This window comes from Mchenga conophoros, linkage group LG7 (genome assembly GCF_057382185.1).
Source record: "Mchenga conophoros isolate Kocher_MC1m ecotype Shallow Benthic linkage group LG7, M_conophoros_male_GT1.1, whole genome shotgun sequence".
In the NCBI taxonomy this organism is placed as follows: domain Eukaryota; kingdom Metazoa; phylum Chordata; class Actinopteri; order Cichliformes; family Cichlidae; genus Mchenga; species Mchenga conophoros.
In genome coordinates, this window is record NC_140532.1 from 41,942,936 (window position 1) to 42,226,887 (window position 283,952).

Here is a 283,952-nt window from a genome sequence, read left to right on the forward strand (position 1 = left end):
TTGATCTTTCTGTGTGTTCTCCCTGGCTGTATGGGTTTTCCTTGGCTGTATAGGCTTTCCTTTGGTATTCTGGCTTCCTCTCACAGTCGTAAGACATATGGAGTTGGTTAATTAATGAGTCTAAATTTGCCATAGGAGTGGATGTGAGAGCGTGTGGTTATTTGTCTCTCTGTGTTGGTCCTGTGATGGACTGGTGACCTGTCAAGGGTATACCCTGCATTTTGCCCCATGAAAGCTGTGATGGGCTCCAGCCCCATCTGTGGCCCTAAGCTATATAAGAGCTTAAGAAAATGGATGGATGGAGCGAACTTTATTTAGGCTTAAATGTTTGACTGACAGGTGGATGCCAACACAAGCAGCTGTAGCCAGCAGCTGTCTGCCAGGCTCCATATCTTCTAATTGGAATCACAGGAGTGGACCTTCTAACTGTATTTGTGGTGTTGGTGCCCTTCAGTGTTTTTTGATATGACAAATAACAGAGCTTGCTGTGTGGGTAATTCTACTAGCATGCCATCCAAAGAAGTCTGAACTCCATCTTTGATAAGTGAAATTCAATTATTTTATTTATAGGCTGCTAGGCACTAATTAGGAAGTATTTGTGTGATGAACCCATAGTGTCTGTGGATGCAGCTTGCTAATCGTTTCTCTGTGGTAAAAACTGATCCAGCACAGTGATATGAAGGTCGCAAAGTCTGACACTTTGACTGGAGGTGAACATTTTTTAAACAGGTACAACAACATGGGTATCACTTGCTCAATAGCATAGGGCCTGCATTTAGTCTCAAATTTGTAGTTTTGCTTGGGGAAAAGAAAAATTGCTTTTAAAACCCTGGTTTTGACTGGTAATAATGATAAGGTGGTGCGTTTGAGCCATCTGGTCTCACAGTTTTGCTCACACTGTTCCTCACTGATTTATTTTTAAAATTTTCAATATGAAAATTTAAATTAAAAAACCTACCTGGGGCTTAAAGGGCTGACCAGTTCTGCAAATTTTGGCTGTTAACTTGGCACACTCTACCCTCTCCTCTCATCTAACTCATCCAACTTTGGTTACTTCCAAAGACCATGCTTCCAAAGCAAACAAACAGACATTATGGAATCAAAACTCGTGGCTGACATTATGATGGTAAAAATATTATTGTGTTTATATTTTTTTCGGTTTGTCTATTTCAAATCACGGTGCGGTGTAAAGCCAATATATAATATTATCTTAACAGTATTCACTTGTGAAACAAATAAAAAAAACAAACAAACAAAAAACATCTTTTACTTTTGCCTTTTGAAGAGAAATGTGAAGAACTCCAAAAGCTGCACCAATCATCGTTTTGATATCTGATGAAGCCACTGTCTCTGTGGTTATTCGTGAGAGCAGTATTTGATGGACTGAGATTGGAAAACAATGGCTAGGCCAATAAATCACACAGCCACAAAAAAAAAAGGAAGAGTCAACTTCAGGGTTTAATTAGTCCACCAGCCAATTTTAAAACAGACATACAGTAGAAAATGTTGGAACTGACTAATACTGCTTATGACAAAAAGCAAAAGGGTCAGATTTGGGCTTTCTTCTACAGTTTACAGGATTCAAAATGTCATACAGCAATTTGAAAAATCACTGTAAATGTGTTTTCTGACGTCCACCTAATTTGGGCCACACAACTTGAAACCTGGACAAGTTTTACGGGAAAATTATAATGAAGAATTTTTTTTATTTTTTTTATTTTTTTTAAATGTGATTGTCTTTGATACTTTTGGTTGTGTCAGTATATTTATATTGACTATTCTGATTTAATCAAAATTTGTCCTTTTGAATCCTAAAAAGTCAGTTTAATGTGAACTATGCAACAGGAGGTTACATAAACCAATATAAGGAGGGAAAATGTAGGGCCCAATAAATCTCTTAAACCAACATCAACATATTGAATTCAAAGCTAAACTCACCCACAGTGAATGACATGTCTCCAGGGGTACTGGTATTAGTTATCTACAAATTTTCAGTTTGCATACCAGATCAGACTCACATGCCTCCTTTTAAATAACATCATGCATGGATCTGCTTTCTGGAGACAAAACTAACTGAAAAGAAACTAAAGCAAAACAAAACCATACATCACTTTAAAAAATGTTGCTATACATACAGTCCTTCCAAATTAAACTCTGCTTTTATTTACAATACAAAATTTCTTTTAACCTTACTCTCCTAGATTCAATAATTTCTGACAGGGAAAGAAGCCTCTAGAAAAATAACAGAAAGTCGCAAAAATTACAACAAACGTGATATTAAAACATGGCGATTTGAAAAAACAAAACAAAGCGGTGTAGATGGTGCGTAGGAAAGAAAACTAGAAACAAAGAACATACATTTAATTTAAGCAACAATACTAATTTCACATTTTCTTCTTGATGCTGTGGTGTTGTGGTATCTTTTTGTAGTCCATAGCTCGACCTTTTCTGAGTACTTTCATGAAAAAACTGAATGCACCATCCTCTTGCTATGGTAAGGTGTACAGTTTAACAGCGGCTTCAGTCTCTTCTTCACCTCTCCTTCGTAACCCTCCTTCCCTTGTTAGTCTGAAGGCATTCAGGTGAGTTTCTCTTTAGTTCAATGAAAACACCCAGTACCCCCTATGCAATGTTCTTAATTGCGTTCTCATTAAGCTTTTCCATGTAGTTCCTAAGATCCTTTGAGTCTCCGAGCTCGATGTCTGGACATACCCATTTTATCTCACTGGTCTGCACTAGTGCTAAGGGGCTGAGGGCAGGACACCCATTACTCGACTTGACACTTGAAAAAGTGGTGAACTTCACCCTCTTTCTCTTGGTGGTGGGTGAGTTAAGTGACTCATTCCTGTGATCCCTCCCACTTGAGCTACATCCTGCTCCACCAGTATTACCTCGCTGGAGGCCTCCATTTAATAGCTGACTACCTTCTTCTAGGGTACCGCCCAGTTCGTCCTGCTGCTGTTGTTGGAGACACAGCCCCTCCTCTTGGCCAAGCCAAACCCAGTCATGTGCATGAGGCATTGCCTCTGGAGCCTCCAAGGAGAACTGCTTGCTACGGTACTTGTATGCATAAGAGATGCAGTTAATGAGAAAAACCAAAATGGCCAGACAGAAAACTCCCAGCAGGGCATACATACCGATCTCCAAGTCCGTCAGGCCTCGTCGGGAGGTCAACAAGTCCTCATCAGTGCTGCGGCTCCGGGGCAGCTCGGCCTGATCGGGATATTCAGAGAATTCATTTGGAGCCCTTGCTCCAACTTCTGCTGAAAGACGGCCCCCACTTGGCCTTACTGGAACATGGCCCCTGATGGTAGTGGCTCCACGGTTATTTAACCCAGTTTCCATGTCAGAGATAGATCCGCCATAATATGGAGGGTCAGGGCGTGTACGTCGGCCACCTGGCTGTCTGAATTGTTCCTCTGTTTGACCAAGTCTTACATGTGTGCTCGCCATTCCTGTGGCTAAAACAGTATGTCGTTTTCCCTTCTGGCACATTTCTGATGGGCTCATTTCAACACGTACAAGCAAACCTTGACCTTCTCCTTTGGCAACAATGATAGGCCACTTCCATGCTGGACTTTGCTGCACCACCACAACCTGTTCATCCAATGAGGTGGCTGCCAGGGTAAAATGGGCAGGGTTGTAGTTATCTAGAGGAGTCATGGATCCGTCACTGAAATGAAGCCAAGCACTGATGAGGGACTCCTAAGAAATCAAAACAAAAAAACAAACAAACAAAAAAAAACCCCCAACGTTACACAGTAAAAATAATATTCTTCACAATTCTTATTAATACATAAGGACCATAAACTAAAAACAGACACTAAAAAATAAAGTAGAGGAACATGGAGGACAGAAAAGTCAGTGTTAACAAAGGTTCATTGAAACAATTGGATAGAACGGATACAAAACTATTCTCCTGAAAGCTAAATATCCTTTCTAGGGAAAGAGACTGTAGCCTACCTTCATTTGAAATTATAATTATAGGAATAACAGAGCTGTTCCATGGTTAGAGATGCAAATCAAAGAGAAAGCTTTGTATATGAAAAGTGAATTAATTCTAAACAACAATGAATACCATAGACTTCGTAATAAACCTAATCCATTTCTAAACTTGCAAGCTATTATGACTGAGCTGAGCATAAAGCCAAATATGAAGCCAAATCAGACTCACAGAAAAATGCTAATTTTGCATCAACAAGTCCACTCTAGTCTTACTGTTGGATGAGCAGTTATTAGTCAAATTGCCATGTAAAATGTTTATATGTCTATATTACCTATATTATATATTATTATAGAAGTCATACCTGCTTGAGAGATTCAATAACTTCCTGTGTTGTTGCAGTGGCAACAATAGCCCTGTTGCTGCCTGGGCTGAGCTGCAGGGACAGAGTTAATCCAGATACCAACTGCACCCCTAGCTCTGTCACGCTCACTTTATCATCCACCACTCTGATGCTCCTTTCAGCCAGGACTGATGATGTCAGAGGGGACAGCACCTGGAACACATAAACAAACAAACAAAAAAAACCCTTATTGCTTTGTTACTAATGGTAGTCCATTAGGATTTTGTTGTTTATAGTGGTGTCAACGTAAAGGATCAGATGTCTTTTCCCACAGCCCTTCTGCTAAATCCTGGAATTTAAATGGAGTTTTGGCAAAGGTAGTTCCTTCTCAGAATACATATTTACAGAGTACGCCAACTGTTATCAAATTTAAGTCGGTACAATATATGTGCAATCACCACATATTGAAAATGCATGGTTTTAAACTGCTCTCCCAAATGACACAGAATAAAAGTATTTTGTGACAACCTGGTCGCCAGGAAGACATTGTTTGTCCATGTTTTTGTATTAGAAAAAAACAGTAGTATAAAACTAAGGGAGATTTTATCGTTGATTTCAACTGTAGCCACAGCTCACACTAAACATTCCTGACTTTGGAATAAATAAATATAATTGACTTCTTACTAAAGGAATAGAAAAACTGACCTTGCTAATGCTTAGGAAAGTATAAACTAGAGCAAAAACCACAGTTACAAACATAAAACACCATCCTATGAACAGACACATTATAAACACCAAAAGAAAAAAATGTTTTAATGATTTATCTTCCCTGTGAAGCCCTCAACTATACGTTGGCTTCCTAAATTGGCACTAAGTCATCAAAACTTTGAGAACTATGCCCTAAGGGTAGCGCCCCAAGAACTACATAACTTCAAGGGTTATTTTTCTGTTTGTATTCACATCACCAGTAGGAACATTTGAAATTATGTAACAGCCGTCTGGCATTTGGTATGTGTCACAGTTGGGATGTATTTCCTCCACAACATAGTCTTATTAAAGCCTTGGCTTCACTGTCAGTCCAATGTTTTACCAATGTTTGTTTTTTTTCTTCTTTTTTTATCATAGCAAGAGCTGGTGTCAGTCTGATGCTGTGTCAATCAAAGGTCCCTGGTGTGCCAGGAGAATACGTACTGGGAGCTAGGAGCTCAGAAAAAGCCCTGAGAACTGACATCTAAGGCCTTTGATGTTTCTTAGATCCTGCAGTGCAAGCACGAAGAAAGGCGGCTCTTCCTTCCACAATTATAAGAACTTCCTACGGTCTAAAAGCGCTTCATCGTAGCCATTATGACTTAAGAATGATTGTGGTCAAAGCAGATTTAGTTTCTTGAACACACAAAAAAATCATACTTTTTCAGCCCTGGAACAAAAAATGCAGTAAACGTATACTTTTGATTGGTAGAGAAAGAAAATACTATTCTTTTGTATTCTTTAACCTAAACTTTCGTATTTTATGATTTTATATTCTGTGATTATAAAAACAGGCACATACTAACACATGAAGTGCTCCTGAACTCACATGGCAAAAACGATCTCCTCCCTAATAGCACACTCTCTAAGTCTCTGAGTTGCCAGAGGTGTAAGCATGTAAATAGTTGTGATATTGTTATGATATGAGAATCCCTCCCATCCGCTCCAATTAGGGCTCCCGTCTCTCCTCCTGCCGCCCCCACATGGCTGCATTTACCAGCCATAATGAACTGTCAGCACAGATCACTGCCTCATTTGTACAGACCAATTCCATGTTTTCTTCTCTTTGGTTTAGCTCTTTGCATTTTTTCTTTGCATTGCTAGTCACACAATGAAACTGATATCTGAATGTTAACCAGCATAAATGAGCATGGTCTCAAAACAGGCATCAACCTGATCTTTGATGTAAAAGCAAACATTAAAGAACCAGACAGCTGGTAAATATGAAGATTGTTGAATATTTTCAAAAATAAAGAATAATAAAAATAAAGATACACACTAATTGATGTGAAATCTGGGTTTTTCTTTTTTTACAGACAAAAAGGAAAGCAAAATGAGCAAAAAAAAAATACAGCTGCTGGTTTGTTATATTATTTTAGAGTTTGCAGCAGCCGTTTATTCTTCAAGTAAATCCACCATCATTATCTTTTCTTTTCCTCCAACATTGGATGCTTAGATCTATTTTATTCCACTTTACGATAAAATTAAATAAAAACGGATTTGCAGATGACGCATACTTACTAGGAACTTAAGATATTAAAATAGAAGCAAGGAAATTGGTATATAAGGCAAAGTTTGAGAAGTTAAGAAGAAGTCCATTTTGGAGAAGGATAAGAATGACCTGTATCATTCTCCTCTAAAGGTATAATCTATAAACCTACTATAGAGCTGTCCACACGATGTCAGAAGTGATTTTAGCATCGCTCAAAAAGGAACAATACTCCTCTCCACCAAACCCCAACTCCATACTAACAATGCCCACACTTTGTACTGCTCTCATCTTGGGATGTCAAGATTCTTTCCCCCAGTTCTGTGATGGAAGTCAGATCCCTTCTTCTAACCCCTTCATCAGTCTCCTTTGTCCATTTTTTAGAAATGTTCTGTCTCTGCTTCACACCATTAGAGAAAGCGCAAACACTGCTTTTGGCCTACATCCATATTCGTGAGAGTCTCCCAGAAGACTTCCAGAGATGTCAAGTCCCTTCCTTATTCTGGCTCTAGAGTTTACAGATTCCTTCATTCTTTCTCGAGAGAGCAATTAAGTACTCCTTTCAGGTTTACCACTATCTATTCACAGCTGTCAGAGCTGCCTTGTCTTGTATGAACCTGAAATCCCATGTGCACCTGGAACTAGTCTGGTGCAACCGATACTAATATATAAAATCTACTGAGGCTCACACAATGAGTCTCAGACTTACAAACTAACACATTTGCAAAGGTTAATAGCTTAATGTGTTTTGCATGTAAGCACTCTATCCATAACATGTGAGAAAGGCAGTGCTTAAATGGATTTGTTACTTTCTTTTGCCACACTATCAAACTTGCAGCATAGTGTATATCGGCAATCACATTTCCAATTCCCTACCTGATATAGAATCTTCTAGAATCAATGACCTTTTGAAATCTTTGCCTTTAGTTACACATAATCAAAGTTTTCCATTATAATACTTCAAAGCTGAATCTAAATGAAACTGTATTACCACTCTATCATATGGTAGCACTGGAAAAGATAAAAGGTTATACTCACAGCACTTTATTATGTGGAATGGGCCTAAATTAATTTAGACTATTGGCTGATTTAACAATCTACACAACTGTCAGATGTAAAACTGTAAATGCTACTTTCTAGGTCTAACAAGACCTTGGGTATATTTTTTAATGGGCTTCCATTTATGAGTAACTACTTATCCTATTCAGGGTCCATGGCTCGTGTATTTACGAAGAAAAGAGAAAAAAAACCATTGCAACTTTGCTTTTCAATCTTCTTTTTACATATCTGAATAAAATCAACAGTAGAAGAACAAAAAAGACAAAATGTTTGAAAATAATGAGTATATGTTCCTCTTGCACATTCCTCTAATAAGCTACACTTGCGGGTTATTAGTGTAATACTACAATATGTCCACCTGTATAAATACTATTTTTAAAATTGCATTTAAGATGTTGGGAATGAACCAATATAACAAACCAAAAATTGCAGTTCTGCCTCTGTACACTGCCACAGTGTATTTTAAATCAAACAATCAATTTGTAGTGCAGACTTTTAGTTTCAATTCAAAGGGTTTCACAAAACTTTTCCATTAACACTTTAGGAATTACACACATGCACATACAATATACACAGTTCCCCATTTTTGGAAGCTCAGAATTAATCCGGTCGTTAAGTCTGACGTCACTAGCCGTGTCTGGACCTAAACTCCGCTGCAGGTCCATATATCAAACGATCACTATGGCATTACTGAGAGTTGAAAAACTGTCTAAAGTCTTTCATCTTTAATAAAATGATCAGCGTTCTGCTCTACCAGGTGTAACAATTGAGATTAACATCCAGGCATCCATGAAAATGGAATTTATGACATTTAACGGAGTTAGAAGTTAGCAGGAAGTTAGCTCGCTAGCTTCTATCTAAATACAATATAGCATGTCCTGACTGCGGGGTTTTGGAAACAAATTAAAACGTACAGCTCTGTTATCACTTCCAACATAAATGAAGACAGAAAACTAAACAGCAGTGACGTTTGTAGGGTTACTGAAGTTTGGCTAGCTGGTATATAATGATGTGCTACGTGACCGCTAGCGACACAGCTATGTTAGCATAATATAAACAAGCTAACTTTTTTTTCCACTCGATAAAAGTTACCGTGAGTGTTCTCGGTGGTCAGGAACAAATGTAATCGCATGGCAGGATGCTGTAAAAGGACCAAACTTCAGCCAGGAGAATAACTGAGATAATCCATCCACAATACGAGGTTAGTCATTCATATACTGCTGCATGGGCTGGGCTGTAGTTACATGCTAAGGTTTTAAAACTGAGCTTAAATAAATGATTAGCGGTAATAAAAGCTGAGGGAGGTCAACAGGGATCACTGACTGTTTTAGGAGCTTTTTGAGATCAAATAGAAGAAAATACAAAACATTAAACATGTTAACAACACAAAAGCCATATTAAACGCAGACTACTTTAGGCCCGGAAGTAGGATTCGTCACAACATCACTTAACGACCGGATAGGACGGTTGACTGAAAAGCGGTTTCATGGTCAGGTGAGATGTGACAAATTAATTAGGCATATCTAAAGTTGACTCAAAATGTTGAATTTGTATTTAATTGCTTTGCAATGTAATTTTAAATATGAAAGCCTAACAGATGTGAGTGCAAGTAGGGGAGGTTGTTACTAGGTTGGAAAAAAAAAAAACATAAAATAAATAAATCAGAAGTTTAGCAAAAAAACTTTAGTGTCCAACAGAACAATTTAATACATTATTGAAAAGAAGGAATGCACTGACTAGCTTATAAACACCAAAAGGCCTCAAAGACTACAGAAGACAACGAAGTTATTATTTACAACAGACTTATTTCCATGGTTAAGAAAAGCAACTTCATGAGATCTAACCAAGTCTAACCAAGTGAAGAACACTTGAGAGGAGGTAGGAATTCATTTGCAATGTCTGCAATCAAGAGAAACCTTAATAAATGGAAATCCAGAGTAAGGTGCAAACCACCGGTTTCCCAACAAAACACAATGAAATGAAAATTAACTTGTGCCAGAATAATGTGAAGGAAGGAAAAAGTACAGAAAAGGAAAAGAGCAACTGTAGTATACCTCATTACCTGTCTAACACGGCGGAGACAATGTTATGGGATGGACATGTAAGACTCAATAGCATTGATGTGACTGCTGATAGATGTAGAATGAGATTTTCTGAAATGTACAACATTATAATCTTCTACGGTTCAGCCAAATGCAACCCAAGGGTTAGTCAAGGCAAAGATATAAAATGTTTTTTTGTTACTGAAGACAAAACTGAAGGCTGAGAGAGAGAAGTGAAAGTGGCTGCAGTAAAGACTTAGCAGAAAATTTCAAGGGAGTAAACAGTATTTGGTGATGTCCATGAGTTCTACACTTCAGACAGTCATTGACTACAAAGGACTTTGATCCAAGTCTTAAAAATAATCCTCATATTTTGAAATTATGTTTGTATGTCCGATTAATGTTGAGCCCCTGAAAATGGGAGACCATGGATAAGAATATCTCCACAGGAAAAAAACCTTGAATTAAAGCTGGAAGTGCACTTCAATTGATTTTTTGATTTAAAATCCACTGTGATAAAATGAGAAAAATTGTTTCTTTGTCCAACAAATTATGGACCTATAATGAGAAGCACAAGTCATAGAAAGCATGATGCTGAAATAGGTTGTGCTGATTTTAAGAGAAAATAAAACATAAAAAGGCTTGAATACCACCACCAGTAGTTCATTTGTCACGATCCACAGTGGCAGACCGAGTGGAGAGTGTGTGGAGGACTCAGGTGCAGACATGGGCGAAGACACGAAACTGAGTTCAAACGAAAAGCGAGCCTTTATTTTGGCTGATGACATGGGGGTCAAACAAGGCAAAAGCACAGTGACGAAACTAAACTATAACTAAACTGGGAAACTGGTACTATGATCCCACAGAAAACTATGAATGCAAACATGGTGGTTGAGAACACAGACGACGCAACACTGAACACAGCAAGGCTGAGGACTAAATACACACATGAGGTGATCAGGGGAAGTGGAGACACATGGGGACACAGCTGACCAGAATGAAACATAATGACAACACAGCGGAGAGTAAACTAAATGCAGTGAACAAAGAACAGACTCTTTCAAAATAAAACAGGAAACACGGAGACATAGATATGAAACGAACTAGACAACAAGAGCCACACAGACATGACACATAACGGGTAGGCACACGAACCAGGGAGACCGACTACAGGGGAAGATGACAGAAACGATAACATGAACTTGACAATATAAGACACACAGACATAAACACATGAAGGGCAAGGGAGACTTAACACAAGGGTAATACAATAACAAATGAGCTAGAAAAACTTAATGAACCTAAACAAACAATAAACATCAAAATAGACTAAGACTCAAAACACTGGGTCGCACGACCCAGGACCATGACATCATTAGGCTGACTGTTGGGCTTATGGAGCTGATTCTGTCATTTGTCCACCTACTACACTAAGCTTTAACATGATTTCACTCGATGAAGCCCATAAACTTTGACCTGACCAGCATGGCATGCCAAGCACTACACTAAAAATACATAAGCTGATAGCACACAGGCAACAACGTTGACTTAAAATGGACAGCTGGATAGCTGCAGACTATTTAAACTTTCTCTGCATTTTGATTTAATTAACACAAGCTTCTTTCATACAGTGGGGCAAAAAAGTATTTAGTCAGCCACCGATTGCGCAAGTTCCCCCACTTAAAATGATGACGGAGGTCAGTAATTTGCACCAGAGGTAAAAAAAAACCCAATGAATTCACATGGTAGGATTTGTAAAGAATTTATTCGTAAATTAGGGTGGAAAATAAGTATTTGGTCACCTCGAACAAGGAAAATCTCTGGCTCTCACAGACCTGTAACGTCTTCTGTAAGAAGCTTTTCTGTCCCCCACTCATTACCTGTATGAATGGCACCTGTTTGAACTCATCATCTGTATAAAAGACACCTGTCCACAGCCTCAAACAGTCAGACTCCAAACTCCGCCATGGCCAAGACCAAAGAGCTTTCGAAGGACACCAGGAAAAGTATTGTAGACCTGCACCAGACTGGGAAGAGTGAATCTACAATAGGCAAGCAGCTTGGTGTGAAAAAATCAACTGTGGGAGCAATCATCAGAAAATGGAAGACATACAAGACCACTGATAATCTCCCTCGATCTGGGGCTCCACGCAAGATCTCATCCCGTGGGGTCAAAATGATCATGAGAACGGTGAGCAAAGATCCCAGAACCACACGGGGGGACCTGGTGAATGACCTGCAGAGAGCTGGGACCAAAGTAACAAAGGTCACCATCAGTAACACACTACAACGGCAGGGAATCAAATCCCGCAGTGCCAGACGTGTTCCGCTGCTGAAGCCAGTGCATGTCCAGGCCCGTCTGAAGTTTGCCAGAGAGCACATGGATGATACAGCAGAGGATTGGGAGAATGTCATGTGGTCAGATGAAACCAAAGTCGAACTTTTTGGTATAAACTCAACTCGTCGTGTTTGGAGGACGAAGAATACTGAGTTGCATCCCAAGAACACCATACCTACTGTGAAGCATGGGGGTGGAAACATCATGCTATGGGGCTGTTTTTCTGCCAAGGGGACAGGACGAGTGATCCGTGTTAAGGACAGAATGAATGGGGCCATGTATCGTGAGATTTTGAGCCAAAACCTCCTTCCATCAGTGAGAACTTTGAAGATGAAACGAGGCTGGGTCTTCCAACATGACAATGATCCAAAACACACCACCCGGGCAACAAAGGAGTGCTTTAGAAGCATTTGAAAGTCCTGGAGTGGCCTAGCCAGTCTCCAGACCTCAACCCCATAGAAAATCTGTGGCGGGAGTTGAAAGTCCGTGTTGCTTGGCGACAGCCCCAAAACATCACTGCTCTCGAGAAGATCTGCATGGAGGAATGGGCCAAAATACCAGCTACTGTGTGTGCAAACCTGGTAAAGACCTATAGTAAACGTTTGACCTCTGTTATTGCCAACAAAGGTTATGTTACAAAGTATTGAGTTGTATTTTTGTTATTGACCAAATACTTATTTTCCACCCTGATTTACGAATAAATTCTTTACAAATCCTACCATGTGGATTCATGGATTTTTTTTTCACATTCTGTCTCTCACAGTTGAAGTGTACCTCTGGTGCAAATTACTGACCTCTGTCATCATTTTAGGTGGGGGAACTTGCACAATCGATGGCTGACTAAATACTTTTTTGCCCCACTGTATATCGCTTTATCTGTAATTTAAAGTTTCCTGTGACCAGCGGTGAAAGAAGCACTTGTTCTTGTCTCACACATTCACATACTACTAGCAGCCACGATACTAACAAGTGAAATAAATAAGGTCGGATCTGTTGTGGTGGCACAATAGTAACCCATGTGGATTTAGAGTAATACTGTAGTATAGCTGATTGAACATATCCTTGAATTTAAAAAGAAAATGGAAGGTTTCACAACGCCATTCGACTGCTTCAACAACTGATGTTCATTTAGTGTGTGAGAACATGTGCTATACTGAGAAACGCCTTATTGGATTATTGGATAAATAGTATTCTGAGATACACGGTGAAAGGGTCACAGAATGAGAGGCTGCACAGGTGCAAGCTTTTACAAGACGTGCCATGAAGGCATGTTTCTTTGTCAACTCATGATAGGCTTAAGTGTTTGTTCCATGCTGCAATCAATATAGTTGTTTTTATATCTTACTCCGTTTAGACTAAAAAAACATTCTACCATACTCTGCACAGACTCTTTCAGTCCATAACTGCTTCACCATATGTTCATCAGCTTATTGTTAACCTTTTATGTCTGTCTGTCTTACTTTCTATCCATCTATCTGATTGATATCTATCTTTATATCTATCATGACCCCAAATTGGATAACTTAGCCTCTTAAATGTGATAATATGATGATTATTTATCTGTGGCTTACAAGTTCAAATAACATTTTGAACATTAATATTGGAGCAGATGACCATTAACTTTTTAAAAAATGTAGTAGACTAATGGTATCTTTAGTGGAGAATTAAAGTTATGCTTTCTATGTGTGTCCTGTCCCTGCATTTATAAACAAACTAGAAAGCCACATTCTGCTCCGCATTGATAAAGCAAAGCGGCTGAGCACAGTTTGGAGCTTTTCAGCTTGAAAAAACTTGAAACCCTGTTGGGTAATATTGACTGTGACAATAAGACGGATAAGACCAGAGTCAACAGTGGTCCGACTTTTTCTATTCAGTTGTTTTGGTCCATCGTGCTTGTGCTTTGCTTAATTCATACATTTCTAATACTTCAATGTCAACCTAATCAAAATACTTTGCATTAAAAGAGTCTAGATGAATGGATTTGCTTTATTGCTTTTAGACTTCTCATTGTAATTTTCCTAATCCACTTGCCAGGTTACTTTACTGCTGCGTCTATGTCAGTTTATCAGTTCAAATACGTCTGATATTGTGCTCACTTGTGACCTTTTGTTTGGCTGCCAAAACAACCAAGCCAGTCAGGTCATTTAATCGAGTAAAGCTGCATGTTTCCTTAGTAACAACAAAGACTGTATTGCGATGGCTGATTCAAGCATTAGTTACTGCAGCTTCCGTGACAGTTACAATTTAGGTCTATGAGATGAACGTGTAAATCCCCACTGATCAGTCATGGCAAAACAATCCTGACAGCCACACTGCAGAGACATGCAGTACAACTTCTGCTTTAGAAACTGTGATAAAATATACATAAATACAACCTGTAGTTTGGTGTTTCCAGTGCTCAGCCCGATTACGACTTGGTCATCCAGAAGCTGGGCAACCTTTGGGTCCTCCACCCTCAGAGACTCCTTCACCAACTGTGTCACATCCACCTGCCAGTCGGTGCCCAGCAGGAAGGTCTGCTGGCCCAGTACATCTTCCTCCATGGCTCCTCTACTTTCACTGATGTCAGCCACAAAGTGGGTGAGGATGCGCAGAGTGGTGCTTTGGTACTGGGCAACACAAGCAGTCTCTGTCCTCCCCTCTACTGGATCGACACCATCCTTATCATCTGTGACCCTCTCGTACCTAATGAAGAATGAAAAGAGGAAAACACTGATCAACTGCTGGCAAGCCTGAAGAGCAGGGATATCATAAACCCATGTCCGACTGTGTTTGAGGTAAAAAGCGCTGAGAGCTCTCTGTGGACTCTGTGTCACCATTAGTGTCCATGAAGTAGAAACTCTCTGATGTAAAGTATTTACTGCTGTCAAATCATCTGCTGTGTGCTTTGCTGCAAGTTCGCCTGACTTTCCAAAAGTAATAGCCTCCCATTATTTTCAAAAATCCCTTAAAAACAGCTTGCAGAGAGAAACTGCCACCCGGCTTGCGTTCTCATTTTCTTTAAAAGAGCAACTGATATTTTTCTGTGTACCTGCTATTTATTTGGCTCACAGAAAACACTCTGCAATTTTGGCATCTCAGAAAATGTTTCCTAAAAAAAATCAATGTTTTTAAACTCACAGCTGGATATTTGTAAAGCATTTGTTCTACACTCTTGCTCCTATTTAAGTGGAGCTTATACAGCCCTTTATTTTTATTTATCTAAAAAAAGAAGCCAACCAACCCCCCACAGATAAATCTGAACATGGTGGAAAAGAATGAAGGAGAAATAATCCTTTAATGGTAGCAACTACAGAAATCCGTTTTTATTTGCGTGCTAATAGGTGCACACCTAGCCCAGACCCAAGATGGCAGTAAAATACAAACACCAGAAATGTTCAGAGTGACAAGTATTTGCAATACTTGCCAGACCTCACAAATAATTGCCTTAATCAGTATTGTTTGGCCTATAAAAGAGGTTGAGTCTTAAAGAAAAAAGGTTTAGCAGAGAGCTGAAGCTCCTCCTTGCCTAGTTTGCTAACGGCCAATTTTTTGGATCAAAGATTTTCATTTCCTGAAATTCTTTTTTCGCCATTCAGGGCTAAAGACAAGAGGGACCGCTTACCTGTTATCAACACACAAGTCAAGCATCCCTTATGGTACCAGCATGCATCAGTTCACATGCCATGAGTAACCTGCACATTTGGAGCAACATTTCCTGTCATTCAGAGGATCTTTTTTCAGTAAAGGCCTTGCTAATTTAAGCAGGTCAATGGCAAATCACATTCTGCTGTTATTACACCAACCTTAATTAAAAGTGTTTGGATATTAAACTTGCCTGCTGTCTATACCTGTCACCCATTTATAATAAGTAGAATGAGAAATATGAGCTCTCTTGAATTTTTATCACATATGAAACAAAAATGGACCCAAATGCTTACAGTATTTTAAAAAATGCAATGCAACACAGTGGTAAACATGCCCCTATTTGAACTTTGTGCCTTTGTGCTACTTGTTGTCTTCTGTTTTCTGAATTAATTGCAGTGTTTAAATCATTTGCAAAGGATTTTTTTTACACACCAACTGGAAATGCTGTTGTAATAATAAAAATGTACATTTCTAAAATACTGTAAATATCCCACTGGCCTGTCTGTGCTGTATTTTCTTATTGGTATGTCTTACTATTCCTGTTAAGGCACAAGACACACACATTATTCTCATCCATCTCCACTTTATATTCCATTAGTATATATCACTCGCCTATAAATCTGTTTTTCTTCTCTCTTTTTTCGTCCTGTGCTATGCCATCATCATCGCTCTCACACTGTGTGTCTACCTCATTCTATATTCTCAACATAAAGTTGTTATTGGACTTCCTTGTAATCTATTTTTCCAACTTTCTTCCTCTGCTTTTCTCTCCCTCTTCTCCTTGCTCTCACCTCATATTGTCTTTTTCTTTCAAGCTCTGCCAGCCTCTTTTTACCGGTCAGGTGGCCAGGGGTGGAGTGACAGTGACAGTTCCCATTAGGTTTAATGAGGTCTGGCCGGTCTGGCAGGAAAACGGGCTGACAGGTTAACATGATGTGGCCCAATGGCTTGGCTTAGTTAAAACCTGCCTTCCCCATCCCCTCCCAGGTTCTTATTCCACATCAGCAAAAGGATGGCACTTTAAACCAAGGTGACACTATTTGCTGGCATCAGAAACAGGAGGTCAGGACATGTTTGTTGCAGGAAGTGAGAGGTCAGCCATAGCACTTTTGTCAATGTACACATAAGCACACTGACCCATGAAAGCATTAATAAACCAGTGCCACCCCTGTTAAAGTACACATAACACACGTTCTTCACACAGTGATGCGCTTGAAAGAAATGATTGATGTGATCTTGCTTAGGTAGCAGGGGGCATTTGTGTTAGAGTGCCACCCTGTGGGTGGTACGCTAACGTGAGGAAATGTGAGGTATTTCTGAGTTGAAATACTCTCTAAGACTCCTTAGTTAGCATTTACAGTGCTTTCTTTAATTGAAAACATAAATATAGCCCTCCAAGGCCTATCTCCCCTCACCACACTCCCTGCCGGTGACTGATGCCCTCAGGGGTCGGTGCATTGGTGGTTCTTGGTGTCCGGGGCTGGGCGCTCAGGTATGTACCAGCTCACTCCCGGTGGCTACTTGGCGGGGCCTGGCGCCTGTTGCTCGGTCAGGCCTCCTCCGGGGTGCGGGTGGCCCTCAGGCCTCCGGCCTCTGGGCCTGCAGCTTGGTTCACTCTGGCACAGCTGGCTGCCGGCAGAGCCGGCGGGCACGCCGGTGAAGCCCCCTCTAGCTTCTGCTCGGTGGCTACTGGGTGACGCCTTGTCTGGGGATCCTCAGCCCTTCCCATGAGGGTGGCACAGATGCCCCTCCGGTGGTCCTCCTTGGGCTCTCGCACTCTGGGGCCTCTGGATGTCTGGGGCCTGGATCTCCTCCATGCCTGCTTCATGCCCTGGGGGACCGGGCTATGGCTCGCTACATCCTCTTGCAGACCATTACATGTGGAAACCATTTGAATACAAGCGCGCTGATCCACACAGGTGTGCACACGGGTGTTCACTGTTCGTAGACTTAAATTACACCTTTCTTGGCTGCTACTTCTTTTTTTTTTTTTTTTTTTTTTTTTTTTTGCTACTTCAAAGCACATTGTGCGCTGTCGGTCCTGCGTGCTGCACAACAACATTGAATATTTAGTATTTACTGCTGTTTACACTTAGCTAGATTAATGCGATGATGTTGTGTTTAGTATGTTGCTTTGGGTTTTTTTTGCTCGTTTTCTATTCTTTCTCTCTCTCAACAGGTGATCCAGGAGATTTTATTATTATTTTTTCCCCCTTTCTCACTGTCCCTCTCCCCTTCTGTTTTTCTTTTCCTTCCTCTTTCTTTCTCCCTTTCCTATCCCTCACTCATGTCTGTCCCGTCTGTAACAACTGAAAATAAAATAAATAATAAAAACAAAGGTCGATCAAATGGACCAATACGGCAATGCCACGATGATCCATTTGGCAAAATAAATCCATTGGGTATCCTTGTTGGTCTTCAGACAACAATTCTGACGGCTAAAGAACCAAATGGGACAGGCAAAAAACAAAACAAAAAAAACAAACAAAAAAAAACATAAATATAAATTAAAAAGTGTTTGTACACATGATATATACACCATAACTACCCCTGTTGCAATAATGAATGACATTATTTTGACATATTTCATCATTACATACTACATAACATGTTTTCCAGTTCAAAAATAGTAAACATGGCCATTTTGAAAGCGGCGTCACTATTACTGAAAAAAGAACAAATTTTAAAAAACTGTCTTCATAAGAAGTTGGGCCAACACCATGAGTGTCCTGATGGTTGAGTTGGTGCCTATGAAAGCCATGCCATATGACCTACATCATATCAAACCACACAGACTGATTTGGGCTGACCCTTCCATCCAAGGTGACAATACCGATATCCATATAATCTCCTGAAAGCATCAGAATAGGTAAGGTAAGTTCTTCTGTGTTAAGCACATTGAGTTTCACAGCAAACTGGGGCTCTAACTGTGACGACTGATTCTATCACTCATTACTCACTGCAACAAATCATGACGTGTATGTCATCTGCTAGCTCATGTAACCGCTGCTTTCATTCCACAGTATAATTCATGAATGTATATCTTGGCTCAAAGACAAAGATGGTAAACACTGGGGCGCAGGGAACAATCTAAATCTTGTTCACTTTATAAACACAACAGTGCTCTATTGTTTCTTCAACATAGTCACTATAAATATGATCACAGTAAATCATAATTATAAAAGCTATTATTAAATGTAAATTTGTCACTGTGCTTCACTGATCTTTGATATTGAAAAGGGTTAGTTCTATTTTAATCAGCAGAAATCATATTAGCAGAAAGATCATTAATTTAAATATTTTTATTAGGATCATCTTGTACAACTCACGCTGCACTGCACAGATCATTGTACACTATATCTCTTTACACCCTCAGGAATATGCTCAAGCTCTGTAATGCTCAAAATTATTAGTCATTCCTTATTCAGTATAAGTACTTTTTCCCCCCCTGTAGACCAGTCCAGTGAATTATTAGACACTTATTATGCAGCTGCACTTGCATTATGCTTCATATGTCTGCACCATCATTACTGAGCCAATTTCACGTGGTCTCCATTTTTATTTTTTTATTTTTTTAACCAAATGAAAAATATGATTGTCATAAAGGGATTGTTAAGAACTTCTCAGGTTTATGACCTACACAGAGAAATTTAGATTTTTGATTCTTGTGATTTTTTTAAGTTGCCAACTTTTCTTGTGATATACAGATGTGGGATAAAGCCCCCTCGGCCCATCGGAGTCAGTTTCTGAAGTGATGAAAGTGATGATGTGTTTTTTTTATTACAACATGCAACAACATAGACACAACAGACAGTCATGACTTACCTCCTATTGCCCATACTAACAGGGACCTTCCAACCCTTAATCTGACTGAGCTCAGGGTCAGCCACATCAATTAGCAAGGGCAGGCGGGGCATCCATACGCTCATCTCGAGTTGTGCATTCAGAAAACTATAGGTGAAGTTAAGCATCACCCTGTTTTTTCCTCTTGTCTCCTTTCCATTGACATACACATAGTCACAGCGCTCTGACACCTAAAGAATAAAGGAAAAATTGCTGTGAGAGGAAGATAAGATGCAAACACACTATCTACAGTTCAGTCAGATCTCTCAAGTCATCAGGGCAGATCTTTAAACGGTTCCTATAATTAGATCTAAGCGTGATGAAGGTGCTTTCAGTTATTGCTGTCCTGTTCTTCGGAACAAGCTGCCTGCTGACCTGAAATCAATTACATCTGTGCATACATTAAAAACAGACTAGAAACCTTTTTATTAACACAGGCCTACACTCAGCACATGTTTTCACTGCCTTTGGCATTGTAAACCTACACAGGTTTTTATGTTCTTCTGTGTTAAGCACATTGAGTTTGCCATTGCCAAAACAATTTACATGACTTAAAGATTGCAAAGTACTCAAGAACAATCTCACTGCCAAAAAACAACAACAATAAAAAATAATAAAATAAAATAGGAATAAATAATAAAGCATAATTAGACTAGAGATGGCACGATACCACTTTTTTATGTCCGATACCGATACCGATATCATAAATTTGGATATCTGCCGATACCGATATGAATCCGATATAGTGTTTTTTAATCAACAAAACTGTTTTTTAAATATCTTGCTGCATTTTGCAAGTCTGCAAGTTCATACTCAAGTTTAAAACAACAACTACACTAAAGCTATTCTGTTATACCTGTATACAAAAAAAATATTTCATAGTTCAGCAATACTGATCAATCTAATAAACTTAGACCTACACCATCCTCCCTATTCTGGTATTTTAAAGAGTACTTAGCGTAAATATTAAGCAACCTAACTAATAGGGTTCCAACTCCCAGCAACAACAAAAATAAATAAATAAAAAATAGGGAACCACCCCTCACGCTCCACCTCATGATGCTTAATCGACGTAATCAACCTTAATTTGATGCAGTGTGAAAAAAAATGCACAGAAATCAATTATTTTTCAAGAAATATTAAATAGATTCAACATCTTTCTTCAACAAAATTGCAGACTGCACAGATGGTACCTTCCCAAAGGAAAATGTACTATAGCTTACTAGGGTATATATATTAGACTTAATAGTCACTATATACAGTAATTGACTTCTATTCATTTTACATCAAATTAAAACTTTGGGTGTCAGATAATTATTTATTAAAAGCTCGACATTTTAAATGAGAATAAGAAAGAAAAGTATGTCTTTGTGCCCCCTTTTCCCAGTTAATGCCCTATCGGCCCCCCTGGCTAAACTTTGCTAGATCCGCCCCTGCACAGTTACCAGCCGTCAGCTACGTAGAAAAAGATCCTGGTGTAGAAAGTAATATTAAATAAATTCTAACAACAGCTTATAGAGCTTAAACGTGCTGCTGTTGTTCAGCCGCTGGTTTCCTCTTTCTGGCGCAAAGTGGACCAAAAACAAACAAGAGAGCCGATCAGCTGATCATTAGCAGTTTCACGATTGAAGTAGCAGCCGGAGAGCGAGAGGCAGTCGCTCGTTAAGCTTAACGTGGGAATGCTTTACAAACATTCAGAGATGGACTTACACACTTGCTTTACTTCTCTCGGGGATAACTTTGTCGGAGATGAAATGCCAGGTTGCTAGCGAAGCTCCAAATGCTATCCAGACCACCGACAGGTCCCGCATGCCACAGCTGCTCTATCACGTGATGCATACTGCTCCGACGTTCTGAGGCGAGTTACAGCGTGTTGCAAGTTTTGTGAGGTGCTTTCGTGATATTTAATGGATCGGATTACATTTTTTATTTTTCTCCGATATCCGATCCAGTAATTTAGGTCAGTATCGGACAGATACCGATACGTAATATCGGATCGGTCCATCTCTAAATTAGACATAATGTTTTCATGTTGCCCATCTCTCCATCCATCTGTCTGTGCAACTCTAATAAACACGTTATTTCTTAAAGAATACTTAAACATGACTTAAAGATTGCAAAGTACTCTAGAATCTGATTGCCAAAACAATCTAACCGGGAAAAAATAAGAATAAATAAGCAGATACAAAAATCCACTGTAGAAGTAAAGTTGCTCTATTTCACCTTTTTTCTTACATAGTAAGTAAATCTGATCATTTAGGCTGCTTTGAAAAAGATTTAAGTGCTTGGATTACTCAATTTCTTTCAGTTTCTTTTCAGTGTGTGTTTGTGTTTGTTTCAGAACCGCTCTATTCTTAATGCATGCCTGTGTGTGAAGCATAGTATGTGCACAATTTATGTGACTTTGGTCCAACTTAACAGATGGAGCTACAAAATGACACAAACCTAATTCATCTAGCCAGAGAGAAAAACACTTGCTCAAAACAAATTATGAAGTGTCTGGATAAAGTACACCACCAGTCATTTGCCAAAGTTACTCTAATATATCTCCAACATAAAGAACTGATACAGCATGAACATCAGAAGTATCTGTCATTATCTCCAAAGCCCCAGAATCTCCTTATCAAACATTTCCCCCTTGACGAACAAATGTATTTAACAGTCTGTCATTGAATTTTGTTTGTAATCACTTGCATTTCATTTTTTTTCCACTCTCAAATACCATATAAGCTTGATTGGCACAACTGGTAATTTCAGCACATGTCCTCAATACTGACAATTGCTTCTTTATAACAAACCAGTCACAAGAAGACTGTCATCTGTCGCCACTTCTTTGCATATAACTTGGCAGCTTTACTCTCGAATGATGTCAAACCAAGCCCTCTCTCTGAGGAACAAAAGTGACAGCTTGCTGTCTGTCAGTTTTCTCCTCCTCCTCCCTTTCATTTCCCTTTTCTCTTTCTCTCCCACTCCTTCGCTCTCACCCTCAGCCTTCTCCAGCATTACTGCACCTCCTACATATTTCGTCTTCCTGTAATGAGAACAGGTTGGAACTCTGAAAGGAGGATTCTTAGATATGAGGGAAAGTTTAGGGTTTCACCTCGATATATGCTAAATGGAAATGTAAAGCGGTATGAATGCAATTCATTTTCATTTAAAGTTTCCAAATTATTTGTCTTAACTTACACTTAACTCACACAATAATTTCTTTGTTCTTGTGATTTTAAAGTATGAAAGGCAACCATCCAGAGAGTAAACTAAATCTATCTACTTCTGCATTTTTTAGTCTCACTTTTTTTTGCTCTTTTATTATGCCTCAATGCTTAAGACATAATGTTTTCAGATTGCCCATCTGTCCATCCATCTGTTTGTCTAATTCTAGCAAACGTGGTATTTCTTAAATAATACTTAAACAGAACTTAAAGACTGCAAAGTTCTCAAGAATGATCTGATTAAACTTGGTGGCAAAAGACCAAGGTCACGGTGACCTTACACAGCACTTTTTTGGCATTAACCGAATAATTCACTTGCAAAATTATGATAAACCTCATACAAATGTCTACCATGCACTGCAAAAGTACATAAAACACACTAGATATTGAACAAAATATGATGGAACAGATCCAAACGTGACAGAAAACAAAACATGCCAAGGATTGCATCTGTGTTTTAAGGGAGAAAAACTTTTGCTCTTTTGCTTTTATTCTTGGTTTGCTTTGGTAGCATTTTTTGTTATTTCCACCTATTCAAGCACACTAAACACTGCATCATACTAATAGGATCTAATAACATTTTATAGGTTAACTTCACTGTGACATCATAATGAAAAGAAAAGTAAAAACAACTGTTTTCTTACTGTTACAGCAGGGTACACATGAGAGTTACTGACTGAAATAATTCTGTCTGACTAACCTGACTAAAACCGACTCATGAGAGAGCACTGTATTTAACATTTATGAAGTACTATGCTTTGGGGGTTGCAAAATTTCTAAAAGTTCCTAAAACCTAAAGAGCTAAAGCTTAGTGGTTTACTGGATCCGTCAAGTGTTCTACATTATTGGGATACAAGGAGAAACTGTAGCGCAACACTTTAAATCAGAAAATAATCATCAGAAAATAAAAAACTTGCAGTGCAGTACAGCAATGATGGATCTATTGTCTTTTTTTCCCCATTCTAAAGCTGTGACTTATATGAGGGGGCTCACAGGATTTGGAAACAACGAGCATTTTAAAATGGGTTCAATGGCAGTTTGTGTCTGGATTGCTATTGAAACACTCTTAAATACACCACGCTATAAATGTCGAGAGCAAGCCAGATGACTGGGTGAACTTCAACACAGTATTATTATATGTGAAGTGTAAAGAAGAGTACTTGCTGTGATTGAGGCTGGAAGTTACACTACATGGACAAAGGTATTGGTCCATTTTAAACCTCAGGTGTTTTCAGTCCTATTTTCACAGGTAAAATCAAGCTCCTAATCATGCATGCAGCATCTGTAAAGCAAGCGCTCACTGCATTCAAGTACCACAGCTGCAGAAGTCAGTTGGTATAAAATTTCTTCCCACTAGAAGATCTAGTTGCTATTTAAGCATATTGTGATCATACTGCCCTTCAGTAGAGATTCAAACTATAGACTGAATGTTTTTTGTAAAGGTAACTTTTTTGCTGAAGTTCATAAAAATGTATATGATTATTGCATTTTGTTTTTTTAGTCATGATTAACATGGCATTAATCATGTAGTGCAGTAAGCACAGCAGTCTGTTGAAGGTATTGTATTTGAATATAATGTTAGGCAGAAAACAATGTTTTATTTATGCACTGACAGGCTACTTACACTTTTTCGTGTCTTGTCTTGCAGGACGGGCTGCACATCTGGTTGTGTCGCTCCACTTTTTTCTTCCTAGTTTGATGTATTTTAAAACTTGGGTTTGTTTTTATGTTAACTGGGCCAGGCGCAATGTTAGTCGGGCAATGTGCAGTCCCTGAGTTGGGGTTAACGCCTCACAGGAATCAGGCCTTGCATTGGTGTGTATGGCAAACTGATTTGCTGTGTCTATTATAACTTGGTTGCAGTGGTATCAATTATTTCTTAGGGGTACACTTAGTGCATGTAATAAGCACCCCTGTGGGATCGTATTTTTTTGGGGTGGATTTGGTTTAAAAAAAAAAAAAAAAAAAAAAAAAGCACCTGTAAGTTTCCTGTTGGTGAAAGCGAGTTATCATGTGATTGCTACACTGCTGACGAGCTGCACCATTAAAGGTACATTATGGATCATTAGTGGTCTTTTATTATGATAGTCTGATTTGATTGCAAACTCTCTGAAATAATAAAATTGTATACATTTTGGATGATTTTGATCACTTGTCCCATTTATTCTGGACTCGTCCCTGCATGATTTCCTGACTGGAAGTTTGTAAGAGCAGGATCAAGGCCTCAGTGCTCACCATGGGTGTTTTTGATCACTACACGTATATAACTCTCTTATGTTTCCCAGTGTTTACCAGTTTCCTGTCTTTAATGACCCTATGTTTGTGTCACTGTTGTCACTTTGGGTTTCTTTTGGTAACTACATTTCCTTGGGCTTCTTTTGTTGTTTTACTCCCTATCTTTGTCCCTTGTAATTATCTGCTCTGCCCTTATTGTGTTCATCAGTTGCCTTTGCCTTGCTCTTCCACTTATCTTTGTCAGAGAAGTGCCCTTTGCTCATGTTTCACCTGTGCTCTCCTTTTATAGCACGTTGTGCCTTCCTCTGCTTCCCTTTTTTGCTCATCACTTTGCTGCAATCAACTTTAGATCATTTACCCTGTGTATTGTATCTGGATTACTTATCACCATTTGGACTTTATTTTTGAAGTATCAGCTTAGTGAAATAAAGCTCATCTTTTGTTTGCTTAACTTAGATTGTGTCTGCATTGGGGTCCTCCTTTTTGTCTACATATAACATAAAGAAAAGAAGGATTTAACTTCAAAGTCTCAAAGAAACAGTGAAGTGGGGAAAAATAAAGCTGTTTTATCTTGAGATGCCTTTGAAAATAGTATGAAGAAAAGATGGGTACTGCTTACTGTTCTCAAACCCGACGAGCGGGCAGGGGAGTAGACTACTGAGGTCAGCGTCACAATATGTGGTACTACTTCAGTTGATAATTAAACCCTTTGAGAGATCTCCCTCTTTTCTTCTATCTGATATGCATGTATAGTAAACACAACACACTTGTAGCACTGTTCTTTTTTTATCACGCCTACTCACAATCAAGAATAAACACTTTTATTTTTCTTATTTTTCCCCAGTTATATTTTTCTTGCTTCTCCTTTCACATAACGCCGCAGAGACGGATAATAAATCTGCTGTGGTGGTAAACAGCTCACAATTATTTCCTTATTTTATGTTAACAATAAATCATTTGCAGCACTTCCCAAAAATTCAGTAAGGTTTCAGATTAATTATGTAAGACCTCTAAAAGCCAATGAAAATCAACTTACAGAGATTTAAAACTTGCTATATTCAGACATGGTGAGCAGTTTGTCACCTTGACAGTTTGATGGTGTTATGTAATATATAAGTGGTATGGATACAGACTCTCTTTCAGCATGATGATTGTTAATTATTCCTCCTTTAAAACAAGAGCAGAGTATAGAGTATGTAATCAGTGTTTTTTTTGTCTGTTTCTCACCAAGATTACACAAAAAAGCTGCCAAGCTGCACTTCATGGTGGCGAATTGGAGCACGAGAAAAGGATACCCCCCCCACCCCCCTTCTAGGGTTTCTGTGATTTAAACCTGACTTTTTCAAACAGCTTTCTGTTTTTCCCTTGCCATTAAACTAATGTATTTTGGTACATGTTTTGATGTTTTGCTAGAAGAAAACGAGCACCTTCATTTTGATTTCACTGTGCGAAAAACTCTTGAAGCCCACAAACAGAAGTGTTATTCTTCCTGTTAACGTACCTGCATGCCACTAGAAAGCTGAGCATTAAGGATGAGATAAAGTGGAAAAAAAGAATTCATGTTGCACGAACCTTGATAACCTGTTCATCCGTTGACTTGCACTCCACTGACTCTGTAACATCAGAGACCGCACCATCCGTCCCTACAGTGACGACCTTCAGCGGAACAGCGACAGTACGCCCACTGAGCACAGCCGTGTTGAGAATTTCAGTGTCCTGTCAGGTGAAAAAGAAAGAAACACACACATACTCTTAATATTACTATTATTATAAACTTTTTTGCTGCTGCCTCAATCCTGGTTTACCCCAAGTTAAGAATCTATTGGCTGATTTTCTACTAGATAAAGCATTCAAAGAGCAATCACCAGGGGTAAAACATGAAAGTGTGAAAAACATGTATGTTCTTGAAAGGCCACTCGAGGCTGGCTCTGAAAGCGGATCAGTCCCTGTAGATTCCAATGTTAAAATACAGCTAATATATGCTTTTACAACCTGCCACCAAATAATTTTCATTGCTTGAGTTGATTTCTCCCTTGACAATAACAAATGATTTTTTTTCTGTTTGTTTTTTTTTTAACTCATCTGTTTATATTTTACTAAGGATTTAATTTACTTCTCTTTAGTAAATTCGATCGCCTTTAGGGGCGATCGTGGCTCAAGAGTTGGGAGTTCGCCTTGTAATTGGAAGGTTGCCGGTTCGAGCCCCGGCTTGGACAGTCTCGGTCATTGTGTCCTTGGGCGAGACACTTCACCCGTTGCCTACTGGTGGTGGTCAGAGGGCCCGGTGGCGCCAGTGTCCGGCAGCCTCGCCTCTGTCAGTGCGCCCCAGGGTGGGCTGTGGCTACAATGTAGTTGCCATCACCAGTGTGTGAATGTGTGCGTGGATGACTGGATATGTGAAGCGCTTTGGGGTCCTTAGGAATTAGTAAAGCGCTATATAAATACAGACCATTTAGCCCTTTTGGCGTGTGGCTGTTTTGAGGGACAGGTGGGTGTTGATTAGGCCACTCTAAATCTGCTAGCCTTCACCTCAGCTAACTGGTGACAACGTGTTGATAGTGTTTGTGGTGTTGGTGCATCGGTGCCAGCAAGCCTTATTATTATCTGACAATATAATATCTGACAAATAACAAGGCTTGTGCTGTGTCTTCATTATAATGAAAGCTGGACCAAAAAGTCTGTGCTTCACTTTTGGTGTTTTTTTTATTTTTTATTTTTATTTTGTACGAATCAGCAGAGAGGTGTACTATGAATGGAGATTAGGTTAGCCAAGACTGTTGAGCTTAAGGTCAGAGTTTTCACAAAAGTGTCACTTTTTTTTACCTTGATAATCACCATGGTAGTACGTGCTCAACTCAAACTGGCTCTCAGCAGACGGTGTTTAGTATTTTGGTTTAAAGGGGGCTGGATGATCAGGAATTTTCTGGAATGCATGTTATAGATGCATAAACTGCATAAACTGCAGCTGTTGGAGCTCTGATTAGAAAGATGATTAGTAGATTTTTTTTTATCACCAGTAATTTTCAATCATGAAAATTAATTTTGCATTAATAAACTAAAGGGATTTCCACATCTCCTTTCCACCGACTAACATTTAATCCTTAAATGTATCATAATTTTCGAAGCTCTATTGTGCAGCTTTCCTGTACCCAGCAGCAGCGAGTGTGCACAGAGTGGTAAAATAAACACAAGTCAATGGTTTTTTTTTTCTTCCTGCTCAGCGTGTTTGTAATGATTGTGGAATCAGAAGATTAATGATCATCTGCAGCATTACTTTTTTGTCTTATTTTCAGCACCAGTTTTGCATTTTAATGCTCACTATATATCTTTATAATGTTCATAGATCTTTATTATTCATCAGTGTGATGATGTCTCTGATTAGAGTAGGTGATCCTCAATGGAAGCATGCAGCGAGCCTAATGCAGAAAGTCTGGTTTAACAGAGGATGCTGATAACCACCATCATGATACTCGTCACCTCTGACTGGGGTTTCACATTTTGTCTAGCTAGCTAATGCAAAGAAACACTAGTGAACGTTCTTCATAATATACCCCCTCAGGTCTCTGTCTCCATGGGATGCACCCCTCAAGTCCATGGATACAATTTACTAACCAATTTTGCTATAGCATTACTGTATCTGATAACTTCTGGCATTCCATCCTCTTGTCACTTCTGGTTACAGATGCCAATGGAAACAATGCAATAATGCATCCAAGACTTCAAAAAATGGCTCTAAAAACCAACAGCAGTTACATCCATTTTTAATAATCGAGTCTATGATAATATCACTTTCATGCTGGAATACTGAACCAGCATGAAACCGATGATCTGACGACTTTTGATTGTTACTTTCTACTGACACCTTCATCCTCCTTATTAGCCAAACGTTTGGTGTTGTTGATTTTACAAATACACAGGATCATTTTGTGTGTAGAGAAGGTTCTATTCTCGACCATCATCTTTGTTGCTATGAATATTTTTTGTGAGCTCCATCAAAGAGCAGAACATTTCCAACAATATCAACGATAAAGGTAACGCTAATACTCAAATACTGCAGGCAAATTAAATGTAAGATGATATGACATTTATGTGTAGACTTGGAAAAACACGATTTACTTACTGGCAGCTTTCCAAGTTATATACATAAACATAAACAGGATAACAATTGGCTAAAATAAAAAAGAATACAAATACATAGCAGGAATACCAGTGTGTTTCAAAATGACCTAAATGCTTTCTGCACACTAGTGCAAATAAAACAAAGCAACCAAAAATCTCAGTGGTGGCAGGGCAAGGGTTATTAGAAATGCCCACTGTGTATAGGCAAACTTTTGGCCTGTGGGGTGGGGGTCATAATATTTAGGCAAAAGGCTTTAGTGCTCAGTCTTTTGTTTTCTAGCTAGACCAAACAACACTTCGTGTATGTTTGCATACATTAAAAACATGTATTGTAGAAAAAAAATATACGTTTTATATTTATAGTGATATCCCTAATGAGTCTTCTATATGCTGTGAACCTAGTTTCAAATGCCATTTATTATCCGAAGGTCAAATCTCACGCAACTATAGACTGTAGTTATTGCAAAAGGTTTTTTACCTCCGCGTTCAAGTAGCCCATCATACAGTAAGGATGAGCAGCAGCTGTGAGAAGTGCTATTTACTGCTACAGAGATCCTGCAAAGCACAAGTGAGGCTGTGTGACTGTTCACTTAAAGATCTTTGAGCGCAAATAGTAACGATTTTTTAAATGGACTTTTGCATCAGTCAATAAGCCTGCTTTTTTCATTTTGTTTACATTGCATAGAATGTATGAAGCAGCAAGTCTTCACATTTAACAATCCTGAAATAACTAAGTGTGGCATTTTTTAAAATAACTCGAATGATTACAAGATTCTCAATCTCTGAACGATCAAAAATGCAACATTTCTATGTAAGAAAATATATATAAATCTTTATTCCATGCATTTTTTTCCTACCTTCTTAAAGTCTGATACCTACATCCCCACAATACAATATTCAATGATGGGTGTGATGGTTCAATCGAAGATTAGAAGCAGCTAACACAGCTCTGGGCTACAGAAATGTTGTAAGCTCACTTCTAATTCTCCCCTTGATTTTTTTTTTAATTTGAATGTCTACTCTTTAGCCCAGCCGATACCGCCCCGAGAGACATCACTTATTAGTTTAAATCGATTTTGAACAGCCCCCTCTTGAACCACGTAGGGCTTTACATCACATATACAGTGCTAATTCTTCAGATCAGTAAACAGATGCCTAATATTGTTCCCTCTACTGGTTTACATTGCAGTGAGGTCACAGTATGACAGTTATTCGAGTCTTCCCAGCTATTCACCATTATTCCCCAGAACCAACCTTAATTAAAAGAAAAAATACAAAACATTGACAATAATGCTTCACACCAAATTGCAGTCATTCCAAAGCTACAGCTAGATTCACTTGAGAATGACAGCCCTTACAGAAGAGCAGGAAGAAGATAATGAGATCAATTAAGACAATGCCTGGTAATCCTTGAGCTCTCAGTGTGTTTGTCGTATAGAAGATTTGCTATAACAGTAGATCATTCTCATCACTGCTCAGTTTAAATAAGACTACTAAGAGCCTGTGAATGCCAAAGGCATCTATTTGTTCATTAAAACGGTTGCCTTTTTGTTTTTCTTTGTCATTAACTATCCCCCGTATCTGCAGACATACACACAGAGAAACTGCTTTTTAACCTTGGTGAAATGTGTGGTGGTGATTCCATGCTGTTTTGTTTAAATATTTCTTGCTTGGCTGATAGATCTTTCTCAAGGGATGTGTTTGTCCTGCCACAAGGGAAACAAACCCGAAAGTTAGAATGAACAGAGGGCAAATTCCTGCAAGTGAGCAATTTAGTGCTATCCTTTACAAGCACAATTGTTAGGCCTCTTGTACGTTTCAAGTTTCACAAAGACAAACAAACTTGCAAGTCTGCCTTGTTTGAGTTTCAGATCATTTATAGTATATTGATGGTAAAGCATGGGATATACAGCGCACAATTCATTTCCTGAAATGGATTTGAAAGTGAGGCTCGTTTTTCACAGATTCAAATGATATTCAAGCATATTTAAATCTCCAGCAATCCAGTAAAGCCAACACTCAACAAGTGAGACATCCATATAAACTCTAGTCCTTGTTGTGAATGATAAATATATCTGCTGCTAACTGCATGGTGCTGATGATACTAAGCACCTGTAAAAAGTCTTCTCTGTGTGATCACTACTCCTACATGTAATGGGAAGTACCTTTTTTTTTGCTTAGTGAGCCATTACAACTGGAACAGCATGATAAAAAAGAGGTCTTAATGATCTTCGGCATGTATTGCGGAGACTGTCCATTCTCATAAAGAACTGAGTAGTGAACAAGATCAAATGTAATCCACATAATGACAAAAAAAGTGAAATTTAATAAGAGAGCATTAATGATGCACGAGGCAGCAAAGGCAGCGTCTTCATCTGTAAAACCCACCTACGTCTCATCAGCCACCGCCTGGCTGTTCAATATCCCCCCTGTGGATGAGAAGGTCTGGTGTGTATTCCTCATTGACGAGGCGTACTTGTACACACCAGCAGATAAGCATTTATGACTGAAAATGACTATATTATAGACTAATGTGCACACATACACGTAAACAGCTAAACACATAAAAGTGCTACATATATTGCATAGCAACCCACAGTATCAGTATACATATGCAACAACTTAACTTAGACACACACTTGCAAGCACAAAGACACCCTACTTTTTTTTGCCCAGCTCAAAAAAAAGAAAAAAGAAAAAGAGGCATGTCTCCCCCCTTCTCATGCTGCAGCTTATCTTAACAACCTCTCATTGCAGTGCAGAGAGCAGGGCAAGAAAAGAGAAGAAAGAAGGCGAGAGAAGGGAGAATCAATAAAAGGCCATTACATTTCTGAGCAGCAGGGGGTAGAAGCATAGAGTGTGTGGGGGCTGATATGGTTGTGGATGAATGATGTGTAAGGTAGCAGACATACTACAAAAGTCCTGCTTGGAGAATAGTTACTGTATGTAAATGTGTAAATGCTCAAGGACAAAATCTGCTGTTGTTACCCAACTTTGATTTAATATATATGCTTTATTGCAAGAGGGCATTATTATTCTGCCACTTTGGTTTCAAGACCTGCGCAGATCAGACAAGTCCAATGAAAAATTAGGAACTGATGGCTCTTTTTTCACATAACGACTACGCACAACAAACCCCTAAAGTTCCTGCACTTTTGGATAACCTCCCAGTCTCTGCAGTGGAGTCCCTCTTCTGTATGGCAGGCTTGTGTGAATAATGACTAATGTTTATACCCCTATCAGATTGTTTCATCTTACGACTGCAGCTTCTTTGCTCATTCATACAACATAACGTATTATTTTCCTCACATTTTTTTGCAAACTTGTTCACTGTCAGTAACAGTATTTGGATGCTAGAGCAAACGCTAGGAAATAGGGTAATATTAATAGTAAAACACTATTATTATGAAAAAAAAAAATATACAAAAACTACTGCTAATAAAATCATGAAATTGTGATTTTGTGTGTAGTCTCGCTACGATACACCTTATAAGCACAAGAGGTCTAAAGATGGAGTTAAAAGAAATTACAGCATAATGATAAGTGACTACTAATCCATATAGACTTATTCAAAGGGTTTAAACGAGCAGGGTAGGGACACATCTAAGATATGCTGGTCTTAGATGTGGCCCAGAACACCTTTTAACCATGGCTAGCTGTTTATTATTCAGTCACTGAACAGATGCCTCTGACCCACAGAAAACCACAGCTCAACTGTTTTCTAAGCAGCTGAGATTGGCAGGAAGCTCACAGGTCCTGTTCTGTGTTTGCCAACAGTACAGTAGGTTTATATTGCCACTGCAGCACTCCATCCATTCAGTTCATATCAATTATCAATCAAAAAGTCTATTCCCTCTAGCACCTACAGTGGGGCAAAAAAGTATTTAGTCAGCCACCGATTGTGCAAGTTCCCCCACTTAAAATGATGACAGAGGTCAGTAATTTGCACCAGAGGTACACTTCAACTGTGAGAGACAGAATGTGAAAAAAAAAATCCATGAATCCACATGGTAGGATTTGTAAAGAATTTATTCGTAAATCAGGGTGGAAAATAAGTATTTGGTCAATAACAAAAATACAACTCAATACTTTGTAACATAACCTTTGTTGGCAATAACAGAGGTCAAACGTTTACTATAGGTCTTTACCAGGTTTGCACACACAGTAGCTGGTATTTTGGCCCATTCCTCCATGCAGATCTTCTCGAGAGCAGTGATGTTTTGGGGCTGTCGCCGAGCAACACGGACTTTCAACTCCCGCCACAGATTTTCTATGGGGTTGAGGTCTGGAGACTGGCTAGGCCACTCCAGGACTTTCAAATGCTTCTTACGGAGCCACTCCTTTGTTGCCCGGGCGGTGTGTTTTGGATCACTGTCATGTTGGAAGACCCAGCCTCGTTTCATTTTCAAAGTTCTCACTGATGGAAGGAGGTTTTGGCTCAAAATCTCACGATACATGGCCCCATTCATTCTGTCCTTAACACGGATCAGTCGTCCTGTCCCCTTGGCAGAAAAACAGCCCCATAGCATGATGTTTCCACCCCCATGCTTCACAGTAGGTATGGTGTTCTTGGGATGCAACTCAGTATTCTTCTTCCTCCAAACACGACGAGTTGAGTTTATACCAAAAAGTTCTTACAGAAGACGTTACAGGTCTGTGAGAGCCAGAGATTTTCCTTGTTTGAGGTGACCAAATACTTATTTTCCACCCTGATTTACGAATAAATTCTTTACAAATCCTACCATGTGAATTCATGGATTTTTTTTTCACATTCTGTCTCTCACAGTTGAAGTGTACCTCTGGTGCAAATTACTGACCTCTGTCATCATTTTAAGTGGGGGAACTTGCACAATCGGTGGCTGACTAAATACTTTTTTGCCCCACTGTATATAGTCTCCCCCTGCCACTCAAAAACTTTGGAACATCTTAAAGTGTATAGTAGGAGATAAAATGAAAGCAAAGGCAGGGGAATCAATGCCTCTAAGGATTTAATTTCTTTTTTCCCACTATTTTTTTTTTGTTAGAAATGGTGATACAACAGAAGGAGAGAGCGGTGTTCATACAATGTAATCCTTTTACGGTTATGACTTGGGAAAAAAGGCACAGCAGCCAAGGTGTTCTGCACTGCAGTGCTATAGTCGGACAAAAATCGGAGCAAGGTGCTGATAACTGAAGTGATGAGTGATGTGATGGAGCGAGCAAAAGAGGGAAATTACTATTTTGTTGCCAAAGTTAGGAAGATGACAGTCATTTTACGTGTAGCTGCTGAAACTTAGCAAATCGTCAGGGTTTGGAGTTTTCATTTTAGGGAGTGAACAAAAATACTCCATAGTACTTACAGCGGAGTATGCAGAAATCCTACATTTTGCTAGTAAGCTAGGTATTTGATGAAAACACGCTGAAAGTCAATTGAATCTGGAGTTTTTTTGAGGATGAAATAAGCTGAATAATCAGCTTCTGCGTCTCCGCTGATTTACCTCAATTGGCATAGCAGCTATAATTGCAGTATTAGCAAATAAAGAGTTGAAGGCAGTTTGGGGCCATTCTGCATTGACCATGAGTAAGAAATACCACTATTGATTATTAAATTGGGGCCTACAGTGATTTATACTCTCCTCATTAATTAGATATTGATTTATAACTTCTTGTCCTGGCAATGGGTTGGGTTTGTTATTGTGTACTGTGAGCTCTAAATACTTTTAGTAAGATTAAATATTAAGCGTCTGTTGTTTTTTCCTGCCTCATACTTCCTCACTTTAACATAAGGAGCGGAAATGCCAAAGTCAGCAGTGATAAATTGGCTGTCGCTGATAAAGCCTGTCCATATTCTGAGGACCTTTCTCCTGTCTCCGGCTGAGGCCATTTGATTAGAATAAACCAGAGAGCACTATACTGGACCATGGCCCGTGCTGGCCAAATAAAAGACCCTCAACCCAGCCTGACAGAATGAGGGAAAGGGTAAGGAAGGCAAGCCAGCAAAAAAGTAAACAAACCACAACAAATGACAGAACGGACAGGCTTAACTTCAAAGTAAAGCCTGACTGACATACATATCTTGGGCCCTGAGAGAGGCAAGAGAGACATGCTGGGCGGCAGAAGTGAAATAGTTTGTGTGTGAGTACAGAGGATATGCACACATGTCATCCTCATTCTCTGCCGCTCCGCTTCATGCTCACTGTTACACAACCCACCCTGAAAAAAAAAGTTTTTGAGTCCAACCAATGTGATCATTCACATTCTTTAGATTTAGAAGTTGCGTGTCAATAAGATGAAGGTACTTGCTGACACTGCTATTTTACACTACTGTGCAAAGGTTTTGAGCCACCCTTCATTTCGTTCTTGCATAGGATATAGATTCAGTGATTCAGTGAAGCATGCACATGCAGAAATTGCTATACAGAAAAGACGTTCGCAGGATTTCGAAACTGGTATGACATTACTCAGTTTTTGGTTCCCCCCCCCGCAAGATCTTTATAAAGTGTTTCCTTAGAGCCTCAGCTTTGGTGTCAGCTGGCCTCTAATGCAGGCATGTGCATAACACAGAAGGAGGGAAGGAAGGAAAAAAGAAGAAGCAAAGAAATTATAGTCCTAAACAACTAAATAAATAACAGAAACATTGTTATTTGAATAGAGTTTGCTAATTTTGATCTCCCTGACTGTCTGCTGTCTCATCTCCCTCTCCTGCTTGCTGTAGGATGATCAGGATCAACAATGACAAACAAGCCTGATGCATAAGGAACATTTTTCCCCAGAGCGAAGGTGATAAAGAGAATTTGTTTATTCAAAAAGCACAGCATAAAGATAAGGCAGAAAATTAGAGACCCATATATACACAAGAGGACTTAATTAAGCTATAAGGGGCATTATAGTTGCATGCAGATGGCTAATGTTGCCCTGAGGGCACTTAGCATGCCAATGGATAGCCTCACTGCTTCCCGATTAGTACTCTGTCATGTCATTTCCAAATACTGTTACTGACAGTGAAACAGTATGACTGATAGCATCTTGCTTGAAAATTGCTGGCGAGTTCTGATGCAGTGATAGCACTTTGTATAAATTATAGATATACGACCCTTTATTTTGGACTTGGTTTAGGCAGCCAAGCAGCATGGGAACACACAGGGTTTCTGCTTTCTCTTCTTCTTTTGTTCTTTTGATTTTCGAAAGCATTTGTCCATCAAAGTTGATTGCCAACTTAAAATTGCAAGGACAGTAAATGAGAAAACCAAACTGGGTACAGTGGAACCCCGACTTACGAAATTAATTAGTTCCCGAGGGTCTTTCGTAAGTCTGAAATTTTCGTAAGTCAAAGCACCCATCGCGCCTTTTGAGTGAACAATAGGCTATAGGCTAATTGCTAACGGCAACAACAATACGTCGTTCAAGTGGAACAGCGAAGCGCAAGTACGAAAGCCAAGGGGTTGTCACATGATTCGGAAGGCATTGTGGACATTCTGGGCTCAGCCAATCAGAGCCAGTGGATTTCGTAACACGGGCAGAAATATTGCCGTTCAGTGCCTTTGTAACTTGAATTTTTCGTTTAACGGGGTATTCGTAAGTCGGGGTTCCACTGTATATGGATTCAGGACCCTGTTATTCAAAAGCACTATAAACTTCGATGCATTCACCAGTCACCCAAGTAGTATTTCAGCTGCTGAATTACAGTATTTGCTTTAACCAAAAAAAATTTTCTTGACTTGTAATACTCGCAGGAGGCCTGAAGGCTGATAGATGGCAGCTAGTCATGGCAATTTAATTGATTTATCGAAAACACTTTCTTTTTCTCTTTCAATCTTCACCATTATTGGCACAGATAAACTTCCCGCCAAGCTTTACCAATGTTATCTGAGGAATTTCTGATTTTTTAAAACACCAGTGCGAATTCTGACCAATCTGACAAACCGAAAGTTACATTCTCAGAAACTGTTTCATGTATTGACACGGGATTTGTTCTAGGACTAGGCACCCCTCGCTGAGGGAGGTGTCTTGCTGGCTTCAGAGTATCATTATCTGTTAATGAAAGATCATTTTAACTTGGGGGTACCTCCAGCCCCTGTTAACCCTCCGCCCTTAAAAAAAAGGACTATACCCTGATTGCTCACCGTGTCTGCAAAAGTAATGAGTTTTCTGTGAGTATGGGAAGAGCACTCTCCGAGCTGCTGGTTAACTTGCATTCTTCAAGAGCTTGGACAGGATGAAGACTCTTGTGTTCACTATTGAAGTGAACAAAAGAACATTTGCTGTGCTTTGATCGCAGATGAGACTTTCTGAAAGCAGAAGCGGCTGTTCAAAGTAAATAATGGCAGACTGCATCGTTCCTTGAGAGTGTGCCAAAGTAGCCGCTATGCGGGTATTTTACATTTTTTTTTCCCTACATAGTGACAAAGACAGGTAGGCTAACAGATGAGAAGCCTTGACTACAAAGAAAGTTTCTCAGTTCTGTAGCAGAGAAATACTCTCTCTGGTGCTGACTTTGGGCTTTGTAACTTTACACACTGCTTAAACGTGGGACTATAAATCATTTAAAAAAAGGAAAACCCTCTTTAAAAAAAAAAAGTCACTTTAAACCACTGAATGGAGCCAAAATGAATAAATCTGAATTTGCCCTGGTGATTATAATTCTAGACAAAGGTGCTTAACCACGGCCACAAATACAGTTAATGCAGAGCTTCCTGCTAATGGTGGTGATTATAATGTTATGGGACTGTAAGCACAAAGCGAATGTTATTGAGTTTGAAATAGAGTGAGTTTCAGAAGCTATGAATAAAATGCTAATGATTACATTTGGGATGTACTGTAAAGAGCTATGGGGGCCAACTGGCTGTCTCTTCTAATGAGAGAACAGAGAGGCAGGGAGCAGCAAGAGAGGGATCAAAAATTCATGGGAGGATGCAATAAAAGTAGTGCACACTCAGCTGGCATGTTCTCTGCATGTACCGTCTTTCAAGCTTATTAATGAAACACCACCATCGTCTCTCTTTTCCTCTCTCTTTTCCTGTCGGGCCAGATTGTGTTCAGCCCTGCAGTTTTCTTTGATTGTCCCGTTAAAATCAGAGTAGCCAATATCACTTAACACAAACAATGTAGCGCCATTTGTCTTGGTGACGTCGAGCTGGCATTCACAGGTCCAGAGTTCAGTTCAGTATCTCAGTAATGCACGAGAATTCTCACACAGTAAGAGGAAAATAGCAGTGTCTTAAGTGCAGACAACTTCCTCTGCGCTTGTCCTCTATTAAATGTATTGATTTATGAGATTTCAAACAGGAGTGCGTTACAAACTGAAGACGAGAGCCACTGAGGGTTTCTAAATGGAGACAAAACTGCTCATCTGAACAACCCATACAATCTAGTATTAACTCCTAAAAACTACTCTCATGAAAGCAGTTTTCAGTAGTACTAAACTCACAAATTTTCCAATAATAACTGCCACTTAATATTAGCAATGCAATCTCTCTATGATTTTGTCTTTCTTAAGGGTAGCAATAGATTACATATATCTACAAGTCTATTATTTCATCTTCAATTCAATTCAATTTTATTTATATAGTGCCAAATCACAACATAAGTCGCCTCAAGGCACTTCATAGATACAGAGAAAAACCCAACAATCATATGACCCCCTATGAGCAAGCACTTTGGCGACAGTGGGAAGGAAAAACTCCCTTTTAACAGGAAGAAACCTCCGGCAGAACCAGGCTCAGGGAGGGGCGGGGCCATCTGCTACGACCGGTTGGGGTGAGAGAAGGAAGACAGGATAAAAGACATGCTGTGGAAGAGAGACAGAGGTTAATAACAGATATGATGATGCAGAGAGGTCTATTAATACATAGTGAGTGAGAAAGGTGACTGGAAAGGAAAAACTCAATGCATCATGGGAATCCCCCGGCAGCCTATGTCTATTGCAGCATAACTAAGGGAGGATTCAGGGTCACCTGGTCCAGCCCTAACTATATGCTTTAGTAAAAAGGAAAGTTTTAAGCCTAATCTTAAAAGTAGAGATAGTGTCTGTCTCCCGAATCCAAACTGGAAGCTGGTTCCACAGAAGAGGGGCCTGAAAACTGAAGGCGCTCCCTCCCATTCTACTTTTAAATACTCTAGGAACAACAAGTAGGCCTGCAGAGTGAGAGTGAAGTGCTCTAATAGGGTGATATGGTACTACAAGGTCATTAAGATAAGATGGGGCCTGATTATTTAATCTTCACGTCAGAATTCTCCTTTCATATCCAGAAAAAAAAAGAAACACGCTTTGAATTCTAAATTACTTGCTTAGCGCACTCACACAAGATCCTCATTGTCTTCAGTATTCATCTAGCATTCTATAATATCCTGTTCTGCCATAAAAGGCACAAAATTGCGAGTCATCGGTTGAACTACAAATTGCTCTGTTCAATTTTCCTGGAAAATGCATCTCCTCTGAAATTATGAGCTTTGACCATTGCTGCGGGATGAATATCCAATACTGATCTCTCGCGCTCTCTTAAACACTGACTGCAGAAAGCTTATACCTGTAGAATTCACAGAAACATGTCTTCAGTAAAAATGAAAGAAAATTAAAAATGTCAGGGTATGCGTAAACTGATCTCACCCATCTTCTGTTTAAACATGCGCCTTCTTATCTACTCGTTCGTACTTGTTTCTTCTTGACCTTTTTGTGCATGCACACAAATGACAAATTTAAAAAGCAATTCTAGGCATTTTCAGCTGTTCAAAAAAAACCCTTGTAAGAACAACAAAAAAAAAAAAAGGAAGAAAAAAAAAGACAAGTTCTGCACTTCATGTTTGGCAGCCAGGAGGTACTGGGTGAGTGTGAGCATGCGTGTGCTTCTCTGTGGGAGTTAAGGCCAGAAGCACTCACGGAGAGATGAGAGTTCTCTTGAACAGGGGTGTCTGGCATTCTGTATCCAGACAAGTACTGCTAAGTGCCAGGAATGATTGGTGTCTACCTACACATACTGCCCCAAAGGTGATGGCTGATGTCATATATCCACCCATCCATCCATCCATCCGTGCATCTATTTTTTACACATCCTATCGGGTTCGGTGTTTTGGAGGAGGCTGGAGCCTATCCCAGCTGTTATTGTTCCGAGAGGCGGGGTATACCCTGGACATGGCCATCTAAGGCGCAGTTTGCTCAGACAATGACTCGTCTACCTTTAATTTATTAGCTGGCACTTAACAAGCAATATGTGCTGTCAAAGCATGGGTGCCCTTTAGAGAGCAGAATTTGTTTTCGGAAGTCAGAGAGACAACTAACGTCTCAAAGACTGCACCAAGACAGTGTCCTACATATGAGGAGTGAGCAAAACGTTTTGAGAACTGGCTAAGAGTAATTCACATGATCTTCTCTTATATTGCTTAAATATTTTAAATGGGGCTGCTGTTTTTAGATCACTCTGTTGAAGTACCATTATGCGCCCTTGTAACGTAGTTGATCCTTCAGACTTTTTGTAAAGTGGGCCAACTTGCCAGTGGTGCAGGTAGTGTGTGAACACTGTGTCGGTGTGGCCACAAACACAATCACAATTTTTAACTAACTTACAGCACTAGTAAAGATAGCAAAGTACTGTTGTTCTAAGATTTACCTTCGTTATTGCAGTGCACTTTTACGTTATCCAAAAGTTCTAAATAAAAATTCATTTTCCTGTTGTGTGGGCTCTTAGTTCATTTTAGGTCTTCAGCCTTGGTGTATTTAGGCTTCTTAGCTAAATATTTTACTTCATTTATTTATTTATTTTTATTTTGTGTGTGTGTGTGTGTGTGTGTGTGTGTGTGGGGGGGGGGGGATTACAGAGGCATACTGTTAATGTTATTGTTTCTGTTTTTTGTCACACATATTGGTTTTGCTTTACTCCTTCAGTTTCCCCATTTCCTCTCACCTTCTCTATCTTTTTTTTTGCCAATGTGTTATCTGTCTTAGAGTAACTTCCTGTTTTACTTTGAAGGTTATTTCCCTGTGTCTTCCTGCCTTTGTTTCTTCTCCTCACTTTCTTGATTATATTCCCACCTCACCTGAGCATGCCTTTGTCCCATTTCCCAGCCAGCCCTCTGTATATATCTATTATTTTTTTTTAACAGATCATTTTTTCCTTCCCGTTTCCGTCGCCTGCATTCCCGAGATTCCTGCTGTTGCCCCTTTGCCACCCCATGCTTACTTTAACACTAATTGGCATTTAAATAATGTTTAAATAAGACTTTAACAGAAAATGTTTATTACTACTACTACTATTAATTTAATAACAGCTAACTAATTAGACCTATTGACAAATTGTTGAATCTTTAATAAGACACATTTTCTTCTTAAATCAAAGTTTGCACGCTGTCAGTACTTTCTGAAATCTTTATTACAATACATCTTTGCATTTTTTCCATATCTCTTTCAATTAGTTGTCCATTAAACTTTTTAGTATTACTATTATTTAATACAATATAATTGGAGTGTGCATTCTCTTTTATTAAGCCACTAAAAGTGGAGAAATGTAGCCAAAGCCTTAAAGCTGCTCTACTCGCCACAAACCATAAATCAGCAGTGCACCGCTGCCTCACAAAATGAGTATGATAAAACTTTATGAAGTGCTTGAAAGCATTTGATTTGTACATGGACATAATCAATGACAAAAATTAAAACTGCCCTATTCTCTCTTCAGCACACAGAACGATTTTCCTCAAAAACAATTAAGAACAATTCATTATGTTTACAGTGTCATTATGATAATACAGTTAGCAATCATAAGCCACTTGCCAATTCATCCACATTTGGATTGTTAAAATCCAACTCAATTTAACTTCTCATTCTGCAAATTGAGAGCGGCGTTTAAAAGCTTCATGACGATTAGAAGTTAGTCCAAGCTTTGTTTTAAAAATAATAATTGGGTCTGGGTTTTTTCTTCAGGACTAATAAATGATGATTGCTTTGCCATACTTTCATATGGCAAATTATTATTCTTTATAAAGAGGCTAAATACTTTTATTTAAAGTCAGAATCAAAAAATGCACAATGGCCTTGCTAAGAAACTTGTAGACTTTAAGACTAAAAATGGGAAATGAAAATAAATGAAATACAGAGTGGCTCCTAATTAGACAATACCTTGTTGTTCACTGAACAGGACATGCTGCTTTTATCCCTTTTATCATTTATACATTATAAAAATGTTTTTAGTGTGGGAGAGCTGTAAACTCTTTAAAAAGAAACATGTTTTTTTTAAAGTATTTCCACTGGACCTTGAATGTCATAGTAAACAAGTAAAAGAAACAGTTGCCAAGTAACTGCCAAAACTATCTTGTTACAAGACATGATTGAATGTGGGTGTTCATCTTGTACTATGTTTAGCTTTAAGTTGATCTCACAAATCTAATGGGGTTTGTGAGGTTTTCTTCATTACAGCTCTCTTTTTGCTCTTTAACTTTCCAGTGCATCCACATCTCAGCATTATTAAGATGCCGAGACATTTTCCATTGTGTTGGGTTTTATGATGTCAAACTCAAAATTAGTTTAATTTGTTGACATGGTTCTGTTCTGTCGTATGTAAAACCAGAAGAGCAACACTCCTGTGCAGAACAGAGGAGACGTCAGTGGAAAGCGGCTTGTAAAAGGGCAGCAGTAACTATAAACTAAAAAAGCACTGGCTATATGAGATTTGCCAGTTAGATTTGTAGAAAGGAATCAGCTGAGCCAACAGCTGATATTCTAGCCTGCCTGAATTAACACCAGCCTCAATGCAATGGCCGCCAAGTTGAAAGTTTATCTTATTAATAGCTACTTTGAGCTGCTCCCTGCTCCCATTCACAAGGGGTTGCCACAGCGGGTAGCTCCGCATTGATTTGGCAGAGTTTTACACCAGATGCCCTTCCTGATACAACCCCAAAGGGACTGTTTCTCCTTTCGGGATGAAACTGGTGATCTTGATAGTTGAATGCATAAACCACTACATTATAGAGAGTTATGTTATTAATATAATATTACTTTTTGGGTGGAAATAAGTTCAAAAGCTACTAGACATCTAATATAATCTCTTGCTTTTGCTTTCAGACTACCACTTAACCAATTTAAGGCTGTGGGGTAGAAGTAGGGGGAATCTATCCCTGATTTCACAGGCACTCCACCAGTCTGTCACAGGACTAACACACTGAGACAGGTAACCTTTCACACTCACAATTTAGATTCAGCAGTAAACCTAGGAGTACCCCACCCTGGATTCTAACTCAAGACCTTCTTGATCATCCTTCTTAATCATGTTTTAGTCTTGTTCTCTGCAATTGCAAAACAGGCTTTGTTGGATATAGGTCACCTTGTTTCAACAAGCACTTCATTGATGCATTTTTAAAAAAATGCGGTCTCATCTGCTTAAGACAACTGTCCTGCTGCATGGGTCACATTTAGCTCAAGTTTCCACCATTGTGTAGGATTATATATCACCTGCTACCCTTGTTTGAGCTCTTCACATGCCAAAGTGTGTTCTGTTTCTACCAGGTAAGGTCTGCCCCAGATTCTGTTTATCTTATGTGTCTCGATAAATCTTTTGTTTTCTTCTCAGTATGTCAGTGTCCAAGAGCTAAAGTTGGTCTGACCGAATCTGTTGATGTGCTTTTTTTGAGGCATTTTAGTCTCATGTAGACTTCTGCACTGGAAGTTGAATACACAGACGACTAGTATAAAAAGCATCACCAGGATGCCACAACCCTTATACATATAATATATGCATTATTTATCCTTTCCTAATTTCATCAGTCAGTTTCATCTGTCCCCTGTCAACCCCAAATGACCCGGGTATGCTGGTTTTTTTCTCCCGTTGTTTGGTAGGAGCAACTCAAATCGCTCTTTTGATGTTGAAGGTTGCTGACGACTGGTTTGGGGTAAAGTATCAGACACAAAGTAGTAAAACAGTTTATAACATTGGAAGTAACAACTTTGCAAACTTACTGTGGCTCTAACTATCTGTGATAACACACTCAAAAAACAAATGCATGTAGTGTTGATGGGTTATTTTAAGTTAGCCTAACACTGAACTTAGACACATATTCCCTTACGCACACATGCTTCCAATTTCCAACCAGTCACTCCTCACCATGGCCAGTGGCACGATGCCACCCAGGTCCTGCGGTGCCAGACGGATGAGAGTCTGCACTTCACTGGTCAGGGTGCGCGTGAGCGGATACTCGACCTGCCATGCCACCTCCCTGCTCCCCTGAGTTACCATCAGCCCATTTACCTCCAAGTCTACTTGTAGCACTCGCTGGTAGCCCACTGCCTCCATTCTGCAGAGAGAGGATAAAAATTTGTATGTCAGGAGTGGATTTTGATAAAAGGTTAAATAAAAGGTTGGAGTCAAAAGGGATAAGAAGGTAGCAGGGAAAATAAGGTAAAGCAAGGAAAAAAGAAGCAAACACAAGAACTTGAAATAATGTGAACACACAGGAATGATGGAAGGATTAACAGGAGGGGAAATAAAACATCGGTCAGCCCATTCAGGGAAAACTACCTAAAAAGAAGAATTACACTTTACATTTTAATCACCTATTTAAAAAGTTATGTAGCACAAACACTTTGATGGTACCATTAAACCATTAAAATTCCATGAACCACGATGTGTGCAAAAAATAAATAAATAAATCGTTGCAATATGAAGTCTGTCTTGCAGACTGCCAGGGCCATGCAAATTATTTTCCAGCATCCGATGGAGATGCAAACAAAGCAGAAAAACAATGAATATCAAAGAACACCCATCAAACTTATTTGATTTGCTGAATGCTTGCCTTGATCAAGCTGCTGCCTTTCACCTCTCTTTGTCGCAGCTAAAAATCAATGCCGCACCATTTTCTGAACAACCTGAGACTGATATACAGAGCACGCACTGTCTTGAATAATACAGTTTACCAGATTGGAAGTCTGGAAGTGACTCACAGAGGTAAGTGCTGAGGTTGTGAGAGTCTGCTACTTTAAATCACAGCGACAACAAAAGCTAAAAACAACTCAGATGCTTCCTATAATTAAAAAAAAAGAAGATAATAGGCATGAAAATTCAAGATGTTGTTAGCTTTGCATCTGTTTATAATGAGTACTATCCTAATTATATCTCTAGCCTAAAAAGTAGGTTTGCTTTTTCTGTGTCGCAATCAATACAAGGCTGGATAGAGTCCAAACTGAGGTTCAGGAGGTTTTGAGGGTTAAATAGCAATTCTAGGTCAGGCAGAAAAGCCTCTCAGTTTCAGTGGGTAATATTCTGAATTATACAAAAACATGCTTTCAAATAACCATTGAGAAGGTTTGGCTCTGGATGATCACAGAGGAGCACTGCTGTGAATCTGACCCCACAATGAGAAATATTAAGGTGCAGTTCCGTTTGAACAAAGCAGAATTTCACGGGTGAGTAGCATTGTGCCAAAGGTAGGGGTTGTTCTTTGTACTGTACTAACATTCACAAAGTTAAAAGTCATGAGATTTTTACACAAAGGATCTGCCTCCCCTTCTTTTATCCCCAATTTTTTTTAAAAACAAAAAACAAACAAATAAGACAAATACTTTTTTGTTGCATTGCTCTATTTTGTACACCCATTTAAATACAGGTTTTGAAATTCAAAGAGAAAAATGTATCAAAAATGTGCCACACTTTGGTGCCAGTATGGTTCACCAGGTTAATCCATATGCTGTAAGGCTACTGCAGAGACCTGGGTTCGAATCTGCCCTCAGGCCTTTTACTGTCTGCCGTCCCCTCCCTATTCCCATATGGAAAAGATATATATAAATCTTATAAAGTTTGTATCTGTCTTGTGTGAAACTTGTATGAAAAGCATACAAGAGTGAAAACAGATATAAGATCCCTTGAAAAATTATATAATGAAACTTGTATGTTTTGGATACTTCCTAAAACAATATATGAAAGTAATGAGAAAGTGGCCACTTTCATGAGTAAATCATATAAGTTTTTACTATTTCTTTTCCATATGGGTTGTTTTCTACTCGCCTTTACAGAAGTTTACAGGCTTCCAAACTCGTATAAAGTTGTTTTGAAATTGCACAATAAAAATATATATCAACTGAAGAAGAACGGATAAGATCTGAATGCTTTGTTAATCTTGTCATAGATTGGCGACCTGTCTATTGTGTAACCCTTCTTTTGTCCAGTATCAGCTTGAATAGGCTCCACTCTACGGATCGGTGGATAGCTGCAATTTGGTCTGTTTGAAAGCAGTATACAATTTATGAAGTGTCTGTTGTGATGCACAAGATCATGGGAAATGCTGGTAAATTTGAAAGCAAACGTAGGTAAGATCTGCTATTAGCATACTATCCCCACTCTCTCAGTAGTGTTCAACCTATCTAGAGAGCAGCTTTGATGGCAAAGATCCTACAACAGGTGGCCCTGAAATGTATTAATAGCAATAACATGGGACAGGGTTAGACACAAAAGATGGATCGTGCACAATGCCTGCCATGCTGGGCTGTTTTGTCTGAATACAGAATAAAAGCGTTTTGCTTTTTGAAATAAATAATCAGGATGCAGATGGCAGAAAAATGGATATTTGTAGAAGTTTCTGTGCAAGATGCAACAATCACAAACCAATTTTTGTACCTGACAGAGCTGGGTAAATGGCCCAAGCAAGGCAAAAAGACACCCAACTAACTAAATCATGTTGGAGTCTGATAGCATTCTTTTTGTGGCAACATCAGTTAAATATATCCATCACTTTCACGTTTTGGTAAGCCAGGCAGAAAGAATCCCTGTTAAATGCAGGAAGGCCTTTTAAATCCTTAAGTTATTTAGGAAAGACGTGCATACTAGCTATGTCCTTATTAATATATTGGTACAAAGTCTGTATGGCAAACAAATTCTAATGTTAAGTAAAGAACTGATAAAAGGAAACGTTTAAACCAAGTGTGCATAAATAATAAAATGTAACAGGGTTCTGAAACAATCCACAACTCATCAGAAATACCCAGTTTTTCCATTAAAAGTAGTGCAGAAAAGAACTCGAATTTATGCGATCTAGTTATTAACTCACACATTTGATCTCAGTGCTGCTCCTTTGCAAGTTGTGGCAAGTTGGAAAGATGAACTAACACTCATCTGTTTTGGTTTTCCACGGAATAGGATTTGAGAACAGTTGGAAAATATTGTCAGTAAATTTTGTAATGTATTCAGTGTAAAGTAAGGCCAATGTACCCCGCTTTGTACAAAAGATGGGGAGAAGGAAATACATTCTCCTTGAATTAATTACCCCATCTCTATCACATCTTTCTACTTATATTACTCTCTGTGTTGAAATTCTACACAGTTCAATCAGCATTTTTGAGGTTGGATCTGTGCCACTGGAAAAACTCTAAAAACTAAAATGAGGGATTAATAAAAAATAATAAAATCAAACGATTTGCCAAATATTACATTAGAATAAAAGAGTTGTGTTGATACTATATGAATAAAAAAAACATGCTTTCATGTAGGGCACACTTAAGCAATTTCTTGACCATTTTTTGCCCTTTGATTTCCCCTTTAAAGTAAAAACATCAAAAGCAAAAGAGAGGAACTGATGAGCGCAAACATCCCACATAACGCCATGCTGTAGATTTTAGTTCTATTTGGTTAGCTGTATTAACAGATTTGTTGAAAATCCTTACTTCTGTCTGCGGACAGAGTATCAGTCATTTGTTGGAGCTTATTCAAGCCCATCCATTACCTCTTTTTCTTTTCAGTTTCTTTCAGAGACAAAAATTTGGAGTGCCACAAAGCCACAGTATCCTCTACTGCCTGGCAGCATCCTGGGCTCAGCGGTAGTGACTGTAGTGATTATGTGATTTACGCTTTATGGTGTATAATTACATCCAAATCAATTATCGGTAACAGACAGTTTTGCTTTACAATGTAGCTGCAAGCAGTCAGAGCTTCAGTGCTGAACACAAAACGACACCCCCGCTTCTCCAGCCTGTTCCTCTTTGTGTTGGTTCTACAAGGTGGGTTTTTTCCCCTAATATTCTTCTCATCATCCCTTCTTCATCTTTAATTTATTCCTCTTGCTGACCCGCAGTGTGGTGTTACTCTCAATAGAGGGCAGTGCTCTCTCTCTCTCCCCCCTCACCCCTTCATCCACCATGTGTTTGGGATGATGAATGTCTGCAGCGCACCAGCTGGAGAGGTCAGGCCGCTTCTCTGTGTCTCATTAGAAACATAACTGCACCGTGTGCCCTTTTCTCACTGCGATTACCATACAATTTAATACACTCATACACTCACTGGCAACTATCACTGCTCTTGCCCTGAATTGTGCATGCGGATAAGAGCAAGAGGTTGACACGGAGATAGAAACAAAAAAAACACAGAGCAGAAACAGGGTTAGAAGGGCTCAGATAAAAGCAAAATGTCTACAAGGATCACAAAACTGGCTCTGCCACTATAAAAGCGAGTAGTGACAATGCCCTGGTATCATAGTGGGTTTGTTGTGGCAAAATGAGGTAGAAAATCGCTCATGTCAATTTGAGAAGGCTTTTGAGGTATCTCCATTTGTCAGTCCTATTGTTGGATGTAAAAGCACAAACAGAACAAGGTAAAGGAATCCACTTAGATGAAAAAAAAAAGAAGCTCACACTTTCAATTCTGTAAGATACATTTCAAACACATCCTTGTAGCAACAAAAGGACTCTGTCAAAAAAAAAGTATAACTGGGAAAAAAAAAATGACAAGAATGAAATTCCTTTTGTTCGTAAATAGGAAAATAAAAGTGGAGCTAAGGAACACAAAAGCCCTGTTAACCATACAGTCATGTTTTCCTCTTTTCACTCTGTGGATATCTGTCTTGGAAAAAAAAAAGAAAATCAGTGAAAGAAAAGTCTGCTGTCTCTTCTGGAGACCTGAGGGGGTTCGTTTCATGCACAGCAGTGATTTGGTTAGCACTGACAACAATGATACATCAAAGACCTGAATCTGTTTCAACACCGCAAATTGACAGTGAGTCCAGCAATGGAAGGAGAGATTGTGTGTGTCTTTATGTATTAGATTGTTATGTAAAACACCTTCTTCCAGGTAAATGTGAATATATAATTTTTCTTTTACTCATATGTGAGCAAAAAGAAAGCAGGACTTTTGCAGCCGGTGTGGAGATATGCTCTGCTATGGCTGTGGCACTTTTTGTATAGTCAGATTTCAATGATAGATTTCCTTTCAAACTTGGTTTTGTTTGTTTGATGTGCTGTAGATAGGCCGCTTGTTTTTGTGACCCAGCACACATGATTTCCTGTGTGTTTGTCTACTGGGTCATACTAACAAGAGAACGGGACATCTGCATGAAAATGCATTCCAAGATGGACATGATAGACCTTTTGGCAGCAGGAAAAAAATGACCAGATGGAGGTATTGTATGGAGAACAGTGGGTACAGTTGTCTTGGCCATAACTGAATCCTGACTTGTGAGACCAGCGTTAATTTAAAAATGTGATGATGGGTAGGATGAAAACCCCCCAGCTGTCCATCTATTCTTGCATGAATCTTGCTTGGATTTCTCTCTGTTAGTAGTCAGATTTTCAGTTATAAATTAAAAGTAAGGTCTAAATTCAGAGAAGGCACTTCAATCAACTCAGTCACTAGCTTTATTTCTTGAAAATACCTTCTGGAGATTTTTCGAAATGTCCTCTGCGCCTGTCATGAAGGCTTTGTGGTGTGGAAATGGAAAACTAAATGCTAGTTTCTCCTGGTTACTGGAGTGTGTTAGCTGGGTCACATGGACCTCACAGGCACAAGGTGGATAAAAGTCACAGCGACAAGGTTTTATTATTCAATATAAAGCAACATCAAATGAATAATTTGGCATTATGGTAACAATGTGTAACCAAACAAAATGTGACAGAGGCATATTTTATGAGGAGTCACGTACTGGAGCTATTTCTTGGTAATGGCCAGTAGGGTGCCGTGGCTTCCTGTAATTTGCTGGTTGCCCGACTGTGACAAAGTCCAGGAAGTGGCAGCTGCAAGTGAGAAATAACGTGTATGTAACAAATATTTTTAATCTCTCTTTTCCGACACAGATTAGATAAATGAGCGTCAATAGGGAGCTAAACAAGAGCCACAAGGCTCATGTTTGCTCTTCAGATGGAGAGGGTATTAAGTGGAGCGCCAAACAATGCTGTATTATTCCATTAATGCAGTCCTTATCATGCTAAGAACTGTATCCCTCCCTGCTTTCTAAATGTCTTGGTGCACTGACATGAACGATTTACTTTTGCAGCTGTTTTAATTATTTGTAGTTCAATTACTCTCCAGCTGTGTGGCTGACTGTTCTCTGTGTCGGAGTCTAGATGTCTCTCAAACTGAAATACATTTTGATTCTAATTGGTTTGAAGACTTCAAGGGAAATCAGATAATAGCTCCAATGAATAAAAGCTGGTTTCAACAGGAGCTCCATCTGCTTCTTACTGTGACGCAGCTATAAAGGCCGTAGCATATTAATAGTAGAGACTACCTCTGACTCTACTAGTTCACCTGAAGCTAACCTAAATGTGTGTGTAATGAGGTCATTTAGCCTGATGTATTTGGGCGTCATTAGACTATTGGGATTAACTCAGGATCTGGTGGCGGAGATACCAGAAATTTTGTGTGCTGATGGCGTGTGTGCTTCCTAGGGGGGTTCAAGCTCCTCTCTAATGAGTTTCACTTCTAATATTTGCCTTTTCACTCTGATTATCTTATTGAAATGTTAACTTGCTAACAACATGCCTTCTGTAAAGACTGAAAGGCAACAGTAGGTCACTGTTTGGAGAACTGCTGAGTTATTTAGAAAGGACAGGGGAGTGTAAACCGGGTTTAAGTGTCAAAATATAGCTCAAATTTGGAAATGGCATTATTAATTGCCTTAAAAAGGGCCAGCTTTCTTAATAGATGACAGCTCACTGAGCCAGGTTACAGCCAGTAATAAATGTATGGAGCTCACAGAAAATCCACTCTAAAATCCCAAACTCATAGTGTCTGGGGAGCTAGTGGCTTCCCATACAGTGATGCCTGTTTCATCTGGTATCACTTAAACTCATCAAGTTTAAAGAGTGATAAAGACTGGCATATGACAGACAGATAATGAAAGAGATCATAAAATGAAACCATGTCAAGAGGCAGATGAAACGTAGAATAACCAATTTATGTATGTGGGAGATTTCCCTCAGGATCTATCAAACACTCCATGTCAGCCCTGTCCTTGTCAGTACAGATTAGTTTGCTCTCACAGTAGGACTGCAGACTGTGGATTGGGTGGGGACTAAAGGGGGGGGGGGGGGGTGAGAGAAGAAGAAAAACTGAAAGAGAAATATTGGAGTCCCTCTCCAAAATTGCCTTTTTGGTTCGTCTCATCTTCAATATTTTCTGAAATAACCCCCCTCTGTTTTGGTCTTTTGTTGCCTCGCATGCCTATTCCTTCACTGACCTCTGTTCTTCCTTTTCATCCTCTCTTTTTTTCCCCTCTCTAGCTCATCTTTGCTGTCTCAACTCTCTCCTTCTGCATTTCTTCATATATTTTTTTTCCCCAAATGTTGTGTGAAATGAAACAGATGTGGCTCCACGCATCAGCCAATCAAAAGGCACTGTTGCCACTCTACACCATATTGTAACAAAAGGCAATCAGACCCTAAAAACGCAGTCGGGGAAACAGAGACGTGTCTTGGAAAATTGAAAATATTAACGTAGTGTAAAAAACCAAAAAAAAAAAAACCCTCAAGCTCATCTTCTAAGAATTTAATATGAACCCAATAACCAGAAAGCCTTATTAACGCTTTTAAACTTGTGTGTACCCACAGCCATGTCCTTCTCTACTATATAAATGTGATTTTAGTCTGTTAGGTGGTCACCAGGCAATGTGACTGCATGATAATAAATAATATATATCTTTATATTATAGTTTGTTGATATGAATTTAATGTCATTGGTGTGAAATGAATTGATACAATGCTCTTATAGGTTTTATAGGCACATACATGCTAAAAATGGGTAATTTGAGAATATTTGAAGAAGGCTGCTAGGCAACATGATGACAACCTAGGATCTGGCATAGATGAGAACCTTAAGGAGCCTAAGATGTACCTGTGTCAAATTTGGTTGCTCGACTCAGGATTATGTAGGAGGAATTTGAGGATAAGCAGACAGACAGAAAGTTGGTGCATTACAATAAGACACCAGTGATGGTATTCAGTGTTGTAGTGTTTAAAACTCCACTCATGTCAAATAAGTGGAATTTTTTCAAAAAAAAAATAAGAGAAAAGGTCCGCATTGACCTCCTGATTACACAGCAATGATGGTGCCTACATTTAAAGGGAAACATATTTTGAACGCTTTCATTAAAATCTAAACATCAAACAGAAAACGTAATGCTTCTTTATATTGATGCCTTTGCAAACTAATTGTAATATTAACCTCCTGAGACCTCCTCTTTGATATTTGGGCATATTGGGGCCCGATGAATGTAAAAACAAAGAATTACCAGATTTTTTTTTTTTACCTTATTTTTGTTTTTAAGAGAAATAAGAGCCACATCTGAGGATATTCGTTTACATTTTTGATAGAACAGTAGCAGTATAATGTCCTTGTAAGTGGATATCAGGCCCTTGCAGAGCAAAATTGAGTATTTTGGGCTAAATAACCCAAAATGTGATGCCGACATATGTGGACGCCAGGTCCTAGGAGGTTAACTAAATGTGGTTTTTTTTTATTTTTTAGAACCATAGCCTTTATTGATTTTTTTCTGAAAAAACATTTCTAATTTGTTTTTCCTGCAGTACGTCCTTCTAATTACTTATAAAACAGTTTATTTCCCATTTTGTTTCACCAGTTGGTACTAAAGAAAAATGTCAACATCCACTGAATGGATGGCCATGAAAATTTGCACAAGCATTTGTGATTTGTGTAAAAGATCTTGAGCCACCTGACATTTCTGTATATTTTACTTCCTTTGAATTTTATAAAAATTATATGTTAATTCTTAAGAAGTTGGCAACATGCTGGTGCAGTGTGTCTTTAGCACACATGAGGAAACATGAGGAAGCTGGACAAGTTATAGACAAAACAAGATGAAAGGTGATGATGTTGATAATGTCAATCTACTGTTCACCCAAGCCTGATCCGAAATGATCTCAGTGGGAGGGGGAGGGTGGCGGGATAGAGGTACAACAGTGTCGTATGGAGGTTCTGCCGTGATTTGGGAATGCATCTCAGCCACTGGTGTTGGGAATCTTGTAGAAAGTGATGGAAGATTGTGATTCAATATCCAATACCATCTAGAAAGAATTTACAAAAGAATCTGTTGGCTACTGCTTTATTTTTAGCATGAAAATGCAGTAAAAGCATAGCTGGATAGAAAAACACAATAGAGCACTACCAGTCATGGATTGGCCACCCCAGAGTCCGGACCTCAAAAATATTGAAGCAGTGAGGGATCATCTTAAAATGGAACAAAAGACATTCATCATCCAAAGAAGAGCTTTGAATGTTCTTCAATAAGCCTGGACAATTATTCTCGAGGACTACTTAAATAAATAATAAGAAAGCTTTCTTAAGGTTCTACTGAGAAATATTTTCTAGCAAATTATAAAGGAATGAGAGGTGACTCAAACCAAAAGCAGGTTCTGCTTTTTTTTTTTTTTAAATTTACTTGGCAAACTAATGACACACCCATTGCCCTGTACCTTGTGTTTAGAGCCAATTAGCAAATACAAGTTAATCCATTAAACTGTCCTGATCGACCCTGTCTCAACTGAATGTTAGATGCGCCATTGTCAGCACACAGCCCGTTGATGTTAACATTTGTCTTTCAAAAGCAACACTATTTCTAGGTACAGTTTTTCAGATCAGAAGCAAAAGATGAAACATATTGATTTTTAAGTATTTATCCAAAACAATATTCCTATCTTAATCATAACTAACTGGTTTAGTAGAATACACATGAGGTATAGATGAAAGATTTGTACACCTAACCATCCAGCAAATCCCATTTACATATTTTAGCAAACTCTTTTCAACTTAAATTGTTTTTCTACAAATAAATGCAGTTTCTGTAAAGCTTTTAACATTGTCCTTTGAGACACCTACAAGTGTAGCATACAAGATTAAAGAAATTTGTGAAAGCTGGGGAAGTAGCATATTGAAGTACAGCAGTTTTTTTTTTTTTTAAATCAAATTCATTTTTATTCAGTTTATCAGATTATCAAAGGCCACACAGTGCCAGACTGGAAGATACCAGCTTTCATCGTCTTGTAACTATTGGCCACTAAACCGCTCCCAAGGACCAGCTGGTGGTTGTAAGCCATGCTGAACACAGTGAAAATGATACAACGCAATCAATCAGTGTATAAACACCATCTTCGCTCCCTTTATTGATTTCAGAAAGCTGTAGCAGTGTTGGTAAAAATCTCCAGAGGGCCATGGTGCTCATCCTCTTATCCTGGACAATGAGATCAACTCAGCGTGACTGCCTAATCTCCCCCTTGGAGCTTAAACTCTCCACCAGAAATGGCACTTCCCCTTTTCCTTGTTACTCACACATATACACACACAGATGACAAGAATTAGATTAACTTGTCCTTTTCATTATTTGCCCCTGAGTTGGTCCTTCATACTTTTAAGGCTTGTGAGTAGCATGATTTGAGGCTTTGTGCACTGTGGCCTGAAAGGCATCACATTTAAACAGTGTTCTTGTGTACTTTTGTCTTTTCATCTTGCTTTTCTGATTTTGGCTTACCGCTCCAGCCACTTCGTACATTGCCTCTCTTCTTTTTTCCCCTGTTTTGAGTCACTTTATCTCTCAGTGGGCTATAACGATGTGAGAACAGAGGGAATCTAGCATGTAATCACAAGCTTCCTCCCATTTCACTTCTCTTTCCTCTTCTGATCTTAGAACTTCAGTAGTTATATTTGGCTGTAATGTTTATATACAATCAAATGGAGCATCTAATGCTGAAAAACCTCCTCTAACTTTAGAGTTTACTACAGTGCAAAAATGGTTCGCCAAAGTTTGCGGCAGGCAATTTACTGCATCACATAACGCTGAAAGTAAGTATAACTGTAATACTGCAGGTGTCTATGAGTGGTCATTAATGTGAGTAATGAGTGTGTAATTTGCACAGATGTGTTTTCCAAAGTTGTGATCACGATGCCAAAAATGTGACAGTTCATGTTTAAACTTAGATTAGTTCTGTTAAATAATATTTTTTAGTTTTTATGTTCAGAAATCAGCAATAACTGCAGGCTGTATGCATCACTTTCTGCCTTATGACTCAACTTGAACAATCTCCAGTTCGTGTCATTGCCCTGTATGTTTACTGGTTTGTGTATATGAGCAGAATTGGTGTTTTCAAAAGGTGAAAAGCTTCAGAAATGACGTTGTGACTTTTGACTTTCTATTAACAAATGGAAATGTGTTACAAAGATGCTAAAGTATAGACTTTTGCTAACATGTTTCTGTCAGAGTCCTGCACCTTCCTTTATATTTTCTGTAGTTTAGAAAGTCAATACACCTTCTGACTTTGGAAAGTTTTAAATTGAAAATGACAATGGTTACTTTTGTGGAGGGTTTTACCTCTCTGTATTTGCTTTGCATGTGTAATACAGGGTTTTTAAACAAAGGTCGGGTGGCTAAAAAAAGACAACCAAGTTTGAACTCAATATGGCAAATACAGGCCAACAAACACTGCTCAATGTTAGAGCTGTTTGGATCACAGAAAGAAAATAGTCTAAACAGATAAAGAACATGCCATGTTTTGTTCTTCTCCTTGATATCATTCAATCAGTGGTCTAACAGGCTAATTAGTGAGCTGCAAAAGGAACCCCAATTCCCATGTAGCTGTAGAAAAGTTACAGTGGGTGGCTGGTTTGATTTTAAATGACAACGTGAACTCAATATACAGAGGATGCAAGTTTCTTTCATTTGGACTAAGGCATTTTTTTTCTCAGACTGTGCATTTGATGATAAATGACCCAACTGCTGCAGACCAAATCTTTCTACAAATAAACCAATCTGAACCTGGAGATAAATAAAGGTCAGAGCCCTGGCCAAAAACACAAAAAGGTGGCAGCCGGTTTGGACAGCCTCACAATAGGTTATAGTGGCTTATCACCCTAAGTTAATTAAATAGTGAATGCACAAGAAAGAAAGAAGAAGAAAAAGCACCGCCAAGGCTTCCATCGAGAAATAAAAAATCAAAAATCCACAAAGCGACAGAGAACTGATGGTGCTGCAGAGGAGCTTGGTCTGTGGGACCAAGAGATGCTTTTGGTAATGCTGGCTTCTTTTAAACAGGGGCAAACAATCAATTGGTCCCTCCTGACAAAAGTGAGAATGAGAAAAGCTAAAACAGATAAAAACAAACAAACAAGAAGACACCAAAAATGGATTGAAGAAGGAGTGAATACAATGGGGATGCATAACGGAGCCAATAAAATGTATGTCCTCATAGCTTGCAAGTATTATACTTTTACCATGAATACACTGAGGGTGTAGTAAAATCTGTAAAAGAAATACTGCTTAAAATTATGAATATTTATGATACTTGTCTCAGCTCTTGTAGGTTTCCAGTGCAAACTGTTTTTTTTGTTAGCCTAATGTATATTTTGTGGTACTTGAACTTACAACCACAATTGCTAAAAAGTTGGGATGTTGTATAAAACAGAAAAAATAGAATGCAATGATCTGCAAATTTCATAAACTCATATTTTATTCTCAATAGAACATAGAAATCAAATATTTAAACTCATTAATTTTCCAGATTTTTTATGAAAAATATCAGGTTTGTTCAAATTTGTTGGCAACAACACATCACAAAAACGTTGGCATGAGAATAACAAAAAGCTGGGCTGATCTAGCTGGGGGAATCGCTTTGCAACCAATTAGATCGATTGGCAACAGGTGATATAACAAGAGCATCTTCACTTGCTCTGAAGTAAAGATGGGCAGAAGTTTACCAATCAGCAGAAAACTGCAGCTACAAATTGTGGAATAATTTCAGAATAGTGTTTCACAATTGTGAAGACTTTGAACATAGTATCATCTGCGGCACAGATAATGTCCTCAAAAGATTCTGAGCATCTGGAGAAATCTCTGTGCGCCAAGGGACAAGGCTGAAAATCAATATTGGATGTCTATGATCTTCGGGCCCTCGGGCGGGGCCACATTAAACACAGGCATGATTCTGTCATGGAAATCACTGCATGGGCTCAGGAACAGTTAAAAAAAAAAATCACTCTCATGCCACCCACAAATCCAGGTTAAAGCTCTACCATGCAAAGACGAACCCATATATGAAGAAGCTCTGGAAATACTGCCATCATCTCTGGGCCAAAGGTCATTTAACATTGTTCTCCTCTCTTGTCTAAAGAAGAGGGGATGCTACACAGTGGAACTACAAACATGGCTCTGTCCCAACTATCTTGAGAGATGCTGCTTCCATCAAATCCATCAAAATGATTCTGATGATTTCTTGCTTCCTTAAAGTGGTGCATAAATGCATTTAAACATTTGATGTGAATAGAATTAGATTAGAATAAAGGCTTGTGAGATTTGCAAATCACATTTGCAAGTTGACATTCTGTGAACAATGCTACATGCATTGTTCACAGAATGTCAACTTTGAGGAATTCAGGCTGTACGCTAACTAAACACACACACATGACAAAGTAGTGAATAAAAGGCCATGCAACCCTCACTTTTTCTCTTTCCTTAATTTTGCTCAGCACATCTACACCTTATAAATACTCCCCCCCACCACCGCATTTAGTTACATTGATTCAGTTTTACTGATTAACTGGCCTATAATAGATATCTACACTTTCTCTTAAATTGCATTGCCTTTTAATCAGATAGGGTCCCATACATTGTAAAGAAGGTGATCTGCAAAAGTCGTTTTTAAAAAAAAGAAGAAAAAAAAATTGGGAATTCAGTCATTTGTGTTTAAATGTATAGCCTGTGGTGGTAGCACTGTGCCCCTGGTGTAGTGCTGTAGACTTTTTTGGGAGCCCTTTGTCCGAGCCTTGTTTACTTGTAAATTCTAATGAAGTCCATGTTTCATTCAAAGTAGTATTAGTGCCATTGTGGGTTATTTTATTATACTCATGGGTCATCATTAGACTGTTTTTTGTTGTACTTGTTTGGCTGCATCTGACACAGGAAATCAATATGAACACAGCATTAATTGCTCTTGACGGAAATTGTGCATTTTTGTTCTGTTTTCTTCATTTTTTGCCTCGGTACATGCCAGAGAAATGGTTGAACAAACTGTCAGTGGCACTAAGCCACGTATCAGACATCTTGGTTTGTATTGCTCTCTCATTAAAATATACCAAAGTGGAAATCTTGTTTATATCTTGAGGGTTTTACATGCATCATCGACTTGTATGCAGTGCATGCTTTCAAAGGCAGCCTTTAATATTTTATGCTACCTTGAACCACTCTAGACACCTGCGTGATTTCTGGCCACAAATCTCATACTCTGTCTCTCTTTCACACACACTCTCTGAAATACAAACAAATGTAAACACTGGCAACAGACGCACATGAATGTTCAGGTCTGACACAAACATAAACAAACAGGCAGACGCCTCCCTGGATGAGTTCAACTGAATCGGTGTATCTGGCAGGGTTAATAAGAATGCTGACCCCCACAGTGACCCTTTTCTGATCTGGGCCCTTACTTCTTCTCCCCTGCCTCATTAATCTGTCAAGTAAACAGAATCCTTGCCTCTGGATAAGAGAAGCATTTGATGGGAGAACGAGATATAAAGGCTTTTTTTCCTCCCCCCATCCTGTACATTCTGCTTTTTTAAAGGTCGCAGTTCACTGGAAACTACTTTTCAAGCTTGTCTAAATTTTTCTCACTCTTTCATCACATCCCACTGAATTTTAAATGACATTCTGGGAATTCTGGTGATACATGACAATGTGAGTACTGTTATGATAAGTGGAAAAGGATGAGGTCTGCTAACTTCACTCCATACGCTATGTTTAAGTTGGAGTAGGGCTGTGTGCTGGAAATCCCTTGACATCTTCCTGCACCACCTCAAAGAGAACTCTAAAGCATTAACAGGGGCCAAGGTTTCAGAGGATGATTTATTAGAAGATGAAGTGGATCAGAGGGTCTAAGCCTAGGGTCCCAATGCCAATAGGCCTGCCTTATCAAACACCACCAGGTTCCATTGCCAATCTCCAGCTTGTCTGTGGGCAACACCCCACCAGCCCTGGCTTTGGTTGCTGATAAGTCAGATTGAGGAACTACAAAGCTTTGTTAGGAGGAGAGAAGAGGAGACCTCAGAATGAGGTGTATTCTTCATTCCTAAATAAATATGCTCTTAAACTATCAGGAAGAGGTTATGTTATGAAGATCTTTACACAAACTTTCTATTAACTTGAATTTTAACACTCCAGAAAGAGTTTAAGGAGCATGCCTGATCTGATTTGGGGTTTTTGATAAAACCTGCAGTGTAGGGCTCATGATTGGTAGTGAAAGCAATAACGTTAACATGTGGGCTTATGAGATATACAATATACAGTGAAATTTTCCACAGTTGTTTGGACAATAATCATTTATTTAGGCAGATCCCGCTCCAAATATTTTACAAACACCAACCTGTTAAAGAGCCTTAAGGTGATATCTGTGTTGCTCATAGTCACTTCTCTTCTCACAGGGCTCTCCAATGACGAAAAGCTCTACTGAGAGTAATCCGTGTCCTTGCCAACAACAGTTTTCTTTCTGAGACTATAATCCTTCTTCTGAAAACTGAGTTTATCTGGAGCCTTAGAAACTTTGCTTGAATGCATCCAGGTTTTTCTATAGGCGTTGCTTTATCCTGCTCTGTCTCTATTATTGCTTCCACTTTCAGCACACGCAAACCACAGCTTGCTGAAACCACTGCTGATTTTGGGGCAGAAGTCTGAAGTTTCAGTCTTATCCGGGACCAAACTTTCACTTGTTTAATTTTTACTTGCTGTTTGGTTACGTTTTGGCACAAAAATGAGAAAAACAGCACTGCTTCGGTGGACAACTTGATGAAAGCTGACGAAACTATGGGTGTGCAGGTAAGGTGTGGTAGGGCAATATGGCCAAAAATATTTATCATGATATATATTTGAAAATTTGCAATAGAGATATAACTGACTATATAATAGATGCGAGACAAAAAACTCCACAACTTCATTAGTGCAAAAAAAACCCCATCAATTTATTTTCACTTAAACAAGCAGTGTGCCAAAGAAATAAATCAAATACGTATTTTTCTAACAGAACTATAAGGCGCAATAAGGTCAGATAAGTCTAACTTTTTGGCAGCACGGTGGCACGGTGGTTAGCACTGTTGCCGCACAGCAAGAAGGTCCTGAGTTCAATTCCAACACCAGGCCGGGGTCTTTCTGTGTGGAGTTTGCATGTTCTCCCCGTGTTTGCGTGGGTTCCCTCCGGGTACTCCGGCTTCCTCCCACTGTCCAAAGACATGCAGCTTGTGGGGATAGGTTAATTGGATAATCCAAATTGTCACTAGGTGTGAATGTGCGAATGAATGTGAGTGCAAATGGTTGTTTGTCCCTGTGTGTTGGCCCTGCGACAGACTGGCGACCTGTCCAGGGTGTACCCTGCCTCTCGCCCTATGACAGCTGGGATAGGCTCCAGCGCCCCCCGCGACCCTGAAAAGGATAAGCGGAAGCGAATGGATGAATGGAAGTCTAACTTTACTCAATTCAATTCATTCTTCTTGCTTCCTCCACTTCTGTGCCATTGATTCAATAATGACGGTATAATATGGCTCAATCCTAGCTATGGGTTTCTTAACTTCAGAAACACAAGTACAGTTCATGGGAACAGTTTGCAGAAATAAGCTATGGAGTCATTTTCTGTCGGAGAAAAAGGCTTGATTAATTTGCACTGTGCGCAACTTGTTTAGCAAGGGCTTGAATGTAGCAGACATAAAAGTAAAAGTCACGCACTCCAGTGTTAACTTGACAAGACTGAAATTGATGCAAGCGCCAAACAAGTGATAAAGGAGCACAGTAGAGACAGATAACAGAAGAAGTTATCCTCCTTCCTCTTCTCCTGCAGATTCTCTCCATCTGTGTTTTTTGGTGCATAGTCAAGGCCACATTCAAAGCCTCTGAAGGCTCAATCACAGATGATTTACTTCACACAGGCAGATACAGTAGTTCACTGATGTTGTGTAGTTCAAGGGTACGAGAAAATCCACAGCAAACATCTAAATTCATGTCTTAAGTGGTTAATGGAGAAGGTTAGATGGAGGAGAAGGCAGAGTGCTTCTACGAGGATGGGGCATAAATCATTCCCCTGAGATTTAATTAATTATATTTCATTAGTGGCATTTGTCATGTTGATTTCCATTAATGATGGCAGATTGGAGAGAATAAATAGGACTTGTGTTTTTATTTTTATCCCATTAGATTCAGGAGGGAGTCTTAATGATTAAAGTATGAGAAAGCCCAGCAACACATAGGACTCATCTGCCACTCATGTAAATTAAATTCTAAGCAGTCAATATTACAGATACAGCTAACAATCTCACAGACAGTCTGGCTTGGGCCACTGCAGGGATCTTCTTAATGTAAGAGAGGTAGTGAGAAGAGCCTGTTTTTATCAATGCATTAGTGACCCTATGGGCAAATGCAGGTACAAAACGATATCCGAATGATTGCTTAAAAGGATCGTGGCACGTATTCATATATTTTTCACACTAAATTGTAAGCTACCTGTACCTGCGATAAGCCCGCTAAAGAAAACAGCAGTTCACAAACATACAAATTAGACCACCTGGGAGGGTAATTGCTTTGTCTCCCCTATCCATCAACTATAACATTGCACTTTGAAGACCCTTCGCATATCCAAGGACATGGAAGAAAACACATGCACAAACACACACCTACACACACAAATGCATCTTATCTCCTCCTTACACTGGATTTTTCATCTGTCTCGCACTACACAAGCTCCTTAAATCTTTCCGCTGGGCCTTTTACAGTAGAGGATACAGTTTTAACCACTGTTAACTGGGCACATTACAAAAATAGGGAAAACTGCTACACTCCTCCCAAGGCTCTTTGTAATGGTATCCAATCCTTAAATTTCCCACCTAATCAAAAACACACAAATAAGTGTCTACGTGGCTTACGATAGACCCTTTGCAGGAAGGTCATTAAGATCCACGCGACTTGCTGATGTATTGAGAGTTCCTTCATTGTAATCAGATTGCACTGAAGGGACCTTTGATTTAACTCCAGTTGTAAATGCAGTCCCACCGCTCCCGCTTGGTCTGGCCATTGATTGTATTTGTTCATTCGCCATGTGAGCTAAGCTCAGTGCAATCAGAAAGAACAGCTCGAGGCCCTCTGACCTCTTCTCGTGAAAGCAGGAGAACTGAATATTGAACTCCTTTCTCGCTCAATCTTCACTCATCATTGTTCTGTCAATTACACCAGCTACTAACAACTCTCTGGCATGGAGTGGAGCTGGCTTACAGACACACACACTCTCTTACCCAAACAATGCAAATGTACATAGGCAGAGGTCCAGTCAAATGTCACTGGTGAATAAACACACTGTTCTTTATGCAAACTCTTGCTCTTGTATATGTATATATTCCCAAACTGAAACTCTGCAGCCTTATTTTGCATACACAAATTCTAAAATGGCACATAAGGAATATTATCATTATATCCATTGTGGGATGACAATATTGCTCAAAATAAAAAAATGGCATCATATGCCAATGACAAATGTCTACTATTTTCTAATGACAGGATTTACATAAGAGAAGTCACACAATAAGTGGCTCGCATTTCATATCAGGCGCAGAGAAAGTGAGCGAATCTGTCATCGGGGTGGAGAGAAGAAGTGATGAGCAGGGGAAGGCGCAATCATCTCCTTCCTGACAAGGCTTTAGGCTATTATTACCGTATCATGAGAACAATCATTCAAATTGTGTTAAAATGTACATGTGGTTTCAGGGTCACTTAGGCTTGCGTAACAATATTATATATACAGCACAGATTTCATATAAGGGGATCAGAGTGGGCTGCTCAAAACCCTGGCCCCAAGTAACCTACGTGTGATTGAAGACTTCATGCAATACAAGGATCATTTAACCTTCCGTGTATTTTTTCGATCCTTGTCGTCTATGATTATCTTCTTATCTATTTAAATTAGATTGATAGATGAGAGGCCTTTATTGAGATTTTATAGCATAGTTTCCTCTCCATTGAGATAGATGTCTGTCTATTGAGATAGGATAGATAAACTATTATCTATCTTAGGCATTAGAGTCATCTTAGACAGATGGATGTCTAAATATTTATCTGTTCATATTTCTTTCAACATGGTTTTGCTGCTGGGAGTGTCCTTTATAGAATATGATATGTTTGAATCATATGTTAGAATGTGATTGTTTTTATATAAGAGAAAATAGCCATCAGGGGATTTCATCCAATAATTTTTCAAATATTACAATCCATAAGCAAACGCTACCATCAAAGGAGCCATAACACTGCTGAGGCACAAAGAACATTTACACAGTCAAATTCATCATTACCACATCAACAACATAACATGATGAGATCCTGTCATTATATGTTTCAGTGGAAAGTCGATATACAATTACTGTCCCTAAGGTCCACAACTATCCATAGATCTCAGCGTAATAATACACCATATGTGATTCACAGGACTCAAGTGATGTCTTGAAGAGCGATAAAGAAATGCCTAGCAGAGGCAATCTCAAACCTTTATGGACTTTTTAATACGGGAATTGTGATTTTCTCCTTCCTGGGAACCGAGTATGCTAATCATTTCAGTCTAAAACAAGTCTGCCATTCGCCTCAATGATGCTTGCTTCCTCTGTTTCACATAAAGACCCTTAGAGGCGCATGTCACATTCCCCAGCAGATGGCTGGGGCAAACATAGAATGACAAGCCTCGATTTCAGCAATGCTTAAAACATGATTTCATCAACTGTCGGAAAACAATTTGAATCTTTAACCTATTTTCACACCGGAGTTTGCACACTGAGCGGAGTCATCAAAGGCTCAGCAGTACACTGAGACTCTTTGTGCAACTTCCCTGTAATCCTACCCCTAAAATAAGTTCCATTAAATGGCTGAAACAAGTGCAAACATGATGAAACGCACGCACACACTGTAAAGCACACATTGTTGGCTCGAATTTAATTCCATTTATCCCGGTGTCTCGTTGCATTCTCACTCGAGACGTGTTGTTTGTAGATAGCGGCCCTACGAACTTTGGTTTGCAGGCTTGCATCATTGTGTAGGTGTTGTAAGGCTGTCTTGTCAATCTTTTAGGTTAAACCTTACTCCTCCACACTTACAGCAGGGGTTCTCTCTAGCAACAATAGACAAATTGAATGTAGTGACATGTGTCATGATCCCATAGACTTTGAAGGTGAAAAATGCTGGAGAGTTCTGTTTCTTCTGTGATGTTTGTTTGGGTAAGTGTTTCAGATAGTGCCCATGCTGAGTTGTACACATACAGTACAAGCGGGACTCTGTAAATATTTACATTAAGACAGCACCATGTAGTTTTGCATATATCAAAGCACATAACCTCATTTAGAGATGTACTGGTTTACATAAAGAGAGCTTCTACTTTTACATCTGTCAAGCCTGAATAAACACCTGAGCCCCTTTTTATGCAAAGGTCACATCATATGTTATACCTGGAGATTATTTATATTACAACACATAGGTTACAAATCTGAATTTAAGCATGATAATTTAAAGCAGTACATGAGGAGATAAAAGGGGAAGGATCCAAAACAAACTGGTCTGCCAGTATTAAAAGACTGCATCTTAACTGTTACTAAACCATGAACAATGAACAAATGTCACGCATGAGGAGACGTTCAGTTTAAATAGATTACACTGGTTTTGCAGTGTAGGTGCAGTAATCACATAACTACCAATGAACAAGGCCATTGTAAATTACTTTTAATGTAACTCTTTATCAATTAATTTACTTTCCTAGGAATGCATAGCATGTGGCTTGTGTGCGCTTTACTGGTCAATAAACAAAAAAGCAGCGTCAGTTTTTTTCATTCAAAATGTTTTTGTGAGAACATATTGATCTGCACAACAAACAGGTTATTTGCTCTGTGTGTGTATTGTTTGTTGAGTTTATGACTTGCTAACAGGTGTTGGTGAAAACCCAGTGCTGTTGGTATTTACAGAGAAAGTGCAGTGACAAGATTGCATGTAAAAGGTGGGACTGATTCTGTTGCATAAAAAGAGACATTTTGCGCCATGCAAAATATACAGAATATTTTAAAAACGCACGTAAAATGATTTATTATCATTTGCAACTCGCAATTTATTGCTAAGTGCACCAATATTTAATGCGCCAAAAAAGCATGTCTTAGTTCATTTCGATATTTTAGACTTAGACTTAGATCCTCCCATGACTTATGTGGCATATCGGGCTCGATCTTGTGCCCGGGCTTCAGCTTCTTCCAATGATATATTCGATGTCTAGGTCTTGATGGAATGACCTCCGCCAGGTGTTGCGGGGACGTCCTCGTGGTCTTTTAACACCCAGGGGTTGCCAGCGCATCGCTGTTTTTGGAATCTGTGCGTCATCCATGCTGAAGATATGGCCGGCCAGTGGGAGTCTTCGGCATGCGACGACTTTGTGAAGTTTGACCGTGCCACTCCTTTGCAGGACCTCCTCGTTGGTGATGTGGTCGGTGTAGCGAATCTTCAGAATCTGGCGAAGACATCGCTGCTGAAAGACGTCGAGCTTGGTGTTGATGCAGGTCGACACCTTTCAAGTCTCGCTGGTATAAATGGCGGTTGGGATCACGAATGAATTAAGCAAGCGGAGTTTGATCATTTCAATATCTACCACTAAAAATGTCTGGAGAGGGACCCTGGACATTTAAGCCCAGGACCTTCTTGCTAACCTCCTCCACCACATATCTGAGAGTGGAAATAATGCCTTGAAATACATGTATAGCCACAGGGTTAGATTTAAATTTGTCTCTGATTGTGCTGCAGTGTTCAGCTATGAGAGATTTTCAAGATCTCCTTGTCTAACCAGTCCACATGGACATTTAAGCACGCCTATGACACTGACAGTAGAACATGAAATTACCCTTTTAATGTTGTATTTTTCCCATAAGAGGGTGGGTGAATTGACACGCGAGACCACAAGGGTAATTTTCAGAGGGAACAGAGCTGAACATAATGAAGGAAATGTGAGGGCGATAGAGAGGGAAGACAGCATCTTAAGTAGGTTAGAAGGCCTTTTAGAAAAGCAGAAGAAGGCTGAGAAAAACACTTCTTATTTGCTAGATACATATCAGGAATGTGAGATTATTTTGAGTGGGTTTTAGCAAGGCAACTAGATTGATATTGAATTATACAGGTCTTAAAAATTATTTCTCTCTCTCTCTCCCTCTCCCTCTCTCTCTCTGGATACAAGAGTAATCACTGGAACTGCGTAACTACTTAATTCTATTAAAATAGGACACACAATATTTCTTAAGCAAAGTGGGATGATAAAATTCACTGTGAATAATAAAGTTTCTGTGAGCTCACACTATAAAGAATAGCCTTAGTTTTTTCTTTAATTAGCTGTAAATCTATGAAATTAATGTTGAAACAGTGAACCGAACATGTTTTCCTAGTTCATAAGATTATGGAATTCCTGTAACGAAGCATCTGATCCTGTATAAAATAAGTAAAATGCCTTCAGCAATTTAACACGTACTGGGTAAAAAATGAATTCCCATCAATAATAACAGAAAATAGAAGTAATTACACAAAACTGTGTACTGTAGCATTGGAGTCCAATTTAAAAAGAATATGGCAGCTAGCAGGCACCGTTCAAAGGGGTGCCTGCCTGAATATATAGGGATTCAACATCCATTGAAAAGTGCTGTGTGGTTTCAACTTCCTGTGCTAACTTCATGACTCTGATGAAGTGTTCAATAGTACAGTTTTTACCTGTGGTTATAGAAATTAATACAACAAAAAACTGAAACTAGTCAGGAACTCCATTTGTGTGCATGTTCAGATTAATAACCTCATTCAAATAAGGTTTTAACCCTGCTGTGAAAGCACTGACTTGTGAAGTTGGTCTGTAGTCCAACTTTCTGTAGAAGTCAGCATTAGTGAGATGTTTTCATCTCCCAATCATATGACATCCTATCTAATATGACCTTCATTTATCAGCACTCTGAATAACCTGTGTCATCTTTTTTCCTTTGAAGGAAGATAAAATTTGAGATTTTTCTTTTAATAAGAACCAATTTTCAGTCACCAGACCAGTGAGTTTGTCTGCTACACCTCAAATGACAGCTATCAAAATAATGTGTACTTTATTTGGAAAGGATCATAGGCTATGTTGCAGGTATTCCATAGTACTAGAACCACCAAGGGGGTCATTTTGACCCCTTTTCATTTTAGAATTGAGTAACTCTTACAATAACATCCAATAATCTCATGTTTCATGACTTTTCCTGAAATGAGTTTATCACGCAGTGAATTTGGGGGTGTGTGGGATAAAGAGAGAAAAAAAAAAAGAAAGCTGAGCACCATCAAGGATGTCAGTTTGACTTCCATAGAAATCAATGTAAAATGCCGCAGTCAACATTCTTATTGTTGACATGCTTTTTCATATGAAGGCTGATATGACAGGAGCCAGAGGTAGCTAGATACGATTGATAGAGAAATAGGCAGTAGACTAAAACATGAATAATTAAAAGGTAGGACTGAACGGGTCATAAGTCAGAGCAGAGCAGAGAGCCTGGCAGGTTGCTGGCTGTGCAGAACAGTGTGAAAAGTACTAATCTGAGGAAATAAAAACTAAAATCCCAACTAGAGCAACCGAATCGGACAGATTTCAGGCCTGAGGAGCAGAGCTGAGGAGCTGAAGGGCTGCAGACTGAGGCGGAGCAGTGTGGACGGTGGATAAGAGAGGATGACTTGGCTGCAGGCCTAGTGAAGAGGAGGCAGAGGTGGACAAGTTGATAAAACGTCACTGTTTTAATTTTACAATCATAGTTTTTGATATGTTATGTATATTGTTCTGTGGCACTGTTTGTCCGTTAGTGAATTCTAAAACATATTTTGTCTTTATGATCTGAAATGAAATAATCTCAAATATTTGTAAAACTAACGAAACCTCCATAATCTTAAATACTTATTTTCCCTGAAAAAATCCTTTTGCATTCAATTAGATAAATCTGAGGTTTGAATGAGGACTTCTTCACCCAAACCAAGCATCTGGAAAATCACGTCAGACAAAAAGAACATACACAGGCTTGAATAAAAACGTGCATCATTACTTTTTTCCCTACCTGTCACAAACTGAATGCCTTGCTGCTACCCACTGAAAAGGAACTGAACTTAGAATTATTTGTTTGTCATTTCAATATTCAGCGGTTTCAAAAGCTTCAGAAAATGTAATAAAAAAAAAAAAAAAGCTGGCACATTCTTGATACAGATCCAGCACTTAAGCAGTGTTTTTTTCTGCACCCTCATGCGGTGCACAAAAGACCTCCTGACCTATGTAACATGTTGGCTGGCGCATCTTCCCACTCCATCGCACTCACATTCACTCATTCTGTTGTGGTCATTGCCAATGATGCCATTTCACATATAAAACTAATTCATCCACCCCCTAAATGGGAAAGAAATACAGCATAAAAAAGGTCATTTTGTGTTCTACTGTGAAAACCTTGTAGAATACTTAAATCTCCATGTGGATTGGATCACCATCTTTACAAACCTGCATAGCTGAACACTTCAGCGCTACTGAAAACACAACATAGTAGGGAAAAACAATATTTCACCTCAGATAGAGTTAATCAAAAATCCATTAAGAGGGGAATAGTCTTACTTAGGTTGATTCACTTTCTGCATTTAATTTTTGCCTGACACTAGAAAAACAGACAAAACAGACCAATAAGAGCAGGTATCATACTCAGTCTTTATTATTCTGAAATTGTTCTGCAATGTAAAATTATGATGACTTTAAATATCATCTATAGCACATAATGAAATGCACTATTAATATCATCATAAGATTCCAAAGAGAATCAAGAAAAATCTTTGTGCGCAACAAACAAAGCTGAAAATTAATACCAGATGTCCGTGATCGTTGGGCCCCCAGGAGGCACTGCGTTAAAAACAGCTATGATTCTGTCATGGAAATCACTGATGAAGAAATGCCCCCATTTTCTTTATACAATACAAAAACCGTGTGTGTGTGTGTGTGTGTACTGTATATATACTTCACCAACACAATTGATTTGATAAAAGTCTGTGCAATGCATTCATTTGAAGCTGTTTTTCTTTGCCGTACCAAGTAGTGGTTACATGCTGCTGCTCTTGACTCACTCTGTGAAATAAATTGACGTTCATTTATGCTCTCAGACAAAAACAAAACTAAGAAACAGATGATGAGAGTACATTTCTGTTGATATAAATGGGTGGGGATGTCACCCGTACAAGCTTAAAAATAAAACAGTAAGCAAGAAATAGAGATTTGAACTTAGAGACATCTAAGTAAGACCAATTCATCTGTCCAGATAATCTGATTCAGTTGTTTTGTTTATACCCCCTAAACCACACAGTACAACATTCCTCTGCTTTAATAGCAGAATGTGTCAACAATCTAAAACAGAATTGCCCTAATGCCTGTACCATTCTTCTGAGAAACGTGAATAAATGCAACTTTAAGAATTGTTTAAGGAGACATTCAAGGCTGGTAACCTCCAGAAATCTGAAGACCATGAAAACAGGTAAGTCAAGTATGAGGCACAAGTCATTCACAACTAAATACACTTTTTTTTAATCTCCAGGTTTGAAACCATAGAAAACCCAGAAAGATGCTGAGGTGCTGGAGTCTAAAAACAGTGGGCTTAAGATAGAGTGGAAGTCTCAGAGGGTCAGACTGCCAATGTCTTTCAACACTTCGATGAATGTAATCCCGTTTGCTCCAACAACATCAGTGCCTCTATTCTAAAGACAAACAGTTTTGGATTTACCCTGCTGTGCCAGCCCATTTTCCCTAATTTTCTATCTCCACAAACACACACATCCATCCACACAGCCTGGGAAACGTCAAGCAGCCTAGTTCTACACCCCAAGGAGTGCAATGAGGTTTAACCCGTGGCCCTAAACTAAAGACTTAATAAGTAACTAATTAGAGAAACAGCTCTCATATGCTCTCTGATGCCACACAGGATAAACCAAAGACGTGAGAGCCGAACACTGAAGATGTCATTTCCACCCTTGTGCACCTTGTGTCAATATATCCACTATTACTTAAACAGCGTATAGTTGTGTATCCCTCAAACAGGGATCAGTCTTTTTTGTGTGTGTCATGGCCTATTGCCATTTACAATCAGTGCCTGATGTATAGCAGTTAAGTCCAATTAATTCTTTGGTTCTTATATTTGGAAAGCAACTTCAAGTTTTCTGGAAAGCAGAAAAATTGACCTCTGATCTTGACCTTGAGTTGAAGGTCACAGAGATTTGAACTCGTCTGAGATTTTTAGTAGATGTACCTGTGGTATCAATTTCCTACATTGCTTCATTCTTGAGTTGTTCACAAAGTTGGGTATCGACGCCACCCGCTAGCCTGCCAGCCCCACCAGTCCAACCAGCAGAGTGACAACATCAGACTTTTACACTGAGGGGTAAAACCATACTAAAGGAATCCACCTTGTAAAATCCTCTCATACCAGAAGATCATGAATAAGGTTTTTATCTGAAGCTTGTTCAGCTTGTTCTTTGACAGCGTGCATCCATCTTTGAGAAGCAATATTGTAATCTTTGATGTTGATTATGTCGAGGACGTTGTCATTGTCCTCGCTCTAACCTAGACACTGAGTGACATTTAATTTCTCTCTGTTTGTTATTTAACGCTGTTCATCCAAATTTGGCACTACACTTCCAGATAGAATGGCTATTAAGAAAAACAGCACGCATAAATTTAGCCAAAAAAATAGCTATTATCCAACTTATCAGTAAAAACACACAAATAAAGAACTGGCAGATGACACAGCATTTATCTTTTAGTGATTAGATCAGGTAATATATTTTATGGTCACTGATTGAACACTCAATTCACTCTATTCATAGTTAAATCTTGCCAACAGTGTTTAGTTGTTCACAAATTATGTCATATCAATTAGTGCAGATATGATATTAAGTTTTAGTCTTAATATACAGTACCTAAGTTATTTTGTACACTTGTTAAAACAGCAAAAGAAAGCATTGTATATGCTGGATGTACTTTAAAGAAAAATGTATAACTGTATAGGAAACTGTTGCTGACTGAGCTTAAGTTAGGTACAGTTAACTCAGAGACACCCTGATGTTGCCTGGGACATGATCTAGCTGACCTTTTTCTTTAAGACAGGAATCTAGGTTTGATGAGTTGACACATGGGGGTGTCCATGCGTCAAGAGGAGGGGTCCAGAATTAACATGAAACTATGTTTTCTATGATTTTTGCAGTGATTTGTGGGATTAACAGTTCATTTACAGGTATTACACCTATACAAGTGGTGCATCCATGTTCAGATGAGGCTTTGATGGTCCATAAGTGAAGTTCACTGAACTAAAGAATGTGGTTTGATGATGGTTGACGTGCTTTCCAAATAGAAGGTTTTTCCTCCTAGCAAGGAAATACAGGTGCAGCAGTCAGAGTATTGCTGAAAGGAATCTCCTGAGAAATTTTCAGAGGCCCAGTGAGAAACAAGAACCATTCCAGGCATAGCAGACAGCCCAGGCAGTGGTTGAGGTCGAAGGTTGAGCTGTTTGGGGCCCATCATGAGATCAGATTTCGGAGCCACAGCAAGGACCACGAAGCTGCGTTGGAATGAGACCTGTGCTAAGGGGGCTTTCCAGAGGCCAACAGAGGAGATTGTGGACAACAGACGGGCACCTGAAGGATTAGGGGAGCGTGCCAAGCTCCATCGACAGCGCAGGAGTCCAAGGATGGCATCATGATTCTGTGAAAAGCACAGGAACCAGAAGCTATGGTGTTGCACCATGACCACTTCTACAAGACTGCTGAGGTGACTCAACAGGTGGGATCATAACAGCAGTAAAGATAACTGGATCCAACACTCTTTCCACAGAAGGGTTTTTCTGCAGAGGATGGAGAGTGGAGGAGTCATAAGTATCCCCCACAGGACGAAGGCCTGAAGTGAGGTGATGGGGGTTGGTAGAGGCCATAAAACAGGAGTGCTGACGAGGCCTGCAGCTTTGGAGATAGCTGAAAGCCTCATCGACAAACAAAATCAACTAGTATGTTTGAATGCCTATGCTACATACATTTGGACTCTGGTCCTATGGACAGTGATGGAAAAAACTGGAAGAGACATTTATGACGCCCTGCAGAACAATGTATGAACGTGTGATTAAAATGTGATTTTTTAGTCTGAAGTCTAAATTTTGTCATGGTGAGTTAAAATGTACTGGACCTGAGAACTCATGATACTACCCTACTTATTTAAGGTAGACACATTAACAGTTACTGCTTATTTCTGTAATCTCTATTTATCACGATTATCTGTGCCTTCTCGAAATAGCTTCCAAGTCCACCTTTGACTTTAATAGATCATGGCGCTGCAGAGATTTCTCTCTTCCCCTTTTGTGGCTATGTTGTCAGTTTTCATTACCTAAGAGGGAAAAATGCTTTCATCTAAATTCCCTAAAATCTATGTTTGCTATTATAACTTTTGTAAGGTTTTATATTACATTAAATCTTCTTGTTTCCGCTGGTCTCTTTAGGGGTCTGCCTACATCTCACCCTATCACATGCATCCTCTTCTGTCACACCTGCCCTCTGCATGTCCTCCTTCACTACATCCATGAGTCTGCTCTGTGGTCTTTCCTCCTACCTGGAAGCTACATAACAACATCCTTTGTCTAGCATATCCACTATTTCACCTCCGCATGTTTTCAGACCATCTCAGCTTTGCCTCTCTAACTTTGCCTCCAAACTGCTCAACCTGATTTGTCCCTCTGATATACTCATTTCTAATCCTGTCCATCTTGGTCACTCCCAGTGAAAATCTTTATCTGCCACTTCCAGCTCAGCCTCATGTCTTCTTTTTAGTGCCACTGCCTCCAAACTATACATCATAGTAGGTCTTACAGCCATCTTGTAAACATTTCCTTTCACTGCCATCCTTCTGTCACAAATCTCCCCTGACACTCGTCTCCACCCACTCCACCCTGCCTGCACTCTCTTCTTCACCTCGCTTGGACTCACCTCCCCTGTGCACTGACATTGGTATTACATTGGCTTTGGCACAAAATAAATATTGTGGGAATATCTGCACTTTCCAACTTTAATCAACTGGTGGATTAAAGTTGCTCCTTTAGGCACCAAATGTTTAAAACTTTTACTGACAGTAGTATGCAATGACACAGATTATAACAGCAGGAAAGAATAAAGCTAAATGTGTACAAGAAAAGACAGGGAACACTGCTGGAGGCAATGTGGTGTTGCTTCGTGGCCTCCAATGAAAGTGGGCAGATGAAGTGACAAAACCACACAAACTCTCTACTGAGGTCGAACTGCCCCGCCATCATCCTCGGGGTATACATCTTTGAAGCTCTCCTACTGATTCTGTTTTAATGCTCAGCAAAGTAGGTTGATGGACATCTGACCAATATCTTTTAGTCAATGCAGTCAAATAAAATGTCTCCCTGACTATGAACATACTACTGATGAGTACGAAAAAAGTATGTCAAAAGCAAGTACGAGAGTTAAAGGATTATACACGTATTTAAGTGAAAATTATTCTAGATTGTTTTTTCTTTTGTTATAGAGTCTCAGCCCACCAGCTGGGACTCTGACCAGTGAAGTTTATTTGAAAAACCTCTGGGAGACAGTGGACAATAGGATCCCCCTGCTCAGGAGACGAAGCATACTGTGATTTGTGTATTTTATGTTATTTACATACCTTTATTTTTTATGTATTCCACATATTTTTATCTTTTCAATAAAATAGAAAAAAAACAAAAAACATGACAGCTGCCGTCTACCAGTTTACAACCCTCAAAGAGATTCTTAATTACAGTTATGGTCATTTCATGCACAGGTGTAGTAAATAACAGAACACTAAATAAGTTACAGATTTTCCACATTACTCAATTTGATGAATAACCCACAAAACTTGAAAGCCCAGGTTCGTGGTCATTTCAATACTTCAAGGCAGTCTTTTGCTGAGTGGTGAATTGCAAGGTATAGTACGCAGTCAACATGTATGACCTTGATATGAGCGGTCCTGTATAATTCACTGTATCTTCCCCTCAGCAGGGCTGTGAAAGAGAAACATGTAAATGATAGATGACTTGTCTTTCATCACTGCTGTCACCTTGACACCCAGGAGGAAATAACAATCCAGCCAGTGGGGTGTGTCACTTCCTGTGTGGAGCTACTTTGTCTTTTCCTAAAGCCATTTAGCTGCAGAAGTGAATGTCAAGTACTGTAGACTGCCACGCACAGAGACACGCACACAGTTATCACTCACTGATTGAAAACAGCCACCTCTGAGCAACAATCACCTACATGCAGTGCTTTAAATCCTTTTGACACATAATGACTTTAACTAAGTTTGTTCTTGTAAATACTTTTAAGTAATTGCATTGTATAGTTGTAAATTAGAGGTTTGCTAGATTTCAGCATATAAAGTATATAATATTTATATACATTTTACCTGATAACCACTTAAGTGTAGCATAATTACTAGTTACCAGCACATGAAGGTTTCACAATCTCAAAATGTTTTTAACACGTCCAATAATACTTACACATCTGTGTCAGTTTATCTTATTGTCTTGGAAATCAGATTTTTATACTAACAGCTCTTTGATATTTCTTGAATCCTCTTTATATGTAACACTAGTTGTCTCTGCTTGTAATTAGAGTATCACACCATGCTATAGACATTTTTGGATAGAAGCTGCAAAGGATCAAGTATCAGTACCAAACTGCAACAACGTGAAATCTCGAGAGGTGTCTGCAGTAAAACAAAGTCTAAATAACTTGCTTAATGTAATGTATGTATACTTGACATTCAATTAATTTTATAAGACTTGAAAGTTTGCGATAGTACAAGATGTTAACTGGAAAACCATATTTGTTGTTCACCGTTTTCAGCTGTGCATTTGGTTTCCCATAGCAGGACTGTTCATGTTTGACTGATACTTAATGCATCATGCATTATGTAACAGTGGATTTCAATAAGCTGTGCGTACACAGAAGGCGTAGTGTGCCGAGATGCTCAGTGTGACTATGTATGTGTGTTTAAGTCCAATACTAAATTTAGGGTCGGCTGAGGTTTTTCGAAGTGCTCAGTACCTGAACCCCTCTAAAAGAAATTGTACCTATGCAAAACATGCTGAAAATAAACTTAAGTGTAACATTTGCTTTTGTTGCATTTGCAGGCATTTTGATGAATGACTTTAATGTGCAATTACAATGCTACATGTTCAGATATCCTTTTAAGTATCTAATGGTATGTAGACAGAAAGAAAAATATCAGATGTTACCAAAATTATCCTTTAAGTCCAAGCATACCTTAGACTTTATGTTCCTCAAACAATTCATTTTATTGACTACACTTGGGACTAGCTGAGAACCTGCATGAATGGCAGTGCCAAAGATTAATGTTTAATAATGTTCTCCTTCATACTCTTTTTTTTGCAATCGCTCTTTCAGCACCTGAGAAACCAAGCGGGGTGCTGCTGTTTGGTTGTTCAGCAGGGATGTAAGGTTATTATTTCAGTCACACACTCATTAATTCAGTAGAAGGAGGGAGTCAGACGGACCTTTGACTGAAGCTGTTCTCCTTCCTGTGGCAGTGCAGGGTGACAACTCTGTGACCTTCACTTCTGACATCCTGACTCACCGTCCACATAACTGGGTTACTGGCTCTAGCTCCCAAGAATGCCACTCCATCTTTCAGCTTGACCCTGAAACACAGAAATATACTGGTCAAAAGTCCATCCATCCATGAGCATGACAAGGAATGGATGGAGCCTATCCCAGAATGGTGGTGGTGGGGGTGTGTGTGTGTGTGTGTGTGTGTGTGTGTGTGTGTGTGTGTGTGTGTAAGAAAATGTGGCAACTCCCACTAACAGTCAATTAGGAAGAAGGAAAATGGAAAAAAATGAGAAGAATCAGCAGCTGAAACATTAGAGACTGTAAAGGTTAAGCACAACACTTAAGAACCGTCGAATGCTGCTGGATGGTCTATGCTTGAAAAAGTTTACAAGTCAGATTTATTCTATTAGCAGTCGTAACACCAGGATGACAGATGGCATGCTAGCTGAACTAAGGAGTCAGGGTTAGTGAGTTTAAATTAAATTCTGCAAAAGTTAAACAGAATTAGCAAACACACTGTAGTATCTTGTATGGCAAGTCTTGTTTTGCAAACAAAAATAAGGGCAACAACTTGGCACCAAGCACCATTTCAGACAAATTGTGTCCATTTTTTCCCTCTCCAGTATCTACCGCTTTCATGCCACTTCTACCTGCGTCCCACCCTTTTCCCCCCTGCAATCGCTTCCATTACTCATGGTCACAGTCTGTGGGAGGATACTGAGATAGTGAGAAACCATGACCTCCCCTTCTTCCAGTATGTCAGCAGCTGCTTTCTGCATTTTCGTCTGTCACATGAAGTTACTTCCAGTTCTTTTACAACATGCCAACCCGCTCTTTTTCAAACCTTTGGCACAAATGTAGCCGTATGTATCAAGTAGAAAAGGAAGCAGAAGAGGAAGATAGATGGCACGTGAAAGCTGCTCTAAAGTAAAACACCGGAAAACAAAAAGAAAAAAAAGTGAAAGTGAAAAGGAACATTTTCATTCACTAAAATTTCAGCGCTGGGTAATTTTCCCCCTACATCAAAATAATTGAAGACTGTCCTCATTCTGCATCTTTGAAAGACTTGTAAAGGAAGAAAAAAACATGAACGTTAACGGGGGGAGATGACATGACATTCTGTGAAGCAGTGCTTAGAAGAGAACAGTCATTACATCTTCCATGTTCAACCAGTCTCCTTTGATCTTATCATGGTCGCTGCTGCGGTAATAACTGGCCTTGTGTTGGTCGCTGCCTCTGACGAGCAAAGATAAAGGCCGCTGGTGTGGAAGGCGCAGACAATAACTAGGAGGAGACAGCTGATTGCTGTCTGCCCCCCTGTATCCAAGTTGTCACCTTAGCCACAGCACAGTAATTACCACAAACTTGCAAGCAGATGTAGCACTGACAGAGAACTACAAAAGGACCAATAATCAACTAATTTCATGCAGCATTCTGTATGCTGCATTGATCACATCTCAAACTCCAATTTCACAGAATAAATGCACTGCATTTTCCTTATTTTCCACATCAGTTTCTAGCTGGTGCAAAATGAACTTGAACAACAAGTTGATTTGTCTGTTTATGCTGATACCTGCATTTACAGGGGGCGGTTGGCCAAACTTAACTTTTACAATATGCTCTGCATTTCAGAGTAAATGATCAGTTAATCAATACGTTGTAGTTGATGAATTACACTCCACTACAGTGTCGATGTGCTCTGTGTTCTTTCTTTCTTACTATAATATTCTATTTTTCCTGAAATTCATCCACTCTTTGACGTAAAAAACAAAGCATCTCCTATAGGGTCGGAGCAGGGGGCTGAATTAAGAAATGGCATGTTGTAAATGAGATTGGTTTGGCTAATGTGATTTCTGGGGGAGGGAGGACAAACGGGGGGGAGGCAATAAAGGAAAGCAATTTGAAGGGAGCTCTCCTTTCACATGCATCAGCACATGAAGCTGCCTCATTAATTCCATGAAACCGTGCATCAGTGGGATGAGTATTTACAGATGAGATGAGGTTGTCAGAAAAGACAGGTTTCAACTCCACCCAACTGAGGCTCAGAAATGACACACCAGAATGGCCATAGTCCAAATAACATGTCAGCACACCTTCCACTCTTACATCCATCTTGCATACTGAAAGAAATACCTATGTGCATTAATATTAATGCACTTTACACAGCAGGAAATTGAACAGGATACAAAAACACATTGCAAACATCCTGTAAGATCAGGTGTTGTACGTTACGTATTTCAATCTGGTAATTGCCCTGGATGATTAGGTAAGGAATTGCCAGCTATTGTGGATAACTATTGTGGCTTTGGGGCTTGGGGAAGTATGCCCGTTTCAAATATTATTGGAATTCATCTAATATTTCACTCAAAAACAGAAATCTAATAGTGGTGCTGCAGAAAGTCATTAAGAATTCTCCTTTGAGCTCAACTGCACCAAATGTCATGACAATCTAGCCTACAGTTGTTGAGACTTTTCACTCTGCTGGACCAAACTGGGTGGCAGACAATCAAACCAACACACTGAATAAAATATACATGCATGCATTTATGTTTTCAGATGCCAGCAGTTCCAGCTTAGCGGCCCCACCAGTAAAGGCTGAATCACCTTCATACACTATTAGGGCCACTTTCTACTAGAGATGGCACGATACCACTTTTTTATGTCCGATACCGATACCGATATCATAAATTTGGATATCTGCCGATACCGATATGAATCCGATATAGTGTTTTTTAACCAACAAAACTGTTTTTTAAAATATCTTGCTGCATTTTGCAAGTCTGCAAGTTCATACTCAAGTTTAAAACAACAACTACACTAAAGCTATTCTGTTATACCTGTATACAAAAAAAATATTTCATAGTTCAGCAATACTGATCAATCTAATAAACTTAAACCTACACCATCCTCCCTATTCTGGTATTTTAAAGAGTACTTAGTGTAAATATTAAGCAATCTAACTAATAGGGTTCCAACTCCCAGCAACAACAAAAATAAATAAATAAAAAATAGGGAACCACCCCTCACGCTCCACCTCATGATGCTTAATCGACGTAATCAACCTTAATTTGATGCAGTGCGAAAAAAAATGCACAGAAATCAATTATTTTTCAAGAAATATTAAATAGATTCAACATCTTTCTTCAACAAAATTGCAGACTGCACAGATGGTACCTTCCCAAAGTAAAGAGTACTATAGCTTACTAGGGTATATATATTAGACTTAATAGTCACTATATACAGTAATTGACTTCTATTCATTTTACATCAAATTAAAACTTTGGGTGTCAGATAATTATTTATTAAAAGCTCGACATTTTAAATGAGAATAAGAAAGAAAAGTATGTCTTTGTGCCCCCTTTTCCCTGTTAATGCCCTATCGGCCCCCCTGGCTAAACTTTGCTAGATCCGCCCCTGCACAGTTACCAGCCGTCAGCTACGTAGAAAAAGATCCTTGAGTAGAAACTAATATTAAATACATTCTAACAACAGCTGATCAAGCTTAAACGTGCTGCTGTTGTTCAGCCGCTGGTTTCCTCTTTCTGGTGCAAAGTGGGCCAAAAACAAACAAGAGAGACGGACTCGCGACAGAAAAGCCGATCAGCTGATTGTTAAGCAGTTTCATGATTGAAGTAGCAGCCGGAGAGCGAGAGGCAGTCGCTTGTTAAGCTTAACGCAGGAGTGCTTTACAAACATTCAGAGATGGACTTACACACTTGCTTTACTTCTCTCGGGGATAACTTTGTCGGAGATGAAATGCCGGGTTGCTAGCGAAGCTCCAAATGCTATCCAGACCACCGACAGGTCCCGCATGCCACAGCCGCTCTATCACGTGATGCATACTGCTCCGACGTGCTAACGTTCTGAGGTGAGTTACGGGGTGTTGCAAGTTTTGTGAGGTGCTTTCGTGATATTTAATGGATCGGATTACATTTTTTATTTTTCTCCGATATCCGATCCAGTAATTTAGGTCAGTATCGGACCGATACCGATACGTAATATCGGATCGGTCCATCTCTACTTTCTACTCACTGTAGAGCCTGCAACAAAATTGTATATTGTTTTTCATTAACTCTGATTTCCAGTTTATTGTAAGGGATTATAAAGGTTTTGCCTCAGTGCAATATAAAAAAAAAGGGTAAAATAAAAAAATAAAGAGGTGCCATTAACTTTAAAAAAAAATAAATAAATACTATTATGAGTACTATTCACGATTTCCTCTTAAGACACAGGGGATCCAGAGAAACATAACAGTGCAAACAGTTAAACATGCCATAATTGACATACAGGTAAAGGCCCCAGGAGACAGACTGGATTAAGCATAAAGCAAACCTGTTTATTGAAGCTGTTTGCAACATCAAGGCAAAACTAAATCCACACACAGGGCAGAGGGACAGATCACAGACACTCTGACAAGAAAGGTGCAAGTTATATATACACACAGGGTTAATTAGGGGAAGTGGACACAGGTGGGGAAAACACAGATGTGCAAACAGTCAAGGTACTGTGACAAGGAGAAGTAAAACTGAATACAATACATATTCAATTCAATTTTAATTCTAAAGTGCCACCTTACCCCAACAATAAGACAACCCGCTTCAAGCAAAAGCTTGGCCACAGTGGGAAGGAAAAACTCTGTTTTAACAAGGAAAAACCTAGAAAGCAGGCCCAGGGAGGGGCCTGTTAATGAAGTTAATAAATGTGTGAAAATGACATGAGAAACAAATTGTCAAAATAAAATGTGCTGCAGTTTAAAAAATAATAAATATTCCTCTACAGTAGATTCAGGAGAAAACAGCCTTTGGCTTTCCTACAAAGTGCCCCTTTTTAACTCTCATTTGAAGATCTCCATACAGGGAAGAAGGAAACATCCATTTGCTAATATCAGGAGTAGGACTTTAAAGTTTATGACTTAATATATTTGTAAAAATGGAATAACTATGTGTTCACGAACTCCAGATTCAAACTTGTGAATGATTCTTTTTTTCTATTCTTTTTTTTTTTAAACACAGGAGTGTGGCTGCTAATCTCTTTCAGCCCTTCACAGCAGCTGCCAACAAAGCCAACAAAGTGTGAATGTATTTTCTTCTAGAGATGTCCATTATAACTGCAGGATGTTGCAGTTAGCAGCTTCGGTGCTGGAAGTTAACAATTTGAAAGAAGAAGCTGCATAACTAAACTTTGTCACGAATTCGAATGTCAACGAACAGGCAACTGTTTGACACACAGCATGAATACTTCTAGGATTTTTGGTGAGCCTCCTGCCACTGTGAACACATTTCACTTCTCTTTTATTTAGTTAACGATAGTTTTGACCCTGAAACAGCTGTGCTTAGTGAGTTCATGAAACGGTGAAGCAGAACGAGATCTGGATGATCTCCTCAAACAGCGTCATCTCTGCTCTTACAGATTGCAAGCGCTAAAAGTCAGTTTCTGATTTGACTGATGTTCGTGCTGTTGACTGTTTCAAGAGCTAAAAATCAGAGGGAGGGGGTTGAATATTTATCCCCGCAGGAGATAAAAAATAATCAAGCAGAGGGAGGGAAATCCCTCTCTCCCTAAGCACACACCCTGGTAATACACAGTTGATGATCACTAACTAGGAGATCTTTTTATTTTAACTGCTGATATTGGGATCGTTGAGAGTTATAAATATCTATCATGCTGATGCCACTACTAAAAAAGTTCAACAAAGACTGTTCTTTTTAAGGAAAATGAAATTTTTTAATGTCTCATCTGAGATGTTGTCTTTGTTTTATAGAAGTTTTATTGAATCTGTGATGTCCTTTTGTATCGCTGCCTGGTTTGCTAACTTGACGGTGAAGAATAAGAATCGGTTGGGACTTCTGGTAAAAACTGCTAGCAAAATTTCAGGGCGCTGGCAAGATAGAATTTTGGCCATCTACAATAGAAATGTGCTTAGAAAGGCGCTTTCTATTATTAATTGTTTGAACCACAGTGAGTTTGAGTTGTTGCCGTCCGGCCGCCGTTTTAAAGAGACCCTGGGGGGAAGACTAAAAGACTCGAGTTTTCTTTTATCCCTACGGCATCTTGTCTCCTGAATTCCTGAAGGCTCTGGACATTGTAGGGCTGTCCTGGTTGACACGCCTCAGGGCGTGGAGATCAGGGGCAGTACCCCTGGACTGGCATACCGGGGTGGTGGTCCCCATCTTTAAGAAGGGGACCGGAGGGTGTGTTCCAGCTACAGGGGGATCACACTCCTCAGCCTCCCTGGGAAAGTCTATGCCAGGGTGCTGGAAAGGAGAGTTTGTCCGCTAGTCGAACCTCGGATACAGGAGGAACAATGCGGTTTTTGCCCTGGTTGCAGAACACTGGACCAGCTCTTTATCCTCTCAAGGATACCTGAGGGCGTATGGGAGTTTGCCCAACCAGTCTACATGTGTTTTGTGGACTTAGAGAAGGCATTTGACCGTGTCCCTCGGGGTGTCCTGTGGGACGTGCTACGGGAGTATGGGGTGTCTGACCCATTGCTATGGGCCATTTGATTCCTATACAACCATTGCAAGAGCTTGGTTCGCATTGCCGGCAATAAGTCGGACTCGTTCCCGGTGGGTGATGGGCTCCGCCAGGGATGCCCTTTGTCACCGATTCTGTTCATAATTTTTATGGACAGGATTTCTAGGCGCAGCAAAGTGGCGAAGGGCTTTCGCTTTGGTGGCCTCAGAATCTCATCTCTGCTTTTCGCGGATGATGTGGTTCTGTTGGTTTCATCGGGTGATGGCCTCCAGCTCGCACTGGAACGGTTCGCAGCCGAGTGTGAAGCAGCGGGAATGAGGATCAGCACCTCCAAATCTGAGGCCATGGTTCTCAGCCGGAAAAGGGTGGAGTGCCCACTCCGGGTCGGGGATGAGTTCCTGCCCCAAGTGGAGTAGTTCAAGTATTAGTGGTAGGGGCTCAGAGTAGAGCTGCTGCTCTTCCACATCGAAAAGGAGCCAGCTGAGGTGGTTCGGGCATCTGACAAGGATGCCTCATGGGCACCTCCTGGGGTTGGTGTTCCGGGCATGTCCCACTGGGAGGAGGCCCCAGGGCAGACCAAGGACACACTGGAGAGATTATATCTCTCGGCTGGCCTGGGAACGCCTTGGTGTTCCCCTGGACAAGCTAGAGGAGGTGGCTGGGGAGAGGGAGGTCTGGGCTTCTCTGCTTAGGCTGCTGCCCCTGCGACCCGGCCCCGGATAAAGCGGAAGAAGATGGATGGATGGATGGATGGATGGATGGATGGAGATGGCATCTTGTCTCCTTAATGGCAAATAACTGTCCTTTGACTTTTTTATCACTATTATTGTCATTATTTTATATTATTGCTCTGTTTATTTTTATCCTGCTGCTAAACTAATTTCCCCTTGTGGGACAATAAAGAAATTAAATTGAATTGAATTATTCATGAATTTTAAAAACATATAAAAAGGAAGAAAAAAAAAGACCATTAATGAAAGACAAGGATCCCAGTAGTAATATAACATCCTCCAGTGGCAGTAGCAAGGAAGATTTCAAAACAAAAGCTTGCTTTGGATACGATAGTCTGATTTTAATCACTCTGACAGGATAGACAGTCACAGGATTTGAGACAGAAAAAATTTAAAATGCAGGAATAATTGCCTTTAATGACCTTTAATAGAGTACACACATACTCATTTAAAACTGAGGCAGGACAGATTTGGAATAAACAAAAAACCCAGGACCCAGAAAATGAGGAACAGCATATTACCTTGAAAGGAAAAGTTCACTTCAAGATAATAATAACTAGACGGCATTTAGCAAATGATTGCACTTTCAGGTATTATATCCTGCTGTCACTCAAAAGCATCCTTTCTTACATGATGTGTAAATGGCCTTTTGATAATAATGGAGGAGAATAGGTTAGGTAGGTGGTGGGGGTGATGTTGAGAGCATAACGGTCTCAACATCAGGGGAGATCTTGGTGTTAAAGGTATGTGAGCAGAAAAACAGATTAGCTGTGAGGATTAAAAAAGAAGGGTGTTGTGTCAGGGTGGGTGAAAAAGGCCAGAGTATGGGGAAAACATCCAGCAGTGGAAAGAAGCTAAAGTGAGAGATAATGGATAAGAAACTGGAATATTATATATATAGCAATGGCATTTGCTGTGTGTTCTGATTATACATTTTCAACCAAAAGAGACAGAAATTTATGTCAGTGCCATTATCAAGAGGCTACCTGAAAGGTTTTGAGCTCTAAGTTATAATAATTTTAGTTTAAATGAAAAGAAAAGGGAGAGAAATTATCCCTTGTATTACCCTTAAGGAGAAAAAAAACAACAACTCCCTTTTAACAGGAAGAAACCCTCAGCAGAACTAGGCTCAGGGAGGGGTGGACATCTGCCACGACCTGTTGGGGTGAGGGGAGCAAGAGAGGACAAAATCATGCTCTGGAAGAGAGCCGGAGATTATTAATAATATAATTGTTTCATCGCAGAACAGGTAAGGGTTTTGATTTTTGTTCTAAGAATGAACACATTAGGGGAAGTCAGCATTAAAAGAAAACTTTTAGTGAATATAAATGAACGTGAGCACAACAGTTTTGATTTGAGCTGTGTCACAAAAAGTACCTTTGGTTCCTACATCACCTAACACCTCTTACAAAGGGGTGTTAGGTGATGTAGGGTCACAGCACTTATATATACTTGAAACCAATGAAAGGGAAAAAAATAGATTGCAAATTGCTCTGGTTGGTAAACTCATTGTTAAGCATATTCCAAATTGATTTTAAAGAGGTATTTTAGCTGAATTTAATCTACAAACAGAAGGGTAAAATTAGCCAAATTGCATTTAGGTTATTTAGTCAGCCTGTGTTCCATAATTCTCAAACACCTGCAGCTAAATCCTGTTACGAAATATAAACAGACAAGCTGTTGGGTATAACAGCCTAGATTTTCTTTAGGCTTTTCTCTGTTGCTCTATATCCCTGTCCTCAAAAACGAAATAATCTTCACCAGCACGGGGTAAAATTGAATTAGAAAGTAGCCCCTGACAGCACAACCAGGCTGGGACCTGGACCAATAAATTAGGAGAATGAAACAGGGCTGCACAGGAGCTTTGAGTCAATTAGCTGAAGAGTAGTTGTTGGCGGAGTGTTTTTCGGGGCGAGTGGACACAGGCAGATGTGGAGATAAAGAGAGAGCTAATTCAATTAATGAGTTTGATGCTGTTCCTCCCATTATCAAAGCTAGTTAAAAGTGCTGGTGCGTAGCAATGTTGAGAACTGAGGACAAGATTACCACTATCCAGATAAAGAGTGCACACCAGACAATGCTCATCTCCACCCATGCATGCCGCTGCGTTTCTCTCCATCTCAACCCTTTGTGTCTTTCTCAGCACATCTCTTTTCCCATCTGCTTTTGTCTGTCTTTATCTTTTTCCTTTGAAACATTATGCTCCTCCTCACTGCATCTACACACCCAAACCTCCCTCACCTCAACTCCATACCTCTAGAGTTCTCCATCTGTCTTTGGTGTTCTGCATTTATTCATAAAAAAATGAATCACACATCCTTGAATCGGTCATGCTTATTAATTTTATGTAATGACCTTATCTTGGTTGATAAATTTTCATCAGACAATTTGAAGCACTAATGAGTGAAACATGTTAATTAAGAAAAGCGTGTACAAATAGCCGACAGTTTGCAGGAACTCCTTCCTAGTTTGCAGTGTTTTGGTCCAGCACACCTGTAATTAGGACTTCATAGGGTATGAGACCGCTGCTGAAAGTGTTCACAGGTAGTCTTTCTACCACTGTGGTCCAAGCTTTGATGAGAAATATACCACAAGCAGTAGCAATGTCTCAGCTGTTGAATTGATTAAGCAACTGGTCATGTTCATGTGGCTTTAGTTTACATCTTCTGCCATTACTACAGTAGGTTAAATTTCAATTTGTCAGCACTGTCTTTGCTTTCTTTATGGTAAGTATTAAAAACCAACACAGGTTTGTTTCTGCTGTCTCTTGTAATCATTGTGCATAAAATCAGTTGGTGATCAAATCCATAACCTTTACATTTTGGGACCAAAAGACGTACCAAATACGTCTGTTGGTTCAAAAAATAAATATTTGTTTTGGACTTTAAAACAATTCAGACATGAATGATTGACATCTTTATCTGTTCAAGTGATCAATCGCTCACCTAATCATCTGCATCCATGATGATTAGGTGAAAACTGAAAAGTGCTGAAACTAAAGGCTTAAATGGCCTCTAACTTTACCTTTCTTATTTTCACTTCTTTCTACCATTCCATGTGCGAAAGATACAGGGAAAAAAAACTACCATGTTTTCGTGAGTTATGCTTCATTTTTTTTTAGTTCTTTGGGTAACTGCTATAGCTCAGGAGATCAGGAGATCAGGAAATCAGGAGATCAGGAAATCAGGTAGCCCTCAGCTGGAAGGCTAGTGACTCCTCCGGTCTGAATGCCAAAATGTTCTCAAGGAATATGAGTGTCCGTTTTAGATAAAGCCCCAGTTTAACAGGTCTAGAAACCAGCTGGCCACCCTCTAGTACCTACGACTGCTAGGGGAAAAAATTTATATTTCCCAAATGGTTTATGAATGGTTGTTCCAAGTGTTAGGTAAAATTGATGACAAAAAAATAGTAGATTGCCACGGTCGGTTGTAGTTACATTGAAGACACCAACCTGTCTACAAACACTTGCCTAATACTTCCTGAGGAGTTGTGAAACTGAAAAGTGCAAGAAACTAAAAACAGAGACCATAAAGTATAAGTTATGCCTATTGTTATATGTTGGCTGTAATGGTTAGACAACTCTTACTTTGAAAGAAAATGTTCTCCATTACACTTTTTCAGTTACACTACTGCACAACGAATAGTTGGCGACTGTTTGCAGACAAGTTGGGGGTCTTCTAACTTGTTGGCATCTTGCTAGCAAATTGTCAACTTTGGCAGTCTGCTAGCCACTAAAGCAATCACAACGAGGTTTTTCCTCTCTGTGTGACCAATTTCAGCTTGTGACAACCAGCAAACAATCGCCAATCATTTGGCCACAACATTTTTCCCCTAGAGGCAGCCAGGAAGGTACCGAACAGTCTCTAGGCATAAACTGGGGTTGCACAAATGTGTCCATCTGCGTATACATTTCTGTTCAGACAGCAAGAAGAAGGGTTTTTACCCATCGCACACATGCTCCCGTGCAGTCCTCCAAAATGCTAACTGATAATTGGCTGACATTGGTTTGATGAGAAAAGGGAAAGGAGTAACAGCAGAATTCAATGGGAATGGTACAGTAGAACTGTGAAAAAACTTAAAAGATCAAAAATTTCAACACAAAAATCACAGACAGTGGCTGCAGTCGACATTTTTCACTGTTGTTAACCCTTGTTTCACTTCAGCTCTTTGTCTGTTATAACTCCGCTCTTCTTCTGATAGACCAACAACAACACAAATAAGATTGACCCACAGACCAGGTGTACCACATGCACTGCCGCCATCTGACAATGAAGCTCTCTGCAGGGACACGGGTCATCCGCAGACTCCCAGTGGACCGCAAACGTGCTACCCTCGCTGAAGGATAAATTCCACTTGAGGCCACACGTACTGTTTGCATAAACTATAGAACTCTGTGAAGCTGGCTTGTACTGTCAAGTGTAGTAGTGTATATAGTGTTCATAGTGTCAAATGTAGTAGTGTATATAAAAATGTAGAGAAGTGCTAAATAAATCCCGAGCCATTTACAATAATTATGAAATTATGAAACAATTATAAGAAAAATTCAAAGGTGGACTTTCATATGTAAATCACACTATCAAAGATATGTAAAACTAATGAATCTTACAATACATATAAAATATGTTTTTAACTTTTCAACTTCTTTTTCCATATGCATTGACCACCTCGTTCTTTACAGAATACGATCCTAAACTAGACAGCATATATATTAGTTATAAGGACGTGTTAGCTGCGAGGGTTAAAAGCTACCAATCTATCAAGGGACAAGGATGATCAGAAGTAATACTTAAAGTGCCACTCAGTAATTTCAAACTGTGGTGGATTGTATTGAGTGCTACTTAATTGAGTAGATGTTGTCTTTCACTAAACACTACCCACATTTGTGCATGTGGCTATACAAGGTCTGCACAACCCAAGAAAATCAGTTTTCACTTGTAGAGGAGAGAAGAGCACAAGATTGCCTTTAGCCAAAATCTTTCTTCATCCATAGCTCATCCCCGAATAACACACAGAGTGTGGTTATGCCTCATATGCAGTAACATCTAACATCTCTTTTGGTCTTTTTTTAATTAAAGGGAAAAGCAGGCAGATGACTGACATATGAAGCTTGGACCTGAGCTCTGGGAACAAACTCTCGCCTTTAAAAGAGAACATGATGAAATAACTGTCAGAGAAGTGTGGCTGACTTCAAATGAGAAGAGGTTAGAAATGTGAGCTGGCCATACCCTCATGACACGAAAGAATCCATGACAGATCAAGAGAAATCACATGGGCAGGAGCACTGAGAAATGAATTTGAGTGAAATTCAGAGAAGCCCCTGAGCGGGGAAAGGAACATTTAATTTAAAAACCCAGGTTTAATACATACAGCAAATCTTAAATATAGGACATCTTAGTACTAATAAAATCATTATTTTCCTGCAGCAAATAGCAAAGGTCCCAAGGTCATGATGGCCTTTGATCCTTGAACAGCTGAATTGATATAATTTACACTCACAATGAGCAGTCCTATCATTCTCAAGTATACTTTTCACTTGTCACACAGCACCATTTAAACAGCATCTGAACAGTGATCAAAATGCACATGGCTTCTATAACTGAGGCAATGAAAAAAGGAAAATTCCCAATGTAATGGCTAAAGACCAAATTCAACCAGCCACATACTTAAACAAATGAGACAAATTGGGTTCTAAAAACATGACTCTTTGAGCAAAGGCCTCAAGAGTGCTATGACTGTAATATGATGAGATAGCACTAATGTTCCAATTTTTGTACAATAAAGGACTGCTGTTTTGGCCCACAGTGCAATCCATAGAGAAACCATACTATAAAAGCGAGGAAAGAAGATGTAATTAATGCATTATTTCTTTTAAAAATGTAGGAAATGTAGAAATTATAGCTCATTAAAAATAAAATTCACAAACGCTTACAGCTTAGAGCAATCAATGAGTTTCTTTAATCTCCCCCAAGCTCTCATTATCTCCCTAAGTCACATTATTTTTAATGCAACAAAGAATATGTTATTCTAAATAAAGAAAAAAGGCTATATGTGGGTGGGTATTGACTGAAATGACAAGGAGATCCTTGTGTGTGCAGCGACTGTGTACATGAAAGCGGGCCAACGGGATGATGACACCAAGGGGCGTGACAGTGCAACACCCACAGTGGCCAAAAGCAAATCACCTCCAGTATATCACAGCTTGGTTCTCATCACCATGCAAGGCTTGAAATGTAAAATTCAGGAACATTACCAATCTGGTGCCCTACATGTAGCATATTTTGATCCTTACTTGAGTCATGGGATTGTGAAGCAAGCACAGGATTTCAGACACACAAATTTGAAATATGTGTCACAAGGGTTTTCCTTTTCATATTTGATGTTTGTGCAAATGTACAGGATACTAAAAACTTCCAATTTTCAATTTGCTTTAATGCTGGATTTCAGGAACTTACTACACTGCTGCTGTAGATTATAGCTGAAGGAATGAGGTCATGTTGTAGCAGACAGAAGCTTGATCCCTATGGCTGCCATTTGAAAAGAAGCCTAGCCAGTTAAATAGGGTAGGAAATAGGGGATACAAACACATGCAAACACTGCTTCCAGTAAAACCTATCTGACATAAGGTTGCGTTCACGGGATAAAAATTAGACTTTGCGTTTTCCTCCATTGAGTTCGACGGATGATCCAGGACTGATCCAATATTTGGATTGGTACACAGTATAATCTCACGATATAGTAGGTCAGATTATGGCAGACTGGTGGACCTGATGGAGAAAGGGTTACACTGATTAACACTGGTGCTATCATTGCTCCAAGCATTGGGCACATACAAATGCAGTGCAATGAGTAGTCAATTGGCTTTTCGTCAAAAATCACAAATCAAAGCATCAAATGGCTGCACAGTTTAATGACCAAATGATGTCTTCTATCCTTAGACTGGTGGTTCAATAAAGAAAAGTCCCTCATCAATGAAGAATGAAGGATAGTGTCTGTCCATCCATGTATTCTCTTCCACTTATCCTTAACAGGGTGATGAAAGATGGCATTAAACTTAAATTTAGTTTAATCACTGATAGTGCACATTTTCAGGCTAGAATTATTAACCCACTCACAATCACTCTTAAGCCATGCTTTAGTTTTTTCACTGTATTTTTCAGCTGATTTAATACTTTGCTCCAGAGTAAAAAGGATGGATTACTATATAGAGAGGATAAATATTATATGGACTAGTTCTTGCATAGCACTACTACTCAGATGAGCACTTTCTACTACAAGTCTCATTAACCCAATCACACACGCATTCACACAGTCCATTTATGTATGCCTAAGCACTTTCTAACATTCACACACAAGCATACAGCACCTGGCATTACCAAGAGGTCTGACATCCAAGTACTAACCAGGCTCGACCCTGTTTAGCTTCCGGGATCAGACATGCTCAGGGTGGTATGGCTGTAAGCCATATTACTGGCATACATCCATCTATCCATTTTCAACTTCCACAATTTGGCGCCATGGGGTTGCTGGGGTTTATCCCAGATGTCATGGGGCAAGACGTGGGATACACCAGTCTATCATAGGGCTAACACAGAGAGACAGATAACCAGCCCATTCAGAATCCCCAGTCAACCCAACATGCATGTCTTTGGACTGTGGGAGATCCACACAGGCACTGGGAAAACATACTATATATAAACTGAAGCCAGCCGTTGAGTGTGAGGCAACAGTGCCAACCATCACACCTACATACCACCTACTGATTTACAGTATTTACAAATGGCAAATTGAATCACATTTATAAAGCTCTCATAAATGGTCTTCAAATTGCTTAAAGCACAGAGGTCTGTTTTGCCTGTATGAAGCTAAATGCAGAAATTTCATGACAACATCTGGATGGAATTTGATGGAAATGGATACAGGAGAAAATATCTGTAGTTTTCACATTTTCAGTGAAATTTGTTCAAGTCTACAACATTTATTGTCATTGTAAGAGGGTAAAAATATATCATGTCAATGTCCTTGTGAGAATGCCATACTCCCTACAAACACAGATCGGACTAACATATATGCATATATATCTCTATATATTTATCTATATAAATATAGATATATATATATGTATGTGTGTGTGTGTGTGTGTGTGTGTGTGTGTGTGTGTGTGTGTGTGTGAACTTCATATGTCAGTAACCTTAAAAAAGTATAAGAACTTTCCTAAAGCTGAACTATGTTTTAGATGTGATATTTGCTATATACTTTGGCAGAAAGTTATTTCTAGACAGAAGTGTCAGAAACAGTTTTTGCAAATCAAGCAGATGAAGAGCAGAAAAATCCTAATTGCCATATGTATGCAAATTACATCAATCTGAAGCGATTACTGAAACAATTAATCTTTAGCAATCACTAAAACATTTTAATCACGATCGTTACAAATGGTTGACTATTCATTATGCCCTCTAATTAGATCATAAATTGTATGAGCACATTGTTGTGGGAGGTTTTGAAGGATGTGACACACGGGGGACAAACACAAAAGCCAGCTAGGACTAATGAAGTGTGCTGCATAAATGGCACTGGGAATTAGGGTTGCTGAGGTGGGACTAAATGCCTGTTCCCTCCTGACTTCATCTATGAGTAATTTATTGACTGGCTCACTGAAGGTTTGAGCTTGCAGATGTGTGATCAGGTGATCGTGTCAGATGTGTCAGTAAGTCATTTAGCTGCCCTGAGGTTAAAGAGAATATTCCAGATGTAATTGATTAAATGCTACCTGCTGGTGTGAGTGAAATGTGAGAGCCCTGCCAAAAGTAGACACATTCTTGGTCTAAATGTCATGTGTTGTTGTACTTGTCAGTACTGTGACATTTCTGTGAAGCAGTGGGAAGGAGGTATCATAAGTGCTGGAGTGCCAATGTGACAAGGTAGATGACAGTTACCATACTAAGACAACATTTCAGATGATGTCCATGTACAGTCTGTCATAATAGTGTCACAAAATCTGAGAGAATTGTCTCTTGCTGAGAAAATACAAACTTCACCTTGGTTTCATTCACTGTTTCAGACTTCCTCCAGGGACAGAAAAAGAGGCATATGTCTGAAATTACCACAAATTCGCCTCAGCACCTTGCAAAAATTCAGAAATAAAATTTCAGATGAATTGATTCAGGGCTGAAAAAGCTAGTATGTCAGCCAGCCCATTAGTCAAATTTTCACTTCGTTATATGCACCAGTGGACAGTCAACATCAGCAAGCTCCACTACATACAGGAGACAGGAAAGAAGCCCAAGTCACTCCAAAGACATGCATTATATCGTGTGGCTGAAAATGAGGGACGTGAAGGATGTGATGTGACAAAGAGAAAGAAAGGCAATCAAAGAGAAGATGGATTGTTGATTTAGGGGTTGAATAACTGACTATGATGAAGGCTTGGGAAGAAAAAAACAATACATAACCCCTGCTGATGCATTTGTTGTTTTGCTTTTGTCACAAAAGTATAGACAAAGTAGAACACTGAAGATGTTTTTGCTGCAGTGTTCGTTTTTCAGCGAAGCTACGCTATAGCTCTCCTTAAAAGGAAATAAAAACAAAATCTTACAGGAATATACAGACAGATATTTTCCTTTGATTTTTGTATTATTTAGAAGTATTTGTCAAACATGGTGCTGTGTTATCATTAGCATCACCAATAATAAACTTCTCAAAACTAGTGTTTCTCCCAATTGTAGGCACTCTTCCCCTCATCATCCTCTCAAACTTGTTATTTTCCCCTCTCAGGGCTCTGATAATAGATCTGAGACAAAGGAAAACAAAGTCTCCTCATCACTCTGTGTGAAAGTAAGTAGTTTTGTTTATTTCCTCGGGAGCAATGGATACTCACACTGCATTGCATATTTGTGTCAGTGAAGAATTTATAGGTGATTTATAAGAAGTGGAAAGTCTTACATTGTAATATTGGTGATACTAAAAAATTTTTTTTTTCAAACTGCCCACATGAAAACAGGCATTTACTGGTACCTTTGTTGTCTTCATTTGGACTTCTAACAGCCATTTGTATAGTGCAGGACATTTTAGATACTAAGAATTTAAAACCTTCTCAAATGCGTTGACAGATACTTTCATCCCATTGCGTAGCAGGTGTTAAACACAAATAACATAAACTTAATGACATATTTTTTACTGTTAACAACCTTGCAAGGGAACATTATCCTTACAAAATGGTTTCATCATGCAGTGCTCATGGTGTGCATTTCAGAGACGCCGGAGTAGCATATTTTATACCCGCTGGAAAGTCCATGCCTCACATCTTCAAGGAAGAAGGAAGGGTGTAATTTAAATGAAGTTTAAGGCTTACAAGCAAGGCAACCGCTTACTTGCACAGAAAAACAAACAGTACACTTACTCTTTTTATGGGATGAGAATATATATATATATATATATATATATATATATATATATATATATATATATATATTATTTATCAGTGGCAGATATCCAAGAAAGGGTCTCCAGTATGAAAAGTTAGATAGCATCAGGACCTGACAAGATTCACACCTACTGGCATCTGGCAGCACAAATGAAGCTGCTGTTAGTGAGACACACTTGTAATGGCTAACTGAAGGCCGGATAGTTCGGATCCCCAAGGATCCCCAAAAGAGACCGGTCCCATCTAACTACCAGTCAATAACCAGCCTCAGTACTGCATGGCAGCTCCTGTCAGGCATCATAGCAGCTAAGATGAACAGGCACATGGCTCAATACATAAGCAGGGCACAGAAAAGCATTGGCAGGAACAACAGAGTGGCAAAATATCAGCTACTGGTAAACAGAGCAGTCGCTTTACACTGCAAGACCAGGCTCACCAACCTGTGCACCACCTGAATTGACGAAAGCCTATGATTCAATGCCCCACACATGAATCCTGGAAGGTCTAGAACTATACAAGATTATCAGGACACATAAAGTAGGATAACTTCAAGCTTTATGCCAGGAGTGAATGAGACATCAATTCACTGATCCATACCACTAGGATATACTGCAATGAAATCGGAATGTCATTAGGACTGGAGAAGTGTAGTCGCATGGTAATGAAAAGAGGGAAAGTAGTCAGAACTGAGGGGATAGCAAATCCAGAAGGTAACATTGCAGACATGGAGGACAGCTACAAGAACCTGGGAATCCGCCGGCATGTGGGAACCATGAAGAGCCCGCTAGGAAAGCCACAACCGCCAAATACCTGCAGAGTAAGGAAAGTCCTGACGAGTCAGCAAAATGCTGATAGATAGAAGCCACTGACATCAAGACAAGGAAACTCCTTACCATGCATGGAGGATTTCACCCCAAATCCAGCATCCTGAGACTGTATCCTAAGCGGAAAGAGGCCTAGTGAGTGTCAGAACCACCATCCAGGATGAGACAAGAAACATCCATCCATCAGGTAGATGGCAACAATTGACTGTGTGCTTAGTCAATACGTTAAGCAGTACAAACCTGAGCAAGAAGAGGAGCAAGGAGAAACACAATCATAGAAGGCTAACGGGCCCTGCACCACCAGCAGACACCAGCAGATAGTAGAAGGGCCTGACATCCAGAAATCACACCAGTGACTGGACAAAGCTGGACTGATAAACAGCACAGAGGCACTAATCATGACAGTACAGGAACAAGCCCTGAGCACAAGATGCATAGAGCCTGGGGTCTATCGCACCAGGCAAGACCCGAGGCCTAGTCTGTGCAAAGATTCCCCTGAGACAATCCGGCACATAACGGCAGGGTCCAAGCTGATAGCACTCAGGGCATACATGGAACACCATAACCAAGTGGCCGGCATAGTATATGGAAACATCTGTGTCAAATATAGCCTGGAAGTCCCGAGGTCAAATAGACAGACAAACTGGTGATGGCAACCAACCGGTCATAGTAGCGGTGGACAAGCAGTGGAAGACAGACGTAGTGACAGAGGGCTGAGAGAAGTGCTTCAGAAGATGTGGAGGGTGAAGGAAACAGGGATCCCAGTGGTTATCGGAGCACTCAGTGCAGTGACCCCAAAGCTGGGTGAGTGGCTCCAGCAGATCCCAGGAACAATATCCATGCAGTCCAAGGAACAACAAAGATACTGCACAGGATCCTCAAGCTCCCAGGCTTCTGGCAGAGGACCCAAGCTTTAATTTCCATCCCAGTATCTCACAGTATGTGCTGATAATGTGACTGTGTTCATGGATTATGGAATTAAGCTTTGTGCCAAGGAGCATGTAGAAAAGAGAAAGATGAGAGTCATACAACATGATCTCACAGATGATGATCTTTTCATAGCTGGTTTGTACATTTCCAGGCTTCAAGCACAAAATGTTTAATGCCAAGTATGCCCCCTTTTGTGCAAAATTCAGTATTTCCACTTTCAAATCCTTCTGTTTTCTTTGGTCATAGGTTAGGCCTAGGCTGCCATAATGCCTTGAAAAGACAGCTACTTCCACTTTATATTGCTCAAGGACACTTATGAAAAATGGGTTTACACTCTGAGCCCCTACCAGCCACGGGGACACAATTTTGATGTCACAAATCGTACTGTTTTGTGACAAGGAAAAAATCCTTTTCTCATATCCATTGAAAGTTACACATATGACTGTTTTCTGATCCAATCTGTCTGTCCTAAACATTGTTTATCAGTACTATTAAAAATGTTAAATAGTGTTTTACAAACTTCGTCCTTTATGATTATGGACTGGATATAATATTTTATTAAAAATAATTAACCCTTACATACTATCTGCTTCAAATATGATGTGAAGTTGACACTTGAGAGATGAAAAAAATAAACTAATTGTCAATTATTGTGCCTGAAATTTGATCACTTTCCTAAAATGGCACAAAAAATATAAAAAATAATCTATTTAAAAAATTTTACACTGTTTTAGACACGCTACAAAATTTTGCCCACTGAGGATGTTTGGGGTCAACTTCATCCTGTATTTATTCAGAAGGATTTCAGATCTGCGAGTATAGATCAAATCAAGGTAAGTGGTGCTTTTAGGAAATCTTGAAACTCTGACCCTGCCATGCCACATTTGTGTGTATTTTCTAGTTTTACATTTGCCCAGGTTCTCACAGAAACAGGAACTTGCTGGCCTTTGAAATAGTGAAATAGTAAAACAGCATAGGATAAAATCATCATTTTGGTGAGTGTAGGAAACACATGTGCATAGAAACAAAGCTTCCTAGCACTGCTTTGAAGGCATAGCTAAGTTTGCAATGAGTCATTTTTTTGAATGTTGTGTGTTCTAAATGTTAATTAATGTTATAATATGTAAGCAGTGGCTCCACAGTGCAGTGGTTTTACATACGTACTTAACTAATAAATGAAAGAGCCCTGGTTTGGTGCATGGTTATATATTAAATCCCACTAGTTCCAGATCACCGTATTCCATCTGTTTTTGATTTCAATAAGATATATTTTAATTATCATGCCTTCATCTCTTCATATCTTAGGTTAAACAAGGCATTAAGTTGACAGTACAGGTTTTTCTCCAAAAATGAGTGTTGAAAAACCTTAAAAAATAAACTCTGCCTGCTATCTGAAACATGAATTAAGGATGGATTATCCATTTATTAATGTTAGATAGGCTATTTATACTTTCTAAATATATCTGCAGTTCAAGTTAAAACTAATCAATCCCATACTGTGAAGGCATAGAATATTAACAGTATATATAAGTAACACTTATGTGGCTGTTGGTATTAAATAGGATCTCTCCCTAACATCTCTCCAGTATTTTTGTTACGTAATAATTCTGCTGCTCTTGTGCTTCATCTTCTTATAACTGACCTGCCCACCTTTAGTATACCTTTCAGCTTATGATACTGTATAATTGATTTGATTGGCCCTATATGTACACACCTGAAAACACACAGTCTTGTACCTAAGGTGCAGAACACGTCATGCCCTTCCGCCCCACTTTACTTCCCCTGCAGGAGTTTGAGCTTTCTCTTAGTGTTTATCAGCGGTGTTTTAACAGGTATGACCAACTCACTTCTTTACTGCATGTTAGTGGAGCTTATCACCAAGCACCATGCCCTGAGCACTGCTTCTACTTCACAGGGCCACCAACACCTCAACTGCCACTGGATGTTTACACTGATCCCTTCATAGAGGACTCCCTTGGGCTGCTCTCTCTGTTTGTGTGTTTGTGTGTATCTGCATGACTCCCTTGGGCCACAACACAGTGTGTCTGCATTCAGCTTTGTGGAGTGACAATGCTGGGTCTGTTCCTCCGGACCACAGTCAAGCCCTGCGTGCCAAAGGACAAGTGATGAAAGAACGAACAAGGACAACAGGTCATTCGATTGAACTACCTTGACATATAAAGCGAAAAACAAAATATAGCAGCTGCACGCTTTTAATACTGCAGTGCAAATATTTCTTCTCAGATTTAGAATATTAATATGTTTTCATATTTAAATAAAAAAATATCAAAGGAGATAAATATGACTATATATAAATATATAAGGTGTAAATGCTTCTGTTGATTATACTATGTTGGTCTAAGCACTGCTAATGATACTCAATGGCAGTTAAGGAAACAGGAGTAAAAGGCAGCGCTGTCTTCTTTTATTTTGCTTTTTTTCTTTACCTTGGCCAACTTTCCACAAAAGTGAAAATTAATCCTAACTAATCTTGTACCACAGCTACACTCACCTTTATAATCATATTTTGAGGGAGATGGTTTCAGTTATAAAAACTGACACATGCTCTTCAGTTTGTTAAGTAGCACACAGTAGCATTTGGCTAAGCAGTGAGAAAGCAGTCAATAGACTGCAGCCAAAAATTTTAACTATTCTTTTTTCTTTTTTTCTTGGCCATACTTGGAAAAATCTTTCACTGAGCAAATCAATCACATCGAAGCAATTCAAACAACACACTGAAACTTCAGCTGAGCAGACTGCATTTAATTCATTTTGCTTCCTGCTGCTCATCACTTAACACCTCTTTCAGGCCTAATAACAATGTAATGCTCATGGCACAAACCATCATCTAAGTGTTTGCTGCAATTGGCAGTATCACTATTAATATTGGCCGTGAACAAATCTGTCCTTAGTCAGAAAAAATGTCCTTATCACAACAATAGGCAACAGCTAGATCAGAAAGATGACAAGCAATACGCTTTTATCACATGTCAGGACAAACTAACTCAGACTGGAGCAAACTGAGCCCAACCTGCACAGTTGTGACCCCCAAATGTACAAAACTATTGTAGTTGATACATGAATAAAATTACAACAACTGTTCCACCGAGTGGTTTTCTCACAGAGCTAGGATATGCAACATGAATCCTCATGCCAGTATGGACATGAAAAAGTGACCTTGTATGGAAGAGGGTTTGTAAATGGACTGGAGCACATTTCACGATGCTCACAAATATACTTAGCAGCTACTAAAGGAATAGGAATAGCAGAGAAAGATATTTGACATTTGTGTCAGTGTACTGCTTGGTGTGTTTGTGTCGGCTTGCGTGTCACAAAAATGAAACAAAGAGAATCAGAGTGAGTCCTCTGGGCCATAACACAGCTCATCTGTGCTGAGAGAAGTGGAATGACGCTGCCAGATCTCCTCCAGTCACCATTACTATGGGCTCGAATACAGCCGACTAGTGAGTGAACCAAGTGAAATGATCATCCAGGACTTTACAGGCCTTTACATAATTGGCAGAAACGACAGGAGAGCAGAAAGCAAACATACATCGGCATTGTAAATTCTCGCTGCAGGGTTTCTGCAGCAGCATTTGAATCACAAGCGCCAGGCGCAGATGACAGTGAAGGCTGCTTTGCAAAACACAAAGGGCGTTTCACCCTAGAGTGAAGGCACCCTTTTCTCTTAGATTATACTGAAAATTGAGGAGGTGCTGTCTTGTGCAGCCTGTACGCACATAGAGAGTAACAGTTTGTAACACCAGGAATCAAAACAAAACCCTTTTAAAAAATGATTTAGACTATTACCCCAGACTTAGTTATTTATAGCTGTAGCAGATGAATCATTCCTTGCATTCTTCTACAGCTTTACCTTAATCAACCAGCACAGAAACTGTGACAGTTTAGCATTCAATCTCTGATATATTAAGAGTTTAAGTAAATAAAAAATAAGCATTAATAATTCAATTTGTTTGCAGGCTTATTTGTTTTTATAAAGATTAATTATATACTATCAGCCCCATAACATTTCATGAACAAAATTAGTTTGATCCAACTCCTGAAAGGGAAGTTTGTGATTCAATAATGAGAAATTTAGCAGAATGACATACTGACATTAGTTTATCTTGAGCAAACAAGGCTGCCTTACCAGAGTGATTCTAAGAAATCTTAAAGTTTTTAAATTAGTTCCCAACTTTGAAATACTCGAGATCTTTAATCTTTTAGCACAAGGGATTGTTGCATCATATTCCATGCATTGTTAATGAGAATCCACTTTAAATTTTACTCTGCAACTAAACCAGGGTGGAGATTAAGGGGGGGGGGGGGGGGGGGGTGTAAAAAAAAAATCCTGGTGTTTCCGAGTCCGACTAATATAATGACAACTGATTTATCCTTTTGTGGTAACTAGACAAAAATCAGTGCTTTAGCTTTTCTGAAAAAATGAAATCTTTTAAAGTTTTAATATTAACATTGCATTTCTTTTATGTTCCACATATGCCATTACCCAGTCATTTTCCTCACAGACCACAAATCTGTCAGATTAGTCAATTGTTATGGCAGTGCTGACAGCCCTGTGGTGTTTGTAACAAGTAGCAGTGCTATAGAGCAATGCTTTTATGAGTCTGCATACACACTTGTACAGGAAGGATACACATGCAACAGCATGCAGTGAGATACACGTTCCTTTTCAGTGTGGCGTTAACTGATTGTCAGTGGGTGTCTATAATGCGCCAATAAACTTTGCTCTTTGTGGCAATGTGCCAGCAAAACAAGGTAAAAAACCAGACAGACGCAGCCAGAAAATATAGAAGTAAACAATGAATACAGTCGAAACAAGAATCTGCCTTTTTTAAGTGAAGAAGATGCATTTGGTTACGTTCCAATGATAAAACTGTGGGTGAAAAACTATCTGTATTTCTTTGTTTACTCCACAAGGTGCCCTCATCTTACCCAGGTTCCTTTTTTTTGTTGTTCCTTATAGGATAAAACCTGCCTCACTTTCTATTTCAACAAGTACTTGAAAATCTACACTGCAACAATAATGGAAAGAGACTGTTTTATGTGGCAGGTTTTTAAGTATAAGGTGGAATTAGCAACGTGATGACAAGGCTGCTCATTTTTAACGTCACTAACTAACATTTTAAAAGGCAGCCACACAGCTGAGTCATTGAGCCGAATGGTCAGGCATCAGAAAAACTTGATGTCACTTTTCAGAAACAATAGACGTGAACAATACTCAAGTTGTTCAAATCGCTGCACAGAAATTCATGTTGAAATATTCCAGATCTCAGATTTGTGGCTGTCAGATACAGAAGCTGTCACCTGGGGTAAAATTAAGGTGCAGCGTGCCAATGAGTGTGACCACTCATGAGGTTTTTTTAATTCTATCTATAGCGATTCATGCTGCCACCGCTCACCTAGAAGTTATTTAATGTAATGCTTTGTAAGATAATAATTAATTTTACCATAACTGTATTCATGGGTGCTGCCCACCTTATTTCTATCTTACCTATCATTTATCTCTATATTCACTGTTATTATTCACTCTCTCCTGCAGGACTGCGATTGACAAAACAAGAATCGTACAGATCACATGCATCAGTATACGCACACAAACAGAGCGCAGCCACACTGGCACACACACAGATTGAAACCCCTGAGCAGATCAAGGCTTATCCACACACAGTGGTAGCTCTGCAGGATCATGAAGGCTTGGATCCAAAGTACCAGCTTATATCTTCAGATCAATGGCTGACCTCCCAACCAGCTACAGCCAGACTGACCAACACTACGTAGCTCAAAGCCCAGCCAAAGGCACTGCTCCAAGCTGCATGCTGAATGTTATATCAGCCTAATGATTCACCCCAGAAGCCCAAACTCTGTCAGCTTGTCAGTTCTTTTTTTCTCCCTCTTTCTCTAGGTCATTGTCACTGCTTTTTTTGTTTTTGTTTCTGTTGTTGTTGTCACTGCCACAAACTCTGTATTTTTCGCCTGTGTCTGTGAGGGAAAGGCAACCTGTTCTGGGAGTAAAAGCAAAAAACATAAAAGAGCAATACTTCTGGGGGAGCAGAAGGTGAATTTTACCATTCAGTAATGCAACTATCATAGCCAGCTCCAGGAAAATGCTTTTAAAAGTATGAAAGCAGGAATGATAACTGACACCCCTACAAACAGTAAGATGCCTCAAACCTTCACAGCCAAAGGCAGTGCTGTTGGTCAGCAAGAACAAACAGCATATACAGTTTTAAATCTAACTAGCTACAAAATATAGTATAGTATAGTATATATAGAAAAGACAGAGGTGATCAGATTAGGTACAAGTCAAAATACATGTTCTGAATAACAGAGAAATGCAGATTCAATAAATAAATAAGGTTTTTATCAAGTTTTTTTCTAGATTTTTTAGATGTGTTTTTTTCTGTGTGTTTATCAGCAGCTTCTGTTGCTACTGCTGCATGAAAACACAGCGATTTAACTTTTAATACTGGCTAGTGGGGATGTTTCTGCAGGAGACCGCAGTATTTTAGGGATTAACATACTTTTCAGACACTTTCAGATTTCATTTGCAGCATTGAGACAACTGTAATTTTCTCTAAATCTATTAGGGAAAGTGATTCCAGGCCTACCAGACTATCTAGCCCAAGTCTGCGCCGTTGTCAGGCAGGAAATTGATGGAATTTGGCACCTCGTATCCCCCTTTTCAGTCAGTCCAGCTCTTGGCACAGATCTGTGTTTGAATTGCAGGGGGCTAAACAAAACTGATGAATAACCATTAGCATTTTAGTTCTGCAGTGAATAATATATAAACAAACAAACAAACAAAATAACACACTCATGATTCAAATAGAAATGACATTTAATGTCAAAGACCATTTTACCCATCTGTTTTTGGATGCCTGACTTTTTCTGCTGTCGATAATTTGGACATATAACGTTACAGTATATGCAGTATGCTTTTTTTGAATGATCGTTACTCATTGTTGCTTTATGTTTTCCATACCTATATGCAAGTATTTTCAGTTTGAATCGGTTGAATCACACTCTTCTAGACTCCTCCAGAGCATTACGTCTTAAAGTGTTGGGTAGACTAGGTCTCAAAAACGGAAAAATATGAACCATGTAAAAACTTAAGGGTTTTATTTTGATTAGATTACCTACTGATATTTTTTGTTTTTGTGGTAAAATATTTGCTTAATATAGCATGAAAATAAATGAACAGCAAACGTTATTGTGCGTTATTGTGAAATTCTATAACTATATAACTTTCAGAAATTGTCACTCGTTGCCCTTTGCAATGTGAATGTGTTTAAATGTGAATGTTTAAAAAAAATAAACATCATTGCATTGAATGCAAGCATTTGACATATGAAGCTAGAAATTCACAGTAATCATTACATCTGTCCAAACTTTCCAGAAATTTTTATGGAAGTCAGAGACAGTCAACTACGAAGCCAACGATGATTTGACATGAAATGAACCAGATGCTTTGGAGTTTTTGGATTCTTTTCATCCAGCTGTCATGGGACAAAAGGCAAGGTACACCTGGACAGGCTGACAGTCTATTGTAGGCCTAATAGAGAGCAATCGACACCCTCTCACACACATTCTCAACTATGGTAAATTTAGACTCACCACTTAATCATAGCTCCATGTATGTCTTTTGACATGAATAGAGCATTGAGGAAGCCAGAGCACCTGGAGAGAACCAGCACAAGCACAGTGCAAAATCCACACAGAAAGGGCCAAGCCAGCTTCTTGTGCTGTTTATTATTAAATGTTTTCTGTTTGAGTTCATCCTTTGTCTAATATGTCTTGTCTTTTGATTATGTTTAGTCAGAGTTTTTCATTCATCGTTTTAATTTCACAATCATTCCAGTTATCTTGAGCACAAGATCTTTTTGGATTTGAGTTCTTGTTATCTTTTAATGTCTATGGAGTTTGTCTTTTCATCTGAATTACCCCCTCAATTAAGGGGGGTGTCTGTTTTTTTCAGTTATAGTAGTTTGCTTCCCATTTTCTTCTGTTAACTAGTTTTCTCTTATATCTGGGTTGTACTCCCTTGATCGTCTCGATTATGCTCAACTGTGCCTTGTTCCTCCTAATTTTTGTATTTTGCTGGGAAAAGGGGAACCATGTTTAGCAACTTACTGAAAATGCTCCAAACATAAATGGAAATTTTGTATTTAAGGTGAAAAAAAGAGTTTTCACAATTACAACAAGCTTGAAAGTAAGTACTTCATGAGCACCTGTGTTGTGTAGTATAGCCTGAACATTCTTGGGCAGACTTTCTCATCATTTCTTTTCATTGCTCTTCAATGAAAGAAGGGCATTCTCCTCCACTGTGTTTTATAGAGGTCTGTAGACACACACTATTTTACATCTTCTGTGATCCCTCTGATTTTAAACAAAGATTTGGATCGTCAATCTATAAGATATGTTGTGACTGATTTTCAGCTCATTGCTCTTTGGGAATCACCTTGTTGGTGCAAAAATACTATGTTATGCCAGTAAAACTGGGTTATCTTTGGGATTTTTCATAGATTCAGCTGAAGGACAAATTACGTGTTTTTGAGACAGACTTTCAGTAACTGAGCCTAAAGACACAATTTACAATCAGTTCTTTGCTGAGTTGTCCGTTTAGTGTAGACAGAACAATAATTTATTCCTTGAATTATGTGGCTTTAAAAAATGCAAAAATCTTTAAAAGATCTTCAGATAGCAAGTGAATTATTATTAAACTATTGGAGAACTATTGCTTAAAACCACTTGAACAGTTAAAGAGTTGTTGCTTTAAACCACTTTAAAATTACAAGAAAGTCGGGTTCCTTGAAAGTAAAACATAAAGGAATGTGTGTGTCTCAAGAGTTTTGCACATTGTACTTTGTATGTTTCATATTGTCTGTTGTGTGAGTTTTATATATTCCTAGTTTTCATGTTTGTTATTTTTCTGCAATTTTTTACTTGTGTTACCTTTTGTGTTGCCTTTTCTGGACTTTTTATAAATTATATATAAAAAGCTCACTTTTTATTTTACTTCAGTCTCAGATCTATTTGGGTCCACTTTTCAACATAACGTGCATGACCCAAAGCTCAACACACAGGCAAAGTTGTGTTCATGGGCAACTGAATGAACTATTACAAACCTTTCTTTGAAAAGAACTCACTCTTCCATGTGAATACTTGTGTCTTTTAATGACTTATTAAAGAAGAGAAGAATACAGAGGCTTTTTTTGTTATAGGCAGGCGAAAGGCAATGCTGTAAAATAGAAAAAAAGCAACAGAACATGCAGCAGGAAAAAAATCCTAATGTGGACGGCTACCAAAGATAACACCATGTCAGCTGCTGCAGTTTCTCCTGGTGAGCTCTGTCCTTACTGCACAAACTGATCCTCGCTAATTTGGACATAGCTTTTTTGATTCCCTCTTTTTGCAGCCAAAGCAAGGCATCAACTGAAGTTTAAGTTGTGTCACCTTGGCAAAGGCTTGCAGTTCAAATGAAAGCTCATCTTTCTGGTTTCCACAGAAGAGGGAGAGTCTTAATGATTTGAATTTGAAATTTTGTGAAGAAAGCAAAAAGCCATGGCAAATAAGTCATACTCAGACCTATTTGATTTTCATTTTTCCCTTTTACAAGTGACAAAAATTCTCTTACCATTGCTTACCAATGACTTTGCTGTCTAGTTTCTCTCATTCCCAGTATATTCTTTGACAAAATTTCAATCTTTCAGAGTCATCTCTCAACCCACAATGCATGAGTAACTTTGCATATAGCTAGGATGAGTAAAGTGCATTTTCTATGTTTTTAGTTGTTAGCTATCAGCCTCTATAAAAAGACTGCAGTTATGACAGCCAACACATAATCTCTGTCTTTATTCTTTTCCCACAAGTCCACATTAAAATTTCTCTGATTTTGAGTTTGTGTTACAGCTGTCGAGTCTGTGGAATCAAACTTTCAAAGTAAATTCCTACAAAAAACATCAAGGATAAACAAGTGATTAAAAGGCCAAGCTTATGATTGTCTGAGAGAGACAGAAAAAGAGAGACACATCCCCTCACAGTTAGCTGGCAGAGCTTATTCTGCCTGTACTGCCTCACTACCTAATCTCACACTGTTTGTCATCCCCTCTAGTCCTATATATATCATCTTCAACTCAGATTGCAAAAACTGGAGTTGTACAAGTTGTAGCAAAAAAATATTGCCTGAAGATGTTAGCAACTGCAGGATAAGTAAAGGAATTGCAGCAGTAGATAAAAAAAAGAAACTAAAGAAAAGAGTAATCCTTCATGACAACCTCGGCTGCTTCTTTACAGGGACATTTTGTTGTTACAACATATTTATGATCACATGTGTTGAGCTATGTTCCCATTGGATCAAACACAGTGTAAGAAAATTCATCCAGACGCTATCCAGATTTGATTTGACTGAGATTTTAGTTGCCAAGGCTCATTCTGTATTGCACAGCACACACAGAACATAGCTGCCACAATGACAGCTAAATCAAGAAAAGTGTATTTGTGGCAATTCTGAATATTTGGGGTTTAATCACATGAGCTGTTTCTGGATTAATACATCATTACTCACTGTTAATGAATACAGTCTAAACAATTCTATAGCATTCAAATGTTATCTGTCAACCATGCTTCAGCTGACTGATGATGAAAAAACTAGCATCATGGCTGGAGAAAGATGCTGGCAATATTGTTCAGAGATATATTCAGCTCTATATTATTTTTTGGGTGAATAGCAATACATCATATATGTTTAAGCATCTTCTAAATGTTCAGTTCTAAAGGTTTTTTTTTAATAAAGCAGACTGAGTCAGGATTCCCATATGTATTTGAAAGTCTACTGTTTTCCCCCATTATGCAAAAGTTTATCCAGCGTTTAACGGAAAGTTGCTGAAGTTTATTTTATGTATTATGATGTCACATACTACAGTAATTAGTGCAAATTAACACACGAGGTCGATGCATCATATTTGCATTCCCTGTACATCGGGTTGCCGCCTCCGCTCTGTGCTCAGATACTGTATTTCACTTTTGAACTCCAAAAAGTAATTCTGAAACTTTGTGAACAATGTGAAGCTAACTCTCACTACAAGGGATTTTTAATATTTTATTTGTGGATAGTGTGAATCAATTAGGGAAAACCTTTTTTTAGTAACAGTTAAATGTGAGAAACTCTACCAATTATTGTTTTGTTTTTCTTTTACTTCTCTTTTTTTAAGACGTACTTTCTAATAGAGGCCTTGCAGAGACATGAAAAACTGTGCATCTTAAACCAACATCAAATATTTACACAAAATCTGAAGCTGACATTTTAAAAATGTATAATAAAAAATATAAATTTTACTGTAGTGTAAGTATATTATCTTTTTATTGTTTACTTTATGACCCATCCTAATGTTAGTTTATATGTGTTTTTTTTTAACTTTTAAATACTATTCAATTATAACTGTAGTAAGAACATAAGCCTAGGTATGAAGATTATCTAATGCACAACTTATGGGTTTATCATCAGGCCATTATTATTTGCCAATGTTATTTATTTGCTGGTATCTGCATTTATAGCAGCTGTTAAATTGAAATCAAAGTAAATAAAAGACAAGAGAAACAAGCATCAACTATTTTATGACCACTGACCTTGCATAGTTTGCCTGTCAGAGGGCAGATCAAGTAGAGCATTAAAAATGAGGAAATTAATAAATACACATAGTAAATGTTGAGATAATCTGCTTATGTTTTGTGTGTCTGCAAAGGAAAATATATTGACTGTTATATTAGATTCTTAAATCATCAAATATCAATATTAGTATCGGTCTTAAAATAACACACAAAAGAAATCATATATTGGTCGGGCTTTGACAACGTCTCCAGAAATGTAGAGTATAAATATTAGCCAAACGCTTCTACTTAAATGCGCTTTATTAACTCATTATCAGCAACGGTTATGAAGGCAGGAGCTTTAGTTTGCTGATCTGCAGCAAAGCTTTATACAACTCCAAGGAGGAAAGACAACAGCAATGACTGCAGAGAAACAGTCGTTACTGCTCATCAATCTGTCTGAGAAGGGTTATGAGGCCATTTTCAAGCACGTGTCGCGCTGAATGTTACAGCAGATCAGTATGGCTTTCACAGAAATCCATTCCTTGGAAACACACTACCTTTCAAAAGAAACAAGGGTGAAGGGAGAAGGCAAAAACAAAGAAGACAAATTCAAGAAAAGAGCAATGACAGAAAGTCATTATGTTAGAAATATAATGACTTAAATAGATTGCTATTTGATAATGGCGATAGCTTTGTTTTGCAACACCCTATAGAGAGTAAGATCTCCATAGTGAATCTCGCTGGATTTCTAATGCTGTATAACTTATTAATGAGTAGATGAGGTGCTGTCAAAGTAAATAACTTTGGCCAACGGGGCTAAATGTCAAAAAGGAGCTAGGTAAAGAAGACCAGACAGCTTTAAATACAATTAGTTTTTTATTCAAATTTCTGAAATTTCAAGTCGTGTCTATCTCAGACAGAATTCTGGGGTTTTCTCACAGTGTTTCAGCACAGAGCAGCTCAAAGAAGAGAAACATGTCAAATTCGGGGAAAGCAAGAAAAGGAGAACGTGTATCAGGAGAGAAAGGTTAAACAATACAAAGAAGAGAGGGAAACCAAGACAGAGCAGCAGATAAAATACAAGAAAGAGTACAGATAAGTATAGAAATGAAAATGGAAAAGAGACATACCTATCTTGGGTGACCTTTACCAGGAACTGAATCACGGTGGAAAGCAGTCAAGATAAGCTGAATACACTGAGGAGGACATCTTTATTCCTGCCTTTACTCCTGCTGATATTTCAGCAAACAATTGCCAAAAACAAACAGCCAAAGCACAAGACCTGTAAACCTGAACTGTATTAAAGATCAGAATCAGCTACACACAGCACTGAATCATTTCTGCGTAACGTCTGAGCAACAACAAACTGGCCTTAGCTAAATCAGCTGCTTCATTCACAGGGCAGCGATGAACCTGCCCTCTCTCACCTCCTAAGTCTTCAGAAAACAAAACTGCTCGTGCTGGCTGTTTGGCTGGCACAGCAGCTTGAAGGATCTCGTACTTATACCTTCACACTCTCAGATATTAGAAATTCATTTGCATTCATCAGCAACACCGCCCCCGAGGGGATCTGTGGAAATATGTTGAATTGTTTAGTCAAAATTACAATACAGCTGGGGCAATTTATCTTTTGAAAAGCCTGTTAATTTGTTCAGGAGGAAATAGTGTTTTCATTTGCATGTTGAATAAGGAGTAGCTGGAGAACCCTTTACCAACCTGTTACACCACTCTCTTCATGGCTAATGAGGCAGGGAGCAGTGAATTACTGATTCCACCGGGAACATTCAGCATGACAAACACACCATGACTTTACAGCTGGCAGAGAGAAGGTCCACATATGTATGTGTGTGGGTGTCACTATACATGTGTGCATGTATTTGTCTGCAAATAGGAGTGTAGATGTGAAAATTCATGCCGGTGTTGTTTTCTTTTCTTTTTTTAGCTGCTTGGATTAAAGCCTATAATTACATTCAAAATAATTACATTAGATTAGTTCAGATTAGATCAAACATAGCCAATTATATAATAAAGCAGAGGGAGTTAAATGCACACATAATATAGCCCTTGGTAAGAGTGCTAATTAAGTTGTGGAGCTAAAGTAACAGGACAGGCATCAATTTATGTGATCAAATTACAATCACTGTGCTACTTTAGAGGATAAAAACTTTTTCCAAGAGCTGTAACACTGAGATGCAAAAAACTATCTCAAGGACGCCAAAAGTGAATCTATGATTTATGTGAAGCATTAAAATCAAAATACAAGTTTTAAAGGAGTGAAAATTAGCATTCTTTAAGACTAACTGATCTCGATATTACAAATATTTCATTTGAGAAATAAACTAGTCTGTAAGAATACACTAGATTATTAGCAACATGCCAAGCTTTACACACTTTTATGGAGATTAATTGTCGCAATACTCATACACTTACTCTAGAGCAGTAAATTCCAATATCTGGGACAGGGCCCCCTGGTGGGATGCAAAGGTACTGCAGGGATGAACACATAACATACGTGAGGCTAATTGGCTGAGAACACTGGAAATCAGTTGATTCTTTGTATACTTTTCTCAGCTTCAATCTGAGGCTTTAGGAGAAACACACCACCTTTTAGACACAAATAATTGTGTTATCATGACAAATTAACACTGTCTATCAAAGTTACAGGAAGGACTGATAACTTTGCTGCCTAGCTCCAACATTAGCATCATCCTGTTATTAACCATAGCCACTACCTTAGTGATAATGTGGCTATCAGATGTGCTCTCGCCAGATTAACATTCATAACTGTTTAATATTTTATTGTTGTTAAAAAGGGATCTTTAGCCCCCCTAAAGATCCCTTTACCACTTAAATTCCTTATTAAGTGGTGTTCAGCATTGTGATTGTCAACTACTGTTCATGTGTTTAGCTGCTAGTGAGGGGAGGGGCTTGTTGCCTGCCTGTCTACAGTAGAGCACCTAATCAAATAGCAATTTCGATGCTGATTAGCAACTATTACATTTTTGACAACCCTACTGACAATTGTGAAGACCTTCATGAACCAAAAGATAGAATAGTAACCCCTGTTTATCAAATATAAGCCTGCTGATTGTTTCTCAATTAAAAAGAAAATATACATTTTTGAGGGGAATTGAAGTCACTGTGACTTTGCTGGGAACAAATTTGAAAAAAAAAAAACCTTCAAAAATCACCTTCACAACAATGGGATGGACAGCATGAAAACAGAATGCCTCCTGTCATAGCTGTCACTGGTGTGGAGGCATATAAACACTGATTCCAGCTGACAGCAGCACATTTAGGAGTAAATGCTATCTTGGGAGAGTCCCACAACTCTTTTGTCAAAAGTTAACTGGTGGAGGAAAAGGAGGAGGGGTTAAAAAGGAGAGAAAGCGATAATGCGGAGAGGAAAGGAATAACCCTATAAATAGTTAATGATGTATCAGTGGCTGGGGGAAACACACCAAAGCTACTTGTAAAGTACGCTTCTCATAAACACCCACGGCCTGCATAGGCAAACATTGCTTCGAGCGAGAGGGAAGAAAAACCGCTTTGTTCAACATAGCAATTTAAAATAAGGATCAACACAAACTCCAGCAACCCGCTGGTGATGCCGAACTTGAATTCACACCTTCACCATGGGCATTTCAAATCCTTAAAGGGTATTTAAAGAAAGTTTTGTATTATCAGAAAATCCAGCAGCTGGGAGAACACCACACTGAATAGCACCACAGGTTTTGTCCTGTAAGATAAAAGCAACGCACAACAAAGCAAATGCGAGATTAATCATCAGCATATGGATGTTCAGCTTGACATGCTGGTAGTCAAGTACTCTAAAGTAGCCTGTGATTTTTTTAAACACTTTGAGGCTTAATCTTTTGGTTGCTAATTAGGTATTTTGGCTGAATTTTAAGTCTTTGCTATCCCTATGGAAAAACATAAAAAAGATGAACTTCTGAACGGTTGGGGTGCAACACTGGTGCAAAAGAGGCACTAAAGGAAAAAATACCGCCTTTAAAGTTCCCATTTACACACATGCTGACAAATGTGATAAACACACACTGTGAGCGCTAATACTTCATGGGAGTTCATCATCACTGGAGTGAGAGAAAAAGCAATGAGGCTTTTTGGCAGATTTCCTGCTCACCCAGGGTTGACAAATTGCCAAGGCTCTCTGTCACAGCTCCACTTTGAGGCCACTAACCATTTCATCTGCCATGATTTAGATCTCGAATAAAAGTAGCTTGATGGAAATGCATATTCCTTACACCTTAATTTGCATCACGCAACATGCAGCAATTACAGTCTCTTTGAAAAGTCATTTGTATGAGACAAAGCTCAATGAATCAAGTACATTTTTGCTGCCACTGTGCAGATTCAACTCAGATTTATTCATTTATTTTTTTAAATCATGATAATTTTGAGTGCGAACACATGAAACAGTCTTCATAAGTAGCACAAATGTGTAATTAAGGTGTTATCCACTTCACTGCAAACAAACTCCTATATGAGACGTAAGCGCTGTGGGAAATCTAATATCCTTCAATTTAAGTTTGTAGGCACACAAGACAAACAAGCTGATTGTATAAAACACATCCATCACAGTTTTTGTAAAAAATTATATCGTTTTTCCGGAGTTCTGTTCACTCAGAAGAAAACAGTGTCTCGTTCGCTGGAAGGTAAGTGTAAAATGCTTTGCTCTTTCAGTTTTCTGGAGCATCAATAAAATAAATCAAGCACAAAATCTGTTCAGAACAAAAAAAGAATATTAATCCAGGTGATATTCAAAGCATGCTTTTTTTGAGAGAAAGAAGTTATAATTTAAGGGTTTTTTGTCACTTCGAAACTGTGAATGTGCGTACTGCCAGGAAAGGCTTTTGTGTTTCTGTGAAACTGTGGAACAGTTTGAGTGCAGAGCAATGTCCAAACATAAAGCAATTCAAAAAGAGTCATAAAGATACGATCTTCATGAGATAGAAAGAAATGGAAAATGATGAATATCAGTGAATGTCTCTGTTTAGAAAGTTGTTATTTGGTGCTTATTTGGATTGTACAGTTAACTTTTCAAAACTGGAGGTACCGGCTTTGTTGTGAGGAGGCAAAGTTATGGAGTTACAAAAACATATTGATATGATAAGAATTAATATTTTATGTGGTGTATATATTATATTAGAAATATGTTCATTGTTATTACTGCAGATTATATCAGTAAGGAAGCTAAATAAATGTTAAGATAAGATAATCTTTATTAGTCCCACATGTGGGAAATTTGTTTTGTCACAGCAGAAAGTGGACAGTGCAAAGTTATACAGCAAAAATTAGAATACAATAAGAATAATATGCTGTACACAACTGTACAGAATAGAATCAAATAAAATACTATAAACAGTAGAATAAAATAGAATAAAATATAAAATAGGATAAAATAGAATACAAATGCTATATTCAACTGAGTAAAAATACAACTTTGTCAGAAAAGAGTATTGCACTTAGTCTTATTGCTCATGTGCGGGTTTGTGTGTGTTTGATCAGCTGCAAAAGTCTTTGTTGTAGAGTCTGACAGCAGTGGGGAGGAAAGACCATGTTAACTGATAATGGCAAAGGAGTGGGATTAAATAAGTGTGCACTTCTTCCCACTCCTTTTAGACATGTAAATAAATCAGAACAGGTGAAATGTATTTTCTTTTATTTTGTAAAGCATTTTCTTTGCTACATAATCTCCTGTATATTGTTTACATGATCAAAATAAGATTTACCCCCCCCCCCCCCCCCCCACACACACACACACACACACCCACACACACAGAAAACTTTAACATAAATGTGCTTTTTAAAGATTTCAAGTTGTTGTGGAGTCAGTAGTTGTTTAAAGTGAAATTAGCATTTGCATTGAAGCAGTGCAATATATTTACCCTTTGAAAGCCTACTTGAAGTAGGCATTTTCCTTCCTTCATCTCAATTCTGGTAAAACTGACATTCCAGACAGTTTTTCTAAGGGGGTCAGTCAGTATATCAGCCCCCACAACCTTGAAACTCACATCTCAAAGCTCATCCAATCTTGTTTCCGTCACCTAAGAAATATTGCAAATATCAAACCTTTGCTGTCATTCAATCATCTGGTATTTTTAGTTCACAACTTTAATTTTCTCCCACCTTGATTATTGTAATTCCCAGCACGTGCATCAGTCAGTCCTCCATAGCCAGTTTCCAATTAGTGCAGAACGCAGCAGCAAGACTGCTGACAAAAACTAGCCAGCGGTCAAATATTACACCTGTTCTTGCATCCCTTCACTGGCTCCCAGTGAAACTACAAATCCACTTTGAAATTCTGTTACTAACACATACAGCTCTATATAGACAGGGCCCTGCTTATATAGCAGTGCTTCTGAGACTTTATCATAGCACCCGGCATCTCTGATCCTCTAACCAGGGTCCCCTAACTGTCCCTCGCTCTGATTTTAAAACCAGAGGGGATCGCTTTTGAGGTTGTTGCGCCTACACTGTGGAACAGCTTTCCTTAGTCAATCAGGTCAGCTGACTCTGATATTTGTTCTGATAAAAACTCATTTTTACAGGTTAGTTTTCCCTTAATCTTTTCCCCTTTATTTTCAGCCATAGTTTGTCACTATTTGTATGCGTTGGAATGAATAACTGACCATATGGTTGATTATGTGTCAGTATGTTTGAACACGTACACGAGGGGTCGGCAACCTTTCTGATGATGAGTGCCATCTAAAATTTCCTCAGAAGTCAGTGTGCCATATGATTGCATTAGCAATAAATTTAATAACGCTCTATATCAACAGTTACACACTATATAGAACAACTTTATAGAATTATATTTGTTCGCAGATGTTGGCAACTATCAGCGAATAGTTATCAGCTATTTTGAAACAACAAAAAATAAACACTTTTTATCCATAACAAGAACTCCACAACAGAAAATGCAAATGCTATTTATGGTCTCCTCACAACAATGATAAGAAAAATAAACTGGGCCAATATGGCATGTTTATTGATACAGGGATACACATGTTAATGTGATGTCTGGTCTCCCACTCAGAGACACAGGTCTCTAAGTGTCCAGCATTCAGGCGGCTACCTGAGGACACTATTCATGTGGGAGAAAATCTGCTCACACAGATATGTAGAGCCAAATATTGTCAATAAGGCCTCTGCAATGTTCTGAAGACAGTTAAACTTGTCAGGTAGTGATGTCCAGCAGGTGAAAATGCAAACTCCATGAACACGCACAGCTATGGATACCAGCTGCGTTCGTAGTTCTGCAAACTTTGACCCCCACAGAGTCGAGCTTTTCAGTTCGGTCAGCTGCATTTCGATGTCCTCTGAGTTCAGCCAGTTAATACAAGACAAATCCAGCTGCTCATTAAGCCTTTCTGGTTTGATCAGAAAAGAAAACATTGGTCCATACATTGGTCCATACACCTGAAAGTCCTGAAAACACATTGTGACTTCTGTCTCAAGTCTACGGATGTATCCGTGTATTTACGTGGTGCTGATGCTGCGCTGAGCGGACAGCTCCTGAATCATGTTGGAATGTGGGAATTTCAACATCGCTTGAAAAAGGTGCCAGCTAGCAATGTCCCTCTCATGAGGCTAAGTGATTTTTAGCCAACTACAAGTTGAATCTGGTAGTTGGAGTTGTCAGCTAAGATACCATCATTACGAAGTGGCACAACTAATGTGTCTATGTGAGCTAATTTGCAATGTTCACCGCTGGCACGGCCATTTATTTTTTAATGCACCTTCTCAGATTAATTCACTGCGTGTAGTGCCCAGGGCTGGACTGGGACAAAAAAAATCGGCCCGGGCATTTTGACTAGAGACTGGTCGCCCAGGTATTATAGGACAAGCCATAAAGCCTTTGAATGAAAACGAACGCTGTGACAGTGATGTACAGTCCTGTTGATATATGTATGATCTCTATACATTTTACATCAGATGAAAACTTTGGTTGTGAGATTCAGATAATTATTTACTTAAAGCCAGACATTTTAAATGAGAATAAGAAAGAAAAATATTTCTTAGTGCCCCCCTTTCCCTGTTAATGCCCCACCTGGCCCGTGGCAAAACTTTGCTAGACCCGACCCTGCACAGTTACCAGCTGTCAGCTACTTAGAAAAGGATCCTGGTGTTATTCCCTTCAACTCATTCATGTCACCTAAAAGGTAAACCTGTTTGTCCATCACCTTTTCAGCTCTGATGATTCAGTAACATCAGGACATCTCCTGGTTTCATCTTCATGTTTCCCTCTCACCAGATAACCAAACCGGTATCACGCAGCTTTTACAGCTGTGGTTCCCGCAAACATCAACTGATACTAGAAATTAATAATAAATAAATTCTAACAACAGCTGATCAAGCTTAAACGTGCTGCTGTTGTTTACCGCGACGTCCGCCGGTTTCCTCTTTCTGGCGCAAAGTGGTTGATAAACAAACAAGAGAGAAAAGCCGATCAGCTGACCATTGATCAGTTTCATGATCATATGAGCTGTTCGCACTAAAGTAAAAAGCACCATCACTTCATGCGGATACCCTTTCGGCACCAGCTGCGGTCGCAAGGCTGGAGCCGAACAAAAGCACCCTGATAACGACTGTGTCTGAGACTGGGTCTGAGCCCGCACTGGAATGGTAGCGCTGGGCAGGATGGCTGCTGTGTTTGCTTCGGATTACTCCTCACCCCCCACCCGACCCTGTGGCTTGTCACGTGTTCCATAATGTTGTGCTGTGGACATTTATGTGCTTTCTTGTGCAGAGGAGTTTTTCTGTTTCCCGTTCTCATGCTGTCCTCCCAGGAGCCCAGCATGAGTAGAGGTCTCTTTTTTATCTCTTGTACTTTCCCATTGTAGTGTATATTTCAGTGTTTTTTTTCTGTAACGCTACCGATCTCCGACCTGTATCCCCATGTGATGTCTGTGTTGTGTGTGTAAGGTCGGGGGGGGGGGGTCCTATTTTACTGCAGGACAACCTGCACGTGATTGATTGATTGATTGCTTGATTGATTGATGAAGTAGCAACAGGAAAGGGAGGAGAGAGAATGAGAGAAGAAGAGGCAGCTGTGCAGCGTAAAGGTGCAGAATAATATAGAAACTCTCTCATGCTAGCTAGTACGCAGTACGAGTTATTCTAATTGACTGTAAAAAGTCAGCACAACGAAAATACACTACACCTGAACTTGGTTTATACCTGAGCCAGATAGACTGCAGGCCATATCTTCTTACCTGAAGTTCAGTTCACCTGACACTCGGTCCGGCGGCCGTCTCCTCCTCCTGCCTCCCCTTTCTCTCATCCACCTGCTGGCCTCTGTGGAAGCTTCGCCATAGCCACCACCAAACAACTGACTTAAATTTACACATCTGGCCAATCCACCACCTTTCATTGTTTATGCCTTTACAAAAAAAAAAAAAAAATCATCGGCCCATAAAAAAGAAAAATCACCATCGATGGCCAGTCCAGCTATGGTCGTGCCATCAGTTAATCATGGCATACGTGACCAGGGTTGTCAAGCCCTGGCGTACACTATCTTCAATATGTAGCTTTTATTCAAACTGTGAAGTGCTTTGTAACTCTGTTTCAAAAAGTGTTACATAAAAAAGTTATTAATTTCATTTACTTATTTATGTTTAACTTTTTACATTTTTTTACTGATATGTACTGAGGTCTCAAAACTTGTCATCAAGCGTAAAGCGCAGGTCGTCATCTTTATGGGGAAAAGCGCTTTTCCAGACCATAGTTTCTGGCCAAAGGAAATATGATAATTACGCTTCACCTTTTCTCTCTGTAGAATATGGTTTCATGAACAAGAGCGCACATTTATCTGCGTAATATAACTACTCAGACAGTACACTGTTTTAGAAACAATAATATTTTGTTATTTTGCAAGATTAGTTCTACCCTGTCTGATGCTTTTTACAGTGTGACAATGACCAAGAACTTCTTAAGAAAAGTTTTATAAGCTTAAGCACAATTTCAAACATGGATAAATTGTAAATGTTGTATATTATCGAAGGGTTGGATGTTTAGTGTTCTCAAAGGGTTTTATATATCATTTGTTCTTTTTATAAAATTCAAATGAAACCCTTTTTTTCAACTGTGTGCATTTCAAACAATTTCTGTTTGAATTGGAGAATGGAGAATGAGAAAACATTAGTACAGCTGCAAAGTAAACTGCGTTCTCCCTGGAGGAGGTTGACTCACCTGAGGGTGAAAATTTGTACTGAAGAAAGAGCAGATAGAGCCAGAAAAGTTGAGACTGTTTCTCGCTGCCGAATGGGTTTGGAGGGTGCCATCACCACAAAGTTATTGTCTAGTTTCAGCTCCAACAGTGGCTGAAACAGTCTGACACTTCCAATGCGCTGCATAGGGGTATGCCCTGCAAAGTACCCTAACGGCCTCGGCTGGTCTGTGAGGACAGAGCTGCCCTTTCTTGAATCCTCTGAAGTGCAGTCTCCGTTATCTGTGGTTTGAACCATATAGTAGAGCTCCACCGGAGTGCCTTGAGCTTCCTCGGAGACCTTCTGCCTACCAGGCCTGACAGTAGGTGGGCTGAACCAGCTGGCCAGGGGCTCCAGCTCGGCAACACATATCCCCAGATCGCCTTTTAGCTTGCATGCTCCACGCACCTCTTGAGTCTCATGAAAGGCAAACATCCTGATACAGGGTAGCTTGTGGATGGTGCTGTAATCATCCCAGTCCCTGCCTGCAATATAGAACAGCACTTGAACTTTCGGCCAGCTAGGGTGAATCCTCTCGCTGATAATGTAAGTGTGCACCTTCCAGTTGAATGTAAAGAGAGGCGATGCCGACACTGATGTTGTTGAGGATGAAGTGAAAGAGGGTGTGCTAAAGGGCCCTGGCGAAGTCTGTAGCAGCTCCAGGGGGACAGGCTGCTGGACAGACAGTGGTCCATAGCTAGCATTGACAAAGGGCATCTGCCGGGCCTGGTGGATGAAAAAGGACTCAGTGCGAGCCTGGAGGCTGGAGTTCCTCATTAAGTCCTGGTTTGCCTCCTGTAAAAAGAACGCTGACTCTGCATTGAGGATCCGGTAGCTGACAGGTAGATATATTGGTGTGGGGCCAAGCCTCTGCAAACCCTCCAGGATCACCTTGGTGTCCACGACTGAAACAAAAACATAAAATGACAATAACCTGTTAGCCTTTATTTCACAGACTGGAAAAAATCTCTACCAGGGATCTAGTAGCTGTGAAAGTAAGCTTCATTTTGCAAATTGTATCAGTAAAATCAAATTGAGGTGTGAAATCTAAAACCTTAATGAGAAAATTTGGATGAAATAATTCAGAAAAGGGAAGCCAACACTTCATATTTTACATAACATTTGCATGCATTGCCTGCAACCTGAGGCAATCATATCTACAGTCAGTTCCAGCAGTGAATGTTAAATGGTGTGTTGGAGACATTTCCATATGATATCACTTTCATGAGCCACTGCTCTTATTTGGAAGAATTTGCTCGACACAATCCAAAACACTTACATCTTTCTCAGTCACTTGCTTATCAGGCTTGTCCATGTTCCCTCCTGCTTTCAATCCTTTTCATTATGGTGCGCTAACTCAATCTCCCGTCCTGTTATTTTAACTTTCATACATTGTCATCTTCTTGTTTCCGGCACTCCTGTATGTTATTCCAACATTTTCATTTTCATATTTCACATATATCAGATATGGAAAGTTGAAGTCTTCCAAACTGAAAATATTTGAATATTTGGTACGTAGATGTGCCATAGATAAAAAACAAAGAGTGAACAACTTTGTGATAATGGATAGTATTGGAGAAATGTTGGAGAACAGCTGGGTTAACCAAAGAAGAAAACAGCTGTTTGCCTTTGTCAGCTTATGTGACATATGGTTTTTGGATGAACCCTACTTTGTATATATCTACAGAATATTTCACATCTTTGGAAAAGCATGGCTCTGTCATATGTTTGTGCTCAGTATGTGCTTGGTTTTGGTGACAAAACCCTTTCGATTTCAAAAGATGCAAAGGCGTTCATCGCTTTTAGTATTACTCTTTATTCTCGTTGTTTGGCTAAACATGCTCTTAAATCGGGCCTCACATGCCCCTAAAACCTATGGCGTTATTTTTGTGCCACTATTCTGAGCTCACCTAAAAAAAAATTGAGCGCATGTAAAAAAAAGTTTGCAGGTGCAAGTGTTGCATTTTGAGGAGAAATTTATTTTGAGCGAAGAAAAGCTGAATTTGAGTGAACAAAATTCATTATTTTACGTGCGCTCAATTTTTTTTTTACTTGCGCTCAGAATAGTGGCACAAAAATAACACCATAAAACCTGCTTCCATCTCTCCCTCTCCTCATTCTGCAGACCTGACCCCCACCCTCTTCTCTTCACCATCAGTGCACTGATGGAGTTGCCCATGAGAGTCCATTGATTTTCTGTCCTGGACCCTGCATGCTGTGGGAGATGTGGCATGGTGGTGATTTGTGACAATCCATGGCCCAAAAAGCAATGACAAGCTTGCCAGACGAACAGCACCAGACAGAAGAGCAACACTTCAGAAACAGTGCAGTAAAGGGTTAAACTAGCTTCCCAAAACCTTACATGAAATGATGAGGGAGGGAGTTTGGGGGTAGGGGGATTATTCTTCCTTGAAGAAATGTTATTGTCATATGCACAGTAAAAATAAACACAGCATTTTACACTGCAAAATGAAATTCTTATTTTAAATAAGCCTTAAAGATAAAGGTAAACCAGGCAAGTGTTGTGAATAAACACAATTTACCTGAATTTGTTCAGCTAATGTACCCCACTGTGAATCGTTCCCTGTTGCTTCTCTCCTCTCGCACCAGCAGCAGTGTATCTTGAGTCTGGAGAAGTGAAAGCTGCAACTACACAGCTCTGTTTTTCCAACTTAGCCGCATACTATGCAGTACTGCAGGTGGACACTGCAGGTGTCACAGGTGTTAACCTCATAAGCAGCACTGTGTCTAACATCTTTCCTGACGGTCACCCAACTCTCACGTGGACTGCTGTATTCATCCATCCTTTTTTTCCCCTACAGTGAAATGTCTATTGTTCGTTTTTAAACAAATCCATAAGTGAATGATTTATAATATTCCCGGTCTTTAACTTCTTTCACATTACACCTGAGCTACAATTTAGCATATACCTTCAGATTACCTATTTAAAACTTATAGTTAAGCAACTGTTTATGCAAGAGCTGCCCAATTAAAAAACTACCAATTTCTAGGCTGTGCAAGCTACTTTAATGAGCTGTAGATAAAATCTAAAGGTAGGCATCCTCTAGCTGCCAAATAAGTGTTAACATTTACACCTTTAAATTGGGCAGCAGGGAAAAATCGAGCTTTCACATTTGTATTTAACCTTGCATAGGTTGTTTCAAATAACACAGCAAAAAAATTATGAGCCTGTTTAAGGGTTATTGATAAACCAGGAGGCCCTCTATCCCCTCATTTCTACCTCTATATCTACTAATCTGTTTCAAAGTCATGCATTATGTTGTGAGAAAAGTTAAAAATGTTTCTACAATATGTCAAGGACTTTCACTGTTATGTATCTGTATAATTTATTTATCTGTTGCCTTTGGCTGTTGGTTAGTTAACTACCAGTTCCATCTAGCCTAACCCCCTGGGAACTTACACCATCGGACCGGGAATCACAACAGTTTGGTCTGTTGTGGCATTATTGAAATGCAGGTCAGGATTTGTACTGAAAAGTCAGTGGCAAAAAAATAAAAAATCAGCAATCAAGCACACGGCTTCCATTTTAATCTGAAATAATTAAGTATTGTTCTAAATATTGCTTGTGCCACCACCCCAGCTAAATAAAATTGTGTTTGCTGCCTAAATAACAAACACCCACACAGCTGAAGCTAATTACAGGCGTCTTTCTTCTTTATAATCATATGCATTAATAGTAAAATGTCTGCCTCTGATAAATGAAAAAGAATAAGAATAAGAATGAATCATAAATATGAATTAGTTTTCTAAGCAGTCGCTTTCATGTTTGTATTCATGTGGCACACCTTCAAGCTAATCACACCTTAAAATTAGTCACCCTCTGTGTGCCGAGACAGCGTACAGTCAGTGACTGCTGCTGCATAGCTTTTACTCAGAAAACTGTGTTTGCAAGTGACAAAACTGAGACCGTGGTCAAGGGGCGAGCCGGCCCTTAGTCGGTGCTGGATCACGCTTACAGCCGAGTGAAAGGATTTTCCTGTCTATCCTTTTCTCTGGGGGATGTGACACACTGTCCTAGTTTCCACTTACTATGACACAGATGAAACTAAATACAACAGGAAAAAAAATGCTGTAATTTGTAACTTGAGATTTAGAATATGTCCCTTTCTATGACACCAAGAGGACATCGTAAACAGAGAGGCAAAGTCAGTGTGATTTGTAGCCTTGAGTTGCCCTTGGATTTCATGTAAGCAGCACTGTACTTGTAAATCATGTCTGTAGGACTGTTTCTGCAAATGAAAAAGGGAATGATTTGTGTAGATAGCTTAACTCCATGTGCTAAATCCTGGCTGTAAACTCTACAGGAGTAATTTTGGGCACTGCCAATCCCTCAGGATGTGGCCTGAGGAATCTGATCACATATCAAACAAACAGCTGAACCAGACCTCATCATTAGACAGATGTGAAACTTGGGATTTACTGACTTGATGTTATATACATGCAGTATGAGGCAAAAGGCCTATGGCAGCAATGGGAATGGAGATTAAAATGTTTTTTCCCATATCATTTCACACCATGCAGCAAGCAACTTCTAAAATAAACCCCAACATGGTATTGACGCATTCGTGTCCCCAAGACAGACATGTGTGGCTCCAAATCAAACCGTTTCTTATAATCACCTGTTTTTATCCCTGGCGACCTAAGTAGAACTTCACCCAAGAAATATAAGCCCTTCATCTCCCTTCAGCCTCCCTCCTACTCCTCCTCCTCTCATCCTATCTTTATCCTCCACCATGTGTGCATCTTGCAACCACTCCCTGATCAAACATATTAGGCTGGCCAACTTCAGTAAGTCACTAATCAAACAGCATTTTTTTTAATGAGATTTATAAATGGAGACTGAGGTAAGAGGTAGGAAAACCCGAACAGCAACAAAGATTGGAATGGGGCAGGGCAAGAGGGTGGTGGTGGTGCACTGTTTGTGTTAAGAAAAGTAAAAAAATTACAGCAAGAACATTACAGGATGGGCCGCATGCCTTTATTATGATACTCTGATTACAATTTTGTTTTTTGTAAATCTAGCACAACATTGTTCTCACCTCCTTTAGAAGCACCTACAAAGGTTTAATGCCTCCCAACCTGCTGATGCTACTCTCCCAGACTAATGTTTCACAGAAATGAAAACAATTAGTGGTCACTGACAAAACTGGCATGTAAAATCTAAGGTCTCCAATCATATAACTGTGCCCATGGGAACAGAAAGTCCTGTAGGTGATCTCCTGACGCTGCTCTAATTTATAAACAAACACGTAGATAGCTCATTTCAATAAAGAGCAGCATTCTTAAAGGGACAGTGAAATTAAATGGTCCATGATGATGGGATGAGATGAGGCTGCACTATATCTGCTAACAAAATATCAATAAGAGACAACTGAAGAAGAATCTGGTACAAAAGTAGAGTCTTCTGGTAAAAAGACTGCTTGTGAAAACTGCAGTCTGTTACACCATATAAAGCTGAAATGAGTGTATAACTGCGGACATGTGACAAACATTATTTAGCATCAGATATAGAACCAGCCCAGTGTTAATGAAGTTACTGTTACCGCGCCAAGCGCACCCCTCTTTAATTTTTTTGCAGCGGTCTGAGGCTGCAGTCATTTATTAAAGTCAATAAAATATATTGTAACATTCACACACTGATCTAACACTTCAAGTCTGCTTCAGTCTCATTAATTGCTGCATTCTGACCAATATTTTAATCTGACAACAGACCTGATACCAGGGAAAAGATGTTTTTTCATTGAGGAGCTTTCTCTGTGTATAAATGTGACTAAATTCCTGGCACACTGCAAACCTCATCTCTGTAAAGAAACCCGGCTGCCTATAAAAAAAGAAGCAACCTTCTATGCATTTCGTAATGGGATTCTCCTCTTCTCTCTGACGCTCAGCTCAGTCCAGTTAAGTTAGGCTCTGTTTTATCAAAATGCTAGTTTTACTGAAGACAAGAAGCATGTAGGATTCATCTTTAAACATGCAGGGTGGAGGAGTCAGTGAAGAGTTACAGGACATGGCCAAAGCTTTCACAGTGCACGGACAGCTCTGAGCCATCAACTCGCACCAATTATATGCTCTTTCTGATAAACTCTACCCTTCTCATTCTAAATAAATGAATTTTCCTATTGGCAGATATCTCAGCTACACTGGGCACATAATACATGATTTTTTTCCAGGCATTACATTCAGGACAACTTGGAGTAAACAGTGGTGCAACCTTTGTAAATCATATTTGTGTGATTCATTTACATACTCTCCTCCCAGAATTTTGCACTCTGAAAAGGAAACTTATAGTAAGTAAGATTACCTGCATCCACGTCTATCAGTTGGAAAACTGCCCCTGCTTTAGTAAATACCTACAGAAGCTTTTTAATGCCAAAAGAGGATTTCACGATGGCACGAACGGTTAGTAAATCCAGTCCTAAATCTGATCTAATTCCCTGTTTAGCTCAAACGGTTCTGCTTCAGTACATGATGGGTTCTAAAATGTCCTAAGACAATGTTATCATCAAAAGACCACAAGAGCCAGTCTTTTTTTCAGCATGTTTATTAATGGCATCAAGCTCAAGTCCTGTTTAAACAACACTTAAAAATTACCAAGGTGTGTGTCTCACCCATGTAGCAGCTATCAACATTAGATTAATACACAGGTGAATGTAAACCCAAATAAAAACCCTATCCCACAAAGCAAAATTGGTATGGCTCACACAATGGCCCACACATGGCCCACATACCGCAAAGAATGATGGCCCTTTGGTGGCCCAGATCTGGTTTGCCAGATGAGGCCCACACATGGGCCAGCACAAGGCCAGTTGCAGACACACTATGTGGTCCTGTGCTGGCCCAGAACAGTTTCAGCTCTGGCCCCAGATGTCAGCCTAATGTGTACCTTAATCAAGCCATGTAATAACAACATGTGCCGGAAGATAATAGTGCAAAAGTAACATGACAAAACTCTATTCAGACAGTGAATGGACTGATTCTTTTATACCGCTCCTCTACTGTCTGGGATTACTGAAAGTGCTCTATCCAACTATTTGGGTCTTCTAACTAAAATAGGAAAATAGGAACATAAACAGTGCCATCATTGCCAGACCTGGCCCACATCTGGTTGACATACACCCTGCCATGACACCAGTCAGTCAGAAGTGCCAGGTTGATGCCAGATCCGGGCCAGACCTGCTTGCTATGTGGGATGTTTGTATAACAACTGCATTAAATCTTTAGGAAGCTCACTAACAGTTTAGCCACTATACCTGAAATGTCTCAGCAAACACTTTCATTAAGTGTCATTCAGACATTTGTGTTGTCACACCACTATGTCAACGTCTACAGACAGACTTTTAAAGTATTTTTTTAAGACACACATGTTTATTTTTCAAGGTACACACAGAATAACTCAAAATTATGAGTTACCGTGGGTGCACTCTCTACAACTCCAACCTCTGCTTTCTTGTAAGTGGCAGGCAACCGGAGCTGTGGCTTTTCAGCATGTGTGTGTGTCTCTCAGGTCCGAGTGCGCTACCGAATAAGAAGGGAAGTGGATTAGAACGTTCACAGCAGGCGTGCAAATTGCTCCACCTGGCACTAGTCCCTGAATCACTGTGCCCCACCTTTCCCTCTCCAGCTGGCTAAAACTACACCCCACCACATGTCTTGGGATGAACTGTATTCAGCTGAATGATGATCAATTAATTTTTATCTCAAGTGCAATCCTTAAGTCAAGAATGTCTTCTCTTCCACTTGATGAACAAATATTTCCTTTTTTAAACTGCTTATGCTGGGCTTACACTGTGCAATTTTTGACCCATTTTGAGCCGATTTTTGAGTCATGCGACCGTTTTGGCGATCGGCCCGATTTTGGCCTTCATCGTGCGTCGTGCATCGTGTAGTATACGTGGGGTAACGAGAAGCGATTAACACCTCACGACCAGCTCCCGATCATCAATTGCTTGGTCGTGAGGGTGTCACCGCAGTTTCTCACACTGCGCACGCGCAAACACAAATGTCAGTGAAAAAGACGGCGCAGCACGGCAGTGCAGCGTGTGATCTGGACACAAGCGATGGAGGCACAACTTGTAGAACTTTGGAAAGCTCATCCGAGCCTTTTCCATGTGGCCTCACAAAATTATCGCGACCACAACAACTGTGAAAATAGTTGGATTTACAATGCTGCTCAATCACAGCTGCCTGATCAATGTTTTTCATTAGCAATTTAGCAAAGTTGATGGTGGTGGTGTGCGTGTCTGTGTGAGTGAAAGACAGAGAGGGAGAGCGAGCGACAGAATTTCTGTTATAACCTTCATTTTATGGACGCACAGTGTGAGCACTCAGGTCGCATCAGAGCATCGAGCCGTATAGTGTGAGACCCTGCATCGTGTCCTATGAACTTCTAACCCCTGCGAGTCAATCGTACAGTTTGAGCAGGAGCTGAATCGCGCGACTGAAAAAATCGCACAGTGTCTGCCCAGCATTATTCAACTCGGGGGCTCAGAGGTGCTTAAGCCTGGGAGACTCTTGTAATGTGATTTCAGCCACTCTTAAAGTGAAGCATTTAAATTAACTACTGGTGGTAATTAACTAGTTAGTACTCTACACTATTGTACATTCAGAGTTCCTGAATAACATTTTATTAAGAGACAAAAGCTATTGTTTACACTGGCTAAAATTAGGCCTTGCCTGAGGATAATTGAAGTGTATTAAAATCCTTGCGTCTCAGTAATTGTATTACTTCAAATGTATGAATACTTCATTGAACTATTTACAAGTAATAATGCTGCCTGCATTTTCTGCAGCTGTGGGGCAGGTTTAATATTAATCAGGACGGTATAGGTGATGCCAAGATTTATAATTATGTGATGTTGTCCTGAAGAAGGAGAGGGAGGTCAAGATGATAGCCAGTAAACAGGAGGTCAGAATGAGGTCAGAATGAGGCAGGTAATGAGTGATTTAAAAAGACGGTATTTAAGGTTGCATGTCATCATACCAAAAATACAGAAAAAATATTACTACTACTTGCCCATGTACCCCTACTGATACTGTCTTGTAATATTGTAAAGCTTTTAATGATGTTTTCGCTGCTGCCTGTAAAGACAGCATTATAGCATTATTTTCTTAACCTTGTGGGTTAGCAAATAATCATGAGGGCCAAAGACGCTGGAAATCTGCCATCACTTTGATGAAAGTGATGATCGCTGGACAAGCAACACCATAGCTGGAAAGGCACTGACCTGTGACTGTATATAAAGGATTGTAAAATGGAATAAAGTTCCTGCTGAGCTGCATAGACTTTGTGTTGTCACTGTGTGACAAAGCACCGGCAATGCATTTTTCTAAATAACAGATCAATGGAGTAGTGGCAGTAGTTACAAAAAAGACACTAAAACAACACGTGTTCATTTATTGCCATAAACAATAGACAATAGAAAATTCTGACTGTATTATATAAATGCAGAGCTGCAAGTCAACCCCAAAGGCTCAACGGTATATTTTAGCCAGCTTGTTTTAAGGTGTAAGCATTATTGTTAAGAGAGCAGGGAAAATAAATAGCTTCAATTTTTCACTGACAACCTTGTTCAATTACTGAGGCACCTTAAGAGGTCTAGTTGCCTATAAAAGCGTGAAGAGCTCGTCTTGTCTGATGAGTCTGGGGTGCACAAGATGACCTCCTTGGCAACCTGACCAGAAAAGTGACTGAAGATTTCAGAGGGTGTAAACTATAGGAGACACAGGAGCCTCTCCTGAGACTCTGAAGAGACTTGTGATTGCCATTAAGACGCACTTCCAAAATCTACCAGATGTAAGAGGCGATTTTCAGCCGTTACCATGGGTTCCACACATTAACTTTCAGTTCTGAGGATGACAAATAGGAAAGCCCAGGAGAGACAATTCAAACCAAACTGTTTTAAGGTTAGACTGATTTCACAGGATATTTTGCAAACATTTGCCAAGAAACTAGACCATGCAAAGCTCGTCAGCTGTCTTCTTACTTGGAAAAGACTTCAACAGAAAATATCAATCCAAATGCCTATAATGCCATAATATCTTTTCCTTTTATATTAATGGCGGAGATATGAGTCACCCCAGCCTTGACTTTCAAGCTTTCAGACCAAATCCAACCTTATTGTATTATTTTAATATAGTGAAAGGAAAGGTAAGGACTAACAATGCAAAAATGCTCATTTGTTTTTCCATTCTTATTTTTTCAATGAATAGTCTAAGAAAAACAGATGATGCATTTAGACAATTGGGCTACGCCTTTAATGTCGGTCTTCACTGTATAGATTTGTATTGGAAATGACTGCATTTCAACTACTCACCGAGCATTGTTGCAAATAGGGCTGCCACGATTAGTCGACTAGTCACGGTTACGTCGACTATCAAAATCGTCGACGACTAATTTAATAGTCGACGCATTGTTTGAAGCTTTGTAAGATCCCAAAAGACGCAGGAATAAGTAGTAGGATTTAAGAGTGCAATAACGGACTGAAACAGAAGATGGCAGCACTGCATGTACAAGGATGCCAGCTGCCGTTAAACCCCGAAGAAGAAGAAACCGTGTCCCAGAATTCGTAGCGCGGCCCTGCTCAGTTGTCAACAATGGCGGCAGCTAGTTAGTTTTAATAGTACTCTTATTATTCTTTCTGGGTCACAAAATAAACGTTTAACATATTTTCAGGTGAGAATGTAGCTGTGTAAACCTCAAATATCTGCTCAGTTTATCAAGACACCACATATTTTCAAAAGCGCTCCGAAGTTTTTGGAGACGTCTGTTACCCACTAGCTCGATAGCTAGCCGGGGTTCAAGGCTCACTAGAGCCGGTGAGAACACCGGACTCCCGGCAAATCGTTTTCAAACCCACCGCCGTCTTTCGCTACTCAGGTTAAATATATATAAGTCACTTAGATAACTTAAAAATTATATTGTTTGGCTTTTTTCAGTATTTTATTTGTTCCTCAGTAAATTGGTTTGGCTGAGATTAAAGTTATAGTCTTTACACGACTGAATAAACATCAAGTAGACAATTGATTATCAGAAGTGTGAGACACTCGAGAATATACTCCGGTGTCCTGTTATATTTTAGATAGCAAGGAGCAGACGGCTGAGTTTATTAAACTCCACCGAAACAATTTGCAAATTTAATTTAAATTCAATAAACTATCATCTTGTTTTTATTTTTAGTTAGCACATACCTGAAACACTTAAAGCTGTAAACTAATGATAGTTATATAAGAGCAGATGCATGCTGGTGCAATAAACTGTACGTTTTACGTCGAATTGATGCATGATCTGACTAGTCGACTATCAAAATAATTATACAAAAATGTATAAATAAATGATTTAGGTGTAATTATGTTTAGTGTTAAAAATATATCTTCAAAGTCCACTTTTAAACAAATCTGTCAAACAAACCACAGTCGAGCTTTTCAGAGAACTCTACAAGAAATGCAAAAAGAAAATCTGAGCACCTATTCAAAATTTCTGAGAAACAAAAAAGTCTTTAAAAAAAAACCCAAAAACAAATAAAAAACCAACAATATGTTATTTTGATGGTTGCTAATGGTGTTGCTCACTTTTGCATCAGGTGGTGCCCACATTTTTACTTTACTGATTATGGTGTTTTGAAGAAGATGGCACATCTTGTTTTTCCTCTTCTAATACTGACATTTAAAAAGCTTTTGAAATCCCAAATTTTCATAAGTCCACAAGGTAAAACATTAGGACGTGATCTTTACATGGCATTTCCTTTGGTTAAACATTTGCTCTATGTGCACTGTAGAGAAACTGCTTAAGGGACCTCGAAGTCACTATCAATGGACCTACTGTCGGTCAGCATGAGAGGTAACTTTCTTATTCTCAGCCACAGAACAATGAAATCTTAAAAAAAAGGTATTTTCGAGCTCATGGAGGGCTGGATATAAATGTCAGCTGCTCCTCAGATAGAGAAAATGCCACTGGCAAAGTCAAGAAGTTTAAACCTTATCAAAGACAGCTTCTGATAAAGCCTTATGAACACATAAAGGGGAGAAATAGGCTGAATGTGTCCAAAACCACTAAGCAGCACACCACTTAAGTAACACTAAGTTACTGGAGAAAGGTATTTCAGTTGTTATAAACGAGTGTTATGCTATTACAACACCCAACCGCTCAAAAAGCTACATAAATGCATCATCACCCCATAATTTATTTGTTTATTGCTCAAAACAATCACCTAATTTACAAATGCCTATTTTTTTACAGCCACAAAGAAAAAAAGTTTGCCATCTTCCATTCACTGCTGGCTACTAGATATAAAGCTAAGCTCCATAGCAATATAATCCCCTGGTTAGAGAAATGACATGGATGATATGTCAACAAAATCCAAACACACAGGAACACTAATCACTCCAAGTGCCCATCACATGCACTCCGACACTGCAGGAGAAGCAGGGCACAGCAGAAAGCCCTCTCCTAGCTGGAGGTTAATTGGATCACATAAAAGCAAAGCACACCTCATCTTTCATCACTAGGCAACACATTTACGCAGCAATCGATAGGTGGAATCATATTTTCCCCTTTCAGAAAAATGAGGGAAAATGAAGTATTGTGACCCGACTGAGATGGATAGGGCATGGCTTCATACCCTACAGATAGCAGCGATAAGTCTGTGCCCTGTGTTTGTTCGCGACTTGAGTTGTTTTTGCTTCTGACAAATCATATAGACTTTTTAGTTCCAAAATGGCCTTTGGTTATTTATGTCGATAAAATCTGAGTCTGAAAAAAACTGTCTTTCTCAACTCACCTTTCAAACACACAACATACACATGAGATCGAACGTCAACAGATTTAAAGATATTTACTTTTAGAAAGACAGACAGGTAAACTAACAGCAATTCTAAACAAGTCTCCATCATAAAGGAATAAATATTCTTTCAAATATTAAAAATACATATTTAGATTTTCTCTCAAGGCATATTCGCACAGACTAGAGGCCAGTTAGCAACCACCTCGCAACTAGAGAATATGAGTATTACCCAACTGGCTGAGAATGGTTGCTGGAGGTTGCTGGCAGCTTCTGTGAAATCATTTGCTAAGACCCATTCCCAAAACTGATGAGTAACCTCATGATAACCAACGGTTGTTAGGCAAAAATTGTATATGGTCACAAAGAGCTATGCGGTCCTGGCCCAGAATCGTCCTTGCGATTGCTTTGGTTGTAGCCTTCTGTAGTTTGCATGGAAGACACTAACTTGTCCTCAAACACTCATCAACTACTCACTGAGAAGTTGTGAAACTGTTTGGAGAGCGATACAAACTGTAAATGAAAATAATTAACCTTCAAACTAAAGTTTGCGCCATTTGATACTTGTTGGTTTCAGACTTTGTGGTCTTCGTTTCTACTTTGATTTGCATTTTTGTAAAGTTTCCCTGTCACTCTGTGGTAAGTTATCAAGCAACTTTGCAGACAAGTCACTGTCATCCATGCAATCTACAGGCAACTCTGACAACACGCTAACAACCAAAGTAATCACAAGGAGGTTTCTGTGACCAGTTCTCCTAGGATCTAGCACTGGCCAGCCTATTAGGGCACAATTACAGCTGCGATTCACAGCAATAACAATGAGAAAGCAACACAAAATGACTGGAATAGCTGTTATGACACATGAACACCAGCATGAACAGTCCCATGAGTCTTTGGGTTAGTGACCCCTCCCCTTGAGCCGTTACAATACATTCTTCCATAGCAACTGGAGGTTGCTCACTGGTTGCCCAAATACAAAAATGTAATTCCATATAACATGCTCAAAGCAGTCGTGGAAATGAGGCTGCCATATCTTCAACCACGAATGTGTTGCAACACAACCTGCCTCAATTAGATCCTAAAGGTGACTGCTACAGAGAATGGCATTTAAAACCCATCCTCCTTCTCTGCTGAGAATAATGTATTTGAGCATCACAGGAATCCTAACAAAATGGAAACAAAAAAGCTAAAGTTCCTGTTTGAGCATTAGTTATGCCTGACTGGGGAGAAATTTCACTAGCTTCCAAACATCTCTCTGTCTGCTTAAAAAACTTTTTTTTTCAGTCATTTTGCAAGGCATCACATCTCCCTGGTGGAAGCACTGAGAAACAGCAATCAACATCCCTTTGCCAGTTGTGCCGAAATAAAAAAAAAAGAAAAACCTCAAAGCTCTCTGCCTTGAAGACACATTTGGGACATAAATGGGCTTTTTATGACACTTCAATTCTGTCCATTTTCTTTTTGGCCAAGTGTTGTGCATTGTACAGTGTCAGAAAGAGAGGAGGAGAATGGCGGCACTGGGAGTCACAGAGGAGCCGCCGGTTGTTTAGATGAGATGAGCGAGAGACGAGAGCTCTTGAAAGAACGGGAAATGTGCTGAGCAGAGCAGAGCAGCAGTTAGCCTTCTTACGAGGGCACCCACAGGGGTAATCGAAGGCTTCAACTCTAACTATGTGTGCTCTGCTGTTGTCATTTAGGCTCACAGATTGCCTCGGTGCACTTATGAATGTGACCAGCTCTCTCCCTATCTGAAGTAACCACACTTTGAAAGTGAGTCAAATAAAAGCAGTGACAGTGACAGATGATGCGGCATTGTGCCTGGATGGAGGGGGTCCCATGTCATAAATAACAACGAATCTCAGTACTCAGGTATTCATATTCAAGTGAATCCATTTGAGGTATACTGCATATTATACACCGGGGTGCTTTTTTGCAAATATATACAATCAGATGCAGTTAAGTGGGTAAGAATAATGCATTGAGTTGGCAAAAACGAGCAGGGTGAGTAATGTTCTGGCATTTCCAGCAGGGTTATACTGTAAGAAAGTCAATGGGCCTTGGACATCAGGCACTGCAGCGGCCCCCTGATCTCAAATAATGTAAACCACAATATTAATTATGGTTAGGACAGGGGATGGGCACAAGTTCAACATTTACTTACTTACACTAGGAGGTGTATGTATGTATATATATATATATATATATATATATATATATATATATATATATATATATATATATACACACAATTTTAACAGCTTTACATTACAGAATAAACCGAAAAAAAAATCTTACTGTGTTTTATTTAACCTTTGGTAGTGTCTATATTGGTACCTAACATTCTGTTTATTTTAGCCTTTTGTGTACAGCACTTTGTGACTGGCTGTCTATGAAAAGCGCTTAATAAACAAACTTCATTTACATATCAGTTAAATGAAGATCAGTTGCAATACATTGTTAAATATGCTTCATGTGCTATGACTTATGATACATTTAAAGGAATAACTGGGGCAGAGATTATCATAAGAACATCCAGGTGACTATTATGAACTAAAGACTGGGATGGGATAGGTGTTTATTGATGTCAGCAATTAAAGTCAAACCACAGCTTCAGTAGTCTTTTGTACTGTGAAACTATTATTAGGCAATAGAAAAAGATAAAATCACTGCAACTCTTATTGTAATGTCTTAAGTACAGAAATAAAGTTATACTTTGTCATCGGTCAGTCATAGTACAGAATAGAGCACGGGTGATATGACCAAAAATATTATACATTTGAAAATTTGCGATAACGATATAACTGACGATATAATTGATGCTAGACAAAATACTTTACAACTCCCCGACTTTATTAGTGCAAAAAAACAAACATCAATGTATTTTCACTTAAACAAGCAGCTGTTTTTTATGTGCATTAACGTTATATAAAAATTTTACAGTGCAAATGCAAATTCCTTGCTGACAGTTTAACCAAGAGGCATTTCCAGTGGAAATTGGCCGACATATCCTCAGCACAACCATGTATAATATCCAAAAACTTAAAAAGAGGTTATACAGACACACAGTACAGTAATATTATGTTGAAGCACAGTACGTATCACTCAATGAGGCTCCTGCCTACGGTAGCCGTATTGCTCCGACAATCCATCAAGCGGTGTGGCTTCGTAGCTTAGAAAAGTCGCACTAAAACATTTGACAGATTTTCGAGCGCCGTGTACCACATAAAATCACTTCGAGGTCAGTAAACACAACCAGAATTCATACATAAGGCACACAGGTTTATGAGGGGCACTGTCGATTTTCAGAAAAATCAAAGGATTGATTTTAAGTGTGCCGCATTTTCCAAAAAACATGGTAATAACGACAGCTCGCTAGCATGCTCTACCAAAAATAGTGCTTTGTTGTGTATCTGATGGACGAAAGCTAAACCAGTTCCACACCACTGAAGTTGCAGCATTTTTACAAACCAGTTCTGGTTCATCCGTTTCATTAATCTCACTAATCTCAACACTGCATAAGGTCATTGGTCCCTTGGTTTGATGAGCGAATGACGTGAGAAAACTTTGCAAGATCAATGTCCAGAAAGCACTTTTTTCACTGAAGAGTGCTATTCTGAGAGTAAAGATAAAGCATTGGTGCTTAAATTTAAGAAAACAAAGATGTCTCCTGAACACGGAACAGCTGTCTGTTCCAAGAAATACTCTGACAAGTTTTATTTATACTTTAGAAAGGTAGAATAGTGGAGGATGGCAGTCTGTTATTTTGTCTTCTTCAATACAAGTGTCACTGTTTTCATGTTCTCGCTCAAGCAGAAAGACAACTGCACTTGGCCTTCCATGATACCGGGTTACAGAAATTCAGGTGAAAAGAGCTGAGATATACAACTGTTCTGCTTGAGTGTTTGTGATTAAGTATAAGAAATGTGGGCCGTCAAGTGACTCTAAAAAACTGAATTTCAGGCAAAGATAAAAACAACAATAGAAAAAAAAGCAACATATTTCGTAATATAACTACTGCAGAAGCAATTTTACAGCTCAAGGATCTTTCCTTTTGTAGGGGGGATTTAAACATGACTTGGACAGTTATTAGGAGGTGTTTGCAACAATATCAGATGTGCTCTTTGTGTAACAGTTGGTGTGAAGATTTGTGTAGCTCAAAGTGGAATATCCTACAATTAGACTGTGTACAAAGATGTACAAAGTTCAGTTATATTCAATTCTATTTCATTGCATTTATGTAGCAATAATAAAGATATACATAATGCAAATACACTGTGATATTTTAAACAATAGTATAGAAAGATCTATTCAGGGTTCAGGGAGTCTGATGACTTTCTCAATCGGTTGGGGTGAAGAGAGATAAGACAGATATGGTTATAAGGACGATCTGATTTCCTCGTGTCAGCATTGTTCCCAGTCGCAAAGGAATGACGTCACAAGAAGGTGATTGGTCACTTGCAATGTTGAACCTGGAACAACATTAATTATGATGATGTGGGAACAATGCTGACACGAGGAAATCAGATCGTCCATGGTTATAATGCCTGTGTGTATTTGTGTGTGTGGCAGCATGCATGTGCTGCTTTTTGCTGTTTTTGTGTGTCAGAGTTCATGTTTATATCCCTGTTTATGTGCGCCAGTGAGTGAGTGAGTGCGACTGTCTGACCATGAACGCACTTGGATTACCTTACTGCAGGGGTCGGCTACGTTTCTGATGATGAGTGCCATCTAAAATTTCCTCAGAATTCAATGTGCCATATGACCGCATAGCAATAAATTTAATAACGCTCTATATTAACAGTTACACACTATATAGAACAACTTTATAGAATTATATTTGTTCGTAGATGTTGGCAACTATCAGCGAATAGTTATCAGCTATTTTGAAACAAAAAAAGACACTTTTTATCCATAAGAAGAACAGCAAATGAACTGTACAACGGAAAATGCAAATGCTATTTATAGTCTCCTCACAACAATGATAAGAAAAATAAACTGGGCCAATATGGCATGTTTGTTAATACAGGGATACACAAGTTAATGTGATCTCTGGTCTCCCACTCAGAGACACAGGTCTCCGAGTGTCCAGCATTCAGGCGGCTACCTGAGGACACTCTTCATGTGAGAGAAAATCTGCTCACACAGACATGTAGAGCCAAATACTGTCAATTAGGCCTCTGCAATGTTCTGAAGACATTGCAGAGACATCACGATATCATGACCAGCAGCTTTACAGCTGTGGCTCCAGCAAACATCAGCTGATACTAGAAATTAATATTAAATAAATTCTAACAACAGCTGATCAAGCTTAAACGTGCTGCTGTTGTTTAGCGCGACATCTGCTGGTTTCCTCTTTCTGGCGCAAAGTGGGCGATAAACAAACAAGAGAGAAAAGCCGATCAGCTGATCATTGATCAGTTTCATGATTGAAGTAGCAACAGGAGAGGGAGGGGAGCGAATGAGAGAAGAAGAGGCAGCTGTGCAGAATAACTCCAGCTTTGTGTCTTTTTTCATCCTAGCTGAAGTACAGGACAAACTGTTCCTTTTCAGCTCAATACGAAAAGCATAATATTTTCTCTGGATACGAGACGATTCCATTTTTTTACGGGACGGTTGGCAACTCTACTAACAAACCTTACGAATAAAATAAAGTTCACTATTCACTAGTAACATCATAGCACCCACCCAGCTGTATAGAAACTCCGTCATGCTAGCTAGTACGCAGTACGAGTTATTCTAACTGACTGTAAAAAGTCAGCACAACGAAAATAAACTCCACCTAAACTTGGTTTATATCTGAGCCAGACAAACTGCAGGTCATAACTTCTTACCTGAAGTTCAGTTCACCTGACACTCGGACCGGCGGCCGTCTCGGGTCTCTCCTCCCCCTGCCTTCCCTTTCCCTAATCCACCTGCTGGCCTCTGTGGCAGCTCCGCCATAGCCACCACCAAACAACTGAGTTATTTTTACACATCAGCAATCATCTGGTCAATCCACCACCTTTCGTTGTTTATACCGTTACAAAAAAAAAATAAAAAATCATCGGCCCATAAAAACGAAAAATCACCATTGGCCCACCGGGCAGATGCCCGATGGCCAGTCCAGCCATCAGTTAACCCTTCACGTGCCAGCTGTGGCACGCGTGCCCAGGGTTGCCGACCCCTGCCTTACTGTCATATAGCCTCAGGCAAGCAGTGTCAACAGATACTTGGAATTAGAGCCAGTATGTACCCCACTGGTCAAACTCCAGATGATCAGAAGGTAAGCCTCTAAAGGCCTAACTATAATATCTGTCTAGCCCAGATGTATTTTTTTGAGAGTTAAGGAATGTGTGTAGTGCGGTGCCTCTGGCAGAGATACAGTGGACTGTGTTGATCAGTGGCACTGGATGAGAGTTGTGTGCCTCTGACAGCAGTGAGGTGGTAAACAGCGTGGAACAGAGGAGCCTGGTAGCCCATGGCCCCGAGGAAGTCCACTGCACGCTCCAGCAGGAGCCGAGGGAGAGAACAGACAGTCATTTCGCGGCTGCTCAGAAATTCTGAAATGAGATGAACTCAGAGGTCTCTCCCTGCAGCAAGAAATGCTCACGGCATGCATTTCTTTATCCATATCCTCCCCCAAAGTGCCACGGAGAATTTTGAGTCTTTGAGTGAGCTTAGTGGTTAAGGGAATAAGCAGAAAATGGAAATAAAGATGCCAAGAGAAAGGCTGTCTATCATTTTCACTCAATGCTCAGACCTAGTTTTATTTGTCAGCTCCATCCTTCTCTTGCCAGATTTTGTGACTAACAGAAGCTGTGAAAGGTTTAGTCAGATAATTACCTCACAACCGCCTTAGGTTTTTGCTGAGAAAAAGCTTTTTAGAAAGTTTCTTCATTTTTTTATAGCCAGTCGTAAACTAAAAATCTGCGCATCATAAAATGTCTTTACATCACTATGGTTCTCTTTAAAAAAAGCTGTCCCTCTTTGGTAGCACTCATGGATGAAATACAGAGGCCCAAGGTCACCCGCTCTATGGGCACACAGAATAAATGTAAAATAAATCAAAAGTAAGTGATTGAAAATCTGTTATTTCATCTTCTTCCAGATGGCAAAACTATGAGAAAGTTATATTTTATTTGCCCCCTGCAGTCATTTCACACGCACGAAAAGGAGAACTCTGTGGGTCCTCCATAATAACAGGTTGTGGGAAACTACAGGAGGCATATGTGGCGAGAGAATTTTCAGTTAGAAAAAGTGAAACACTCTTGACTTGAATTTGTTTTGAAAAAGTTGAAAAGTCTTATGGTATAGAGAGGACAACTATAACTTATCATGCTGCACTTTCAATTAAATCTATCCCCCTGCTGAGGATAAAGAGCATGTGCATGAATGAATGAGGGTCTTGTGCTCATCTTATGCTCACATTATCCATTCATCCATCCATTCGCATCCGTCCACCCATTCTTTTCTGCCTATCCAATTAATGGACGCAGGGTGGCTAGAGCCTATCCCAGCTTGCTCACAACACATGCATCTAAAATGTCTCATTACAAGCTTAAAAATATGAAGCTTCAATTCAGAAAAAGGATCAAAGTAACCTCTGACAGCCTTACTGTTTGCATGAGCATTATGTCTGTCCCAAGGACAGAGAGACTACACACAAAGTGTTTCTTCAAAGAATTTAGCCATAAATTTTGCTTTCATTTTTGCATTTTTAAACAATTTATTTATTTGTGTATTGCATTCTTGTGGTATACTTTTCAACAAGGACTTATACTGTACTATTTTTTGATCAGTTGAGGGCTACATTACAAAAGTTTATTAAGATATATATTTTTTCTTTCTAGGGCAGTATAGTGCCGCAGTGGCTAGCACAGTCCAAAGATATGACGTTAGTGGTAATAGCTGATTCTAAATTGGCCGCAGGTGTTAATGAGAGTGTGAATTGTCCTATGTTTTCTCTCTGTATTAGCCCTGCAACAGACTGGTGATCTGTCCAGCCTCTTGCCCCATGACAGCTAGGATAGGCTCCTGCAGCCCTGAATTGGATAAATGGAGGAAGATGGATGTATATATATAACAAGATATCAGTTTCTGTGGCACCCCGATTGTCTCAGCTTGACCAACCTTATAAAAATTCGCTCCACTGTTGAGCAGGAGTGGGTGTTCCTCAACAGCTAGACATACATGGTTGGTTAAGGTTAGAGGTAGAACGCCCACTTGTGTTATGCAGCAACTCTTTACTCCATTACTCTTTGGACTTTGTTTGGACTGTGTGAGCTTTCAATATAGTTTTTGTTTTGGTTTACTTTTCTCAGTGTTTGTTATCACATTCTATAAATTGCATTACGTTAAACTTCTTTCCTTTCTCTATTTATTTAGTTGCATTCCATCCTGGCTAACTGCTACGCATGTTCTACATTTGGGTCCTCATTTCTCCCCTCATCATTACAATGATGTTGGGTTTTATAGGGCACTTGGTTGTGTTTTTCTTTCTTTCTGTGACACCAGTTGAGCATTTACAAGTATTGACTGGTGAGTTGATGAGGTGATATTGTTTTATAGACAATATTTGAATCTTAAAGTGGTTATATGTTTGTGTCACTTGTAGAGCTGGGCGATATGAGATTTTTTCATATCACGATATGTTTTTTTCATTTCAGGCGATAACGATATCTATCACGATATAAGCCAAATAACTATATTTGTAAGATTTAAATGTGCCGTTGCTCACAAGTAAAATGTGAAATAATCAGCAGCTTGTTTTTATTTAAATATTTATTTCCCATAATAAGTTCAACAGGGTAGATGTACTTAAGGAACATGAGACTTTTTCAGATAGATAAAGGCAAATATTGCAAACTACACAAAAGGCAGCCGCTAAAGCGTCTAAGTTTCAAAATAGAACAAACAAAACAGACTAAATTGTCAATTCCACTTAGAAACAAAATATTAATTCTAAAAATAAATCTTAGTTTGTTTTACAGAAGAACAGACAAAACTGACTAACTTTTGTCAATATCCAATAAACTGAGAACTAAAAGGAAATTCTCAATCTCTCCTTGTTGTATAGCTGAGCTTTTCAAACAGTTTTAACAGTTACTTTAGTCTGACAAAAGCCGAATGACGAATTAGTGCTTCCAGTCAGAGACTGAGGCTACGTCCACACGTACACGGGTATTTTTGAAAACGGAGATTTTCCGTTTTCGTTTTAAAAAATAATCCCGTCCACACATAAAGGCAGAAATGAAGGAAAACGCTGCTATGAACATGCCAAAGCAGCAGGTGGCGCTAGATTCCTAACCGTGCAGAAATGTTGGCCAATCAGAAGTCTAGAAGCCTCGGTCTGAAAAAGTAAACAAAGCTGGGGCATAGAAGCAGAACAGAGTCGTGTGTGTGGACGGACAGTAACTGTGTGTATATGTAAGCATTTAAACACTGCAGAGAGTACAATTAACAGTAACAGTATTGTAGAAATTCATTTCACCGAAACAATAACGTGGCGCACAGTGTGACGCATGCACCAGTTTATTGTATTTCCAGACTTGCTTTCGGCACAATTTACAGTGCACGCTACTCTGTTTTTTGTCAGACTTGAAATAGCCGAAATACCTTCACACTACGGAACTTCTATGGCTCTTCCGTTCGACAATCTCTCCGGCGTTGGAACCATCATCTGTTTTCTCTTCGGTCACGCTCGGTTGATTTTTCTAGTCGGCACACTCATTTCCTCCATTAGGCGCTGGCTCCATTACCCGCTGGCTGCTTCCCAAACAAACACACGTGCGGCTTGGCACTTGTGCTGTACGTAACAAGTCACGCGACGTGACGCTGCGGCTGTGATTGGTTCGGCTCTGCGCTACTTAATTTTGATTGGCTGACTTTTTTTTTTTTTTAAGAGGACAAGAGCGGCGAGGTCTATCGCGATAGCTTAATTTCTCTATCGAGTAAAAGTTATATCGCGATACATATCGTTATCGTTCTATCGCCCAGCTCTAGTCACTTGTAATAAAACTGACCTTTTTGCTATATGGGGTGAGAAACAAAACACAATAAAACACTGGTCTGAGATTATAACGTAAGTGTCTTTCTTCTGTGACAAAGTAGGAAAAAGATTTAAAGCTTAATGCAGTAACACAAAGTTACATTATATACAGTAAAGTATATATATTGTACTGTATGGTAAAAAGACCCAGTAAAGGTCAGCACAACCATTATAGCAGAAAGCTATAATTTATGTGTGCAAATGTGTACATCTACCACAGATCTATTTTTAGCTTTGCTGTCATACGTTCACTTCATCTTTCTTCTTACATCATCATTCTTTCCATAGCCTTCTCAACTACACGCATGTCCTGACATATACAGTAACATGCAGCCGCACTGACATTTATGCCACAGCCTAGCACTTCCACACTGATTGGTGTCCTTGGAAATCACTCAGAATCGCTCTCATACTTTTTATCATCCAAATGCCATCTAGGTCAAAACCTGCCCTCTCTTTACTTCTTAATGTTAACATTAATCTGTTTATCATAAGGGATAATTGACTGGACACTTTTGTTGATACTGATAAAAAATGGTGCATTAAGAAGATGGGCACACAGCCATAATGGCCTGTGATTAGGCAAGGGCTATAATGACTACACTTATATAGTTCCTCTTTTAATTAACTCTATTAGGGCTTGCACGAGGGCATTTGTTCTTACATGCATTGGTATTCATATCACATGTCCTGAAGTCCAGAAAACCAAGAAGGCTCTCAGAGAAAACCACTCTGTTGGTGAGAGCAGATCAATATCTAAGCTGTCTATTATTATCTCCAACCAAACTGGGAACCTAAAAATGATTTTCACAAGTTAATGACCTTTCCTAAATATCAGCACAAGAGACCTGGCCTGTTTATGTTAGCTTAGATCAATCTGACACAGATTGTGTGGCCCTGAACATGTTCTTTGTAATCATATCAGTCCAGATAAACTAAAAACAATCTTTGACTGTGACTGTGATCAGCACCTCCAAGCATGTGGCAAGCCAAGCAACAGCCGAAATCCACTGTAGAAAAAAAAAAGATGTATTATTTTTTCATGACTTTGCGCGCAGTATCGTTAACTTAAGTTTCACATTGAATGGGTAGTTGTTTTTTAACAGCCCAGCTGAGCAGTTCATGAGCCTCATATTGGGCATCATGCCTTGCAACTTGGCAGTCTGGCATAGCTCCCCAGGCCACCAGCAAGCTCTTGTTGTTTTTTTATATTCTCACTTCAGCAGCAAGAGCCATCAAAGATAAAAGCACAGTTGCTCTTTGTCACACAGAGACAACAGTCATGAAATTTTAAAAGCTAGAAGTACCAATCTAGTAGTGGAGAAAAAAAATGCTCCCTGAGCAGAACTTAAATTCAATGGCACAGATTCAGGCAAATAAAACATATAAGACTATCTATTAGTGGACAGATTGGGGTTGTTACAGTGTCTCTTATGCATTCTCTTTAAATATAATATACAAACAAATTGACTGGGGAAAACATAAAAAATACATAAATAAGCAAAATCCATTAAAATCATCAAATAATATGAAGGTCCAAAACATCCCTGTTTGAAAGTCTTCACAACACTTTTGAAGTTGGGCACCAAGACACGAGTTCTACATCCTTTAAGTCTTGCAAGCTGCAAGCTGTTTTTTCCAGCATATTCGACAAATGCTTGATCAAACTGAAATCTGAGGAATTTGAAGGCCAAGTCAACACCTTGAACTTTTTGTCATGTTTTTCAAACCATTTCTAAACTGCTTTTGCAGCGTGACAGGGTGCACGGCCCTGCTGAAAGGGGACACCACCATCAGATAATATCAATGCCATGAGGAAGTGTCTCGTACATCACTATGACTTTGTCTGTTTGCCTTTTTCCCCATAGTGCAACCAATTGCCATTTCTTCCCCAGACAAATTATACACATGCGACCCGCTGTCCACAAGATGTTAAAGATAACGTGATTCATCACATGAGGTCACATTCGTCCACTGATCCCTCGGGCACCCGTGACCCTGTCGGCAGTTCACCGGTTGCCCTTCCTTGGACCACTTCTGGTAGGCACTGAAGACTGAGAACCCCCACAAGACCTATCGTTTTGTAGAAGCTATGACCCAGACATCAACCTAACATAATGTGACCCTTGTTAAAGTCATTCAAATCCTCACTTTTTTTTCCTGCTTACAATACATCAGCTTCCCTATTCCCTTTCCCTCTGTAAGGCATGGTACTGCGTTACTACTGCAAAAAAAATCAAAAAGCAGTATTTTTGCTCATCTTTCAACAAAAACATGACAATGAATTGACCTTGGTCAGCAAGGCAGAAGAAAATTATTTTCTACAGGTATTTTTTTTAAAGTAACATTACCAAGTCATTAAGAAATGTGCATTTTATTCCTCATCTTACAGTTGTCTGCTTTGCCTGACCTTAACAGCACCAAACGCATATATAATCAGCTCATTTCCACATTTGATAAATCTTTAACATTTCTGCATCATAAATTATGTGAATGTTGCATATCTGGTCAATTTTAACAGTCAGTTATTTTAATACTTAAATTAAAAAATTATTTTTTCTTCAAAATAATGATGAAAAGCCCCGAACAGAACACACTATCAAAAACAGAAACAGTAGAAGCGCCTTTTAAACAGACGCTTTACAAAACTGGTTTTGAAAGCACTCCAGTGCAAAGTACGCACGCAAGCTGATCTGCTCGTCTCCTTCAGCACACTGCAGTCCGTTAATGGCTACCGAACGCAATCCAAAACCTCTACAAGGATGCTGTTCATAGCTGGGCAATGTCTCCAGGGCTCTCATTCACAACTCAGCATCACTGTGAACTCATTTCTAAGCCACACAGGATGCTTCGCGCTCCTCATTCGGTCAGAGATGACATGGTTTCAAAGGTCACACTGTTTTCTGTATGAGAGGTCTGCTGGGCTCACAAATAGAAATCGCGAGTGCGCGAGCCTCCAGTGTTTTGTGCGTAAACGTATACAGGTCAGTGGGTGTACTAAATGTGTATTACGTATCTGTACCTGTGTTTGCAGATGCGGCTGTAGATGAATACCTCAGAACAAAACACGGACCTGCTATCTGAGTGGGGTTTTTGTGTATGTATGTATGTATGTGTGTGTTCCAGATCTTCATACAGCCCCCTGTAGAGATCAGTGGGGCATGCAGAGGAGTGTCTGTTCCTACCAGCACACGCTGAAGCTGAGCTGACAGCGCACACTGTTCAGTGACTTGGATATGAAAAAGAATATTGGGCAGCTTAAGGCGGTCTTAGAATTCGAAACGCACGGTCCCAAGTCACTCCACTATTGTCTCTCTTGATCTTACAGATGCCACAAAATTAGCAGCGGGCATCTCTGGATTACAACTCTCGCTTACAAACTCTCAGTTGTCTCGATATAACGATTCAAAGCTATTCCCAGAAACTACCCAAACCTGTAGTGCTGCCTTCTATTATTCACCATCTCTTTCAAATTCGTATTCAAATTCTCTCTTTTCCCTTCATGCATCATTTACTGTCTTCTGGAGAACTGTCCTTTTCATCTAGTGCATAGCGTCTGTAGCTATTATAGAAAACATAAGGTCAGAATGACATCGTTTGTTAGTACCTTCCAAGACGCATATGACTGTTACTGGAAGTATTTTACTGAAATGCATATAATGTAAGTCTTCACACAGAGATCCTGGAGTGTTCGGTTCAAGGGACAAATACTGGGAACTAAAGACTCCTGCAGCCCTTTGTTATCTGCTTTAGTACCACAGACTGGAGCGCTGTTGTAGTCAATGTAACAATGTAAGAAACATTGCTTTTGGTGATAAAGACTGGATAGGAGTCGATATAGTCAGTTATAGCTTGAACAGAAGGCACTGAGGTTAACGAGAAGCTAATGAGTTACAGGATACCACTGTGTGATGATGGGTACTGGTTGGAATGAACACTTTAAAAATCTACACTCTTTAAACCATAAGACAGATGTGAAGCGATATAAAAACAGATGAAAACCCAATGTAAATTAATTTGTTAATTACATACATCTGAATGACTAATCAGAAATTATTTTCAGTACTGGTACATCTGTGACATTCAGGCTAAGAAAGTATAAAAACTAATTCTACTTGAGATTACAGCCTTTACTCTAATTATAAGCCAAAATGTCAGTCTTTATTCCTCGCTAAAGCAAATTTTTACAACTCCAGTGTTTCCTGACATCAAAGAGTGATGCAAGAGAACCTTCATTATTCAACACCGAGCAAAGTGGATTAATGAAAATATAACCTCAACATCCGATTAACGTGCACCTGAGTCTTTATTGGAAGTGATTGCGGCAGCAATCTGGCAGCTATAGTAAAAGCGAATGATTTTCTCTGTCTTTCGGTTGCTTTGTTGAATTCAAAGAGCTAATATTCCAATGGATTTTTGACAAGTATATTATACAGGGACAATATACATGTTACTGTTTTTGTTTAAAGAAGACAGAAGGCCTCCAGTATGGCATTTGCACTCAGCATAGTCTCGAGCATCGCTGCTCTTCTAAACAAATGTATAAATCTTTACACTCTACCGAGTTTCCAGCTGACACTTAATTAAATCCATTTAATTCATTTTTTAGGTGCACTGGTTTTTATTCATCATGGAATAAAGTTCATTTTAGGAGTTCATGCACAGTAAATATGAGTATTTTTGATCAAAACAGTTTTTTTCCTCCCGTTATCTCTCTCCTATGTTCTTTCCATAAGCCCCCTATGAATTCTAATTTTTTCAGCCTTACTTCTTCTATTTGTCTCTCTTCTCTTCTTCCCTTTTCGGTTTCAGCCTATAACTAAACCCTGAAGAAACATTCCCCCAGGTTCCCATCAGCACCACTTCACACCGACTGTGTAGTGACATCCCTCTGCAGTATAGCCTGACATCCTGTCAGTCACATGCATACAAAAGCACACAAAATTGTATGCATAGTTTCATGCGTGTACACGAATAGACTCTGGATATAAAGGGAACATGTATACACAGAACACTAAACAATGTTATAGATCCCCCTATTTATAACAAAATGCTACGGGCAGTATCATAAATTGACTCTGTATACATACAGCGACAAAGAAAGACAAAGCAAAACAGAGACTCATCCATACACCAACGCTGAGTAAGAGTGGATCCATCCTCAAACACACACGAAAACAGACTTTGTATGGCACGCTGAGAGGAAGTGTACAGTGGCTGTCACAGCTACTGTCACGGTCAGCCTTTCTCAATATGCTCTGCTCACTATAAACCCAATCTACAACAGTCAATATTTACAGCCAGCCAGTGGAGATGATCCCTGTTGCTAAAACCAACCATTTTACTACACCTGCTGCTTTGGCTAATTAGACACATTTGTCTTTCATTTATCCAAGCTTGAAGTGTGGGAAAGCCATCAAAGAAAAGCAAGCAGCAGCCGTCGTTTTCAATTTCACTCGACGACTCGAGCTGAGAAAAAAAAAGGAAAAAAAAGACAAAGAAAAAAGAAACAAATATCAACAACAACTTTTTTGGCCCTTTCTTCATGTCTGAATTTGTGAGGGAAATCTGGTAAATTGGCTGTCAGTCTGTGACGATAGCCAAAGCTTTGTTCGATGTTCATCTTCTAGCGAATAAGCAGAAAATAAACATAGGTGAAAGTTTCACAGCACTTGACTATCTTGACTATCTTCCTCATGGCATGTCCCACCAGAAACTGCATCTCTAAGTGGGCTTGGGAACGCCTCAGTGTTCCCCTGGAGAACCTGGAGGAGGTGGCTAGGGCTGCTGCTATTGTGACTCGACCCACCTAAGTGGAAAAAAATGTGTGGAAGGATGAATGGACAACTTTGCTAATTTCTTTTAAGCACTCCAACAGTTGTTTATGCAATTCCCCAACGCACCAACGCATACTGATATGGCTACATTTTGGCTAATTTGTTAGAAAACAGCTGCCCATTTAACACAGTGAAGTGTTTCTGTTCAACCATTCTTTGTTTGATGCTACACCGAAGCTTGAATAATGTTTTCACTGGAAATTACCACCTACATAAGTGAGTCATATGACACAAATAAATATTCAGGGTGTATAACTAATGCTACAGTGACATGAGGGAAAACAGTGGTTGGAAACCACAATTACTGTGACTTTGTGCAATGAACTTGTCTTTGAAGTAGCTGGTTTACTTCAAAGACAGGGATCAGGTCTTGTTGTGGCCATCTTCAAAGTGGCTTTGGTGCACCAGCATAGAAAGCAAAAAGATGAGTTAGTTTGAAATCAGTTTTCAATTAAATAGGGTCAAGTTGTCAACTACATGCCATCTGTTTGTGATAATGTGAGGATGAAGTATGTTACACTGACATAAAACTGGAAATCTGCTGGCTAAATACACAAAAATCCACAGAACAGGATTGTAACTGCAAGGTTGTTAGCAACCCTCTCTTTTATATACAACATGAATACACTAGTTGGTTGTGTTACCTACTGCGAAGAGATGCATTGCAGATGAGTTGCAGATTGGTGCAGACTGACTGCAACATGATGGCAATCTGTCTGTGTTTATAAATTAGCAGTTACTTGCAGACCTTCTCCAATCTGTCCAAGTGTGACTGTAGACAATTATTTAAATGGTAAATGGCCTGTATTTATATAGCGCTTTTCTAGTCCCTAAGGACCCCAAAGTGCTTTACATATCCAGTCATCCACCCATTCACACACTGGTGATAGCAAGCTACATTGTAGCCACAGCCACCCTGGGGCGCACTGACAGAGGCGAGGCTGCCGGACACTGGCGCCACCAGGCCCTCTGACCACCACCAGTAGGCAACGGGTGAAGTGTCTTGCCCAAGGACACAACGACCGAGACTGTCCAAGCTGGGGCTCGAACCGGCAACCTTCCGATTACAAGGCGAACCCCCAACTCTTGAGCCACGATCGCCCCATTTAAGGACAAGTTGCCTCCCAGTAGGTGATCCCTGCAATCGCTATGAAAAGTGCAATGACTAAAGGCATCGCTAAACCTCTTGGTGACCATTTAGTCTCGACAACTACCTGCAATCAGTTGCAAGAAATCTGCAACCTGTTGACTGTAGAGCAAAGAGTTTGGAGTCTTGGTGATTGCCTGCTTGAGTGAACAGTGTTGTTGTCAATTTCCAGTTTGTTCTCCTTTTCATCTCTTGTCCCTGCGTCTAAACTCTAATCATCTTTTGTCAATGCCCCTCTCAAATTTTGGCCCTGGTGAGTCTTGTACCACTTCACTCTACATGAAACAGATAAAATCACACTTTTGAAAATATCTTGTCAGCCCACAGTGCATTGCTTTGCTCTGCAGAGCCTGTTCACACTACAAAATAATCTGCACAGGATGCCAGGATGGTCAAGTCAGGTGTAGAATTACTGTTAAAACCATCTGGTGTGACCTTGGCTCAGAGCACAAATGGGAGGGTTCTGGTATGTAATAATCATGCTGAGATTGCAGGGGCTTCAGCTTCCTTCACCTTTCTTCCCTTTTTTCTCTCTCCGTCTCTTTTTTGTCAAACACTACACCAACAAAGACCTAATGTTTTCCCTTTTTTGAAATCAAATTAACTTTTTTTCTAATTGAGATAAGTGCCGTGGGCATTAGAAGTAGGTCTATAGATGCTTGGGGGAAAATGCCCAATTTGCTATAGCAAAATCACCTCAATGAATTTATCTAATGGGCAAAGTAAAAACTGAATTTAAATTAATTTCCTCATTATTCATGTTCAATGTCTCAATAATGGAGCAATTAACAGAGGCTCCTTAATTGCTGGAAGCAATTAAAGCTGTGAAATTACATGTTCAAATAGTTTTGGGCAGTGGGATCAGACTGGAAACATGATTTAATTAAACTGCTCATTATTAAGGAACTTATCTGCAATATCTCGGGGTTATCAATGAGTAACGATATGAAAGAAGGGAAGAATTTTATTCACATCTGCACAGAAGAAAAAACATTTTACATTTGTGTCACTTTCCCTTATTTATCTCCCAAAATTGTTTCATTGTAACTGCCTGAAACAGTTGCTGAACTCCACAGTGGGAGACTTGGGCTTTCAAAGGGATACAAACGCACTAATGAAAACACAAATCTAGCACATTCCTGCAGCTCTAAAACCATACTGATGGGGATATTAATGGAAGATGCTGCTACCAAGAGAGAATAAAGAGAAGACAAAGTGAAGTTATAAAACAAACACGCAAAAACAAATGGAGCTTACATGTAATAATGATGTGAATTGTAGAAAGTTTTTTTTTTTTTTCATCAGCTTCTAAACAGGTCAAAACTTTTTTTTTTAATCACCCACATGAGAAATTTCTGGTGGAGAAAATAAAATGCAAAAAAAGAAAAAAAGAAAGAAGAAACTGAGCGGGGGTATAGCGCAACTCACCACCAAGCAAAATTACTGCAGCTCCGCTGACAGCAGAGAGCAGACAATCTGTTTAAGATACAGTCTATGCAGCTACAGTAAACTGACAGCATCCCATCCTTCGATCACTGCTCCTAGTCAATATCACAGTCGGGCCCAGAAATATTTATTAAAGGAAGAGCAGATTTTATTTTTTTTTATTTACTATGTGCACGCTGGAAAAGGCGAGAGGGAGAAGGGTGAAAGAAATTGGCACTCAAACAAACCTGGATGGATTCTGTGCAGTTAATTAAGATAAAACGATTCAATTCTAGAGAGATTGAGGCAGCGATTCAGCGCGCGTGGCACGTGGGGGCCATTCTGATTAGCAGCCAGCCAGCGCATTCCTCGACATTTTGATGCGAGACAATCTTTTGCATTTTCAATTACACACTCCAACAGCCCTCTAACTACCAAAACCAAGCTGATTTGCATGATTGAAATATAATTATGGTGTGCCAAAAACACAGTTCTGTTTTGGTTTCTGTTACAATCCTTTTCACCCTGCCCTGCTTTCCCACTGAAATCAATCTCCAGTGACAGGCCTATAAGCCAATACATCAAGATAAAAGTTTGACTCAAAGCAAAATAATAAAACTAATGAGAACCTTTTCTGAATTAGTTTAAATAAGGACCATAAACTGTAACTGAACGGTTTCTAGCCTAACAATGCAGTAAATGTAATTGCTGATAGAGCTAATGGCTATTATTATTTCTAAGCAGCACCAAATTGAATGAAATATAAAGATCTGAATAAAATTGGAGTCATATTTCAATATTTCAGAAGGACTTTTGTCTCCGGGTGTCAACTTGGGGGCCTGAGTTATTGTTTGTGCCTCTTTGAATCACTATTCCAACTTAGCAAGGACACCTGACCGCTGGTGTCAGTCGTCAATTTTATGTTACCTGTGGTAATAGCTTCCAGAGTGATGGAAAGACAACTTCACTACGAATCTGGGATCAAGCCAAATATGCCTCTTTTTAAAGTATTTTTCAGACCTTTTGGTCTTAGCCAAACAGCTCAGGGCAGATTTTAACCCAAGCCTCTGCAATAGTGTTAGGGTCACGTGCTCAACTCTATGAACTACAGCAATGTCTATGCAAAATTTAACTAATCAGATGACTTCAAAAGTGATTGGTAAGTAACTGAAATGACAATTTCCTTTAAATTTTGAATGTGCCAATGAGCTGTCCACTTATAGCAACGGAGATCTTTGGTATTTTAATTGTCAGTTTCTAGAAGTAATCTAAAGACATTTTGTTAGCAAATGCTCACCAAAAAGGACCTCCGACTAGTTGTACTGTTTTTTGATGGGGCCTGCAGATGCCATATGGTTAAGCCATTCCCACAACAGGTCAACAGTTGTGAAATCAGTGACTGACAGAATACTGGGTGAATGCTACTTTTGATATGTTTAATGTCTTATAAATGTCTTGTTTTTGGCTGTTATAACCCAAACTACAACTAATAAGATTTCTCTGTACATGTTTTTTTTCCTAATCCTCCTTTGTTCAGCGCGGGCATTATTTTACCCATTTTGACCTTTTTTCTTACTGGCTAGTCTCAGATGACTTCATTTGCAACTGCCTGGAAGGCCAGCATCCATTAAAACTGGTGCTTTGCGGGTACCATTTGAGCGGCTCCAAGGCATTTGTTTCTCAAACTGCAAGACAGTGATGTAGTTGTCCCCTTGCTTAGTTTTGCACTGCTCAGTGATCTGAAACTTTGATCTCTGCATGTTTTGTGGTTAGAAGCTAGTCTGAGCTGTTCTGTGAAGTGAGTAGCATACACAATTTAATAAAAGCTTCAGTGTTTTTGGCATTTTTCTATACATAACAGCCTTCATTTCTAAAACCAATAATAATCTAATGAGTTTCAGAAGAAAGTTCTTTTTGTTACCATTTTGAGTGTATAATCAAACCCACAAGGGCTGATGCTCCACACAACAAAGCCAAATTTACTGCTTCTTTAATGAGCGCAACAGTTTTCGACTGCACTGACATAGCTAAAAGAGTTTTTCTAATGAGCAATTAACCATTTAACATATTGAAGTTGATTTAGGTAACATAGGGTGTCATTTGAACACAGAAGTGGAGGTTATTGAAAATGAGCCTCTGAATTCCATGTGGATAATCCATTAAATAAGAGATAGTAGTGATAATTAATAAGTAATCATTCATTTTCATGAATTTTTGACATTGTAATTTTTTTAAATTTAATAATTGTGTGTGTGTGTGTGTGTGTGTGTGTGTGTGTGTGTGTGTGTGTGAGACAGAGAGAGAGAGAGAGAGAGGGAGAGAGAGAGAGAGAGATGGGAGAGACACAGAGGTAAAGGACATTGGGAAGAAAAAAGTTAAGTGAGTGTTTTTTGACATGTTGACATGAAACTGCTCTGTATGCCCCACTGGCTTTCCCTTCTGCTTAGTCAGGATATTTATTCATAGAACCAATAGAGGCAGAGCAGATGGCTGTTATGACACTGTCATATTTTTTCATGGGTCACTGAGCAGCTCCTTGGCATTAATCTGCTGTCTGTTAGCAGCATGCTGGTCATTTCCCTGCAACACACACACACACCTGTAAAGGCGAGGGTTTCGCACCTGGACACAGATGGTATTTACAAACTATTTCAATTACTATCAGCTGGGACAAGTGCTGCAGTGATCGTTCAGCAACTGGATGCTTGATTATGTGTTAGCGTGCGCGTATATTTCAAACACATTGATTTGAACATGCAGGGTCAGCTCTTGTTGTTGTCGTCGTACACTAAAAGGTTAGGATGTAATCTTTAACACTTAATGAGGAAAATTAGTGGCCAAATGCTGTTTATTTATTTCCCAGCTGGTGACAGCAGTGACCTATGATAGAAGTGATTAGTAGGCAGAAGCATTAGTTGACAAGTTTCTACAGAAACTGTAGCTTGAAGCAAGCAGGCTCTACAAACCCTAATATGATGTCCAAGAATAGGATACATTTCTGATAATCACCTAACAGCTACCTGACTTTACAGGTTTAATTTAATATTTGCTTTGGATTTGTTGTTGCCATTGTTACATAGTTATGTCATATACCATGCTCAATACAACACACAGCCAAGAACACTGTTATTGCTCCATATGGCACAAAACTGGGAAAAACACATATATATTTCTATGAGGTCATCATGACTCAAACCTTTGTACCCTGCCTTCAGTAATTATATATATATATATATATATATATATATATATATATATATATATATACATATATATATATATATATATATATATATATATATATATATATATATATATATATATATATACATATATATATATACACATACATATATGCGCACTGTGACAGGAAGTGTGACAAGACGTTCTTTAAGAAAAAGTGGTGAACAGTAACAGTAATATTAACGCAGGAACATCCTCCATATTCTGATGGGATGCCCTCTGGCAATACAGACTGACCTGACTCAGCAACCACAGTCTGCTGGGAAGCCCAACTCCAGCTTCAGCTATTGTTCTGTATTGTACAGACAACTTGCTACTGGTTTTTTATTGGTTAGTAAGTTAGGGGTTTTTTTAATAATGAAAAAACCCATGAATTGATTACGTTTTGTTTCAGACTCAAATTTGTAACGTTCTTTACTTTGTGCAGTAATGACAGTGGCATGACTGGCCAAGTGAAATTTATTTTTACTTTGACTTAACTCTGTCTAGAGTCATAGATGTAGTCTTGGAAGTTCACAAAGAGTTTAAAGTATGTTAAAGATTGGTTGAAAGTGGCCCGATCCCCCTGTTTCAGGTGTTATTTACTCTGTTTATTGGTCATTGGGCTGTTTACGATACGTGTAATATGTATCTTCTTCAGAGAGATGGCCGGTGGGAAACTTGATGCAATGCAGATTGTGGACTGCTTCTCTAAAAGCTGAGGCAAGACATCCAAGGTAATGTCGTCACTGAATGAGGAGCAGCTGCATGAATAGTTCTTTGACCCTAGTTTTCAAACAGTTTTCCCTAAGGCCTTGTCACAAACAGTGTGGCTTCTTTTTGCAGCCCCGGGGCTCAGTAAGATGCCTGGATGAAGTTGACTGTCTCTAGTTCTCTGATATAAAAGTACCAACAAAAGGTAGAGAAAAGTTCATACTGTGGGTTGTTGGCTTGCACGAGTGCTATGGTGCTGATGCAGGGTCCCATCTCCATTAGGGATTTAAATACCTTACACGTTGTCTCATTTACTACTGATTTTATCACTTTATTGTTTGCTGACACTTGTTTTTTAAGTATTTGTTCCTTCTTATGATCTTTGAGACAAAACCGTCTTCTTCGTTGAATTTTAGTCACTTTTTAAAATGCAAATCAAATACTCACTGAGATCTAATGGTCTCATTTGTTTGCATTACTTACACCAATGTCCCAATATTAATGTGCCAAATGATATGCTTATGTTAAATTACAGCACTTTTAAAGTTTTTTGTTTCAATTTAAGTACAAATGTATGATCATTAACATCGGTTGACATACACAAGCAGTTCCCCAAGTGTATTTTTATCCATCAGACCATCTTTCTGTGTGAGCAGAAATGAAACTTATGTTTGGGAGAAACGTGAAAATATAGGGAAAAAACGTTTTCTTTTTCCTATAAAGAAGACATTCTTGGTGGCTATCATTTTAGACTTGATGTAATTGTGTGCATCAATCCAGGCAAAATTACTGGATGCTTAAATAGCTACTAAGCACATTTGTTTATATTAGTGGACATTTTGATTTGTACTGGATAAATCTTGATGTTTTGATATTTGTATCCATATGCTTCTCATAATGAGCAACCCTTTGCGCAAACACACCCAAACACCCATTGATCATCACTTTTTTTTTGTGTGACCTTGTCCGATGATGGACTCATTTCCCATTCAGAACCTGCCGGGGGGGCATTTTAATGTTCCTCCTCTTCCCACATCCCACAACATTCTTCTTCATTACAATTCTGCAACACCACGAACATGACCTGCACCAATAAAGTGTTCCATTAATTCGATCACAGCCCAGAATAGATTCTCAGCAATCTTTGTGCTGAGGCAAGGACTCGACACAATGCGATGCATTGTACCTACATTACCATACAAAAGAAATATAGAATAAGATTCTCTTATTTCACGCAGCCCCTCATCAGACACTTGTGCACACAACACAGCTGCATCAAAGCAAGAAATCAATTTATTTTCTGCTCTGCCTTATTCAGTCACCGCATGTAGTCCCCAAGTTTATGAAGACACACATTATAATTAGTCTACAAAGACTCACTGAATATTCAGTGGTCCAGATACACTGCCTCATTTTATCACAATGTGCATGAAAATAGATGAGTACATAACACAAGTTTGGGACTGATTTTTGATTAGCCAAGCCAAACAACACTGCGGTGCACCAAAATAGATCAGTATACATAATGAAAATTAGATGAAAATACATTAATTTTCCTTTCATACATAGCGTTGAAGGATGACCCATCCAAAAGTATTATATCACTAATAATACATAATAAGCTTGTTTGATGATTACATTATATTTAGTAGTTTAAGCCGCATTAAACTAATATCTTCGTAAAGCAAAATTAGGCTTGCAAAGCCCTTTGTCCTTTAATAACATCATCAACCCATCATTGTATGTGTTTCCTTTTGTATGAGGAAGAAAAGGGGAAAAAACATCCTTTACATTCAACTGAAAATTTGAAGCTCCCTGGCTATGCTGCGCCACAGTAGCATCACAGCCGCACAAAGCTCGACAAGCACTTATGCCCCTTCTCAGTGTCTGCTTGTCAGCGTCATACTACCAACAGAACTGTGTGCCCTTCATTTTTGTCCCTGCTCCCAGTTATGGGAAAGTGCATTGGGATTATGTACAGAATTCTGTGCGCAGTGCAGGAGCTTATACTTCACACCATAAGTCTGATTCCCATTGAGAAGCCTGTAATACCTCACCTGCAGAGCTAGATAAGCCCTCAGTCCTCCCTTTTATTTCTACCACTATTATTCTTCAGCGCACTATCAAATCAGGAAAATAAAGCTGAAAAAAAAAATCATTATGAAAGAAAAGCTTCAGGCAAATGGAAATACAGTGTCAATTTGTGACGCTAATATTCATGTACACACCTCATCCTGCATGTTTTGGATGCTGGAAGCACTGCAGGGAGTGCGGCAGGTTATTCAGCCGTAAATGTTTAACAGTTAAACTTACCTCTTACTGCATGATGTTAGTGTTGCATACTGCCTCACTAACATCATAATCAGCTAGCCGATCATTCCTCTGACAGCTGGAAAGATAAAGTGTTCCTTTTTTCCCCTATAAAATTGCAGTCGGGGGTGGTGTTGGTGCAGAGGAAGTTTGACAGCAGGAAAAACGGGGGCTCGTGATTGATGGCTACCTCTCTAATCTTTTTTTCTCACGATTAGATCCACTGTATTCTTTAAACAAGCTAACTTAAAACAGTCAGTCGCCCTGTCGATTCATTCATAGGCAAATTTCAGCAAAAACAGTTTAAACAAATAGAAACTGTGATGTAATGACTATTGCTCTGAATCCACAAAGTAAAGCTTTTTGCCTGTGAATCTGTTAATTTCACAATTAAATTCCATTCATCAAATTTTAATTCAAAACAATCAATTTGAGGATGAGTTAATTGCTTCTAAACTAAAAAGCATTCTGATTTTCTCAAAAAGAAAAGATCAATGAAGTGACCCACCTACAAAAATGGTATTCTGACTCTACACAGCTGATGTGGCCCAAAATACTGACTGTCTACCATAGTTCTTTGATCTCCTTTCTGACCCACTTAATTAACCAGCCAGACCCATTACAAAACTATGAGAGTGTTTAATATAGCAAAGTGAGCCATAAATTTAAAAGCAGCATGGTGCCATTTCTTAGCTTTGATGAGCAGACAAGACTTTGTAAGCATGCAGTGCTGCGCTGATAGAAAACCGGCCAGGAAATGTTAGGTCATCACAATCCTGTGATTGTAGTACCCGCCTTAAGTGGGTTCGGGGGGGGGGATGGAGCACAAAAACATTTCTAAATGTAAATGCAATCCAGTGAGTTACCCATGGCATAATTTAATCATATCTACATATGAAAGAGCGTCTGTACGGCCTGTACGGCGTCATGATGGACGTGGTGGTATTTTGTTTTATAGGCTGGAGGAAATCCAACATAAGAATCTCAAGATAAAAGTTTACATCATGTTATCCAAGAACACACTTTAGAAGAGCGAGGAAACAGCAAACGGGTTTTGAAGTGTTTAATGAAAAACCTTCAAGTAATCAAAATGCAGTTTTTCAGTGCCACGATTCTTCAGAAAAGGTGATGCATATTTTGTTTTGGGGTTTTTTTACCTTCTCACATCTTTACTTGTAGCTTCAGCTCCTTCACTTGGTCCTGTTTTTTATGCTTCACTACCTTTTATTTTACCTTATAGAGGCAACATACCTGTCTCTAGAAGGGTTTGCCTCGATGGCATGCAGCATCTGCTTTAGATCATAAGCAATGCTCTGTTGCTTAGCACAGCTTTCTTTAATTTGTACGGCACACAGATGTCGAAGCAACTGTTGTTTGCGCCTTCTTTTGCCAAATAGAGCTAAAGGAAAGAAATCATCTACAAATGAACCTTCATAATGAGCTGCTGGACAAGGTATGCCATCTTCGAAGCAGGGCGCTACTTCCTGCCACAGCCTTGTAACAGTAACCAGGGGGCGGGACATCATAAGCTGTGTGCTAGTGTGGCAAGAGGCTAAAGAACAAACTGTACCCAGTCAGCTTTCTAATTAATCCTTTTTTCAGTGGTCGCATTCAACAAGCTTCAGCCATTGTTGCATGACTGTTTCATTCATTGACTGCCTGTCCTTCAACATGAATAAGAAGAGGTCAGAATCATAAACTGCGTAAAAGGCACAAGCTCTTGACAGCATTACTTCCTCAAATGCACCTGACTTTTCACTTTAACTGTCCTCTGAGACAATTCTTAACCATACCTTTCCATTTTAGTTCTTTTTATTTAAGATCCAGAACTAGAAAAAAGTTTGGACGCAATATGCGAGTGCGTTTGAAGTTTTGACCAGTGCTGTACTCTCTAGAGTTTGCTCAACCTTATAACTGCAGGTTGCAATAAGACACCTTTGAGGGGAGGAGATTCTAAAAATATACCTAATCAATACTGAAAACAATCACTGCAACCACAGTTGATGACTTATAACAGTCCTTCCACTTTAAACAACCTCTGCAATGTGATCTATACTGCATGTTTCACTGATATCTTTCTTTTTCACTGACGTCTGTCTTTTCGAACAGATTGTTTAAGCAAACTGACAAACGGTTGTTTAAACAAAGGCTACACATCTGCTGTTGCAGATAACCGTGTAGGACAGGCAGTCACTACATGGAAATCCTGATCCTACACAATACACGCCTAGTGTACAACATCTTCCTGCCAGGCTAACAATTGTATTGCGTACTGTGCTGAGTACTGAGTCTAAATGTATTTTAGGATTTCTCAACATTTTCTGGCTCCGGAGGATGCTTCTTTTCCCAAAAACATTCATGACACAAGCAATTAGACAGATGCCAAGTTGTCAGTCGAATCTTGGCTTGGCAAAATGTTACATTCGAGAAAACACAAAGGTTTCCACAAAGATTATAAAAGGATGATGATACACCTATTTTATATGGAATTATTTAAAGCAAAAGTCAACATCGGTCACTGAATCTCCCTGGAAACCATCAAGCAAAGAAAACCACAGGGGACTAAAACAGGGCGAGAAGCTAAAGAAAATTAAAGTGCAGATAGAAATCGCACCTCAGGCCCTCGGTGTTAAGACTTGAGCGGACCATGTCACTCCAGATATTTACCTCATCCGTTACCTTAAATAGAAGTGCCACGTGTCCTTCCACATCTTTGGAAAATGAGGAGTGCGCCTTTACTGTATTTATGGAGATTACACTAACTGACCGAAAGATTCCTGATTACCTGCTAGAAAATGCTGCCACCAAAGAGATCCAAGACTGGTACCAAGAGCCCACATAGGGCTCAGATACTCAGCTTCATACCCACAGTGAAACAAAGGGGATTTCACGTCTCTGAATCCTTCAGCTTTGGATACTTTTCTTCTCCCTCTGTATGGACATTTTAGGAATTGATTTATCCTCTATTACTGAAGCACTGTGCCCAGATCTGGCCCTGGGCATGCTCAGTGCAGCACTGTGTATCACTCTTGTGAAAAATGGGGACAAGACGACTAAATAAGAGGCATCATTAAATCACTGTTACGGCCTTGGATAGGGTGCAGGCACACGCTAAGCATAGATTAAAGCAATAGAAATGCACATTATGGCCTCTGATCAGATATGTAGGCTAATCTGATCAACCAATTTTCCAAAGCCCTCAAATCTGTTTGTTGACAAATGCTAGCACAGCATCCAGATGAGTCAGAGGCCTCAGAAAGAGATAACTTGGTCTATTTTTACTGAAGGCACACAGGAAGGAAATTGCAATATCAATGAAACAAGTTCTGTCTTCTTCACTTTGTCTGTCAATGGAGCCATTGCAGCCATACAGAGCAGGTGGTGGATTGGCTATTCCTCTTTGATTCTGGTGAGAATGTATGTTAGTTGGTCTGGTTACCTTTGGTAATTAAATTCTAAATTGAGTAAATTGGTAAAGGTAATGAATTCATGGAGGCGGCCTGGTGGATGCATGATGGACAAAGTGAAAACGTGGGTAAATGGTCTGAGCATGGATTACAGTACTAAAGCAAGATGTACAGATCCTGTAAGACAAGGACTCAACCCAGCAAACATCTGTGATAATTTTATAATGTCTATATGATATTTTCCTAATATTATAGTACCAAAGATGGCATATATTAAATAAACAGGTCGAATATTAAGGTGTCAGTGCATTGACAATAACTCTTTATTTATCTCTTCATTGAAGCTAATGCAGTGGTTTAGTATTTACCTGGTGTAAATTATTATTAACTTTTAATTCACAGAGCTAAATGACAGAACTGGCATTATCCTTGTGAATCATGTTAAAAAAAAGTTGAAGATGTAGTCAGCAGGCAGTCGTCTCTGCTTAGCATTAAGACTGACTTCAGGGTGAACAACCCAGTCGCATGGAAGCTCATGATATTGTCACAAAAAATCAGTGATTTTTAATGAAAGCAACTGTGATTAATGCAAATATTTTATGTACGTACCATTTATGCTGATAGTAGGGCGGGTATTGCCATGGCAACCAGAAAAAGTTTTAAAGCCAATTGTTGCATTTGAACTCAAACCATATTTTTTATTTCAGTTTGAATGCCTAACCTTGTACAATTATACACCTAACCAAGTAACATATTTGTAAATAATAACATATTACAAAGAATAATGTGTCCAACTCAAACGTGGGTCTCTGGTGTGGTAGCCATCCTGACTTACATGATTACTTTTTTTTCTCTTCCCTTTGATCGGTACATATGAAAGGAACTGATGAATGTTGGAGTTCAAAAAAATTAAATAATGTGGACCAAAACAATGTTAGAAAATTCCCATCCAGCAACACAAATAAACAGATTAAAGCTTGTTACTATATCAGGAACTGCCGTGAGCCCAGGCTGGGGTAGAAGGTTAGCCTGTCTTTGTCTGAAATAGGCAACCTTTAGCACACTAAAGTTGTATTCCTGGTGGGTCCTGGTGGTTTAACAACCTGACAGTGATGAAGGCTGTACATATAACCCATGCAACGTGGGTTATTTGTTTCAAATAAGGCAGCAAGGGGCTCACTAGTAACTGGCTTCAAGATGTGCCATTTTTCCTGTTTCCAGTCCTGATCCTACCTTAATTAACTGCTTGCTGGAGCTTCTTATATAAAATAGACACACAAGAAAAAGATTAAAATTAAGAGTTATTTACCAAAATGCTGAACTTCATTTAATGTCTTCACCCCTGTTTTTTTTTTTTTTCTGTTTTTTTTTTTTTTTTGGGGGGGGGGGGGGGGTGTCTTTTAATTATTTTTTCCTTGAAATGTTACAGTTGCACTCCTAACAGTCTTAAATATTCCAGTGCATTGAGGAAAATCACAAATCTTGCTTTTTAATCTTTCACTTTAATTTGCGCATGTTATTTCATGTGAGGAAAAGAGAAAACATCAATGAAGCGGGAAAAGGCCACAGAGGATAAGAGGACTCAGAGTAAGATGTGAAGGTGGAGGTGGTGGGGAAATCTAGTAAGCAGGGAAAGGAGGGTTGAGCACAGGATGGATGAGGAGGACGAGAGGAAGAGAATACATGGGGGGATAAAATAAATAAGGGCCATATGTGCTTATCAACATATCTGATTATTGCAAATCAGATTCATTCTTTGGAAGGCTACACCGAAATTGGGAAGCAGACGTGTATGTCAGAGTTGCTATTACACACACACACACACACACGCACGCACACGCACACACACACGCACGCACGCACGCACGCACGCACGCACACACACACACACCGTTCTGCTCAAAAACAGATTTTTCTCATTTCATGATGGCATCTGCTCCACTGTTGCACAGACTGCAATTTTCTGACCTAATAGGGCCTACCAATTGGCCATCAGCACATTTAACGTTAACAAGGAATTGACCAATAACAGTTTTTAAGGCTGCTCACAATTCTGAGCCCAGGTCTGGCCCGAAGCCCACAAATCGATCAATATCTGTGTCTCATTCTTCTGGCCAATGTATCAGCCAGCCAAGTGAAACACAGATACACATAGATGCAGCTACTGAAATCCAAACCTTGGTACTATATAAAACTGTTTATGACCTTATACTTTGTTCCCGCACAAAGTAATACTGAAGAACCAGTATTATCTGGCTATCAGAAGTTACACGCACTAGTGCACATTTCTGATAATCTGAAGCAAATAGTACCCAATTATTAAGTCTGAAAAGTGCCAGACTATTTAAATCTATTCATCACTATGGTTGAAGTGTTCTGAGCTCCCCTTTGCTTACTGGATCAAACTATTAGCACTTATACAGATATAGGTTTGGGAAGATGGAAGTCCTATTGCTAATACATTTTTTTTATTGGATAGGGCTCTCAGTAATGTTTACCTCTCTTGAGGCAGTGTTGCTGAAAATTGGTAAGGGAATTGAGTCCCGGTTTGGGAATCACATTCCTAAAGGTGTGGAATAGTTTGCCCTTAGGTTTCAATTCTGTAGTGTCTATCAAGTTGGAAATTAAAATTTGCCTCCACTTCCTCTTTCTTTCTTTCTTTTTTTGTATTTTGTGTTTTTTGTGCTGAGGCTAAACTTTTCCAGTGGTTATTTTTCTGTCTCTTAACATTTAATGAACTGGGCGGTAAATTAAATAATGAGGATCAGCTCTTCACCGCAGACTGACACTCAGGTGAAGCAGCCAATAATGAGCATGAAAACGGGCAGCAGACAGACAAGAAGAAAGGAGACTTCGAAAGATGAACTGCGTTGGGACTTAAGAAGAAAAATCTTTTGACGTTGCCACACGTCCGCACTGTTTCCACACTAATAGAAGTAGAAGAAGAAGAAAAATAACACAGGGAATTGCTTACTTTTCTGACCTAGGCACGTAATACCCCCTCTTCCTCTACCTCCATATTTGCCGCATTGACACACACAAAAACTGGCAAAAATGATATAACCATCTTCAAGAATACAAGAAAAGAAAAAACGGTTATTGGCTTTCTCTGACAACTTATTGCACTACTCTTCTGGCAAGTGATGCAGTGTGAGGACATCTCAGTGGGGGGGATGAAACCCAGGTGACAGACTTGCAAGAGAGGAAAGCACGTACTGTACCTCCATTGTCTTATGGGACCAAAGCTGATGAAGTGAGATAAATATGTGATCTCTCGCTGTCAATCTGTCTTGCAGGAGGTGCCAAAAATGCTGTTAAAATTCTTTCAATGCTCCGAGTGGGTAGGTTCGTTCCCATTTCCTTCTGATTTACTGTGTGTGTGCCGAGTGTTCTGTTAGTTATGCTAATTGTCTCTAGACCTCCCGCAGAGTGCGATCTTTTCCTAGTTGGATGGCTGTGAAGTTGTTTGCCCAAGGAGATGAGGCTGTGTGTGCCTGTGTGTGTGTGTGTGTTTACAGTGCACAGCTACAATGTGTCACAAAATCTTTAATGATTCTGTGCACACGCGTCTATGTGTGATTATGTGTGTCGAGGTGAATCAGCACAGATCTTCATGCTTTGGTTAGGCATGGTGTAATCCCAATCCTCCAAACACTAAGAGTGAAGAGGGGAAGCAGGGAAGCATTTCATCATTACGCTGTCATATATCGATTATTCTCCCTTTCATCTTTGCTGTGTTTCATCCTATTAGCAAAGAGAAACCTGTGGGAAAAGAGAGAAATTTTACATCCATTTTTTTCTTCAACAAATTTTCTGTGGAATTCTGGAAAAGGAGACGACAATGCTGCAAGAGTGGAGTTAATCACAGAGGAGTAAAATCCCTTTATGACATGTTTTCTGGAGCCTCAATTTTTAGAACTGCCAAAAAAGACTTTTTTAAAAATCATGTGACTTTGTTAAAATTAAAACCCCATCGACTTTTCCTTAAGTTGTTTTATTCTTGGGGTACATGGGATAAAAAAATATGGCCGATTCCGTCCAATACACATCAATGTAAAATGCTGCGCTCAACATTTGCAGCATGCCTGGTTGCCTAGCAATGCGTGTTGTTTACATTTTGATATATGCTATGACATAAGTGAGAGCTGCCTTTCCTCTCTTACTGATTTCTTTTTCTTTTGCATATTTGTCACACTGATTTCAGATTACCAAGCAAATTTTCATATCGCACAAAGATAACCCGAGTAACACAAGTTTTAAATTAAGATGTCATGTATTTGAGTGAAAATACCTGGCCCTATATCAAAAAGTAATTAAATCATGATTTAACTGTGATTAACCACACCCAGGCCTGATTACTGCCACGCTTATTGCATTATTACATCTGGTGAAAAACTAACACAGCATTTCATACAAAGAACATCACACCAGCAGTCAAACATGGTGGCGGTAGTGTGATGGCCTGGATTTGCTTTGTTATTTAAGGACCTGGACAACTTGCCACCGTTGATGGAACCATGAATTCTGCTCTCCACCAGAAAATCCTGAAGGAGAATGTCACCAGTTTGTGTCCTGAAGCTCAAGTGCACTTGGCTTATGCAGCAGAACAGTGATCCAAGACATAAACAAACAAACAAACAAGCAAACAAACAAAAAAAAAACAGAATGGAGGCTTTCCAGTGACTTAATCAAAGTCCAGATTTAAATCAGATTGAGATGCGTTAGCATGAGCTTAAACACGCTGCTCATACTCAAACACCCCCCTCCCCCCATCCCCAATGTGGCTGAATTACAACAATTGTGCAAATTCCTCCACAGCGATGTGAAAGACTCATTGCCAATTACTGCAAAAAGCTTGATTGCATTTCTTATCACCAAGGGTAGCGCAACCAAATATTCAGGTTAGGGGGTAATTACCTTTTCAGACAGGGCCAGGTGGGTTTAAATGGCTTTTTCTCCTTAATGAATGAAATCATCATTTAGAAACTGCATCTTGTATTTGTTTGTGTTATCTTCACCTTTAATGTTAAAACTTATTTGATGGTCTAAAACTCATTGGAAGTGTTTAGGGCCTGAGGAACAAAGCTGAGAAGGGCATCAGACTGATGGGGTTCAGCAGTGGTGAGACTGCAGGTGAAGTGTCAAAAATATATGGGACGATCAGTGTGTGGGCTTATTGTTCCATCAGCATCAGCAAAAAGAAGAGCAAAATTCATAACGTGCAAAGAACTAACTGAAATTAAGTGTTGAAAACAATAGGCAGTGTCCACTGCAGCTATCGTCTGTACTTTTCGTATTACATTTTCTGATCTTTGATCATTTTTTGTGTTTGTGATGAACTCTGCTGTCGCTCCCCTCCCCATTCCAGCCCACTTGTAAACAAATCAGCATTCGGCCAACGCACAGCATCATTCACACTGAGCACCATATAGGTGGGATTTTGGAGGACTACATGAGAGAAATAGGCAAATGCCTCTGCAAACAGACACAACCGCAGTGGCATAAATTAAACATCTGGCAGAGCAGTGTGCACGGTGGATGAGAGAGCGGCTGCAGAAGTGGAGGCAGACGTGGGCAAGATAGTAAACTTTGACTGTTTTACTATTACAATAATTAATTCATTAAAATTTGTTTTTTTATTTTATTCTAGCCAACTGTGAGGTCAAATTTAAAATGTAGACAATGACCCGTTCAATCTGTTTAACAGCGGGCCCTCGGTTTTTCATTTCTTCTTTATTGCGTAATGAAAACAACACATTATCCAAAATTCATTTTTTAACAGTTCCATAATGATCTTCTACAATAATTAAATTACTTATATGTAATATTAAGTAATGTGTTAGTTGTAATTAGTAGATTCTAAAATATAGTTTACCACTTACCATCTGCAAATAATTAAGCTAAATTATTTATAAAACTTAGCACCTACAATGTAACCTTAAAAAACTGTTTTGTCAAATCCTATTCCTAATTCCCAAAATATATTGCTTAAGAAAAACACTTTTTCTGCTATTTCTGCTGTTGTTGCAGGATAGGGTCAGGCAAGACTGAGCATCACGTCAGGAGAACAACACAATTCTCTGTCATTACTGTACAAGTTCTAATGAGAAAATGCAACAAAATGAGCAATTACAGTGGACACAAGTCTGGAAAAACAAGAGTCACCAATATTCCTGTAGCTTTAATTCTCAGCACAGAGAAATGTGATGGAAAGTCACTGTACTGTAAAGTCACCATGCAACAGCAAAGCCAATTCTCGTCAATCACTTAGCATGCACAGCTAATGATATTAGCTAATGCCTTTAGCTAACTAAAGGGGAAAAAAAGTCAATATCAATTTCAATTACAGCATCCTTAGCCTGATGCTGTTATAACTTTCTTTTCTTAAGCAGCAGCTATAGTTACTATAAATGTGTCAAAATCTTATACAGCATGCGCCACATGACAAGAACAACCTAAATATGATGTTACTAAAACCCCTTAAATGAAAAGTCATTCATTGCCTAATACAGACCTTCCCAAAGTGTGGGGCCCATGGCAGGGGGGGGCGCGGGATGAAAAGGGGGAAAAACAAAACAAAACGCTTGAACACTGCTAGCCCGGGCGCCCACACAAACGCAAAGCAGGAGATGAAGCATCGCTGAATATGTTTCCAAACCAACTTCATTCTAAGCCAAAGACTAGAAAATATGGTGAAGCATATCTTCCCTTTGGTTTCACCTGCACAAGTGCCGAGGTAGGTCTCCCCTGCAGAATTGCTTTTCCCTTTGTCGGGAGCACCGCTGGGCTGTTTAAACAGTATCCCACATTGTTGATTTTTAGTTCACAAACACTTGTTGTAATGACTAACTACTCCTGACATTTTGGAGATGTTAGCTCTTTATACAGCAAAGTTACAGTGGGATACAAATAATATCAGGCTGATCCTGCCACAATTTATTCCCCCGGTTCAAATCACGGACAAACAGTATCCCGTGATGCCTCTGCCTTTGTAAATGGAGGGACAGTAACTGCGTGTGTATATATAAGCATGTAAAACCTGAAGATAGTCAGATTAACAGTATTTTGTCTCTATCTGCCATTCTGCGGTGGGGGGGCGCGAACATTTTTCTTGTAAAACAAAGGGGGGCCTAGCAAAAACAGTTTGGGAACCACTGGCCTAATAGATGGTGTCAAAACTGTCAAAGTTGGTTTTCCACAGGTTATAATTTAATCTATGTTCTGATTAATATTTACCTTACAGTCTATGTAACACATATCTTCAATTCATAACTAAGAAAATATACAAGCATTGCATTAAACCCTGAATTGTTGTTTTTAATAAGTTTGGGGACAAGTTTTATACGTTTCTATGACAGAATATGAGAGCTCAGGTCACCTAGAGTGCAAAACCAGGAGACATAAACTGGGGTGGTACACTGCCGCCTCACAGCAATAAGCTCCTGTGTTTGAGTCCAGCCATAAAGGTTAAAGCAATGCAATTAAATTCATGAAACTCAGGTTTGAAAACATTTTTTCTTCTTGGTCAGCACGTGTTATTCAGCAATAAAAAGACATGTTAACAGCATGCTCAGGTACTCTGTGCAAACGATGACAGCGCCATATATTTTCCTGCAGGCCATCACTGTTAGCACATTATTCGACAAAAGAAAGGATGAGAGTAATCCCCCCATGCTCTTCAGACACAGACTCCAGTGATGAAAAGGAGGAAATCATTTTCAGGCAGCACTGCGATGGAGCCGGCAAGTGAGGATAGTTCTACAGAGGAGTGTTATGATGAGGAGGAGGAGGGGAAAAAGTTCAAAAAAAGCCAAGGGATTTAGGTTACAGTAGGCATATACTTTGATAGAAATAAGTGAATTATTTGTTAGCATGTAAGATGTGAAGAAAACAAGGAAAAACAAGAATTTCGATAAAGAGAACATTAAAGTGTCTATGATCAGGAGATGGCCATCAAAACAGCCTAAATAAGCAATAAATATAATGTGTGGAAATGTTGGGTAAAATGGTAAACAATAATTTGCCTGTAATGCATAGAAACATTGTTTGGACCACACAATTTTTTAACAGTTAAAGAGTAGATGTGTTTTTTTATAATTAGGTTTACACATGCACTTTTTTTAGATTTGGGAGCTTTGCTCTACCATTGAAACATGTAACTATAGTTTTGGATAGAATGCTACATACTTTATTATGCAACCATAATACATTTTTTAAACTATCATAAGCAAAGGAGCCATCTATTTTCTTCTAGGCTTGGGCCTGTCTTAGAGCAAAAAGTGGGGTACACCCTGAACAAGTCACCAGCCAGTCACAGGGCTATCACGGAGACACATTCACACCTACGGCCAATTTAGAATCACCAGTTGACCTTGTGAAGCATTTCTTTGGACCGTGGGAGGAATCCAGAGACCTAAAGAGAGCCCACACAGGCAGAGAAAGAACTTTAAAATCTCACACAGAAAGACACCGGCCAGCAGATGGATTCATATCCAGGACCACAAGACTTCAGAATTTGAAGATTTGACTCTGATGATTATTCAGTCCTGCACTTTGGATGTCCCTGTGAACCCTATGACTTGCATGTGGTACAAAATCTTAGGACCTTCTATTCTGGAAAAATCATTGCAAGTGAATATTCAGTTGTGTTTCTTACAAAATGTCAGCCTATTCTAGAGCATCAGATACTGCCAATCTGTCATAGTTGCTGCAGGGACATACACAAGGTATTCCTGGATATCTGTACTTTAAGAGTGACTGTTCAATGTGCACCTTTTCCTAAACCTAACCAAGAAGTTTTGGCACCCAAAACTAACCATTCAGTGAGCGAAGGTAAAGTAAACAGAGCACAAACTGAATTCAAACTTGTCATTTGTGATATTTTTGAATAATTTTCCTCGTAAAAATATTTGTATATTGTGCCATGGTGCAATGTGACAGGCAGAAAACACAAGGGGGAAATAACACACAAAAAAACTAAGTTTAAAAACTCAAAAGTTTTCCTAGAAACTGGCAGAGGTTAAAACAAAGCTAAAGGAAGGTTAAGATTTGCATTTATCTGAACATCGTGACCCAAAATGTACGTCGATGAAAGCAAAGCAAAAGCAATGCAGCTTAAGTGTTATAGTATGGTTAATCATTTATATCATAATTTACTACTTTCCCATTAGAGTAGCACTGGCGCACATTTACATGTTTACTTGGTCCCACCCATTCTGCAACACCAGAAAAACAACCCCAATCATACAGCCTAAGTCATAAAAAAATATTTTTCAGCAGCAGGAAGAACAAGAAGTCCTGGAACAGATGGTGTGGCCCCCACAGAGCCCTGATCTCAACATCACTGAGTCTGTCTGGGCTTACATGAGGAGATGGAAGCAACTGAGCGACAGCCTAAATCCACAGACGAACTGTGACAAGTCCTCTACGATGTCGGGAACAGCCTACCTGCCAAGTACCTTAAAAAGATTGTGCATAAGCATACCTTAGCAAAGAGTGGTCATAAACTGTTTTTTTTTTTTACTTTTTACTGCACCGGTTATGTTTAGAGCTAAAAAAATAAAATAATAAAAACTAAAAAAATTCCATCTTTTCATGATAAAAATATGCAACAAGCCTTTACCATACTTCTCATCTTGTGACTAGCCTCCCTGTGCTGTAATCCATATAAAACTTATATCATGACTTATGGCTCCCTCCTGTAGCATTCCTTTCTGCTGCTCTCTGAAGGATTCGTATAAAATTCAATTTGCTTTATTCGAGACAATGGTGCGCAGAAGCTTTTTGAAGCATACAAATTTGATTGGTTTGTCTTACAATTTGTTCTCAACATAACTCTACATCTCTTTTCATTTTATGACTTTTGTCTCTGTGTTATGATCCATACAAAATGACATATGGCTCCCTGGTGTAACATTTCCTGCTGCTCCTCTCTGGAGCCTCGTGTAACTACAGTGCCACGCAGGATAACCCAAGCTTCATCCATCAACTTACAATGCAACATTTCATTCACTGTCCTTTTTCTTTTTTTAAATGGATTTATCAAATTATTAATAACTATGTTTCTCCTTTGACTTATAGCTTTAGAAACAATGCAGTATGTCTTTTATCAGTGTGGTAAATGTTGACTTTGCCCCAGGAAAGACCCTCAATAAGACTCGCTCAATATTTTCCTTCCTGGACAAAACCCTTCAGTAAAAAGTACCTACGTTTTTGTTTTATGGTTATCGCCATTATAGCACTTAGAACCCATTAGAGGGAAAACAGGAGAAAACGGAGAAGAAAAGACGAGAGGTTATTTTATATAAGACTTTTCGACAAAGTCAGCTAATTCCACAGGCCTCTGCTGTTTCTTTAAGTAAAATCACTGCCCAGAACCACACATCCCTGCCAACTCCCTCCCAGAATTAATCCAGGAGATGTTAAGAGCCAACAAGTAATATCCCATGAGACTTTACTATCCTGGAGGTAGTTGCCAGTTTAGATTTCACAGCCTTAATGTGTGTGCAGGGTCACTTTGGGCTCTTCCTCTTTCACTTTCTTTCACAGTGGCATGAGATAATCAGTTTTAACTCAGCTTTTGGCCTGTTTCTAAAAACACCCCATAGAATGACTTTAATCCCTGTCAAATACACTTTGGCATCTAAAAGTGGCGAAGACACTGTTTGCTTAAATCAGCTGATGTCAGTACGAGTTTTAATTTGCGATTTCAAAATCGTGGAAAAGTTACAGGAAAACATAATATACAGACGTTGACTGAGCAAGTCGGCGCGGGCGCTGTAAAAGCATTACCTCTGACGTGAAGATAAAAATTTATCAGGGTAACAAAAACGCATCCGTGAAATTTGACGCAGCAGGCAACAGCAACTGATGCTTGAACGTCACCAAACTCTAATTATGCTATCACAACAACTGTCAATGAAGCTGAACTGACTAAAATTCCTGATGGAATATATTGTGACAACAGCATCAAAACTCACTGAGCTACAGAATGTGGAGATAATCTCTTGCCTCTGGGGGCACATGTAGAGTTTCTTAATGGGGCTTTTGAACTTTACATACAAAGGATCACCTTTCAAACATAAACCTTCCACTTTTTATAACCTTTTATAGGAGTACAGAGGTTATGTTTGCCCAAGAACCATTTTTAAGCTTTTATAGGGGTTCCAGCCTGTTGCCAAACTAGAAGGCAAAAAAAGGAACATGAAGTCACCAGCACTTTGTTAGGAACACCTGTTTATCAAAGCGGATCTCGTTAACCCCAATTTCTAATTAGCCAATCACATGGCTGCAACTCAAAGCATTTATCCATGTAAACATTGTCTTGAGGACCTGCTTAAGTTCAAACTGAGCATCAGAATGTGGAAGAAGGTGTGGCATGGTTATTGCCACCAGCTGAATATTTCAGAAACTGATTATTTCCTCAGAGAAGTTTTCTCTGCCTGTTTCGCTCTCTCCTTCGAGCCAATAGGAAGGAAACGGTATCTTAAATAACCAGTCATTACAACCAAGGTTTGTGGACGATTATCTGTCAGTGCACAACACGTCAAAACTTGAAGCAGATGGGCTACAGCAGCAGAAAATCACACCAGGTGCCACCAGATGAAAAAATGTTGCCTGGTATAATGAGCATCGATTTCTCCTGCAATATTCAGAGAGTAGTAGTTTGGTGTAAACAGCATGAAAGCAGTTATCCATTGTGCTTTTTATCAATGCTTCAGCTCGGTGGTGGTGTGGGAGATATTTTCTGGGCACAGTCTGGATCCCTGAGTACCATTTATGCTAACCATGTCTTTTATGACCACAGTGTCAACATGTCACAAAGCTCAAGTCATCTCAAACTGGATTCTTGAAAATGAAAAATAGTACATGATACTCCAATGGCCTCCGAAGTCACCAGATCTCAACAGAGCACCATTGGGATTTGGTGGAACAGGAGTTTGTCATCGTGGATGTTAAGCAAACAAATCTGCAGTAACTGTGTGATGCTATCACATCAATATGTGCCAAAATGGCTGAAGGATGTTTCCAGCAACCTTGTTGAATCTATGCCATAAAAAATTAAGGTGGTTCTGAAAGCAAGGGCAAACTGTACCTAACAAAGAGACGAGTGAGTTTAATATTTATGTACAACAACTTTTTCCAAATAGTTGGGATACTCAGTAAAATATAAATAAAGCAGATAAAGACATCAAGTGTTGAAAACACTTTTTTGTGTGTGTTTTATTTGAAAAATATATGATACATACATTTTAAATCTGATGCACTTGTTCCAAAACAGCTCTGTTTGAAAACCGCAGAAACCAATGAACCCAGTGCTTCCTGTTGTTACTCGTTATAAAATTTTAGCTTTCTTTGTTAAATTTTTCATTCCACAGTGGATTAAATGTTTTCAGTGGATTATATTTATGGTATTTAGCACTCGTCCCCTTGATAAAGTCTTCAAGACCGCCCCTGAAAAGGACAAACATCTATATATCATTCAGCATTAATGGAACCTAAGTTACCCACTAATACACCCCTGTAGCATCATATTATTATTGAACAAGCCAATGATTGCTCTCCTCTTCAGCTCAAAGAACGTGTCATCCACGATTTCCAGAAAGAAATCAGAAAGAGCATCTCAATTAAGCTCATAAAAATAAAAAAGGCCAGGAAAAGTTAGCGGTATTCCAAGATTTTTTTTGCATATTTTTTCTTGTACGGTAATAACGTAACTTGCATTCCCATAGCAACAAACTGAAATTGTTTCTTAACCCTTTAAGACCTACCATAGAACCAAGTCCGCCAGAGCTTATATTATATTTTTACATGGTGTGGTGCCATTTTTGGGAGCATTTCAAGTTGCTATACATCAATACAACCATTACAGCCTAGATTTTAATAATATGTCTGCATTAAGTGCATAGTAATTACATAAATTGCAAAAAAGTGCAATAAACTACAAAAAAATAGAAAATCGTTTTTGTTTTTTTAACATATATTTCTAGTTAGAGAACTTTAAGAGGCTTATCCCTCAAAACTGTAAATACAAAATGTTGCACAAACTAGTTTCCCACCACAGGAAATTTATTTTGAGTGTCTTCATAGTTTTATTTTTGAAATACACCAATTTGTATATACTGCAGGAAAAACGAAAATAAATATTATAGTGCAAATTTGCAAAAAAACAGCATATGGATCAAAATAAACTATTTCCAGCAGTGCAATATTAGTTCTAAGCATCCCAGAAACAACACAGAAAGTCATAAAGTCAAACATAACCTTTAAAAACACCAGTATAGGCCCATGAGACCCTGATGGTAAAAAACTACATTTCCGCGAAAATGACGTCACTTCTGGTTTCGGGCAGGTAATGGCGGACGTGCGATAGTTCGCGCTGACGTTGCAGGAAGTGTTATGAACAGCTGATCGGAGCGGCAAAGCGTGTTTCTGGAATATCATGTTTTTGTTGCTGCAAGTGCTTTTTATGCAGTTTTTGCAAAGCTATATGTGGAAGGAAACTGTGACCTAGGACAAGCTGGTGGCATAAGAAGTAAGTACAACTCCTCTGGTTTCATATGCAAAAAAAATTACTGCGCTAGCTCACGTGGTTGCAGTGCTACTGGGATTTAAAAGTAGTTGCGCAAAACGGAGCGTGCCCGCTCTGACCGGTTTTAAAGGGTTAAAGACCTCCTGAGACCACTCAGTGATTTTGGAGCCCAGAGATCACGGCCACTCAATATTGGTTTTTAGCCTTGTCCCCTGTGTACAGAGATTTCTACATTTTTTCTCAAATATTTTAATAACATTATCTACTACAGAGCCCCCCACATGCTCTATTTACATTGAGAACTGTTGCACTTAAATATGTGAACAATTTCTATGTCATTTTTTTAAATTCTGAACAATTCAGACTGAGCTTCCCTGTATCATCTCAGAGATGCAAGAAAGACTTCTATTTTTATTAGCTGGAAGCAGCTATCAGTCCCTACCTTAATCAAACATTTCTAATCCTTATGACTAACTTGACTGTTGTGTTTTGACTATTCTGTTTGTTGCCATGGACAAATAATGCTGAAAGAAAGCATGTAACATTTTCAAAGAGGATGATCTTTACTGAATCATATAATTTTAACATTGTTGTTTGATGATAGACTGGAATAGACTTAAATAAACTGTGTTTACACTGGCATTATGTACTTTATATGAGTAAATCAACTCTACTGTTATTGTTTCAACACAATATTGCGTGTGTGTTTGTGTGTGTGCTCATGTTTATACATCTTTGTGAGGAACAAAATTTCGACTGTTACAATACTTGAGGGAACCAACGGCCCCTTATGTGGCCCAAATTCCAGGCCTCACAAATTCGAAGGCATTTTTGAGGCTCAAAATGTGGAGGGTTAGGGTTAGGTATTCAGTTCTGATGGTTAGGGTTAGGGTAAGCGGCTAGGGAAAGCATTATGTCAATTAGATGTCCTCGCTAAGATATAAAAGGCGAGTGTGTGTGTGTGTGTGTGTGTGTGTGTGTGTGTGTGTGTGTGTGTGTGTGTGTGTGTGTTTAAGTGAGAGCACAAGTGAGCTATTATTAAATTAATGCTGAATGAGTGTTTTGGTTTTGTAACTTTTCAACTGTCCATTCCAATTTCCCCATCGACTCTGGCCAGACCCACACACATACAAAGAGCAGGCAAACTTCAAGTGAGAATCCTCCCACGTTTAGTACAGTGCCCTTTATGCCAGGCACTTAGGTATCTTTTTAGTGCTATGATGAGTAAGTGATAATAAAAACTGTACATTGTGCAAATAAGGCAATTTAAATGGCAGTGCCATATGACAAAGTGAAGGAAAAAAAACATCCCTGTAAAGGTAATTTTTCACCCCGATACTTTTTTCTGTTTGACAAAGAGCTCCAATCTGCAAAAAGTGCCAGCACCACATCCTACTGCATGCCAGGCTGTAGATATTTCCAAATGTCCTGATGGCTACTCTGACAGTATGTGAGTGTATGTAGGTATGCTCTACAGTATGTGCCTGTCAGTGTGCTCGCCTCGCAGAGACATCCTCTGGGTGAAAGCAATCAGGTGGCTGGAGACATAATATCCTCAGAGACTGTGAACAGCAGGAGGTTGACTGACAGGACAGGATCTGTTTTTTCTTCTTCCTTTCCACTTTCACCTGAAGAGGCTGACCAAACTGATGAGAAATGGATCAATCTTTGGATACCTTCATATTTTGGAGTGGCTTTCAGCTTGTGAGGAGAATCACTTCCCTCAAGAAATTTTTTTTTTCCCCCAAAACAATTTTCAGTAAAACGAAAAACTTTTTTTTTTCTAATCAGGAATTCACAGAGGGCATCATCACTAGAAAGGAGTCCATTAGAGCAAATGAGGAAAGTCGTTACATGATCACAGAGATTTGTTAAAGCAAATTCACAGTTTAACCAGCATCAAAAAACGCACAGCTCTGGTAGGTTCAGCAAAAAAGCAGCTTTGATACAGTAGATCTGAGAGATATTTACAGCAAGAGTTTAGGTCACATTATGAATATTTATCACTATTTGCACTTCTAAGTTATATTTCTTCTCCTAAAAGAATATAAATGCCTCTGCTTATGTCTTTTGTATTCCAGGAAAGATGTGATTTGCCTTGGATTAAAACTGGAAACAGAAAGATTTGACTCGTTCTGAAGGTGACAGAAAACCAGGAAGACTCAGTAACATGTTTTAACCTGCTGTCTGCTTTCAGCTGCTTCCTTCAGGGGTCGCCACAGTAGATTATCTTCCTCCATCTCACTCCATCCCTTGCATCCTCCTCTGTCACATCAACCCTTTGCATGTCCACCTTCAGTGCATTCCTCTCTGTGGTCTTCCTCTTTTCCACCTGCCTTCTTCACTAATGTCCACTATCCCTCCTCTGCACATGTCCAGACCATCTCACCCTTGCCTCCTTTAACTTTGTCTCCAATACTGTAGCCTACTTTAACTTTTACTAAAAACTAGCTATGCCCAACAACTTAAAGTGACTCTTTAAGCATTACATACTATTAAAAGTTAAACGTAACCTAATTTACCTGAATATAGTCTTTGGATACATTGTGTATTTATGCAAATGAATGCTTTGGATAATGAGGTTAAATTACTAGTGTATTATTTTTAAGTTTGTGTGTTAATGAATCCAACTTTAAGCTGTCTGCGTTCAAAAATCTGCACATAAATTTACACATAAATACAGAGTAAGTGTTTTGTATTTGAGGCTAGAGATGATTTCTACCTATAGCAAAGTAAGAGAGGATGTTCAACATAGAGCTTCAAATAGCATTTAAACACTCTGGATTAAACTGATTTTCCCTGGATTGGCATTTTAAATCGAATTTCTCCACAAGCCTGTGCAATTTTTAAAGTCACACAAAGCTTCATCTCACAGTAAAATGCATACACTTAGGCATCCTGAACACAATGGCTGTCGCTCACAAGTACACATTTACCCTCATATATTATTTTTTCCAAGAGCAGAGCAGCTCAAACTTAATGAAAAGATGCATCTCTTCTGCTTTGCTGGGTTGTGTCTGCAGCCTGTTGTTATTCCTGGTGCTCTGCAGTGCCACACTCACACACTGCATCCTGCTCCAACAACCAAACCCACACTCTCTCTAGGCAACTGTCATCGTTCATTCATGTTAATATTACACGTCATTTTGTATTCTGCCACAACAGCTTACAGCTAATTATATGTCTCATAAATTATATATGTCCTGCTGGCTGAAAGAACATCATTTGCATTTCATTAGGTGAATGAAATCACTCAGCAAAGGTTGATGTATTTATAGTGTCTCTTATTTCATGACCATTAACTTTCATTTCCATAAATCTTGTGCAGATGTATGAACACAAGTGCTCACTGTGGTTTCGCATGGGGGTCGTACCTGTGCACAGGAGAAGCGCGGTGAGTCCCATCCACCGGAGCGGCCCCATGTCTCTCCTCGGACTCGTGGTAATTCGGTGGAAGCCGGATGGATAGCTCCCTCAGCAGAAAGCAGCACAACTTTGCACACAATTTATCCCCTCTGAGCAGTTCTCCATTTAAAGCAAAACTGTTGTATTCCGTCCGAAACCACCTGCCATCACAGACATGAACACAGAGCGTCACCCCAGTGAAACACAGAGCATGTAGAGGGCAAACAGCAGGGAAGTAAAGTCCGCATTTTTCGTTTTCACTCCCAAAATGGAGAATTTATATTAATCAACTTCTTTTTTCTTTCAGCTTAAGGTTTTTTTTTTCACCCACAGGACAAAACAGGTGCTTTGGGACGCGTGAAAACAAACCGTCTGTCACAAATCGCACCCAGCACCCAAAGGATGCTCAATATTTGGCAGACCTCTGCTGAATTTGTGCCATAATTTTAACAGCTTAGAGTCTCACTATCTTTCTAGAAAATAAACACGTTTTTTTTTCAACAACTGTCGAGTGGGAGGCAGCGAATAAAGCAACGCAAACGTCAATCAAAGGAAATAAGAACAAGTGTGTGAAAGTGTTGCGGTGTTTCTCTGTGGCTTCTTACCATTTCTCTTATTGCACAAGATCCGGGCGCCGCGGTCTCATCCAATGTTGGCATGTGGTTTGAAATTCGAGCGGCTTTTCCTTATCAGGCTGCAATTTGTACATATATATAAATGTTTTCCCTAAATCAACGAGGTCAGCAAAAAAAACAATCCTCGAAAAAAAAATCCAAACACTTTGTAAGACATTCTGTTTTCTTCTTGTTGTATTTCACATAGTGGTGGATTTACAACGGTCCAGATCGCCTTTGTAGTTCACGCGGAGGGCTAAGTGTCGTACAGGACTTGTATTATCTCACAAATAGTCCTGCAACTTTGCGCACGGCGAAGACGCGTGCACAGATGACAGCGAGCGCGGGAGAAAGGCGGTGGTGAAGCGGATCCTGTTGCCGCTCTGTAGCCTGTAGTTGTGGACCGGAGAGTGTTGGTGCAGAAACTGAGGGGGTGGAGGTGGAGGGAGGTGGAATGGGACGCGCACTCCTGGCTGAATTGGCAAATTAGAGGGTTTGCGGGAGTCACGTCAGCAAGTATAGTCCCATCAGTTTTCTAAAGCTCAGATCACGAGACGACTGCGCTTTCTGTCCCACATCGTTGGAAATAAAGATAATAGTAATCATAATAAATAAAGTTGGCACATTAGAAAGGAGCTTGGCACCTCACGATGCAGGGTAATTACGCTGTTGGTTCGGGGGCGAAAATGAACATATACACGTGACTCACGGCGGAATAGACACTAATTAGAGTTGTCCCAGTGGGGAATGGAGATAGGAATTATTTAACACTGTTTGGAATAAACCGATTTTTACATGAAAAGCTCAATGTCATGTGCACTGCCTTGCAGGAAAAGACAGCTTGAGGCACGCGTTTACGTTTAAAGCATTTTATTAAAAATAAAAAATCGGGTTCAGCTGGTTAATTATGGCAAAACATAATTTCCCATTTCTCCGCTCGTGCCTGTCAAGTTGGCTGGACAGCGAATGTACACTTGGCGAAGAGAGAGTGGAGCACTGCAACCTGTTGTGCCACAGGTCGTTCATGAGAACCAACAGTGCCCTCTATGGGACACCTCTGACTGCAAACAGCTGCCCTGGCTCAGCTTCATGACTCAGACCTTGAGAGTGCTGCATAATTATGAGTGTGTCTTAGATCAGCTGCAGGCTGAACATGATGGCCAACCTAACATGGCACAACGACACCATAAACACTACTGTTATCAGAGCTTGAGCTCTGGGTTAAAGAAATCAGTGACATTTAGAAGATGGCGCATTTAACCTTGTTTTTCTATTCTGCCTTTTTCAGTGGATGGAGCCGATCAATAAAGAAAAATAATGTTTATCCCAAAATCTCGCCACAGTACTCTTGTTAGTATGTAAAAAGGTTAGCTAGTGAAGATTTTAAAGTCAGCGTTCCCTGCTGGGTGAAAGCCCAATGGCCAAGCTGTCAGTGTTCACATTGACTATTCTTTAAGAGAAAAGTGAACAGGCACACAAACCAGAGTCATGTTGAAAAGTATCAAAAGGGTGACCCTGCAGCTCAAGCCTCTTCACATCAGTGCCAAACACCGATTAAAGACCATCAGCAGAGCAATGGAGGGACCCTGTGGGTTTGAAGGAGAAAAGTTCCCTCCTTTATCCCCTTTCCTGCTTCTTGCTCCCTGCTCCTATAGCACCATTCAAGTAGAATAAGATATCAAAAGAGAAACAAATTATGCTTTTCCCCCGCAAAGCACAGCGCCAGAGGAGATCTTCCCATAACACACATCTGATTCGAGGTTAACATAAAAGATGAACGGCACATTTTATTGTTGCTGGAGTCTTGTGCTGACTTCCACGATGATGTACGGCTTCAGCTGCTTTCAGGATCTTGGCGTGTCACATCTTCTCTCAAGCGGCAAATCCAAACATATAATTATCATTTCCTGCACTCTATTTACAGAAGCCACTATATGTCCTGTAATATGTTATTACTCTAAAAAGAAAAAAAGGATGCCTGAATGATGCCAAATTAATGCTTTACAGATCGCTAAGTGGCGGAAGGTGTTTGCCAATATTCATGTTAGAACCAGCAATCAAAACAATGTCACCAGCTAAAAAGAAGTATCCTTGAATTGTTTCTTACTTCTCTGTCTAGCTTCCTTCCTCTTTGATTATGCGTCTCTTCACACTTTTTTACAGTCGCAGACATATTCTGAAACATCATGGCTGCGACCTAAACTAATCATTTATGGCTGCTTGTGAGAAGTTTATTGCACTTGCATTGCAAGTTGATGAGAACATATCACATGTTAAACGTCTGGTTTGAGCAACTGTGCGACTCACACGCAAGGTGTTCATGAATTGGATTTTTGCATATAGCTGCATTAGGAAGAATTGAACTACTGTTAATTTTACAGAACTAAAGTCATCGGTTTCACCTAACAGTTTGCACAGTGAGTGTTTAATAAAGAAATGATAGAAGAGGCAAAAATACACTTAAACAGATTATCTGATGCCAGTGTAAGGCAAGAGATGAGTTTGGGCATGATCCTGCTCAGACACACAGCCTCCAGGAGAAAGCTTGACTGCCGTTTTCCTCCTGGTGAGCATGAGTCCCATGAGATGACACTTGTTTGCTCTGAGCGTCTCCTGGTTTTGTTCTGGGACTGGTTGCTATGCTGCATGCTTCAAGGCATCAGCTCAGCTTGCAAAATGGTGAGAGGTTCACTGAATGGGTTGACTTTCTTAGCATTTCTCTCTCTTTTTGTCACGGCTCAACGGCACGAGGGAACAGGGATGGACACAGGCACAGAAACCAACCCGGAAGCGAGGTGACAGAAAACAAATGATTTATTTCCGCCCACAGGTAAACAAAGGTGAAACACAAAGCGACGCCACCACACTAGTGGCGCGTAGGATTCGTCGGTGATAATGAGGGCGACCTAGACACCTCTAGGAGACGGCTGAACAGCGGGGACAGCGGGGAGGTAGAAACAGGACTAGGTAGGGGCCGGGGGCACTGGAACAAGAGGAGATCACGATCAGAGGGATCCAGCAGACAACCAATAATCCTCCGCAGTTGAATTGAATTGCCTTACTTGGTTTCAGATGGAGGGGACAGGTGGAGCGGAAAACCCGGAAGCGGTCGAGGCGTGGGGAGGCAGGCAGGTGAGCGGTGGGCCGGCAGGCCACGTTGTGTAAGCAGCTGGCGGCCCAGGTCCAGGAGGACGGGAGCGAGGGGAACAAGATCTCCACTCCGGGTGCTATCGCTGAGGACAAGAAAAGACAGGTCAGTCATCACACGGCGTTAAGACAAGGTTTAGGATGCTCCACTGAACTAACATGGGAATAGCAGATACTCAGGCGATGAGTGGTTGAGAGCGCAGGTCTGATATACCGCTGGCACGATTGCTCACAGGTGGTCAGCCAGGGAGGGGCAACCGGACTCCGCCTAAAGGAGGAGGAGCCGCTGTCTGAGACCTGCAGGTGCCCAACCAGACCATGACACTTTTTTCCCTTTCTTCTAAGGAGCCACAAAAATTGTGATGTTTGTCTCATACAACAGGCATGACCAGAAGGACAAACTCTAAGCATTCAGTTCAACTCAGTTTTATTTATATACTTCACACTTTACCTTTTATACTTCACCTCGAGGCAATAACAGTTCCTTCACTGTGCTTTATGTTGCAAGGTGAAGGCCCTGCAATATCTGAGACAAACAGATGATTGCCTTATGAGCAAGTAGGTGGCAATAGTGGAAAGGAAGAATTCCCTTTAAACAGGAAGAGATCACTGCCATCTACTGTGGCTGGTGGGGGTGGGAGGGTGCAGCTGAAAGAGATGAGAAAAAAAGTAGAACATTGGGAGACCAGGATAAAACATAAACTATGGGACCAAGTAGAAAAAGAGATGAGTGGAGATGAGCGGCTCAGTTCATTGTGGGACTGCTCCAGCAATCTGACCCCATAGTAGAAAATAGTATATAGTACCAAAGGGTGGTTCAGGGAAATCCAATCCACCCCTACACACTGTGGATACCCATTAACCATTGAACAGTACAGAGCCTTTCAGCAGTGGAGCTATGCATTTAAATTATCATCAAGACAAGAGTGACACGATGAATGATCTCTGTGGATCGGAGACAAAAAAGATCTGTCACTAGCAACTGTAGTTATTCAGGGACAACTATTTTACTCATATCTTAGTTTTTTAAGTTTATATTTTGTTAACTGTGTATTTGTGATTAGTTGTGCCTCTCAGTTATCTTGCGTTTTTCTTGAAGTTGCTTACAACATACAGACAAATGTACTGGGCCACCTGCACACTGGAGCTGTTCAGCCATAAAAAAACAGGTTATGACGCTCCTGGTGCTCAGTTTTCCTGCTGATGTTAATGCCAGAGGTAGTTCACAGCTCTGCAGTTAGTGTGTGTGTGTGTGTGTGTGTGTGTGTGTGTGTGTGTGTGTGTGTGTGTGTGTGTGTGTGTGTGTGTGTGTGTGTGTTGGGGGGGGATTGCTATGCACCTCAGTGCTTGGCGACCGTGCTCTGTAATTTTAATTTTGGTCGTCCACTTGGTGGCTGAGTTCCTGTGGTTATTAAAATTAAGAGGCATGGCTCAACACTTTTGTCCAGAGATATATGTATGATCTCTGTATGATTGCCATGCTCCCTTATCCACTAAGTTCAGGAACTTTTTATGTCCTGTCAGCAGTATGCATTTGTGTAGGTTTTAATGGAACATTGGCATGGATGCATAAAACTGGCATCTAGAGGGGCTCCTCGTGGATATTTCAAGCATCATATCCTTCAGTTACTGCATTATGGCTCATTTTTATGCACCAATTTGTGCCTAAAATTGGTGCATGAAAATTTTAAACAATTTGTGCATCAAATCTTTATGCGATTTGTGCATAAAATATATGGAGGTAATCTCAGTAAGACTTTTCTATCACATATTGATACGCAGAAATTTATGCAATATGTGCACATCAATATATTATGGAAATGTGTCAATTAAGTGAACACACAAAATACAGGCAGAAGGTGGCAATTCACAATGTAATGGAATATCACATAAGTCAGCAGTAAGCATTCTGTAATTCTTACTTTCCTCAAGTAATAATATCCATATAATGTCCTAATATAACAACCTCCTTTTCTCTTCAGGCTCCTCCATGCTTATCAACCTGACTGCATGCACACTGCATCAGAGGAGAAGAGCATTTGCGTCTGGTGGGATAATTACCTTTGCAAAAGAGTGAGTCATTGTATGAGTTCATAATTCATATTAATATAGTTTTTTTTTCTTGCCTAAAAAAGACCCAGTTATGAAGCAAAAATGAAACACTCCTGTCTATGTATGAGTGGCATTTTATCGACTTTTATAAATTAAATAATTAAATAAAAGATTCTTTTTCTGCTTACAATCATAAAGAATTGCAGATATTCTCAACATTTAGGAGGCAAGTGCAGGAGCCACACTGTGCAGAGCTTTGTTTTGCTGCTGGGATGGAGGGGGTCTTCCTTCCAACCCCAGTTAGATCGTAATATAATGTCTTAAATTATCATTTTTACAAGACACTTAAGATGCTTGTGTCTGGTTTACAGCAGTCCTTACAAGTTTTCAAGTGAACTCTGATAAACACGACTCAGAGTCTCATCTCTTTTTTATAGGGTCGTCCGTCTGACATGGGCACTGTTAAAGTGCACAGACCTTGCAGTGCGAATTTTCTTGCAGTCATGTATTTGACAGCTTTCTGCCAGCCTGGGATAATGTGTCGTGTTCGATCTGTTTGCCTATACTGCTGGCATTACAACTAAAGTTCCTGTGAGCTGGGATCCATTGGTAAACACTTATGTGGTATTTCTTTGGTGCGGTTCCGTTCTCAAGTAAGTCTGTGTGGCTTCTTATGCAGCAGTGGAATGAAGTAACGCATCTCTTCTGTCAGTGACCCATACATCATAACGGAGCAGCATAAGTGGCGACGCTGAAAGAATCCTAAACGGTGAGTGTAAAGGCTGAGTGGAGTATTAATCGCACTGCACTTTCTCTATAAATGTTAAATTGAGCTGGTTAGCTGTGAGCCCAGCTCCATTGTTAAGGTTTTACAACAAAAGATACCGCAGTTCATGTATTTTCTTCATAATGCAGTAAAACCTGAACCCTCCTACTTAAAGAGTAAAGGGGAGACAAAAGGAGTGAGTAAGCACTGATATGATTAAATATCCCCCCAATATCTCTCTCATACATGCACATACATAAACACACACACACAATTTAGGGTCATTACCAGAGGCTGACCTGATTAGGGATTTAAAAAGAGAATTGTTTTATGCCCTTCTCGCAGCAGGGGCAACACAAACAAAACAATATCATAATGTGCTGATGAATGAGAGTGGAAAGACAGACGCACAATGACGGCGATGCGTTATGAATAAAAGATCAGATGCCGCTGCGAAACCCGTCTTCCTTCACATTGAGATCCACCTTTTAGGTATTCTTCGATGCAAATGAAGGACCGAAGAGTTCAGAGACAGAGTGTCAATGTAACTCATTGAGAATGAGAAAGAGATAGAGGAAAACCATTAGTGAAGGAAACATATTGTCAAGCTGATTTATCTCATCACAATGCTTTCCACTTTGACTACTAGTACAGGGATTTGTTTCCCCTAAATCTGTGCTAGGTTGGAAAATACCTCCAACCTGATGCAATAATGTGATGGTGCGAATGGATGGGGTCAAATTTTTTCAGACTCATTCTCAGAAAAAGTGTTACTGCCAAGCAATCCAGCAGTCTTTTAGTTGGAAGTTAACGGCATGTTGGAAGCTTCCTGCCAGCTTGAACTTTGACAATAACAGAGTGCTCCTGAAAGCCAAAGGTTTCAAAGGCAAAATGATTGCTCACTGTCTTGTAAAGCTAGGTGAGATCAATACCTGCAAATTATTGTATTGTTTCAGTATACAGAACTGAAGAAATGAATAGCCTGGTTCACAGTGATCTCTGTAGGAGCGCCTCATTCAGTTGTTTAGTGGAAGAAAAAAAAAACTAAAATAAAAAAGAATAATTTGAATGTGGGGACACATACAGCAGTGTTTTTTAACTATAGGTGTGGTGTCATTGTGAGGTTGCACGAATACAAATAAACACATTTCTTAATTACAAACCATAATTCTTTGATTGGTGAGTCCTACTGATGGCCTGATTAGAAATCTATCTTGACTCCTCTGTCAGGTTTCTGCTTGCACAGTTTTGTAAGTGCATCCAATATTTTCCAGCTTCATTGCTCATCTTGAAGCAAACAATATTTGGATATACTCCAAATCGCTACTGAAAGTCACCCACATTTGTCTGTTCAGAAAAAAGATGAAGCCTTTAGTGTGAGGAGTTTGGAAATAAATCAGCTGGACTTCTTTAAGTTTCCTGAAGAAGCTTCTTCAGTGCTAAAACCAAATGGTGGCGAGTCCCAAGTATTTAATCCCTAGTGGGAGTTGTCCATTCTTTCCAAGCTCCTTAACATGACCTGGATGACTGAGAACCTACACAGACACGATGGAGCCTTTTCTTTTCAAAACGTATTTGTGCACAGAGCACAGAAAAGAGCTAACTCTAAAAAGAGAAAGCAAGGATGAAACTTCCCACGAACAGACTTTTAACAAATGATGACAACATTTAAACCGCATCAGTGCACGAACCTCCTTTTGACTGTAGCGTGTTTCCATGGTAGAAGAGAATTAACACAGGCTGCAAAACATCATATAAAATAAAATATAAGAGACGCATCTCCCTTATTTGCTGTTTTCATATACAGGATACCAATTTAAACAGCTTGCATAGATGTGGGTGATGTCCACAAACACTGCCAAAGAAACCTCAATTAGCACACACTTATCTCAATATCATTAACATCAGTTTAGTCCTGATCCTATTTTTGCTATACATACAGTGAGCTCTAATTGTAGTCTATCCTTGTGGCTGTCTGCTCTTCTCTAATTGTGTCTCTCTTTTTCTAGCTCACATGCACAAAAATGTCGAGCCTGCATCAAGTTGTGTGTTAATTTGAAGAAAAGATTTCTCTTGTAGCGGTTCTAGTTTTTCAGGTGATTAGTGTTAGAATTTCTTGAGGACTCATCAGCTGGTTCACTCACAGAGCATGTGTTCTCTTCGAGGCAAAATCACTGAAGTATTGATTAGCTGTATCACATCCTTGCCACTTCCACTGGGCAGACTCAGAGCAAGGCTGTTAGCTGCTATATTGATTAATGAGGACAAATAGATGGACGATATGCCCCTGCACCAAATAAATACTTATTTAATTCCCCCGGTTAATACTTGCTTCATTTTTTTTGCCTTTGACTTAAGTGGTTCCGGTTCATAAACCTCAAATCATAGTTACTCCTGTTTAATTTGTTTTATGATCATTTATTGGGTCATGCTGAAAGGTCATTTTTGATTATTTTGTATGTATTTCTGAGAAGCGTGGTTTGTGCCACAGTGCTCCACCATTGTTCAAAACCTTTAAGGATACCTCTATCATTTGCTCTCTGACAATATGCATGGGTTTATTAAGACCTGGCTACCCATAGCCAGTAGTAGATGTAGATGTGAACCAGTTCTTGTTGTTTGTTTCCAATGCAGACTGCTTGACAGTCAGTGTGTTCAAGTGCTGACAGTACAGCTCTATCGATTTTATTATTTTTATATTTCAATGTTGGTGAAAATTTCTTTTCTTTCGCTTTTATTCCTCACATCTTCTATTTCTGTCAGTTTTAATACCATGACTATACTAACACAGCAGCACAACTTCTAAAACATCACGCGTTTGTCAAACTTCCTGCCCTAATGCTTTTCATATTTGTTGTTCCTTTGACACTCTTGTTTCAAAAGCTCTAGCTGAAAACCCTCTACAGCCACTCTGTCAGTTTTACCTTTTAAAGAGATATATAAATTTAAAGGGGAGCCTTGGATTTATAATACACATAAAAAATTAGAGCACCATTATGAAAAGAAATAAATGTTTTATCTTGAATAATGTACCACTCTTGTTTTTGCAATCCTAGGGCACAATTTTTGTAATTTAATACACAATTAGAAGCCACTTTATTAGATGTACCTCTGGAGTTTAAATTCAGCAAGGTACCAGAAATATTCCTCAGAGATTTTTGTCCATATTGACATGATAACATCACACAGTTGCTGTGGATTTGTCAGTTGCACATCCATGATAAGAATCTCTTGTTCCGGCACATCCCGAAGGTGCTCTAATAAGATCCCTTGACTGTGGAGGTTATTTAAATACAGTGCACTCACTGTCATGTTCAAAAAAACAGTTTGAGCTTTGTGATGTGGTGCATTATCCTGCTGGAAGCAGCCATGGGCAAATATCGAAAAGGTCGGCAACAATACTCAGGTTGGCTATGGCACTGAATCAATGTTCAATTTGGTGCTAAGGAGCCCAAAGTATGCCAAGAAAATATTTTCCACACCTTTTCATCTCTACCACAGTCCTGAATTGTGATACAAGGCAGGATGGATCCATGCTTTCATGTTGTGTACACCAAATTTAGACCCAACCATCTGAATGTTGCAGCAAAAATTTAAGACCAATCAGACCAGGTAAAAATTTTCATCTATTGGCCAGAATCCATGTGAATTGTAGCCTCAGTTTCCTGTTCTTGATTGTTGTAGCCCATCTGCTTCAAGCTTCAGTATGTTGCGCATTCAAAGATGCTCTTCTGTATACCTTGGTTGTAACAAGTTTGAGTTAATGTTGCCTTCCTAGCTTCATGAAGCAGTCTGGCCGTTCTCCTCTGACCTCTAGGATCAATAAAATATTTTTGCTCAGAGAACTGTGCATTTTCTCTTTTTTTAGTCTGTTCTCTGTAAACCCTAGAGATGGTTGAGTGGGGAAGTTACTGCAGATCAGGAGTTTCTGAAACACTCAGACCCGCCACAGTCAGAGTCTACGTCCCTAAATGCAAAGAGCTGCTGCCATGTAATTGGCTTATCAGAAGCGTCACCTAACAAAGTGACCAGTAATTTAAATCTGTCAGTCGCACAGCTCTATAGTTACACAAGCATCCACATGAGCATGCATTGTTCAGAGTGGGCAGTTTAAACATGGCTTAAGTTTGGTTGCTGAAACTAATGCAAAGTGCATTTTAAAGACTGGCCTTTAAAAACTCAGACGGGGCTTTGTGAGGTAAAGACGAGTTGTTAAAGTTTGCCAGATAATAAACCAAATAGATAGTAGACCAAAGTGAATATTTTACTGCACTCGTCCAGCATTTTAATTCAGTTCCTTTGGACTCAGAATGTGATTTTAATTAGATTTATAAAAAGGTAATAAAATAAATAAATACTTAAAATACAAACTAATATGGGAAAAAAATGCCTCATACTCACAAGTAATTCCCCTTTCTCCATCACCAGCTCCTTAATTTGCTGCCTGGGTTGCGCTCTCTGACTGATGTCAGGATTGAGTAATTAACATTTATCAGTCTCAAAGAGAGACCTTTCCCCCACAAGAGGAGATTGATGTCTAACCTGCCATGGTCTTTACTTGCCCACTACACCACTCCCTCAGCCATTACTAACAACAGACGGTCAGGGAAAGAGCTCATATCAAGGCTGAACTGTCATTAGCTGCCATTATATTCTGTAGAGCTGCTAATACTGAGTGACTGGCCAATTTGATATGGTGAGATCTACTTGGAAAGTTCATGACCAGCAATGCAGCCATCAGATCTAATGTGCACTGATACAAGTAGTGATAAATTTCAAATATAATATTATTAAAACTGCCTTATCATTACCAGCCCTGCATAAAAAGAAAATACCTCACTTTATACTCACCTTGTTATGAGTGCAGTTAATAGGTTGATCCCATCTGGTGATGTGCTGGCTACCATAAAGTACTGACAGACAGGCTTTCACAGGAGGATGAATTTCTGATTATATATGAGAGAGTCTTATCAGTTATCTGCATTATATCTGAGTTTTGTTTTGAATACGGGAACTGAATAGCCTTTTTTCTCTCTCTTTCAGCTGGTTGCAAGATTGCAACTGGATAATATAGAAAAGAGCCTCCTACTAAAAAGCTAGGAATCTATACTCCAGCAGAAACCACAGTGTACAGTGCAATAAAGAGATTAGAGATGACTGTGGTGATTAATTTGGATTTGCTCACTCTGTGTGACACTACAGTGGGCTGCATTCCAGATAAAAACAGTAGAAACATGACGTACGTCAGTCTGCACTGAGGATCTGTTAATGAATTTAGAAAAAGCACATTTCCTGACATCTATGAATATTTATAAAAATGTAACCAGACAGTAAACCTTAAATAAAGTAATAAATATATAAATTATGAAGATACAAGCATTATGATTTCTCAGATTTTCTCTTGTTGACTTTTCAGACTTGTGAATATAACTCCTGATAACTGGAGACCTTTGGCGAGAGAAGCTCGCTGCTGCGTTTTGCTTAATTTTAACAATGTATGTCTCCTTTTAATGTTATTCATTGTTTTGCAGTTTATTCACTGTTCAAATATACATGCTGTTTATTATCAAGCGTACACTGAAAGCTCCAGGCACTGTGGAGTAACAGCAGAGCATTCGAGAGAAAACTACACTGTTGTGCAAAACTCTTGAACCACCCCTCATTTTTTTATACTTTGTTTCCAAGCAGCCAAAGTCTGTTGTAATTTTTTTAAGCTGTGTAAGTCATTAGTTAGCTTTCAAAAGGTCCTTCAAAGCTTTTTTTAATTGGACATTTTATCGACTGTTTTCCAACTCATTTTCAGTCCAGCCCTTGACTTCAGCATTTTCAGAGTAAAAGTTGTATTATTGAATGTGTGTTGTGTCTACACGTAACATACAGTTTACCAAAGAACAAATTTAAAATGATATCTTTAAGCGATTTGTTGCAAGCAGACTGTTGCAAAAATGTCTACTATGAAAAATGCCAAAGATACCTGATAAAATAAAATAAACTAAAAAATTGGATACTTGAAAAACAAAAGAAAAAGCAGTAGGCCTAAAAAAAAAAACTGTCTACAGCAGACAAAAGGTATCTGAAAATCATGTCCTTAAGAAACAGGGGGGGAAAAGAGCAAAAACCTAACATGACACACTGCTTTTCTTCTATGGGCACTGACCACTTAAAATGCTAGCTGCCTTTGAGTGTAGTTTGTGCATAATTGATTTTTAGTTTAAGAAAATGGTGTTAATACCTTGCAAAGAAAAATGGGAGAATTATAGCAAATGGCCCATTTTTTCCTTTTCTTCTTTTACCAAACTGATTTTTTTTATTGCCAACGTGCTGTAACTACAAGAAACCAGTACATGCAATATTACAAAATACTAAATATAAAATGGTTAAATTTTTTCTCCAGTCTTGTTTTCTTCTGCTCTATATTTAAGTCCCAAAAAGAAACCTTTTCATACTATATGGTTCAGACTTAATGTGTGACATGTCAACATATCACACCACTAAACTGTAAGAACCCTTAACTGCTGTTGTTCAGACCATTTGTCGTGAATGCTAATTAGCAAAATCATTCATGAGGTTCAGGTTTCAGTGGAGTGTAAATGAAACAAAGAGTAAAACACTGTCATATCGCTTAACACAACAAAAAACAACAACAACATGAAAAACAAGAAAAAGATGTAGGCGAGCTGTGAGCGAAGCTAAAAGTGTATAATTTATGTTGATGCTCCTCTGGCTGTATAAACGATTTTACATCTGAAGTGAAGCTGTATTTGATGGGAAGCTCTCAGGTGAATGTTGCTTCATTAACTTTTAGTGATTGCTCTTGGAAAGATGGATGGGAAGTGTAAGAATTGATGAGAAACGTGCCACTGTGTACCCACAGACTCCACAAAATCACACAGAATTCACTTGCAAATAATAATAAACAGCATACACTTTGAGTCACTTACACAAAAAAAAAACATCTAAAAATAAATCATCTAAAGAAAACCTGGCTTCATTAACTGCAGTGGGAAGGGCATTACTTTTGAGCACACAGCACCCGCAACCTTTGAATTAACTTATAATCTTCCAGACAGTAAAAAATTATGCCTTCAGACTATTTTCATACACCTTGAGACAGAGACTTACACTTCAATTAGAAAGTACTTGATGAGTCATTGTCACAAAGTCATTTGTAGTCAGAAAAAACTTTATATTTTATAACATCAGGTAGGAGGAGATAATCATTGGTGTTTGATTTGCATGCGAGACAAGTCAGATACACTGAAATTATTACTGCAAGCACAGAAGTGAAGAGCTACGGGGAATATACAATGTGTTTCCACAACCTGACACTATCATGAAAGAGCCTGTCCCACTGAAAGAGGGAATACACACTATTTTCTCATCATGCAGCATGTGAAAATAGCAGGAAAATGCCAGACATGTCTGGAAATATATCAGAAAGAGCATTTCTAATGTTGGTGCTTTTAAAAAAAAAAAAAGGTTTATCTGAGAGTGAAGAGATTTTCCTTTTCAGCTTTGTGATATGGAGAATAGCCCCGTATTTGCCAAGGTGCCTAAAACCCCTTGAGCACCTATGTAATCTCACTTTTTGTAGCGCCGCCAAACATGAGCTCCCCATTGCAGTGCTTGGCTAAATGGGACCGACAGCAACAGATTGCCCCGCAGCCCATTTACCTTTGGTAATAAAGGCCTCAGTTATCCACTCAGAGTCATTTAGGAGGCTAACTGTAACACACTTTGCCTGTAACCTCGAGCGCAAATCACAAACGCTCTTTTCTAAATGTAATAAAATACTTTTCTGCTTCAGTGGTAATTAATAACAATGTTTACAATGGATACTTTGATTCTTAGGCCAGCTATGATTAAAATTCATGCAGTGTCTTAAATAGATTATTATATTATATTAGATTATATTAGATTAGATTACATTACATTACATTACATTACATTACATTACATTAGATTATTGATTTTGGATTATTGTTAAACATTAATATTTTTGTCAAGACTATACTAGACCACAAAGTGGTTGGTCCTCGTTATCTGTTGGGTTTGTTGAACCTCTCTCTGCTACTAGCATCTCCATTTCCTTCTGCTCTTCTTTGTTCCTCTGTGTCTGTTTTCATTTTTCAGTGTTAGCTATATGCCTTTTGGTCTGATGATGATGGTAATTTTTTCTTATATGTTTCGTTGTGGTCTTACCTTTGTTATTTTTCTTTCTTCCCTGATTGTCTGCTATGCCTTAATTGTTTCTACCTGTGTCTTATTTCCAAATTAGCCCTGCGAGTACATTTAACCTTGGCTTTCCTTGTCTTTTTTTATTTTAGGATCATCTGGTTTGTGAGTATGTCCTATGTGACTGTGGTTATTAGCTTTTCCCCCCTTCCTTTTATTCAGTAAGTAAAGCTCAACTTTGGATTCATTCACCAAGTTTGTTTATCTGCATTTGCATCCCGGTTTGAACTTATGTTAGCTGCATCTACAGCCTACTGCACAACATAAAAACACAACTAGGGAGTTTACTTTATTATTTTACAAAGTAGTAGATACCCCATCAGTGGAGCTGAGAGGAAATAGATGAAAATTTTGGGGCGATTTTCCAGAGAGGACTTGAAGCCAGGAACAGGTCCTAATCGAAAACTGTTAATTCCAGGCTAAAATAAAATTAGCTTTATCAAACAGACAATTGCTGACTACTGACTCCTGAGGAGGTGTAATATGAAGCAATATTAATGGGTTAGCACATTTGTACATTTGTAGGCTATTTATCACCCAAATTAACTATCAATAAAATCAATTTCAGTTACCTGCTACTGGTGCAACAGCACGAGAATAGATTTAGTGTGTTCTTGGACTCTGTTTTCTCCCCGATAAAGACTTTTATGTGAAATCTAACCACACCATGGAGAATAAAGATATTTTCATTTTATATGATAGTGCAGTGGATTTTTTTGAAGAAGTTGAAGTGTTTCAAATCCAGGAAGCACTCCTTCTTAACAATTCAAAATTAATTTCTGTTGAAGAATTACAGTGATTTCCACATCTCCTTTATAAGGATGTGGGAGAGTGACAGACCTAAAGACACTGAGTGTCAAACTGTAACATGTAGCTCTCATGTTAAACAGCAGCACTGAGCAGTAAAGCAAATATAACTCAAGATAATAATGTTTTCCACTCAGTGTGCTTCTGATAATCATAAACTCACAAGATAAATCATTTTGAGCATTAGTCCTTTATTTGCAGCAACAGTGTTGCATTTGACTGTTTTTGATCTTTATCACCCAATCATCTGATCATGTCCTGATTTGAGTGAACGATGCTCTGCTGTTCCCGTGTGTGCCGAAGAAGAGTCAAAGTCAAGCCTCCCTTCTTGTAAGCTCACACATAACCTGAAGCAAAGAGCTTGTGTATAGAAAGACAGTTGGTAACCACCATTATTTTTATTTTTATTTAACCTTTATTTAACCAGGAAGATCCCACAGAGATTAAAAACCTCTTTTTCAAGGAAGACCTGGACAAGATAGGCAGCAGCAAGTATCTCACAATTGTGACACTGTTATTTTAGTAAAGAATGTCTAGCCATGTTTAAGTTTCTTCAAGCTACACTGCTCTGGACTGTAGAGTACTGAATTATAAGAAGATTTAACTAAAACCACCTATGCTAATCTGAATGAGGTGGAACAAGGTTTCTTATAAAACAATGAATGAATTTAGAAACCTTGTTCCACCTCATTCAGATTAGCATAATTGTACCATAATGTGAAGAATTCTATTTGAAAAAAAAACTGCACAGTCTATGGAAGATAAACTGCACGCATCAGCTGTAGAAACAACGAAAATGAAAGCCAGGATGTCTATTTGTAAGGACTTCACTGAGAACAAACAGCTAAACAACTTCAAGTATCTCCTTATTCTTCTGTGAAACAAATATATTCACATTATAATACTTATGCCACACAGCTGTTGGGGAAGAATATAAACATTAATCTAAAGATATCTGCTGCTGAAGGCTCAATACAGACATTACAGATTGGTGGGGGACCTGCAAATGAAGACCACTTGGATGAGTTACTGACAGGAATACTGGAGTGCCAGCAACCTTTGGACAACACCAGGTTATGTCCATCTAGATAGTTTGCACATATTTTCTCCTGTTAAATTTTCTGTTGTTTATGTGTGTTCCTATCTCCTCATTTAATCTACATTTATTTGAAATTTGTATGAATTATTCTATTTCTCAGGTGACAAAACACATGGAGGAAACTAAAGGGTTGCAAAGCAGTTTAAACTTCAAATCCTCAGAGGCAAGGGTAGCAAGGTTAGTGCTGGTCATTTACTATCCATTGAAAGCCCAGCTATTGAATTTCATGAACTTAAATTAAGGTAATTTAGGGAGGAGCAGGAAATGAAAAAATAAAGATACTGCTAGTAGATCTGGAAATGAAGGCGAGAGATGCACCTCTCATTTCAAAAACGTAGACGTTTTCATTACTGATGCTGAAAATCTGGGGTTTTTTTCTGTTTCTCTGTGGTAATTAATTCTACATCTGGACTGGATCAGACTGTTTTAAACCAAGGATGAAGGGAGGGAGGTCAGTGCAGTTGCTGCAATGAAGTGTGTGCATGAGCCTGGTTATAGTGCCATTACTCAACTGTCATGGGGTGCAAGCATGGTGCTCTGAGCACACCCACTGTCACTGAGCAGTACTCTATTACAATGTCCACTTTACCTTTTAACAGTGGAAAACTATAACTGAAGGGTGCATACATTTTTTTATTTGTTTGTATGAGGCTCATATTCATGGATATTCATTTTAACTTCTAGCTAGCCTCAAGGCAGTCTATGGCTTGTCCTTTTTGTAGCACTGCATACACTGTGAATGTCTTCACATACGAATCATTCATTGATGTCACCAAAAAACACCTTAAATTTAGAGGCACCTGGTGCCAAATTGGTACAGGCTGTCCTCTTTGGTTCACGGAAGTGAAATAATCTCCGCTGTATTTCCTTCATGCATTTGAAAATGATCTTGAAAACTCCTTTCATCAAATTCTTGTTTATCTTAATTAATGCAGTCCAAGTAATCCATATGTTTTCTTCGACAAACATTAACCTGTGGTTAAACCTACATCCCTGGAGGTTTAGTTTAAGCTTCAATTTAATCCTAGAGAAGCACCAATCTTCCTTCAGAAAATTGCCAATTTCATTCAGGACTAAGCGTAGGAGAATTTCAAAGCATGATTGAGAAAACTTTTAGATGGTTATTTTAGTCTAGGATTTGACTTGATGTCTTGGAAGCCATCCCTTAGTGTTTTTGAGACATCACAAAGAACCTGCTATGGCCATAGCACATCTTCACCATGGTGAAGAAGGCTGCTATATGTCTGTACCTCTGAAAGAAACTTGAAAGGGCTAAACAGAAGTCAAGTTCTTCATCTGAAGTTAACTTTCACAAAGAAGCAATAGAAAGCATCGTAACGGGAAATGTCACAAACTGGTATGACCTGAAGGCTGTGCAGCAAGTGATTGAAACTGTGCAGAGGATCACAGACACCCATCTCAAAGCATCCGTGATATCTGTGAAGTGAGGAGTCTGCAAAGAGCTCAAAAGATAATGCTAATAATATTGATAATATCAACCCCAGCCACAACCAGCCAATTAAATGATGCAATTATGAAGTGTTAGATTTATAAAATACAAAGTGATGGTTGCCTCTCCTTTATATATGTGTTTGTATTACATTTGCAGTGCAAAGTTAGGCCTGTGAAAACAGTGAGTATGAAAGTTTGGCATTTATATGCAAAGAAACATGATATTAAACTGAGTGATTTTGTTCACTCTTATTCATCCAAAGGGTTTTGGCTACTTTGTGCCACAATGTCCTATATATTAGATGCACCTTGGAATACTGTCCATGATTGCATGATACTGTCCATGAGCAAACGTTGCAGGTCATAGGAGGAGACAAAAGCTTAACATAATGAAAAGCACCAACAGTGTTCATCTTATGTCTCTATCTGGTATTGGTGCTTTCTGAGGAGGCTGTAGCTCAGGTGATAGGATGGGTCAGTTCCCAAATCGTCCAGCCACAATCCAAAGTATCCCTGGGTAAGAGACTGAATCCCAAGTTTCCCCCCAATGTGAGCATGTATGTGACTGTTAGAAAGCACTTAGGCACAGAAAAAGTGACTGCTGCAGAAAGCACTTTGAGTGCGCAGTTGAGTAGAAAGGTGCTATATAAGTACCACTCCATTTATCATTGTGTTTTATTTTGGTAATCACTTACTTTCTGTGTCTCTAATGCTTTTGCTTCCTGCCGTTGTGTTTTTCCCTTCATTTTTGGATTGTTTGCTCCTCCCTCATTAGGCTTAGCTGCATCTATGTATATTTATATCCCATCCCTCTCTTTGTTAGTTGTCAGCACGTCTGCTTGCTAACATCCTTCCCTGTCTTTATTCCTGAGTTTGTTCTTTTAGCATGATTTGGATTGTTCTTCATTATCCTTCTCCTGCCTGAACCCTGAGGCATCTTTTGCCTTTCTTCTTCAGTAACTTTCATGAAAGTTTGTTTTAGCTGCCTGTCGCTTTGTTTGTGTTTTGAACTATACCAAACAATTATAGTCTCTCTGAGAATAACACTTTTATCTTTGAAGACAACAATCATGGTAAATCTTCACATTTATATGGTGGGTGTTTAAGGTCCCTGAAACTTGCTATATATATATTTTTTTTTACATTATCCTCCTATTTGACTATATGAAGACCATCATTTACAAAACAAATTCCAAGTTGTATTTAGTACAAACCTAATAAAAAAAGAGTTGTGGTGCCGTGTGAAAGTTAAATAAAGTCAGAAAGCAGTGATTTGTAAATCTTACAGACCCATATTTTATTCATAATATAACATCTCAAATGTTTGAAACTGATTAAATAAACAAATTTTAAAAGAAAATATTAGCTTACTTTTACTCCCTTTCATAAATAGTACTTAAATGTCTTGCTATAAAGACACTATAGCTGCTAAAGTAGGCAAGGCCTTCTGTGAAAAATAAATTGTCTGGATGGGAGTATATGTTGCTCTCAAAAAACTTTCAGCACTGATGGTGCCTTTCCAGATGTACACGTTACCAATTCTAGTTCCATTTCCAGCTGCACGTCCTTCTTCTCTATAGTATGGATGATGCAGCATCCATAGTTTTCAAAATTAATTTCACAATTCTGTTTATCGCTGCAGTGAACTGTGTTCACAGACAGTCAATAATGCACCTTTTTAATACAGAGTTGAGATCTCAGATTTCCGATGCTGATTTTCAGCCTTGTCCCTTGTGTTCTATAGAGTTCCAATTTTTGTGATATCATGTAGTGAAGAAGTCATGTTACTCCTACCAGTCAACCTAATTCTTTTTTATTAATACTTATTTTATTAATACTGCGACCATCATCAGGAAATGTTATAAAGAGGTCAAGGGAAATCAAGAGAGCAGATGGATCAGATTTAGAGACTTTCCGAAACTATTCATGGCATTTTAATCACCATGTTGGTAACTCTGGCATTCTGTTTTGCCAAACTTTCATTGTTCAAGCATAACTGCTTGAATTGGTATCTTGCAAATTAATTTTGGGCAGATAAACTGACAACTAGAGACAAAAATTTGATATCAGTCAGTACTGGCTAAAACTCTTTTGAACTTCACTTCATCTAAATACAGCACTTTAAGCCATTAAGCGGGGTGTAAGACTCCATCACTCCATCACATAATCAGACTGTTTTCTTTGAACTTGGCATCATTATGCATCCCCATTGTTTGCACTGATTTGATCAAAGGACAGCCGCATAACACTAAGCTCTTCAAATTCTCCCCTAATATGTCCGTAACTGTAGTGAAAGTTAATGGTGACAATGCAATCAATCAAGTTGTGCAGGCATCTTTTCTCTTATATGTATAATCATTTAATTCAAAGACTTTTTGGGGACAAGAGTCCCTCAGTGGGCATTCTAATTTTCTTCTTAGACAACAACAGAGACACATTTACAGTGTTTCATTGTTGCCAAATTATGTCCTTGATCACATAGTAGTTAATGCAACTGGATCACATTTTCTACTTTTGGTGCTTTTTATTATATGTGGTCACATGTTACTGCAATCCAGTCACACGTGTTCCATGTTAATGGTTTGTAAAGCTAGTCTACTAAAGGTGGTTTGGAGCAAAAGAACAACCAGATCTAAAAATTTTTTTTTTTTACCCTGTTAAACCCAAGGAGGTGGTGTGGCTATTCACGAGAAAGTTGAAAAGGTGTTCAAGTGCAGGAGCAGCATGTTTATAATGAGAAGAACAGGGTGCACTGCAGCAGTATAAAGAAAGAGCTCTATTGCACATTAAAGTCTGGAATGTTTTACAGAGGGTAATAAAGCCCCCGGCTAATCACAATCACCAGGAGTGCACTATCTGTCAGCCAATGACCGTGTACAATCACCGAGGTTTACCCCAATAATATATATATATAGATATAGATATATATCTATATATCTATATCTAGAGATGGAGATGGAGATAGAGATATATACACACTGGCTGTTGCACTTTAAGGCTAAAACTAACACCCCCAAAAGTTGATTCTGTTCCTCTGGACATAGCGTTTTGAGTGGTAGAATGATGAAGAAACTGACCTCACAGCCCATTGTTTGCCAGTGGTACTAGCTTACCGGTGAATCATTATGCAAATGTACTGTTTAAAAGGTTTGGGAAACCTGCAGCTGAGACTCAAGTCACTTGGATGAGTGATGAAAAATTTCTCCCAGTAAAAACACTGCGTCCAGATCAACAGAATCAACTTTTTGGGTTGATGATTGAGCATGCAACAAGACACTATAACAAACATCATCAGGATGTACTCCACAAGTCCTCTCTGTGTGGAGTTTGCATGTTTTCTTCAGGTACTCTGTCTTTCTCTCACCGTACAAGGACATGCATGGGGTTAGGTTAATTGGCTTCTAATTTGCCCATAAGTATAAATGGTTGTCTGTCTTTATGTGTCAGCCCTGCAACTTGCCCACGGTATGCCCTGCAACCCTAAATTGGATGAAGAGAAGAAAATGGATATATTAGAAAGGAAAAAATAAAATTAGTGTAGCATGTCAAAAGTAAAATAATCTAAAACTTGGTTTGTATGCAAGGATCAGCAGTCCACAAGCACCATCGGCTCATTAGCTAACAGGTTATTTACTATGTCACCATGACATGAATGCAGGCCAGCCTAGTCTATTGTTTAGTTGGCACAGTGGTGACACAGTCACATAAGTATTTTATGATTCATTTAGCTCATGAGGATTCGGGGCAATTAAGAGTATCATTCATTAGCAGCATCATGCTGAATTGTAAACAGAAGCTCTTGGTGGGAAAAGATGAAACAGGTCTGCTTTTTTAGACTGACAAAAGCACAAAAGCAAGCTTTAATCAGTTTATTCACCATCCAATACAGTTATCTTCACCGATAATACTTGGCCTTTCACTTCCTACATTCAATTATTATTATGTGGACTAACTTATGGATTCATCTATCTGTGTGCTTAAGAAGATATTTTCAAACACAATATTAGATTCTTAATACAGCGGTTCATTACAGTGAAACAAAGATGAAGGTGAGTCATATCATGACTTATGTCCTATTGCACCAACTATTTTCTGGGAAAGAGTTTTAGCTTTTATTGTTTAGAAATGTTTAAAATGGGAATAACAATCATATGGATGATATAAACACCCGTTTATGCTCATACATTTGACAAAATTGACAAAGACTAAAAACGAAAGACATTTTGATTATGTTTCGTAATCACAGGGCTTCAAATAGTGCTGTTTTTACAGATGTCATTGGTGTCTCAGAGATAAAGTGAGGGTATTATTAGATACCAATAAATAATGGTTCTCTCTTGAAATGGATGTTGAACGGGGAAAGTCACGAAAAAAGCTGTGATGGGTGTCACTTAATTTATTTTCACTTGCTTTTTCATTTTGCTTGAAGCTTTATTAGGTTCAGTTCAATTCAAGTTCATTTTATTTATATTGTAAGGTAAAGAGCCTACAATAATACAGAAAAAACCCCAGAAATCAAATGCTTTTTCTTAATCCTTATCCTGGGGAAAAAAACTGCCAGTGTTTCTTGCTTTCTTGCTCTTTTTATTTTGTGGTATCACCTTCGGCGTGAGTGGCACCTGTGCAGTCCTATTTTTTTGTTTGTGCCACACAGTTAGCATCATGACAGGAAACCATGGGATACCTTTCAGGTGGAAACCATGGCTGGTTTAAAGGACCAAAAATTACTTGGTCAGACTATTGTTTGGTTTAAAATATACCCTTCCACAAAATTAATCCTAAAAGTGCTCTTAAAACTAGCTGCTTTAATCTGTTCTGCCAGACTTTGTCCTGAAAGCCATTTTTAATGTATGATAACTCTGTGGCTGAGTAAGAGGTTATTCATAGGTTCTAAATTTGCGTGTGGTTTGTCCAGTTTCTCCTTCTGGCTCTTGTGTCAGTATACATCTGTTTCTTTATTTGTTGGTTTTGTAGTGTTGGGTGTGTGTGTGTGTGTGTGTGTGTGTGTGTGTGTGTGTGTGTGTGTGTGCGTGCCTGTTTATTTGCCTGGTTTTTAACCTGCATACATACAAATTCATCTGGCCATCCCTGACTGAATAAAGGAATGCTTTTATTCATTGTTTTTTGCTACTTGTATGCAAGCGTTGACCTTTAATTGTGATTTGTACAACATCCTTGGGTGACTGACTTGAAATTGGCTTTTGTATAAATAAGTACAGTATATTGTAGACAGCAATATGTAAATGTTATGGATCCTTCAGTTGAGGCTACAACAAGAGCATAACCTAATAACCTAGCTGAGTTTTTCTCTGTATTTTTTGCATACTCTTCATATCTTGGTTGAAGAAGATCACAACATGCTGTAGATTAGAAATGTTTAGTAGCAAAATCCAGAATTCATCCTTAATAGATAAACTTACAAAAGAAACAACCCCCATCAACAAAAATTCAGGTACAGCGTTTAAGGGAATCATGTGGCAATTAAACAGGAAAGGAAAATTATCAACTTTTTAGATGCCAAAAAATTGTTTCAGTGAGAATATGTGTTGCCCACAAAGGCCTCCCTAGCATGTAATCAGGTAATGTTTAGAGGGTTTATGATAGTATAATGACATATAAACATGTGATTTGCCATCACATTCAGTCAGCCAGAGTGAAGGAAAGATAAATGCCTCGCTGTGGTGGGGTTTGCAAACGCCTCCGGCTCACTAACATCTTACAAGGAGCTTTGGACTTTACAGTAAAATGAGTAAAGGCATAACATATTTTGAAAATATTCAAATGTGCATCACAATAACAGAGTTCACTACAGAAGGGCAGCATCTGCAGAAAGGCATCAAGACGGAGTGAACAATTTCCCTGCAGCAATCATTAGAGCACCACATGGGTTTGAGCCAGAGTAAAGGCTACAAAAGACATTGCTCCTTCCATCCAGCAGGGCATCTGTGTTTAAATCATAATATTTGCATAACTGTACACATTTTTTACTAAAGAAACTTTATGAATATATGATGTAAACCGGACCCAGAGATGGGATTACAACTTAAGCCTTTAGCAAATGCTAAGTCAAGTATGCAGAACAGTTCCAGCTGTCTTAATGAAAGACAGTGAAGAACATGAGTGACAAGGAGCAGCTTTAGGCGATCTGGCAGGAGAAAGAGGTACAAAGGATTAATTGAGGGCACAGAGGTGTTAAAGAACTGTAAAATGAAATTTCTTCCTTTTTCGAAAACAATTTGGCTCCTATTCTCAGTAGTCATGCACACCATTGGTTTGCATTATATGACAATCTGCCATTATGCTGGTCTAAAGAAGTGAAGGCAGGAATTGCATGGTCAAACTCCAAAATGTTCAACTGACACAAAGGAAATACAAAAATCATAGTTATTACTATCAAAATGTCTAGTTTATAGGTTAGATTAGGAAGTGATTTCTAGTCCCATCTCCACTGTATCTCTTATTGCGAAAACAATTTATAACTAAAGCATCCTGAAGAAGGAACGCAGCATGACTAAACATGAAGCAGAGACAGTTTAGAGCAGAGGTGTCAAACAAAAGGCCCGGGGGCCAGGATCAAGCCGGTGGAGGCTCAAATTCACCAGAATTGGACAGCTTTAGGTGAAGGAGCGCAAAGATTTTGAACTATTTTCATAAGTTTTACATGTTTTCCTGATGATAAAAACAACCAACCACTATTGTTTTTCATTCTACATCAAAGTAACAAATAAACAGTAAAATGAAAGGAAAGTTCCTGTTTTTCATCTGTTAATGGGTCAAAAACTTAATCTTTTGTAATTACAGGACACTCTGTTTATATTAAATGTTATAGTAAATTAACAAAAACTTAGATGTTTTATACTTACAGACAGCCTGTGCATTGAACAATTACAACTTTTTGTAATTTTACACATTTATCATGTAGTTTCAGTACTACTTAAGATCAAATTGGGCTGTTTGAGTTTGACATCCCTGTTTCAAAGAGTGCCATCAGCGTAGGACAGTGTTTCAACAAGGCTGGATTCAGCCTGCTTTGACTGATTGGAGCAGCAAAAATCAATGGAGGGGTCAGCAGAGAAAGAGAAAACAAAGATCTGCTCCATTCTCTTTACTCCTGCTCTCTGTGGTGACAAAATACATTACAAAGTAATCACATCATAGTGACCTATAGTTATTGGGCTTGAGCCAGCAAAATGAATAGGACTGACTCTGATGTGTCGCATCTCAATAGGGAATTTTGAGTTGCTTGAGTTGGCCCAGCGTCAGCTCCAGAGCAACTCTGCCCTCTATCTGACCAAAGCAGGCATGAGCTTATCCCTTCAGAAGTGTTGGTCATTGGTCAAAAAATTGAAATAATTGAAAATCTGCTTTTTTTAGTAACTGTTTTATTAAATTGCAAATATTCTAGTACATCATATTATTTATCATTCAGAATATTTCCTCACCCATATGTGTTTTTTAGTGTTGATCACTGATCCATCATTATCAATGTGCCCTTTTATTTGCATTTTCTAATTGTGTGACACCCTCACTAATATAACCAGCTGCCCCAGTTGGCACAAAAAACTATATTGATTGATTGAACATCTGCTTTCATTGAATTTTCCCTGTAAAAAAACTCTAGATCTGGCTAAATCATCTGTTTTCACTTTATATTTTATATCAAAACACTTTGTGAAACATCTAAACCAAATACTTTGCTTTCTTGCTGTTTGTTTGCATGGTTGAATAGTGGTACAATTTACTGAAAAAGAGAAAAAATTAAGTTTCTAAACACATCAGGTGTTGTTCAGTTTTCCACACCTAATAGTTAGATACAAGACTACAGTCAGCAATCAAAAATCATTCAGAAAAATCTAATAACAGGGGAAATGTGGATGGGTTTTTTTCCAGACTGATGTCTAATAAACAGACAGGCCTGAGGCAGCCTAAGAGCAAGTATAGATGCAGTACAATGAGTTTATGTGTGTCGCTTACCGCTTTCATACTCAGTTGTCAGTTGTAATCATTCAAATAGCTGTGCACTTACATTACATATTTTTTTCTTTGCTTGCAGAATAGCAGTTTCAAATGAAACTCAAACAGATGCCAAAGCTCCAAGAAGCAATGTGTTTATTACACTTGAGCTGAGGCAACAGTCTGAATCTATGGCTCTGAATTCCACTTGTCAATTCACCATTGCAGCTATATTATTTGTAAGTGCCCAAGATGGAGCGGAAGACTGAATTCGAGACATGAAAAAGACATAACATTACAACGGAGCAAAGAAAAGAAATGTAAATGAAATTGTGTATTCACTTTGACCCCATAACATCTCTTTCAAAGGCTGTATTATTACTCAGTAAACGAAACCACTGAATATGACTGCCAAATGTAGGCATATGAATATAAACGCAGAACAATCAATATCATTACCTTTTGTCATTTTCTGTTTTGCTTCTCTTCCCGCTGTCTTTGGTCTCAGTTGGGGAGGATTGCGTTTGAGTCTTTCAAAGAGAATCACCTGCCGTCATACCTTCGGGCATCAAAAGACTTTCAGAAAAGCTCTCTAAAAAACCTCTAATAAGACATCATGAATTATGCTCCAAGATAGCAGAAACAACAGAGCTGCTTTTCTGACATGAAGAATTGGTGCCAGGCAGAAACTGGTAAACATACAACAATAACAAAAATGTATAACTATATCCCACGCTTTAACGATCTTTATAATAGACAGTAGTTTTTGCTTTTAGCAGTGTGATCAGCATGAATGGAAATGTAAGTTGGTCTTTCTGTCGTTAGCTTTCTGTGAAAATTCCCCAAACTCTTCAGTGGTTAAATACCATGTCTTTGGCAATAATGGGAATTTTTCCTATAGTTACACAAGGGGGTCTGCATACCTTAGATCCTTAACCTTCCTTTTCTGTTGGCATACTTGTTACCATTTTCCAAGTTCTTGTAAAAATTCAGTGATAGACAACATTACCAGTTGTTCATCATGAACTACAGAGGGCAAAGGTAGGTCAGGAGAAAAGTTATTTGGATTAGAGTACACAAGCCTTTCACACAGAGAAATGGAAAGATAGTAATCAGTGGGTTTTTTCCTTCACAATCCTTGTAGTAAGACTTCCAACTTAACAACACAAACTCTTTCATCTGGAACATGTCCTTGCCTGAGATAGATGACTTCTGTCAAAAAGAGCCAACCCCCATCTGAACTATGGCCAAGACCCCACCTGATTTACATGAACGTGCAGAACAACACCATAAACACCCCACATCCACTTAATCCCTTCATGGATGTGTTGAGCCCCTCCCTGACCGGCTTCTGACAGCCTTCGTGTCTTAGCTGGGCTGGAGCCACCGAATCCATCATCTTTCTCCAACTCTGCTGGTGCAGCCGTCTGATCAATGATACCACTAATAATAACTGCCACGCTGTCACCTCACCTCTCATCATCCCAACTGGCACAGCCGGGGGCAGCTCTCTGCAGATTGCCTCTGCAGATTAGGACTCCATTAGTGAAGCTATTTACCCACCTTTCCTCCCCTCAGGCTCCCCTTCACTTTGTTTGCCCACTAAAAGACCCCATAGAGGGCAAAAGAACTTTTTTTTTTCCAAAATGAGAAATAATACTGTTTCATGAATATTGCTCCAAAGGTATCTGATAAATCTAGAGTTCAGAGTTCCTGTTCGGCTTACCACTATAGGCAGGTTCTTCATAAAGTTTCAACTTCAAGGCTTATGGTAAGAAACTGCATCCAGCTTTTCTCTCTGTGAGCCCCATTCATCATTTTGCCAGTACACACCTCCATGGCATCACCCACGCAGTCAGCGAAAGGTTAACTTGGCACACAGCCACTCCTCTTCTCTTCTCTTTATATAGCATTCAGCATGTAGAACCACACTTGGCTTTGCAGGACTGAAAAAAGTGCATTATATATGAACATAGAGGCTGAAATCTCTGGTTTGCCCCTTCATGCAGCGTCACTGGCACGACATTCTGTAAATCACTGGCCCTGACATCCCAGCCCATTACAGCAGTCACTTAAACCAATCATTAGAGAAAGAAGAGCCATTGCATCTCTGCCCTTCTCTTCCATTATCACTTCTATATTAATCATCTGCAAAGAGAAGGACAAAGAGAACAAAGGTTCCAATTTACCCCCCCCCCCCCCCCCCCCCCCCAAAAAAAAACAACAATATGCAAAACTTTGTCTGCATGACTAAGTTGATTCAAACGAATGTGAAGTCAAAGCAATGGTCAGAATACTGGCGCTTGTAATTATGCACAATGAGTCTTGCAAATCCAATATTCACCCAATATGATTTGTGGAAGACCAGCTCCTATTACACAATAGAAAAATAGGTATTTAAGCAGATACAAATGATCTATTCTGATAATGTGCTCTGCCTCTCGGATTTCCCAAAAGACGGTGAAAGTGTTTTGAAATTTCAATGCCAATCTGCCCTTACTAGGAGAGAGAAATTACTATAGTGAATCTCTCCTCTGCCAGTCCATTATCGGACCAGCTTCTCTCCAGGTAATTTCACTGGCAAGCGAGTGTACTCCTGATAGACAGAATGGAAAAGAAAAATGTCATATTTCCCCCCACCACTCTTTAATTCATGAGTCCTCTGCCTTATCAGACCACTGGAGTCCTGACCTGTTTTACTTTCTGCAGGTGTCCATTATGTGTGTGGGTGTTCTTCTCCCAGAAGACTTCAGTTTTTTTCCCTTTCCTTAACACTGTGCAGGCCGAGGTTCCCCCGCTTCCCCCAAGGGACTGATAACACCTCACACATACTGAGTCAAGGGGATCGGATGGGATAAGTCTCTCAGAATTCAGAAATGGTTTTCCCTAAATTTGATTAGCGTTTCATAGTGCTCAATTTTCTTGCCCTGCACCAAGGGCAAGCCGTGGGATTATGCAGTCTGCTACGCACATGCGAGGCACACATAAAAGTAGTGTTGGCCAAAAATACTTTGCATTTATTTCAAAGTGCTTAGGGTGGCAGTGGCTTAGTGCTAGTGACAATGAGTCATAGAAGGGGTATCAGGATGGTAGCTGGCTCTGCTTTGTCATAATTTGGATTTGTCTTTTGAAGTTTTGGCAGCCTCTGGGGGGCAGTCCATCTTCTCAACCTGGGACCAGGAGAGAACTTACCAGGAGCTCTTAGTTATACAGGCACAACTGCTCCATAACAGAGGAGAACGTGAGATTGAGGTGGATAAGAGCTTTGTTTGGGGTGATAGAGACACTCTCTCACCTGATGGTTAGATTTTTACTACGATTTATAATTTTCCATTTTGAATTGGTATGATGCATGGTTTGGTTATGTATGGTTTTTAACACGTTTGACTCTTTTATGTTTGTTTGGTTGTTTTTTTTTAATTCTTGATGTTAAAAAAGCATTCCCTGATTACCAACCTTTGTGTCATCTATTCTTGAGCAAAACCAGAATTTTTCTCTGTTTTTGGCCATAACCCCAATCCACAGAGGACGCCATCGCCCACGTCCTGCACACCACCCTCAGCCACGTGGACAAAAAACAGGGTAACTATGTGAGAATGCTGTTTGTTGATTACAGTTCAGCGTTTAACACAATAGTGCCCAGCAGACAAAGCTGAGGGATCTGGGACTCAACAGCTGTCTGTGTGCTTGGGTGTTGGACTTCTTCACTGGCAGAACTCAGGTGGTGAGGGTGGGTAGATGCGTCTCTAACAGCATCACCGTCAACACAGGAGCACCACAGGGAAGTGTCCTCTCGCCACTGCTCTACTCCCTCTACACTTCAGACTGTGTGGCCACCCACGGGATAGTGTTCGTTAACAGTCTGAATGGACCAGGGGAAGAAGTTGTTTGTGAGTCTGGAGGTTTGGGACCTGACTGACCTGAGGCGCTGACCAGAGGGCAACAAGTCAAAAAGGTGGTGCACCTGTGATGGGCATGGTTTTGCTGAAACAGGAGGATCTGGCGATGGCCTCCAGGTTCTCTGCTCTGCTCTTTTCTGGGACTACCCCGAGGGGGTAAAAGAAGAAGTGGCAAGGGATTGGATCATTTGGGCTGCTTTGGCTATAACAACTAGCCACAACATTAAATCCGCCATTTTTGGCAGCTGATCTTTGGAACCTGTGAGTTGTGGGGCCATTGTGAAATCTGATTTTTCAACCAAGTTTTCTTCAACCAAGGCTGAACTGGGTGCATTGTAATGTTTAAAGAGAATATTACTACTCTAATATCGGACACAGTGTGAACAATGTGTGCTGCATGTCAAGGCAACCCAAGCTTTCCACACATCATTGTAAACTGCTGTCTTTATGATCCTATTCTGGATTGCTAGAGTTGAATAATTACATCAGAATATACTAACCACTTTCATTTCTGAGATTTCAGAATTCTTCAACATTGCTAAAAAGAATCGAGTGCTGCAAAAAAAACAACAACAAAAAACCCCCCCACGATAATCAGGTAAACCAAAGTCATCTATAAAAGTAATAATGACAAGGAGTAACTTACTGTTAATCATACATACACATCTTGCTGCCATGATGTATATAGGCGCTTCCTATGTCCCAGGTAATGTCTCCAATCAGCCCAATGACACAAAGCAGCTTTATGTTAATGACTATTCACGTAAAGATAATATTGCTGCCTATGACGGAGTATGAATAAAAACAGAGGTTAATTGCACTGTGATTGAATCGAATCAAGTGAAAGCAGAGCAGTTAAAACATAATTAAGAAGGGGATCTGGTTGTAGATGGGCTTTCAGTTAAACCCATAAGTCATGAAATTGATTAGGGAAGATGAGCAAAGATACCGGATGCCCAGCATGGATGTCAGGGAATGATAGATCACAAGTCAGGCTGATCACTCTGCATCATTACGGTATGCACTTCTGCTATCAAAAGATGTCAGCTGGAAATGCTGTCATAACTTTTGACCTATTGGTAAATTGATGTTGATGTCAATTTGAGTCAGTAGTGAAGAGGGAACCATTTCATCAGTTTTAATATAAAGGTAGAGATATACAGTAAAATCTATGTTATTCATATTGACAGAAACACAAAGTTGGATTATGGTAGCCGGGGAGTTTGGATATCTAACCATTATGGATAGCTGCTTGTGTGCAATCTGGCAAGAGTGAGGTATTACTTGAGGACAGACTTCCATCAATCATATCAAGCAGAACAATATATAAAACTAGGGAGGCACAGCTAAGAACACAGCACCCATTTGTCTTGTCCTTCATTATGGTCTTTCTCAATTTGCATTGATTGGCTACAGAAAATGAATGTTGGCAGTGAGAGAGAAGACTGAGCAAAACAGTGAAAAAAAAGAGGAACTGTGTGCAAAGAAGAGATGGGGAGGGAGACAAAGACATAGTGTCAAGATTAGAAGGGTAGAAAAACTCAAGCCAACAGTAATAAAGAAAAAGAAAGGTGAAAAAATAGATAGCAACAGCATGTCAGGATGAGGAAAAACAACAAAATAACTCAGGGCTTTAGTGTGAAAGTAGAAAAAACATGCAGCCCGATTGTGATGCAGGTTAATCACAGGCTTGGCCCTTGTCCAGCTGCTCCTGGTCACGGAGAGGTCAAGTAGGCCACATCCATCAGCAAAGGAAGGCAGGATAGACTCTTAAGTGGCCTGGTTCCTCCCCTTCCAGCCACTACAGAGTGATGACGGCCTTGTCTGAGATAAAGGGCGATCCGTTGGCCTGATTTGTAGCCAGTAGAACAATTTCAATACCCATCTTTGGCTTGATAGATGAGGTCCCTGTTTGATAAAGGGCCAATTTGCCATTGGGCCAATAGGGATGAAATTGCAGCAGTCGCCTTTATTTTGTCCTCTCCTCAAGCCATAGCAAAAACAAGGATGAAGGGAAAGAACCACATAATGCAAAACAGATACTCTGAAAATTAATCTTCATGGAATATTGCTCTGTTTGCTTGTGATTAAGTCTGAGGTTTGCTTTGATCACAAGCGTATCATGTTACTTTAAACAGCAACAGTCAGATTTTATTACATGAATGGCAGAAAAGACAATAAAAACATCTTTAAGGGGCTAGGCTGCTCAGCGGTATACATGGAATATTAAATGTCTCAATCAATAGGCCTGGTTCAGCTGTAGTAAAATAAGATAGCACCAAAGGATCTGCTTCAGCCTCCTGTCAATCTTCCCTCTAGACTTAAGCTTACACTGGATAACTGTTAAGTAGGGAGATGTGTCAAACTTTGGTTGCCAATCAGAAATCTACAGAATTGATGTCAGCTAGAGGGTATGCCTGTCATTACTACTGAAGTACCTGGATCGAGTTCTCTGGATTCCAAATTACACTAAAGCAGCAGCATACTGATTGAAATCTCTGGAGATATCCATGATCCAGAGGCTGTATATGCATCTTTTCAATTTGAAGGAGTCAAGCACCCAAAATTGCCAGAAGCCTTTGGGAGCACAGTCTTCTGTGTTAACTCCCAGAACATATCTGTAGTAATTAGGACTATATATTCTTTAACTAGCAAAATTGAGGACAAGGAAGTGTGGTAGGACACTTTAATGTCATTCCTCATCTAAGTATGCTGTGCACACTATGAGATCAGAAAAAAAGACCCAAAAATTGTGCTATGAAGAGTCTCTAAAGTTTTTTTTCTGTTTTTATTCAGTCCATGTCACATACCGGGGCATGTGATGGAAAATAAATACGCTCTTGGTGTGGGTGACAGGGCTCGTGTGGAAATGCTGAATATTCAAGAAAAAAAACAACAGTAACAAAAAGAGTTTATGATTGCCAGGAGCTGGCTTCAGGACACTGAGGACTTGTACGTTTGCACATTCTGAATGCTGTTAGTTTGGTCTTTGGAAAAGAGAAACTGATTATTTAGCCAGTTCTTCCTTTTATGTCAGCGATTTCCAACAATTCCAGTCGGTAACCTGAGCAGTGTGGGAATGGACTCAGGTAATTCATAGTACCATAAGTTGAGTGACAAAAATTGGATGGACTAGTTAACCATCTGAAACGCTGTTCACATCTACTTATTTTATTCTTATTTTATTCTACGGTACCGTACAAAGGTAGTAGTCTATTCCTCATGCCTGGCTGGAATTTTTGTTTGTTTTTTTGTTTGTTGAGCCACTTAACGTTGATCTGTTGAATCATTCAAGTGTAAAAAAAAAACTTTAGACACTTTTTGTTACTACTACATCATCTGCTCCCATTTCTTTATCTGAATCTACAAAAGATGCCAAAGATAACATAGTTTGACAAACACGGCATTTTTGCACCAACAAGGTGATTCTTAAAGACCTATTATCAAAAAACTCAGCATATCTTAGCAGGGTGTGCAGTGTGTCCTCTAAAAACATATCAAAACCAGACACGTGGAGGACAAAAGAAAAGTGAGAGGCCTCAAAAACACTATCTAGCAAAAGAAAAGTATCTGAACCCTACGTGATTAAGAAAGAGGAAAACATCAAGCAATGAGCTGAGACAAGACCTAAGAGATGCAGTTCTTCAGTTGATCCATCTGCTGTTTGCCAATGCCTCATTAGAAATGGTCTCAATGAAAGAGTGGCTGACAAGTAGCCATAGTTAAGGAAAAGGAAACAGGGACAAAAGGCTGAGGTATAACAAATTACACAAATTGAAAATCAGTGGCAACAGGTTTATGGAGAGTGTTTGTTTTAAATTCTCTTCATGTATATGGAGGAGGACAGGAAGTCTAAAACTGCTTGAAGAAGAAAATTTGCTTGAAAGAGTTCAGGCTGTGCTGGAGACGAAAGATGGTCACGCTTAATATTGACTTTCAAACTTGTTACAAATGTACAACTTCTGTTTTACCTGAAATACTTTATTTCCATGTGTGTTATTATAGATTTCAATAAATCACTGCATCTATTACCAGTTGGCTACCAAAATAGTTTGCTATTTATCCATTTATCTGAAGAATTTTGAAATGCTATTATTGCTATAAGTTCAGTATACATTGGACAGAAAGCATCAAGTATATTATCCATCTTTGAGAAACGTCCATAGATGAATGAAACACTATAGTGATACCATGACGATAGTGTGTTTGCCATTTGTGAGATGTGCCAAAAGAGAGGAGAAGTGACATGATCTTCTGTAAGATGTGATATAAAAATATGTGATTTTTGACAATTTTTTACAATCCTCGAGAATACTTTAAATTCAGACATATTGATGCAATATGTTAAATGCAATTACACTAACCATTGTTCTGATTGCACCACCTGCCTTCATTAAAGTCATGTTGTGGAGTAATACATCAAAACTCAGCTTCTCAGACAGAGATTATTAGTAATCTTGTTTCTGCCTCCTGAGTCTCGTTATGCTTGAGAATTTCCTCCATGTGCACTCTGAAACATCGATGGTAAATGAATTTTAAAGAATTGGTCATTCAGCCTATTTTTTACAGACACACGGCGAATGACACGGAAAACCATTCAATATATTAAAATGCTTTCAAAACATCAACCGAAAACCAATGTCTACAAAAAAAAGAAAAAACAAAAGTGTGAGAATATCTCCCCTATTAACACTGGTCTAATTTAAAACACTTGAAGAAGAAGAAATAGGAAAAGAGAAATCTTCCATTTAAAATCAATGGTACTTATGCACCCTAAATCAAGGGCTTTCTTCCTCAACTAGACATAATACGGCATAATCATACTTTTTCCCAAAAGTAGATTAATATTTCAAAGTGTAACGCTCTTTCAGTGGGATATTAAACAAATTTTAAACCCGGCTGCTGCCCAAGCCATTTGCGTGCATGAATGATCTCCGTTAGATGTTGCATTATCCGAGCCAATTTTGTTTTCATCCTGTAATCATGTTAATCAATTCAGCTTTCTCCTGTGTCATAGCTCGTTGCGTATTCGTGTAAGTAAATAAATAGGAACACTGATGAACATTGAACACATGCAGCCTTTCATTCACGGCCACCAGCTGAGAGGACAATCAGGACAGCAGCTATTCCTGGTCACATGCCTGAGGGGGCCCTCTGTCTATTACTTTGCTAGACAATGCTCATGATAGAGCAGTTGGCTTTTATAAGCACAAAGCAGTGAGTATTGCCCTGGTTTTCGACAGTAAGTATTTACAATGTCAGTTCTAAAGGTCCTGTACTGAATGTCAGGCAGCAATAAAAAACGCATTAGAAGTCTGTTTTGCATAACAGCTGAAATCTGTCTGCTGTCTGGGGAGTATGAGGTGTTATCGTGTGTATTTGCATTTAATATATAATTTATCTTAGATTTAAAAGTCAAGCACTTTTACAGAGCTGAAGTGCTGTATTTATTTGCAAGTCTTTTTTCACAAGAAATCTTTTAAGTAAGAAAGGCGTTTGTTTTTCTTTGACTTCTTGTATTTGTTTTTTATCTCAGCAGAGCAAGAATTCAGGTTGGATCTCTCTTTTTTTTGGTGACTCATTATACACATTTTTGTAAAGCACCCCTAATACGAAAACCTCAGTGTGATGTGTCGCCTATACAGTGACAAAATTAGATTTATTTACCAGCCATTTATTAATCATTTTGACTGGCTCACTAATTTCCGGGCAGAACGGGTAGACTCCGAGGATGTTTGTGAGGGATGAGTGCATTTAAATCAAAGCAGGATGTAATCAGCCATGCAGGGTTTTGCGCTGTCCCCGGGGGGATTTAATACTCCATTATTTAAAGCAAGGCCCCATCATTGTGAAAATAAAACAAAAAACTGGCAAAGGTTGCACCGAGCTGTCAAACATCAGACTAACAAAAAACACCTGATTTGTAATTTGACAACATATCAGATTAGTGTTTTTAACTGGAATATTTAATCTTTTGTGATGACTTTTATGCTGGAACATTTCTCCATGAATAAAATTTGAACCTCACACTTTTATCACAAAAACTATTTGTTTGCTGTAACCTTTCATTTTCTTTTTCCTCAAAGCGCACTTTTTTTTCTCGCACATTCTGAATGATGTCTTAAAGGCTTAGGCACAAAACATATCCATACTCTTTCCAAATTAACACCCTATGCTCAAATCTACAACTGTGCTGCTGTTGTGACTGGAGTTGCCCTATATTGTTAATCTGGTGGGAATCAGCCTGAGCTATCTGAAAATGCCAGTTTTCCAATTACTTCTGTGTTTATTTATCCATCCATCAATTTTCTTAACTGATTATCCTGTTCAGGGCTGGAACCTATTCCAGCTTTCGCAGGGTGAAAGGCAGGTTGCACCCTGGACAGGTTGCCAGTCTATCAGAGGGGGACAGATAACCATTCACACCAATTTAGGATCACCGCCATTAACCAAAGATACATTTCTTTAGACTGTGTGAGGAAGCCAGAGTACCTGCAAAGAACCAATGCAGGCACATGCAGGGAGTACATGCAGGATGGGACTGAATGGCACTGTTAACCAATCTGCCATCCCATTTTTTAAAACCTTTTTTTAAAATCCTAATTTAATTTTGCATTCTATTTACCGATTTACTACTGTTATGTATATACTACATGTATCCATTTATTCATGTATTATGTCATGGAGACATTTATTTACCCAAACTAATTTATTTCTACTTTTTCTTTTTACATTCCTTTCTGCTTTATAATGGAAATGAGGGGGCTGTCACTGCAAGTGCACCTATTGATGATCAATGGAGGGGGCCCATTTTAACCATAGAACTAATAAAGACTGAGATCCATTTAGTTTTATTTAATGACTTTTATTATTATTTTCTTTCAGTTTGCTCCACTGTATCTCATCGTCAACTGAAGATGAAATCCTTTATGTTGTACAAATTGAAATTTGTACAGCATAAAGGAAAATCTATTCTGGGATGGCAAGATTTACACTGTAGCTCACCAAAAGAGCGGGAGGAGTCCAAAGTTCTTATCTATAACATTTAGAGGAATCACTGGTGGTTGCAGCAGACTTTTCTCTAGTGTGTTTGTCCAGCAAAATTGTACAGAAAGTTGCACACTAAGCAACCTCTCTCTTGATGGAAAATACCAGACAAATAGATATGCTGTCAAATCATTTAAATCACGTAAGTTTCAACCTGTGTAGTCTTAAACTTGTAAATCTAAGGAAGCAAATCCTTCCCGTGTAAAATTTGGTTCACACTGCCATCTACTGAAAGGTGACATCAACCCTTGCCACATGTGGACCTTTTCAGAATAGGAAAGCTTTTTTAATTGAATATGAATCTTACACACCAAAACGATAAAGTATTATGCATGTTGTTAGAAATGTTATTTTAAAGTCACTTTTGTGGCAGTTGCATACAAACTGTCCCTGATAGGGGCTTGTAAGCTATGCAACTGACATTTTATCATACAGTAAATGTATAATTTCACTAACAGGGAAATCAAATTCTCCTATTAACCACTTTAGAATCTACAAATAGCAAATAAGCCAATGTGATTTGATGCTCCTGGAAAGATGGTACTATTTAAAAAAAGAATGAAAAGAAAATAATGTTTACTTAATCCAGCAGAAAGTGGCTCTCGCTGACTGATGGCTGCTGAGGCTGTGTGTGGGTTGTGATAAAGAAACTAGCCTGTGCAACAATTCCTTGTATCAGTCTCATGAGAATGAAGGTTGTTAGCCAAACTGCAGTGTGTCATTCAAAAAAGTAATTAAGAATGACTTGTAAGTTTTAAATGCCATATAAACTACCACTGCTTTAAATTAAACTTTAATGCTTTGTTCTGGATGAATAAAACTCCTGTTGCGTTATACTACACATTGTTGTTACAAGCAAACAAACCAGCATGTAGTGAATGATTGTCTATTATGCAGATAATAATGTAAATGAGATGAGTGCTTAAAACTGTATCTCTCTACGGTGCTGACATATTCAATCCATATTCTCTTTTTGTAGCTTCCTGTGGTGCTGAAACATTCAACAAAGATAGCAGTTGGTTCTATAATGCCCTTCCCCAGTGTCTTCTCCATAGTAATGAAATATTATCGCCACCAATCAGTGATTATAAATACAAAAATTCTTTAACTAATAACCACAGGCATAGACTAGTGCTGCATTGCAAAACTCACACAGTGATTAAAATGTGAAAAGATTGTTAGAATAGAGAGAACTTGATCAGGATTATATGCAGGTGTACAAAAAGTTCAAGGATTCATAAAATGACCTCGCTTCAAAATCAAACAATCACCGAAGGGTAATCAGAAAAAGTAAGAGCGTGTCAGCGGCACTTGTGCTAAAGCAATTTTATACATGAAAATGTGTTTCATTGCCTCTGTAATTATGCCATTATCAGCATTAAAGTATTGCTAATGTTTCAATTAAATATGTATTCTGAGTGGAGATCATTGGCTCATTACACCTTGATGAATACAACAAGAGTTAAAATGGGATTTGGCAGGGTGGGGAACCATAAGATCCGGTGCAGCAGTGCAGTTTGAGCAAAAGAATCACTCAGAAATAAGTCACATAATATCTTGTACTGTGAGTTCTAGTAAAGATTTTTTTTATATTTTGGTTCTCATCAGACTTGTGCTGCTACTCACATATTCATTGCTCTAATTCAACAAGATGTGAGCAGATGTTTTATGAGCCATATGGCTGATTTCCAACCCTTAGACACTATAAAGCTAATATAAAGGTGAAATCCAATGAGTGAATTGAATCAGCATCAAACTGCCTAGAATAGTATTTTCATATAACATACAACAGAATAGTTATAAGTGTACTTAATTTTATTTTGCAAGATTTAAAAAAAAAAAAACATAACTCATCAATCATGTGTAGATCCTGTATTTGATTTAAAAGCTTTTAATTTGACTATTACAGTGGGGCAAGAAAGTATTTAGTCAGCCACCGATTGTGCAAGTTCCCCCACCTAAAATGATGACAGAGGTCAGTAATTTGCACCAGAGGTACACTTTAACTGTGAGAGACAGAATGTGAAAAAAAAATCCATGAATTCACATGGTAGGATTTGTAAAGAATTTATTCGTAAATTAGGGTGGAAAATAAGTATTTGGTCACCTCAAACAAGGAAAATCTCTGGCTCTCACAGACCTGTAACGTCTTCTGGAAGAAGCTTTTCTGTCCCCCACTCGTTACCTGTATGAATGGCACCTGTTTGAACTCATCATCTGTATAAAAGACACCTGTCCACAGCCTCAAACAGTCAGACTCCAAACTCCGCCATGGCCAAGACCAAAGAGCTTTCGAAGGACACCAGGAAAAGTATTGTAGACCTGCACCAGACTGGGAAGAGTGAATCTACAATAGGCAAGCAGCTTGGTGTGAAAAAATCAACTGTGGGAGCAATCATCAGAAAATGGAAGACATACAAGACCACTGATAATCTCCCTCGATCTGGGGCTCCACGCAAGATCTCATCCCGTGGGGTCAAAATGATCATGAGAACGGTGAGCAAAGATCCCAGAACCACACGGGGGGACCTGGTGAATGACCTGCAGAGAGCTGGGACCAAAGTAACAAAGGTCACCATCAGTAACACACTACAACGGCAGGGAATCAAATCCCGCAGTGCCAGACGTGTTCCGCTGCTGAAGCCAGTGCATGTCCAGGCCCGTCTGAAGTTTGCCAGAGAGCACATGGATGATACAGCAGAGGATTGGGAGAATGTCATGTGGTCAGATGAAACCAAAGTAGAACTTTTTGGTATAAACTCAACTCGTTGTGTTTGGAGGAAGAAGAATACTGAGTTGCATCCCAAGAACACCATACCTACTGTGAAGCATGGGGGTGGAAACATCATGCTATGGGGCCGTTTTTCTGCCAAGGGGACAGGACGACTGATCCGTGTTAAGGACAGAATGAATGGGGCCATGTATCGTGAGATTTTGAGCCAAAACCTCCTTCCATCAGTGAGAACTTTGAAGATGAAACGAGGCTGGGTCTTCCAACATGACAATGATCCAAAACACACCGCCCGGGCAACAAAGGAGTGGCTCCGTAAGAAGCATTTGAAAGTCCTGGAGTGGCCTAGCCAGTCTCCAGACCTCAACCCCATAGAAAATCTGTGGCGGGAGTTGAAAGTCCGTGTTGCTCGGCGACAGCCCCAAAACATCACTGCTCTCGAGAAGATCTGCATGGAGGAATGGGCCAAAATACCAGCTACTGTGTGTGCAAACCTGGTAAAGACCTATAGTAAACGTTTGACCTCTGTTATTGCCAACAAAGGTTATGTTACAAAGTATTGAGTTGTATTTTTGTTATTGACCAAATACTTATTTTCCACCCTGATTTACGAATAAATTCTTTACAAATCCTACCATGTGGATTCATGGATTTTTTTTTCACATTCTGTCTCTCACAGTTGAAGTGTACCTCTGGTGCAAATTACTGACCTCTGTCATCATTTTAGGTGGGGGAACTTGCACAATCGGTAGCTGACTAAATACTTTTTTGCCCCACTGTACAATACATCTAAGATTTAAATTTCCAGTTTATAAAATTTCACTTGCTAAGCAATCCTTACATTTGAAAATGGTCTTTCATCTTCCTTTCCTGTCTCCTCTTTCTCACGCTTCTCCATCTCTGAGCGATGCACATTTCACTTTCTCTCTATGGGAAATGGCTACCGCGACTGTACATTTACAAAATTTTACAAAAACTGCATTTTCTAAAAAGGTTATTCCATTCACGCTCACTCCTCTTCTGCAGCGCTAGCTAGACGCTGAGTAGCACAACCAAAACTTTATTTGCCTCTGAATTATGAAAGCATCGCAGGAAAGGGAAGGAAAAAAAGAGATGCGTTGAAGGTGTAAGCGAGTGGTAGGATGCAATTATTTTCTTATTAGTGAGCAAGTGCAAATATCTTCATGCCATCGCTGGAAGTAATGCCAGGCCGCAGCACATAAAAAATTAAATAATTTGACAGTAATATGCATTAACCTGCCTATCAGATTTAATTGCTCATTAACTGAAGGTGCTGGAACGGTGTTTCAGATTGTTCCGGTGCTGAATACAACTAATGTCTCCCTTTTTTAAGCTTTTATTGACAGGATAGTAGAGCGAGTAGACAGGAAGGCAGAGAGATAGCATTGGTGGGAATGACATTCAGAAAAGGGTCCGGTGAAGATTCAAACCCAGCCCCTCCCTCCAGTAGTCTTTGGCAAATGGGTCACCTGCTAAACCCAGGAGCTATAGAAGGACCCCAACTAATATTTCTTGAATTAGTGCCGATTAATCAGCTTTTTATTGTGGCTTTATTTAACTTATTAGAGCTGTTGAAACAAATCTGTTCTTATCGGTTAAAACAGTTGAGCCAGTAAGTGAGAATCTTCATCCTGAGCCCATAACTTGCGCCTATCACTTTCAGAGGGAGGGTCAAGGGGTCAGATTTATTTTCTTTCAGTGCCTGAAGGTACATTGCAAACTTCTTGGCAAAAATGTGTGTTGTGCATTGATAAAAACAAATATATGGAGGCAAGTGTATAATTGCAGCGCTTTCACCTGGTTTCCTAAATAATAAGGTGTATGAAGTTTAATCTACCCATAGGCACAGGCACTGCTTGTTCGAGGCAGTGAATCATTGTGAACCTTTAACAGCAATCTGAATTGCATGAGAGTAAGTAATCCCACTAGCTCTGCAGTGCAATACTAGGAACAACCTTTTCACTAATTGCTTCAGCAACAGCATGGCGACTTTCCATCACAGTATTCTGCAGTTTCATAAAGGTCAAAGATATTCTTCATGCTTTATCTAGCCCTTTTCCCCCAAAACTGTAAATGGTTCCATGACCACAATCATAACTGAATTAAGAAAAGTTATACTAACTTGTAATTGCATTCTTTGTATATATATACATATGTATTTAAAAAAAGCAGTCTGCTGAACCAGTGCATTTCAAATTGTTTCAACAAATAGTGAAATAATGGAACTGACACCATGTTTAGTAGTAATTGCTGCTACCGTTACACTGGCACAAACAAGTTTAGTAACAAGCAATTTCATACATACATATGCTCATTGATCATTTAAAGCACCTCAAAAACAACAGTGCACATGGTTTAACTCAAAGTTAAGACTTCTGATCTATTCAGGCCAAAACGCTGTGTGAAACTGTGCACAACAATTGGCGTCTACTTTAGCTTTGATAATACTGTCAGGAATCACATTGCCATCTGTGTTGAGAAGCACATGAAGTAGCAAGTGTTGGACTGTTTTCTTAAAGAGGAGTGCCTAAGGCTCAAACTTGTGCTTGCCTTTCAACATTCAAAGATACAATGTTACCTACTGAGTTCAGAGGGCGATACACTGCGTGACTACGAGGAAAAAAGAAAACTCTTTAAAGATGTTTAGAGCGCCTTTGCCATGCAAGGTAAAGAGATCACACAAACAGCCAAAGCCTGAGACCATAAAGACAAAGTTGTTTGTGTGATGTGTCTAACACCACCAGATAGCAGTGTACCTGACTGAAATGCTTAAAACCACTTCTAAGGAAAAAACAGCTTTTATTGTTAAGAGGTGCTCCGATAAGATCTAATAAACCAGACAAGCACAAACACAAGTAATTAAAATCATTTCTCTGAGGTACTCATAACCTGCCACTTCATCGTTTTCCTCATCAGAACATGCTGACATTTCAGTGAAACACAGTGAGTATGGTATATCTGATTTCCAGGCTTCAGCCAGCCACAGCTGAATTACAAGGAGTGGGCACTTTTCAACCATTGTCACAGAGGTCTAAGTAAATTATCAAGTAAGAGGTATAGGTCAGCAGCTAGTTTGCCTTCTCAGTGCAAACTCCACTGTGATTTTGAGACAACTCTAATCAGTGCAACAAATTACATTCTAATAACCACTGCCCTAGACTCGGTCTTTTCCCCCAGTGCAGTCTTTCACAGATGTATGCAGCATTTTTACCATCATCATCCTATATCATAGTCTAATGATATGGCATTTAATAGTACCATAACGATAATCAAACCAGCATATATACAGTAAGTACAGCTTCTGTTTAATACCATGGTTATTTTTAGTGTGCTGAGTTAATATCACACTTCCCAAGAGCTCCATTACATTCATTTATAAAATGGATGTTGCAACATTGCCCCTCCTGGACCCATTGTTTGTGCATTTGTCTTTATTTACTGTTTCACTGTAAAAGATAAATGTGTCTGAAATTGATTGCTTTAATCTGCATTTTGCTTACAGCACCATCTAATGTTGCAAAATGTAAAAGCTTTGGATCTTTTCACACAGTCAGAGGCAAATAACAGTTGATACCCAACCAGGCCAAAACCATCAAAGTATTGCATCATTCTTCAAAGGAAGCATAGCTTACATTTACATTCCAGGCACTGTTAAATGGAGAGGGAGTATTTTATGATGCTGACACCAGCACATGCAAATTGTATTTAAGTTAAATAAATAATAAATTGCAAATTATGTTGGGTTAAGACTACAACAGCCATCCATCCATCCATCCATTCTGTTTCGCTTATCCTTGACAGGGTCGCAGGGGGACTGGAGCCTATTCCAGCTACGATAGGGCGAGAGGCGGGATACACAGATCGCCAGTCTGTAGCAGGGCAAACACAGAGAGGCACAACCACTCGCACTGACATAAGACTGCAACATTTTTTTAACTCTTGTGTTGATTTGGCACACTATACATTGATTCCTGCACAATACTGCTCTCTTTTGGACAAAAAGAAACAAGAATTATAAGCAAACAATGGCATGAGTGGTATTGGCTGCCTTGTGCTAAGTCTAAAAAACTAACACCTCCCTGTCGCTGGGCCAGGGGCCGGGGGCGCCCTTAGTCAGGGCTGATTGCCTCTTCCGCTCGCGGGGGGGTAGGCGGACTCACCTGAGCGGCATTCGCAATCATGTCTCGCTGGCTTAAAGGGTGAACTAGGTCCTGCAGTGTTCTTGTTGGTTGACTGGGAGCTGCAAAGTTGCAGCTGATTGTGAAAACAGCAACCGTAATAATAACGTATGCGGAAAAGCATGAAAATCGGGTTGGGTCTGCCGTGGAGCTATTAAACAGACCAAAATGGAAACATTTGGCTATAATGAAGACCATTACATCGGTCAAAAACTAATGTAGCATATGAGCACGACCACCTCGACTGTTTACCAACTGTGTGCTTAGTTTTCCACAGGACTGCATAAAGTCCTGTAAAAATTTCTTTTTCACATGACTCAAAATCCTCTACTGTTCACTGACTCCTGACCAGAACCAAATCCCACTTCATTCCTCACTCTGACTAATGCAATTGAGGTCTAAGTTTTTGGCTTTCTGGTATAGACAGTAACAGTCTGAACCCAGCTGTAGTGTGTTTAGGGTTACCACATTGCACATTTGCACAGTTATGATTCTACACTAATCAGCAAATAGCTAAGCAGCTGCAGGATGAGACTGTGGATGTAAAACATGAACTGAGCAACCAGTTAGTTACTGCAAGCTTGACTTCATTGCTTTGGATGAACCAACACAGAGAAAGATGCACACATCCAATTTAGACCCTGCCTTACCTATTTTAAATGTTGGACATTTAGATGTGTTTTTGTTTTCTGCAGTTTCCTGCAATGTGGGAGTTATGGAAAGCAGCATATGGAAAATGACAGTTCTTCTTCTTGTTGTTTTTTTAGTCAGGATGACAGCAGCATCTGTGAGCATGCAAAAAAAAATTCACCCTTAAGACCAACTGAAGTAGAAACTCCTCCTGATACATATTTGATTAAAAAAACTGTCTTTTCTCTGCATTTATAATGGGTGCCTGTGGGCCAAAACCAAACAAGTCTGTAAAGGACCACCTGGGGTGACTAGAGTGCTGGTTCAGGCAGCATGAAATTTTCTGGAGAAGTCACAAGTTTTAGAGGAGCCGAACAAACATGTGAAAAGAAAACAAGGGAGATTAAGGGAGATCTTAAAAAAGTGAGGATGTCAGTTAGGGTGCTAATTAGTTAAAGTCCATGACATTTAATGTGCTTATGTTTCTGTCACTAGGCAGGGAATCTAATGATATCTTTTTAGATAAACACAGATTTCACACATTCTTCTAGGGAGGAATGACTCATGTGATAATGCAGATGGTTAGAGCAATAGAGTCAACTATAAAAAATTTTTTTTGCATTGCATTACAGTGTCATAGGCTCAAAAACATCAGCGGGGAAAGCAAGTAATAAATATTAGGGAGAGTAGGTGAACTGGAATCTAAACATGTATTTTATTGCACAAAATGATTAGATCAATAAATTACTACACCAGAATGGCCTTAGGGGTGGAGACTAGCAATGCAGTGTGAAATATCAACGGATAGCATGCAGTTTTTCAATTTCAAACCAAGAAAGGTGGCCACATACTAACATGCATACAGACCTAATGAATCAGCTTATCCAAGTCAGGGACCAGAGGTGGGGAGCCTATCCCAGCTGTCATGGGACAAGAGGATGGATAAACCCTGGACACGTCGCCACTCAATCAGGTCTAGCAAGGAGAGACAGACAAGCATTCACACTCATGTTCACACCTACAGCTAGTTTCCATCCATCTATTTTCTTATCAAATTCAGGGTCGCAAGGAGGCTGGAGCCTATCCCAGCTGTCACTTGGGAACAAGGCAGGGTACACCGTGGACATGTCGCCAGTCCATCACAGAGCAAAAATAGATAGGCAGACAACCACACCTATTGCCACTTTAAAACCACCAGTTACCCTATTGTGCAGTCTTTGGACTTCAGGGAACCAGTGCAAACGCCACACAAAAAGGTTTCCAGTCAATTCAAACTTCTGACCTTCTTATTGTGCAAAGCCCTTCACCACTGTGCTGCCAGCATCTCTAATGTGTAAGATAATGAAGACAATATTAAATGATGGCAAGCTAAAGATACATGCCCTGAGTAACAACATTGGAGCCTTAAATAAATCTTTAAGAAGAGAGGAAAAATAATAGCCAAGACGGTGAAAAGGCAAAATATGTGGAGGCTGTAAAATGACTGAAAGAGAATTAAGCATTTCACCTTCACAGTATAACACATGGATATCTATTTCTTAGAGAAGGCTGCTACAACCACAGATGATGTTTTAAGCCCATGCATTGACAGCATGATAAAGGGATCATTTTTGGTCAAGCCTGGAGTCATTTTAGAGGTTTTTTGAAGATCTGTATTGGGTGTTTTTGGAATGTAATGGTATTTTTAGAGATCAAAGCACATGTAGGCGTGGAATGCTATGAAGATGTTGCTGTAGCAAGTAAAGAAGCAAAATGAGATCAGTGTATTTGAAATCTGACTTAAAGGGATTTAAAAGCGGTCAATCATAGAGGAAAGTAACAAAGAGACAGTAGAGGGAGTGGGAGGAGAGAATGGACATATATGCTAGATAAGAGTTGATGATGGTAACCAGCACTATTATATCCCACTATATGAGTTTAGTTCAGGTTAAAAGGCCTGAATAGAGCAAAGTTTTTATATAGGCCATTTCTGCGAATTCAGTCATCCAACACAGAAATATAAAGGCTTTAAAGTCTTCAAAGTACCATAGAAAAAACAGTCTTCTTATTAATGGCCTTTATGTAGTAAGTATAAACACTATGTAATGAAAGCTTTCCAACTATTGCTAACCCTGACTAATATTTCTGTGTGTTGATTTCCACTTTTTTATATCACAGAACAGTTGTAATTCAGTATTCTGTGTCAACATTTGCCTACATTTGAGTGGTTGAATTTACTGTGAACAATTGTATCCAGAGTAAGTCTGACAAGACAAACAAGGGATTTTTACTTGCTCTCCATATATCACAAATCCATGCTAATTTTTTTCTTGTTGAGCATTAAGATTTTTATTTAAAAAATTTCATATCAAAATAAGGCTGAGAATATTTTTTATTGTATGAATATATTATTTAGAATATAAATTTCTAAAGTTCTTTGTGTCAATATATTTAGTGCTAAGTTGTCAACTTTGCCCATACTGTTGTGTAGTGTCTGTAAAAGTGTATAGTGAGTGATGCAACAGCAAACAGGACTTTATCATACTTACCTGTACTTAATAATGTCTTAAATCTCAAGCAGGTATGAGGATAAATTATCTAACAGGTTTGTGGGTTGCTTTTATGCATACTGTATATCTCTTAACAGTAAAGGTTATACATCAGAGGGTTTATATATATATAGCCGTGGCAATCGTGGCTCAAGAGTTGGGAGTTCGCCTTGTAATTTGAAGGTTGCCGGTTCGAGCCCCGGCTTGGACAGTCTCGGTTGTTGTGTCCTTGGGCGAGACACTTCACCCGTTGCCTACCGGTAGTGATCAGAGGGCCCGGTGGCGCCAGTGTCCGGCAGCCTCGCCTCCGTTAGCGCGCCCCAGGGTGGCTGTGGCTACAATGTAGCTTGCCATCACCAGTGTGTGAATGTGTGCGTGGATGACTGGATATGTGAAGCGCTTTGGGGTCCTACAGGCCATTTACCATTTATAGGGCCTTATGTTTTTATTTTGCTGTACTAATGTAAGGTGACCTTGACGATCTTTAAGGCGCCTATAATTAAAATGTATTATTATTATCATTATTATTATGTTATTATTATACATTAATATGCATAAAGGAGAAACAAAGTGTTTTAGTCAGTTATATGTTTGTTAGGGAGATTTTTAATATCTGTAGTCTTAATGTTTCCCTGGTTAATTTGAGGTAAAATGATAGTTTTTTTTAAGCTAGCAGATAACAGAGGTTTGTTTTGTTTTTTTGGTTTTTTTTTTTAATGCACGGCATTTGGCTGTTTAACTGTCATTACATGTGCACATGATTTAATTTACGTTACATTTTTTCTAAAACCCAGTTGTATTTTTATTCGATTTAATTAAATATTTTAGCACAGTTTTAGCTTAGTTTTACCCTGACATTTGTGGTATGCTACGTACATGGGGAGCAAGATTTGCCTGAGAGATCTGACTCAGGGTAAAAATGGCTCACTACTTCCTCAGACCACTTTTTTTATAAGTCACTGACGGCGCTGTCTGAGAGAGAAGAAACGTGGACGGTGTAGTTTAAATCGTTTCCACAGCTTTAGTTTGTGTTAGTTACTTCTTACTCGAAAACATACATTTGTAAAATGACGGGACAGTCTTCGTTGTTATTGCGTAAACAATTATCAGGTAAGTTAGCTAACTGTTGCTGCTAAGTCTGTGGACACTAGCATTTCACTTTGTTTTATTGTCAGTCACAAGTGAGAAGCAGACGTGTTTCGTTTGGTTGTTGTTTAGTAGTAGCAGTGTTTGTCATATGTGACCTGTGTGTTTTATATATAAAAGCTTGAAAATGTAGTTGTAATGCACGTGTCGCGCGTAGATAGCGTGTCACACAGCTGTTAGCGGACATATGACTAAGGCTAGCTGCTATTGCTCAACAGCTACTATTTAAAAGTCAGTACACCCCCATTCATTACATGTGCTTACTCTCTCCATGTCTACTTGATGTTATTCGAAACACACAGTGTGGTGAGTTTAAACACGTTTGATCACTTTGAATCTGCAGAACTGATCAAGAACCCAGTGGACGGCTTTTCTGCCGGGCTCGTGGACGATGATAACATCTATCAATGGGAAGTGGTCGTTATTGGACCTCAAGACACATTATAGTGAGTGATTCTTGTTTATTGATCTTAACTAATGGATTTATATCCATCTGAAGCTAAAGCTGGTCTTGTTAACACCATCCTCTTTCTCATTTTCAGTGAAGGAGGTTTCTTCAAAGCTATCTTAACATTTCCTCGCGACTATCCTTTGAAGCCTCCTAAGATGAAGTTCGCCACTGAAATCTGGCATCCAAATGGTAAGAGCAAGCATCTCAGAACCTCTTCCTCTTTATGTATTCTACATCAAAGGATAGAAAATTAGCATTTTTCTTTTGGGGGGGGGGGGGGGGGGGCTGTCTTAAATTGTGGTTATGATTATGCAAACATTACTTCTAATCACAGCCAATGGCTTAGATGGTAATTTATATTATTAAAAAATACAAGAATTATGAGTTTTAAAAATATATAAGCCTTAGCTTAACACTCGGGTATGTACAGTAGTGCTGTGCAATACTGCAGATTTTGGTATTGATCAGATATGAAGCAAATACAGGGCCAGCATTGCCGATACCACTACCTTTACCCTATAAATGCAGCTTATATACCGGAGAGCAGCGTGTGTGATTTACAAGATTAATCATCATCATTTTGCAATTTCTGAACACATTTTAATGACCACTAAATCACAGTGAAAACACCTGATGTGGCTGTCCAACACTGGACTGGAAGACCTACATAAAAAAAAAAAAAGATGTTTACTTTGCTCCCAAAACACAGATGGGAAAGTAGCAACTGTTTGCTTCTGTGACATGCCAGCATGCCCTGAGCAAAGCAAGAGGCAAACTGTGTATTATAACTACTTGTAGTAATCATTTAGCTTTAGGTGTTTTTAGTTGTTTGCATTCCCAGCATTAAATCAGACTCGATCTCAGTGGGTGTTGGTCTCCGCCAAGGCTTTTATTTGTCACAGACTCGTTTTATGGGGAGAATTTCTAGACACAGCTAATTGACGGAGGATATCGGGTCTTTTGTCTCAGCTTCTTGCAGATGATATGGTTTTGTTGGCTACATTGAGAAATGACTTTCAGGTTACACCCGAGTGGTTTGCAGTCGAGATGAGAATCAGCACCTCTAGGTCTGAGGCCACGGTTCACAGCTGGAAGAGAGTGCCCACTCTGGGTAGGGGACAAGTTGCTGCACCAAGTCGAGGAGTTCAAGTATATCTGGGTTTTGTTCTCAAGAGAGGGGAGTTGGGAAAGTGACAGGCAGATTGGTGCAGTCTTGGCAGCAGTGTGGGTGCTGTACTGGTTCGTTGTGGTGAGGAGACTAGTGTAAAAGTGAGTCTGTCTGTTTACCGACTGATCTATGTCCTTACTCTCACCTGTGGTCACAAGCTCTGAGTAGTGACTGAAAGAATAAGATCACAAGTGCAAGTGATGGAAATGAGTTTTCTCCGAATGGTGTCATCTTTCAGCCTTAGAAATGGAGTGAGGGCCTCAGAGTAGAGCTGCTATTCTCTTCCAGGATGTCTCCTTTGCCCGTTCTAGGTGACATGTTTTGGGTCCCAGGGCTGATTCAATACACGCTAGACAGATTATGTCTCTCAGCTGGCTGATTGGTTTCATCATATATACATAACACAATTAATATTTAGTTGAAATGATTGAAATTGAGTGATACCAGAGTGAAGGAATGGTAAATCTGCTTTTTAAGTAATAATGTGGATTGTACTTGGGACAAAAACTAATTATATTTATAATTAAATTACTCAAATTTTCATTTTATAAAATAAATAAATTGTGAATCTGGAAAAAATTCTTTAAATGACATTAAATACATAACCAATAACACTTTAAGAAGAAACATGTTTTGCTTTTATTATCATTATTTTGCTATTATGATTGCTTCTTCAGTTGGTAGTCTGTGTATGTTAACTATATCAGTAGGGTGAGGATCAATAGATCCATCAATCGTGTACTTTTAAGTGGTATGACATGAGCCACTTTTACCACAAGTGGTATGGAATAAGCCTATACCACACCACTTGTGGTAAAAGTCCCTTAATGAGCTTTTACCTTTTATTTTATATCTGCAGCACTGTAACAGTCTGTTTATTTTCCTGTTTTCTTTTATGCCAGTGGCAAAAAATGGCGAAGTTTGCATTTCCATTCTGCACGAACCTGGTGAGGACAAGTACGGCTACGAGAAGCCTGAGGAGCGCTGGCTACCGATCCATACAGTGGAGACCATCATGATCAGTGTCATCTCCATGCTGGCAGATCCCAATGTAGATTCTCCTGCCAATGTGGATGCAGCTGTAAGTGCTCATGTTCTCCGCTAGCTTCAGACAACGTGTAAGCTCTAAGAGAAATGAAGTAAACGTGTTACAGGCATCTCTGATTTGTGCAGCTTGTGTGGCCAAGATGTAGAAACAAGAAGTGATGGAGGGAGTAAATGACACTGTATACAATCACTGTCTATTATACCCGGCAGAAAGAGTGGAGAGAAGATCCTACAGGAATTTTTAAGAAAAAGGTGGCGCGTTGTGTACGGAAAAGCCAAGACACTGCTTTTGACTAAGGCGTCAGTCTGATCATCAGTTCTGTAAGTACAATCACCCAGATTTAACCTCTTCACATCTGCTAGGCTGCCTTTGAGCAAGTTTGGCATTAGCTGCATTTTAAGTAATGACAAGAAGAAGCTTTATTGTTCATGCATTACAAATTTATTTATTTATTTTTTATTTTTTTTGTTAGTTTGTTTGATTTTTAGAGCCCTCTGAATTCATAGCCTTCTACCATAGTGATTTACTTCCTTATGAAACTAGAACAGAAACTGAAATGTTTATTTTTTTCTTGGGTAGGAGCTGGATGTGGATTGCCCGTTGAGGGAGATGGCTGGCAGATCTTTGCAACTTTTTGCCAGTGAAGAAACTTCTTCATGAATATTGCTGAACAGCAGTAACATCAATGCTGCAGTTTTATATCATTACCACTTTATCAGCATTTCACTAGCAGGACATGTGCAGCCTTTTTGTGTGGCTTGCATACTTATGGAATTTGACAGTACACTGCTCCTATTTTGTTTTTTTGTTTTTTTCCCCCAAAGTAAATGTATTAACATAATATTTAGGATGATTTCCATAATTTAAGTAGTGTAATGTTAAATTCTGTGTATGGGGAAAAAAATCATCAGATTTTGGAGAAGGCACCAGGATAAATGCACCTTCTCTAAAGCTTGTTTATATTAATCTATTTATTTGTAGTGAAGCTGTTGCGTGTCGACTGCTCGAGTTTTTTTTTTCCTTCAATTTGCAACACTGAGCCACTCATTTCACTATATATGCAGTTTTTCATTAATCGCAGTCATTGATCAGATGGAAATCTAGAAACACATCTTCCTCTTTCTCAGGTGCTTCTTCTTTCCTTTGTTGGTGAACTTGAACACTGCCTTAACTTCAGCAAGGACTGCATTTAAGAGCCTTTTTTTTTTTTTTTAAACTCAAGGAAAAAAGGTGTCTCATACAAACCAAAGAGAAACCGTGATTTTAATTATTATTATTTTTTTAAATTAACAGACTTTCTTCCTATCCTTGTGATTGCATATGTAGAGTAAATGTATTCTCTCATTCCTATGGAAGAGGTCACAGGTCAGCAGTTATTTTAATACCTCTTACAGAAGTTTATATGTAACAGCTTTTTTTTTTTTTTATGGTTACAATAGCATGGATATGTCAAATGAAATATAGTTGTATTGATATAAGTGTGAATAAAGTCGTGCAGATACTGTTCTTTCTGTAGAAACCTTTTCTTCCCTCCGCTGTACACCAACACATCCTTAAACAGACCTCAAGTCACTGAAGTTTTCCTTCACACCTAGTGGCACATTTGGTTAAAAACTAAACGGCAATAACTGCACTAGTTTCGCGTCTCCATAATTGCTTTATTGAATTAAGCACCAGCTCAATATAATCAACAAGTGAAGACATGCTTGAACATAAACTGTATAAAATCTTAACACAAAAGCAGACCCTCCTTTACCACCCCACCCAAAAATCCATCTTGCAAGTGTAGAAAACTGCAGTCCTAGTTGCTCACTGTCCAGGGGCTGACAGGCTTTTGTTCATGAACTGCTTCTTGACGAAGCAAACCCACCACTGAAAGAAGAAAAAGTTGGTAAACTTTTCAGTCAAAAGGACACGTTTCAGTGTTAACTGCTGAAACCTGCACATATTTAGATTGTAGAAAGCAGCTTAAATCTAGCATTTGAGCCTGTATCCCTCCTGGGTTAGCTGTGTGGTGACCTAGATTTGATATTAAGTTGTATAAATCAGATAAAGGAGGCAGGAAATCAAGACAGGAACAACAGTTAATTTTCGTTCGCCTCTGATCCAAATATGAGCTATGCAAGTTCTTTTCTGTATTGCAACTTAAATCCTACTGGATGCATCAGACACAGTAATTAAGGAACAAGGGATGCATTAGCCCTGAGACATTTCCCTTGTCATGTTCACAGACCGCAACAGCCAATCACTTTGGACATGCCAGACTTACCTTGCTGGGTTTATCTGTCTGGGGGTCAAACACACGATCGCATAGCCTCAAGCCAGTCTCCTGTCGGAGCTGCTGGAGGTAGGCCCTCATAGTCTCTAAAGAAGGATGAAGAGCAAATATTATCAGTCCAGCCACAGACAGCAACAACTACTGTTTAACAGCAGGAAGGCATGGCTTTAGTAGTCGACCTTCCACATAATATACTGTACAAAAAAAAAAAAGATCCAGGCATTTAGATTTAGGAGTAAGATTGCTGTAAAAGATCTGAGAGGATTCACTTGGATATGGAGTTCAGTAAAATAACTCGATATTTTCAGGAGTTTTTAAATAGGGTGGAATTCCATTAGTTTCATGTGTAACAGTTGGTACTTTATAAATGATAATCACATAAGTATAAAACAACATTTTCAGCCCCAGACCCCTAAAGCTTAAAGGTCAGCATTTCTATTTTTACCTTGAAATATAAGAGGTGTACAAAGGAACCAGTCTAATTCAGAGTCAGGGAATTGAAACAACATAACCAGTTGGTATAAATATGGTGAAATGTCAAGTTTGTTTTTACTTATTTACTGATAAACACCCTAAGGCAGACAAACATGTACTAATCCTAGCTTGTGGCTTCTTACCTTCCTCTTGCTTGTTTGCAGGTTTGACATACATAGCATTAAGGGGGAAGCCAGGTTCTCCAGGAATGGGAAAGTTTGTGATGCCCAGAGTGTACATCTCCTTTTCTCCCTGGCTCCTGGAGCTGCACTGTAGAGCCACATATCCCAATGGAAATAGTTTGATTATGTTTTCTGGTCACCTACTTGAATATATATATTTAAGTAGCTCATTGCTACAAGTGATGAAACTGCATTAAGCCCTTTGTGGGGATTTCAATTTACCTTCTGTAGTTTCTTTAGGCATTCAGAAATATAGAGTGTGACATAGATCAGTGTCCTGTCTGCCTCATTCTGAAAGAAACACATGTACACACACATTTTTGAAAAATTTATATAAAGCATTGAGGTTACTGTAATTTGTAGTAGTTAGGTCTCAGAATTGAACAGCCTAAACTATGCAAACTATGAAAAGATTGCACTGTTTGCAATCACAGGAAGAGGCAAGCCAGGGCATGTGGAAAAACCAAGTGCTCAGCTGCTCCAGAGAGTAAGAGAAAACATAGAGGAAAAGGGGCACCAGTGAGGTGCATACCTGCCTCCTTATTCAAATAAAACTTATTAAGCTACTTTAAAAAAAAATAAAAATATGTTGATACAATGGTGGGGGCACAAATACAGCAAAACCACCCTAAGGTTTATGACTATTTTGGTCTCCTTAAACATGGAACACATGCAATCAAAACAGTGCAAATGTCAATGAATTGCTTACCTTGATTTCATAGTTCTTGAAGAAAACATTGGCCTTGAAGTAGTAGATAGCCTCGTCAATAATATCAGAATCTACGCCTAAAATTTAAAAAAGCAAAGAAGAAATCAACAAATTTATGGCTCTAAATTCAGTATTTGTGCATGTGCATATGTATGTGTCACTGTTAAAATGTCATTTCCCGTTTTGGCCATGCAGGCCTTTTTGCTACCAGCAGAGCTCCATTCTTGATTTATGAGCTGCTAACAAGCAACTAGAATCACCCAATCACAAAATATAATAACTTTATTATTCAATAGCACTGAACCTGTCAAACCCACAACACCATGGAAGACTGAAATGAACCTTTAGGTGGAGTAGACACTACAAAATGCACCGTTTTATTACAGAAGTGCTCATAGACTCTAATGAAGAAGTTAGAAGTTGAGGATGAGCTTTTTACACCATATAAGGAAGTGTATCTGATGCATGTATCAGGAAATACAGTAGGGGTCATAACAAGATACAACCCATTGCCTAAAAATGACTTAACCAAATCAAAAAACACTACTATAGACTTCACTACAATTGATATGCGTTATGTGAAGGACATTATCGAGTAAAATATACTCGATAAATATTACACAAGTAAAATATATCGCATAGCCTTACCGTCTCCCCTGGCTGGTCCTTTAAACTGAGTTTTGACGGGGAGCAAAGCCATGTTCCCCACCAGCCTCGTTTCGGTGGCCATCAGGTTTGAGTGATACGCCTGAAAAATATTAAAAGAAAAAGTTGCTGTCACCTGATATCTTTGGGAACATTTCTGCCAGATAGCATCATTGCTACTATGCTAGCCTGGTTTAATAGTTATGTTATCGTAGAACCAAATAATAAGAAGTAGTATAGGCAGCGTGCTAAAACCTATTTGCAACAAAGCATCAAACGCGAATTTGCGCTTTCTGACATGTCAAACATCGTTAAATTGCGACCCAAATGGTTAGGTAATTAGCGAACTATGCTAACGTTAACTCGGAGGCCCCTTTTTTCCTACTCAGTGGGATTTCAGCGCAATATTTCTGCTCTAAACCTAGCAGTAAAGTTCTCTGCTCGTCAATAATAGTGTGTTCCTTCTTATTTTTACTCACCGGCATGTTGAATGATAAATATCAGTCCAACTGCTCAGCGACAGAAATATTCCAACACTTGCAAGATGCTGCTTCCGTGCTGTCCCACCCTTCGGCTTTACAGGAAGTGGCCACGTGTCATGTGGCGTATCAACCAGCCGGGGGCGCTAAATAAACACTTTACATCACACGGGCGGCAAAACGTGTATTTTGCGTTGCATTTTATTCAAAAAAATATAATAGCAATATTTTTTAATAACTGCTAAGCATTTAAATGCATCAAACCACTGTTTTAAAATATACTTTTAAATGAATAGCTTCATTTTCATCAAAACAAACAAAAAAAAAAAAACATGAAACATTATTTATGATATCCACAATCTTCTTCACGTGTCCATTTCTCGGTATCCATCCAGTTACAACAAACAGTCCGATTGGAACTCCTTTGCCAGTCTTGCTACACAAAGTCTGTATTTGCAGGATTGGCCGTACTCCGCCTCAGCTGTTCGCTTTGTCTTGAAAAATGTCGTCATAATTTAGGTTAGCAGGCTGTTCCTCAACCTCCTGTAGGAAAACAAGGTACAGAACAAAAAAAAAACTGGTTGATCATGAAAAGCTATATAATGCATCTCACACACACACACACACACACACACACACACACACACACACACACAGTATATTTATTATATAAATATATATTTATTATATATATATATATTTATTTTTTTCCAGTTGTGTTTAATTGGGGTGGGTGGGTTGTGCTGTTTCTTCACCTTTGGCTCCTTAAACTCCAGGTCCTCTCCGTACTGTATTGAGAAGTCAATGTGTTGCAGTACTATGTTAATACCTTCTTCATCAGTGCGGTCAAAAGGGAGGAATCTTACTATACTGTAGTCATCAATCTAGATACACAAACAGATACTGTCTCATTAAAAACAGACAAATATATTAATAAAAATATCAATCTGGTCATAAACATGATGCAGTACCAAATCAAGGCCTTTACTTACGAGACCACAAATAGCTTTGGTTAGCTTCTTGAACTTTTTGCTTCTGATTGTGTTGGAGCCGTCTTCCATCATCGAGTACATGTCCGGGTCCAGGTATCTTTATAAAAAAAAAAAAAATGCAATGCATAAAAATGTAAGCAAATTAAAACTAAGAATTGTGTCTTCAAACATGTTCAGGTTTTGAATAACATGAAAAGAAAACATTAATCTAGTCCTAGTACAGACGACAAAGGGAATTACTTTTGTAGATTTTGTGTGCACTTAACATTGTCAATTCATATGAAACTTACTTTTCAATCTCCTTCTTTGCTTTGGGGCTAAGCAGATCCATTTTGGTCATGATGTTTACCTGAGGAATCTCTAATGACACCATAGCACTGAGGGCAGCCATGACTCCAGAGATAAACTACAGTAGGAGACAAGTAAAAGGTGTGCTCTCACTATTACATTATGTTTGTGTTTGTACAGAAATGAAGTTAAAAAAGGAAAATCAAATAAATCAGAGGAAGACACTGTGAGACTGTTACCTTAAAAGACTCCACCATGAACTGCGAGTCAACAAGGAAAACTCCACAAACCCGAAACTCCCACTGCTGGAGCTGCTCCACCAGCTGCTTCATTACAGGAAGGTGTGTGTACAGCTCAATCTGCCCTGTAAAGAGAAGCCACGCTTCACACCAGTTCTATGAGGCACACACGGACAACCACTTTTCCAACGATAACATACCTTGTTCCAAGACTGAAATAATGATATATACACTCATCTGCCAATTCAATAGGTTTGTTACTCTCTAATGGCAGCAGCTCAACTACATTTAAGCATACAGACACGTTCAATATGCTGAAGTTTAAAGCAAGCATCAGAAAAGGGAAATATGGTATGGTTATTGATGCCAGACGGGCTGGTCTGAGTATTTCTGAAACTGATCTGCTGGGATTTTCCCCAAACAGCCATCAACAACCATCCGTAGGGTTTACAGACAACAGTCCAGAAAAAAAAAAAAGAGCGCCACTTCTCTGGGTGAGAATTCTTGTTCATGTATGAGGAGAAAGACCAGACTATTTAAAGCTAATATGAAGGCAAGAGTAAACTCATATTCATTACAACCTAGGTTTACAGAAGAACATCTCTGAATGCACAACATGTTGAACCTTGAATCGGATAGGCTACAGCAGCAGAACACCACACCAGGTGCCACTACTGTCAACTATGACCAGGAAACTGAGGCTATAATTTGCAAAGGTTCAAGAAAACATAATTTAAACCCCACAGCCTACCTGAGTATTGCTGCTGACTACCTTATGATCACAGTAAACCCATCTTCTGACTGTTGCTTCTAGTAGGATAATTTGTCATACTACAAAGCTCAAAATCATCTCAAACTATGTCTCGCTGCATGCTCAATCATCCAGGTAATGAAATCCCAAAACATTGATCCTGTCCATCAAAACCATAGCACTTTCAGTGGGAGAAACATTATATCACTCATCCAAGTGCCTTCTTCAGTCTCAGATGGCCAAAATCAACGTTTTGGCATCTCAAACAAACTGACAAATCTGCAGCAATTTTGTGATGCTATCGTGTCAGTATGGTCCAAAGTCTATAAGGAATTCACCATGTTGAATGTATGCCATAAGGAATTAAGGTAATTTTGAGGGTAAGTGGTCATGAGTGTAAATCTATTTTGGTGATTTTAACAAAATTAACAAATAACAGTGCCCAGGATATGTTGAATCCCATCCACACTCCAGCACAAACAACTGCACTGTGCTGAAGCTAATGGAAGTCTGGCTTCAACATACCCTCTTTGAAACATTTACCTGGACAGTCAAACAATATGTAGTCATCTTCCACGTGGCCCAGGCTTTCCTCCAGCCAATCAAAGTTGTTTGCGAAGTACTCCATGCAGAAAACCAGACCTCCGTTTGGGCCAAATCTTAAAGACTCGTCCTCCATCACGTCATCCACCTGAATAAGCTCACGAATGTCTGAGAGCAAACATAATAAAGTTACCATGTGGGTTGTGTAAAATAACTCCTATATGCTAAATACTAAAGCAAGAATTAATGTTAGAGCCTAATTAAAAGCCATTTATCAGGGTTAATCGTATCTTCCTCTTTTCTATGGACACTACTATGTCATATAAACTAAAACTATGCTGCATTTACCTGCCATGACAGGGTAATCAAAGTGCTCAGCTGCTGGGTCCAAATTGACCACCTGAACCGAACGGTTTAAGGTCTCTGAATGCTGGACCATGGTGGAGCAGTAGGTACTCTGAAATGAAAATGAACTCCAGTAAACAAAAAGCAGATGCAGTCTGTGTTGAACACAAGACAACCTCATGCCTTAGCATTAGCCGAATAGCACAACAAGGTATTTCAACAAGTTTAACTGAATGAGTGATAACTTACCTTACCGCTACCCGCGGGACCCATCACTAGCTGTGCATAACGAGGCATTGTGCCTCAGTTAAAGAGAGCTGTGTAAAACTGGGTCCTTTTTGTCGCCAAAAGTAGCTTCGTAGAACTGTTCGTAATATTGATGCACTAGCGGTGGTGGTGCTTGTGCTTCTTCTTCGCCTTCTTTTTCTTCTTCGTCTTCTTGTAAGAAACATCTACATTGTATTAGCACTTCTGCCACCTATTGGTCAAAGCGTGGTTAACAAGCTTGGATCATTACTAAGAAATTTAATTGTTAAGTTATACACTATATGAAGACGTCTTTCTATTTAAGGTAAGACATTTCCGTCAGTAGAGACAGAATACAAGTCTCTCATAAATAATGAAGTTAAATAAACGTAGGAGAATACATACATTAAAAAGCTAAAACTATTTTTCTGAGCAGTTAAATAATTTCAGAAATTACTCTCTCTTTGTATAATATGTTTAATTTATGTAAAATAAAACAAAAAAATAATGGGATAAAGGATAAAGTACAAAGATAACGTCATTACTAAACACTAGGGGGCAGCATTCTGTCGTCGTAGCTTCTAACCTGCATACCTCTAAGAGAATAAGAAGGAAAGGAAGTCGTTGCAAACCGAAACATTACCATCGGCATGCCAAGCAAGAGCAACAACACGCAAGCGATTGCTCCTGGTCTCCTAATTTGACTGAGCCTCTAAAAGCTGTCATAATTGGGGAGGGAAATGTCTCGATAGAGTGGATGGAGCGGATAGGTGAAGCTTTTGGAAAGAGCTTACCGACTGGAGGTGGACTTCTTATTATCAGGTGAGCTCTTTCATCATAGTCCGTCTTGCAAAACGTTTCAAATTACTTTGCACGTTACGTAAACAGTATTAGCTTCATTATGCTCCGTGCCACACTCTTTTGCTATAACTTAAGGCGGCCCTGCTAAGCCTGTCGTCAAAGAGTCGTTAAATGTCCCGTAAGAGCTCAGACTTAAAGAGAGAAGCTGTCCTTCTTTCACTGGTACATAAATAACTACAGGGCTCAATATTGTCTATGGTGGAGGAACTTCCAAAAGCCACGCACTGTCATTACCAACAGTAGCGGTGCTCATTAATGTGTTAAAAGCTAATCTACGCCAGCGCTAAACTTGGCAAGCGGGCGTTGCTAGCTGATAATAGCAACACAGTGAACGGAAGAATGCTACATGCAGGGACAAGTAGGCTAGTAGACTAGACATAAAGTGTCGCTACCCTATTTTTGTAACGTTTTGGTAAGAATGGACTGATCGCTGCTATTGCTAACAGGTCACTTAAAAACAAGCCTTTAAGTTCGCAGCTTAATTCCGTAAACCCACAGATTTGTGGCATTCACAGACTTGGGAATACATTAGTGGAACCTCATAGTCCGTTAAATTATATAGCTTTTACTAACATTTAAAATTGTAATTAGTGATCTTTTTTTTCTTCTCCCCCTCTGTTTTCCAGAGTTGTAGGCTATGAGTGTGGGTGATGGAGGACGGTCAGCATGGGGACTTGGACTACTTGATCCAAGATGAGGACACTCTCATTGAAGGTGTCAGCAACCAGGTCTTATTTGTGGTGGTGCTCAGTGTCGCCTTCCTTGCAGGCCTCCTCACTCTCCTCTGCAGGTAAGCAATTGTTGTTTAATAAAAGGAAAGTGCCGTTTTCTTTTTCTTTGGATGACAGGTGTTCAGGACCGATAATATATGCATATATCTGAGGGTTGTAATCATGTAGAATATTGCACTTTAGGGCTACTCGTAACACTGATGATGAAGTTCATCAGTGTTACCGTTTCATTACTGTGTTCACAGGCAGTTAGTGTATTAAAACTTAGCTCACTGTCTTGGATTTGCATTGTCATGCTCTGTTTCATAGTTTACGCTGACAAACATCTGATTGCCAAATCATCCTTTGACATTTGCAGACAAGAGCAGCAAAATATTCATCCTGAGAATCAGGAGCATGTTAGAGCCGTCCGACAACAGCTCCAGACCGAGCAGGTAAAGACGCAAGCGCAGCTCTAGCCTTTTTAGCCCTACGTATTACTTGGAATCCTTTGAGTGGTTTGAAACATCGCCTGAACATTTCAAACTCAGAAAAGCAGAGTTTTGAGGATTATATTTTAATTTGGAGGATGTCATCCTTTACTAAAACTATTATTTTGTTGGTGTTTAATTTCTATGTTATCTTAAGAAAGCAACCTCTAAAATTTATATTTATATCTCTGAAATTTAAAAGAAGCAATTAGTTTTGGCTCTAGAACTGGCAAAAGTCCAGAAGAAGGAACTGAAAAGGTTTAAATTGTCAAGTCACAACAGGAAGTTGCAAAAGGGCTGATTATCGATAAATATTAATATTCTTTTACAGCTAGTAAATGGTTTATAATTTTTATTGTTCATTTGGAGGGAATGACTCTCAAAATTGTGCGCTCTGTTATAACAAATGTGCTAAACGTTTTAATTTGTATGCTTTTGATTTCATTTTGCAGGATGAAAATCCCCAGGCTGAAGCCAGGCAGCAGTATTACACAGACATGTCGTGTCCTGTATGTTTACAGCAGGCTGTTCTGCCTGTGGAAACCAATTGTGGACACCTTTTCTGTGGTGAGATTATTGTACAGATTTCAGTAATGTGCACTAAACAAAACAATATGAATTCATTCTTTTAATCGCTTATTTCATTACTAAAAAAGTAGTACAAAAAGTACAAAATTTCTACAAATGTTGACATTATTTGAAAATATGCACATCAAGGAAAACATCATTTGAAGTAAAAAAAAAAAATAAATTATTTTTTCTTTTTTTTTTTTGTGCTTTAGTTTTACTCATGTGCCATATCCTGTATTCTTACACAGGCTCCTGCATCATAGCCTACTGGAGGTACGGCACCTGGCTGGGAGCTATTAACTGCCCCATCTGCAGACAAATGGTGAGTCTTTCAGTACTTGTTAAAATGCACACTAGGGATATTCATAAGTTGCCAGCTGTTCTGTATTCATATCTTTGAATGCACAAAAATACCTTAATTCTTTTTAGGCGTTTAGCTACTGCCACAGTTGTTGGAAATGAGTGTTAAATGGAATAAGTGATGTGTCAGTCAGAGCGGTGCTGTGTGACCTGTCACTGCTCTACATATATATATATATTACCACCCAGTTGATTTATAATATCAACTGGCCGATATAACTATAAATGAGTACATAAAAAGAAAAAAGAAAAACACATGGCAAATTTTGGGGAAAACTGTTATCTATGCCTCTAATGTTTCAGTAAAGGACTAGATGTTACAATCCCAGACAATGCATTGCTTTTAATGGAGAAAATCTTGAAGGATGGCAGTTATGAAGAAAGCAGCGCAGAAACTTTACCAGCAGCACACATCGTCGTGTGCCTTCTTTTACCCAAGCTAGCCTGCCATTTCCCCTGCTTAGGTTTAGGGATTAGAGATCTGATCTAAATTGTTAAATTTGCGACACATCGTCCGTAGTGGACCTTGGATTCATCGGGTGTTTCGGCCATTATCACTAGACTCCTCATCCAAGGAGGCCCTGCCAGGGTTGATCAGGCCCTGGAGTGTGTCAATGATTTATGTTAAAATTGTTTTTCTCTCCTTCTTTCTCCTGTTTAATTTTCTACAGTTTATTTTCTATCTATTCACTACAACTGAGAAATACTTACCTCTTTAGCATTTATGGAGCCTCATTTCTTCAAAGGGACAGAAAAGGTGACAGAGAGGAGTAAGACAAGTAAGATGAGATAAGATAGGAGAGAGCAGAGAGGAGAGCTGGAAGGAGGCACCCGATCTGGCTTCCCACACCTCCCCGCCGGATCTGGCTGTGCGCTCTACCTCCCCACTGCCTACCAGAAAAGGGAAGAAGAGCAGAGGGGAGAAGAGTGGAACGTTTTTCATTCTTCTTTTTAGTTAGTACTACCATGAAGTTAACTGCACAGTCCCCAGGAGGCCCTGAGACAGCTGTAGCAGTCAACCAGCAAAACTTTTAATGTTATGTTTTACTCTTTCGACGCCCCCTGTTGAGGCAGGCCCGTGGTGGGCCTGCCTCATGCCAAGGATTGATCACCACGATCAATCCTTGGCATGTGTATCGCAGTTAGCTGACTGCCTTAGCTGCCCAAGTGATGTCAGCCCTTTGTAGCCATAGCCTGTGACTGGTCCTCTCAGCAGTGTTAGCTAATTCTCTTATAGCCTGCCGTTGTGCCTGTCCTCTGATCCCAATCTCTCTCAGCAGTTTTGCTGTTGTACTGGCAACAAAGCCCCCCCCCCCCCCCCCCCCCCCAAAAAAAAAAGTGTATATATGTCAACCGATGTATGTGATTATCATCAATATCAGTATTGGTATCCTTCTTAAAAATATCTTTAATTTTTTTTTTCTTTTAATTCCAGGTAACATTGCTCTTTCCACTATTTCATGAGCACGCTGGTCCTCAGAGGGTACAGGATGGGGAAGCTGAACCTCAGCTAATATTAAGAGATATCAATGATTACAACCGCAGGTTTTCCGGCCAGCCGAGATCTGTGAGTATTTCACAGTGATATTTATTTAGATTGGGGCTTTAAGTTCGAATATTCATTCTGTACAACCCAGAATATGGTTATATTTTAAGGGGGGGTGCTCATCTGATTATGACCTGATCTGTCTCCTTTGGTCTTGGGAGCTGCGGACTTCTCCATTGTATAACTCCTTCTTTGTCTCTGTGAGTCATAGTCTGAAACCCAACAACAGTTATATTCTTGATACAAAAGTTAGGAAAGTTGTTAAAGAAGTGGATGTTTGCTCTCTCTGCAAGTCTATCATGGGAGACATGCGAAAGAGAGGGGTTTAAAATTTGCAGCCATCCATGAAATGGCCGATATGATACTACCTTAAATGAGATAAACGTGAGTTATTATTGACAACTTTGTTTCTGTGGTTTACCTCAGTTTATGGACAGGCTGCGGGATGTGCCCACTCTGCTTCGTCACGCCTTTAGAGAGATGTTTACTGTGGGTGGCCTCTTCTGGATGTTCAGGATTCGAATTCTTCTCTGCCTCATTGGGGCAATCACCTACCTGGCCTCTCCGCTCGACATCCTTCCCGAAGCGCTCTTTGGTCTTCTGGGATTCATGGACGATTTCTTTGTAATCCTACTTCTCTTTGTGTACATCTCTATCATGTACAGAGAGGTGGTTACTCAGAGACTGAACGGCTAGGCCTTCTCAAAAGCCTCGGGAAGAGTGAAGTCAACATCTGAGGACGTGCAAAAAAACGGAATAAATGTTCAAAGAGCAGTTAGTCGATAATACAGATTTTGCTCTCGCTCTCTCTCTCTCTCTCTCTCTCTCTCTCTGAAGCCTTGGATGTTATTTTATCACAGGAGATGGGTTAGCAAAAAAAAGTACTCTCAATATTGACTCTGTATATAGAATTTACCATTCAAGATTCTAAGGTCATATGAGTCAGTACCAACAGAAGCAGAATATAAGGATGCAATGTAAAAATCTACTTGGAGTCAGGCACTGAGGTCAGTCAGGAAAGTCTTTCTTGCCTGTCAGTTTCCAACCTTAACTAAATAGTCAACAGTGCCATGAACGGGCATTTGGTTAATGTGTATGTCATCATTATGGAGACAATCGTGTAAAACTGTAATGTCTTTATTAAATGGATTTAAAGTCAACAGTCTACATTTGGGTTGTCAGTTGACAAGCAAAGGTGTGTTACAAGAACCCTGTTAATGGGGTTATTAGAACCTGCTTTATTCATTTATAGTTACGCCCATATTTCAGTGATCTGTAACCTGCATAACCATGACTTGAAACCAATGTTTGTGTCAAAATCACTAAAGTTTTTCACCTGGAAACGTCTAGATTTATTCATCCATTCTAACATGCTTCGAACTTTCCTGGGCTTACCCACGTGAAAATATAGTGAACACCAACCAGTCTGATGATGATTTCTCAGTTAGAGATGACTTTTTCTTTTTTTTTCTTCTTCACATTTCAGGATCTTAATCAGTTTGTCAGTGTCAGTTCAGCTTCACGCACTACAGAGCTTTTCAGAACGTCAGAGTCTCTCAATCTGTCAGATTTTGAAATGTATTAAAGTCTTATTTATGTTCAAATTAAATTAATGTTCTATACAAAATGTGTTTTACTGAGGATATAAATAAATGGGGGATTACCAAACTGTTCAAGTGTAAATCCAGCTTGAACTTCTGACTGGTGCACAGTAAATATCTCCACCTCAACTTCTTTTATTATTTTTATTTTTTTTTTAGTTGTGATTACTTAAATAGGTAGTGTTGTCTAGTGGAGCCAGAGAGGGAGACTTCATTATCTGCCCTTTTCCCTCAAAGTTACTGTGTAACCATGGTTACTTTTTGAGCAATGAGTCCAGGCTATTTGGTTTCTGGGGATTCAAGCCAATGTTTGATAAGCTTGTCATGGTAGGCAAAGTAAAAGGAGCAGGTTAACTGTAAATTTCACTGTATTTCAGAGATTTAGATTACCAAAAAAGGAGACCAGCAGCTACCTCATGGAATGTCTTGTTTTAGGGTGTGCCCACATACCAGTATGTGTCATACTTGAGTACTGCTCCACTAGTGTCCCTTTCAGTTTAAACTAAAGCCAGAGACAGCAGCATATGTTGTAATGCTCCAGGTGAACTACATTTGAGAGGTTTTTTGGAAGTCCCACCCTGATGTAATCTTTATTTTGGAAGCATCATGCAAGGGGCACTTTGTGCACAGACTTCGTGTACATGCCAAAATGCATGTCAGAAATGTGTAAAAATGCTGCTTCTCTCATACAATCTATTAACATAATTTCAAAGATATCACGTGCACTCATTTTCTCAGGGTTAGTGGGATTCCATCTAAATTAAATGGAATTGTGGCAATTGCATGAAGAAATCAAGTGGTTTTCTTTTATAAATCATTAGTTGCTTTTGATGGGAATTTTTTGTGTGTGGTTAGACCTGCTCCAACTTTTTTTTTTACAATAGAACAGAATAGCCCTTTATTGTCTTTGTGCATGTACAACAACATTTTTGTGTGGACTGATTCTGTGTGGATAATTTGAAAGCAAGAAAAATGATCCACATGTGAAAAAATATTCAAGACAGTTGCCAATTTTCGCAGGAGTGGATGTCCCCAAAAATCCACCCCTAGGTCAGACTATGCAATGCTCAAAGAAATTACAACAAACCTTAAGAGCTACAGCTCAACAACAATAAAAGCGCTATATAAATACAGGCCATTTACCATTTTACCATTTACCAATATCATCAGTTGAACAAGTTATTGAATCATATGTTGGACTTAGTTATTAACAAACTTTCTGTATTTTGGCTTAGTTTTCTTTTAAACCCCACTGGGTGTCTCACTGTGAGAAGTACCCTCTGGTGCTCTCTATAAGCATTTAGACTTATGCTTTTACGCAGCACTGAGTCAGCTGTATGTCTTCCCAAGCTTATGCGCTGCTTCCGTTTTGCTTGCCAGAAAAAAAAGTAATTTCCTTGGATTGTTTTGTTTTTTTTGCCTGTGATTGTGTCTACATATTTTAGAACCATAAATAAATGAATGTTTCATTTGGTGCTTGTTTTGTGCTAGTTTTCAGATTCTTTTGAAATAATAATTGGTTGTGGACTAGCTTTTCATGTAATTAATACCTGACAGTACATTCAAAGTGAGAACTGCCCTTTAAAACGAACTATAGACTCCGCCCACACAGCCCGCCTCTGGTAGACGCCGGACTAGCGAACCAGCGAACCCGACCATTGGCGGACGGATTGTGAGACACCCAGAGAGCCAGAGATCTCGGGAGTGTATGAAGCTGACTATCAAGTTCAGGCTCTCTTCGCCACGTAAAGTCGGTCTACGTTAGATCACGATGAGTACATCAGAGTCTTTGGATCGTATGGAAGTGTGTGAAAGCCTCTTAACATGGGTAAGTAATCGAGTTATAGTTGTTTTTCCGCTGACAGACGGTTCTCCGGCGCCCCGGCGACGCTAGCTAGGCTAATGGTAGCTCGAAGAGCTAACGGGAGTAACGTTAGCTGGCTAGAGGAAAATGACTCGCCTCACAGTGGTTACGTATGCAGGCCAGCTGTTTGCTGTGTTTAGCTGCTGATGTGTTGGTTGCTAGCCGCCAGCACACCACATACCATGGCTTAACTATTGATTTTTGATTCATGCGCTGTGTAATCGGGCTTTTATCTAACGTTATTTGAGCTTTCGTTTACTAAATCCCTACCGAATGGTGTGTCAAACCGCATTGGCCTTGTTATGATTTAAAGCTTCTTTTGGTCAAACCTTTTTTGTCTTTTCTTATGGTATGAGGATAAACGCTCGGCGTCTGCTTTGGGGTTAAATTCCTGTCATCGTTGTTCAGTGTAGCATATTATTATGTTCGCCTTTCTTCCTCATTCCTTCTTCTGAATAAAATGTTAATGCTAAATAACTTCTTGGGCTTGGATTTTTAACCAGACATTACCCTATATTGTTGATGCTCAGAGGCTGAAAACCGGGATTTAAGCTAAAGGCGTCGGACTGTAGAGTCACGTGCTGCAGACTGGTATATGTTTACATTGATCAATGAGGTCTCCCAACACTGGGTTTCTAGAAAAGGCATAACACGTTGTACTTGGAAAGCTGTCACATCCTCATTTACCATAGTATGACGTGACGATTGCTGATGGTTAAACCAGTGACCTTAAGGTTAATAAAGTGCTGCTCAGGCATTTGACTGGATGGAACGTTATGAAAACTCTGCATGGAAAAATTACATGTTTTCACAATACTCTAGTGGTAGAAATGTCAGAATTGTATAATGGAAACATCTATCTGGTGTTGGTTATATTGGAGCCGAGTTCATGCATGCTACCCTGCTTCTCTAATGTCAGCATATCTGCACACAAGCTGGTTTCTGAGCAGGTTCACTTGGGTCACCTGGATGTTGTTGTGTGATACTTGAAGCCATAAAACATCCAGTGATTCCAGAAACTTCACTGAAGATGTGTCAAGAAGAGCAGTAGATGACCCCACAGATTAGTTTTACACACATAGCATAAAATAATTGATTCCCTTTGTGAAAAGGCCCAGTAAACCTTTGTCATAGTGATAATGGATCTGGCAAACATGCCTCACATACCTTACATGCCTATTAACAGTGAAGATACATCAGTGACTAATTAGGACTAAAACGAGACAAGTGTTACTGGTTTAGATTAGTGCAGCATTAAGATCAAGCATAGCTGATTTTCATGCATGTTCTTTGAATTAAATTTGCAAGTACTATTTAATGACTTTGTAAATACTAGATTTGTTTGGAGAAACACTATTTACCTTCCCAGCTTTCTAGTTCAAAGTCTATAATATCCAAATGTGTTTGCATGAAGAGCAATGCAGGCAATTATCCTTTAAATTCACGGTGAGCCATTCAGCTTCATGTATTCTGCCTGCTGAATGGTCCGCCTTGCAAGCGCCCACAGCTAAAACAAGTGGAATATTTCCCGGACTGAGAACACGTGATTATCTCCCACTGCATGCTACATGTGAGTGTGTGTAGCTTTGGTAATTATCCAGACTGTTAATGAAAAATTAACTAGATATTTAGTATATATATTATACTAATATATATAGTATAGATATTTCTCAACTCATACTTTAAATATATAGGGTTGCACATGACTGGAAAATACACATCATGTACTTTTACTGTCATTATATGAAATTACTGGATGTTTAAAAAGAATTAATGAATAAAAGCCACAGGATTTAATGTTTTTGTTGTTTTTCATTAATTTGCCCTTGGGAAGGTTTGGTATCACAGCAGGTAGAGCAGGTCATCTACTAACTGGAAGGTCGGTGGTTTGATCCTTTTTGATCCAGTCTGCGTGGCAGAGTGTCTTTGGGAACGATACTGAACCCAGAGTTATTCTTAATGCATGTATCAGAGTGTGAATGTGCAGCACTTAGATGCTGCACATTCACACATAGAGAGAAGTTATTGTGTGAATGAGACATGTTGTATAAGGCCAGAATGCTTGAGTAGAAAGCCCTATATGAGAATCAGCCATTTACCATTAAATCTGAGAAAACACACAGGAGATGGTTAGTCTGGTGTATTTATCAATGTTGTGATTTAGGGTTTCGATGCGCTGCAGATTTGAAAAAGGCTAATCCGGCCTCTTAATACGTGATCGCTTACATTCTAAACTTTATTTAGTCGTGCACACGTTCTCCACAGCTGAGCATGTCCTGACCCAGCTGTTACTGCAAACTTTTAGGTGTGGATTTCCTGTTGGGTCTCAGTCCACCCCATGTGTTACCACCAACTTATGTACTACAGCTGACATTTATAATAACATGATTGTTTATTGTTTTTGGTTGACTAGCTGAGTTTTTACTTTTCACTATACGCTCATTTCCAAAAGTACATATGAAACCAAGTTTACGTGTTGCAGTGGCTTATGAAACACATCTTGATGAAGCATTGTTTTGGTTCAGTGGCCCTTTATGGTCTATACTGTCAGTCAATGTGTTCTTATTAATGCAAGAATTATCTGTGATGGCCAAAAATGTTTGTGGTAAACCAGGTAGTCTAATGTGAAGTTCCTGGTCAACCCTTTTAATACACTGCTGACTTGTGAGCTGAACCTGAGAAAAATTGGAGCCTCCAGTTTACAATACCTCAGTTTACACGATACGTTTTTCATAACTATAGTTTGTATCAGTTAATGACCCATATGGAAAAAAAAAAAAAATATATATATATATATATATATACAGTGGGGCAAAAAAGTATTTAGTCAGCCACCGATTGTGCAAGTTCCCCCACTTAAAATGATGACAGAGGTCAGTAATTTGCACCAGAGGTACACTTCAACTGTGAGAGACAGAATGTGAAAAAAAAATCCATGAATCCACATGGTAGGATTTGTAAAGAATTTATTCGTAAATCAGGGTGGAAAATAAGTATTTGGTCACCTCAAACAAGGAAAATCTCTGGCTCTCACAGACCTGTAACGTCTTCTGTACGAAGCTTTTCTGTCCCCCACTCGTTACCTGTATGAATGGCACCAGTTTGAACTCATCATCTGTATAAAAGACACCTGTCCACAGCCTCAAACAGTCAGATTCCAAACTCCGCCATGGCCAAGACCAAAGAGCTTTCGAAGGACACCAGGAAAAGTATCGTGAGATTTTGAGCCAAAACCTCCTTCCATCAGTGAGAACTTTGAAGATGAAACGAGGCTGGGTCTTCCAACATGACAATGATCCAAAACACACCGCCCGGGCAACAAAGGAGTGGCTCCGTAAGAAGCATTTGAAAGTCCTGGAGTGGCCTAGCCAGTCTCCAGACCTCAACCCCATAGAAAATCTGTGGCGGGAGTTGAAAGTCCGTGTTGCTCGGCGACAGCCCCAAAACATCACTGCTCTCGAGAAGATCTGCATGGAGGAATGGGCCAAAATACCAGCTACTGTGTGTGCAAACCTGGTAAAGACCTATAGTAAACGTTTGACCTCTGTTATTGCCAACAAAGGTTATGTTACAAAGTATTGAGTTGTATTTTTGTTATTGACCAAATACTTATTTTCCACCCTGATTTACCAATAAATTCTTTACAAATCCTACCATGTGAATTCATGGATTTTTCTTTCACATTCTGTCTCTCACAGTTGAAGTGTACCTCTGGTGCAAATTACTGACCTCTGTCATCATTTTAAGTGGGGGAACTTGCACAATCGGTGGCTGACTAAATACTTTTTTGCCCCACTGTATATATATCTCTTATAAAGTTTGTATCTGTGTATTGTGTCTTGTGTGAAACTTGTATGAAAAGCATACGAGAGTGAAAACAGATATACTGTAAGATCCATTGAAAAATTATATATAATTGTAATATAATGTAATATATATAATGAAACTTGTATGTTTTGGATACTTACTAAAACAATATATGAAAGTAATGAGAAAGTGGCCACTTTCATGAGTAAATCATATAAGTTTTTACTATTTCTTTTCCATATGGGGTGCTAGTAAACATGTCGCTTTTGCCTGGTTTCTTTTAACGCAGAGAAAAATCCAAGTGAGCTCCAAGCGAAGCAAAATTCCTCACTACAAATCACATGAGAATTTTCACTCCGCTTATTGGCCAGATGGATTTCCGGAAGGAGCAATAAAAGTAAACTACAGCAAGAAGGTGCTGTGTTCTGGACATTTGGAGAACATGGAAAATTTTGGGGGGTTTTTTTCATGGCTAATTGCTAGCCCATACAGACCTTTGCACATCTATAAACAAACTGCTCTGTAGTTCATTTGGAGCCGCACTGAGACCAACATCTTCAAAGGGTCTCGAATTGGTTGTTTTTGTCCACACCTGCGATTATTGTGTTCACAATCTATAAAAGTGAACCACACCAAGGGGGAAAACAAACCAGAGTTCGGTTTTAAACATAGGTTAGGGACTATAGTGGATATCTAGAAGGTATCTTTGGACCGCTTCCCACTTGTTTAAGAGAAGTTGCCTTGAGCAGGACAAAAGGGTAGCTGTCGAAGCAGTTTTTCATAAAAATCCAGGGTGTGCAGACGGTACTATTCCAGTAGTTGCTGAAGTGGTTGTTGGCCTTATTTTGCTCTCTCGTAAGTGCTTCAAGGCTTCTTGATTAGTATAATCGTAACAAGCTGAATGGAAGGTGATCCTGATAATTAAGAGGACATTTATTAGCCCAGTTTTGCTCTTGGACGAGTGCTTCAGGGTTCCACGATTAGTTTAATTAAAATAAGCTGATTGGAACATGAGCTGATGATGTCATTCAGAGGACATTTAGTAGCCTAGCGCTATCTCAAAAGTTGACATCCCATCTGAAATCAATAAAGTTTGAATTAGGCTTATATTATAAAATATTATATATAATATTTTACACTGGGGCTCATATTCTGTTGCCCTTTAGTCGAGGCAACACAAAGGTCTATCACCGAAGTTTTCTTTCCAAGACAGTATTTACCAAAGCATAGGAAATACTAACTAGATTTAGTCCTCTGTAACTACCGATTGCATGTATTTAGCTCTTGATTCACATAAACGTAGAGACTATAAAGGGGATGGATATAAAATTAAATCATATTTTTTATATTCAGTGATGTAATCCAGCATATTGGCGATAAACATTAGGTTTGATTGAAGGCTGATTGGCTATTTGTGACTGATGTAATTACTGGGTTAATTGTTTTTAGATTTGTGCCTGATCAACATTCAAGACACCAAATGTGACATAATTAACTAATCTCTAAAGGCGTTTTTATGAGGATAAGTGTACTGAACAGAATGATACTTGGCTTCATTCATGGAAAACGTGACTGCACAATGTCCTGCACCTGCACATAAAGCAACCCACCTGCACTGGTCAGCTTTGGCTTTTATTAGAAATCACATCAGCATACATTCCTTTCCGATGCTTTGTTATATAGTGTTACTCTATGTATTGCGCTGGTTTGGACAGTGGGACATGCAGCTAAAGCTGTCAAGCTCACATTACCATGAAAGCCACTATTGTTTAGAAAGAATAGTGTAGGATCTTTTTCAAGCTACAGCCACACAAAAATGAAAGGAAATTTTTATCAGTCAGCAAAGTGGAAAAGTAGCTGATTGATTTAAGATGACTTGAGGTAATACGTTAAATCAAGCACAAAAGCACATTGCGTGTCAGGGGCCGTGAATTCATTTCTTTTGTACAACTCTCACAGCGTGTTGTCAGCTAAGGACTGCCCGGCATAGTGTCACGTTTGTTAGTGGTCAGTGTGGTTTTTGCAGGGCTGGCTATTCCTTTATTTTCTTTCCTTGTCTGCCTTTCCTGCAAAAGGAAACGATGCAGACCAAATATTGCTGTTGTGCAGTACTAAGTTCATAACAATAGGGATCCATGCAGCCGTTTCTACTTAGATGTTTGTCTTGTCTCAGTTCCTCTTAACTCAGTGGCTGTTCAAAAGAAAAGGGATTTGTGTTGTTGCCGTGCTCGTATTTTAGTAACACATTTTAATACTGCCTAAAAAAGCTAACACAGCAAATGTTTTAAGAGGCAAGTCTTGCTATTATCGTCTATCCCAGTTCCATCAAATATAGGAAGTTAGTAAGTAACTGTATCCTGTACTTTAAAGCTGGCAAAAGAGTTTAAGTGAGCTGGTAGATGGAGTGAAAACTGTGGGTGTGGGTAATCAGGTGAAGTTTCTCTGCCTTTTCCCCAGTAATTGGTGTTACATAATCACAACTATTGTTTAGGTTCTCTTTTGTGTTGGCTCCTGGCCAGTGTCTGGCTTTCTGTTCCTGCTGCCTAGGACTATTTGACAAATCGCTTATTTTGAAAGCAGTAATAGATAAAGTTTTGCAGCTAATTGGCCCCCCAATGTAATTACAGTGCAAAAAAAAAAGACAAGCGGAAAAGACTCAAAATTCGCATCTAAACTGTAGCGTTACCTTTCATGTCCAGCCTAAATACAACTCTAGTCTAAAAGCTTTCCTTGTAGATGGATGTTACTGCAATGTCATGCTCTCCTCATACCACATGAGCTGTGTCCTTCTAAGGTGCACAGTGTCAAGTGTCTTCTTGTTTACTAATCTTGTTCTTTCCTAATGATGAAATAGTGCCGTTAGTTGCTTTTCTGTGACATAATAACATACTTCCCATGGCCCCAGACTTAAATTGTTAACTTAAAATATAAATATAAAGTGTGAAACTGTTAAAATAGTTAGAAATCAAATTAGTTTAGTACAGTGAATTCATCCATCCATCCATTTTCTTCCACTTATCAATAAGTATGTGTGTGGGTGTGTAGAACAGTGAATTCATTTTTCATTTTTAATCTTGTTTAAAAAAAAAAAAAAAAAGATAAAACACTCAGTTTTAAATAAATGTTAAAACTCGGTAGTGACAGCAAACACTTGTAAAAGTCTTGGTCCAGTCAGTCTCTCAGACTTGCAGCGAGATAAACATGTATTCAGTTCAGCCTTTTCAATTTCAACCCCGGCATAACAAAGCAGGGTGGGAAAACGTACTAGACATGAATTAAAATGATGACACTCACAGAGACAAGCAGGTAGAACCGGGACAAAGTTGCTGGTGTCTTTTTGGTACCTCTGTGTCATTCATTCAGTTTATGTCACTCACAGAAAAATAGATTGCCGCAAGAAACAAACCTCACTAACCTGTGTCGTTGTTGATGAGCAAAATATGTGGACGGCTGGTTGGCTTTTACTTTTAATAGAGGCCTTGCATTATGTATATACTATACTATATAATAGAAAGTGAGGGAGACAGAATTATGTACAAACAGGATTTTAACTAGGTTTTTCATCCCTTTTCTTAGTGTATCTTCTTCCTTTGGCTCTTGTAAAGTTGGCATGCAGACTGATATCACTTCTTTCTGGGCAACAGACTTTCTGCCAGAGGGGTATGCTACAGAAAAATATGGAGGGTAGGAAGAGAAGACATGTGAAATAGTTAGAAGGGACATAATGAAATAATGATATAATAGAAATTGAGCAGAATGACAAGTGAAGTCCGCAAGAGCAGTAAGTGTGAGTTCTTGTTAGTACTGTGGATGATTGAGAGTTATTAAAAGGCACCATTATAAAATTTGCAATGCGTACGGTGGATCTGCTCAGTGGACAGCAGATAAGTGTGTGATGATACTAGCCAGCATACAGCTGTGACAGTATGATTGTGAGCAAGGGATTCCCTAAAACAGGGCGTTTAATCTTATAATAGGTTTTTTCTAGTGTTTCAAACATGTTATGCTGTTTTCAACACACTGGTTACTCCTGTATAATTGTATAGTTTAGTTCTGTAACCAGCGCTTTGTTTACTTATTTCAGATCCAGACATTTGGAGTAGAGGCTCCATGCAAGATTGTAGAAGACCTGACAAGTGGTGTTGTCATGGCACAAGTTCTACAGAAAATGTAAGTAGTTACTGTTAATGTTTGTGTAGAAAGAAAATGCAATGTTTCTAATCAGTTTTTGATGAATTTTATTACATCATTGTAAAGTTTAGGTAAACAAATACAGTTTAATCTCTATAAAGTTATATTAAATCCATAGTCCACAAATGAATAAAAAAAAACCCAGTCATTTCATTTGGTATGCTTTTTTTTTTTTTTTTTTTTACCAAAGCCCACTTTGCATTGTTTTGTTTTGTTTTTTGTCTGAAATTTCTAGAGATGTAGTGTATTTTAGTGATGCTTGGATTAGTAGAATCAAGCCAGACGTTGGAGACAACTGGAGGTTAAAGGTAAACATGACTTACTCTTGATTTCAATAATAGCAAAGTGTGCATGAGATGGGCTTTGTCAAATGGTCTCTTTTTTATCAGTATTTGCTGATTAAACCTGAATTTTACTAATAATATACGTTCTTCTCTTTTACAGATCAGCAATCTAAAGAAAATCTTGAAAGGCATCCTAGACTATATCCAGGAGGTGAGAGTATTTAAATTATTATAATGATTTTAAAATGAACTTTCAGTACTTTACATCCAGACATTCTTGTAGAGGAGAAGTGATTGTCTACTCTACTCCAGTCAGCTTAAGTCATCACAAGTCCTAATAATCCAGTTGTTCTTGAGGTTTCTGATGTGATTTTATTGTTTAAAATTTACTGTTTTATTGGATGTGATACAACTACCGATTGCTAGGTTGCTAAGACATTGCCATGGTGGTCTGTAGTTAATCGCATTTACTTTTCAGGTTATCTGTCGTGTTGTTCTAGCTGAGGAGTAGGATAAGTTCATAAAGTGTGATACTTACTGGAAATGGAGACCATTCGACTTGTAAGTAAAAGTTGTGTCCTTTGAAACGTGTTGGCTGCAGCACTGAGGCACAACTTTTACTTTGTATAAAGCCCTTCATCATTTCTGGTTTGTTTCACTTTTGACAGTTTAACAGCTCGGAGAGTAGCTGGCAAGAGTTTGTCGACAAGTCCATCACTTCCAATCAAACTATAAACGCAACAATATAGTAGTGACCAAAACAATCACAAGGCGGTATTGCCATCTGGTTGAGGAATACACATTTTCCCCTTGCGACAGGTTACACAGGCCTATGTGCCTGGCACTCTAGCAGTCGTTTTCCCAGCAACTACAGTCAACTTCCAGCAATGACTTGCAACTGGTCAGTGAATACTATTTCTTTCACTCATCTGGTTGCCAGATGGACTAAACCCCAAAACACTGTATATGTGTGTATATAATATGTAAAATACTTTAAAAAATGCAGACGTACAACTCACTTTTTTAAATTGTTCATAATATTGTGCGCCACCCCCCAGAACACACAACCAGAGCTTGGAGCTCACAGCTCGAGGGGACTGTGAAGTTCCTAGAAGGAACTCTGCTTTGTTCCAATCTGCCTTTATGTTTAAAGCTGGCAGGAAGTGGAATAAGCTCATTGAACTACTGTTTATTGCCACTCTTTCTCATGTGATGTTAAAAGGGGGATTCTCTTTTATCCTCTTGATCTATTTGTGTTTATGTGTGACAGTAATTGTTATATGGGATTTGGTGCTGTGTTACAGTCTGTGTTTTATTGAAGGAACTACCAGTTGAATTTATGTTAGGATAATTTTTCCTTGCTTACGTGATTTTGTGTATTTGTGTTTATTGCTTGATCTCCCCGGTGACTGTGGATAGAAATGATCTAGTAACTGATGTAAATCTGGTAGAATGCATCTCTTCTCTTAGGAGATTCATGTTCTTGTGCATTGACCCTGATAAATAAATACAAACCAATACAATGTATAGCCCTTACATATTTCATCCTTGTCTCTAGGTCTTAGGCCAGGATATTAATGACTTCCCACTACCTGATGTTAATCTTATTGGAGAACACTCTGATGCAGCTGAGCTTGGAAGGATGTTACAACTTATATTGGGCTGCGCTGTCACCTGTGAACAGAAACAAGGTGAATATTGGATTTAAGAGGCCCATGTTCTGTGTTGTCTCCCTGCTTTACCCACTGATTCAGAAAGTTATGTGCTACTTTATACTTACTTACTCTTAATTTTGGTTTTCTCTCTAATCCCTAGAATACATCAAAACCATAATGGTGATGGAAGAATCGGTGCAGCATGTTGTCATGACTGCCATCCAAGAGGTACCTTGTTATCTATTTTAGACCTTTAAAAAGTATTATGTGCATATAATAACTAATAAATGAAAGTAAGAGTCTTTGATTCTTGCTTTTTAGTGATCAACAGCTAACTGGTCACATTTTTATGGATAAAAAAACACACTCTGGTCACTGGTATTGTTAATTATAAATTTGAAACCTATTCGATTCAGGAATGATGATAAATAGTAATATTGATACCAATAAAACTAATGGTATCCATCGCTAGTGTTGTTTTCACTTCTAATCATTTTTGTTTGTATCTGTAGCTGATGACTAAAGAGACTCCAGCTACAGGAGGAACTGACTCATATGTGGATCTGGACAGACAGGTATGTAGATTTCAAGCTTTGACAAGCTCCTATGCAGCATTTCACTCAGGTTGAGATCTAGACTTTGACTCCGTCATTGCAACAGTGTGATCGTTACTTTTTCAGCAATCTCTTGTACATTTGCTGCTGTGCTTGGTCTGTTGACCCAATTTTGGCCATGCTGTCAGACAGATGGCCTCACATTTGACTCTTCAATACTTTGGTATACAGATCGGTTCATGATCCACTCAATTACTATAAGGTGCTTCGTACCATCTGTCAGCCATATCCTGTGGCTGACAAATGGTAGGAGGTGTGCTGATTGGCTGTATTTGGTTTTTCCTCTGCATCGTCACCAAACATCTCCGGTTTGGTCTCGTCTGTCGTCTGTCCAAAGATCTGCTCTTTTCCAGAGCTCTTGTGCTTTGCTCAGATGTAGCTTTGCAAACCTAAGCCTTGTTTCTATGTTTGTTTTAGTGGGGAAAAAATCCTGACAACCCATCAAAACTATCCATACTTGTATACTTGTTCAGTCTTTTTCTATGAACTTTTTCTCATAATCATGTTAGAGCAAAGAACAGCATAGGCTTGAACAAAGTTGTGAAGGTAGCCAGCAAAATAATAGTTTTCCCACAGTCTACTCCTTGCTGTATATGAGCAGCAGGTAGTGTGAAAGGGCTGAGCTATTGTGCTGAGCCAGATTCATCCCCTTCAGAGAATTTGAACCACTTCCTTCAGGCTGCAGACGGAGAAGAACACGAGTAAGATGTCATAGGATCTAAACTTTTTTATTACCTGTGCAGTAGCGTTCTTTAGTTTTATGTCTCTCTTATTTACCTTGTGGATTTTTGTTTGGTTTTTTTTTTTTTTTGGGGGGGGGGGGGGGGGGGGGGGGTTGGAGGATTATGTCTTATGATTTTGTGTACTTGGAATCTTTTGGATGTAAATTTAATAAAAACAATAAAAACAACAATGTTTTTATTGTTGTGTGTAGTTTTACTGCTTTTATATTGTCTTTCTATAAACCTTCTTTGCTATTGGATTAGATTGAATTAAAATTATTATTATTATTTTTTTGATCAGTGAATCCACTGATTAGCAGCACCTGACTGCTACTTACCCTCTTAATTTATATGAAAATATTAAGGATGTACTTAATTTTTCACAAGTCTGCATGGAATTGTTTTCCTTTTTTATTAAGTGTACTACATAAAACATTTTGAGGAGCAGCAGTTCTTGATTTATGCTTAATCTGTTTTCAGCTGAAGAAGACAGTTGAGGAGCTGAATGATGCTTTGGCTACCAAGGAAGAGATTGCCCAGAGGTGTCGCGAGCTTGACTTGCAGGTTGGTTTTGTATGAATAACGGCCAGTGGTTTTAGGCTCTTCACAGCTAGCACCGTGTACATTTACTCTTCCACTACACTCCACTACAACCTATTACAATAAGGTTGTGAACAACTTTTCTGCTCTAACTCATTTGTTACATAAGTGTCATACTTCATAATATAGTTTACAGATATTTTTAGTTACACTTTAAAAGCAGCTCCATTTTTGGATTGATGTCATCAAAATTGTTGATTCAGTTGCTACTGATTGGCATGTCCCATAGTTCCTTATTTAATAATTGCCTTGCCAAATTGGCGATCTGACCCACCAGCCCAAAATCTTCACTGTAAATGAAAGACTGTTAATTGCAGTTGTTGCCAAAAAGTGGAGCTGTAATTTAAAGGGATACTTGCTCTCCACTTGTGTTGAATCAGTTTCCTCTTATCTTTCCTCTTTCAATACTGTTTGCCTTGGTTTAAAGGCTCTCCGTGCCCAAGAGGAGCGTGATAGACTGAGGTTAGACTTTAATGAGCTAGAAGAGAGGGTAAATCCAGACTTTATTTTCTTTGTTTCTTTCTTATGTTCATGGTGTGTGATTTTCTTTAGCCTGCTTGCAACAGGTTCCCCTTTTCCAAATTCTGTGTGCATGTATGTGTACACATTTGTGCACGAGCATTTGTGCACAAGCATTTGTGCAACTGTACACATTGTCCTGTTGGAGCACACCAGGCACAACTGCAGTTTGGTCTGGCTGTGTCAGATGTGGCTTTCTTTTACCTTGGTGTGTCCCATGCTTTTCCACAGCAATAGTAGAAAACGAGGGAAATAGGTTAACATTTGAATTCAGAAATGAGTCACTTATTGGAAAAATGCGTTCATCACTGTTTAAACATTATGCAGTCTTCAGATTTTTATTTTTTATTTTTTTGGTTGCATAACTCTGATCAGCAAGCAGTCAGCAAAATTATTAAGCCTGTACCTGAAGGCACTTGGTATCTTTTGAGGAACCCGTGTGCTGGTTTTGGAATTAATTGCAGCTGATTTTCACCCTGTTTCCTGCGTTTTGAGCTGCACGGTTCGCATCTTTGATGTGATACAGTTTTGTTGCCATGAGGGAATTTTCACAAGGAATTTCGTAGGAATTTTAGACATGGAAGTGTTAAGCTTTTTAGAAGAGAGAGTGAGTCACACCATATTAGTTTAAAATGCATTTTTAAATAAAATAAAAAAGAGCAAATAGATTCACTAGATAATTTTCCTAAAGTCCCAGAAGGATTAAATTATTTTCCAGTGTTTTAAGGCATGTTTATAGACTTGATCCAGGCAAATTAATAAAAATCCCTTCCTTATTGACTGATTATATTAATTTTTTAAAGAAGGTTTGTATTTTCTCTCAACAAATTATATCAATATATCTAATTTTTACTGTTTACATTAAAATGCAGCAGCAGCTTTTGCTTTGCTTTGCCCATCACACTGAGAAAACACCAACCATGTAGCTCTCTCTGCCATGTTGGAGTTAATTGATTTGCCTTATTAAGGTGTGTTTGGTGTGTGTTTGTTAAACTAATGGACCTGGATGCTGTAAAGGAAACAAGCAAATTAAAGTAGCTTACCTACATTGTGAAAGTTATAAATCATCTCTAACTTGTTTCCCTTCTGCATCTCTTCTTTTCATGTGTTTAAAATCCCTTCAATCGATCATTTCCACACCTTTTGTGTTCCCGTTAATCTTTCTTTTCTCCACGCTGTCCCATTTTTCACCTTTTCTTATCCCATTCCTCTCATTTCACTCATGATTTCGTGTATCCCATTCTTTGGCCTTTTCTTCAACACTTCCCTTTCTCCAGGTGGCAGCCCTGCAAGAGGAGAAGAGCAGTTTGCTAGCAGAAAACCAGGTCTTAATGGAGAGACTTAACCAGTCTGACTCCATAGAGGATATAAACAGCCCTGCTGGACGCAGACATCTTCAGCTGCAGACGCAACTGGAGCAGCTACAGGAAGAAACCTTCAGGTCTCGATTTGCATGCAACGTGGAAAGGAATTTCAACAAGTCAGGGTTGAATTGATTAATGCCCAAAATCTGCAGGCTCAATGACACTTGTTTCTAATTCCCTCTAGGTTGGAGGCAGCAAAAGATGATTACCGGATCCGTTGTGAGGAGCTGGAAAAAGAACTTTTGGATGTGAAGTCCCAGAATGAAGACCTTACATCACTGGCTGATGAGGCCCAGTCTCTAAAAGATGAGATTGATGTCCTCAGGTATTTTGAGGATGCAAAACGAACCCTTAACATATTAAAATTATTAAATTAAAACAAACTAAAAAACTAATAAGACAGGAGCTTTGTTGTTTGTAGTAATTCTAGCTAAGGTGCTGTGAAGCACACGTTTTAATTTTAGCATTCATTCATTAGTAGATGTATTGGCCTAAAGACAGAAAATAAAAGAGCCAAGAAAACACTATGGCTTAAAAAACTTTTAGCTTTACAGCTTGTTATCTGTCCATAAACTAAACTTTAACTAATCCAGTGTGGAAATCAGCAGGATCAGTATGACAGTGGTGAAAATAAAACTGCTTGTTGTTTTCATCGCAGGCACTCATCTGACAAGGTGTCAAAACTGGAGGGCACCGTGGAACACTACAAGAAGAAACTGGAGGACATGGGACTGCTCAGAAGACAAGTACAATCTCTCACTCACACGCGCGCACACACACACACACAGCAACTTTAATACAGCTTTTATTCTCATGAGTGCTAACACTGCAGTTCTTGAAAACGTGTAAATCAGATTGTGAAACATGACTTTCAGTCTAAAAAAAAAATGTATGTCCGTATTTTCCAGAACAAGCTTATGGAAGAGAAAACCACAGCTTTAATGCAGGCTAATGTTGGCTTAGAGGAAGAGCTACGAAAGGCGAATGCTGCCAAAGCCCAGTTGGAGACGTACAAGAGACAGGTACCTGTTCCTAAATAAATAAGTTTTACATTTTCCCAGTCTTAGTACTGTTTTACAATTTTCATGCTTGTGTAATAATTTTTTAGCGATCAGGTCTTCTTTTGAACTGTCATCTCTCTTCACAGGTGGTTGAACTTCAGAACAGACTGTCAGAGGAGTCTAAAAAGGCGGACAAGATGGAGTTTGAGTATAAACGCCTCAAAGAGAAAGTCGATTCTTTACAAAAAGAAAAAGATGTACGTATATTTAATGTGACTAAAATTAGGACTGATGACATACAAAAGAATTACTTTAATTTTTTGTTTGTTTTGTTTTTATGAAATATGCCACTTTACTATTCTTTCAGACCTGTTTCTCTTTTTAGATGAAATCAAATTTGTTACAGCTAGAAAAGCCAAACCTTGTAACTTAGCATGAGAGGAAATTTTGACCAAAGGCTCTTGATAACTGGTACTTGCGCAGCTGTCTGGAAAGTATTTTACTGGAAATGTTTTACTACTAAGCACACTGATGTTGATTCCAGATCCTGCACTTCTGCTGTTTGACCTTCTGTCTGTCTCGCTCATTCACACGTTTGACTCTTTGTCTCTTTATAGCGTATGCGAAGTGAGAGAGATTCATTGAAGGAAACTATTGAGGAATTACACTGTGTTCAAGCTCAAGAGGGACAGTTCACATCAGGTGAAGAAATGTCTTTGTCCTGAAATATAATAGGTGTAGCTTTGCCTCTTATAAGTTTAATGAATTCTTGCTCATCTTATTTACAACTAATATCTGTATTTAAAGGTTTATTCCCATTGGGTAGCAACGATGGTTCTGATTCACTGGCTGCTGAGATCACCACTCCAGAGATGCGGTATGTGTGTGTGTGTGTGTGTGTGTGTGTATATGTTTTAACCCATATGTTTTTGTGCCAGTTTGATTATTTTAAATGAAAGAGAAGAATAATGATATTAGATCATCCTAGAAGTTGGTTTTTAAAATAAAAAAGAACAAAAAACTAATAACTGAGTAACAAATACAACAGCAAACTATGCAAAAAGAATATAACTAATGCTCTGGTAAAATAAATTCACTTTTTAAGGCTTGATTCCTAAATTTTGGATAGTAAAGTATGTCTCTAGTGTAATTTATTTTACAACCAGATAGTTTCAAGCCCGCTTCAAGGCTTTCTCTGCTGTTTTATGGTGGATGGGTTTAGCTTAAAAACCCTGTAGAGCGTTATGTAATAATTGAGTGTGAGTTACATCAGACTGCCAGCAGCTTTCCAGGACAGCTGTATTTTCTGTTGGCTGGATAATATGCTTAAATTTTTATTCAGTACTTGTGAACCCAGGAAAAATGTGGATTTGTATACAAATCTTCTAAAAGCTACTTTCAGGGAGAGGGAAGGTTAACCCCATCCAGGCAGTTCATTTACTGTAAAGGTAAATGATGAAAACATGTTGTTTTGTGAATGACTAATGACTTTATGTTCCAGTTGATGTCTTTTGGTGACTTTTCAGTATCAACATGCTGCTTTTATAAGAGGCACCTGTTGCCTGTTCATTTGATCTGAACTGTAAAACAGGGAGTCGCACTCGCAGCTGAAAATTCAGTCCCTCAGCCAACTGCACCTCACCTGAAAGTCGTAGTCAGTACCTGTAGTCAGTAATAAATTGTTTGGAAACAACAGTTCTTCAGTTGGAATGGATTCATGTGCCATGCCCTAAAAACAGGGCTTGACACAAAGCTTCCTACCCATCCTGCTGTTTTGGTGATTAGCTGAATGTAAGGCTCTCAGGTGCTTTATATTCATTTGGCTGTCTGTCACACTAGAGCCCAAGACAAGGCTGGCCTCAAGCTTTATCTCCTGCTGTATTAAATACAGGGAATATCCAACCAAATTTGTGTAGATAACATTTTTGACTCAAGTGTGGAATTTGTCAGATTTAACCCACTGCTGTAACACTGTCAGGAGCACTAAAACGGAGCAGGCCATAGGTATAATTCATTAAGCAGACAGTGTTGTAATAAGGTGATTCACTACAGTGATTAGTTACGCTGAAGTGAATATCTCACTTACACTCACTACTTGACCTGAGCTTGCTTGTGTGTATGTTTCCGTGCACAGGAGTACACCATTTCAAAGTGAGCCCTCTTCCTGTTGTGGTTGAGGTTTCCCTTTCTGCACGTTGTGCCCTATACTAACACGAGATGATAAAATAAATAAATAACAAAATATTGCGAATTTTAAGTTCATCATTTAGACTAATATTCTGAAGCATTTTTGAGACTGTGGTATAAAACAAGAATGCTTGTTATTTGAGTTTAATGCTCTTGATGCTTCTGTGTTTCTAGAGAACACGTGATTCGTCTTCAGCATGAAAACAAGATGCTGAAACTGGCTCAGGAGGGATCAGACAATGAGAAGATCGCTCTGTTGCAGAGTCTACTCGAGGATGCCAACAGGAGAAAAAATGAACTGGAGACAGAGAACAGGTTGGCATCGAGCACAAAGACATATAGCTTATTGGTATTAACAGGAAATCACCTATTACTGAACCCAGTGTCTCACTGATATAGAATCTGAGAAGAGCAAACAATAATATTGTTCTTCCTTTTGGTCTGTTCATATTAATATTGAGCCACATTTTCACTTGTGTGCTGGAATGTGGGTGATTCTCGCCTTTACTTCTCCACACAGTTGTTCTTGTCTTTGTTGTATTTCAGTGAATGACTTATCAGCTAAAAATCTCCTTCTAATATTGGATCTACAACAGTTTATTTTGCAGTTTGGTCACTGATTTGTTGAAAATAACAACACTGTGGTGAAACGTTGTACTTGTTATCTAGGTTGATAAATCAGCGCTTGATGGAGGAACAGAGTCAGGTAGAGGAGCTACAAAAGAATCTTCAAGAACAGGGTTCAAAAGCAGATGATGTAAGTAAATGCTTGTACTCATGTACTCATACTGTGTTTAATTCCAGCACCAGTTTACTGGTGGCAGTAAACACAGAAAGCAATCAAACTACACTTCAGAGAGTGCAGTGCTCTGTTTCTACTGACGGCTTAGGTCCTGGAAAGTCATGTGCAATAGTGAAAAAGGCAACGAACATTTTTTTCACAACATCAGCCTTTTTAATTCTTGTGCTTACCTCAATGCACTGTAAACATTAACAACTTCTAACAGCTTTTGCATTCCCCTTTCTGCGCATATGTCATTTTATTTATTTATTTACAATTATTTCTGCTGTAGCATTAGACACACTAGCTTTCTTGGGATGATGTCTAGCCATGTTAAAGACAGGTGTTTGAGGCTTGATTGCGACAGTGAACGAGATTAATACAAGCTCCTCAGCAATTCAGCAACTCTAATTTTTCTTCATCTTATTAACACATTTGCCTGCCGCCTCACCTCTGATGCTAAATGTTTTCATGGCCCTCCTCTCTGTTCCTTGTCTCTTTCAAACTAGTTCCTAGTATGGGACAACAGATTTTTAAGAAAATGCGATTTGGAGCATCTCCCAGGAAGGTTGATGTGAGGAAGAGAGTTTACGTGCATGTTTAACTTTGTCTTTACTGCCTGATTAACACTGATCTAAAACTTGTTTTCTTTTGTGGGGTTTCTGGTTTAATTTCTTGTCCGTCACTGTAGATCTTAGATCTCAGTATCAGCCTCATCTTTCCTTTCACTCAATATCACGAGAACAGTGTCTAAAATCATGCAACAGAAAGAAGAGAATGGAAAACTATTTCCCTCAAATAACATTGAAAGTACAGATGCAACATTTATGTGAGAATCAAAGATGTGAAACTGTCAGATTATTATGTCACATTTGGCACCTCTTTTTAATTTTTGCCATTTTGTTCTTTTGTTATTGTTATTTTCCAACTGTTCTCCACTGTCAGACTATAGTAAGTATATCTTTGTGATTTCAGCAAGTTGCAGCTTTTAGACTTTTCAGTTCTGATGTTTGCATAGCTTTTTAAAACATATTTATATTGACAAGAATGTGTAACCGAATGTAGCATTTACACTTTAGAGTAGTAGCAAGTCGCAAATATTCTCTGTTCTTGTGAGTAGTTTTAAATCCCCTCCCCTGATAGAAACCCCAAAGTCCTTGTCTTCTCCTCTAGCTTCCCTGTAGCAATCGGAGCATGTAATCTCTCAGTACTCTGAAAATGAGTTTTGTCTATACTGGCTGCACGTCGCCTTGATGTCAAATTGGGGACTGGTGCTGATTCAAAATGTAAAGAAATTAGGTTCCTGCTTTAATTGTACATTCTCAGTATCATCAACACTTTGACTATACTGAAGGTCTCTTCATCTCTTCATCTTTCCACATCTTGGATCATGATCTTTTCCAAAAACAGTTCAACGTACAGGAATGATTGAATTTTGATACCACGATTTCTAACACATTCGCCCGTTTTGTTTGTTTTCTTCTTTTTCTTCCAGTCTTCTATTTTGAAGAAGAAATATGAGGAGCACATGTGAGTGTGTTTTAACTTAATTTGCCCATGTCGCTTAATTCTGCATTTCATATTGTGAGCTACCTGATATAAGGTGCAATGTTCTTTTTCTTAGGGAAAAAGTACAAGAGCTGAATAATGAGCTGCTGAAGAAAAATGCCTTCATTGATGAAATGGAGCCGAAATACAACACCAGCAGTGAGTTTACGGTGATATCTGAATATGCAAAACACGCTGACATTTAAAACATTTTGTGTGTAATGTTGCTGTACAGGTAACTCTTCATGCACTGACATTAAAATGTATGAGTCAGTTTAAAGGAAATCTAAACTAAGATGCTGTTTCCCCTCTCAGTCCAACGAGTGGAGGAGCTGGAAGAGGCCTTGAAGAAAAAAGATGAAGACATGAAACAGATGGAGGAGCGATACAAGAAATACCTCGAAAAAGCCAAGAGTGTGAGTAAATGTTTACTAGCAAAGGGTCCATAAATGAATAGTCTTCTGTAGGGCGGGCTGTATGGGACACAAAAAAAAAACCCCCAAACATAACCTGAGTGTGTCCTTCACAGGTAATCCGAACACTGGACCCCAAACAGAACCAAGGTTCAGGTCCTGAAGTCCAAGCCCTGAAAAACCAGCTGCAGGAGAAGGAGAGGATGTTGCATTCACTGGAGGTAATCAATTATCTAGTTGGGAATTAGGGTGCCTGAAAAAAGGGCCTGGCAAAATAAGTAATAGACTCATGTGCCAATATTTGTTTTAGAAACATCCTCCACTCTAAGGTTGATTTTGCCTTCATGTTTCCTCCAAACAGAAAGAAATGGACAAGACAAAGAGCCAAAGAGATCACGAGGAGAAACTGATTGTGTCAGCCTGGTACAATATGGTAAGGAGCACCTATACAGTCTGAAGCAAATCCTGGTGATACAGACGATTGGTCTTCTTTTTAAAATGCACTGTGGCACATACAGCTGAGATTTGTGGCCAAGCAAGTACACTCAACAAAAATATAAACGCAACACCTTTGTTACTGCTCCCATTCCCCATGGGATGGACGTAGAGACCTAAAATTCATTCCAGATACACAATATAACCATCCCTCCCAAACAGTGGTCACAAATCAGTCCAAATGTGTGGTAGTGGGCACATCTGCTATATTGAGATAATCCATCCCACCTCACAGGTGTGCCACATCAGGATGCTGATCTGACATCATGAGTAGTGCACAGGTGTACCTCAGACTGCCCACAACAAAAGGCCACCCTGGAATGTGCAGTTTTGTCTCACAGCAAGATGCCACAGATTGCAGTTTTTTTCTGCCTGTCTGGGGACCCAGAACCGGTCAGTATCTGGTGTGACCACCATTTGCCTCATGCAGTGCAACACATCGTCGCATGGAGTCTATCAGATTGTCAATTGTGGCCTGTGGAATGTTGGTCCACTCCACTTCAATGGCTGTGCGAGGTTGTTGGATATTCGTGGGAACTGGTACACGCTGTCGTATACGCCGGTCAAGCACATCCCGAACATGCTCAATGGGTGACATGTCCGGTGAGTATGCTGGCCATGCAAGAACTGGGACATTCTCAGCTGCCATCTGCCCTGAACAATGTGAACCATGATTCATCCGTGAAGCGCACACCTCTCCAACGTGCCAGACGCCATCGAATGTGAGCATTTGCCCACACAAGTCTGTTACGGCGACGAGCTGGAGTCAGGTCAAGACCCCGATGAGGACGACGGGCATGCAGTTGAGCGTCCCTGAGACGGTTTCTGACAGTTTGTGCAGAAATTGTTTGGTTGTGCAAACCAATTGTTCCAGCAGCTGTCTGGGTGGCTGGTCTCAGACGATCTTGGAGGTGAACCTGCTGGATGTGGAGGTCCTGGGCTGGTGTGGTTACACGAGGTCTGCGGTTGTGAGGCCGGTTGGATGTGCTGCCATATTCTCTGAAACGCCTGTGGAGACGGCTTATGGTTGAGAAATGAACATTCAATGCACGGGCGACAGATCTGGTTGACATTCCTGCTGTCAGCATGCCAATTGCACGCTCCCTCATTGCTTGTGGCATCTGTGGCATTTTGCTGTGAGACAAAACTGCACATTCCAGGGTGGCCTTTTGTTGTGGGCAGTCTGAGGTACACCTGTGCACTACTCATGATGTCAGATCAGCATCCTGATGTGGCACACCTGTGAGGTGGGATGGATTATCTCAATATGGCAGATGTGCCCACTACCACACATTTGGACTGATTTGTGACCACTGTTTGGGAGGGATGGTTATATTGTGTATCTGGAATGAATTTTAGGTCTCTACGTCCATCCCATGGGGAATGGAAGCAAAAACAAAGGTGTTGCGTTTATATTTTTGTTCAGTGTAATAATAGCAATACACAGAAATAGCTACTGTCAGGAAGTAATTCATAGCTGAACAAAGCATCTACTAAAGCATTGAAAGACAAAAATGTTATAATTGGAGCTTTTTTTAAATGTTGCGTATGTTTTCTGCTGTAGATAACAGATATAATACATTTCTCTACCACAGAGGGTAAACACCCCTTTTTGTTTGCCCAAGAAAATCACCACTAGATGGCAGCACAGACTATTCAATAACGTCAATGGCTGTTTGCTCATTATATATCTCATCAGTTGCTGGTATTATTGTTCATGAGCTGCTAAATCAGCACTAATGTTGAATGTCAGCTAATTTAATTTCCTATACCTCAGGCTTGGTGGACTAACTAGCAGATAATCTAATGACTGTCTTAATATGTGTGTTAACAGTCTGCGCTCCTTCTTGAGGGCTGTCTTTGACTTGGAGTGTTGCTGATTTGTAGTGACTTTCAAATGGGGCCTTAAGCTTTCCTCCTCTGTTTCTTTTACCAGGGTATGTCTCTGCAGAAGAAGGCTGCTGAAGATCGACTCGCCAACACTGGTTCTGGTCAGTCTTTCCTGGCCCGGCAGAGACAAGCCACCAGCACCCGGCGCCAGTATCCCGGTCACGCCCAGTCAGCTACCGCCAGGTAGATGGCAGTAGGGCACGAAATGCTGCAGCCAGCTATTTTACAAGTCCCCCGGACGATGTGCCTATTTTGAGGCGTTCTGTTTTCATTCATTTCTAATGGAAGTAAATGTTTTCCTGCATTTCCTGCCGATTGATTTTCTTTTTTTTTCCTTCTTGATCAGATCCATGAGGTAGAGATGCCAAGAAAGGTTGCCCCCAAATCTTGCACCTTTTTTTTTTTTCCTCCTCCCCCTAAGCGTATTTTACCTTGACGCCCATCATGCAAGACTTCTACCTTTTATCAGGCTTCAGCATATTTAATAGGTTCTGACCAATCACACCAAACATCCTTTCTTCCTCCCTCTCTACCACTGACCTTCTTGAACCTGTGCTATGTAGTAAACTTGTGCCATGCAGGTTTTCCAGACTGCAAGGCTCAGAAGAATCGCGTGTCCTTGTCAAGTTACTGTAATTTTTGATAAGAGGAACCGCTCTACCTGTTCATGCAGTATTTATGCACATCTCTACCTGTAGTAACATTTTCAAGTTCAGCTTGTTTTTTACAGTGGACTTGACAGCTTTTCTGTCCTGCGTCATCTATTGTAACTCTTTATGATGTAGCTTTAAGGAGGTAAAAGCAACTTTTAGTTTAATGTGTCAGTGTTTCATTTCAGTCTCGACCAGCAAATACATCGAAGCATAGGATTATGTAATGTCTCGTGTAAATCTTTGATTTGCTTGCTAAATGTTCTAACTGATTTAATTGAGTGATTTCAAATAGGACTGCATGATTGTTGGTAATGGTGCAGCAATAATTGTGAATGGTAGCTTTTTTTCCCGAAGAAAAAAAAAAGACTTCTTTAGGTTTTGAAATTGTTCCAGGTGGTGCAATTTAAGACTTGATAGATTTCCTGTGCTAGTGTACATACTGGTGTAAATTAGTTTTAAGTATCTAAGAGAACAAGGAGCCACCAGCATTTACAGAGTTGACAGACAACACCTTATGTGCCATAGTGTTTGATATAAATGTCTGTACCTTGGCAATCTGTCAGGTTTACCTTCTCCCTAATATGACGTGACAAAATAATGTATTCACAGAACGTTTAGCGGTGAGATGGTTGGAGAGTTTTAGACCTGAGGACTGTCTGTTGAAAGAGATTTAGTTTCTGGATCATCTGCAGAGTGGACATGAAGACCTGTTCAGTGTCACACATCAGAGTGGACTGTTCCATATCACTTTCTATAATCAGCTCATTGCTGTCACAGTAAAAAGCACTTTTTTTCCAGGTTTGCTAAAGGGTGTTTAAAATGCGCACTACATACAGGTATATAACTTTAAATGGGAGTCTTAAATAGGGTATGCTTTTCTCAATATGTGTTTAACCGATTGTTTGTTCCGTTGTCATTTTCCAGTTTTAACGCATATCAGGAATCATAACTTACTAACCTTGAAATAATTTTGCTTGGTGTTAGATCAGGAGCAGATTGTTGATTTTAGGCTAAAAAGCCCTGCCATCTGACCATTACTTCTTTTCTTTTTTTTCTTTTTTTCCCCTCCCTCAACAGCAATGTCCCTGCATGACTGGCACACCAATGACCTGCCCGAGCCTTGTGTAGCCTGGCCTGTTCTTTATGTGGCCTACACTGACCCCCAGCTGGGCTAGGCTGTGGCACGCGTGCATGAACTACCTACCTGTTTGCATGACTTTGCATTGACTCAAGTCTGCGAATAACCAGCCCACTAGCAGCAGCGCGAGCACTAACAACCCTCTGCGGTGTCACGCATTATAACCTCCAGACAAACCCGGGGAGGAACGGGATTGGAAAAGAAAACCTTCGCTCTCCTTTCCCCTGTTAATTTTTCCACCATTCCGACTCCTTTCCCCACACCCTGATGCTCTTTGTTACATTCTCTCCTCCTCCCCTCTTGTAGCCTTCATAAACATGCCTGCTTGTTTGCTTCCACACTGCATCAAGTCTGTTACACCTACACAGCAAAATCTCCAGTGTTAAATTAACACTAGAGAGTGTCTATATGGGTCCACACCTCTGAGTGTTAAATACAACACTGTTGAGTGTTAAATTAACACTTTTGACAGTGTTATATGTTTAAAAGTAACCTAGTCAGTTTTGAAAATTAACAATGACTAACACTGAGCAGTGCTGATTTTCTAACACTGGAATATTTCTAACATATTGAGTTATTTTCCAGTGTTAGAAAATCAGCACTGCTCAGTGTTAGTCATTGTTAATTTTCAAAACTGACTAGGTTACTTTTAAACATATAACACTGTCAAAAGTGTTAATTTAACACTCAACAGTGTTGTATTTAACACTCAGAGGTGTGGACCCATATAGACACTCTCTAGTGTTAATTTAACACTGGAGATTTTGCTGTGTATGTTACAAACAACCAGGAAAAAGGAGTGGAGTAAGCCAGTTATCTGTCAGTCAAGTTTTGGGTTTAAATAGGCCTGTTCTCTAGTATTTATGTCTAACTTGATTTTGTTTGGCTGCTTAGGGATACCTCAATGACATATTCCTGCATACTCTGTTTATTTGTGTGGCTCGAGGATTGGGGTAATATTTGAGAGGTATAACCGGCAAATCAGTATGCATAACAAAATAGGACTCCATTCTGTTTTTAACTTCTACAGTAAGTATTTTTATGAAAGCCCTGAACATGTTGCTAGATTGCATCTTAAAAGTGCTTTTACCTCAAGTATTGAATGCAACCAGTTTTGGACTAAAGGCAACAATGCTGCCCGAAAAGTGTTTGCAGAGATATAAATATAAAGTGTTTAAATGAAAGACATTGTTACAGATGTGTTTTGAAAAGCAGTAAAAGCCCCCATTAAGCCTGCTTGCAGTTTTTTGTTGTTTTGTTTTGTTAAACGCACATCTACATAGTGTTTCTGATAGTAGCCAAATTTCAGTTGATTCCTAATTGATTAATATTTTTTTTAGAAGCAAATAACCTGTGCCCTACCATATCTTGGTGTATTTTACCTTGGATTTGAAAATTCTTGGTAGTACAGACATGAAACCGTGCATTAGCTCATGCAGGCTGATGTGCCGTCTATTCACTTAAAGTAAAATTGGTTCATCACACTAAAATTGGAAATGGTCTCCAGTGGTCCTGCTGACCATAGACTCTCCTAAAAAAAAAAAAATAAAAAAATAAAAAAATAAATAAATATATATATATATATATATATATATATATATATATATATATATATATATATATATATATATATATATATATATATATATATATATATATATATATATATATATATATATATATATATATATATATATATATATATAGTTTTTTTTTTTTTTTAAAGGCCCTTCACATCAGACAGTTGAGAGGCATCCTGTATTTGGACGCTTACTACTTAAACATGTTACAGTATTAGTAATGGAGAACCATTGATGTTACTGAGAGTAATATTGTACATTTTATGTAGCTTCTTTAAATAAATGTCATTATTTTCCCTAAAGATTATGAAACTATTGAAAAGCGGGACTCAAGGTTAAATGTATGTCAAAAGTATGACTGCATACATTAATTTAAATAAGAGCGTTGGTTGCATCATCTGATTTAGTGCCTTTTTTTATTTGTTATATGAAAACATTAATTTGGTCCTTTTCTTTCTGTAACAATAGATCTTACACACACATTTATTTTGTTATTTGGGGAAAAATGTTAAATATGGATTTTAACTTCATAAATTATTGTGTTGGGCTTAATGTGGGCTTTTCTCTGCTTTTAATCTATTTTACTTCTATTTGATATGTTACATAAGCTTAAATGATTCATGGTGTGCATTTTTTTTTAATCTTAACAGCTTATTCTTTTGCTGCTTGTACAGCAGTGTTAAACTTTTAGTAGTATTATAGCACCACTCATATTGTTACAGTGGATGTAATTTATCCATCATTTAAATACTTGTCTTATGCAACAAAAAGAAGATAAAGTTTGTGAACATGTACCTCCCGTTTCTTAAGTAGGAGAATTTTCTTAGAAATCGTTTTATTTAAAAAGTTTTTTTCTTTTGCTTTAACAAACAAATCACTCTTTATTTTTAATTTAATAATTTACTTCAGCCCTACAAATGGTCATGTTTTTTAATGCCTGCAAAGACTGGTGGGTTTTTGTTGTTTTTTTTCTTTCTTTTTAGTGGGAAAAGAGGTTCATTAGCTCTTGAGGATGGATGTTTAACTGCATTAAAATGTTATCTCTGCAAGTCATGTTTGTTTTCCAAAACTGAGTAGTGGATGAATATTTTCAAGTATGAAGTCAGTAGCAAAGTACGGCGGTGTCTTGTCCCAGAGTTTTTGAAACCATTAGCCTGTGACCTCTGCAGTTTCAGCTGTAAATGTTATTCCACAGAACTCTTAACCGTCCATCCCCATACGCTGGTAAGAAATCTGTATATAATGAAACACATCCACATTGGGGTTGACCTGTTGAGATTTATATCAGGGATTTGAGGAAAACGTTTTTTTTTTAAATCTCCCTTAAGAAAAAGCACAATGTCTTAACCCCTTTTATCCCAGTGAAATCAGCTCCTGTGTTTTGTTGCTCTTATTTGCATCTGTTTGTTCTTTAATAATACATCAAATCGGCTAGTTTGGACTACTTTCAGACCTCGTCAATGCCACTTCTTTGTCAGTACAAAGTAAAGTTACCTAATGCTGAGGTTATTACTCATTGTTTTCTAATTAACCGAACTCTAATTGAGAAAAGCAGTAATCCTACAAAACTCTGTCCTAATGTAGTGCATTTTTCTTTTAAAACATGCTTAAGATGAAATGACTACCCAGTATTCTCTGTTGTTAGCTGGTTGCGCACCTACAATGGAGACCAGTCAAACTGTATTAGAAAGAAAATATGAACAGGGAGCTGTTAACAAGTCGTAATCATAACGTGCAGTGTTTGCTGTAGGTTTTTGTTTTGTTTTTGTTTTTTACTCTGTGAAAATGAACAAAATTCGTATTGAAGTAGCAAATAACCTTCCATTTGCCAAGTTTTATATAGCTTGTATACAAACACACTATGTACATAAGTATGTGACTTGGGAAGCGTGTAGACATTTTAAGAATGAGGAAAGTAGAAATCCTGTCTACTTTGGATTATAGCACCTGTCCAATGAGGGCTTACTGATGAAAACGTGCTTCCTACACTGCTAAAAATGACATTGTAAATAAAGCTTGTATAAAACTGGCTGCTGGGCTTTCTTTTGTTATCACCTAAAACCACACATTTCCATTATTTGCTGTTAAAATTAATCTCATTTATTAAATAAGTTAAAATGTGTATTTCTCTTATAAGGCAATGATCAGTTAAGGGTAAACTAAAAGATTCTATATGTAAGAGGCCGTAAATGTCATTGCCTTATTAATCTCTTTACAACAAAGCTTCTTTCATTTGATCATGAGACAAATTCTGATGATTGTCTGTTAAAATGGCTTTTAAATCGAGGGTGTTTGTTATTATTTTGTTCCTAATGCAGAATCACTCTTACCTGCAAAATGCAAGTGTGGCATTAGTGTGCTTTCCCTATTATTGCACTTTGCCTCGTCTATCACCCCATCTTTGTTCTTCAAAGTCACTAATGCCAGAAGGGGTAGTGTTGAGTTTTGATTCTGCATGTCTGCTTGTCTTATAAACTGAATTTGCTCACTCATACTCAACCCGGCCTGGGAAACAAAGCAACAGATGCCCCTTGAGGCTGCAGACGCCAGAACTTCCCTGTATCAGTGTCCCATTCTTCGATCTTCTTTTTCTCACTCTAACCTCAGCCTCCAGGTTCTTCCTCGTGACACGTCAAGGCAGATGTCCAGAGTCAATATAAATACACTTCTCTGGTTACTCACTTCTCACACTGACAGTATGATTGAAAGGAGGAGAGGTCATCGTTGCAGTCCACAAAGGTAGGTAGGAGGCCATGGTGAACAAATGGATCAGACACAGGCCTGTCTCCCAGTCAGTTTGAATGTGTGCACCATTTGAAAATAAGGATACTAAATATTTCTTTTGGACTTACAGTTGCGTTATTATCTTAATGTCTTCCTCTTTTATGGTTTCTCACTGTGTTTTGGTTTGCATGGTCATAGAAAACTGCTGGGTTAGGTATAGGAAATGATTATGGGTTGGGTCAGGCGAGACCCTTTGACAGCATTACTCACATGTTAGAAAGTCTTGCTGCTAAAGCCCTGAAGGCAAGCTTCTCCCATGTTCACCAGGAAAGAAAGTGTAGGTTTACCTCCATGTCATACTTACTCCCTGTTGGGCTGACTGAACTGACCTACAAGTTACTAACAAAATTGTTACCGAAATTTCATCTGTTGTATATCATATCACAATTTCTCGTGAGAAAATGTTAAAAATCAATATATCAGTGTTTGAGTTTATATGAGCTGGAAAGTATGGACACTTCACATTTTGATTGTTGTATTGCAGTTTGCTAAACTTGATTTTGTATAATTCAACTACAAAGAATTGGAGAGGAAAAACTGAGGCCAGTGAAAGTCACAGACAAACACCGAGTCATGAACAACATGAATAGAGACTAACCAGAAGCACTGAAAAAAAATGTGTGGATTAGACAAATGCCATAAATTCTTCTTCTGTCTTTTGAAACCTAAATACATAGTGTCTGCTTCATTATAATGCCATCATGGTCAGACCTTCTCTGAAACATAATAAACTCAGAGATGAATTAATTTTAAAAAAGAAGGAAAAACAATGTTTCACATACATAAAATGAGGCGACTGTAATTTTACAGTTAAACTTTATAAGTTGTTGGCATGGATGAGGTGATTCTCTCTCTTTAATTTATTTTTCTAAAAATGTTGAACAGCTTGAACGCTTAAAGGCTGTGGAGCCATTGGAAGTGTGATCTGTACAGTAAGGTACACCTATTTTAAAAAACATTGTTGCTCTTAACATGCTGTCAAAGAAACAGCATTTTTTAATATCCAAAGAAAATGTTGTCATTGATGCCAGATGTTTTTTCTCCCCTCCTTTTTCCTCTCTCCATTTCTCAGTATTGAAGTCATTACGGAAACATTCCATTGAAAGGAAAATCAGAGCAAATACGAGCTGTCATTTCCTTAATGAAAGAGCCTGTTACTATTTCTTCATAACTTAGCATTTGGCTGACAATATAGGCTTTATGACACTGTCAATTTACATTTCAATCAGGCTGCTGGGGGGGTGCAGAGGCCTGATAACACAAGGCTCTCACTGATGCACGAACGATAACACGCACACACACACACACACACACTCGCAGGCACACACGGATCAGGTGGTGGCACTTTTGGATTGAAGCCTGGTGGGTACCTGACCTGAGATTTTGACATGCACACAAAAACCAATGGGCACACACACCATCACTGTCAGCTAACACACAGGCAAGCCCTCCAATTTTCCATTATCATTTCTGGCATGACTTCAGTGAAACATAGGTGAGAAGTGCACCGGTGTAACTGAAACCTCATGCTCAGCCTGTTGACACAGTCAGAGAGTGAAAGGAAGGCAGAGTGGCTCTTTATATTGTGTTGACCCCTGCGAGAAAGGAGAACTGAGCAGAGTTTGAAGGGATCAGTTTGACAGACAGCTGCTGTGCGCAAAAGGCTGCGGTTTATAAAAAAGGTCCAAGCAGGCGATGCTTTTTGGAGACACGAGGCTTTCATTTGCCACGAAGATTTATTTTTTTCTGTCATATTATTGGCCTTATCACAGGCTTGTTAAAATGCCTTTGGTTGAGGGATAGGTTACAGAGTTCAGTAAACAAACAGAACACTTCTTCTCTACATGAAACTCCAGCCTTTTTATGTATTGGCCTCGTGTCCTGTATACAGATTGCTCATTAACCTCTTCAATTTCATTGCATAATTTATATATTGATTTTGACTTGCATCTCATTGTCATAAAACTAGTATGTACCATATGATGTTCTTGGTTAACCACATGCTTTGAAAAATCTTATTTTCCAAGTAGTAGCACGTGGCTTTTACTACTGATGCCCATTTCTCTATTTATTTATTCATAGTAATAAATGCTAATAGGAGATGTGGAGTATTCCTACATATATGGGACCTTTGATTCTATAATTCATTAATTTTTCTATCGTCAGCACAGAAACAGCATGTCACATCATAAACATGAGTGGTTAACATGCAGAAAAATGTTTGAAATGTTTTAAGTGGGATTCGCACAGGACTGCAAAAAGTCTTGAGCCAGGCCTCATTTCTTTCTTCATTTTGTTTTGAAAATTTAAAGCATGTGTAGGTATTTCAAGGTACATTGAAATACAGTATATAAGGCAACACAGAGCTTGTACAATTCTAACGAGCTTGTAAGTCAATTTTTGGTATGAGCGCCTTTATTCTTCAACACAGCCTAAAGTCTCTTAGGCAGCTTTCTTTTTGTTTCTTCAAGTAGTCTCCAGGTGTAGTTCTCTGGACTTCTTAAAGGACATTCAAAGCTCTTCTTTGGCTGCTTTTTGTTTTGACCTCTGTGAAGATGATCCCACACTGCTTCAGTAATCTTGAGGTCTGGGCTTTGGGGAGGCCAATCTATGACTGATTGTGTTCCATTGTGTGTGTGTTTTCTGTCCAAGTATGCTTTTATTGCATTGGTAATGTGTTTGGGATCACTGTCAGTGTGAGAAATGAAGCCAATCAGATGCTTTCCTGGTCGATCAAAATGCAATGGCCTGAAATGCTGTTCCAAACCATGACAGAGCCTGATGCTGATGACAATTTTAACCAAAAACGTCAAATTTGAATTCATGACTCCCGTCCAGTTCTTGTGTAATTTGGCAACCTCAGTCTTTTCTCCCTGTTTTCCTTCCACAAGACTGGAACTGAGATTAAAAAGCTCAATGATCAACTGAAGGTCCAGGTGGATTTTTTCCTGTTTCTTAAGAATGTGACTTTGGATACTGTTCATCTGTTGTAGACAGTTTTTAATGCCTGCTACTTTTTCTTTGCCCTCCACTTTCCTCAAATTTCTTAATTGCACATACAGATCAGAGATGTGCTGAGATATGCTAAGTTTTTGGCTAATAGCTCTTTGGGACTCACATTGTTGATGTAAAAATACAATGTTATACCTATTTAAACTGTGTAATCTTTGGGATGATGTGTTTTTGTAACAAAACAAAGTGCCCAAAGATGCAATTTAAGGTCAGTTAAAAGGTCTGGACTGTAAATGAGTGCAAAAGTAGCCAATGCCCAAAGAAAAGCTTTGAATGACCTTCAGAAAGCCTGGAGAACAAGACCACTTTAAAATGACAAGAAAGTCTGGCTCCTTGGAAACAAAACATTAAGAAAGAAAAAAAAAAAAACCCAGTGCTCTTGCTTTTTAAAAATCTTTGTCCTCGAGAGGCTCTAAGCTGCGTAAGTACATTACATGAACATTAACCTTTACACCATGTATAAGTAATCAAGTTCAGGTACTGCAGATAGTACACACACACACACACACACACACACACACAGGAGCAGAAATCCACCGGGCCAGAGGGATAAACGTCTGAGTGATCTCCATGGTTTTTGAGCCAGAGTGAGTAACACTGGGCGCCGTGACCACTAAATCAAAGAGCTGTTTGAACAGCTGCATTCCTTCACACCCCTTCATCCTCTCATTCTCTTGATGTGCAGTAATTCTAATTCTGGCTTTGCTGCTGACCCAAACCCTGTCCCCTTTCCATGTTCTGGTGTGATGGAGATCAAACTTAATGGAAAAGGAGCGCAAGCAAGTTTAGTCATCCTCTGATAATGAAAAGGTGTCTGTTTGAGTTCCAGTGTGATGATGAGACAGAGAAAGTGCAGCAGATTTATGGACACATGACAGCCTGAGTGAGTCGACCTGCCGTTGCTTTTCACATATACAGCTGCCCTCCTCCACACTCATTTACTGTTAGGCCTTTAGTTTTCAGTGACAGGCGTGGTAATTGGAGCGGTATGGACAAATCTCATACTGAAACAATTCTTTTGTTTTAGGTTTCTGACATTTTACTGGTTCAGTATCAGAATCAGAATACTTTATTGATCCCTGGGGGAAATTATTTTTTGTTACAGTGCTCCATTTTAAACCAACATTAAGACAAGACAGACAATACACTAACTAAGAATAGTACAATATATACATATATATACATACATACATACATAAGTCACTTATAAATAAATAGTTGGTAAAGAAACATGTGTAGTTGTAGCAGCAAACAGTGTGTTAAGTGGATGCGTTGTACAGTACTACCTAATATTACTGTGCAATCATGTGTAATGATTATATTAATGTTTCTGTTCAATATTTCCTCCACGTTCCTGCCCCGATTTTTAACTTGCATGCTTAGGGTGATGATCCTGATCACTAGGCCAGTTTTATTCTACTCTGCATGAGTATTTAGCAACATAAACAACTTATCAGTAAAGTCTGGCATTTGACATTGTTCCTCCTACTTTGGGGGCCTACAAGTTCAACTTCAGGCCATGCAAACTATGTTACATCTGGCATTTAGTGATAGATCCTGAAAAAGAAATGAAGCATCACAGTTTCTCCATTAAAGTGTCATCTTTGAAGTCATCTGTTAACAGGACCAAACAGAGATGCTTACACTGGCGGTTTCAGGTGGTAGTTTCAGGTGGCTCTTCATTTTGAGAAGTTGTTAGCTTTTTTTTTTAATGTAGGTATTTCCTATTGTTATTCACACTGCCTGAAATAAAACAGTGGTTTAAAAGAGAGAGCTAGGGGAACATTTAAGAAACATGTGCGTATTTAATATCCCACCATTATGACTGCATCCTTAGTGAGTATTTGTTGCTACAATCTCAGGAGAATCTTTTGGAAAATTGAAATGTAATCATTTTTAAAAAATCTGCTTCAAACCTGAGGAGGAAAAAACACTGAAGGAGTAGTGCCTGCTGCAGCACTAATTCAAAACAGATGAGGTCTCTCAGCTACCATACTGGATTATAGGTTGACTTCTGTAATGATTCATCAGCATGGTGGACCCTGCAGGCTCTGGGATGGGTTTCATTGGTCTTAGTTTTGCTTTATTTCTTATCAAGTTGCTTTGCAGTTCTGTATTTTTATTTTTGAGTCTTGTTTTATTTAACAACATAATTAAAACCAAAGCAAGTGTGGATACAACATGTAATGTATGTAAAAGATGGACGTACCACTGTGATGTCACCTTTTGGACTTTGTATTTTGAAGCCTTAGCATCAGTGTTTTGATCTGATGGTTGAGTTAATTTAATTTCAGCCTCAAAGAAAATGGATGAATAAATTTTTTTCCACAATCATTCTAAACAAAATACCCTGCAAATAAAAAATGAAAAGAAAAATACATTAAAACTTCTTAATCTAGGTGTTTTTAATGAGATTGCCTCACCTAACACATATCGTGTATTTTTACATGTTCATTTCCCAAGAAATTGAAATCTTAAATCAGACCATGCCATTTGAAATCCCAAACTTTCTATTGTGTGATATAAAATTAACAGTTTAAATGACAGTTTTAGTGATTTTACCAACATCCAAAATAATGCTCTTTTATATGTGTTTATTTTTTTTAAAGAAAAGATTATCTGTTTCACTATACACAAGTCCGTGAGGAGAGGAAGCACGTTGAGCAGGTACACAGGCTGAGAGAAGACAGCGCTAATAAAAAGGGTAATCAGGGAATTGAACACAGGAGGGAAACACAGGTGAAACAAATAAAAACGGTCATGCAAGGGGAGAAATATTAAATGGAACAAACAGGAGACAAATAAAAAATAAAACAGATAAAAGTAATTAACAAATACAGAGGTAGATAGTCAGCAACTTTACAGTGAGGAAAACACCGAGGGAGCTTGTTTCCACCACTTTTTTTTTTTTTTTTTTGGTCAGTGGTGGAAACAAACATGACTATTGGCCAATGCCAATAAGTTAAAATTTCCAGCCATTATCCCAAAACTCAACCCATCAACTCAAATTTCTGAGAAAGTAACTTGACATGTTGTGTTATCAAGTCGAAACTCTGACATAATAACCCCAAACCTCAACTCATTGAAGACAAACTTTTTTTTCATAGCGGCAGTAACGACCTTTCCTAAAAAACTGCAATTCACAAAATCCAAAAACACTATACAAACCTCAGAAGAAGAAAAAAACACATCGATTTGAAACTAGAGTTCAAGGCCACAAAGAAAGTGTCCAGTAAGGTCACAGATCATCTTAGTGGTAGAGTCATCCTCCGGCTAACTTCCATGCAGGAAACCCTCCTTGCAAACAGAGAAGCCGTCAGTATTAAACCAAAAGTGCAGATTTAAGATCTTGTCACCTTCACCTTTTGTGTCACAGTCGTAACCACACTTTGATTGGTTCTTCATTAACTTTTTTAAAGATTTTTTTTTTGACTTGGTATAAATGCAATCCTCTACATATGTTTTTAAGTCAAGTTATTTAGCAACAATTCTTTGAGAATCAGAAAACTACTTCAAATTGTCACACGATCAACATTTTTCTGCTTTTTTACACCTAAGGAAAACCACACCGCACGAATGTGAGTCAAATATGAAAAACGTGAAAAACAGAGTTCAACAACAAACACTGAGAGGAAGGTGGTCGGGTGATGAACAATTACGAACATAAGCTGGGATCAGAGCTTTGGATCAAGTATACAAGGTATGTGTGTCTGCCCACAGATCCGCCGGGACACCCTGGATTCCAGTAAGTGCTTTTTACCCTGAACACCACTTCTGCCTTTGAAGCTGTGACTAAAGGCTCAGTCACACAACCACTTCCATCACAGCTAACCATACAGTCATGCCTTTTCTGCTGTCTGTGCCATTTGCCATTAATGTCATGTTTGTTTTTGAAACGCGAAACTATAGATGTTTACAAGTACCAGATAATTAAATGTGCTGTGACTATCAAACACAACCATCATGTGGTTTGTGTCCCTGCTAAAACTAGAAACTCTGTGTTGAGAAGTCACAGATTAGAATAGATGGGATTACTGTAAGCAGAGCAAAACAGCAGGACAAATTATCATGTCATAGGAAGAAAATGTGTGTGTTTTTCTTTCTTTTTCTTTCCAAAACCCAAAAAGATGTCATTATAAAAGTCAAATATCTGTGCAATAAAGTCATATTTTCTCTGCCTGACGAAGACAAATACCCTCCAGGACTCATTTATAAATACTCTAAATGACTCTGATTGTATCACGATTTTATATGACCACCTCAAACACAGGACACAACCTAGATCAGGATTTGCCTGTAGAGGACATTCCACAAGGTACCTCTGTGTGGTTTGTATAGTTAATAAAAACTATGAGTCACCATCTAGATTGTAAAAAAAATTAAGAAGTCTCTTTCAGTAAGAATATACCCAAATGACCTAAAATACCTTTACCCTAAATAGCACAGACAGACTACAGGCTTTGTTACTTTCCTGGGCATCTTCTGAGTCCTGTGTTTACCAAAAATATACCAGATCTATAACAGGTAAACAGATGAAGTGAAGCAATCAATGAGGGAAAAAAAAGCCATGTTGTGACAAACAGTTTAACATCCACAGCCTTGTTTTTTATTTTATGCTATCTTGTTAGCACACAAACTGTCCCTCAGCCTCTGGATCTTCTGTTTGGTCTAGTTTCTGTAAGAGAGACATAATGAAGTCTGTCTTTGTATATGATCTGTCTGACATCTATGTATTACTTACTTCTGATCTAACTTGATCGACTGATGTTCAAAGTGGTAAACAGAGATGGGCAGTAACGCATTACGTGTAACGCGTTACTGTAATCTGATTACTTTTTCAGGTAACGAGTAAAGTAAGGGATTACTATTGCAAAAACGGTAATTAGATTACCGTTACTTTCCCGTAGGAACGCTGCGTTACTGCGTTACTAAAACCGTGATTTTTTTGCGAGAATGTCTCATGACAGTGACGTAAGCGAGTGCGCCGTTCGTGGCAACAGCTGTGTGCAGATCAACAATGGATCATATATCGAGTTCAATTCAGTTAAATTCAATTCAATTTTATTTATATAGCGCCAAATCACAACAAAAGTCGCCTCAAGGCGCTTCATAGATACAGGGAAAAACCCAACAATCATATGACCCCCTATGAGCAAGCACTTTGGCGACAGTGGGAAGGAAAAACTCCCTTTTAACAGGAAGAAACCTCCGGCAGAACCAGGCTCAGGGAGGGGCGGGGCCATCTGCTGCGACCGGTTGGGGTGAGAGAAGGAAGACAGGATAAAAGACATGCTGTGGAAGAGAGACAGAGGTTAATAACAGATATGATTCAATGCAGAGAGGTCTGTTAAGTGCAGGAGAGAGTATGAGCGTGCAGCGTTTAAAGCGTGGAAGTACTGACCTTACTTTGAGTTTGATTCCATAAAAAGTGACAAAAACATTAGTGTCCATTGTGCGTGGGAAGAATACTTCTTTTTACAGTGGAAAAAAAAACCCCTAAACGTCCAAGCAAGCACCGAGTGCGCTACGACGTAATGGGAAACTCACAGAGAAACTCGCGGATTCTTCCACTGACCGCTGCGGCACACCTGCACCAGGGTAAACCTCCGCCTACCTCACTCCTGCTTTACAGGTGAAAATAGAGCAAAAGGACCGCTGAGTCTTTGACTTTATTTATTTTCTGCTGTGTTTTACTTGCATCTATTTGAAAGACTGAGTGTAAACACAAAAAAATATTTTTTATGTGCTGGAATGTGCAGAAAATAAGTTTAAATGTTAAACTAATTTCTTCCAGTCAGAGAATGTTGCATATAATTAAATTTTTGCTTGATGCATGAAGTTAAAAGGTTAAAACTAATAAAACAAGTTTTAAAAAGAGACTTTTCCATTTGATTACATTTTGTATGATGGATTATGCAGAAAAAGTAGAATTGGGCAGAAAGATCTATCGCTTTATCACCTATTCAGGTTGTAAATCGTGTTTTTAAAAAGTAACTAAGTAATTAATTACTTTTGAAAATAAGTAATCAGTAAAGTAACGGGATTACTTTTTTGGGGAAGTAATCGGTAATTAGTTACTGATTACTTTTTTTAAGTAACTTGACCAACACTGGTGGTAAGTTTAATTGATCCAGTGAGACTTTGGCATGAACATCTGCATCTGCAGCCATTAAAGGAGGGAGATGGTATTGGAAGGTCACTTCTGGTCTGGCTCATTTGTTATTGAATCATCTATAGGAGCTCAGAGGACAATCAATAAATCATTTATCACCCTTTTTTAAATAATAAATTCGAATGAAAATATTATTTTAAACTTCACAAAACTCTTTGAAAACTAAAAGTCTTCATCTGTAACTTGAAAATGTCTGAGGCTAAAAACGAAATATAATGTGTACTATATATATATCCTGTGGCTTAATATTTTATGAGAATATCAAAACTTCTCTCATATCTGCACATAAAGCTCCACTCCAGGTTTAACTGAACACAATCTGCTTTGTATAATAATGTGTGTTGGAAATAAAAGCCAGACACCTCCACTAAAACCACATAGACCATTTTCACGCATGAACTGCCGCTCTGAACTTGTCTAGACATTACCACACAAAGGTACACGTGACAACACTTGGGACAGTCTTTAATCTGCCAGCTCCCTAGTAAAAAGTCCATGTGATGCCTGATTGGGCTGATGTGAAAAATATCAAGCAGGTAACTGTCCCGAGAAATCCCAGCTAGCGAGTGGGAGTCATGTCTCCTGGGTCCTGCAGGCTTTATCTGGGCCCCTACGTGCCTAAACCGAAGAAATCTTTGGAGTGAGAACATCTCCAAAGATTACTGTGCTAAATATCAAAAAGGGCATATTTGGATAATTTATCAGCCGGATTCCTCCAACATTATCTGGAGGTCATGTGTGAAAATGTCTACAGGCAGGCAATGCAAGCATGGAGGCAATCAGGCATCTGCCAGCACACAAGCCGCAGATACTAGAGCCAGGTCTTTTCAATTAGACACAATAAGACAGTGGTTTATATGACTGACCATCTGTAATCGGACAATTACTGGAACTGCATATGCAGTCCATATGATTCTCATCTCTTCCTGTTCTTTTTTTCGTGCCTGGTTCAACACTTCATCAAAATGTGCTTTCCACTACCAATATCCAAAGTTTAGGTCAGCTATTTTTCTCCCTGACTGATTACAGCTCAGGACAGGCCCTGGTTTCCCATCTAGAATCATCTGTGGATTTGCCAAAACCTCGTTCAAGTTAACTGAACTGTTCCTACATCACAGCTGTAGTCCTTCTGTCCCGCAGGTACTTGTCTACTTCTTCTGGAGGCCTCTAGGTCAGCCAAGCCCAAATGGTCTTCTTTTTCAGCTTGACAGCTTCCTTCATCATCGGTGTCCCCTTGATGATTCTTAGTTTGCAGCTCCAACAGGCGCTGACAGCCTACTGACCACAATTCAAGTAACCACCAGCACTGGGTCCAAACGTGGCTTTCTTTGCTTCCATGTCTCTAACATCCTCACAGTGTATCCAAAAATGTCCCGTGGAGGAAAAATGTGCCACAACTACATGTTAGCTGTTCACCCACCCAAGTGTCCAAGAAATCGCACCTCATATCTGATGATACAATCAGAAAGTCAAGCTTTGAACTTTGACCTTAAGTGTTTTGCTGCAAATAAGTAAGCCTGTGATTGCTAATAAGGTGTTTCTAGCACCGGAACCCAACCATGAGGTCTCACAAACATTCAGGAATATTCTCCAGAGACAAAACACACAACTCAGGTATAGTGTCCATTGGGCACCAGAGGCCACAACAAACTCTGGAAAATGGAACTGCAGGAGAATGGAGGCATAAGCCAGACAACTCAACTACTCAACCTCCCACACCAGCACGGGGTACTTCCCCAGCAGAGTGGTTAGCATGGTTCCATCTCACAGACGAAAAGTTCCACACCCAGGTTTCGCTGTTTAACGAGCCCTAGTGGATTTCAGTGGAGAGACCCATCTCCAAACAGGACATGTTTTGTTTATGTTTTTATGCATTCTTCTTTTGACCCAATATAAACTTCTTCTTCTTCTTTTTATTTGTTATATCTTGTTCATGGTGTTTCCACACACACACACACACACACACACAGTGGGGAAAAAAAGTATTTAGTCAGCTACCGATTGTGCAAGTTCACCCACCTAAAATGATGACAGAGGTCAGTAATTTGCACCAGAGGTACACTTCAACTGTGAGAGACAGAATGTGAAAAAAAAAATCCATGAATCCACATGGTAGGATTTGTAAAGAATTTATTCGTAAATCAGGGTGGAAAATAAGTATTTGGTCAATAACAAAAATACAACTCAATACTTTGTAACATAACCTTTGTTGGCACTAACAGAGGTCAAACATTTACTATAGGTCTTTACCAGGTTTGCACACACAGTAGCTGGTATTTTGGCCCATTCCTCCATGCAGATCTTCTCGAGAGCAGTGATGTTTTGGGGCTGTCGCCGAGCAACACGGACTTTCAACTCCCGCCACAGATTTTCTATGGGGTTGAGGTCTGGAGACTGGCTAGGCCACTCCAGGACTTTCAAATGCTTCTTACGGAGCCACTCCTTTGTTGCCCGGGTGGTGTGTTTTGGATCATTGTCATGTTGGAAGACCCAGCCTCGTTTCATCTTCAAAGTTCTCACTGATGGAAGGAGGTTTTGGCTCAAAATCTCACGATACATGGCCCCATTCATTCTGTCCTTAACACGGATCAGTCGTCCTGTCCCCTTGGCAGAAAAACAGCCCCATAGCATGATGTTTCCACCCCCATGCTTCACAGTAGGTATGGTGTTCTTGGGATGCAACTCAGTATTCTTCTTCCTCCAAACACGACGAGTTGAGTTTATACCAAAAAGTTCGACTTTGGTTTCATCTGACCACATGACATTCTCCCAATCCTCTGCTGTATCATCCATGTGCTCTCTGGCAAACTTCAGACGGGCCTGGACATGCACTGGCTTCAGCAGCGGAACACGTCTGGCACTGCGGGATTTGATTCCCTGCCGTTGTAGTGTGTTACTGATGGTGACCTTTGTTACTTTGGTCCCAGCTCTCTGCAGGTCATTCACCAGGTCCCCCCGTGTGGTTCTGGGATCTTTGCTCACCGTTCTCATGATCATTTTGACCCCACGGGATGAGATCTTGCGTGGAGCCCCAGATCGAGGGAGATTATCAGTGGTCTTGTATGTCTTCCATTTTCTGATGATTGCTCCCACAGTTGATTTTTTCACACCAAGCTGCTTGCCTATTGTAGATTCACTCTTCCCAGTCTGATGCAGGTCTACAATACTTTTCCTGGTGTCCTTCGAAAGCTCTTTGGTCTTGGCCATGGCAGAGTTTGGAGTCTGACTGTTTGAGGCTGTGGACAGGTGTCTTTTATACAGATGATGAGTTCAAACAGGTGCCATTCATACAGGTAACGAGTGGGGGACAGAAAAGCGTCTTACAGAAGACGTTACAGGTCTGTGAGAGCCAGAGATTTTCCTTGTTTGAGGTGACCAAATACTTATTTTCCACCCTAATTTACGAATAAATTCTTTACAAATCCTACCATGTGAATTCATGGATTTTTTTTTCACATTCTGTCTCTCACAGTTGAAGTGTACCTCTGGTGCAAATTACTGACCTCTGTCATCATTTTAAGTGGGGGAACTTGCACAATCGGTGGCTGACTAAATACTATTTTGCCCCACTGTTTATATATATATATATATATATATATATATATATGATATTCTTTTCTCATTTTGCAATATTGTTGCATTAGAAAACAAAAACCCCCAAACAGTGTTGTATGAGTCACCTGTCAGGATCAAATGCATTCACCACCCCATCTGTAAAAATGAAACATATGTGGTCATTTCCATACTGTGAGACGCTTTTGAAGATTTTTCTAATGAGGCCGAATCGGATGTTTGCTCAGGATCTCTCAGAAGACCCCAGTTCTGTTTGATCTTCATAAACAAAGCCACTTTAAAGTGGAAATATACAGATGTAATGTTGCATCTGTATTGACAGGAGGTCACTGAAATCCATTCCAGATTTCAAACAGACTTACTGCACTCAACTTGAACAAAATATTGTCAGAGTTTTTTGGAGTATTCAAAATTAATTTAACTAATAAAACTGTGGATTACTGGTTTAACATTTAGTTCACTTGTGCAAAAAATCTGACCATAAAACCAAATCATCTTTAAAGTCACCTGGTAAGGTTTAACTTATATCATTACAATAAAAAAACATTTTTCAACCCACAAGAACATAAAACTAGGTGCGTTTAATCTCCCCACATGCTGGTGTGTCATATGGTTTTTAGTTGCAAAGGTATTTTGCACTGACGTGACATTTTTAGCAACGTGTTAGTTAATCTCTGAGGAGTCATGAACCCCAGACTTCATTCTGATCCTCGCTCCAAGCGAGGTACTAAAACTGTGACTTCTGCTGCAATAAAAAACCATAAAAAGCACACGTTAAGGGCTCTTACACCAGGCATGCCATATGTGATGCTACATTGAGCTGGGGAGGATGATCGAACAGCCTTTGCCAGATAAAAAACAGGTGTGTGCTTAGTCGCACACAGATGATGTTCTTTTAATCTTCATACAGATGCACAGAA

At 39.1% G+C, this 283,952-nt stretch overlaps 6 protein-coding genes and 1 long non-coding RNA gene across 11 annotated transcripts; 3 read left to right on the forward strand and 4 right to left on the reverse strand.

The window, feature by feature from the left end:
- Nucleotides 1-1,440: 1,440 nt before the first annotated feature.
- LOC146570720 (transmembrane protein 132C) lies at nt 1,441-175,914 on the reverse strand. Its single transcript, XM_085279345.1, has 10 exons — nt 175,509-175,914; nt 174,873-175,064; nt 117,065-117,986; nt 75,803-75,946; nt 44,060-44,249; nt 26,451-26,594; nt 19,414-19,622; nt 14,337-14,646; nt 4,308-4,499; nt 1,441-3,705 (listed from the first exon to the last, which is right to left on the reverse strand). The coding sequence occupies exons 2-10, from the start codon at nt 174,919-174,921 to the stop codon at nt 2,623-2,625; spliced, it is 3,243 nt and encodes a 1,080-aa protein (XP_085135471.1). The 5' UTR covers nt 174,922-175,064; nt 175,509-175,914; the 3' UTR covers nt 1,441-2,622.
- Nucleotides 175,915-178,391: 2,477 nt separating this feature from the next.
- LOC146570721 (uncharacterized) lies at nt 178,392-178,979 on the reverse strand. The gene is made up of 3 exons (XR_014893213.1): nt 178,824-178,979; nt 178,580-178,750; nt 178,392-178,500 (listed from the first exon to the last, which is right to left on the reverse strand). It is a non-coding gene; the product is annotated as an uncharacterized LOC146570721 (long non-coding RNA).
- A 43,726-nt stretch (nt 178,980-222,705) lies between these two features.
- On the forward strand, nt 222,706-227,381 carry LOC146570722 (ubiquitin-conjugating enzyme E2 G1-like). Of its 2 annotated transcripts, none has more exons than XM_085279348.1 (6): nt 222,706-223,172; nt 223,552-223,654; nt 223,751-223,848; nt 225,730-225,908; nt 226,089-226,195; nt 226,455-227,381. In XM_085279348.1, exons 1-5 carry the CDS (start codon nt 223,130-223,132, stop codon nt 226,182-226,184), a joined length of 519 nt encoding a protein of 172 aa, XP_085135474.1. In that variant the 5' UTR covers nt 222,706-223,129; the 3' UTR covers nt 226,185-226,195; nt 226,455-227,381. The 2 variants fall into 2 exon arrangements, with proteins under 2 accessions (XP_085135474.1, XP_085135475.1); XM_085279349.1 differs by having other exon boundaries at nt 222,727-223,172; nt 226,085-226,195.
- A 131-nt stretch (nt 227,382-227,512) lies between these two features.
- On the reverse strand, nt 227,513-230,781 carry arpc3 (actin related protein 2/3 complex, subunit 3). The gene is made up of 7 exons (XM_085279347.1): nt 230,643-230,781; nt 230,167-230,266; nt 229,519-229,595; nt 229,032-229,100; nt 228,771-228,897; nt 228,145-228,239; nt 227,513-227,747 (listed from the first exon to the last, which is right to left on the reverse strand). Exons 1-7 carry the CDS (start codon nt 230,646-230,648, stop codon nt 227,685-227,687), a joined length of 537 nt encoding a protein of 178 aa, XP_085135473.1. The 5' UTR covers nt 230,649-230,781; the 3' UTR covers nt 227,513-227,684.
- A 46-nt stretch (nt 230,782-230,827) lies between these two features.
- Nucleotides 230,828-234,214, reverse strand: gpn3 (GPN-loop GTPase 3). Its single transcript, XM_085279346.1, has 8 exons — nt 234,050-234,214; nt 233,804-233,912; nt 233,456-233,623; nt 232,162-232,286; nt 231,925-232,040; nt 231,635-231,731; nt 231,398-231,526; nt 230,828-231,185 (listed from the first exon to the last, which is right to left on the reverse strand). The coding sequence occupies exons 1-8, from the start codon at nt 234,095-234,097 to the stop codon at nt 231,120-231,122; spliced, it is 858 nt and encodes a 285-aa protein (XP_085135472.1). The 5' UTR covers nt 234,098-234,214; the 3' UTR covers nt 230,828-231,119.
- Nucleotides 234,215-234,656: 442 nt separating this feature from the next.
- rnf170 (ring finger protein 170) lies at nt 234,657-240,260 on the forward strand. Its single transcript, XM_085279350.1, has 7 exons — nt 234,657-234,868; nt 235,534-235,697; nt 235,997-236,072; nt 236,561-236,675; nt 236,927-237,000; nt 238,474-238,605; nt 239,011-240,260. Exons 2-7 carry the CDS (start codon nt 235,558-235,560, stop codon nt 239,278-239,280), a joined length of 807 nt encoding a protein of 268 aa, XP_085135476.1. The 5' UTR covers nt 234,657-234,868; nt 235,534-235,557; the 3' UTR covers nt 239,281-240,260.
- Nucleotides 240,261-241,811: 1,551 nt separating this feature from the next.
- On the forward strand, nt 241,812-266,310 carry hook3 (hook microtubule-tethering protein 3). Of its 4 annotated transcripts, none has more exons than XM_085279351.1 (24): nt 241,812-242,013; nt 249,941-250,026; nt 250,283-250,355; nt 250,492-250,542; nt 251,890-252,022; nt 252,147-252,214; nt 252,499-252,561; nt 253,803-253,886; nt 255,719-255,882; nt 255,990-256,130; nt 256,464-256,551; nt 256,714-256,827; nt 256,953-257,063; nt 257,424-257,508; nt 257,614-257,683; nt 259,168-259,308; nt 259,663-259,750; nt 261,270-261,304; nt 261,399-261,481; nt 261,638-261,738; nt 261,852-261,956; nt 262,097-262,168; nt 264,167-264,303; nt 265,851-266,310. In XM_085279351.1, exons 1-24 carry the CDS (start codon nt 241,957-241,959, stop codon nt 265,864-265,866), a joined length of 2,166 nt encoding a protein of 721 aa, XP_085135477.1. In that variant the 5' UTR covers nt 241,812-241,956; the 3' UTR covers nt 265,867-266,310. The 4 variants fall into 4 exon arrangements, with proteins under 4 accessions (XP_085135477.1, XP_085135478.1, XP_085135479.1 ...); XM_085279352.1 differs by lacking the exon at nt 265,851-266,310 and adding an exon at nt 264,467-264,729; XM_085279353.1 differs by lacking the exon at nt 265,851-266,310 and having other exon boundaries at nt 264,167-264,729.
- Nucleotides 266,311-283,952: the final 17,642 nt, after the last annotated feature.

Excerpts from the sequence above, each read along its gene's own strand:
- LOC146570720 (XM_085279345.1), bottom strand. The coding sequence starts at position 174,921 with ATGGGGCCGCTCCGGTGGATGGGACTCACCGCGCTTCTCCTGTGCACA. Across the intron at positions 75,947-117,064 it reads GTACAAATTTTCACCCTCAG|GGTCAAGCTGAAAGATGGAG; the intron begins GTGAGTCAACCT and ends TCTGTGTTTCAG. Across the intron at positions 26,595-44,059 it reads GCATCGTGCCACTGGCCATG|GACACTGAAATTCTCAACAC; the intron begins GTGAGGAGTGAC and ends TTCACCTGACAG.
- LOC146570722 (XM_085279348.1), top strand. The coding sequence starts at position 223,130 with ATGACGGGACAGTCTTCGTTGTTATTGCGTAAACAATTATCAG. Across the intron at positions 223,655-223,750 it reads GGACCTCAAGACACATTATA|TGAAGGAGGTTTCTTCAAAG; the intron begins GTGAGTGATTCT and ends TCTCATTTTCAG. Across the intron at positions 225,909-226,088 it reads CTGCCAATGTGGATGCAGCT|AGTGGAGAGAAGATCCTACA; the intron begins GTAAGTGCTCAT and ends CCCGGCAGAAAG.
- arpc3 (XM_085279347.1), bottom strand. Across the intron at positions 229,596-230,166 it reads AGGACCAGCCAGGGGAGACG|GCGTAGATTCTGATATTATT; the intron begins GTAAGGCTATGC and ends TTTAAATTTTAG. Across the intron at positions 228,898-229,031 it reads GCCTAAAGAAACTACAGAAG|TGCAGCTCCAGGAGCCAGGG; the intron begins GTAAATTGAAAT and ends GTGGCTCTACAG.
- gpn3 (XM_085279346.1), bottom strand. The coding sequence starts at position 234,097 with ATGCCTCGTTATGCACAGCTAGTGATGGGTCCCGCGGGTAGCGGTAAG. Across the intron at positions 233,624-233,803 it reads TGATTACCCTGTCATGGCAG|ACATTCGTGAGCTTATTCAG; the intron begins GTAAATGCAGCA and ends GTTTGCTCTCAG. Across the intron at positions 232,287-233,455 it reads CATATTGTTTGACTGTCCAG|GGCAGATTGAGCTGTACACA; the intron begins GTAAATGTTTCA and ends TTCTCTTTACAG.
- rnf170 (XM_085279350.1), top strand. The coding sequence starts at position 235,558 with ATGGAGGACGGTCAGCATGGGGACTTGGACTACTTGATCCAAGATGAG. Across the intron at positions 235,698-235,996 it reads CTCCTCACTCTCCTCTGCAG|ACAAGAGCAGCAAAATATTC; the intron begins GTAAGCAATTGT and ends TGACATTTGCAG. Across the intron at positions 236,073-236,560 it reads AACAGCTCCAGACCGAGCAG|GATGAAAATCCCCAGGCTGA; the intron begins GTAAAGACGCAA and ends TTCATTTTGCAG.
- hook3 (XM_085279351.1), top strand. The coding sequence starts at position 241,957 with ATGAGTACATCAGAGTCTTTGGATCGTATGGAAGTGTGTGAAAGCCTC. Across the intron at positions 255,883-255,989 it reads CTACAGGAAGAAACCTTCAG|GTTGGAGGCAGCAAAAGATG; the intron begins GTCTCGATTTGC and ends AATTCCCTCTAG. Across the intron at positions 256,828-256,952 it reads TGGAGACGTACAAGAGACAG|GTGGTTGAACTTCAGAACAG; the intron begins GTACCTGTTCCT and ends CTCTCTTCACAG.